Source organism: Homalodisca vitripennis, chromosome 3 (assembly GCF_021130785.1).
Source record: "Homalodisca vitripennis isolate AUS2020 chromosome 3, UT_GWSS_2.1, whole genome shotgun sequence".
Lineage (NCBI taxonomy): Eukaryota > Metazoa > Arthropoda > Insecta > Hemiptera > Cicadellidae > Homalodisca > Homalodisca vitripennis.
Window position 1 is genome coordinate 16,512,755 of NC_060209.1, and position 238,647 is coordinate 16,751,401.

Genomic DNA, 238,647 nt, shown 5'->3' on the forward strand with positions numbered 1-238,647 from the left:
AATCAAAATTGTTTTCTTTCATATTTTTTGGCCAATATTTTTTGAAAACATTGTATATTACATAACATAATGTTCCTACAATTAATTTTTTTTCTTCATTGTAACCAATGTCTTCCACCATTTGGATATCTTTACCGATAAATTGAGTGTTTTATAGAAATTTTGGAATTTCCAAGTCCTGTCATTGGTGCTAATCTATATATAGTTACTAATATGTCTGTGTTGTCCACTTTAATCGGATTTGTTATGTTGTTTACATTAATTTTATTTGTACTTAGAGCAATAAAAGAGTATTTATATTTATAGTGTGATTACTTATTTATAAAATCCTTTCAATACAATTATGAATTGTGAATGAGTGGTTAGAACAGGCAACTAGAGATTTGAAGTTATGGACTTTAAATCCTGATGGGCATTTTTCTAAAGCTGATTGATTTGTTAAATTATTTCAGCTATTGATTAAAGTAATCTCTTAGTAGTGTAAATATACGTAGATATAAACATTGTAATACTAAAAAAATAAACTTGTTAGTGTCCTTTGTTAGGATCAAATGAAATCATTTTTATGACTTTAGAAGCTCAATTTAACATTTTTAATACTAATTTCGTCATTTGAGAGTTACAAAAACATGGTAGATTGTGAATTCCATCAATTGACAGGATTTTAGTTTTATCATTTTTATACACTCTGTGAAGCAATATTTTTTTAAATTTATTTATTCATCATCCTTTTTTATTCATTATTAAGCATTATACATGTAATAGATGTTACCAAAATGTATAATATATAAATAATACATTGAATTATGTGTTGTAATAATTATTTACAATCTAAATTTTGAAAACACCATAACAAAACCATATGCAATACCTTTTACAACAATAACAATTTATAATGACTTAAGCCTTAAACAGATAAAAACAGCATAACAATCTGACCATAAAATAACAATAAAATAAACAATAAGATACATAACAAGATAAAATAACATGAAAGGTTAAAACTAAAAGATTAGGTACATTAAAAATTAGTTAAATCAACAAGTTCATAACTTAATTTGAAAGAGAGATTTAATAGGTGATAGATAAAAAGTACTAAAACAAATAAATCAATACAATCCACAACAAGAATGCTTAAACAATACATGAACATTAAGAACAGTTATCAAATTACAATAAGTAGAATCAAGGAGTTTAATTGTCCAAAGAGTTCAGGAATTCTTCAATAGAGTACACAGGATTCTTTAGCAGGAATTTTTGAAGCGAGTTCTTCAGTCTGTTTCTGGTCAGATTCTGGAGGTGGTCTGGAAGGATGTCTTTTTATCTTTTGGCCAATGTATTATGGTTTTTTTTCATAGAGGGTGTTTCCAGGCAGATTCTGGAGATGGTCTGGAAGGAAGGAGTTTTTTTTATCTTTTGGCCAATGTATTAGGTTTTTTTCTTGTAGAGAGAGTTTCCAGTCAGATTCTGGAGGTGGTCTGGAAGGAGGTTTTTTATCTTTTGGGCAATGTATTATGGTTTTTTTTTCTTGTAGAGAGTGTTTCCAGTCAGATTCTGGAGGTGGTCTGGAAGGAGGTTTTTTTTTTATCTTTTGGCCAATGTATTAGGTTTTTTTTTCTTGTAGAGAGTGTTTCCAGTCAGATTCTGGAGGTGGTCTGGAAGGAGGTTTTTTATCTTTTGGCCAATGTATTATGGTTTTTTTTTTCTTGTAGAGGGCTGTTCTATGTTGGGGTAAGATGAATCTGGAGGCATGGTGTGTGAGGTAGTTATGAAGGTCTACGTGAGTCTGCAGGTTTTTGTCTACGTATAAAATGGCTTCATGGATATAGAAGCAAGTAATGTGAGTATGCCTAGGCTCTGAGCTTTGCTGGGACTCCAGGTTCACTATGGTCCTTGCCTTCTTTTGTAGTACAAGTACTCTCTTGAGATTCCCTGAGGAGCCCTCTCCAGATTGTAAGGCCATATCTAATATGAGATTTTATCAGAGTGTGATAGGCATAAATAAGTTAAAATGAACTGTGTTTAGTTATTTCCACTTTAGTTTGCTGTGTCACCAACAGATAGGGTTGCTCGACTACACTGACTAGTGACACACTCTTTAGGAGTTATTTCAAACTACTTGGATTCTCATAAATGTAGACAAACATGGAGTTACTACTAACTACATGGTTAACCAAATTATATTCAATTTTTATTTGCTGTAAATATTTTTTAATATATATTTTTGTTTAAGGAAAGGTTTATAAATACTAAAAAACCACCCAGTTTGAAATGTTGTACATTTTTAGTAAGCATTAAGGTACATTTGAAACATCCCCTGTGAAGGCACTATTCCACTCAAGGGGATGCAAGGATCAGCTGTTTGTATCAGCTGATGTTGAGAACTCTATTATTGGCTGAGACATAATACACATGGTTTTTTTTAGTATATAATAATAAAAATAATTATTCAAGATACAAAAATCCTAGATGCACAAGGAAATCCTTCCTACACTGCACTAAATGCAAAGTACCGCTGTGCACTACAAGGGGAAACAATTGTGTTTTTTGAATTCCATCAGCAATAAGTTTGTCAGTGAACTTTATCTTGTAAATGATCAATTGCTTTATAATATGTGATAGTTGTATGGTGTTTATCATAAAAACAGCAAAAAATAATGTAAAAATGGACAAGAACTTCTTTTTAATGTTTGTTTACGGTTTTTTTAAACTTTTATTACTACTTATACAATATTTGTATAATAAAACAATTTTTTACTTATTTTTATCCCGCCAATAACTAAACCCAAATTAATAAAAATACAAACCCTGTACTCCCACAGTGGAATAGTCCCTTCCAAGGGACAATCCAGTCCCTTTGTAAACGGATTGGCAATATGAAGTATTTGTCTGTAGAAAATCCTCAGTAAATGTGGGTGGCAAACCACCAGTGATATTGGAGTTTAAACACTAATATAATTGTAGACCGCCGCTGAGAAAGAATCTGTTTTTCTAAAAATGTTGTGAAGTAAAACTTCATTCGCACCCAGCAAGGATCACTTCTGGCTGGTTTATACCTTCCAGTTGAACCTACCACTGGGCACAGCAAAAACCGATGTGTCACTTAAATCTGGGCAACCTTATGGATGTCCAGGAGCGGCACATCACTAACTGCAAATGTCGAGATTATGGGGTGCAAGGGTAATTTGATAGGTCTAGTAAAAAAAAAAAAAGTAAAGTCTAGTCTACTGCGGGAGATGACTGTTGGAGTTGGTGGGGTTTGTTCCCTAAGTATCAGAGGTTCTTGCTAGCCTCATAAAGGGTGTGCCACCCCCTGCCTGCTTTGATTGGAGAGGCTGGTTTAGAGCTGACCCCCACCTTCTTTTGAGGGGACATGACTTGAGATTAGTGCCCTAAATTCTTCCTCATGGATCTCAATAGGAGGCGGCCCCTACCCTCAACCCATCCTGAATATCCTGTCACTCCGGAAGCAGCGCAAAGGTCCTTATAGGACTAGGTGCAATTTATAAGATTCTTGTTCTAAGAGAACAAATAGAAGCATTCTCATCTCTTCTCATGAAAAACATTTATTTAGTGAAATAAATTATAACGTAGAATTAACTCAATATGACATGAAAGTCTCAAGATGGCTCTACCAGATGTCCCAGAATGTTAAGTCTCTCAAGAAGTACAGGATCGTCCAAACCATACTGTAACAATAGTAAAATGTTAAAAACTCTTTAATATTGTAAAATAATAAAGTTACACCTTGACGTTCAAACTAATATTGATCCCATTTCTGGTGTTCTTTTTAGTTTTAAAACAAGAAATTTCAAAACTTAAAATTATTGTTGTACAGTTTTATTATAACTGATAAAATTGTAATTCTTTACAAAAATCCTCTACATTGATTAAATTAAATTAATAAAATGTATGTTAATTACAATTGTACTTCAAGTAAATTGGGCCCCACAATTTTAATTCTTTTATCTGCGTTAGTCCTTTGGCATTATTGCAATTATTGGAAACATTTTTGGTTCATTTATTATATAGTTACACTTACCACCTTCACTGCGACACCACAGTCAATATATTAAACTATTATTCACTTCTACCACCAGAATACATAGTTAATACTATATATGATCGTCTGAAGAGATCCAAAAAAAGTCGACGACGAGAATAGAGTAGCAAAAGTAGTCAAGAGAAGCGTCCATCTCATCAATATATTAAACTATAATACATTCCTACCTGCCGAATACGTAGTTAAAAGTAAAAGCTATGTCTTGGTATACAGTATGTTACATACAATGTATTTTGAAGAGATTTAAAATTCGTGGTTTACTATCTATTTTGAATATTTTAATACCAAATATAACTGACCCGCAGAGCTTGACTCAGGCATCGATGGTAGATCTCAGGGCGTGCCATCAGCAGGTTCACCAGAGCCAAATAGCCCCAGACTTGAGACAACCGGCAGTCCAACAGGTTGGCTTCACTCAATGCCAGTTCAGCATCATCCAAGTCATGGTTCTGTTGCCAATAAGCAAGATTAGTGGAATGAAATTAGCAGACACTTTCAAGAACTGGCTTAAGCTTTGATTGTTGATCTTGTGTTAAACCATCATCCAGTTCACACAGATCAGGACTACATTATTTCACTCAATGCCAGTTCAGCATCATCCAAGTCATGGTTCTGTTGCCAATAAGCAAATTTAGTGGAATGAAATTAGCAGACACACTTCAAGAACTGGCTTAAGCTTTGATTGTTGATCTTGTGTTAAACCATCATCCAGTTCACACAGATCAGGACTACATTATTTCACTCAATGCCAGTTCAGCATCATCCAAGTCATGGTTCTGTTGCCAATAAGCAAGATTAGTGGAATGAAATTAGCAGACACTTTCACTAACTGGTTTAAGCATTGATTGTTGATCACACAGATCTGGACTACATTAACTTACTCGTTGCCAGCTTGCATTGGTCCTGTAAACATTAGTAGTCACAAAACCGATAGTCCATTATAACAAGGCTTCAATATCACAAGTTTGAATCTATTAAGTAAATTTCCTCCACTTTTCCAGTGGTTTTTGCTACCTAAACACATTTGTTGCGGTTTACATTGTGTAACACATCATACGATAGCATAACTATCAGCTTCAAGCCACAGTTTGGCGGAACATATATCTGCTGTCATGATGGGCCACTGCTTCTTTGTTTGTAGTCTTTACCCGTATCAGGTTGTCAGACGGACAGATGAACTGCTCTTTGACTTTTTCACCTTAAAATCTATAAGGTTCTTCCTTAGGCCATGAGGAACCTATGTACCAAATTTTAAATCTCCAAGACCTTTTGAGCAAGAGTTAACCGCACAGAGGGTACACAGACAGACAGATGGAAGGACAATGACACAATTTCAATAACTCCCTGTTGGGTCTTTAATCAAGGTCTCACCTATTAATAGACCTATACGAGCTAGTCTATATAAAAATGAATGTTTGTCTGTATGTCCTTTATAGAATCGTAAACTATTTGACCGATCATTATACAAATTTGTATGTATATGTATTTTTCCACGGAGAAGGTTTATATGCTATGCCCATTGATGTAACTCGCCACCAGGCAGCACTGCAAAAATAAAAGTTTTCAGAGTGCCTGCACATTATAAACTGCAATTACGATACAGTTACGTATATTAAATAGCCAAACACTATTTGAAGGCGTTAGGTTTTGATGTATATTTTTCTTTAAAATAAATTTCTGGTTGAATTTAAAGCCTGAGTGTTAGACCACTTTATAATAAAGTACATGTACGGGTACAATGGCTATAAACATACACTACAGATTTTCTTAACCGTGGCAACAAGGCAAACTCTACATTGGCGTTGGAAATATAATTAATTTGAACCAGAAGTGCACATACACGGACAAAGCTTACGAAAAGCATATGAAGCCGTGGGAAACAGCTAGTACATTATAAATTGACTACCCTCTGAACTACCAATCCAACCATTGAATAAACCCAGCAGAAAAGTATCCTTCTTTTCGAATTCCTTTATCTATATATATAAAAATGAATGTTTGTATGTTTGTCCTTTATGGAATCGTGAACTATTGGACCGATCATGATGAAAATTTGTACGTATATGTATTTTTCCACGGAGAAGGTTTATAAGCTATGCCCATCCCTTTCCCGATTCAGGATTCCGCCCCACTGGTTACAGAAATACCCATAAGAAATGCATTGCAGCAAACATATGTTAACGCGTCTTTTCAAATTTTTAATCAGCTGTTCTTTGTAAACATATATTACACTTATAGTTTTAAAGCATAGAGTAAGCTTAAGAGAAACGACAAATTTTGTTTAAACTGTTTTTTGCAATCACTGTTAAACATAGACTTTACTATCCAGATAATACAATTCAAATTTGACGTAAAAATTCACCTTTAACTGCAATATTTATTTAATATAAACCATGCTCATGCTTGATCAGAAGAGTAATGCAGATATCATAATTACTATCTTACGTTGGCTACAAATATAAAGAATGTTATAAAATCAACCTTAGTTGTTTTTTTTGACAGAAGTATGGTTCTCAAAACTCCGTGTGTACATATTCTCTCGATCGAGACAACAAAGCAAGCTCAATCGTGGCATCGGAGATATAAACTAATTTAATCTAAAATTTATTATAGTAAAAAAAAAAAATTTACTAAGTAATATAAGGACTTCGGTTCTTAAGATTTGCGTGCGAAGCCGTGGGTAACAGCTAGATAGAGGCAGGAATATGGCACATACCTTCATAATACGCCCAAGAGGCTCACGATGGAACGACTATCAATTATCTCAGCAATGTTTAGAATGTGATAGAAAAAGAATAAGTGAATATAGTGTACTGTTTTCAACGGGAAATTGCGTGCGAAGCCGCGGGCAACTTTTGCAAAAAATTATTGAAATGCGCAGCAAAGCGCGCCGGGCCCGCTAGTTACATATAAATGTTTGTGGGTTATTGATTATGTGGCAGCAAATTTTTCACTAATCTAATAATTATGATGTGTTTTGTAATACTATATAACATATCAACATCCAAATTATCAGTAAATGATGGTGAATATATTAAGAACATCTCGTCACTACTAAACACGTTATTTATGTCTCACCAAGAAGGCTGTAACACCAAGCCCAAGCCAAGAGAGAGGTGTTGGACTGTTGGAGCAGATATCCAGGTAGTAAGCATGGGCCTCTTGGTGGTCACCTTCACTCAAGAAGATATTCCCCAGTCTGTAAATTACATACTCTATCAACATGGGGATCGAAATGGTTTCAGTTGGTAAAAAACAAGCTTTTAAAACACATCACGTAGCTCTGGTAGGAAGAGTTGATCAGTTAAATTTTTAGTTTAGCTCCAGTTCACCTTCCTTTTATTGCAGCGTCTGGTATCTGACGCTGTCTCAGACTTGACTCCTGGAATCTGGAGTCATTTTCGTCTGAAGAGATCCAAAAAGTAAAATGTTTCGTTTTGAGCTTCTTCGTCGTCGACTTTTTTTATCTCTTCAGACGAACATGACTCCAGATTCCAGGAGTCCAGTCTGAGACAGCATCAGATACCAGACACTGCAATAAAAGGAAGGTGAACTGCAGCTAAAATCAAAGCTTTTAAGGTTAAGATTTTTTAATATTATAATTACTTAAGTAATTTTATAGCATATCAATCTTAGACATTATCTGTACAGCACATGTAAATATCCTGATCCTGAATATCCACATGCAGCAGTTAAATATAAATCAACCACTGACTGATTGCCAAATGTAATAAATAATATCAGAGAACTGATAAAAAGATTTTCCATTTGTTTTGGTTGTACAAATATAAAGTTCAGTTGTGTATATTAGACATTACTGCTAAATACTATCTTCTTGACTATTCAAACATTTGAACACCTTTTTTCCCCCTTGGGGCAGCCTACTGCCATGCACTTAAAACACCTTTAGAATATGTCCTTTTTATTCCATAAAAGATTGATTTTAAGGCACAATCTTATCATTTTTCCACAGCATTATCTAGAATATTAGTAAAATCTTCCTGATGCAGATTTAGTGTAAGTAGGAATTATTATTGTGGGATGTGGTTTGGTGGTGCTGTTGGATTGTTTCCATCCATCTAATAGTAATATGGTGGTTAAGCGGTGCCTAAACTGTATAGAGGTGTGTGTGTGTGTGTGTGTGCGCGCGCGCTTGCGTGCACATCATGTATGTAAGTATATGTATATACAATTTTTACAATAATGTATTTTGTACTTCTTAAACAGATCTTTGGTAAATCTTTATGTTAAACTATGGTACACAATTACAATTATGATTACAATTAAGTACAATTAAGAAAAGACTGATTGATGGACTCTTCCCCTTATACAAACCTATAGTCTATATGGGGAATTATTCATTTAAATTATGGAAGTGTATATGTTATTGTTTTGTGTGTATGAATAAAAAGATTTTGATTTTGATTTTTTTTTTTGAGATAGAGATTAAAGTTAATATAGACATTTTTACAGAGGTGAGGATGTATTAAAAAAATTATTTGTTACTTCTTTTTGAATAGTGCAAGTCAAATCCATCCACAATGAAATATAAAAAAGTTTTTTCTTTCGTTTTCTTTCCATACTATCCAAAATGGCATCAGAATTTAATTTTAATGAGAATTTCTGTACTTCAATTGTTTGTGTTAAATTATTTTCTTAATATAGCTATTTATAATATAAATAAATAAATATCAGGTATTTAGCCCCTATCATTTTATTTAAAAAAGTCATAAATTTGCCAAACAGTTTCATTAAAATCTGCAAAGTAGTTTTCCAAGAAAAAGTTATTAAAAATAAAAAACATTTTTCGTTCCAGAAATAATTTTAAACCATACTTTAGACCGGATGTTGCCATGTTTAAAGTGTTCAATATCGGTTTAAATTAGCAATATATATTTCCAAAATTCTAGGTGTGTAAATAATTTTCATAAAATCTGTAGAACCTTTCCTTGCTTAAAAGCAGACATCATCTTTGTTCTGTAATTTAAAGCAAGTTTTGGGTCTCCATCGTTATTAGAACAAAAACTTATCATACACTTGCATAAAACCTTCTCTAAAACTCCTTAACGGCAGAAAAATAGATCAGAATCTAATGCCTTTTTCTCCAGTGAAAAGAGATAAAACTTGTAATATGAATGTTTCCAAATTCGGCCTTATTGTACATCTTAAACTTGACTGGAATAAAAAATAATGGTTAGCTTTATAAGACGCCAGACTATTTTGCGCTACACTGATCATTTTTAACTCTAACTCATTTTTTGAGACACACCGTAGGTCATATTTGGTAAAATCAATAGGATCATTTGATATCTAAAAATTAATGCGCACATACAGGTTGAGAGATTTCATACGGAGCTCGGCCCGACGATGCGCAGTAGCCTATGTTTAATATTATGTATAAGTATGGGGATAAAAGTAAAAACTTTATTTTTCAAAATGAAAAAATTATTGTTATGAAAACAATTCAGGAGAAAAAAATATTCCAACTCACATTCAGTAGTTTTCTCTAGTCAAAATAGTGGACTACCTTAATTTAACCAGATGATGGTTTTCATCAGTGATCTCACATAAGTTGAATGCAAACTGGAAGGCTTCTTTCGCTTCAGTAAAGAACTTCAGTTTGTATAAGTTGTGGCCTTTCAGAAACCACAGACGATCTTCCTGTGTACAAAACACTATAAAAGTAAAAATTTAGGAACAAATTATGGAAGTAGATCAATAAATTAAACTAGTACATGGGAGTATTAGTCATGTGGATGTCAACAATCAGTGATGGAATATTAACATGTTGACTGCGGCAGACACTTATCTACAGTGACATCGTAAAAGTTGCTTAGACTATCAGGTATAGAGACTGTGAAGATGTTAAGAGGCAGTTTTGAGAAGAAAGTAAAGAACTAAAAAGACAACAAATTTTCTGCAATTAGAAAAATATCAAAAAACTTCCACTTCCCCAACATGTACATTTGTTACATTTCCCTCTTCCCTTTATTTTTAACTTTACTAAACCAAAAGTTTCAATGGTTTTGTGAAAGGATTATAAGGTACATCACATACAGGGTGTATATTAAATCCTGATACACCTGGATATATTTCAAACGGATTGAGATATCGGATTGTAAAATCTTCACCATACATATTAAAAATTTTTTTTGGACTTTATGAAGGACAAAAAATATTTCCCCCCTTTTTAAAGGGGGGTAGAGGAGGGGTCACTTTAAATTTTCAAATCACAACCCCTATCTTGTGACATGTCATTTATTTGAAAGTTAAATTACAAAAAAAAAAAACAATGACATGAACAAAATATCTCTACGACGATCCTAGAAAAAGTTATAGGCAAACAACCCCTTACATCTAAGGGTGTATATTAAGTCCTGATACACCTGGATATATTCCAAACAGGATAAGAGATATCAATGTACAACCTTCACCATACTTAATTTTTTGTTTTTATTTTAGGGTAATAAAAATGTTAACCCCTTTACAAAGGGGGGTTGAAGGGAATAACTTTAAATTTTCAAATTTCAACCCCTATTTTGTGACTTGACATATTAAAGGTCTATTCAATAGAAACGCAAAGACGCTAAGAAAACACCTCTATGATGCCGTTTCTAGCAAAATTTCTGAGCAAACGACGCAAAAATTTCAAGTGATCTCCGTTTTTTCCCCTTTGAAAAAGAGGGGGGAGAATATTTTTATCCTTCATAAGGTGCAAAAAATATTTTAATGATATGGTGAAGATTTTACATTGATATCTCAATCCGTTTGGAATATATCCAGGTGTATCAGGACTAATTTACACTCAGTATAACGAGTTTGATCAGATCTGCTCCTTGAGGATATAAAATTTGGTTCTACAGGGTGTTCTTAGCTGATTTATGGTCATTGTCAGGAAGAGAGTTATTCAACATTGAAATTATACAGGAGAGAATCACTTCTACTTTTAATTAAAAACAATCACATTTGATGCAAAATCTAATATATACAACACCACACCTCCCAGTCTATCTTGAGGGCCTCCTCAATGTGGTTGAGGCTGTCTCTGTATCTGCCCTGGTAGTAGTGGCATACTGCCAAGTAATACAGGTAACCAATTGTGCGACCATGCTGCAACAGGTCGTACGACAGAGCCAGTTCCGCCAACTGTCAACCAAAATCGAATATAATAGCACAAAATAATCATCTATTTACAAGACTACTAGCAGTTTCCCGTGGCTTCGCACGCTATTTCCTGTTGAAAAACAGTACACTATATTCACGTATTCTTTTTCTGTCACATTCTTAAACACTCCTGAGATAATTGATAGTCGTTTCTTCGTGAGCCTCTTGGGCGCATTATGAAGGTATGAAACATATTTCCTGCATCTGTCTTTCGTGGTTTTTGCTAGGTGTTGAAAAGTTATTCAGTACAATTACTTTATATAGATGAATGTCGATAAACTAATTTGGTTATAAAGAATCAAATTCGGTTTGTTAAAATTAATTTTCTGTCTAAGATATTTCCAGTATTATTGTGGAGTTTGCCTTGAGCTCCCTCCGGTCAAGAAAATGTATCAATGAAAACCAATTTTGATCATAAATCGTCTTCTTTCGGCTCTTTTCATTTACCTCCGATCTAACCAAATTCGATTACCTTATGTACAAACTTTCACGGCTTTGTACAATGAGGTGGTTTTTATAACAGCGTTCAATAGTATTTTCGTTGTATTAGATAGTTTATTGATCATTGGTGCAATCTGAATTTAAAATTAGGCAATGCGGTCTTCTATGCAACCTGCATTACACTACTGATCAAGCACTTTACAATAATAATTTTCTAAATTTTTAAAGTAAACAAATGTTTCTGCCTCTTTGATGAACTTCAGCTGAAAGTATTAACAGCTGTTATGAATCAGTTCATTTTGTATTACGTGTCGCAGCGCAGTCTGTCGGATCGAAGGTAAAACATTCTAAAATCAACAACTATTTAGAAATGAAAAATTAATTAATAAAAAATTTTCCAGTGGACCAAATTGTGAATCTAAACCATTCTCGAATTCCATTGAAAACACACACAAAATTTCATCAAAATCGGTCCAGTCATTTAGGAGGAGTTCAGTCACATACACAAGAAATATATATATATATATATATATATATATATATATATATATATATATATATATATATATATTTATATAAAGATGGTTAGAATTTTAACATCAATGACACTCAGCCAAATCCCATGGATAGGCATGTACCATAAAAGAACTCATTCTTCAGTACATAGCAAAGGAGAGTCATGCAAAATTTAAAGCCAACAGATGAAATCATCCACGAGTGATCTTTTGGATGATTAGTCATATGATTGTACTCAGTTTATTTACAAATTTATTTACTGTTGCTATTTGTTATGAGTTTCTTGTTGCAATCATGGTTACCCGTAAGACCAATGTAAAAATATTTGCTAACGCTCAGCCAAATCCCATGGAGTGACATGCACCATCATCAAGCTCAATATTGCCTATATACAAACGAAGCTTCATGCAAAATTTCAAGTCTGTAGGTCAGTTTGATCTTGGGATATTGTCCGAAGAGACAGACAGAAATGAATTCTTTCAGCCTCTTGAATGATAGACTTCACTAATGTTCAGCCAGTGATTTATGATTATTTTCTTCTTCTTCAAAATTTAGTTTAGAATATTTTTACTCCCCATTTATTATTTTCTGATGTTGTGGATGAATTCCAATTCTTATATACCTGGCATCTATTGAACCAATTTAGAATTGAATATAGCTGAAGAAGGGCACTTTTTACTTCATACAAGTCTTCCACCATATTTTTGTTGTTGGTGAACTCGAGCCCTGATTGGTCAACTAAACCTGCAGCTGGTGTTTACATGTTCATATGCACAAAATAAGCCAGTTGGAAAAATTAAATAATTCAAAAGAAATAGAAGAGATACATGTCTGTGTCAGATAAGAGTATTGGCCAATGTGACATGTTTAACTTTACATTAAACAGTTATAGTGCTACATTCTTGAAGCTCTTTTCTTATTGGAAATTATATATTAATTTAAACAAACTCTCCAATAATATAAAGTTTTTATTTTTGTGAGGCCTTTCGCACTCAATGAGAACATCTTCGGACCCACACACAACTTTTTTAACGGAATTTTTTTTTAAATTTTAAAATTATTAAAAGAAGTACAAAATAAAAAATTCCTTGATGCATATGAAACAATTTTTATAAAAAAGAACCAAAATAATCTGGTAAACAACGAACCTGGGCCTTTTCAAAATTCATTGTTACTTATATTTTGATCACTAACTAAATAACTATATACAAACTAAATATCAACTTTATTTTTTTACATACATGTAACATACTGTGCTGTCATAGAATATTATCTCTTTGTATTTTTAATAACATATGTTTTTATTTAGTACAAAATTGTTTATGTTACTATTGTTATTATTACTTTTATTCAGTTGTGTGGGTCCGAAGATGTTCTCATTGAGTACGAAAGGCCTCACAAAAATAAAAACTTTATATTATTGGAGAGTTTGTTTAAATTAATACATAGTTATACTGCTTTCAAAAAAAAGGTAATTTGATTATAAAAACTACCATAACATCTTATAACTAATCAAAATTTTGAGTTTGATACCAGTTAAGAAAAGGTTGTGATCACCTTTTATAAATTTTATTATTTTTTTAAATGATTGAATAATTATTTAATGCATTTAGTTGCTCGTTTTAGGTTTAGAACATTCTAAGTTGTGAATATTTATTGTTTTTGAACTGCCAAATAATAAACAGCAATAATAAAAAATATTGTTTCCCAACAACTTAAATTGTTTCTTGCTGATCGTAATACTTTTATAATTATTTTTTCTATATTAATAACCAATCTCACAACATTGCAACTGCCATATGTCCGTTCCCGATCTTGGTTTGAATGTGGTGAAGTTACACCTTACAGAACAATTCGCCTTTACTTTATTTATCCTGTTCAGGTAGTGTTTCAAACCAAAACATGTTCACCATGGTTCTGTAAAACATGTTGTATTGTTATCCTGAAAAAAATCGATTTAGGGGCACCACTGATGTGGTTAACATTACGATCAACTATTATTCACCTCTGGGAAAAACAGACGTATCAAGTTCACAGCGGTGATGAGGAAGATCCTCTCCTTCTCCACCATTTCTGGACACCAAACCAGCTGAGGACCTGTGTGCCTGATGGGCTGCATGGATACAACCTCCATACACCTTTTCCCTGCTCAAATAAAAGTAATTAGTAACTGCATTAATCAATTTTTTTGACATACAACTTTGTTTTTGTTCTTAAGTTCAAATGTGATGATGAACAGGCCTTTTATGATTGTATTGACCACAGAATTTCATGTAAAATGGTTTCCAGAAAAATTGAGAATCGAGAGCTATTGTCAATTAGGTGTTATAAAATATTTATGATGCTCATATCCCATGAAAAATTTGATGATCTGATGATGGTTGAGTTACAAATGGCAGAGGTCAAAATCATAACTGTGACAGGAATGTGTCTGTACTGTACTCTTTGTGCTTTGCCTTATTTTGTTCTCAAGATTCTTATTTAGGCATGAGGCCCATTGGAGCTGGATGGAAACGGATAAAAGGGAGACTGGCTTCTCTTTAGAAAAAAAAAACATTAGATTCCTGAGAACTCTGGGTTACTTGTTTAACCACCTTTCTAACGATCAACAAATTAGAGATAATAGCAGAATAATATGTCTCGATCTTTTCGTCTCTCATACATACATACAGGGTGACAATTAAGTCTGGAACCTCTTTTTTAATTTTTGAACCACAATAGAAAGAAATACCAAAGTTCACACATGCTTACTGGTGATAGTAACGCACACATCTGCCCAATTACCGACCGGATAATCCCTTTGGGGGACGGTCCACAAGGAGTCAGACAAAATCCTTAAATAGCAGCATAATAATTTAACAATTGTTCAATAATTTTAAAATTCAAACAGCTATAACTACTGAATGAATCCACCTTTTGAAATCCGGTTTGCGGAATTGAACTCTGCTAAGTGAGACCTTTAATTTGATACCAAACTTGACCTAAATTTTGTCTGACTCCTTGTGAGACCGTCCCCCAAAGGGATTATCCGGTCGGTAATTGGGCAGATGTGTCCGTTACTATCACCAGTAAGCATGTGTGAACTTTGGTATTTCTTTCTATTGTGGTTCAAAAATTAAAAAAGAGGTACCAGACTTAATTGTCACCCTGTATATCTCCATAATGTAAGTGTGGTGTGTTGTAAAGAAAATGTGTTTCTCTGTGTGGAAACTTACAAGATTGTTTATGTTGTTTTTGTGACTTCCTTTGTTCACGCTTAGTTCATTTCACTCTTATTTCAATTCATCAACAACTACATAAATTAAGCACTGAATAAAAGCAAATCCAACCGTTCAGCAATTCCGCATTGGCTTCGTCCAACTGATTCATCTGCTTGTGGAACATGTGTAGAATCAGCCAGCTGTCCATGGCGTGAGGGTTGAATGTGACAGCAGCTACAAGAAATATTTCAGCTGTGGAGAAGTCTTCAGTCAGCCAACTCAACAGTCCGAGAAATGAAAGCCTACAAATTCGTGAAAAACATTAAATTTTGATTTAACTATTAAGATAAAACTGTGATTGGAATATCTAAAGTAGCATATCCACTTACGTCTATTATATCAAACGCTTATCCTTTGAAACCACTATAGTTAAAGAGAGATATAAAAAGGTTTTTGAGATCACTTTAAAAGATTGTATATATCTTGTCAAGCTTCAAAGAAATTAGCCTAGAAAATGTAGTAAGAAATCGTTGCTACTTACTTCAAACATAAAGAAGAAATAGTTAACATGTTGATTGTGGCAGATGCCCTAGCGAGCTTGTTGCCTTAAGAGATAACCTATCGACACTCAGTATAGACCAGCAGTAAATGTGTTAAGGTGAACTGAACTTTTTTTAAAAAGCTTGTATTTCAGCCAAAACCAAAACTCTTTTGTTCTATTTGACCTTTGCGCTGCTTCCTGAGTGGCAGGATATTCTGGATGAGTAAGGTTAGGGGTGACCCAGCAGGGATCACTTCTGGCTGGTCTATACCTTCCAGTAGAACCTACCACTGGGCACAGCAAAAACAGATGTGTCATTTAAATCTGGGCAACCTTATGGATGTCCAGGAGCGGCACATCACTAACAGCAAATGTTGATACTCTAGGGAGCAAGGGTAATTCAGTAGGTCTAATTTACTGTGGGAGATGACTGTTGGAGTTGGTGGAGTTTGTTCCTTAACCTCAGAGGTTCTTGCTAACCTCAACAAGGGCAAGGGCGTGCCACCCCCTGCCTGCATTGACTGGAGAGGCTGGTTCAGAGCTGGCCTCCCCTCCTTCCAGGGAGACATGACTTTCTTTGAGATTGGTGCCCTAATTCTTCCTCATGGATCTCAATAGGAGGCGGCCCCTACCCTCTAACCTAACCCATCCCAGATATGCTGTCACTCTGTAAGCATCACTAAGGTTATTAAAGGACTAAGTGCAATTTATAAGCTTCTTGTCCTAAGAGAACAAAATAAAAAAAGGTTAGGGGTAAAGGCCGGCTCCTGTCGAGATCCTTGAGGAAGGATTTTGGGCATTAATCTCAGTCATGCCTTCCTGGAAAAAGGTGAGGCCAGCTCTGTACCAGCCTCTCTAGTCAAAGCAGAAGAGGGTGGTACGTCTTTATGTTTAGGCTAGCAACCCTTTAACACTTAGCAAGCCCCACCAACTTCTACAGTCATCTCCCACACTAGACTAAACATATCAATCTCCCTTAAATCTCGACATTAGCGGTTAGTGATGTGCTGCTCCTGGACGTCCATCTATAAGGTTGCCCAGATTTAAGTGACACATTAGTTTTTACTGTACCCAGTGTTGGTTCAACTAGAAGGTATAAACCAGCCAAAAGTAAAATCTCCCGGGGATTGCAAGTGCATGTACACATAAATGTAATGTGTCACATCAACAATTGTGAGAACTCTGAAATGTTTTGCTCATTGGCCATTCATTTTATATGCATAATTTTTAACATAGTAAAGTAAAAGGAAATTGAAATGGTAAAAACAATTATTTCAATATATGAACCAGTATTACTACAGAGTGACACATCTTTTCTGAGCACAATAAGAGAGACTATAGAATAATATTGAGTATTTTCTGGACATATCTCATATTTATTATAAAATTGTAATTTATCTTTTTAATTTGTGTGTTGTTAGCAAGATCCTCAATTATTGAAAATGAGAGAATGGAACAAAATAGAATGACAAATATAAAATGTAATATTATTTGCGGATGTTATGTTTAGTTCCAGTTCACCTTCTTATTGCTTGCAGCATCTGAAATCTGATGCTGTTGCACAGTTGACTCCTAAAATCTGAAGGGATCCTATGTGGGGAGTTTAGTTTTAACTTCTTCGTTCTTCATCGCCAACTGTTTTTGGATCCCTTCAGACAAACATGACTCCAGATTCCAGGAGTCAAGTCTGCAACAGCAACAGATCTCAGTTGCTGCACGGAAGAGAAAGGTGAACTGGAGGTAAACTCAATATAAACATTGAATCAACCCATCCCACCAAAGCTGCATTATGTGTAATATTATTAAATTTTTTTAATCTTACTTTTAAATCACCTCTACAAACAGAACATCTGTTTGTTACTCTGTCAAGAGTGAAAACGTTTGTGTAAAAAGGATGTTCTCAGATTACTTACGCAGGGATGTAAGTGGGATCAATAGAGATGGCTTCTCTAGTGCATTCTCCAGCCTTCTCAAACTCCAGTTTCTTGACCCAAAACTTAGCGTAATCCACCCAAAACTGAGGATCAGCCTTTTCAGTCTTGTCTAACCTCTGCATCCAACAACTTTTGTTAGTCATTAACTTTTATGTATGCAATTAAACATATTTTTAATGGATCTTAACGCTTTCAAAAATACAAAACTTTGAGTAAGCCTGCGCACAAACAAACCTTATATTTTCGAGAAACATAGACCTCTTAAATGGGTTTTACATGTACCCATGAACGAATAAATCCGTGTTCAGCATTTATAGAACAATTAATTGAAGTAATAATGAATCTGAGATATTTCCTCCCTACTTGTAGTGAAAGAATATTACTATTTCACTAATTAAAATGAAAAACTAATACATATATCAGTGAATTTACTTTATACTCCAAAGAAACATTGAAATAAAATAAAATGGATTGCAAAAGAAAACAATTATAAGAACATAATTAATTGTAAAGAGCTCATGTTTTATATCCTTTATCAGAATCTTTGTGAAATAAAAATAAAGCAGATTAACGAGAGTAACAGTTATACCTGTCATACTGTGATTGAGACAACAAATGATTTTAAATGGGAATATTTACCAGGATATAATCCTGGGATCACTAATGATTACAGGGATAAATCCTGATCTATGCACTAAATCCCATCTGATAAAATATAAACTTCAGCAGGAATTTGAATTCAACCTCTCTCTCCTCCAGTGGTAAGGCGTAACATTTATAAAATTTAAAATAAGAAACTTGTAAGAGAAGCCAAATCACCAACTACAACTAAGGGAAGGCATGAAACAACGTTAACCGTATATAAAGGAAGCAGGTTCCTTCTTCTACGCTATTACAAATGTGCATCTGATTCTTATTTAGTGTAATAAAAAACTCCCACCGCCTATCTCCTCCACTGTCAACACGGTCGGTTCAAACTGTGTTATTGAGGCTAACTCATCTCCCAACCGAGTGCGTTGTCCACCGGTTCGGCTGCATTCGCCAATTTGAACAAGCCATTTTCAACTGTAAGTTTTTTCATGCCATGCGCTTAAGGTGTGTTTGTTTACTATTCTGTCTAATAGTGGCTTTGCTGTGGTTTCTTCATCTTTTACGTTTTTCGTTTGAGAGTGATACTATTAGTTAGTTATTAACAGAAAAGGTGTGATTTATTAATGTTTGAGCCAAATTGTAGTAACGCCAATGGCACAGTGTAACGGGTAAAAAGATTATCGTGAGATAACCAAATCAAACAACCTCGAGCGTGGCTGCTGCTTGAATGTGTGACCGCTGAGCGATCCTGTCCTTGCAAGCAGCCCGCCTGCCCAACCGTTTGGAAATCACCTTTAAGCCATTGGTCTCCAGGTTAAGTGTTTCAGAGGGCTTCTTAGCCCTAACTTCGCCTGGTGAAATAAGATACTACTTTACTTTACTTTTTTTTATCCTGAGGGAAAAAGACGGTTTGTCCCCATACTTAGTCCTAAAAAGGACCTTTGCACTTCCCTTACTAATATTTGTGTCCTCAGAATCTGAGAATTTTACAGAAGCCGATCATATTTGAGGGCTCCTGTTCTCTGATGTCCTGAGGGAGGAAATATTCTCCCAGGAATATTTTCTGAATTTTTGATATGGCAGAACAATTTATCCAAATATGCTCCGCTGATTCCTCCTCTTCTCCGCAGAGTCCACATTCATCAGTCTAGCTAAGGCCCACCCTCATAAGGTGTTTCCTTAGGGGGCCATGTTTTGTCAACATACCTAATTTCATTTTACTTTACTTTAGTAATATTATTGTACAATTAAAACAAAAACAGGTCAGGAACACTAATACCAAGTGTCATAACTGTACGAGGTAAGCAAAATACTGTTACACACACATTAGGATAAATTACATGAGCGTACCTGACAGAAATGTGAAATAAAAATTATCACTAAGGAAGAAGAATAGTAAAACAGTTAACCTGTAACAAGTATTCTTGAGCTTTCTCATAGCGATCCTCCTCCATAGCCTCAATCGCAAAGAACAATAGGCTATTGTTGGAGACCACCACATCATACTCCTCAACATCGATGCAACATTTGGAATTCACAACACAACACATCTTGGACACCAGGCTTGAGTAGATGTCAGTCAGGTTTTCCTGTAAAAGAGTGGTGGTAAAGAAGTCAACAAACGAAGTAGTGTAGCACTCGTCTGCACTTATAATACATTAAAATAAATAGAATTCACCATTTCTTTGGCTTTTCAATTATACCCGCATTTCTTAAACAGTTTTTCATACCAATACACTGATACAAAATTTCTCTTACCTGCTTGTATAATTCAAGAAGTTATTCGTCAAATGAAAGGTTCCACTTGTTTTTTTTTCACAATATATAGATTGTGTAACAGAAATGTTTCTAGCCATTAGTGCAGGTTTCTGAAGCACCTTTGGTGCTGCCCCATGTTAATGGGGACTGATGAAATACATCTCTAGAGTAAAATATCAGAATACTGATACGTAAGAGTATCAGAATTTACTTTCATATTATTGTGTTTGTATAGAAAACTGTTTAAAAAATGTGGTCTTATAAATGAAAAGACCACAAAAGTTTGATAACATTTGTTTTACTAAGATGAAGAAATATAATTCCTCTCTCATTATTTTACTTATTTTGTAAGTTTTTTATATTTGTTGTTCTTTTGTCACACATTTTTTTTGTTACTTCCAAAGGACTAAAAGTACAAGTTTGCAAATCGGTTAGATGAAACAGCTGAGATATGCTTTTAAAATTTGTTATGGAGACTGTCTTAAAACCTTGATAGTCCACAACATGCGTGAGAATGTGAGAAGATTTCTACATCTTTATTTTTTTAAGGATTTTTGTTTTCCAAGTTATATTGGGAATAAAGTTTTTTGCAAAATGTAAATGGCACCGTGTTATTGTATATATAGACATCACATATATTCTAATAGTGTTATTTAGATAAATTAAGTTTGAAGTTTGGAATTACTGTATTACAATACTGTTATGATAATTGCCACAATATATAGATTTGTGTTAAATCTACATAAAATTATAACTAAAAAATGCTTAAAACAAATCAAGAAATAATTCATAGCTACATAAAAAAGCACCTAATCAGGTTTTGTATTTTAACAGGATTTTTAAGATTAACCATAAAAAGGAAAATAAAATATTTCATACTATTAGTATTCAAAAAAAACTCGTATGTATAGATAAAAAAACACCATTGTACATGATAATAGATATATAAAAAATAGCTATGAACTTAATTTTAAGTTGAAAATTTTGATACTGTATATGTGTGTGCTTTCAAAGGTATTATATAGCTGCTGTAAATGATAATCATATTGAACCCTCTTCGATAGAAAAAAATTATATAGTTGACATGTATGACCCCAGGAGGGTTCACTCCTGGCTGGTTTATACCTTCCAGTTGTACCCACAGTGGACACAGCATAAACCAATGTATCACAAATCTGGGCAACCTTATCCAGTCCAGGAGCGGCACATCACTAACCGCAAATGTCAAGATTCTGGGGTGCAAGGGTAGTTCAATAGGTCTAGTCTACTACGGGAGATGACTGTTGGAGTTGGTGAGGTTCCTTAAGAGTCAAAGGTTCTTGCTAGTCTAGACATAAGAGCATGCCATCCCTTCCTCCTTTGACTGGAGAGGCTGGTTCAGAGCTGGCTTCCCCTTCTTCTGAGGGGACATGACCGAGATTAGTGCCCTAAATTCTTCCTCATGGATCTCAACAGGAGGCAGCTCCTACTCCCAACCTTACCCATCTAGAATATCCTGTCAATCTAGAAACAGTGCGAAGGTCCTTTTAGGACTAGGTGCAATTTCTAACCTTCTTGTCCAAAAATAACAAAAAATATGTTATGAGTATGAGAGAGTGTTCTTTGTACCTTTGCCCAATTTTTGGGATTAATTTTGCTATTAACTTCAGCAAGGTAATTACTTATTTCGGTACTTTGGGATTATACCGACCACACCCAGACATGAATCGTTATTTGACATTTTGCTTCTACTGATTACTAGATTAGCATAGAACAATATTTCGTCAATATAAAACAGGAATTGTCTTATCGCAAACCCCTCGCCATCCTCAGACAGAGGTCAAAGTCGAGCGGTCTAGTAGATAACGTGATTGCAGAGTCTCGCCGCCCGTTCAGCTGGTGCGTCGCTTTGTTGTACTTCCGTGTTTTACCCCTACATTTCTCCAAACACAAAAATTCAATAAAAACAAACATTACCAAACTAAAACTAAACTCTTTATTGAAAAAAACACTCAAAACTTGTTTTTATTCTTGATCACACTCCGCCACCCAAAATGCGAGTGCCTCTTGACGAAAGAAAAACATCCCTCGAGATAGTACCTATCAGTAAAATATCAAATTCTAGAGGGTCTGATCAGAAATATAAATTGAATTGTAATGGAAAGGCAATTATGTACCATGCAAATCATGTGATGCCGCGCGGCCTGCCGTAATCGGGATTCTCGAGAAAGATAAGATAACAGCGACAACAATACCGATCACAATACCTGGAAATGCTTGTAATTTTGTAATTAAAGAGTTGTTTTTTCGTTCTATCATGTTTGTTTCTATAAATTTATATTTTAGTGTTCATCATACTGGTGTGGTCGGTATAATCCCAAAGTACCCTTATTTCTTAAGTTGTACTCTTAAGTTTAATTTGATTTGGATTTGTTATACATTTTGTAATCTGTATTCTAATGATTTATATAATTTATTTTTCTTTGTTTCAAATTTCTTTGATTGGGGGTTGGTGTAACTTTGATTTGGTATAAAACCAAAAAAACATATTTGTACTAAAATTATTTTAATAGCTAGTAAAACATTAATTTATTAAAAAATTTCATACAGCAACAATGTGTTTTGAAATTGCACTTTCAATTTTTTAGATGGACTCATTTTAAAATTGATCTAACCTGTTGTTTTGCATCCAGAAAGTTTAGTTTGTGAGGGAATCCAAGACCTTCACGTATGTAAGCTTCCACCACCTCCTTAACACTCTCCTTCATTCGGGTATAGGCTCCTGTCATGTGCAAATGCATCAGGAAATTCTTGCAAATCCTCTCTGCAGGAATCTTTTCGTTTTTATTATTGAAGAACTGGAAATACGAAGATGTGATTAAGACTGGAATTCTCATGGTTCAAACCCCCTTGTTTCCATAAGTCTTGGGGTTATAGACAGTTTATAAACTATTTATATTACTATACCTTTAACATAACTTGTGTTTAAATCGTAATTTCTTGAAACATGTTTTTTAATTGCAAAAGTGGTTTCTCGTGTTAATGTCCGACATATGCATTTTAACATTGAATATTGTATTTTGTGTAATTGTATGTAGAATAATATTGATTTTTATGTAATACGTGTAGTCAACATAACTTGTGTTAGATTAAAATTAAGGGTAATTATCAAGGATTATGTAATAAAGGCACATTTCACCCACCCATTACAGTCCTCTTCATTCATATTGACTCTAAAATACTACTTAATTAAGTTCACATCTCCAATAAATAATAGGTAAGAACAATGGATGAAGAGATTGTTTGCATAATAAAAACTATTACAATTCTTTGAGGTATTTAAAGCAGATTTAGTATTAAGCATTAGCATTAGGTACACATGAATTTTATAATCTAATGTAATGGAATATATTTTCCATTAAATTAGATTTCTAATTCAGATATATATATATATATATATATATATATATATATATATATATATATATATCTGAAGTAAGATATATATATATATATCTTAAAAAGTAAGCGCTCTGTGGTGTAATGGTAGCACATTCATCCAGCAAGTGAGAGATCCGGGTTCGACTCCCGGCGGAGCAAGTACTTTTTGCGATTCAATGTTTATTGAAATTTTATATATATATATATACTGCATTGTAACAATTGTGTGACTGTTTCGCTGCTGGAGAAAATTTGTATAGCCATAGTTCGTAGTTGTAAGGAACCATCTGACTTTTCTTTGATTGTATCAAGATCAATATAATATGTTGCATTTTTCCATTCTTTTATTTCATTTGTGAATGTTCATGTTTTGTGTTGCTCTGTAATACATTGAACACTGAACAGACATGGCAATTAAACATCTTGGGTAGCACTGTAGATTACCTAAACATTGTTTTAGAACATTTCAATAATTATTTTGGAAATAAATGTAGGTGAAGAAATACTAAAACTTAACCATCATCATAAGATACCTTGTTTGTGAACTAAATAAAGAGTTCCAAGGACATATATTTTCAAATTCTGAACAAACCGCACATAAAGAAGTTCTCGTTATACTAAGCCCTTTAAAGTCTAAATCCTCATCCTGTATTGATGAAAATTTCATCAATATTTAATAACTTTTTAAGAACTGAAATTCTGCAAAGATCAACTTAACCTTCCCTTGAATGATTTAATCGCTAAAACTTTCTTACAAGAAACATTTCCATCAAAATTAAAGCTTTCAAAAGTCTACACACGGCATAAACAAGGAAGCAAAACTGAAGTCATCAATTACAGACCTATTTCCCTGGTACCAGTTATCTCCAACGTGATAAAGAAAATTATTCTTTTAGGCTTCATGACCATTTAAGGCACAATTATTTACTTTCTGAGAGACGACATAGCTTAATCTCAGGAAAATTAACCATTATTGCTTTGACACATTTGATTGAACACATTATTGACAAGTTAGGAAAAACAGGACACAGTTTCAGCTATTTTTATGGACTTGAGCAAAGCCTTTGACATCACAGATCATAGACTTATTATATCAAAACTGAGAGCTTTGGGGCTTAGAAAGACATTCTTACAATGGTTTGAAAGTTATTTGACTAGAAGATGTCAAATAGTGGAAATATAGCAAGCTTTGGATAGAGAAATGAAGGTAGGACGATCCACACCAGTGAAAGTGAATAGAGGTATGCCGTAAGGCTCAGTTCTAGGACCTATTTTGTTTATATTATTTACAGAAGACTTTCCAGAATATCTGGGGCCTTGCTCTTATCCTGTCATGTAGCTGATAATACAGTTCTACTGTCTAGCAATAAAACAGTAGAACCACAAAATAACACCTTCATTGCAGTTAGTACGGCAGAGCAAAATAATTTTGCTCTGTATTTATATAATTATACAAAATAATTATAATTGTATTAACAATGACCTCATTTTCAACTCTACAAAGACTAACATTTGGAAAGTCTAAATTACATGCATCAGACCCATCAGATCTTTAGAAAGTACAGGGTATGAGGTACCTGATCATCTTTCTTGGAATTATCATGTTGATGCTCTCTGCAAAAAATTTGGGATGGCTCTTTTTGCTCTGAGGATTAAGACAATAGGCAGAACAACTTCTAAAAGAAATACATACCACACATTCGCTACGGAATAAGCTTATGGGGAAGCTCCTCAAAGAACAATTTACATCATGTCTTAATCGTACAAAAGCGTGCAATGAGAATCTTGGCCGATCTTCAACCGCATGACAGATACAGAGAAATGTCCAAGACTTTAAGAATCCCAACCATAGTGTCCCTATGCATTGTAGAGGCAACATCCTTCACTCTTAATTGCAATATGCCAAGGAGAGGCGATAACCAAGAACATTACATAAGGTGTGGCAATGACTTCCACCTACTAGTGCACAAGACTATACCAAGAAGCCCTCCTTCGCTGGTGCAAGATTTTTCAACCTACTCCCTCCTAACATCTAGAATGTGAATCAAGAAACAATAAAGAAATGACTGGTCAACATGCTTGTAGCAAAGTCCATCTACACTATTGAAGTATTTGAAGATTTTTGCTCCATTACTACCTGATTATGACCTATAAATTGTATAATAGTCTTGACTTGACTTCTATGTTAATAACTTGCAATATTTTTGACATACATGTACCAATGTAACAAATACATATAATGACACCAATTCACCAATTTATTCATATTTCATATTTTTTCCATAACATTAAACTGGTTTAGTATATTATAATTTCTTTCCAGAAAACAAGACTTGAATATTTATCTGTTGTTCTCAATCACATTTATGTAAAGAGAAAATTATTCCAAACAATTCACACATTTTGTTATATTGCTATTACAATATAAATCTTGACTAAGCAATTCAAAACAATAATTACCTGATTAAAAGATATTTTGTTTGAATTTCCATTAGTGATACTCTTCATTTCCCATATAATATGATACTAACAATAGCCCTCAGTTATATCATTAAATAGTGTTTGTACATTAAGTTATTAGTTTCTCCCAAAGAATTTAAACTAACTCTGAATTATAACCATGTACCTGGTATTCCTCCTGTAAGGCATAGATAAGACTCTGGATGCAAGCCTCAAAACTTTGGATGGCATCAATTTTTGATTGTTCGCTTTTTGATACTTCCCGTCTTTTAGGAATTATTTCTTCGATTCTGAGATATAGCAAAAATAAACAGAAAAATTAAAATGATCTTTAAAATTATTTTAAAGTATGAAATAAAAGATTAACAATTGGGAATTAGGTCGGTAAATTGAATTAAATCAATTAATTATGATGACCAAATGATTGTAAAATGAGAGATAAATTAACAACAGTCTATTATTAATATTTCTGGACTACAAATACATATGAATTTTGAATTAATATGAAACAACGTAGTACGTAGTACAATCTACTTTTGTTGTAGTTAAACAAATGAAAAAAAATATTTTACTATATTAGTATAAGTAAGTTAAGTAGTTATACATGATTAGATTATCAGTAGTCAATGTGGGAAATCTAGAGAAAAAGAAAATATGCAATCATATTACAGAATGTTCTCTACTGGTCAAGAAAGATTGCAGTGCAATCAAAAATTTCTAATTATGTGTAAAATATGTGTACTTTTATGCGTTCTTTCAATCGGTGGACTCTAGAAAATAATTTTCAAGGTAACCCTTTTTACTTTCTTATCAACTATTAAAAATATTAACTACATTAGCCACTATAACAGGTTGACTAAATAATTTACCTTTATAATACACCACTACATTGATTTGGAATTAGGTTGTTTTCCAACTTCAGATTGGATTATTTTTCAAATGGTCGTCCTGACATTGTCTTAGAATTTTAATGTATTTAAAAAAAAAGTCTATTTCTTTGTGTTCATCAATCGGTTTTACTGCCTTTTTTTTATTAATTCTTGTTTGTAATTCTGTCATTGGAAATTATAAGTTGTTTCTATAGTTAAGATTTTGTTATATTAAATTTAATCTGTAATCCATTTTATATTGTTGTAAGCTTTTTGTTACATTGTAGTTTTTGGGGAATTAAAATAACACATATAGGGAAATGTGCTGAAAAATGAATGTTATTTTTTATCAATCAGAGCTTGGTATACTTCCTACCTAGTGGAAAAAAGGACTTTCCTAGTGCAAGTCGTTAGAAAAGCACAGCTTTAAAAAAATAGCAAAGGAAAGAAACATTTTGCCACGAGTTTTGAACTCTACTTTTTACAATACTATATCATAAAATAAGTACTATTATTTTTCATTTTATTTAGTATAACACTCCATACAAAGAATAACAAACACTAACAAGATACTGACATAACCTCAATATCGTCAAAAAGAAACAATAAAATGTTTTTATGGTTTTTTTAAAGCAGGTTTTCATAACATATTGGAACTAACAGCTTATTTTTCATCACTAGTAAGAACATCAGCCCCCACTATATCATTTATCACTATTGTCACTAATCATTTATACATGATTAATTTGATAAATATTTCATAGATTTATATTTAGAACATTTTTCTACAATTTCTTTTAGTTAAATTTGTATTTTTCTTATTTATATCAAATATTTGAAAAAGATCATGGTCAGATATTTGTGTATTAAATCCTCTGAAATTTAAATTTGTACCATATTCTCTGTATTGGTGATAAAACTATCTTTAGATGTTACTGATTTAAGTGTACCCCTAGTTGGGGAATTTACTTTATATGTCATATTATATATTTTCAAAACATTTTAAATATTTTTATACCGAGAGTCATGATTTAAAACATCAATATTAAAGCCACCTATTAAAATTACATTTTTACATTTATTATTAGAACACTGTACATAATATTAGAAGCAATATGAGTTTGTCCAAAAAAAGGTCCAGTAAAACAGTATTTAGGTGTTCTGTTCAGACAGACTGATAAAAACAAAAATTGTTCTAAATTCACTTGTAACAGACAGCACTCAAACACATTCGCCATTGTAATAGCTGCAATGGTAGGTAATTTGTAATAGGCACACAATTGGAATTTTATTGGAATCTCTATGTTAAAGCTTATGTAACTAGTACAACCAAATTTCAATTTTGTTTTTTTAAACATACACCATCAGTCCTACCTCATTTTTATTTGCAAGAGAGTAGAATAAACTTGTACAGTTTTCAGCAAATACAAAAATTTTCCCATTAAAATGTAATTTTAATAAATTATTCATAAAAGTAAGGAGTGGTGTTGCAGAGGCCATGGATGGATACCTGGTGGATATCTATTTTTTATTAACAGAATACTAAGATGATTACCTATTTTTACTTGTTGTTCCTTCCTGATTAAGCAACTAATGATCCAGCCAAGGCATGACCGATGATGATACCTGCATTTTCAGGTTTATCAAGGTGTTGTGATTAACTAAGTCAAAGACCTTATTAAAATCTATAAAAATACGTTGTTTATCATCTATATTTCTGCAACTTTTTTTACCTCAATAAGTACATTTTCTGCAATTTTTTGGCAGATCCATATTGATCCGTATTTCAGAATTTCTCTGTATTTAATAAAGAAACTAGAGGAATTATTTCAAATTTCCCTATTGTGTTTTAAAAGAACGTAATCTTATTGGCCTAAGGTTTTTTAATTTATTGGATTTGTGTTTTTTAATAACTACAATAATTCTTTTTTACTTTTTCTAATCAAATTACTGTTTGAAAGTTCAGTTCATAATACCAGTGCAGGGGTAAACTTCTAGTAAGTTCAAATACACTGTCAGTTTTACCTGGCTGATATTTCTGTGATGGTCCGTTCCTTAATAAGTGGTTTCAGGAGCTCAACTTGGACCATAACAAACACTGGGTCCCCATCAGCATTGAATACTGGCTCTGGCTCGGGAGGTAAAGCAGGTTCCTGAAAAAGTATACCTATTCAATGTCCGCTTTTACACAATCTAAATTTAAACCAGATTTTTGCAACAAAGTTTTTAATTTCTAATATCACAGAACTGGTTATACATGTTTTAGTCTTTTGTGGGATATAATCATATCATATCATTGTTCAGAACTCAACATCTTTTAAATTTAAAACACAAATAACAACAGGTATTCCTCAAGGTCCAACCTTAGTCTAATATTTTTGTCATTAACACAAACGACCTTCCCAGAAATATATTACAAGATGATATTGTAATGTTTGCCAATTGTATTGTTCGATATTGTACTGTTTCTTGCAAATATCAAATTCCTCTTGAGCCTTGGTAACTGAATCGGCTGAATCAATAGAAATCTTGAAAATACCCAAATTGGTTCTTTTAAATGGTTTATTGATTAATGTATATAAAAATAAATCATATTGTTGCCTTATTCCTTTTAACAATAACATTTTTTAATGAGTTTTACATTAGTTAAACAGTTCTTTGTTTAAAGTTCGTTACTGATGATGGAAGGTTTGAAAGGATAGGAGGATTTCGGACATTTACCGTCGTTATAAGTCATAAAAAAAAAAAACTGCGTTTCCATTTGTTTGTTGATAAGCCAGTTAAATTAATGTTTACTTGAAAGTTCTTTTGTACATAGGCACTCATCGTACATAAGACATGCATGTCGATGGGGTCTGTGTAAGAATCCATTAGATGTGCTATGGACTTTGTCGCTTCTCACATATATAAGGTACTTTTTAACAGTTTAATTCTCCAATGTTGTCAATTTTTAGTCGACAAAAATTTGTATTCTGGTTTATGATTGTAAATGGTGCAAATTAACCAACAAATCACAAGAGAATTTTAGTCTATTTATAAAAAAGTTGTATAACTCTCTTGGTATAATTTACTGAATTAAAAAACGTAAAGAAATGAAATAGTTGTCTGTTGATTATACGTTAGACTTACACACTGAAGTTTGTTAAAACTATAAAATTATGTATTATAGTCTACCACGATTTCAAATATTTAATATTTTATAATTTTTAAATAAAAGTGTTTAGAGAAATGCAGCTTGTGCTGTTTATAAAGTAGCTAATGTGGAATTAATCGTAAGCATTAAATAAAATTACAACTTATTTCAATATGAGAAAGTTGGGTTTAGCTCCAATTCACCTTCCTCATAATAGAGCGTCTGGAATATAACTCTGTCACAGACTCCTGGAACTGTATTCGTCTAAAGAGATCCTAAAAAAGATTCCAGACACTGGCCTGAGAGAAAGGTGAACTGGAGCAAACCTAACATTCACATTGAATCAACCCTTCCCACCATAAATATGTTATGTTATTTCAAAACTATTTTAAATGTTATATTATTTTTTTGTTCGAGAAAAACCATACAAATCTAGATTAAAAAAATATGTAACTAATCTCTGAATATACAAACAAATCTGCATGCAAATTTTGATTGATTTGTTTAAACCACAGCCATACGTCGGCTTTACACAAAAGTGTATTTTTATTACTGGACGTCAAATGTTACAAAACGAGTACTTCTATTGGAAACGAAATGTAATATTTTGCCTCCAAAATGTACAACCTACATGTATGGTACATACTGTACTATATAAACACTATATTAATAAAGGTATTATGCAACCAAAAATTGATGAAAGAAAAATGAAAGTGCTAATTTTGTGTCATAAATTTGAAGCTATATTGCTTGGGAGCAACACTGAGTTTTTGTACTTTTTCCTGCCCACAATTTTTGTCCAGCAGTGGAATAGAAATTAATTGGAAAAGCATCTCAAAATAAAGGCTTTTCAGAGACTTAATTTATTACTTATGTATATCCTACCTCTTCGATAACTTGGGGCGCAATGGAAACTTTCCCCTTTTTAGGCGTTTTGGGCGTTGTTGCTCTGCTCTGATCCTTCTTGGAATTTCCGCTCTTTACTGACTTGTCGACCTTTGCCACAGACGGAGCTCGGGACAGCTGGAACATTTCGTGCTCTGACCCGAATTCACGTGCCATCGCACCTTCCACAAACGTGTACAACTGTGTCACTACCTTCGTACTGGTCACTGCAACAACACTTCAGCGTTTGGTATAAAACTTTCTATTGTTCCACATTTAATTCAAAATTTGCAATTAAAATAAAAACATGTTCAAAACCAGTACAAACCACCATGATTGCCTGTCTAGTTGAGAAAAATTTAATGTGAACATCATTATGTTTCGACTAACGTTTAACGTGATTTGGTCTTTAAGGGTAGACAGACCATAAATGCTATACAGTAGTAAATTGAATAAAACATAAATGTACCGTAAATAAATAAATAAAAAATACTCACCTCCAGGATATAGTAACCTAGACAGGTCTAAAAATGCTATAAAATGATTAGCACTTCTGGTTGTACCGTATCTTGAACTTCTACCTCTGCTTTTCGCCACAGATTCCTTCCTTCCATCCTTACTTTTTGATTCTGAAGGATCTTTCCTTTTCTCAGTTGATTCTGGAGTGATAATTTCAAGTGGCCAGCAGCGGTATCTGTTGTTGAAAAATCTGATAATTAGGCATATAAAGCTTTTACACTGTAATAATATTTTCCTTATCAATGTAAGATATTTGCATAACTATTGCTGAGAATTTATACTTATTAACGGTGTCCAGTAACTCTCTGGACAAAGGTATACCACTGATTTAGAGCAGATTTACTGTGACAAGACATGGCCCACATTGAGGTTTTTTTAGTGAATAGCCAACAGTATAAAAACTGAATAAATAGCAGCTCTCAATGTGGGCCATGTGTTGTCACAATACATCTGCTCGAAATAATTTAATTTATTATTCGAGATAAATAATTTTGGTGTCATTAGATTTGTGATAAACCCCTCTAAACAACTGTTATTCTTGTAATTCTTGACAAAAATTGCAGGTTCCTTCTTAAGATTCAGTTTTAAAATTTTATTGGCGTAATCTTGAAAATACTAAAGATAATTTCATTATATTTTTCAGTAACTGGCCTTGTTATAATAAACATTTGAGCCAAATTTGGTATAATTTAACTAATTAGTTTTTAAGATATTATTTTTTTATAAAAAACACATACAGACAGACAAATGGGTAACTAAGTATCAGAGTCACATGTTCATATGGAGAAATGTGTTTGTTTTGACCTGAGCAATAACATGTTATACCTTTCTCAGGTAGTTACGGGACACCCTGTATATATATTTAGTGTCTGAAAATAAAATGTTGAACTAAAATCATAGAAATCTGTTGATTGAGAAAACTGTGTTATTCTTCGCATAATTAATATAATATAATCAAGTGTTAACTAAGATACCAATTCTAGCTCTATATGTTCTAAAATATTTAAAAAAAATCGCTTGGTTTATAAAGAAACACACACTTAAATAGTGATATTGTTAAATGTACTTTTGACCACACGTTTGGCAAATATTAAGTATTAGATATAAAAGACAAAATGATTTTCTAACTTTTACTATTTACTATACATTTAAAGTCTGTTATTAAAGCCTTTTGACAGAAGTAGGCTTCTCTGATCTGTGATATATATTTTCTTGATCGGGAAACAAGGCAAAATAAAGTATGAAACAAAACATACTAAGAACTAAGTTAGTTACAATAGCCATATTTTCTTAATCGTGGCAACAAGGTAAACATTGGCGTTGGAAATATAATTCACTTCACTCGAACCAGCAGTGGTCATACACGTGCAACGCCTACTAAATTGCGTGTAAGTAGCGGGTAACTGCTATCAGTGCAGATATAAAAGACAAAGTAGTCTAACTTTTACTATATATTTAAAGGTTGTTATGAAATCTATCTTCGTTGTCTTTTGGCAGAAGTAAGCTTCTCAGAGCTGTGTATATATATTCTTGACGGGGGAAAAAAGGTAAAATCAACCATAGAACAAAAAAAAAAAAAAATACTAAGACCGGAGTGAATAAGAGAAAATAAAAGAATAATTGTGTTATTTTGTTTAATATTAACAAAATGGCGCCTGTTGAAAATTGTTAAACTATACACATAATTGTAACTGATACACATAAGCTATAACAAGTTTAAATGACATCAACTATTTTAAAAAATTTTTATAACAATTCTAATGGTATCCTTTTTCAACGAAATCCGTCTACGCATAAGCGAGCACGACCATTTTAAAGATACGTTTACACAACCGGAAGCGCCAAACATGTCACAGTTGAGTTGATCAGTTGTTTGTTGATACTTGTTCCAAAGTAAATAGGCTACGGATTTTTATTTTAAAAATTGCGTGCAGAACAGCGAGTATCAGAAAGAAAAAAATATAAAATCTAAAAACTCATACAGACACACAAACGACAAATTAAGTATTTATGAATGATGTTTAGCTTACATTTTTAATTTGCCTTGGTAAGAAGAACAAAACCGCAAAAGGTATTTGGAGGGTACCTATATAATTAAATAATTTCGCTTGTAATTAATATAGTTTGCTAACTCAAGCTAGCAAAACTAAAAACTAACTCGTTTGTAATAAGGTCGTTAATAAACAAGGTACACTGTTTCTACAAATTAAGAAGGTAATGAAGCTCTTTCAAGGAATAATTTGTTTTCTTACTTGATCAGTTTGTTTTTAAACGTTGTTTGGGACTCTTCATTAATGAAACTTCTCAACAGTTGGTTCCACTGGATCCTCGGAATAGAATGTAAAGTTTTGTGCGACACTTGAAAATCCATCGCGTTTTGTACATCACTTAGGTTGTCTTCATTGCTACAAAATTTACATCGGATTTAAACAATCTAAACAAATTTATCACTGTCATGTGACGTTATAAGGCTATACTTCAATTTAAAATAAATTAAACTTAATTTAAAAACATATGAATCGTCCACTGCACCATACCTACTCAAACCCTGTAATTACATGTAAAAATAACGCATCAAATTTGGGTAAAATCAAAACCATATTAAAAGTTTGGAAAAATAAATACATCAGATAAATAAAATATTTTTAATTTACAACTAATAATTAAAGTTGTGAACAAAGGCAATGGGAATAACACCGGCTAAGTTTACAAATTCAATAAATGAAACTTCCAGGAAAGTGTTAAAAAAACGTGCAGTGGTATTGCTTGATTTGACTGATATTCACCCCATTAATACGATAATAATTAACAAGATATAAAAATAATATTAAATATTACTAACTTATAGTATTATATGAGAGTGAGAAGAGTAAGGTTTTAACAGATACTTTTACATTAATTTTTATATATTAACTTGGTTTTATTTATTATTAGACGTGTTAAATTTACAACTTTTGTAGAGTATTACATTTATTTTTGGTGTAAGCTGTTGACGAATAAGTCAGCATCAGAGCAATGTCTTCGGAAGGGTTATGTTTTAGTCAAAAAATGTAATCACTGTCCTTTAAGATATTTTTTCAACGGACAAGAAACATATAATTAATTAATATGATTCCTTGGGGGATTATAGGCACAGAGCAGTATTTAAGACATCATATAATGGCTGAAAATAAGAATAAGTATTTTTCAGAATGTATATGAAAGATGAATTGAGGGAGCAATATGTTTTTATTTATGAAGAAATTAATTTTCTTGAACAATATTTTGTTAATACCTATCACTTTTTCAAATTATATTTCATAACTAAACTTTCACTTTCTAAAGGCATAAATCATTATATTCCATTAGTTGAAGTAATGTTTCATGTACATAACGTAAAAAACGACATTTTTATTCGACCGCTTATGTTTGTGGCTGGTTTGACAAAATTGCCCAGGATTCCTATTTTATATGATTACAATTCCTCGTTTGTATACCAAGGGACTTAGAGTACTAACTCTGAAATTAAAAAAGTCCGTAAACAATTGCAGAGCTTTCATTTTTTAATAGACTGAACATTAAGCTGGCTGTGCAAGGTTTGAAATCTATGAAACGCAATAGGAATAAATTATGATTATTTATTTTGCGTGTTATTTGCCTTTACTTATCTGTATTATCAACAACAATGGACTAATTCGAAGCCCGCCAACAGAATAGAGCCATGTTGACTCTTTTTACACTTTTACTTGAATAACAAAAAAGTCAAACTGTACCTGTATAGTGACATAGCTGCTTGTCCCTCCAAAGCGCTCAGTCCAAACCACTTCTTTCTTCTAGGAGTCAAAGTATTGTTATCCGTAACAACTTGTCCATTAGTAAACTTTACTACTTCAAATTCCTGTTAAACCGTGCAAAATGTATATATTTTGTTTTAATTATACTGGAACATTAGTGTTTAAAACTATTGAAGTAACAAATACAACAGAGTATACTGACAGAAATAAAATACGAAGTTATCCCACAAGCGGACAGAGAGATGGAAGAAATAAAATAGAATTATCGTACAAGACGGACAGAGATATGGAAGAAATAAAAAACATAGTTATCGCACAGACGGACAGAGAGATGGAAGAAATAAAATACAGAATTATTGCACAGACGGACAGATTATGGACAGACTGCTCTTTTACCCTTTGAACCCAAAATCAATACCATTCTTCCTTCTTCCTTGGCCCGAGAGGAACCCATTTTTTAACACCTTACAAAAAATGGAACTGCCCCAAAATTGCTTTTCGATTTCCCAATTGACTATAAGGGTTATTCTCTTAAATGTAAAGATTTTAAAACTATACAACAAATTTATCACTAAAATATTATTGTACTAATCGAAGTGTGAATTCTCGTAATGGTAATTTTTCATCAAACTACTTAAAATAAGTTAGCTAGTTCTAGCTCTAAATACATAGTTAGTTTTTAATGCGATCTGCTACGGAAAGGTAGTTTTACATATAAAAACTTTGTTACTCAAGTTTCTTAGTATAAAAGTGCACTACCTCGGGCCGGGGCAATATTGTGGCAACTTCAATGTTTTCACTGAACTCTGGAGTGATGTTGTGCAGGGATTCCAGGGTGAAATAAAATATATTGGCTATGCTGCATTGAAACGCATCTGTTATGTTTCCTTGTCCAACAATTGACACTTTCATTTTCGGTAGATTGGCCCAGGCTATAGCTTGGCTACCCTTGCCCTCTGCTGGAGGATAAATGAGTACGAGTTCTTCTATCTCAGATTTTCCTACAACAAAATGACTCCATGGTGAGCAGTATGGAGATAACTGTAAAATAAGATAGGTCCATTGTGTAAATCACGTATGTGAAAGGAAACGCATTCACGCCTGATAAGCTTAAAACAAGATAAATAACAACCGATGAATTGGAGAACTCGCTTTGGAAAAAGAACTGAGCGATAAAGTAAAGTAATTCCAATACTAGCAGTAATATTATTATAAAATAACATCGAAAGATAGTCAATTATTTCTTTGGAAGATGAAAAATGCCATAGGAGCTATTTCTTCACTATCGACCAGCTGAGATGATAATACACACAGCCTTCGCCCCAAACATGAGAAATCGTGATTCACGTTGAACACAGAAACAAAAGATTTGAAATAGTCTTTCTAAAACTAAAATAGAAGAAATAATTAATTTTCAAGCCTTTATGAGGGTTCGAGCACTAGAGTCTAGTGTCCATATTAATGATGAAAATGGCTCAAATTTATGTTTACAACTAATAAAATTTCAACCAAGAGCGACAGCAGTAGGTACAATAAAATATTTTGGTAAAGATTGCTTCTGAAAAGTAGAAAACTGTGTTTTAGCCTTTGAAAGAGCTGCAAGACGACAATATGAACCTATAAACGAATCTGTAATATAAATAGTGATTATAAAGCAGAAATAGTTTGAAATAAGGAGATAGAATAATTTTTTGTATTTTGCAATGTCCTCGAATCTTCTGTATTTTCCAACACACAAGGAACAATGTACATGAAACTACACAAGATAATGGTTTAAAATTGTTACACAGTGAATATGCTATAGAATTGCACTCTGAGCTCACATTATCTATACAATTAAATTCTTAGAAATACAATAAAAACAAAAATATTTTAAATTTTAAACTAGCACTCTGGTAAAAGCGTTTAAATAAGCCACTTTTGAGTCAATGATGCAACAAGACTATGTTCATAGTCAAGTAGTTAACTCTGACAAAAATGTCAAAGTTTTTTAGGAATATTCCAAAAGCTAACATTATCACTATAGGCATCCGGCTGTGACATTAAGCCGGTGAAATGGTTTTGAGTCGTAGGCTATAGCTAAAATGGTTATTTAAGGAAACAAATAGTTTGATCACGTTTAATTCCACTTGCCTTCTTTAGTATTATGCCAAAATTTTTATTTTGTATTACTACAGTCTACAAATGTTTACAGTGCTACAATTGTTTAAGTTTATTTATCAATTTTCCAATATTTTAACCTTGTTTAAACACGATATTATTAAAACTTTCCGAAGGAAGAAATGTGAAAACAACGCACCTTGCATCAATGGAATTAAATCAAGATTGGCCATTCCAAGAGTTGAAAATGATTCATTAGATTTCTCTACACTCTCGTCTAAGGTTTTCTTTGAAATTTTACTTTTCGAGCTCTCTGACTTCTTTACCTTCTTTCCAACGCTTACCCCACTATCTTCTCCTGCCAATATTCCCTTTTTCGCAGGGCTTTTTGGGCTAGATAGTTTCTTAGTCGTGCTTTTCTTTTTTCCTTTCTCACCTTTAATAATTGGTTCCTCAGCCGGCAACACATCCTCATACAGTACTGAAACTTAGAAAAGCCATGAAACTTTCAATTTTTAATATATAAACAGGATAATAAAACCTAGAAAGACATATACTGTGAATAACCTACTTACCGAACATGTATGCAGAGCATTAACAAATAACTTACACAATAATGGATGAGCAATTAGACTGTCTATATCAGTTTCTGTAAGTTGAGGAATTTGATATAACACTTCCCAGTTCATTTGGACGTCTTTATCATCTGAGGAAACTGTTGGAGATGTCCCCACATTGTTCCCATTGAAGTCCACTTTGACTATTATATTTTTCGGAGGTATCTATAAAAACGATTGTTATTTTAAAATTATAAACTGGTCATTGGCATTGAAGAAAAAGGTGTATTTAACTCACCAACATAATCAACTATATTTTAAAACGGCATTGGTTACTTTTATTGTTTTATTTATCATTAGGCTCTCATTGGTCTAAATTAAAACCAAATTTGTGACGCAGTGCAACAACATAGAAAGAAGGTAAGAAGAAAAGAATTCAAACATGAAGACCTATGATCTAGATCTATTTTGAACCCCTTGTGAGTTCAACTAAACATATTATTTCTTCACGTAGGCTAATCCCTTTCGATGACAAGGAGCTGTTAAAAGGACCCAAGTCACCTTGGGAAACGTAAGGATTTGATTTGGTAATGAAATTGGGATTTCAGCACCGTATCAATACACCTAGGCTGAATGTGCATGGTTAAATAGTACATAAAATAACAAATCTTAACAAGTTAACGCTGGTTATCAGGCTATTATTTATAGGCAGCTGCATATAGAGAGTCGTATTATTTAGTATTTGATGTACTAAACAAATGCCTATTTATAACGCAATTTTAAATTTTAGCCCTATCTCAAAAACGAAGCCTCAGTAGAGATTCCGACAAGTGGATTTCCCCCGTAAAAAGGCACATTTACTCTTTATTCATTTTTTCAATAAAATATATATAATTTTATCTTAAAGCACCATCTTAAAGTGCCATCTAATGAAAGTTGCTCGAACGTCATTATTTATTTCGTTATGTTTCGCTCATGAAATTTGTTAACATTACATATGATGGAGTGTAAAATTATACTATCTATGGTTTATTACCAAACTCTTCACTGGCTCCTACTGGGTCCAATAATTAATTGTAACCAAACAGGCTTGTCTATGTGAATACTGATTCTCAGTATTTTTGTTAATATTTAATATTAATATTTTTATAAATATTGTTGCTTAATTAAAATTTATAACTTAATTTGACGTGTGTACATTTTATTGAAAATAAAGTAAATATTGAATCTTGGTCACTTGTGAAGGAGGAGCGATGGTGGCATAAAAAGAAACGGTTTCATTGGACTGTCAATGTCCAGAACTTCATAAAGTAGACTATTGAATCATTATTATGAGCTTACCAGACTTTGTCTGAAACCTCAAGAAATATTTTTATTCCTTTCATTCACATTGGTTATTGATTCATAAATACTAACAATTTTCAATGTATCTTATAAACTAATAAGACCGTACATTTAATTATACATCCACCGGGTTATAATTTATTCAAATTCCCTTCATTCTTTTTTTATTGTATGTAGTATATCGAGTGATGATTAGATTTGTAGGAATGATAAGTAGAATGAATGAAATGCCCTGTATAGTCTTGTTACTATGCAAGCTTGACTGGTCGTAAGAAAGTGTCATTAATAGTTCAGTGGGAAGGAAAACTGAGTATTTGTCTAGTTGTTTTGGCTCGATAACAACCCGGCTCCAAATCCTCACGCTGACTATGATCTGATTTACATCTAGTTAAATTAGGTATTCTAGACGTCTCTAGTACAGACTGAGAACAACATAAACAACGTGAGAATGATGTAATCAATTTTCCTCGCCTAAAATATTCCACCATAATACTTTGTCTTGGGCATGTAGGTGTCATGTTAATAATCGGTAGATACTGATATTATATTTCGAGTAGGCTACTTACAATATTTTCAATATTGACTACTTTGATTAAGAATCCCTTTTCTTCAGTCACAACGATTGATTGACTTTGAAAAGAGCCATCTCCTCCTCCTGGTATCATCTTCAACAAATAATTGTTCAGTAAGATCTATTAGTTTCGCTCATCTAAAGAATAAATTTAGTTTAACATAAGCAAATATTAACTGACAGTATGAACTTAAATATCACATGTTAAACAGATGTTTAAAACGTTCAAACATACATTTCTTATAACTTTGTGTTCGTTAATGTTAATGTCTGGGAACAGAAAGGTGACGTAGAAGAATCAATGAGTAAATGTCAGGATTATATAAAGTGCTCTGTTTTGATTGTTAGAGAAATAAGAATCGGGTTTATATCAATACCACGCTTAGATATGGTAAAACTAGATTACTTATATAGCCATTTAAATTGTTTGATCGTTTAGGAAATTAATGAAGCGCGGTGTACTGTAACATATTAACCTGGAAAGTCCTTTCATGTGATAGTTAATGATTGTTTTTAATTATTAAGGCAAAGAAATAATATAAGAAAGATAAATCTCTAAAGATACTAGTAGTTATAGCAATTTATATTTGATTATACCATACGTTGTAAGTGCCCTATATAACAATTGTGATATTAACTGTATAAGGAGTTTACATTCCCCAAGAGGGTTGCCTTCAGGCTGATTTATACTTTCCAGTCGAATCCACACATATGTATAGGAAAAATCGATGTGTGACTTACCTCTGGGCAACCCCATGAATGTCCGGGAGCGCCCACATGATTAACCGCAAATGTCCAGAAATTGTGATAAAAAGGTTGTATAGGTACTTTACTGCGGAGGATGACAGTTGGAGTGGGTGGAGCTTTCTAGACACGAGGGAGTACTATCCCCTGCCCACTTGATTGGAAGAGGAACATAGCTAGCCTCACCTTCTTATAAAGTGACGTGACTGGTGATCATAGGATCTCGACATGAGGCCCGCTATCCATACCCCCAACTTTACTCATCCCAACTATCCTGTTTCTCCTGATACAAAGGTTCTTTTAGGTCCAAGTATACTATGAGAGGTTTCCTCAGCTTCTAACGTTTCTGCCGCTTAGACTAACTTAACATTACAATTCTCATTGTAGTTATCTGAACTTCACTAGTTGAAACAAAGGGCAGTTGCAGGAATTTCGTGAGGACAGGAAGCTCACCCATAATATCAGCTGGATTTGAGTAAATTAAAGATAACTATTATGAGAACCAAACTTACTCTCTATCGTATCTTTCTTACAGTAGTGTTTACCGTTTTTGGATACCGGTATGTTAAAAAATAGGAGTAAAGAAGAGCAACACAAATATAAACGTTAATTAAACTCCGTGCATCTTTAGGACTCGTAAAACAAAATTTGAAAAATTTTTATTTATTTTATAACACTGAGGCTTACAAAAAACAAAAACATAGCAACAATGAATACATGATAGAAATATGGTTAAAGGTTTATCTCACACGGAGACAGAAAATATTATATTTCTAAAGAGGTACAAGATTAAACAATGACATCATTATAAATAATCTTTTTTTATTATACAGAACCAAACTATCAGATCTTAGACCGAATGAAAGAAACTAAAAATCCAACATAAAATTGCATTTATGTTCTACATATCCTTATAAAAAACTGGCTAATGTAAAGAATTAAATTTCGCCAAATTTAAAGAGATGTAAACAAAGTTATATTAATCATAATCTTTAAAACAAAAATGAAATCTAAAAGACAATAGTTTGAAAAAATATGCATGGTAACAATTTCAGAGAGCTTAAGAGTTCCTAGCAATATTAATACTCTACGATAAGATTTTAAAAACTTGTTTATGTTTGGAATTAGGGTAAATATATTTTGTTTTATACGAACTCCACGCCTTTAAAATGTTACCCTCAGAACGCCTTCGCGAGAATCGTGAACATACGTGCTGGTGCTACGAACTCTCGCATCTTGCGTAGAAGACTGTCACTGGATCGAAATTCAGAACTCACAGTTGCTACCATATTTAGGTTTGCATTACCCATTAAATTTTAAATGTACGTTACTTATTTACGTTGATGTGTGTGATGAATATTTCTAAGAAGTACCGGTATTACTGAAATAATTGACACAGTTTTAGAGCTAGCTGCTTAACAGTGGCCTATATACAACGTTGATATCTTAGGTGCGTCGTCAAGATCCCATATAAACATTTATTTCTGAAAGTAAATTCTCAATATTAGAAAGACGTTTTAAAAAGATTTTGTCTACCCAACAGAGAGTGGCTGTATTCCTATAGTTTATCGACTGACCTTAACCATGTGCATCTTTAATTGCACGTATCAATGACTAATTTATTTATACTTGTCTCAATTACAACTTAAAATTAAACTATTAAAATCTCCAATACACATATACACAATATATTAACAAGCCTTAAGTTGAAATAAACCTGATTTAATTAATAATTATTTCAGAATAAGAAAACGAGTGTTATGTTGTTTGACTTAAAAGAAAAAAACTGTGGGTAAAAATGAACTATAGCTTTTTCTTTGATTGCCTAATAATGTATCATTATAAGGTAAACGTTTTTATTTAACTCCCTTAAAGTAAACATTATTATCATTTGTATAATTTTGGAAAAAAGTACCGTTGATCTACTGATTACAAGGGATTTTTATTTTATAGTATCGGGAATAAACGGGATATTTAGGCCAGCTGCCGTGATCATTTTTTCCTCAGCCGGAACTGATTGCAGAACAACCTTATCTTTGTTGATGGTCAATCTTGAGGCATATTTTTTGAAGTAAACAAGTGATAATGGTGATTTAATTTTTGTTTTGGGTACGGTCCAATAAGCGGACCCGGTTTTTTATATCGAAGAATATAATCATCGATACCTAATATTCGCATATCGAATCATAGACTATCAATCGATATAAAAGTAATAACAATCATATGTTTAAATTAAAATGTGAATTTAATGATAACAAATAATAAATGAACATAACCATAACTCATAACTTTAACTAAATGAAACAGAACGAAAACGTTTTTACTAAAGTTGTGTCCACCATTACCTTCTTTTTTTGCATCTGAAGACGACCATGTTAGCTCCTCTGACAGTTACATTTGTTACCTTTCCACAAATATCACATAATGGATTCTTAGGTACTAACCCAACATCCTGAAGCCATAAAAAACATATTTTATCGTCTTTTAAAGCAATTTCGTGAAGCTTCCTAAGATTGACGGCCATTTTAATACACAATGTTACGTGAAATTTAAAATATTACCTTAATTGTATTATTTGAAAGTGTTTACAGCTGTTCATATAGATTATTTAAGTTGTTAAAAATAATTCATCAGTATCGATTGATTATATCGATGGTTATGATTAAGTAATATCGTTTGCCAATTTCGATATAAAAAACCGGGTCCGCTTATTGGACCGTACCCTTTGTTTTGAATCTCAGTTAATTTGTAAGTGATAGACACTGGTGAAAACCTGTTACGTTAAGATAAAGAACTAGGAATTGAAATGAACATTTTGGACCCTCTAGTAAGTTGTTAATTTTTTACTAATAGTATAATTAATTAACACTAGTTTAACCCTAAGATATTTTAAAAGATTTCTCTCTCAAAATAATCGTGTTTAATGTTGAATAAGCTAGATGTGCTCAATACTCAGTAGCCTAGTTTTTAACAAATCACGAAACTGCAAAGTAAACATTTACTCACATATATTTGGTTATGTTTTATCAATGCATGTATAATAGTTAGTAATCATGAATAGGCCTAATATTGCCAAATTCATAATACTTATAACTTGCTATACATATTATGACTGGAAACAATTTCCAGTGCAATGACTTTGTAAAACATGTTTAAGTTGGTTGTCAGTGGAACATATTTTGGCTGCAGTATAATGAGTGGCCACCCCACTTCAATCCAATCATTGATATTTATTATTATTATAAAAACTACCAAAGTCTAAATGTCAAACTAAATTAGTTTTAAGGTATTTCAAATTACAGTATAGTTCAATTACTTTTATATCTAAAAAAAGTAATAATTTTAAGCAGCCAGCCACCAACACAATCGAATGATATGGAATCATCGATATTCATGACTATCCAAAGGACTGAAAGCAAAATGTCAGACCAAATAACGTAACAGATATTTCAAAGAATAATATGGTTTGGCTAGCCTAGTTTTCAATCTTAGAAATTAATTTATAAATATTAATATACTGTAGGCCCAATTTACAAATTAAAATATAATATGTAAGTACAACAAAACAATAACATTTATATACTTACCTTGTGTGTATTTTCAAGGATAAACATGAATGCTTGTGAAACTAAAAAGACACTGTACGTCACTGTTCTTTCCGCCATTAGTCAATAACGAAACACATGATTTAAATTTTGTATTTATTTCTAAAAATGTTTTTACTTTGAATGCATTTTGAACGATATGTCAAGCTGAATTACGGTTTAGGCTTTAAAAATGTTAATGTAGAGAAATTATACTTTTATATATAGGCTACAAAATGTATTTGTTTCAGATTACATAAAATTTAACTAAACTTTATTTAAAGTCTGTTTGATCAGCATAGTACTAACAACTACTTTAACCAATTTTAAATAATATTTCTGCAGGTACTTATTTATTTATTTATTTATTTCAACGGTAAATAAATAAATAATACGGTACTGATGCCGTAAAACTACATTAATTAATTAAAATATTATAGTTTGTTTCATTTCAACTAAAGTAGTAAATGATTTTTGGTATATTCATAATACCAAATTTAGAATGTTCAAAAACAGTCTTCCCTTGTGCGTTTTTTTACAATTTCATGTTTGTTCTGACTTTACTTGTAGTGAAACACTATTTGATTTCCACCTTTGATTCTAGTTTTCATCTCCTCACTACAAACAGGATACTTCAAATTTAAGGACCTAGCTCCTTTTCTTACAGCCATTTAAAACATTGCTCAGTGTTTATAAAAACATTTTGAGCCAATATTTGAATATTCTTTGTGATTGCTCATGTAACCATTACTAACCTTCTCGTACATAATTGAAATAACAACAGCTGGTGGTAATTCTAAGCAATATATGGGTCAACCTCGATTTTTCTCATATTACAATATAATGTTTTAATAGTCAATTAGAAAAGGAAATGACTAGAATTTCTTGCCGGGAAAGCAGTTATAGGGAGCAGGCAACTCATATTACAATATAATGTTCCAATAGTCAATTAGAAAAGGAAATGACTAGAATTTCTTGCTGGAAAGCAGTTATAGGGAGCAGGCAACCGCGAGAATTATCTATTAGTGATCAGGGGCACTGACGTGATCTGGGCTTCAAATTTAGAACTACTCGAGTTAATTTTTTTTCTAAAAGAGCAAGCAGCGCGAAGCGCTGCGCTGCGGGCAAGCATCGTGCGTGATCTTCGTATATACTGAATTGATTCAGGCCAAAGGAATGACACAGATTCCTTTACCAGATTTTTACGGAGATTTTGTATTGGGCGGATTATATTGGTTTACTTTGCTTTCCAGCATGTAATTATGTGTTTAAGATTGTTTTACATACATTACCTACATTATATTGTGATATGTAATAACAATTTATCAGAAATTTTTAATAAAAAAAAGGATCACGCACGATGCCTGCCCGCTGCGCAGCGCTTCGCGCTGCTTGCTCTTTTGGAAAGAAAATTAACTCGAGTAGTTCAAAATTTGAAGCCCAGATCACGTCAGTGCCCCTGATCACTAATAGGTAACTCTAAGCAATATATGACCGTCTGGCTGTTGCCTGCTCCCTATAACTGCTTTCCGGCAAGAAATTCTAGTCATTTCCTTTTCTAATTGACTATTGGAACATTATATTGTAATATGAGAAAAATCGAGGTTGACCCATATATTGCTTAGAATTACCCAGCTGGTAATGATGTCACTAGTCTAAATAAAATAAAGCTGGCAATGATAATATATGAGTATCTATATGTGAAATGTAATATTTGATAGTATTGATATTTAAAATCAATAATCATCCGATTGTGTTGGTGGCCGCTTATTATGCTGTAGTCCTATAATACAATTATAGAATATTTTTGTATTCAATAGTTTAGATTTTTATAACCTATAATTTTGATTCTGATTCGCTTACTATACTGCAGCCCATATTTTTACGGTTTATTCTTAGTTTGGGTAATATTTATTTTGACCATGTTACCTAAAACAATATGGTAAATGTTTTAAAATTCCACTTTACATTTTTGGTTGTATTTTTTTAGTGGAAGTACTTAAAAAGGGTTATGGATAGCAATATTAACCCTCTTAAGTGCTAACCTCGTGAGCTTAATAGTGTGCTGACATTGCAGTGCATGAGGTTTGGTCATCATTTGACGACGAAGCATCCATAAATGATGATATTAAACGATGTATTTTATATAGTAACTAGCTGTTTCCCGCGGCTTCGCACGCTTATCGTAAGCTTTGCCCGTGTATCAGCACTTCTGGTTCAAGTAAATTATATTTTCAACGCCGATGTAGAGTTTACCTTGTTACCACGATCAAGAAAATCTATTTGTTTAAAGGCAAACGTACGTCAAAACCTAGTGCCTTCAAATAATGTTTGGCTATTTAAAATACGTAACTGTCACGTGATTGCAGTTTATAATGCGCAGGCGCTTTGATAACTTTTAAGTTTTGCAGCGCCGCCTGGTGCTGAGTTGCATTGATGGATATGCATTTAATAATGATCGGTAAAATAGTTTCCGAGTCTATATAGGATAAACACACAAACATTCATTTATATATATATATATATATAATATAACGCATATATATATATATATATATATATATATATATATATATATATATATATATATATATATATAGATAAACTAGAAGAACTACTATTCATTTATTCCTATGTTGTTTATTTTTCTCAAATGCTGTCGCTAGACTACTAACAGATGAATTTAGCAATGTGTATTTTCACTAGAATCATCGTTGCTCACGTGAGTTATTTTATTGTTGTTGATAACTGTAGTAGGTTTGACATTCCTTAAGTGTTTTGTTTCAGTTAGTTTTTTTTAATCATGCAGGTCTAAATTATGTAAAATTCCAACATGGACACTTTTTGAGTGCTATAAAACTCACCTGTTGCAGTAATTGTTTGACTCTGCCAGATTTTTCGGGTATTTTCAGTTGGCACAATACATTTTTCTTCCATTATGTATATAAGTAGGCTAGTATACTTTCATTTCTACATTGAATTTTATCCTACTGGCCTACCATTGATACAACCACCATAATTTTCGTATTTTATGTCATAACTTCTTTATTTTTTGTTAACTTTTTCCAGGCTAGTTGGCTTTTACTTAGGTTGGTCGGCCTTTCGGGTTGGACGGTCTGACAATTAGGTATTTAGATTAGGTTAGCCTGATGGGGTACACGTTACTATGCTTTTCTTTATTGCGTTTATATTATTTGCCTGTCTTGGTGGTTTCTTAAATGTGATCCTGCTCTTAAATAAATATGATTGCTTCATTTTTAAGGTAAATAAATTTTTTAGATATCACTTTAGGGTATACGGAAAAAACATTGAAAAAACATATTGAAATACACTTTTTGGTGCAAAATTGCGAAGGCTATATTCATATCTCGTTATACTTAGATGTTTAAAGTAAAAAAAATTATAACGGTTTTGTGCTTTGTTGTTGAAAAATTCAACAGCAAACAAAAGAGTCGGGAAATAAGCCGTCATTGTGATCATGTTAATTTACTTTAAATAATAATTGTTAAATTATCTAAATACTTGTGGATTGACCGATGATCCCTTACATTGCCCAGGCTCCTGGCCCCCAGGTAGATCTAGTTTAGGTAGGTTAGGAAACCTATTATTGCTTGCTACAGGATTAAGTCATGTTGCAACATCTAGTTTTATATTTCCTTACTTTTAAAAATTTTTTATTCTTGAGGGAAGGAGACGGTTGCGTCCACACTTAGTCCTAGAAGGTCCTTTGCGCCTCCCTTACTTATGTTTGTACCCTCAGAATCTGAGACTTATACAGAAGCCAATCAAATTTGAGGGCTCCAGTTTTTTGATGTCCTTGAGTAGATATACCCCTACGAATTTTGTCCTATTTTTAGATATGGCAGGACGGTTTAGCCATATGTGTTCTGCTGATTCTTCTGTTTCCCTGCAGAGTCTTCATTCATCAGTCTGACTTAGACCCACCTTCATAAGATTTTCTTAACGTCGTTCTTCAGGAAGAGTGTTTCCATTTCTAATCCCTCTTTTTTTTGTGGACTTTTGTCCACTTTTTGAGAGTTGCCAGTGTTCTCTGGTTTGGTTTGGTGTTTTGTTGATTCATTTGTACTCATTGTCTTCACACGAGTAGCGGAGATCTAAAGGTCACCCCAAACAGTGGCCCGCTCTTCTTGGGGAAGGCTATTGGAGGTCACCAAGTATCCAGAGTTCGCATATTAGGGATCAATCTCTCTCTTGACCATGTAGCCCTTGGTAAATGCTGTTCCACCTTCGCTTGGAAAGACAGAGAAAATGGTTCAGTTGTAGAAAAGTATAGTAAAAGATAGATTTTTGGGAGAAGATTTTTCTGAAAGCTGAAGGTAAACTGAAAAAAAGCATAGGTGATGAAAAATCATTTGCTTATAGTATGATTATCCATAATTCCGTATTGTATAAAATTCTTATCAGTATATAGAAAATGTATTTTTATTGTTAATCCTTATAAAGTTATAAAGAAAGTGATAAAGATAACATTCTTATTTCTTTATCTATGGGAATCAGAATCACTTTTCTTATAATTCTTTTATCTTGAGAAAATTCAATATCAACACTGTTACTACCATCAGAAAACAAAGAATCCAGTGTCCATAAATATCATAAGCTGTTATCTTTACAACTAATCATTACATTGAAATCATATAACATCCTACAAAATGATTGCAGTCCAATAAAGTGTAGACACAATAAATATATATCCTGTGAAGAAGTTTTGCTAGTTTGTTTACTTATATTTCCACTGTATTACCTGCAATGATTATTAATATTTTGAAAGTTACAATTTGGAAAAACAGAGTAATATTTTCTTGTTTTATCTGCAACGTTTGTATATGGTTAGGTCGTCGATAAAATTCAATACTTAACCACAAGATTCAACCGTATGTCGGTTCACTACACGCTTGACATAAACATCAAAGCACAAGTCATAGTCATACTTTATTTAAATGTATTACTAGCACATACCTGCGGCTTCACCCACAATTTCTATGCAACATTCCGTGTATTTGATTGAATAGCTTCCACGGTTTCAATAACACTTCAACTATTTAGACCAATTTAAAGGGACTCTAAAGTCAAAGTTCACGGCTTTCTTCTTAGTGAAAACACTTGATGTTATACGATAGGGTCCTATGATAGTATTAAGATATCACGCATCATGTACCCATTTCTCAGTGCTCATGATTAAGAGGACCAGAGACTATATATATATATATATATATATATATATATATATATATATATATATATGATGGAAACAAAATTTACTTAGAAAATTTAGAACAGGCACATCAGTTAATATTAAAATCAAAAGTACCCTTTGGTCTGAATAAAAGATGAAATGATAAATTGTTTTTATTATGTATTATTTTTTCTAAATTCTTTCTCTGTTCATGATATTTCTCTTTGGTGTTAATCACATGTTCAAAAATTCCTGTTTATTTATTTATGTACGTTTTTATTTATTTACTTTTGTAAATTTTGTTTGCTGTTATTTTTTATTATACCTTTTTGAAAACGGCAAAGCCGAAATATTAAAGGAAATTTATATCAACGCAGAATTGCTCTATTACAACAATTATTAGACTTCTTGATATAAGTTTCCTTTAATATTTCGGCTTTGCCTTTTCAAAAAGGTATAATAAAAATAACAGCAAACAAAATTTACAAAAGTAAATAAATAAAAATGTACATAAATAAATATATATAGACCAATATAATTTAGCAATGAGGTTGGATTCAAAACAGTAAAATGGTAAAATGTTCTAAATGGTATGGATGTAGATATTTTTAATAAAAATTAAAAAAAAATTAAAACCAACATCAATAACACTTATATTATGACAGTTGTCATCCATATATAAAGATGATACATGATGCAGTAAAGTATGCTTGTTTTTGCTTCCCAATCTGTGTTCACTATATCATACTATTTCCTCGGTCCAGTCTAGAAATTATATCAGTATTTATATACCTAAGCACTATCTTATACCCTGTCAGTGAGAAATGGATGCGATGTCCCCTCGACAATTTTATGTTATAAAAATTGTATTTAGTGTTTCGTGTATTGCTTTGATTCCACTTGCTATAATCACAGACTCACTGCGCTCGCTTGTTTTCTTGAATTCTACTCATGGAGCGAATGGTTTATGGAATCATGATAGTCAAACCTCAATATAACGAACCTCAAGGAACCGGACAGAAAATTTGTTATATCGAGTATTTTGTTATAATGAGGTTCATTATATTGAGGTTAGGTTAGGTACAATTTCGTTGCATCGAGGTTCACAGACCATCAGTCGTTTAAAACATTGTGGAATCATATGCTGTACTGTATTTAAATAGTGAGTAAAACGAAATAAAAATGCATTTAATTTGGAACAATGAAACTTTATTTTTACTTTATTGTTTCAGTTAAGAATATAGTATGTAAAACAAAAAAACTGTAATACAGTAGCGATGTACTTTGAAAACACATTAAAAGAAAGTTGAAAAGCAAACATGACCTGAACAAAACTTAAAAATCTTACGCTACAGATAGTAAAAAATTTAGTAAAATAAAATACAGTACTCGTACTGCACAGTATTACTAAACTAAAAATAACGAATTGTTAACGGTTCATTAAAAAATCGAAAAAATTCGTTATATCGAGGTTGTGAGTATGCTTTATTCGTTATGTAGAGGTGAAATTTGTATTGATTCTTATGGAGACTTCTAGGGGATTTAAAAAAAATTCGTTATATCGAGGAATTTGTTATATTGAGGTTTGACTGTAATGCCCAGTCCCTCCATTTTTGATTCCTTCAGCTTCTGTAAATATGCTGTTGCGGATTGCCTGAGGAAACCCAATTCAATACTCACCTTTTTTTTCATTCTCGAGGGAAAGAGACGGTTACCTCAGCACATAGTTGTAAAAAAACTTTGCACCTCCCCCTTACTTCTGTTTGTGCCCTCAGAGTCTGAGACTTTTACAGAAGCCAATCAAATTTAAGGGCTCCTGTTCTCTGATGTCCTGATGGGGCTGGGAAGATACGGCCATAGAAATTTTTCCTTACTTTTTGATCACTTTAGCCATAAGTGTTCCCACTGATTCTTCTGCTTCCCTCCAGAGTCTGCGTTGATCAGTCTGACTTAGATCCACCTTCATAAGATGTTTTCTAAGGGGGCCATGTCCTATCAACGTTCTTAATATCTATCTTGTATCCTCCTTACTTTGTTCTAAGAGAGCTGCCTACCCTTTAGCACATAAACATTTTAGATTGTTTTGGTCCTGAGACCCTACTCCAGTTTAAGGGTCTAATCCTTTTTTCCCAATCTTTTACGAAAGCTTTGCTGTCGGAGAAAGCTATCTCACAGCCTGGCTCAGGCCCTATCATAAGAGATTCTGTACCTATTTTGGCAAGGGTATCTGCTTTTTCGTTTCCATGAATGCTCTCACAGCCCGGCACCCAACCGAGTGTAACTCTGTTCTTCTTTTCCACTTCCACTAGGACATTCTTACATTCCCATACTGCTTTCGAGGCACAATGAACAGCCGTCAAGTGCTTTTAGTGCAGCCTGACTGTCAGAGAGTATTAAATATTCTGCTCCTTTCTGCCTCTTTTGTATGACTCTTCTGGCGCATGATTCTATACCTGCGGATGAAATACGAGTAGTCTACGTGTTGAGAAAGAGTTATAGGTCCAAAGTCATGTCAAACGAAAACAGGTACTATTGTTAAATCAGACTACCTTTTACTGAAATCTTGCAAGCTTTAAAACATGAGTAATCTACGTTAAAACCTAGTGACTACATTAAGGGGTGGTATGGCATCATTAAAATTAGGGGTCCTTGGCTAGAATCAAATGTGGGGCCATTGTTTTTCTTGTGAATGGTACCGTTCTCCTGATTTACTCCCCACAAGACAAGGGAGCTCCAGGTTTTGAATATTTAAAAAATATTTGGCACTGAAAACTATAAAAAATTATAATAAAATATTATAAACGATAAAAATTAACTAAAAGCAAATGTGTTTTTAAGTAAGAACGTTGTCAATTAATACTGACTAGTAGATACTGATTACAAAATGTGTTCTACTTCTAGATTGTGTAATTGTAGTACTCTGATTTCTTTCCATCTGGATCATGGCTCACACAAACAATATTTATGTGTTTGGGTGTTTAGATTTTTTTAATAGTTAATTACACAAAATCTAGTGAACGAAATTTGGGATGGATATTGCTTGGGTATCAGAATAATACATAGATACATTTCTATCCAGAAATACTACTCATAATAACATACTTATTCCAGAATTATTTATTTCCATGAATAAAATACAATCTGTTGAAGTATGCTGTAAATAGTTATGATAGTAATGCTTGACTTTTATGATAGATCGCAGCAGTCACGAATTCAACTTATTTAGTTTTTTTTATTTTCCATTGACATTGTAGATTGCCCATATTTACAATTCATGAAAGAACAAAAACAGAGGGGCGAGAAAACAAACAAGTGAAGTGATCCTGTTAGCATTTCAAATGAAATCACAAAGCAATGCACCAGGCAAAGTGTAATTTTACAGCAGTAAACCATTTAGGGGACATTGGGCCGTATTGATAAGGAAAAGCATATAATTATATTTGCATAATTTCAAGGATATCCTTCTGTTTCTATTCATAATAATTTCAAGCAGAACCGTATACTTGTAGAGTAGAATCATATCCTTCTGCTGTTAAAAAAGTAAATGGATATTCATAAACTTTCCTCATTATTTCAACTAAAAAGCATATTCTTTAGGAAAACTGAGGTTGGTCAGTGGCAAACACCTCTATTTTGAACAGTTGTTTCCGCGATGTTCAGACCAAACGCAGATGTTGTGAATATGTAGGATATGAAACATTACACTTGTTCGAGATTTCAAAATGTTATACCGTTTTGTAGAAGAATACGTAAAAATGGCTTGCGGACAGGTTTTTAGATACAAGTGAAGAAACTCGGGGTGGTGCTTTATCCTCTGTTCATAAAATGAAGGTGTGCTTACGTTATCTCTGTGGTCCTGGCTATCAAAAAGGTATCGGTCAAGAACTGGGTGTAAGCCAAGCTACGGTGTCTCAAAATGTTATTGCAGTAGTTGACAACAATAATTGCACAATCAAATGAATGGATAAACTACCAACCCTGAAATAATAGAGGTAAAGCAGTTTTGAAAAAGTAAAGAATACTAAAACCAAAACTCCACGGTGATGAATTCATTAACCAAAAAGGTGAACCTTCTTTGAATGTTCAAGCCACTTGTGAAGTGAGAGAATGTTCACTAGTGCTGACATTAGTTGGCCTGGATGTGTGAATGACTCCAGGAAAAGGAAAAATTCACTCAGTCATTACAACTGAGAAATAGAAGTAATGTTGTGCTACTAGGTGTTGACGGATATGGGTTAGAACAATGCCTCATGACTCCATGTAGAAATCCTGCTGCTGGTGCAGAGGTAAATTATAACAAGTTTTTGAAAATAAAAAGTAATAATTCAACAATGTTATAGCCAACTAAAATGCCGGTTCCCTATCTTGCAATATGTTTGTCACGTAAAATAGGAAAATGTACCAAACATAATTGTTGCCTTACTTTGTGCTCCATAACGTTGTGTAAAAACTTTGTGCGATCCTGATTTCGAACCAACTGAAGATGCACCAGAAGATGAGGAAAACCTTGAAATTAACGATAATGATGAAGTATCTTTTCGCCGTCAAGGACAATAAATCAGAATAAACTTGAGTATTGTGTACTCAAATTCTATCAATTTTAACAATTTTAATCATGAATTTTGAAAAAAGTATAAATGAAATACGTAAAAACATGTGTTTTAATTTTTTGAACCATACCACACAATTTTATCGAAGTATAGTTGTTATATATTTAAATATTTTAACAAATTGTTGAACTCAAATAACTTTTGGCCAATTTTTTATAAACTGAAATTGCATGTCGCTTAAGTCTCAGACTGGCTAACCTTTTACTCACACTACGAGTGTGTCCTCGCAAGTATAAGGTAATCACATGAATACAGAAAAAAGGAAATGCTTTTACTCTTCTACCTTTTACTTAAAATCATAACCCTATACTTCTACCTTATGCTTTGAATGATATCCTTCGTTTTAATGAATACGACCCATTAGGTTCGTTTTGCACTGAAGAGATGATATAATTGGGTACATAAAAATGTATGCAATGCCTAAACTGAACCAAGAAAATGGATAATATAGCAAACCTAAATTGAAAAGCAAGGGCATACATTGTACCTTATCAGGTTTACAGATATTCATAACTTTGAAGAACTAATACCGAGGATAAAAGCAAACACAGCAAGCTGGATTGTCCACAAAGTAGGCATGCATTTCAGTATAGGGAATTTAAATAATTATAAATATTATAAAAGCACATCGCGATAGATCAAAAAAAGTATGTGTGCGCCGTATGTGCCTGTGTGAGTATCATTATATTACATAGTAAATGTTTTCACTAAAAAGGCTATTTCAAGTGTTACTCTAATCATTGGAGCCATTATATAAAATGTTATTGGATGTTGAAGAAAAAATCCGATTTATTTCATGGGTACTCGTAAAAATTACCAGGGGCTTCGAAATACAGCGCCTTAAAATTATCTTTAAACTTTAAAGTTCAATTATATACCAAAATTGATTAGGAGTTGATTCTTGTTGAAATATTGGTAAATTGTCCTGACTCAACAGAAGTTTGATACCGGCTGATCTCCAGTTTGTACTAATCCAGAATTAGTTTAAGTTGGAAAAACTGCTTTAGAGTGTGTTGTAACGACTTCAATACTTCACTTTCTATCACATTTAAAAATTAAATTTAGTAGCCTTTTGTCTCGCCTAAGCATCCGATATTGTAATGGCTTCATTCCACTTTATGTCCCATTAAACAATCACATTTAGTAGACTTTTGTCTGCTTAAGCATCCCATATTGTAATGGCTTCATTCCACTTTATGTCCCATTAAACAATCACATTATTTAGTAGCCTTTCGTCTAGCATAAGCATCCCATATTGTAATGGGATCATTTCACTTTATGTCCCATTAAACAATCACATTATTTAGTAGCCTTTCGTCTAGCATAAGCATCCCATATTGTAATGGCTTCATTCCACTTTATGTCCCATTAAACAATCACATTTAGTAGCCTTTTGTCTCACATAAGCATTTCATATTGTAATGGCTTCATTCCACTTTATGTCCCATTAAACAATCACATTTAGTAGCCTTTCGTCTAGCATAAGCATCCCATATTGTAATGGCTTCATTCCACTTTATGGCCCATTAAACAATCACATTTAGTAGCCTTTTGTCTAGCATAAAGTTAAAAATAAAATCTAAATTAGTTGTCCCTGTTACAACATGCTAACAATAATGCAACAAAAAACAAGAACTATTGTAGCATTTAAAGAAATAAATTATTCTAGAACTAAAAAAAGAAGATTTACACTAAGAATACATAAAGAACAACTAAATATGTCTCGATCAATCAATATTGTAATGGCTTCATTCCACTTTATATCACATTAAACAATCATTTAGTAGCCCACCTAAGCAACCTAAACAATCATTTTTTGTCCCACCTAAGCATTCCATATTACAAGAACTTGGAATACTCTAAACACAGCGTTTTTTATTTTAAGAATTTAAAAAGTTATTTTTTCGAAGCATATCTGTTTACTATTATTAAAATTTGTTTTTCCATTTCCATTTTATTTTTTGTTTTGTTATTTCATAATGATAAACAAAACATTAGGAAAATATTGTAATACATAATTAAACAAAAACATTTACTTTCCTTTATGACTAAAAGCAGTAACACTATTTTTTGGTTGTACACCTCTAACTAGGTCTGGGCACTCAAGTAATGAGTATTGTTCACTCATTCGTTCATTTCCAAACCACTAATTAGGTCTAAGCACTTACGTAATGAGTGTTCCCTGGTTATGTCATTTTCACACCACTAATGAGGTCTTTGCACCCACGTAATGTGTTGTTCTCTCGCTGGCTCATTTTCACACCACTAATGAGGTCTGGGCACCCACGTAATGTGTTGTTCCCTCGCTGGCTCATTTTCACACCACTAATGAGGTCTAGGCACCCACGTAATGTGTTGTTCCCCGCTGGCTCATTTTACACCACTAATGAGGTCTAGGCACCCACGTAATGTGCTGTTCCCTCGCTGGCTCATTTCACACTACTAATGAGGTCTGGGCACCCACGTAATGTGCTGTTCCCTCGCTGGCTCATTTTCACACTACTAATGAGGTCTGGACACCTACGTAATGTGCTGTTCGTTCGCTGGCTCATTTTCACACCACTAATGAGGTCTATGCACCCACGTAATGTTTTGTTCCCTTGCTGGCTCATTTTCACACCACTAATCAGTGGCGTAGCCAGAAATTTTCGTTCGGGGGGGGTCCGAAATCGGGGATCCGGGGGACGTTTTCTGTGTTATTTGCCAATGACTTCACTGGTAAAAAGGTTAAATACCAAAAATATGAAGCTTTAGTAACTACGCCTTTTAGAAAGTGGAAAGAGGTAATAGGCAAATTCAACTCTCACAACAACTCTAGTACCACACATTTTCTTGTATAGCTACAGAAACCTTACGAAGTTCGATTTTGGCCGAGTAGAAGGCACCAAAGTGATGTTGGATTCAACGGATAAGAAAGAAAAAGAACAAAACAGAGCTTCACTCAAGCTTATAATTGACACAAACTATATTCTGTGGAGGAAAATGAAATACTCCTTCGGGGACATTGGGCCACTGGCGGCGCCCGGAAAACCCTTTTTCGAGCGTTGCTCGGGTACAGATCAAACTAACGGTCGGAAAATGCACCGGAAAAAAACTCTACAGATTAGAAGTGTTCGGCTACTTTGGATTTCACTGATTGAGGTATTTATGAATGAGTTATAATAACGATTTTTTTTTTTTTGTATCATTTCACTGTAGACGAGTATATAATTATCGGGAAAAACAAATCACTTTCGGTCGGAAATAAAATACACCTGTAAAACTCTAATTATTAGAACTTCAACTACTTCGGACTTCAGTTATTGAGATAAACGTAATATTTTTGGTTTGAGTTAGGACGACGATTTTTTTGTTATCATTAAATTGAACACTACTACCTATATAATTATCGAGAAAAAAATCACTTCCGGTCGGTAAATACCGAAGAAAAAGCTCTACAGATTCCCAGTTTTTGACGATTTTAGATTTTACTGGTTGAGTGGTTGAGGTAAAAGTTGGTACTTATAATTATGTTAGGACATTGATATCAGGTTTTAATTCAATGCCGACTAATAAATATACAGGGTGAGTGGCTCTTGGTGTGACAAAATTTTTTGAGTTATAAAGCAATGTAAATGTGATACAATGGCGGTTATAAAAAAGTCTAACTCCAAAATTAGGCCTGAAATGAATTATTTTTCAGTTTTTCTAAAAAAAACGTGTTTTTGTATGTAAATATGATTATTTCTCAGCAACGTATAGACATATGAGAGCAAAATACATCATTTTTTAGATTCTCCGTTAAATTTTCAATTTGAAAAAGTTATCAGTTCAAACGGTAAGAAAAAGAAAATTAAGCTTTAGGGTCGATTCAAATGGTAAAGTTGCTAAGTTTCAGAAAAACTGAAATATCATTGAACCCCATCTTTTTACCACACCATGTACACAAGAATGTGTCAAGTGATATTAAAAAACTTTGCCATTTTAATAGGCTTTAAAATGGTTATGCCATGTGACCATAGTTAAGTATTCGGTTACCTACCTTTATCGGTTTTGAATATTAAAAACATGCAAGCTACAAAAAGAGCAAAAACAATTTTAATAACAAATGTACTTAATTTTTTTGTTTTATAAAACTGCCTCATAAAACAAGGAATTGGAGTACAAAAAGTAAAGCAGTTTAAAATAATTTGTGGATGCTAGTTACGGATTAATGGTCACATCCTTTATCAATGTTTTAACTCCTTATCTTACCACTTTCACCAGTATTGTACATTCATTCCTTATCTTGTTTTTGTAAGACCAGTGTCCACATGAATTACTTCTACCTTCAATAAACTATTTTTCTGTTCAATTTAGTCAAGTGTAGGCTGCCATGGAGTTCACTACTCGAGGAATACGCTGAAATGCACTTTTATTTACGGGTTTTGTGATGGAAATGCGCGTGCTGCACAAAGAGAGTATCAAGCTCGCTACCGTAATCGCCGACTTGCCAGTCTTTCTGTGTTTTTTTAAGACTCCATAAGATTTTGTACTCTAGGAGCATAATCAGCCTGTATAATTATCGAGAAAAAAAAAACAAAAATAATCATTTCGATCTGAATATACTAAGGAAAATGAAACAATACCTCACCAGTGAAATCAAAAGTAGTCGTAACTTCTTCAGTAGAGTTTTTACCTGTGTATTATCGACCGGAAGTGATTTTTTCAATTTTTCTTCGATAAATGATATAGGAATTAGTCGGCGTTTAATTGATACCTAAAATCACTGTTCTAACATAATTATAAGTACCACTTTTGTCTCAAACGACTCAACCAGTGAAATCCAAAAATCGTCAAAAATCTGAATCAGTACAGCTTTTCCTCGGTATTTTCCGCCGGAAGTGATTTTATTGTTTTGTTTCTCGATAATTATATATGTATTAGTCGGCGTTGAATTAATACCTAATATCAACGTCCTAACATAATTCTAAGTACCAATTTTACCTCAACCACTCAACCAGTGCAATCCAAAATCGTTTCAAAACTTGAATCTGTAGAGAGCTTTTCTTTGGTATTTACCGACCGGGAAGTTATTTATTGTTTTGTTTCTCGATAACTATATATGTAGACTATTAGTCGGCGTTGAATTAATACCTAAAAATCAACGTTCTAACATAATTCTAAAGTACCGCTTTTACCTCAACCACTCAACCAGTAAAATCTAAAATCGTCAAAAACTTGAATCTGTAGAGAGCGTTTTCTTCAGTATTTACCGACCGGAAGTTATTTTTTCTCGATAATTATATAGGTACAGTGTGCAGTTTTAATGATAACAAAAAATCGTAGTCCTAACTCAATGGAAAAACACCAAGTTTACCTCAATCATTGAAGTCCAAATTAGTTAAGTTCTGATCAGTAGTGTTTTTTCAAGTGTATTTTTCCGACAGAAAGTGATTTTATATATTTTTTTCGATACACGTCTACAGTTTAATGACACTTAAAATCAACGTCGTAAACTTAATTTCTAAGCACCATTTTACGTCCCAAGACGAGTTTGAACGAAGTGGTCGCTAATTTAAACTGTTCGCCGTGTTACGGTTCAGATTACTTTGCGACGTCACGTGACCGCGCCCTATAGAAATACCGTGATTACACTACTGACTACACTATCGAAAGACCGAGCCCAAAAGTATCGTTTGATACTTTCTGATTTAAACGAAAGGACCAATTATATTTTTAACAACAGTCACTTTCATCAATTACATCAATCAATTCAATGTTTGGAGACAAGAATAATGATAACTCTCCTTTTTTCTCCTGCTCCATGCTTTATTTTTTAATATGTCTTAAAATTTCGGGGGGGGTCCGGACCCCCTGGACCCCCCCCTTCGCTACGCCACTGCCACTAATGAGGTCTGGGACCCACAATGTGTTGTTCCTTTTTTGGGTCATTTGCATATCACAATAGAGGCTAAATATATCAGGGGTAGTCAGTATTTAAAGCTTCTGTATCCCAGATGAAAACTGTTTAAAAATTGGATAACAATACATGAATCTTGTGCAGAATGCTTCATAGTGGCATTGGATACTTCAAAAGTTCTTAGTGAATGTAGGATTAACTCTTGGACGCTTAGAAGGGTTTCATTTAGTTATATAATCTCTCTCCAGAATAGATATATTTGTAACTTAACCATTATGATTGTTTCATGTTTAACGGGCATATAATACATGTGTAGTTATGTATTAAACGGAAGAACACAATAAGGCTGCCTTCGGTGTGTTGTTAAAGAATTTTTTAGAGTAAAGTTACGTTTGAAACAGTTATTTACATAAAGTTGAGACAGATGTATAAACAGTTTTAAGTTTTATTAGTTTCAAAGCCTTTTTACTGATTAGGATTTTTTTAAAGCTGACAATTAAACATTAAATACTGATTTTTAGAGAGATCTTGTTTTGTTAAAATGCTTGTATTGTAACCGTTTAGACGGTTTTCACCACTTTTGCACAATATCAAACTGTAACTGTACACTGATAGCTTAATTGTGTGTGTTTTAGGTTTTCTTTTATCGACGTTTATACAAATAGGTTGTTTGCTGAAGCAAGTAGATGTTGACTTATTGATAAACAAAATATAAGAGTATACTATCATTTAAGTTTCTTCCTCTAACACAAGAATCTTAAACATAACATTTATCTCACATTCTGAAGTTGAAAGCGTGATAAGTTATGTAGAGTGAGAATGACTGAAGGTACTGATTAAGTGATGACGCGGACCTCAACACGCCGATAGAGGCAAAGCCTACCCAATCAGAACTCTGATTGTGACAAGATAATACTTAGAATGACTGACAGTTGCTGATTAACTGATGAAGCGGACCTCAAGACGCCGATAGAGGCAAGACCTACCAGTCAGAACTCTGATTGTGACAAGATAATACTTAGAATGACTGACAGTTGCTGATTAACTGATGAAGCGGACCTCAAGACGCCGATAGAGGCAAGACCTACCAGTCAGAACTCTGATTGTGACAAGATAATACTTAGAATGACTGACAGTTGCTGATTAACTGATGAAGCGGACCTCAAGACGCCGATAGAGGCAAGACCTACCAGTCAGAACTCTGATTGTGACAAGATAATACTTAGAATGACTGACAGTTGCTGATTAACTGATGAAGCGGACCTCAACACGCCGATAGAGGCAAGACCTACCAGTCAGAACTCTGATTGTGACAAGATAATACTTAGAATTACTGACAGGTACTGATTAACTGATGAAGCAGACCTCAACACGCCGATAGAGGCAAGACCTACCAGTCAGAACTCTGATTGTGACAAGATAATACTTAGAATGACTGACAGTTGCTGATTAACTGATGAAGCGGACCTCAACACGCCGATAGAGGCAAGACCTACCAGTCAGAACTCTGATTGTGACAAGATAATACTTAGAATGACTGACAGTTACTGATTTACTGATGAAGCAGACCTCAACACGCCGATAGAGGCAAGACCTACCAGTCAGAACTCTGATTGTGACAAGATAATACTTAGAATGACTGACAGTTGCTGATTAACTGATGAAGCGGACCTCAACACGCCGATAGAGGCAAGACCTACCAGTCAGAACTCTGATTGTGACAAGATAATACTTAGAATTACTGACAGATACTGATTAACTGATGAAGCAGACCTCAACACGCCGATAGAGGCAAGACCTACCAGGCAAACTCTGATTGTGACAAGATAATACTTAGAATGACTGACAGTTGCTGATTAACTGATGAAGCGGACCTCAACACGCCGATAGAGGCAAGACCTACCAGTCAGAACTCTGATTGTGACAAGATAATACTATTAGCAGAATGTTCATGTCTTTTTTACCATCATTAATTTATAATGGTTTTTTAGAATGAATTGGCTAAAGGAAATTGACAAGCGAACGGGCCGGGCTCTTCACACGCAATTTCAAGATAGAAAATATGCTTATGACAACAAATGTCCGAAAATGCCCTCAAAATCTTTGACAGTGCAACCTTCTATGAGAACATATTGTCCAATATTAAAATACCCGCGGCCTGACACGCGATTTCGTAGGTTTTGCATCTGTTTGAGCACTTCTGGTTCGAGTGATTTATATTTCCGACACCAATGTTGTGTTTGTCTTGTCGCCACGATCAAGAAAATACGTCAAAAAGTGTATATTGATTGCAATTTTAATTTACGTTTGTTCTTAGTATTTTTCATTCTATTGTTGATTTACCATGTTTCCCGACCAAGAAGATATATTAAAACATACACAGATCGTAGAAGTCTACATCTGTCAAAAGACAACTAAGATGGGTTTTATAACGGTCTTTACATCTATAGTAAACGTTAGATAATAACTTTATCCTTTATATCTAGTACTTAATATTTGCCAAAAATGTACAGTTCAAATTAACAATGGCACCATTTACGTGTTTGTTTCTTTATGAATTGAAAAGTATTTTTAGTATTTTAGAACTAGAATTAGTACATTAGTGCAAACGCCTAGCGAACTTTCATCTAGCGTAATTGTAGCAAACTTCTTCAAGGGGAGTCTTCGGATTCAAACCTTTACAATTTTTTGTTTTAGGGCATTTTATAAGGTAGATGAGTACTTACCTAACCGCTGAACTGTAAAAAAGGCATGAAAACTAATGGTTACTCCTTAGAGAATTTACACTTTGTAAATGCAAACAAATAGTTATTAAACTAATCAAACATATAATTGTGCTGTCATAAAACAATGTTTGCACAAAACAGTTTGATTACATTTGACGGGCTCTTTCAATAAATATTTCATAAATTAGAGACCAAGTAAGGATTTTTCTACGTTGAAGGCAAGTGGGGCGTAGCCCGGAGGGATGTTCGAAATAAGAATAGGCCTCTATTCATACCAGGAACCGCTAGAATGTCCATGTAAAATTTCAGTAGGTTGAAATTTTTGGTGTGAAAGCGAAACAAAGAAACAAACAAAGGCACTTTTGAATTTATATTATTAGGATAACTGTCTTAAACGTTCTATATGCATGCTATCTAGATGTTAACAAAAGAAGCAATAAATACATTACACAACGCTATTACTTTTTTATATCGAGTAAAATCTGGTAATAATAACAAAGAAATCACGTTATATTTAATTGAATTCACACAATTAAAGGCATGCATCTGAAGTTCAATTGATTTAAAAAGCGTAGCACAAATTTAGCAGAATCTACACATCGCAATGTACACACCGGTTTTATCTCCGCATGGTATTTTTGCCACGCAATTCTCCTACAGACGAGATGTCTATTTTCTGAGAAAGTCAAAGGTGAAATGCTTGGCCGATCATGTTAGGGTTGATTAAAATTCAGTTGGCACTGCGAGTTTAAGAGAGGTAGGTAGTGTCTAGCACATGTGCGGATACCCAGAAACCATAAAGTGGATTCACATTCTGGCAGAGTGCCGGTGTGGGACGGTCCCAGGGTCGTAACCACAAAAAGAAGGAATGGGTCCCAATATTCAAAGGGGGGGCGGGGCTAGTTGTAAATTTTGGTAGAATAGAAAGTAGATGAGAGATGTCAGAAATTAGAGGCAAACATTTTTATGTTTCGCCGAATGTTCAGAACGAGTGGCACAACGAATGTTGTTCGAAATAAGATGAGTGTACACCACGAAGTAACCAATTACACACCCTCTCAAGTCCGCCCAACTTATTCACGTTGAAGTTGCCGCAGAACTTTTGTTCGGAAGGTTAGTATCACTGAATCTTTTATCTTTTTCAGTTCTGGGACGGAGGGGTTGATTTATTTACTTGTACGAATCCACGCTGTTAATTTTATTTTTATCCTCGTGTTTCTCACGCGATGGACCACATAAAACCGCCGCGCCATGGTAATGTTCCAAAACAAAAGCGAATCTTCGTTTGTCCATTTTATTCCCATCGCAACAGCCACTACAGTACACAGTGGTAAAGTTAAAAATAACACTCACTGTGGAAAAACAGACCGAGTATGAGACTTGTCACTCTTTTGGGAAGAGCAGACGGATGACGAATTAAACTAGTACGATCTGGCACGAGTTCATTAACGACCGCTCGTCTTCTTTGATTCGTGCCAAAAACCACCAAAAACGGAACACGAATCAAGGCGAGGCGCACACACGGACAGGCCGAGCACACATTCGCGCTCGCCTTAGTTCGCTTATGTTCGGCGTCAGTGTACTGATAGCATAGTTGTCCTAGGTGTGATCTACATGTTACGGCACTAGGCCCAGTCCACCTGCCTGTCCGGGCCGGCAGCCTAACACGTGTCCAGGACCTGTTCTGTGTGTGACCTGCCAATATCGAGCTCGCCTTAGTTCGTCATTGTTCGGCGTCAGTGTACTGGTAGCATAGTTGTCCTAGGTCTCTGATCTGCAGGTTACGGCACTAGGCCCAGTCCACCTGCCTGTCCGGTCCGTCAGCCTCTCACGTGTCCAGGACCTGTTCTGTGTGTGACCTGCCAATATCGAGCTCGCCTTAGTTCGCCTATGTTCGGCGTCAGTGTACTGGTAGCATAGTTATCCTAGGTCTCTAATCAGCATGTTACGACACTAGCCCCAATCCACCTGCCTGTCCGGGCCGGCAGCCTAACACGTGTCCAGGACCTGTTCTGTGTGTGACCTGCCAATATCGAGCTCGCCTTAGTTCGCCTATGTTCGGCGTCAGTGTACTGGTAGCATAGTTGTCCTAGATCTAATCAGCATGTTACGACACTAGCCCCAATCCACCTGCCTGTCCGGGCCGGCAGCCTAACACGTGTCCAGGACCTGTTCTGTGTGTGACCTGCCAATATCGAGCTCGCCTTAGTTCGCCTATGTTCGGCGTCAGTGTACTGGTAGCATAGTTGTCCTAGGTCTCTGATCTGCAGGTTACGGCACTAAACCCAGTCCACCTGTCTGTCCGGGCCGGCAGCCTAACACGTGTCCAGGACCTGTTCTGTGTGTGACCTGCCAATATCGAGCTCGCCTTAGTTCGTCTACGTTCGGCGTCAGTGTACTGGTAGCATAGTTGTCCTAGGTCTCTGATCTGCAGGTTACGGCACTAAACCCAGTCCACCTGTCTGTCCGGGCTGGCAGCCTAACACGTGTCCAGGACCTGTTCTGTGTGTTACCTGCCAATATCGAGCTCGCCTTAGTTCGTCTACGTTCGGCGTCAGTGTACTGGTAGCATAGTTGTCCTAGGTCTCTGATCTGCAGGTTACGGCACTAAACCCAGTCCACCTGTCTGTCCGGGCTGGCAGCCTCTCACGTGTCCAGGACCTGTTCTGTGTGTGACCTGCCAATATCGAGCTCGCCTTAGTTCGCCCATGTTCGGCGTCAGTGTACTGGTAGCATAGTTGTCCTAGGTCTCTGATCTGCAGGTTACGACACTAGGCCCAGTCCACCTGCCTGTCCGGTCCGTCAGCCTCTCACGTGTCCAGGACCTGTTCTGTGTGTGACTTGCCAATATCGAGCTCGCCTTAGTTCGCCCATGTTCGGCGTCAGTGTACTGGTAGCATAGTTGTCCTAGGTCTCTGATCTGCAGGTTACGGCACTAGGCTCAGTCCACCTGCCTGTCTGGTCTGTTAGCCTCTCACCTGTCCAGGATCTGTTCTGTGTGTGACTTGCCAATATCGAGCTCGCCTTAGTTCGCCCATGTTCGGCGTCAGTGTACTGGTAGCATAGTTGTCCTAGGTCTCTGATCTGCAGATTACGGCACTAGGCTCAGTCCACCTGCCTGTCTGGTCTGTTAGCCTCTCACCTGTCCAGGATCTGTTCTGTGTGTGACCTGTCAATATCGAGCTCGCCTTAGTTCCCTTATGTTCGGCGTCAGTGTATTGTGTGGGTTGTGTTTATAGTCGTGTCGACGTAAAACAAATATAAACTCTGACAGAACATAACAAACTATGAAATTAGTAAACAATAAAATGTAATAGCAAACTTAATATAATTAACTTAAGAAATAATTGAACAATAAAAACAAATAGCACTATTGTGTTTTAACAAAACAGTAGATTATAAATATTAACAAATAATTTCTATAGCAACAATAGTACACAAACAAGAATTTTCTTTACATAAATAAATAAATAGTGACAATAATACATAAATAACCCACATTATTCAATTTTTTTACTTAGTAAAAAAGTCATAATTTTTCATTTTAAATTTAGGTTTCTTTTCAAGTATGATGCTATTACCAAAATTTTAACAAATGCTACTAAATAATTTTAACAATATGTACCCAAATAACAAAGTTGCATTCTGCTGCGTTCCTTGTTCAAGTTTGGCAATTCAAGTGTAATATATTGTGCAAATCTCGTTACTCTATTAAATTGCCTCATTGTAAACTCCTCAGTTCGTGCATCAGAGAACATAACTGGTGTATTTGCTCAAAAGTGAGCAGCCCATTTTCCGAAAAAATCTAGGTTAGTCTGTCTCTACTTTTAACTCGAAAAATTATACGTAAAGCTTGCATTTGACACATAATTGCAAGTTTTTCACCACTGAATATGTACCCCCAAAATGTAAAATCCTATTATACCTCAGCACACTTTCAAACCAAGATCTGTAAAGCTGTATCAAGTGGCAGATATACCACTTTGTCGTGTAACAATGAGTGGGATTTAGTTTTGTGAAATTGTAATATCAACTATATGTGTATTGCTCGCTCCAGTGGACTGTTGTTAGGCCTGTCACCTTGGATAATGACGAGGACACCATATCTGATAGCCAGAGTCACCTTCGCCACTATCTGACGCCTATTAGTGTGCATATTTACAAGCATTGCTGCTTGTAATTGGCGCGCTTCCTCACGTTTTTATTTATCATTGAAATAATATCCTAGTGGTTGGCCTAGGCCTATGTGAAACTTCATTGTTACTACATGTCGGTGTCATCATATTCCAGTTATATATACTGAATTAGTATTATTTGTACGTTTCGCTTATACTACATTTATCACCTACATATATACAGTGTATCAATAATGAATTCATAAAGCATCTATGTTGGGAAGGGCTGATTCGATGTGAATATTGAATTCAGCTCAAGTTTACCTTCCTCTTACGTGAAGCATCGGAAATCTGATTCTGTTGCACTCCTGAAATTTGGAGTCATGTTCGTCTGAAGGGATCCAAAAAATAGTCGGTGACGAAGAACGAAGACGCTCAAAACGAACCCCCGTATCGTTTCGACATCAGAGACACCCAGACTACAAAAAGTAATGTAATGTAGGTGAAGAGGTATTCTCATTGTCTCGTCAGGTGCACAATTGAGTGCACTACGATGTTGACTGACACTGTCCTAAAGCACGGTGGAGTAATTGACTCTTCTACACATAAAGCAGCTATGGTGCGAAGGGCTGATTCGATATGAATGTTGAATTTAGCTCCAGTTCACCTTCCTCTTACGTGAAGCATCGGAAATCTAATTCTGTTGCAAACTTGACTCCTGAAATCTGGAGTAATGTTCGTCTGAAGGGACGTTAAGTCCCTCAAGATTTCAGGCACGTAAGAGGAAGGTGAATTGGAGCTAAATTCAACATTCACAATAATGAATGGACACAATACTGTGAATCGGACGCTGCCAGACTACCCCATGTCCGAGGCAGACGTCATATAAAAATTGAGCATTCACATGACGTGTTTGACGGGAAGCACCGTGACCAATAGAATTGTTACCGGCTATTTATATAAATAATAGTCGTGTACCTCAGTATACACTTGAGTAATTTACAATTAATTACACGGTTTTATGGCAGTAACAACGTAATGTTACTATAAGTAATTGTCATAAAAACTGGCCGCAGAGGTGTGAAACAGTAAAATACTAGTTATTATAGGAATTCAAGGTCAAGTGCGTCAGAAAAAAACGCACGCCTCAGGTTCGTTACGTATAATACAATAGTTATTCATGAAATCACCGACCAAGTGGATTTCAATTTATGGTAATGCTGCAGTACGAGTCGGTTGCATCTTTAGGGGTGCATGCATTTGGTGTCCTTCACCGCCCCCCCCCCCCCCACAAGGTTTCAACAAATATGTCATGAACAAATAATAATTCAATGAATCAACAACAAATAACAATGATCAAATAATTCAATGAATATATATATTATATATATTATTATTAGAATGTCCAAATATATATTGCAAATTCATATTTTTTGTAGTATCAGAAAAAGTAAGACTACAATCATCATATGATCTCACTGGATGAGATTATGTACTGCCACCATATTTTTCCAAACTTTTTCCGAACATAATATTTAGTTAAAATAAAACCGTTATTGCTAAACTACGGTCAAAGAAACAATATTCAGAGTAGGATGATGTTGAGTAAACACACAGTTTATATAGAACTAAGGGTTTACGTTCACTGTGGCGGTATAACAATATTCTGTCCTTAAGTAGGGAATGTAAGTAGATGAATAGATGCAGGTGACGTGTTCTGATCATCGGTAGAGACAGCTGTATTCGACAAGGAGTTTACATTCACTGTGGCGGTATAGCAGAAAATCCTGTCTTTAAGTAGGGAATGTAAGTAGATGAATAGATGCAGGTGACGTGTCCTGATCACCGGTAGACACAGTTGTATTCGACAAGGAGTTTACATTCACTGTGGCGGTATAGCAGAAAATCCTGTCTTTAAGTAGGGAATGTAAGTAGATGAATAGATGTAGGTGACGTGTTCTGATCACCGGTAGAGACAGTTGTATTCGACAAGGAGTTAACATTCACTGTGGCGGTATAGCAGAAAATCCTGTCTTTAAGTATAGGGAATGTAAGTAGATGAATAGATGCAGGTGACGTGTTCTGATCACCGGTTGAGACAGTTGTATTCGACAAGGAGTTTACATTCACTGTGGCGGTATAGCAGAAAATCCTGTCTTTAAGTATAGTGAATGTAAGTAGATGAATAGATGCAGGTGACGTGTTCTGATCACCGGTAGAGACAGTTGTATTCGACAAGGAGTTTACGTTCACTGTGGCGGTATAGCAGAAAATCCTGTCTTTAAGTATAGGGAATGTAAGTAGATGAATAGATGCAGGTGACGTGTTCTGATCACCGGTAGAGACAGCTGTATTCGACAAGGAGTTTACATTCACTGTGGCGGTATAGCAGAAAATCCTGTCTTTAAGTATAGGGAATGTAAGTAGATGAATAGATGCAGGTGACGTGTTCTGATCACCGGTAGAGACAGTTGTATTCGACAAGGAGTTTACATTCACTGCGGCGGTATAGCAGAAAATCCTGTCTTTAAGTAGGGAATGAATAGATGCAGGTGACGTGTTCTGATCACCGGTAGAGACAGCTGTATTCGACAAGGAGTTTACATTCACTGTGGCGGTATAGCAGAAAATCCTGTCTTTAAGTAGGGAATGTAAGTAGATGAATAGATGCAGGTGACGTGTTCTGATCACCGGTAGAGACAGTTGTATTCGACAAGGAGTTTACATTCACTGTGGCGGTATAGCAGAAAATCCTGTCTTTAAGTAGGGAATGTAAGTAGATGAATAGATGCAGGTGACGTGTTCTGATCACCGGTAGAGACAGTTGTATTCGACAAGGAGTTAACATTCACTGTGGCGGTATAGCAGAAAATCCTGTCTTTAAGTATAGGGAATGTAAGTAGATGAATAGATGCAGGTGACGTGTTCTGATCACCGGTTTGAGACAGTTGTATTCGACAAGGAGTTTACATTCACTGTGGCGGTATAGCAGAAAATCCTGTCTTTAAGTATAGTGAATGTAAGTAGATGAATAGATGCAGGTGACGTGTTCTGATCACCGGTAGAGACAGTTGTATTCGACAAGGAGTTTACGTTCACTGTGGCGGTATAGCAGAAAATCCTGTCTTTAAGTATAGGGAATGTAAGTAGATGAATAGATGCAGGTGACGTGTTCTGATCACCGGTAGAGACAACTGTATTCGACAAGAATATTACATTCACTGTGGCGGTATAGCAGAAAATCCTGTCTTTAAGTATAGTGAATGTAAGTAGATGAATAGATGCAGGTGACGTGTTCTGATCACCGGTAGAGACAGCTGTATTCGACAAGGAGTTTTACATTCACTGCGGCGGTATAGCAGAAAATCCTGTCTTTAAGTAGGGAATGTAAGTAGATGAATAGATGCAGGTGACGTATTCTGATCACCGGTAGAGACAGCTGTATTCAACAAGGAGTTTACATTCACTGTGGCGGTATAGCAGAATATCCTGTCTTTAAGTATAGGGAATGTAAGTAGATGAATAGATGCAGGTGACGTGTTCTGATCACCGGTAGAGACAGCTGTATTCGACAAGGAGATTACATTCACTGTGGTGGTATAGCAGAAAATCCTGTCTTTAAGTATAGTGAATGTAAGTAGATGAATAGATGCAGGTGACGTGTTCTGATCACCGGTAGAGACAGCTGTATTCGACAAGGAGTTTACATTCACTGTGGCGGTATAGCAGAAAATCCTGTCTTTAAGTAGGGAATGTAAGTAGATGAATAGATGCAGGTGACGTGTTCTGATCACCGGTAGAGACAGCTGTATTCGACAAGGAGTTTACATTCACTGTGGCGGTATAGCAGAAAATCCTGTCTTTAAGTATAGGGAATGTAAGTAGATGAATAGATGCAGGTGACGTGTTCTGATCACCGGTAGAGACAGCTGTATTCGACAAGGAGTTTACATTCACTGTGGCGGTATAGCAGAAAAATCCTGTCTTTAAGTAGGGAATGTAAGTAGATGAATAGATGCAGGTGACGTGTTCTGATCACCGGTAGAGACAGGTGTATTCGACAAGGAGTTTACATTCACTGTGGCGGTATAGCAGAAAATCCTGTCTTTAAGTAGGGAATGTAAGTAGATGAATAGATGCAGGTGACGTGTTCTGATCACCGGTTAGAGACAGTTGTATTCGACAAGGAGTTTACATTCACTGTGGCGGTTATATAGCAGAAAATCCTGTCTTTAAGTATAGGGAATGTAAGTAGATGAATAGATGCAGGTGACGTGTTCTGATCACCGGTAGAGACAGCTGTATTCGACAAGGAGCCCCCCCCCCCCCCCACCCCCCCCCCCCCCCACCCCCCCCCCCCCCCACCCCCCCCCCCCCCCACCCCCCCCCCCCCCCACCCCCCCCCCCCCCCACCCAATAACAGATACGCTATCAGTCCCACCCCCAGATAATATTTACAGATATCCAGACATAGCACACAAAACAGAACATTAAAACATTAAGAATTTAACTATTTATGTATATACCCTCTAAAATCATGTGCAATATTATGAGCGTAAGAAATGAAATGAAAACATACATTATCTGTTGAGATCAAACCATACTTTACCTTAAAATGCGTCATGGTAATTTTGTTCTTAAAAGTAAATAAATAATAATGGCCGACAATGGCAGTCCTAAAGAATTTAAATTCCCATTACGAAGTAAAAGAAAACAATAGGTATTTTTGTCTATTCTTATGCAATAATAGTAACTAAGTATGCTTTAAAGTGTACTCACAACACACACTTTTACATCGAATATACAGAAATATCACTCACTAGTGAAAAAGCATTTTTGTCACAAGAGAAAGAACAAGTATTTCTGTCAGGGTTTAAACTGTAACCGCATTTGTCGCATTTTTCGAAACAGTTAGAGAAAATGTGATACTATCGAGAAAAGCTCTCGTAAAATTGTGACAAAAGCGAGACAAAAACAACCAACTGTGATATGTTTATCGAATTTTGAAAATCCGTTTACAGCGTTAAAAATGTTGTTTTTCAATTATATTAATATCATATATTTTGTAATCACATTTAATTTCATGTATATACAATATTAGACACTGTGCCGCGTTGCAGGCCGACAAACATAGATACCCGAGTTTGAACGATGAACGAAAACTAACTAATAGAGATAAAATTATGGAGTTGCATTAAAACTTAACCTTCTTTATTACTACGTCTAGACGTAGAAAGCAAATTGTTAAATCTGCCATTGGAGGCCTAAAGCTCATATAAAAAAGCTGATAGGGAATGGTCTAATACATTAAAACTATATTTAATGTATTAAGCTTCCTCATACACTTAAGGGCGCGAGTGGACCACGGACGATCATTACAACATCGCTCTCGACAGTTTGCCGCGTTCTAACGAGCAGGCACCAGCCACTGCACATTATCAAAATCTATTTAATAAGTGGTGTTAAAAACAAGTTGCTTTAAAACAAAAATATTGACTATAAGCTCAATAAGGTGACCAATTCCGAGTCTATTTAACTGAACCCGGTTGAGAATAAAAGTTTAAATGGTTTTAAAAACAACTGGTTTGACAACTTTTATCCATATAATTCAAAAACTCAAAAAATTACATTCTCTAAGTTAGTACTCTTATACATATTATCTTGTATAAAACTTTGCTGTTAATATGAATTACAAGTTTTCCTGTTTATGAATGTTCAAAATTGTAGTTTGGATGAAAACAGGAAAAACAGGTACCATTTTGATGCGAGAGTAGTACCCAACGAACGGCAACGCTTGTTGCTATGACAGTGGTGCTGATGCGCTGTGACTGACCCACATACGAACAATAAAGAACATTGTACACTTCTTGATGTCTGTTACTAGTACTGGAGATTTGAGGGTGTGTTATAGTCAGAATTTAATGTTAGACATTTGTAAAAGGTTTGGTATAACCAATCAAAGAATGTATTTATGATCTTTATTGAAGGTACGAATAGAAAGGAATTAATTAAGGCTTAAGTTGGTGTTCAAAACGATTGAATGATGTTGGTAGGACCTAATTAGTTTTTTAAAGATAAACTGATATTAAAAGTAACTTCTTTTATAACAAATAACCATACTATTTACATTTATTTTTTATTTTAAATTCATAGAAGACTTTTTTTTTTTTTTTAATATATTTTTACAATACATTTAAAATTTTATTTTTTAACTATACTTTTTTTAATAAAACAAAATTGTTTAATTATTTAGATTTTAAATATTTTAAGAACACTAATGGAAAATATTTTTTAAGAACATTAATGGAAATATCGGTTCTGGAGGCTAAAGTATTATAGAGCTGAAAACTGTTTTTCTATTAGTATTATTGTAATCTTCGCGGAATACCAATATTATTAATAAGTGGTACAAGACAAACATTTTTGCTTAAAAGTCTGAAGGGCTTGTAGCATTCTTGCGAAGAAAATTTTCATCTCATCTTAAACCTTGCTTCTCCATAGTAGTAGAGTGATAGAAGAGTCATTTGGGAGTGCAGATGGCCGAGTGGTTTCAGACGTCGAACTTTGGGTCTGAGTTAGAGGAAGCGCAGGTTCAAATCTGTCTGTGACCGTTGCACTTTTTCCGTAGTATCATCGACCTTGTAGGCCTACTGTATCGAATCGCCTTATTCTGTTTGATAAGATACTCGCACAGGCCAGTGGTACACTGAGGACAGGTAGAATAAGGCTTAAAAGGGCAACGGCCCCTTCTTTAAAAAAAAAAACCAAATGACGTAAAACAGGAAACGTAGCGAAAGAATAACCTCGTGTGAATGTTGAAAACCCCGATTCCTCCTGGTCCTTTCTTCTTTCTTATATCCATCGCCTGCACCTAAAGAAGGTATGTTCCTTGTCATCACAACGTGAATCTCCAAACCCCAATTGGGCAACCCCCATTTCCCTATCCTGTGTAGGTGTGATCCAAAATAACCGTGGTCCGACAGGAATTGAGTGAGGAAGAAGCCCACCTCTCTGTGCTGTCTTTCCATCGACTCTGTGATGTTACCTTCAATTTTGGGGATCCGATTTAAAGGGGATCGGCCTCTCCTTAAAAAAATAAACCAAATGACGGAAAAACAGAAAAAGGGTACTTTGGGATTATACCGACCACACCCAGACATGAATCGTTATTTGATATTTTCCTTCTACTGATTACTAGATTAGCGTAGAAACAATATTTCGTCAATATAAAACAGAAATTGTCTTATCGCAAACCCCTCCCCATCCTCAGACAGAGGTCAAAGTCGAGCGAGCGGTCTAGTAGATAACGTGATTGCAGAGTCTCGCCGCTCGTTCAGCTGGTGCGTCGCTTTGTTGTACTTCTGTGTTTTACCCCTACATTTCTCCAAACACAAAAATTCAACAAAAACAAACATTACAAACAAAAACTAAATTCTTTATTGAAAAAAAAAAACTCAAAACTTGTTTTTATTCTTGATCACACTCCACCACTCAAAATGCGAGTGCCTCCGGTGCTGCCGAAGCCCGCGCTGACGTCAACGAAAGAAAAACATCCCTTGAGATAGTACCTATCAGTAAAATATCAAATTCTAGAGGGGCTGATCAGAAATATAAATTTAATTGTAATGGAAAGGCAATTATGTACCGTGCAAAAAAACTTAGATAATCATGTGATGCCGCGCGGCCTGCCGTAATCGGGATTCTCGAGAAAGATAAGATAACAGCGACAACAATACCGATCACAATACCTGGAAATGCTTGTAAGTTTTGTAATTTTTATAATTAAAGAGTTGTTTTTTCGTTCTATAATGTTTGTTTCTATAAATTTATATTTTTGTGTTCTTCATACTGGTGTGGTCGGTATAATCCCAAAGTACCAGAAAAAGTACTGAAAAACTGTGATTTTACAGATCAATTTTTCATCCAACTTCCACTGGATTCCGCATCTCATTGAACTTGCTAACTCTGTATGTACACAACTTTTTCTGAAGTTAAAGATATGAATTCAACCAAATTTTACCCGTTTATTTATTTTGTGGTAATTGCTTCTCCTACTGAGTACTTTATTGGCAATAGAGTTGTAACAGCTCCTCCAAATTAACCTAGAGTGCTCCACGAACGTCAGCTACTGAGAAATAGCGTGCAGACATATACAGGCAGAATAAGGCTGTAAAGGATATTGGACTCTTTTTTTCTTTGTTATAAAATCATTAGGCAACAAGTAACCGGTTACTCATATGGCACATATGCAATGTATTTACAGGAGTAACCACTTTTAGCACAACTCAAGTAATGTTCATGAAATTCAAATAATGCAATGAACGCGTGATAAACTCGTCAAAACTATTAAGACCCAGCAATAATGGTAGCCATGATGATTTTAAACCGCACAAAAATAATGTCAAAACCACAAACCACAAATGTCTCATGGGCTGCAGTTTGTTTAATTAAGCAGCCACCACGACAATCGAATAATTGATATTTCTGATTAAATCTAAACTACCGAACAAACCAAAGTATGAAACCAAATCATGTTATTAGTATTTCATATTATGGTATATTTCAGCTATTTTTTATGTCTAAAAAGTAATAATTTAATGATGAGTTAAAAACTATGTATATGTATACAAAAAGCAACTTGTAAAACTTACTTATTATTTTATCAGATGCGTTTCTGATAGCTTGTGACGCAAATAACAAAGGTCATCGCCATTGTAGTTGCGGCCATTACTTAAATACTATATATTATTTTACATAGTTTGAATTAAGTCTAAATAATATTGTTGTATTACATTAATAAAGCTACCATTAAATTTGATTTTAAATTACTATAATAAGAATGGTTTTGTATTAGATACTTTGGCTATTTCTAATCGATAGTTCAGTTCACTAATTTGATTGTCATGGTGGCCACTTATTATACTGCAGGCGTCTCATGTTATTAAGTGTTCAAAAGTCCCTAATTATTTTACTTAGCTTTAAAAAAAAATTATAAGTATACACTTTACACTATAATAAATCTCCAATTTTTTGTTGTGTTATTGATCATATATTTAAATTGAGATATGCTCTATAACTCTGTGACCAAACGTAAGGGCTAAAAGGTTTTAATGTGTAAAATGTTCTCATACTATAAAACTTGAGTCGTTTTATCATAGCTGGTTATTTCAAAGCAGATTAGGCCAATACCATAGTAAGTTGTTACATTCACAGATATTTATCAGAAGTCGCACAAGACTTGAACTCTAGTAGTTTTAAATTGCAACATTATACAAACGAAATTCCAATTAACGAACTGACAGGACCTTGCTGAAATCAATCAATTACACATCAAGAAAAACCATGTTACTAAATTGTTACTTTTGTTACATTGACCTGGTGTCCGTGGTGAATGTTTAAAATATCTTTCAGAGTCGGAGATGAATTGCAAAAAATAAGTGTGATGAAAAACCTGCCCATGTTAATCAAAGAAGACTTGACAGCATGTATGCAAAGGATCATACCACGAATGCAACAGGTTAGTAGTAGTATATAGTATAAGTAAACAAAATATACAGTGTCATGTAACTCTCTGGACAAAAGTATACAACTTTATTGCTCAGGTCGAGACAAACATATTTCACCATATGAATATGGGTCTCCGATGTTTAGTTTCCCATCTGTCTGTCTGTATGTGTTTTTTTTATTAAAACATTAATGTATTAAAAACCAATAAATTAAATTATACCAAATTTGGCTCAAATGTTTGTAATAACAAGGCCAGTTGCTGATAAAAATCATGAGTAGTATTTTCAAAATGGCAGGCATAAGAACTTTTAAACTTCAAATATTGTAAAAAAACAGCAGTTTTTCTCAAGAACTACGAGAATAATAGTTTTAAGAGCATATTATCACAAATCTGACTCCAAAATTATTTAAATCGAATAATAAATACCTGATTTAGAGCAGATTTATTGTGACAAGACATGGCCCACATTGAGAGCTGCTGTTTATTCAGTTTTTGTATTGTTGGCTATTCGCTGAGAACCTCAATGTGGGACATGTCTTATCTCAGTAAACTTTTGCTCTAAATCAGTTATTTATTATTCGATTTAAATAATGTTGGTGCCATTAGATTTGTGATAATAACTGTCTTCTAAAAAGTGTTATTCATGTAACTCTTGAGAAAAACTGCTGCTTTTCAGATTTTCAAAAATTTAAAAGTTTTAATGGCCACCATTTTTGAAAATACTAAAGACAGTTGATAGTTTTTTTCAGTAATTGGTCTTGTTATCATAAACATTTAAACCAAATTTGGTATAATTAAACTTATTAGTTTTTAAGACATAATTTTTTTCTAAAAACGCATACAAATAGACAGATGGGAAACTAAGCATCAGAGACCCGTGTTTATATGGTGAGATATGTTTGTCTTGATCTGAGCAATAACATGGTACCTTTCTCCAGAGAGTTACGGGACACCCTATATAATAAGTGGTGTATAGTAGATAGTACTCTTAAAATTATTAAGTATTTATCAGACTAGGCTAATGCGAGGATGCTTATGTCTCAAATTATGAATCGAATGATGAATTTGAGATAGGTGAAAGCTAAGGACTAGTGCTCTTTTGTAATATTTAAAACTATATACAGTTGTGATAGGTTACTATATACACGTGAGAGGCAAGCTTATTTAGATGTATCTACTTTCTCTACAGGAGCAGGTAATAGTCAAAGATATATACTTGTAAGTTTATTACTTAAAATAGGATTGAAAATAAGGCAATTACAGAGCACGACTGAGGCATACCAGATGAAGAGTCACGTTAGCAGAAGAAGATGAAGGCAGTTTTGTTCACCCTGAGAACATGGGCAGGAAGACTGGGTTGTGTTTGATAAGATATGGGTCACCAAAGATAATCTAGAAGGCTTTTCTCTAGAAATGGCACTTGTTACATGACATTGCTACAACAGATCATAGGAGGACAGTTGGTTTTCAGATATTTCGAATGTTATGAAATATAAATGTAGTACAGGTCCATATAAGTATTTATTATTTTTACAATTTTATGTTTTGGTTTTAATTACTAAAGTAATTTTACATTATAAATGTAAAATTGTGCTCCTACGATTTCTAAATTTTTGTATCATAATGGAAATGTTTTTTGATTTGATTTGATTTTGAGATTATTGTAACATATAACAACGGTAAATATCGAAAATCCTGTTATTCTTTTAAGGCATCTATTGTCAATAAGTTTTAAATGAACAATTTTACAACTTTGAACAGATTTGAAGTTTAACTCTGTGCTTATCTAGCTACTACATAGCTTTTTAGTGTGAACTCGTTTTTAAACTTATGAAAAATTTCAATATTGTTTCTTATTTAATCTGTAGCTTTACACCAAATCTTATTGACCTACTTTAGTTGCGGTAAATAAGAACAAATATGACATAGATACGCTTGATACAATCACTTCTTGCAGAAAAACTATGATTATACTTGTTTAGTACAATATTAACACCTAGAGTTAGTATGATAATAATACTCACATTACAGCTATTTAAGATATAAAGTTTGTTGATGACAGACTCTACCCCATGGCACCACCGAGTACAACATGAGGAACTAACTTACAATGACATATGATTATACTTGTTTAGTACAATATTAACACCTAGAGTTAGTATGATAATAATACTCACATTACAGCTATTTAAGATATAAAGCTTGTTGATGATAGACTCTACCCCATGGCACCACCGAGTACAACATGGGAGCTTGCGATGCTGTGAGGACAGTAGCACGGCAGAACCTCATGTCTACCGACAACTTCACCAAGGTCTTCCTCCAACATATCCTTAACTCCTTGGAGAGCCGTGACACTGGTATGTGTGTTTACTAAACTGAGTTGGTCTCTCATGAAAGTATTAGATGTAAAACGTTGTTATAAAAAAATGAGTTAATCATAAAAAAAAAAACAGATCAAGCAGTAGCCACAGTGTTGAAATCATGTAGATAGACAAAGAATTTACTATTCAGATACTGGGTAAAAAAAATGAAAATTTGTTTTAAGAGGAAACAATGAAATACAATAGGTATTCTAAGAAAAAGTTTCTTCCAGCGTTTAGTGGCATTACGTTACATGATAAAAGTCAAATGACTTTTTACTCAGTTTGTTTACAAATTTGTTTATTGTATGATTTTCGTGTTAAATCTTGGGTACCTAAGACTAATTTTAAAATGTTTTCTTATGCTCAGCCAAATTCCATGAAGTGACATTTACCATCATCATATAGGAATGAAGCTTCGTGCAAAATTTTAACCCTTTGAACCCCAGACCAAAATATTGATGGTGGGAAAAACGTACCAAAACTATCTGCCCTAAGAACTACAGAGAATCCCTGGAGCAGAAACAGCTGTATTGCATACTGTTCGTAAAAAATTAATATTTTTGCTATTTTTCATGCTATTGTCTTGTATTACACACCAAAATGTCCAGAATGAAATTGTGTACACAGAAAAAGTTTAGTCTGGAGTATAAAAAAATTGTTTAACAACATTAAAATAACTTTAAAATATATGTTTATAGTTTTTTAGGTAAAAAAATAGATTTTAAGATTTTTTAATTCAAAAATAAGAAAAATGTTTACTATGAGCACCCACATTTTATTTTTCTAAATTTAGTTCTATGTATGTACAAAAACAATTATATTGATATCTCTAAAGATAAAGATTTTGCAACCGCGATCTCACTGAGGCCGGTTGGTCATTGTCCAGAGTAGGCCTAGCGGCGGCGTTACCGCGAGAAGTAGATATCTGACTAAATGGCATTTCTTCGTCATCTGAGTCCAAGATAGTTGGCCTATAGGTAGGATCAACATCAGTGTCATCACTGAAAATTTATGAGACGTCAGACCAATCGTCATCTGATAGGTCAACATCCAGTTGTCTGTCCAATTCACTGGGGTGATTTACAATGTTGTGTCACTCATTGTTCACAGAACTGATTATTACTATAAGATTAAAACTAAAGAAAAAGTGACTAAAAACAGTCCTCAATTACAACATTTAACTCAATTCACATGCACAAAGACAATAATACGTAACATTAGACCGCTTTGTAAACAAATACAGCTGTAGCAACAAAGAGTAATATATTTTTTTGAGCATAGATGTTATTTTAAATACACTATGTTACTAACAAGAATTTTTTTATTTTACTAAAATACTCATAAATATGTATTAATACTCGTAAAATAAGTATTTTACTGTTTCAAATAAATATGTATTAAACGCATATACCATGGTGACGATATTACGTCGCCCGGGGATTCTCGCATCTTCATTGGTGACGATACATCATCGCCGCGGGGATCTGATCTTTGCATATTTTCTCGGCGACGACATTTCGTTGCCTGGGGTTCAAAGGGTTAAATCTATGGGTAAATTTGTTTTCAAGACAGACATACAGAAATGCTATTTTCATAGTCTCTTAAGTGATAGGCTTCTCTAAAGCTCAGACTCCAACCTCAATTCACATCTCTTATTATGTAAAAAAAAAAGCGCAAGCCAGCAAAATATATGAACCGGTTTTGTCTTAAGAACAAGTTGGAATACAAATTTGTGTCTTTCCTATTTGATATCTATGTTGAAACCTGGCTTTGCCCACTTTACCACATAATATGGTGACACTTTTATTGTATCAGAAGTTATACCCACATCATACACATTAGAAGACTGTGAACATTGTGATTTGTCTACCAATGTCACCGTATTCATTTTATTGTTCTGTTATGTTTTGGCAATTGGCATAGTTTACAGTGTTGCTCATAGCTTCACTTTGGTAGTGGCTGAGATTTCTGAATTGGAAGTACAGTAGCAAATTTCATAGTAAAAAAACACTGATCAACAGTTTTTTCTGATTATTTTTAATTAAAATTCTGTAGTACTAGTAATGGAATAAACCTATGAATGTTTTATTGAAACAGTGCTTCTGCTATGCCATATACCAACCAAAACTTATTGCTCAACACAACCTATATGTTATGTTTATATACTCAATAACTCTTTAAAAAGCTTACTTTTTTATTTTTTTAAATTGAAATTTTAATTTTACAGGCCAGTAAAATATTGTGTGTTGTAGAGTAAATGTAGAATAAATAAGGTAAAGTTTAAAAAAATTTAATTTTCTTTCAGTTGCAGCAGATGAATGGCTCAACGTCTTATTGGACATAATAAAAGTGTTGCCAATAAACGTGCTTCACACTGAGGTTAGTAAGACTGTTGTATTTAACAAAGAAATTCAACCGAAAAATTGATTTTGTTGTACAAAACGAATATTACGTTACTACGGGGCAGGGTAACTGTGTAGAATTAGTTCCAGATTATCTCAAATTTGTTGCTTTAAGATTAATAATAATAATTTAACTCAAATTTATAAGATGGAATGTTAAATCTATGTATATATGTAGCCTATTTGTTGTACAAAAAATGTATAGCACACTTCCAGATATAATACAACCTATCATATCCAGCCCTGCGATGCCCAGCCTGCTCACATATGATAGTGTTTTGTAATCGCAAGCTTTGCAATCAAAAAATACCTCATGGTCAAGCTAGTGAGGCAGGGGGGAAGTAGGTTGGGATTTTGTTCCCCCTTACCAACCATGGTATTTTTAGAAACAAATGACCTTGTTGAAAATGATGTTAGTGCTATTGAGTTAGCATTCTAATTTGCATTGGGACTGGTTGTAGTAGCGGATTAGTTTACTATTTTTTTTATCAGTAAGTTAAGATCTGAATTTAAAATATTGTACATTGCTGAATGTTTCATTAAAAAAAAGAGTATATTGCTGTGTTCAGTTTTATTTTATTGTACATATGTCATCACGAAAGTTAATAACATCCAGTGCATTAGTGTAGTTTAGAGTTTAAAATACAATACACTTTTTTGTATCATTTTATAAATATTATAAATGCGGAAGTTTGTAAAGAATGAGGTTCGGATGATTATATATGTTTTTATTTCAGATTTATTTTAGAACAAAAAGTTTGTATTGCCTTGTTTGTAAAATATTTCTTGTTCTCTACATATTATAAATAACACGTTAAAGTTATAATTTAAGTGAACCTAAGTTTATTTTCTGGAAGTTTTTCGTATTAATGTAACCACATACTATCAGAAATTTGTTTATCCAATACATGTTCAGTCCCTATTATTTCTGTTATCACAATTCCATATCAGGCCTACCCCATCACCCCATTAGGCCTGATATGACAGGCTGTACTGTTCTTGATAGACAAAAGGTCTTGCAATTCCAAAAAGTTCTAGGCAACCATTGCTTTTAAGCTTTTGAAGACCAGCCAACGATATATTGTTATAAGATAACTATGTAAAAAATACCGGCCAACTATGTATAGTTAACCGATATCTACGTGAAAAAGACCAGCTGGCTGTATACAGTTGATATGACGACATTGTTTGAAAAGACGTGTATATTTTGTGTATTTAATGTTTGAGGCCTTGAAGTTTGCCTGAGAAGCTTAGCCGATATAATTTTATTCTTTGTGCAAAAAAGGCCTAATGGATGGCTAGTGAATCTTTTAATTCTCTTTGTTTGTCGTTCATTCCCAGCTGGCAGAACGGGCGGGTTCCTGTGTTAACGTGCTTTGTTAAAAAAATCCAAAGAATCATTAATTTTTGCTGAATTTGTCTGACACTTTGTGTACTTGTGCTCTATTATACATCGATTCCAAATAACAATGTTAAAATAGTGAAGAAATTTTTAGTTTAAAAAAATCAAATATTAGTAAAAACAAAAAAATATATATTGTTATTTATTTGTGTGTCACCTTGTAAAGGTATTGTAAGGTTATTCATATACTTTCTTTCTTGTAAAGGGATCTATTCTAAGAATTTTGATCCCAAAAAGGTTAAAATATCTTTTGTGGAACTGAAGATATGGATATTTTTTTAACTTTAGAAAATAAAATGTTTACTCTGGGGTTTTTAAGCAAACTTGGCTTGTAAATGTGTACCGTTAATTGGTTAATTAAATTTCATATATTGTAAATTTCACAACCTAGTCAGCCAGTATAATTTAATATTATTTTTATCCAATGTTCCGGAACTAAATTATCGGCGGAGTAACTACCTAATTGGCACGTGTATGAATATTTTCTTCTAACCCTTGATAGCAGCCCAACTACGTGACCGATCAGACCTCGCGCGCCTTGTCCGCGAGTTCACGTAGCTGATGTATCTCACGTGTTGTTTGAGTAGATGGCTACCACTTTCCCAACTTCTACTCCTCTTCTAGAAATAACCGTTCTTAGACTACAGCTTCAATGTCTCGTGGCCAAGACTCCGACACCCGGGTTGTGAGTCTACATATTGCGAAGGGAAGTGAAATCTTATTGTTTTATAAAGTAAAACATCTAGGCATAATTCCATAGAACATTGGATATTTTAGGCCCACCTAGCAGATATACTTTTTTTAGTTCAATGTATTCTAAATGGCAGCAACGTGGCATTACATACTTTTCCTTTACCGTCTAAAAGTGCTGCTTGTAAGTTTTCATAATTAAACTGAACTTATAAGTAAACTTTGCAATTCGAGTATTTATTACTACGACCTCAGAAGTCACCACCCCCATGTGTTATCGTCAAACGGTACAACATTTTTCCCCAGTATGAGTTATGTTGGTTAGGTCTTCAAAGTGTTAAATATTGATTGGGCAATTTAACACTTGAAATTAAATTAATGAATATATTTTGTTACAACTTTAGTTTGTAATATTGTAGGATATTACTTTGCATAAGACGCTAGAAATATTGTAAATGGTGTTAACCATATACCCAACTTTATATTGTTACTTTGAATGTAATAACAAATATTTTGAAATTGTTTTGGTGCTTCAATGTCTGACATGGATGTACAGGTTTTGCCGATTGCTGTCAACAAAGCGCATATCTCCAAGCCTGTTCACGTCCGAGTAACCAGCTGTCGCATCCTCGGCCATCTTGCTCTCTCGTTTTCAGCTGCACAGTGAGTTTACATCATTATACAACTGCTCTTTAAATCGTGTTTTTCTCAACATGTTTTTTTTATTTGAAGTTTATTTTTGACGATGGAAGGATTGTTAAGGAAACAGGATTTTTCCGGACATTGGCCATCGTTCAGTGAAACAAAAAATCAGTAACACTACGTTTCGAGATCTGCAATCTGATATCTTTTTCAGGTAAATAACTAACCTAATACATAATTAGAAATTGGTTAAAATAAACAAATCATACCAAAGCGTCATGACACTCCTAAGTCAGAAATGCGTAAACTTCACTTATAATTAAAACTGAACAACAGAATACAGGTCACAATACGTCTGCCTGTATGATTGTGGGCTACAGTGACCAAGACGTTTGGAATGCTGTTAATAACGTTGTCGATGCCTTTTTCTCGATGTAGCAGTCGCTCATGTTGGAGAGTCCACAGACCAATTTAAACCGAACGATTTTAGAACATCTCAAAGCCACTGGGTCAGGGGGTCAATGTGGTTTAAAAAATCGATATTGAAGTCTCCAAAAATCTTCAAAAAATTGTTGCTACTACCATTTGGAGATCTGTATAGAACAATGACAATAACTCTGTGCATGGATCTTAAATCGCTTTTAACTCCAGCGACCTCACACCTTACCCTTTAAAGTGCTTGCCAATTTATAGCTTTCAATTCTGAAAAGTCCAACTGTCTCAGGCTTGAAATTGTGTTCAGAAATAATAAATACATCATGATGCAGTTCGCCTGCCATTAGCAACAATTCAATGGATAACTTTGAAGAATAATTTTAAATTGTTGTTCCTTTTGGTTTTTTGTTTGTCATTTTTCGAATATTGAGCCTCCGGTTCTGATACCTTTATCGCGTTCGCTAAACTTCACACTATTGAATTCTATTTTATAAACTTAATATGAACTAGTTAGGTTTATGAAACATGTGTTTACCAAATCATCATCATTAATTGGTAATTCACTTCATGAAAACTATTTTATTAGTCTTAACTGTTCAAGATGCTACTCAAAAAGGAGGTCAAGAAGGGTGAAAGAGGCTTCCTTCCTCTTACAATCTTGTACCCACACCAACATGCTCAATGAATCCAATATATCTCATTATAAAATAAAAATTTCATTAGTACTCTTTATAATTGAATTATTTTAATGTGTTCCAATATAAATTTGTTTACCTTGATAAGTTTTTAACTCATTTTTACACTTATACGTGGCAGTTACTTCGAACGGTGAGTACATGGCCATATCATGTGATTCGAGTGTATCCACTCTAACCTATTGTCGCAAACATCCACTTGTTTGTATTTTGTTTCTTTGTTGCTGATCACATTTTGTTTGTCACTTGAATACATTTACTACTTTTATTGGACTCATTTAAAGCATTCGTATTATGTTGGTTAGTGACAGTTTGATTTGATGTATCCTCCTTTAGAGAATCGTCAATCATCCGAGCCAAAAAGTGTTTCTCAGATTTACTCATGTGGAATCCATGGTTGGTATAATGTTGTATTTCCATGACAGAAGTGTTCAACAATGAACAGTTCTCTAAAGCATCTGCATGGCCTTTAAGAATGTCATTTATATCTCTAAACTTATCATTTACATCTCAACCTATCTACTTTCTTAATCTTGCCATTCTTTGTTCTCTGCAGCCTTCCTACTTATCTGGTACTTCCCAAACATAACAACGTTTAATTTATTTGTAAGGTTTGAGATGAGTAGTAACTCAAAAGTATTATAAACCCAGCAGGGATCACTTCTGGCTGGTTTATACCTTCCAGTTGAACCTACCATTGGGCACAGCAAAAACCGATGTGTCACTTAAATCTGGGCAACCTTATGGATGTCCAGGAGAGGCACATCACTAACTGCAAATGTCGAGATTCTGGGGTACAAGGGCAATTCAATAGGTCTAGTCTACTGCGGGAGATGACTGATGGGGTTCCTACCCTAAGTATCAGATATTCTTGCTAGCCTCAACAAGGGTGTGCCACCCCCTGCCTGCTTTGACTGGAGAGTCTGGTTCAAAGCTGGCCTCCCCTTCTCCCGAGGGAACATGACTTTGAGATAAGTGCCCTAATTCTTCCTCATGGATCTCGATAGGACGGGCCCCTACCCCTAACCTTACCCATCTTGAATATCCTGTCACTCCGGAAGCAGTGCTGAGTTTCTTACAGGACTAAGTGCAATTTATAAGTTTCTTGTCCTATGAGAACAAAAAAAAACTCAAAATTATTATTGGAAGAAATAAAGAATATACTTACTTTAACTTTTTAACTTCATAATTTTAACTGTTTTGTGGATTTTAACCTAAAGTTACAGTTAACAGTAACAGTTAAACTGTTTATGGTACCTGTTAACTTCCAAAGCTCCAGAACTAATGTTATAACTGAATAATCTAATTGAAAACAATAGGTACGTTCAGATACTATATTTTTAAATCATATGGTTAAAATAATTATATAGGGAGCAGGAGTAAGCTTGTATATGTTTATTAGCCATATACATAAAATTGGTATCATGCCAACCATATCTTAAGTCATTTGAAGCTAATGAAAGATCATGCTCAAAAATAGTGTTCTGACTTCCAGAGTCAAGAGAGACATCATCCCCGTGGTGATCTCTCTGTGTCAGGATGTCTCCGGAGAGGTGCGAGCAGCCATGAGCAAGGAGTTGCCCAATCTCGCATCCACTTTGGGTCTGGAGACAAGCAACTTCCTGCTGAACCATCTGCTGGACCTCGTGTCAGACGAAGAGGTTTTTGGTCCGAGAGGCTGCTGTGGAAGCGGTGGCCTACATGTTGCCGAAGTTCCCCCCGGGTACGTCATTTGATGTACATACGTTCTGTTCCTTTGTATACTATTAATTTCTTTTTAAGCTTGATACTAAAAAATTCTAAAAATCCGTAACATTTACAAGTTTGTGAAGTTTTCAACAATTTTGTGCACATTATGAAATCGATATGCTCACAAATAAAAATAATACTATTTTAAATCTATGTTACTGATTTTATTTAGTTTGGTTTTTTGTCCAGGCAAACAAGCAACTTGTCCTCGGAAGTTCTCATGTTGAATGTCTTGTAACCACGTATTGAAATTGTGTCTGGTCATTAGCCTACCAATATATTTTGTCAATATTAACTAATGCCTCATTTTTTAAAAGTAATTTTCCTTTAGGATGGATAGTCATTTTTCCAATTTATCTATAAGGGTAATAAACTCCAAGTGATCCACATTTTATAGAGGATAAATCTAGTAAACTCTAATTTTCTGTACTTTTTCCTCAAATAAAGAAGCTAGGCAGTTACCACAGGTTAACTGCAGGAGATATCCTCACTTCATACAAGCAGACTGGACTATTGAGAGAGTACAATTATCTGGTTCCGGTTTTGTATATGTGTGTGAAAACCACATAATTCCCATGCACATATGTGTGAAAACACTCTAATAATATTTCCAAATTGATATTACTCTTGCAAACCAGTAAAATGTGTGCAATGGCGTAGCTGTAACATATCCTAATAAATATTTCTTAAAATATTGTGTGAATAGTTTTATGCACCTCCAAAGTATTCCAATTTCTTAACAATAAAATGTACTTAACTTTGATAAACCTACTTAAAGATTTCAAATAATATTCAAAATAGTTAATCTCTTATTGTGCGGGTGAGAAGATTTTAATCCACGGAAACGTAAAATATCATTAGGGAGCTGAAATATGCATCATATTTTAAATAGCGTGATCATTTAAATCATAATTGTTTTTAAAATTAGCCTAACATTTTACCGTATGTTGTATCTGACAAAATATCAATATAAACATATTCTTCATAGTTATCATATTTTCTAAGACAACTTACAGTTTTTGGGCATACATTAATAAAATTAATTCACAGTTTCGAGACTTGCTGACCTGGATACAGGAAGAAGTGTTAGGATGTATGCAATGAAATCTAGTCAAAAGTAAACATTACCTTTAACCGTAGAACTGGCAAAGTTGTAATTTACAACACATTTTTTTTCCCACCGTGAACTAGCAGAATCGTAATTTGCTGTACATTAGACATCGTCTGCTAGTTATGTTATCTTTTGAACAATATTCATTTAAAGCGTAGAAAACCATATCATTGTAATCGGCAGATCCCGCACTTTATTTTAATGTACTCACTTTTATGTATAAAATGTTTATTTATATTTTACTGGCCAACTAAACGCTAAAGATTTCTTAGACAACTGTTACTGTCCAAGTCAACTGGATTCTGCTCTGTTGAGTTCTTCATTGTTTTCGTTCTGTATTATGAATAAGACATTTTCTTTATCAGCTTTACAACCCAGATATTTAGTATATTTTGGATTTAAAGTGATTAGTGATTTCTATGGGCTGTAGAAAATAAAAATGGATTCTAGAAAATAACAATTTCAACTTCTGAGCACGATACTTCCATAAATGTAACAGTAAACCCAGTTTTTTTCCTCTATAATAAACTGTATTTTGTTTTGGATAAAATGATATACAACACCTTAGGTTTTGAGTAGTAATTGTTTTTGCAGTTAATTTTTTTTTTAACTCCTTGCAATGAGTTATAAAGGCTAAAATGCATGCTAGTTTGGAGTGCCGATGGCCGAGCGGTCTAAGTCGTTGGACTTTGGGTCTGAGTCAGAGATAGCGCAGGTTCAAATCCTGTCTGTGACCTTTGCACTTTTTATCAGTACAATCAACCTTGTACTGTATCGACTCTCCCCCTTATTCTGTTTGATAAGATCCTCACACAGGCCAGTGGCCCATGGGGACGGACAGTATAAGGCTTAAAAGGGGAAAAAAGTTCCAGGGTTAAAAATAAGTATAAAACATTTACCTGATTTTCGATTTAACCGAAATATTTAATTTCAAAACCCTACAGTTTGTTTTTGCACTACCAGACCATAGTGTCAATAGTTTACTCCTCACATATTACCTGCTTAAAGAAATCAGTCTACTGCAGATGTGAGATACGGTTGAATAAAAACGATTATACTGCGGTCACTACTGCCCTTCATACCCTTCCTTTCCAGTTCCCTTCTCAAAGATGGTTTTGTTGCTGATGTTAAACATGTGTGTTGTAACATTGATTTTGTGGCATTAATTAAATTTGAATGTCTTTATTGCAGACATATTGAAGAGTACAATCATACCACTTACCAAAAAAGTATTTCCTGATATCGTGAAGAATGAAGATGGTTTATTGGTAGTACTGACTAAAGTTTATGGGCAGTATGCTGTCGGTTTGAAAAGTAAGTATTTTTAATAAACTAAGTACTATATAATACTTATATGGACACACTGTGTTTTTAAATTAAAACCCTCCTAGTAGTGTATAGATAAGGGTGGCGGCAGCAGTTGGCATTATATTTAATGCTTAAATTACGATGCAGCGTACGTCTTTATACCTCAAAAAACGTATATTATATATGAACTTTATCTAGATTGTTATGCCCTCTTACATAAAATAGTTATAAATAAATCTAAAAAATATAGCATGTAACAAAACTTACTTCAAACTTAAAAATTTCATGTAAAACACAGACAACAGTTTTTATTTGTAAATGTTTTTAAAATGTACTCAATAACATTATGAGAAAAGTATAAACATTAACTACTAAATGGTTTTAGTACAATAATCTTTGAAAAATAGACTTGGATTTGAAGTAAACTTCCTTTCAGTGCATCACTATAAAAAATTTTTTGATCTAGAAAAATTAATACTGTATTAAATCTGGTTAGTTTTTTTATGGCCTTTCATAAGGTGGTACCAAAATAATTCTTTAACAAGATTAAATATACCAAGAGTTGGTTAAAATTTGATTTTTTATAAAACAATAAGAACGTTTTCTTCACTAAAACACAGTGATTTTTATTTGTGTGTAAAAATAATTGAGTATTTATAATAGTATTCATCACTTCATTGCACAAAAACAAAAAAGAACTATGAAGGTCTGTTTGTACAATAGTTTTTTCTTCGTGCAAATTTACAGAATAATGGCTGGCACATTATATGCATATGATTTGGAGAGGTGGCTGCAGCACTCAAAGGGTCAATCCTTATTTAATTTTTGCACATAAACTGTACTAAGAAATGTTTATAAACTCTTATTTTGATATTGTGACTTACAGTTACCAAGAAAACAGGAAATCATTTTACAATGATAGTTGAAGTGAACACAGTAGAAATACTCATAAGTATGCTCAGATAAAAGACAGTGTGTACTCCAGCTAGGGTTTGTGTGTAGAAATTTGAATAAATAGTAAAATCATACTAAGACTGCACTATCTGTCATGAGTCTTCTCTTAGAAAATGTATGATGTTGGAGGTAACATTTCTTGATTGAGAAGAAATGAGAAATGAGAAAGTTTATTGTCTTTAAACATAAAATATGCAATCAACAAAGTCATTCTATGCTAAAGCTTAAATCCCACTATTATATATTGTGTACATTAACAAACTTGTCTAGCGGGCTTAGTCAATGTTACAGGTAACAATTATTACATTCTTTCATCAACCAGGCTTAGCTCTAATTTAGCTAAAATTAAAAAATTTAACAACGATATAACAGAAAAATTTACAAAAGGATAAATTGTAATAGATAAATTATTAACAATTAAATAAATAAACAGGGGGTACTACACTAATTTTAAAATCTTAAGGTACTAATATCACAGGCCAAATAACTTTGTACAGAGTAAAACGCTTTATCTTTGAGCCAATGTTCTAAAACTGCCTTAAATCTTTTTAATGTTACATGCCATGCCTCTTGAGGCAGTTTATTGAACATCTTTAATTTCATAATACAGTGACTACTTCTAGTTTTTTCTAATTTTATTGGTAACATTTCTATCATATGGTTTTTCCTAGTAGGATATCTGTGAACTTCTTGTCTAACCCTGAGTGTTTTTAGATTTTCTTTAACATCAACCAAGCAACAGTAAATGTATAGGCTAGGTAGAGTCATTATCTTTAAAAAGAGGCTCACAGGACTCTCTTTCTGGGACATTTTTTATTACCCTTAGGGCTCTCTTTTGCCATATGAAAACCTTTTGAGAACCACAGCTATTACCCCATAGTGTAATGCCATATCTAAGATGAGAATGGAAAAAGGCATAATAGGTAGTAATTAGCATATTCTTTGTCACAGAATTCAAAAGCTTACGTAAAAGAAATGTGACTCTAGATAATTTTTTTGCATAACTCTTGAATGTGTTGGTCCCAGCTCAATCTACTATCTAGGTGAAGTCCCAACAGTTTTACAGGCTTTACATCTTTATAAATATAGTGAGTCAAGGAAAAAATAATTTTTTCTGTTTTGTTACTATTTACAACAAGGTTGTTTGCTTCAAACCATTCTAATGCAGTTTCTATGGCTTGTGTTTCGTCCTCAAGCAGTATATCCAAACTTTTATTCCAGCTCAAAAGCGTAGTATCATCAGCGTATAAAACTGATGGGCAAGGTAAATTAAAAGCTATGTCATTCATTGATATGATGAATAAAAATGGTCCAAGGACAGATCCTTGGGGGACTCCCGCATTCACACCTTTAAAACTTGATTTTTCTTGGCCCTGGACCACCATTTGTTTTCTATCGTTAAGGTAAGATGCTAATAAATCAAGTTCTTTATTCTGTATTCCATATGCAAACAGCTTTTTTTACTAATAAATTTTGCGAGATACAGTCAAAAGCTTTTGTCAAGTCAATTAAAGTAGCAGATGATATTAATTTGTTCTCAAAATTAAAAATAACTTGTTCCACAAGTTTTTCTACTGCTTTTACTGTATTTCGCCCCGGTATGAAACCAAACTGTTCATTACAAAAGAGGCTATTTTCAGTAAAATAGCCGCTTAACTGTTGCTTAATACAAGACTCCAATAATTTACTAAAAATGGGAACCAGAGATATTGGTCGATAGCTTGATGAGTCATTTTTGTCTCCTTTTTTAAATATTGGAGTAACTTTAGCTATCTTAAAAGAACTGGGATATACACCTTTCTCTAATACCCTATTAAAAAGAAAATGTAGGGGGCTCTAAGATTATTGCAATAATTTCTTTAACAATAAAGTTTTGAAAACCCATAGTAGTCTTCACTACGAGATGTACTTAGATTTTGCACACTTTTTAAAATATCAACTTGTCTAATTGGTTTCCATTTAAAATGTTTTCCATCCTCAGAACAATTTGTGACATATGTATTTACATAATCAATGGCTTGATTCTCAGTTACATTTCTATTAGAACTACTTAAACCTAACTTACCTACTAAATTAACAAAATAATCATTAAACGTTTCAGAGTCAATAACACTAACTTGACTAGAGCTGTTACTACCATTGCCATTATTTGATTGAGCTTTAACTATATTCCAGGCGGCTTTACATTTATTTGAAGCATTGGCAATAAAGTTTTCATTGGCATGTTTTTTTTCTAAAGTTATTTTGTTTTTGTAAATTCTTTTTGCATCAGTATATGCTTCTTTATGTTTACTTTCATTTATTGTACCCTTACTGTTCTTGTATCTGTCATAAAGTAAAATGATGAATTCTTTCATTTTTTCAGTTCTGGTGTAAGCCATTTAATTCTTGGCCTGTTAGGATACTTTAATTTAACCTGTTTAATTCTACAGCATTTGTTATAAGAATTTTTCAAAACAGAAATAAAATATTCACTACCCTCTTCTACATCGGACATACAATATAGTTGCCTCCAGTCTCTTAAAACTAACATGTCTTTAAAGTTTATAATAGTTGTAGGGGTTAAATCTCTAATATTTTTATATAAATTGCTTGGATTATGAGGCCTAACTTTATTTGCAAGGAATAGACCATACAGCTTTGCAAACACAGCTGCATGATCTGACAAATCTGGTTCAATAACCTGACAATCTGTATTATCTTTGCTAATATTTGTAACAATATTATCTAGTACTGCATCTCCCCTAGTTGGGTTGTGATTCAAGCAATATAAATTAAATGATCTCAACAAATTCAGGAAAGACTGTGATTCTGAGGTTATTTTACCAATATCTATATTGAAATCTGCTGAAAGTATAATTTTTTTATCACCGTATTTTTTATTAACATGTAATAAAAATAGCTCTAATGAAATCAGAAAACAATTTACATTAGTGTCAGGTGTTCTGTATAAAGAGGCAATTAAAAGATTTAATTCAGGCAAAAATACTGCTGTTATTTCAAAACCAAAGTCATAAGCAAACATTGTTACATCTAAAATTTTACATTCAGTTTCCTGTCTGACAAATATTACGCTGCCTCCTCTTAACAAATGTTTCCTACAGTAACTATCAGCCAATCTATACCCACGGGGAGTGTACAGAGATATCTCTTCTTCACAAAGCCAATGTTCACAAATAGTCAAAATATCATAGCTAGTATTATCTAAGAATAAATCTAGTGAGTCAAGCTTATTCCTGATTGATTGGATGTTTAAGTGGAGTATACTTAAGGGTCTGTTGTCTTGTCCTGTTGAGAAAGTTATGGGTCCGTTGCCTCGAGGGTGTTGAGGTCGTTTCCCGAAGAGGGCTCAGTGCCGGGGGGAGGGGGCTGATCTCTACTGATGCTCAAGTTCAGAGCCTCCTCAGTAGTTGTCTTCTTGGTTGTCAGTTCCACAATTTTCTTTGCTAAGAGTTCAGCGATCCATCTTTTCCCCTTCGTATTGAGATGAAGTCCCTGCTGAGTATGTAGGTGTCTTCCTGCTTCACTTGCTTCTACACACATTACATTACTATAGTTTTGGCAGAAGTCTTTAATTCGCCGGTTTGTTTCATAAACTTCTCCATTCACACATGACCAATCGGCCAAATCATACCTCTTTGGAAGGTCCACCACAATAACATTAGTCTCTGTAGTTTTTTGTAGTTTTGATGTTAAGTTTACAAAAACTTCTTCCGCTTCATTCCTCGCAATGTCATTGGTCCCACACAATACAATCAGTACATTGTTTTTCTTTAATTTTTCTGCTTCTATATTTCTTTTATTTAGTACATCCCTTGCTCGACCACCTGGTCTTACAAACCCTACAGCTTCATGTGTTTCTTGAGCTTTGTTTAATTGCCAGGCAAGGTCACGGCCATAGCTGTCAGCACAGATAAGTATTTTGTGTTTTTTTGAGGTAAACAGATTTTCATTTAAGGTTTCACAATCATTCTCAATTGAAATTACATCCTCTTCTTCCTCAAGTAGCTTATAGCGGTTCTGTGTTTCAATAGCAAAAATTGAACCCGCTCTTGTAGACTTGGCATTGGATTTTTTCCCTTTTACAATTGTTGAGAAGGATTCATTTGGATTATTTTCAGTGTTAGGCCTACACATTTTGTTTTTCTCCATCATGCTTCTACAGATAGGCGTTGAATGAGGAATGGGCAAACTACGATCTGAACATCCTGAAACACTTTTGTTTAACTTAGGCCATACAGGTTTTTTAACTATAGAATTTAACTCCTGGACTTGTTTTTCTAGTAGCAATATAGTTTCTTCTTTATTTAAAAACCATTGTTTCAAGTTTTGAGCAGTGGGTTTTTGAGTTTTCTGATTTCTTCATTGGCTAAATTTAAATCTTCATTTAAAATTTGTATTATCTTATTTTGCGTTTCAATCTCCTGGGTTATATCATTGGCGATTTCTACCCTAATATCATTGACCTACCCTAATCCTCATAATATGTTTGTAGTTGGCTGCAACTCTATTAATAATTTTTTAGTTGCTAAATCCAATTTTCTATTAAACACTGCAACGCAGAATAATCTTTTGTAATTTCATGTTTAAAAAAATTTTAAAATGTTACGCACTTTCACTTTCCGTGAGATATTCAGTAGTCAGTTTGTTTTTTCTAGTACAAATTTAGTGGATTGATTTAAAACTTGTCCATTTAGTCCTATAAGGACCTTTTCGCTGCTTCTGGAGGGACAGGATATTCAGGATGGGTAAGGTTGGGGGAAGGGGCCGCCTCCTATCGAGAAGAATTTAGGGCACTTATCTCAAGTTATGTCCCCCCGAAAGAAGGGGAGGCCAGCTCTGAACCTGTCTCTCCAGTCAAAGCAGGCAGGGGGTGACACACCCTTGTTGAGACTAGCAAGAACCTTTGACACTTATTGAATGAACCCCACCATCTCCCACAGTAGACTAGACCTATAGAATTGCCCTTGCACCCCAGAATCTCAACATTTGCGGTTAGTGATGTGCCGCTCCTGGACATCCATAAGGCTGTCCAGATTTAAGTGACACATCGGTTTTTGCTGTGCCTAGTGGTAGGTTCAACTGGAAGGTATAAACCAGCCAGAAGTGATCCCTGTTGGGTGAATGCAATGGTTTACTGAAAACTGTGTTTATGTTGAGAAAAGTTGTTCTGTCCCTCAGATTACATGACAGTGATAGAGAAGAGCCAGTTTCTACAGCGTTACATCCAGATGTCCCAACTCAACTCCAACACTAGACGCAACAAGATCAACCCCTACAATCCGGTAAGCTTCACTGAGTACTACCTGTACTAAGGTGTAATTATCACCCATGTTAATTGTCTTTTATCGGGCAATATATAAATGTATAGAACAGTTCAAAGTTTGTTTAACCGGAAAGGATTTCTGCATGATTCATTATTCTTTAAATGTTCGATATACCTAATTGCTCTTTCTGTAAAATAAAGATTCTTTGTAAATTGTATTTTGAAGAGGTACCTCATAGTGTGATTAAATATATAATGTGTAAATAGAATTCTAGAAATTTTTTATTTTCTAGAGTAGATATGTTTTATTATGAAAAGTCGAGTTTATAATTTAGATGAAGTATAATTTATGTGTTCCTTCCAGATCAGAAGAGATCCACTTTAACCCTCTCCTGCTCGCATTGTTTCCAGGCGCTCACGGTGCTTCTAACCTTAATTAATTCGCTCTGGCGGTCGCGCTCGGTCAAAATACGCGGCGCCTCAACTTACACACGTTCTGTCATTGTAATTAACTATAATTATATATATATTAATATTATATAATTAATAATATTATATTTATATAATTTATTATTATAAGCACACGGACAGCTGGGCGCCGGTGGCGCGGGGTTGTTTGTTGCGCAGTTACTTGGTGAAGGTCATTGTCTGGCTCACCATCACTGCCACTGCCACTGTGATCACTCCGAACTACATCCTCAATGCCACCAACCACTTCACAAGGTTCTGATACATCACTGCACTCACTTGAATCGTCGCAATCACGACTAATAACGAGATCGATTTCACTGTCAAGAAGTGTACGACTACAACCCGCGATTGTTTCCACACAACTAATATAAATAGCAAAATAATGGAATAAATATACTGTAAAAGTAAAATAAATGGTCTCCTGATAGCAAACAACCCGTAGTAGTACAAAGTATTGCTACTCGAGAGCAGCACTTATCGGCTCTAGTAGATAAAGCAGTGCGTGCCGATTCATGCCTTGCGAGCGGGAGAGGGTTAACACCAGAAATGTAGTATCATTAACTTCCTCTAATTCAGTATCAAGCATAATTATAGTAATGGAATGATTTGATTTTTTTAAGTGTGTGTGTGTGCGTGTGTGTGTGTGTGTGTGTGTGTGTGTGTGTGTGTGCATGATAGCAGTGATGGAGACCTATTAATATTTATAATAGTTGTGTCATCAGCATAAACAATTTTAATTTTACACTGGGATCATGTTAGTAATGTCATTAACAAAGATAAGGAAAAAGAGAGGGCCTAGGATGAAACCCTGAGGAACTCTATCTTTTATATCGTTGATATTGAAATAAAACTCTGAGGTAGATTTTGTTTTGATTTTGTGATTTGTCCATACAAACTGACATCTGTTATGTACATAATTTGTTATGTACAAACTAATTCAAACACAGGATGTGGCTGCGTATACCAATTTTGAAAAGTTTTCTTCTTAAAATATCAAAATTAACAAGATAAAAACGCTTTGTTAAGATAAAAAAAAAAACATGCCCTTACTTAAGTTTTCGCATCTTCATAAAAACATATTGAAATTAACATGTAATTATGGCAATATGGTCAAAATCAACAAAGTAAACCTATTTGTTGTACTAAACACAATGTAATAATCACATACAGAAAAGGAAACCTTTTTTGTGTGAAAATAATCTTTTAATGGCTTACTGGTCTAAGATTCTACAGGAATAGATACCACAGTTACGTGTGAAAGAATTAATATCATGTACTGCAACTAATGAGATATTGGAGTTTAAGATCAGACTTTACTAGTGACCATTTTGATTTTAGCCCTATAACAACAGTGTTAAACTTCAAACAATTGTATGATTTTATTTTTAATTGTAGAGTGGTGGGAATTGTCTCATTTTAAATAAAATCAGTACGCCTAAAAAGATTTTATTATTAGCCTTTTTCAGTTTTTTACTAGTAATTTGTTTTTAAATCAAACTTTTGTATTTCATTGTTTAACCTTCCCGTGGTTTATTGATGTGTCTGCATAATTAACTCAATTAACCCTATGAACGCCGATTTAAATTTAGTATTTTTTTAGATTACGCTCATTTAAGGTGAAAAAATGAAAATGAAAATTCCTTAAAGCTAATTTTTAAAATAATTCCTAATGACTAATAACACACAAAAAAAGTAAATTTTACAATAATGTAATACTTTCAGTAAAATAACCACATTTTTTAATAATAATGGAATATTTCAATAAAAATCAAATTCTGGTTACAGAGTAATCAAATACACGTGATGAAAACTAGGATATGTACAAGAATAAAAAAACAAATAAAGTGTAATATGCTGAACTTGATTAGTTTATAAGTTCTGATGATAGATTTAGTCAGTTGTATGGTAAACTTCGAAACACAAATCGGGATGAAACCATGGGGTCTTGGGACATGACTTGCAGAAGTACATTGTCTCCTTTCGTAATCCATTTCTTGTACAAACAACACACCTCCTGGATCCTTGAGCTCTTTCCCCCATAAAATGTTGCTTGCTTTTTTCTTAAGGAACATTTAGAGTTGGTCTTCCACGCTTTCTTCGTAGTGTATGTAGATGTACTCTATCTGTTACCAAATCATTAACCAAACTTTTCCTAAAATCTTTATGGGTAAGTGGTTTTTTTCCAGCTGCTTCTTGAACATTTTTGTATAACAAGTAAGAGTTGACAGTGACCACTTCTAAAAGCCAAAAAAAAACCTTGCGGTACCCGTACGCCTCATGAACTGATAAGACGCGATAAAATGGTCGCTTCTATCAACTGCTCCCATTCTTTTGGTATAGTCTGTTACTACATCTGGTTTAGGGGTTGGAGGATTATTTGGCCACTTACTTTGTACAAGGCTCATATTACGTCTGCTCCCTTTTCCCTTCGTACTCAACATGTGCACGACCCTTTTATCCTTCCAGGACACGACCAATAAATCTCCTTTTCTTTTGGAGAGAACGTCTCCTTTCTTGAGCTTTTTACCATCAGCTTTCAAATTAGGAGGCATACCAACTCGGTTCGGCATAACAGAACCAGTTAAAACACACCCTAAATCAAGGAGTTCTTTAGCAACTTCAGGGCTTGTGTAGTAACGGTCTGTATAAACTTGTAATCCTACATAAGGGTTTTTAGGATCTTTCTGCAAGATTGACTCACAAAGCACTTTTACGATTTGTGTAGTCTTGAGAAGGGTAGAATTAGGGTTTGCTTCCCATAATAAGGTATAAAATTGTATATATACCCATTTGTACTGTCTGAAATTACAAATATTTTTATTCCAAATTTAGTGGGTTTCTGTGGATTGTAGACTCTGAAAGATACTTTTCCCTTGAAAGAAATAGTACTTTCGTCCACAGCTACATATTTACTAGTATTATAAAATAGAGCACACTTTTCCCGTATGTGATCTACAAATAGCTGAATCAGGTATCCTTTGGGTTTTGCATCGCCCTGACCTACTTCATGATAGAAATGAATGTTCAAAATAGGTTCAAAAATTCATTTTTCGAAAAAACATCGCTAAAAAATGGGATTCTACTATCCCATTTTGTAGAAAAGTATGCCTCAATTGAAGTCAGTGGCATCAAACCCATGTTTATAATAATGCCAATAAAGGCTTTGAAATCACAAGGATTTATATCTACCCATTTGTTTACTTGTGCATGAGGAGAGTGAGTGTTATCTTTTCGTTTGTTGGCATAAATATTGGTTTCATCACAAATAAATTGTACTATGTCATCATTCATAAATAATTCAAAATATTCTATGGGTTTGGTGTTGCTGTCAAAATGAGATGGTAAAACTGGACCATGATTCACATTGTAAATTGGTATACTTTTAGATGGCCCAGGATCATCATTTGTAACATTGATCCATACAGATGTAGGCGTAGGTTGAGCATTATTGTGCAAAGTAGGACTTCTTACCTGTTGCTGACATAGGTCTAGGCCTAATACTTGTGGTTGTTGAACATTCACATCATCATTATCGTCACTGTCAGTATAATTGTTTAAAAGAGTATCACTAATATCATCTTCATCCACATCATTATAAGCACTAGAAAACGTAGCATTCAAAACGTTAGCAACAAAATCATCATAATCAGAATCGTCACGGTGATGAGCCATAATTACACAACAGACAAAACAATAAAAACTGATTTTTAACACCTAAAACAGGGTAACAATAACTTTTTACAACTGTTTGTATAAGGAATGACAAAGAAAGAACACTTCCCAAAGGCACAATGCGTGCTCCATTGACAGTCGGTAATGGCGGATAGTATCGTCATCGGCGTACAGACGGGAGAGGGAAAACAGCTGCCAGCAACAAAAAAATGTATTGTTTAGCTACTGCGGCCAGCAGACAGCTGAAACTGGATTATTTGGTCAAACCAGTATTGTGTATTACTTAGTATTGTGGCTTATATATTGAGCTTATAAACTTCAAAAACAGTAATAAAATATATTTATATCGATCAGCGGATTATTTCGTCTACGGCGTGCTAAGGGTTAAAAGGGTTTATTGATGTTGCATTGGCAATTGGACAGTGTTGTCTTTAATTTGTTATAGCTTCAATCATACTTCACAAAACACGTTATATACGGGCAGGTCCGTCCGTACTCAGACCGGTTTTTTTGGACAACATTTCTAGGGTCCGCCACACTTGTACGGAGCGGGTAGCAGGACATGATGGGGCCCAGTCAAATATTTTTCCAGAGTCCGCCAAAGCTGAGTACAGCCCTGTATCTGGGATCGTTAGAAACTACAGACTATACTAAATAACAGATGTAGCGTTGAAATGCAGCTGAAAGATATGTCTCAGCTATACTCTGTTATGTTTGTTTACTTTTTGTCATGTTTGTGTTGTTACTAGTGTTGCTGTGGATATTTTACGTAAATATGGAGCCTTTACGAACAAGTGAGATTGATAGAGAAAATGAAGATGTGATAATTAGTGGCAGTAACGTACATGACCGATGCAGAAGATGTTCCGGAAACTAACTTGTTAGATTTTTCATCAGGTAGTGACAAAGACTATGTCCTGATGTCAACTAAACTGAAACATCTGATGATGAAATCAATAAGAGTAGCGATCCAAATACTACTAAGCCTAGTCCTGTAGCTCAAAGAATGCCTCGAGCTAACGTTAAAAAACCGTGGATTAGAGCAAATACCTTTGAACCTGATATAGATATAAGGCCTACGTTTAGGGTTAAGAGTTAGTTGGATGGAGCAACCCCATTAATCAAATAAAAAAATTGAAAATATGCTCACTTGTACATCCTCTAGCCACTAAGAAACTATAATAGGCAGACTGCACATGAGGTATTTTACATTATAATTTATTTCTCTTATCATTTTGAAACCTTTTTAATACATTACAATCATGTTGATGACCAGATTATCAGTATTGAAACTTAGTGGATTTGAATCTTATGAACTTTGTGTGTTTTCCTGAAATGGCAAATATATTGAGTGTAAAATCTGATTTACAAATGTAAAGATTATACGTTAGCTATTCATTAACTATCAACTATTATTACACATTACGCATCAGTTATATGGTTAAAACTTTTTAAGAATCTGTTCAATTTAGAATTTTATAAGTTATAAAATATTTTTTGGTATGATGTTCTTTGTAGATATACATTTCTTCATCTCTGTGACTGTAATATCAAATACTCTAAACTCAGTTTGAAGGTTAACATTACTCTAACACAGGATGTCTAAAGAGAATGAAGATAAGAAAAGATTAACAATCTCTTTTCCATTATCATACGATTGCAAAGATTCCACAGATTGCACCATACATAGCTGGTGAAATCTTTTGAGTACTGATCAGTTTTTAAAGTTTAGATTACAAAGTTTCTAGGTGAAAAGAAGGTTTTTAGGTATCCAAAGATAGTACTATTCAAGTCTCCATTCTCTCTCATCAAAGTACAAGACGACAACTTGTTTGTAAGGCAGATCGTGATGGACGAGGATGAGTTGGCGCTACGGCTCACTGAGTGCCGACTCAACTGTGCCTACAATTTTCCCGCCATGGTCCTGTTCTCCCAGGATCTCAAGCAGGAGCTGATAGATGCTTTGATCAGTGTCATGCGTAACCTAGCCAGCGACAGCTTCTGTCAGGTCCGCAAGAAAATAGCTTCGGGCTTCTATGAGGTGAGTTTCACATTTTCCCCACAGTTGTTATGTTCATTGTTTACTACATCCAAAAATTTCTAAGAACTTGTTCAATGGGTTTCCTTCGCTTATTATTTATTGTTTGATATAGTTTATAAACTGTATAATCATTTTCTTTATTTTTGCAACAACAAACATAGAAATGTAGTTGTTGTTTATCTTGCACATAGCAACGATGTTTTTAATGGGAAACATTAAGTAGGGTGTTTTGAATGGACATCTAAAATATAAATATAATTTTTGGTTATTTGGTTCATTATTATAATTGGGTCAGCATCAACCAAGTACGGGATAATAGGAACTGTGTGCTTTATCTCTATGCTATGAGGACTAAGGAGCCCTCTCTAACACTTAACCTCAGGACTCTTAACACTTAACCAGTATAGGGTTATGTTTTGGAGTCATTCTGTGAATGAAACACATCCATGTTAAATTAAAAGCTAAAACATTAAAGGAGTAACAACCTAATTTAATTTTTTCAACCAAAATTTACTGAAAAATGTCTTTTTTACAAAAAATATAAATTTTACATATGCAATGTTCTGGAAGGCCTCGTACCTAACATCCTCAAGAACAAACTCATGTTGACTTTGTGTTTGATCAGGTGATGAAGCTGATGCCCAAGTGGCAAGCAGCGCTCAAGGTGGAGTTCATCACGTTGCTCAAGGATGACATAGACATTGTTCTGGAAGGCCTCGTGCCTAAAATCCTCAAGAACAAACTAATGTTGACTTTGTGTTTGATCAGGTGATGAAGCTGATGCCCAAGTGGCAAGCAGCACTCAAGGTGGAGTTCATCAGGCTGCTCAAGGATGACATAGACATTGTTCTGGAAGGCCTCGTGCCTAAAATCCTCAAGAACAAACTAATGTTGACTTTGTGTTTGATCAGGTGATGAAGCTGATGCCCAAGTGGCAAGCAGCACTCAAGGTGGAGTTCATCAGGTTGCTCAAGGATGACATAGACATTGTTCTGGAAGGCCTCGTGCCTAAAATCCTCAAGAACAAACTAATGTTGACTTTGTGTTTGATCAGGTGATGAAGCTGATGCCCAAGTGGCAAGCAGCACTCAAGGTGGAGTTCATCAGGCTGCTCAAGGATGACATATGCATTGTTCTGGAAGGCCTCGTATCTAACATCCTCAAGAACAAACTCATGTTGACTTTGTGTTTGATCAGGTAATGAAGCTGATGCCCAAGTGGCAAGCAGCACTCAAGGTGGAGTTCATCAGGCTGCTCAAGGATGACATATGCATTGTTCTGGAAGGCCTCGTATCTAACATCCTCAAGAACAAACTCATGTTGACTTTGTGTTTGATCAGGTAATGAAGCTGATGCCCAAGTGGCAAGCAGCACTCAAGGTGGAGTTCATCAGGCTGCTCAAGGATGACATATGCATTGTTCTGGAAGGCCTCGTATCTAACATCCTCAAGAACAAACTCATGTTGACTTTGTGTTTGATCAGGTAATGAAGCTGATGCCCAAGTGGCAAGCAGCACTCAAGGTGGAGTTCATCAGGCTGCTCAAGGATGATATAGACATTGTTGTGGAAGGCCTCGTGCCTAACATCCTCAAGAACAAACTAATGTTGACTTTGTGTTTGATCAGGTAATGAAGCTGATGCCCAAGTGGCAAGCAGCACTCAAGGTGGAGTTCATCAGGCTGCTCAAGGATGATATAGACATTGTTGTGGAAGGCCTCGTGCCTAACATCCTCAAGAACAAACTAATGTTGACTTTGTGTTTGATCAGGTGATGAAGCTGATGCCCAAGTGGCAAGCAGCACTCAAGGTGGAGTTCATCAGGCTGCTCAAGGATGACATAGACATTGTTCTGGAAGGCCTCGTGCCAAATGTTCCTGACATCTTACTCAGTATGTCTAGTACCAACACGCTAACTTCAGATAAAGTTGTAAGTCAACATATCTCAAGGTTTTTTTTAAAGAAACACATCTTATTATTTAATTCTTAATTTTTTGTATTGCTTGTGCAGGTAGAGTAATATCAAAAGTATTTACATCTTCAGTATAAAATATTGCAATTTCATTTGATTGCTTTTTAAAACTCTTAAGTCTTTAGTATTATTTAAGAATATCTATATATATATATATATATATATATATATAAAAGACAAAGCACATACTCACTCAACCACTCAGTACTAATTCTCCAACTTACTGATATCTCAGAAAGTTGAAAATAGGCACTTGTTGCCTCAAGGAAGCATTTTAATAAAGAACAAACATCCATAAAGATTGAAATAGGGTTGCAAGCCTTTGAAGAACTATGTATTTGTTTTTAAACATCCAGATGGCCTAGAATGATGAAATTTGAAATACACTCAACTCATACTCTCGACAGACCGAGTACAGATTTTTATGATGGTGCACCCTCCAGAAGAAATAAATTTCCATTTTTACATTGTGCCAATAACCTAGAAATATAAAATTTGACACACATGCCTCATAACTGAAATAAAAAAACAAATGCATTTTTCTAAAAGACCAATTAACCATAGGGGTTGAAATAAGGTTGCAACCCTAGTAGAACTATATGTTTGTTTTTCAACTTCCTGATGTCCTACAATAAAGATAAACTTTTAGGTTAGGTTTGAATTAATAAGGTTGAAAGTCAAGAGTTGTTGCTAGTTGATAGAAAAGTCAAGAGACTTACCTTAAAAACTAACTTCTAGGGTCCACTGATTTGAAAGAACATATAAAAGTACACATATTTAGAAATTTTTTATTATTTATGATTTTTGATTGATTTGACCAAAGTAGCCTTTTCAGACCAACGTATGTGTATACTTTCTTGATCAGGACAACAAAATAAACCACTTTTATCGTGTCAGAAATACCTTAGATCAGAAGTAGAATTCAATGGTTGGAAGTAGTCATGTTGTGACCGAACAGATTTTTCAGATCTATTCATTTACGTATATATATATTCTTGATTAGAGTAACAATGCATATGCTACTAAGGCACCAAAAATAACTTGACTGAAAGTATATTTTTATGAATAAAAATATACGCTTTTTGACCAAAGAAGACATTTCATATTTCATTGGTACTCATTAAAAATATTTCACTCTCTGACTCCGAGCAACAAAACATTACTCTTTAACCCTAGAGCTGGTATGAAACGAATTTTCGTCGCCAAAGGCCCGTCCGATTTGGCAACGACGAATATTTGTCACCAAAGTAGACATGTACAGTTATTGAAATTGTAGGCAATTAAGGTCATATAAATGATTTTTATTTTATATATTCTGGAAGAGCAATAACTATAGTACCGATTTACTGTTCTTATTTCGATTATTGTCTTCTTTGTTTACCGTAAAACATCGTTTTTTTGGACAGCTGACGTGAACGTAGTACGGGTCAACCACATTGTTGTGAAACTGTAAACAAGTGCCGGGTTTTGTGTTTGAGGTTACGAATCCAATAGTATTTGGTGTTGTTATTATTGTTTTTTTAGCTTTCTTAGGTTATAGTTTTAGTTGTTCAGTATGGATGAAAACTTTAGAGACGGATCAAATGATCTTAGAGAGCTCGCAGGGCGGGATCTAGTGACGCTGAGTGAAAAATGAAACTTTGTATATATTTTACATATGTAAATAAGGTAAGATTAAAATGTATTATTTTATCTTATTTTTGTTTTAACTGTCATACTTATATAAGTATAAATGCAGTCAAGAGATTATGTTTACTCACGAACAATAATATTTATTTAGAAATGTATGCATTTTTGAAAATTAGTAAATATGGGTGCTTTTTCATACAAAGCCCTGTAACACATACGTTTTGAGGTAAAAGTTACAATAATTATATATTTTTGGAATCAGGAAAAAATTTCGAATAAGTTATCCATTTACGGTTTTGATGTAAAGCTTATTGCTAAGCAGTTACACAACGGAATATTTACAAAAAAATTTTTTTTTTTTTTCTTACATTTTGTAAAAAAAAATAAAAATATGTTTCCATGGAAACAATAAGATATTATTATTACAATGTTCTCCATATAGTTGTGAATACATTGACATAATATAATAGTTTATATTTGGACTAACAGTTATGAAATGTGATACATTATAAGAAACGTCTGCGAGGCTGTTAAAATAGAGCCGCCAGTACAGAGTGACACCATTGCCAGCTCGAGGGTTAAACAAATTATTCTGACATGGATCAAGATTTTGATTGGAATATCTTTCAGTGACCATCACTTATTTTCAATATTGTTACTATGCCATTCGAAAAGGGTATGCCTATGATGTTCCTGTTATTCAATAGGAAATCACGTGTAAAGCCATGGATAACTGCTAGTCTTATATAAAACTATTAACAAGTATAAACTCCCATTACAAAAAAATATTAAAAAACTATCAAATAAAAAATTAAAACTCATACTAATACAAGGCTATTGTTTAAGCAATATAAATAAATGCAGAATCACCGTGATTTATTAATAATATGAGCATTTGAAGAAAAATATAATGAATAATCAGGGTGCTGTTATGTAATAATCTTTTTGTGTGCTGTTTTACACCCAGTGCAATGTTTCACCTGGATACCAGCTTCTCCAATGAGATAAGATATACTGAAAGTGATAAGTATATTTAAATCTCTAGAAGTGGTGGTTTCTTATTATATTTAACATTCAAAATTGAACCATACAAACCCTAGTACTGCAAGTGGTTTCTGTAGTTCTTTTTTTGTTAAATATTTTAATTTGGCTTACAATAATTTGTCAGTTTTCGAGTAAATTAGTAACATTTTTGTATAAAATTCATAGGAAATTGAAATTTGAACACAATATAATAAATAAAGTAATATACAGTAAGAGAATAGTTCTGAAATGAATTTAATTTATTATCAAAATGTACTCCAAAAAACTAACTTTATTCATTTTTATAATTTATACACGACACAATTTACTATTGGTAAATGAAAAAGTACCTTAGACAAGTTTTCAATAGACAGATAAAAACTTGTTTACACTGTATAATATAAATAAATTATGTTACACAGTGTGGTATGATTCTAGATATTAGGTACAAATTTGAAAAAAAAAAACTTTTTTGGAATAGATGTATATTTTATAAGTTTATGATACAATAATAACAGCCTTTCCAACAATTAATGGTTCTGAATATTTAAATTAACGTAAGAGCTTACAGTTCTCTGTTTATGTAAGTCCATAATATACTACAGTATTACAAGCAGACATGTGCTGCATAGATACTTCGTTATGAGTTTGTGTAGTTATTTATGTATTATCCAAAAATTGAACATTTTTTTGTTGATGGGCAACTACGGTTTATTAAAATTTTTGGTACCAATTAGTGATTGGTATCTGAATTGATTACGGATGGCTGAAGAATTAAAATATTGGAAGTCAAATTGTTATTTCTGTAGTTGGTGTATTACAAGCTAGCACTAATGTTACCCAATGTTTGCTGCAGGAGTCAGGCAAGGACGTGGGCCAGGCACTATTTGTCTGTGAGAAGAACCTGAACGATGCCCCACACTGGAGGCTCCAGGAAGAGCTGCTGGCAGGGTTCCGTGTTGTGCCCAAGGTCTTTCACCCGGAGTTTGTCTACCTCTACTTTGTGCCTCTTCTGCTGACCAGGGCCGTGAGCGGGGTAAAGTCTATTTCACAACTTCTAATATTCTAGAAATGTTGATTCGTCAAGGAGGAACACAAACAAAATTTAATTTCTTCTTCTTATATGGGGCGGCCTACTGCCATACACTTAAGCCTTGCCTTTTGCGCACCCCGGAAGCACACCATGAGGTCTACCAGTCTATGATTTCAGCAGTTCCACATCCGCCGAAAACAACCTATCAGGTCCTCCTAGGGAAATTCACCAACCTTGTCAAAACTACCAAAGTTGGCATACCACATTTAATTTAACAAACACCATATCTGTATTTGCAAAGCTGAATTTCTTTTAAATGAGTGTTACTAAATAGTTTAAAACTTATTTACGTTATTTTTGTCATGAAACATAAATTTAACAAGTTTTACCATATCTTCAAATCATACTGAGTAAGAATGAAGTGCCACCAAAATAGAGTACTAATAAACTAAAATGATATCTGCAGGGCGGACCTAGTGGTTCCAATGTTCTTTGGAATTATATCTACGAACTTAATTATTACCCTTATTATGTACCCCGTTAAGCACACGATTGCCTAATTTTTAAGGTAAATGAATTTTTTAGGTACCTCTGGGGGTACATGGAGAAACATTAAAAAAGCATATTGAAATGATTTTTTTGTGCAAAATTGCAAAGCCTACATTTCATTATACTTTAGATGTTTAATGTACAAAAATGATGCGGTTTTTTGCCATTATTATTGAAAAGTTTTATGGTAAATAAAAAAGTCCGGAAAGAAGCTGTTGTCGTGAACGTGTTTAAAACAAAGGTAATACTGTATAATAAATATTTCAATAATAATCTTATTAGAATTTACTGTTCCAGAGAATTCTACCTTGTCGGGTTGCAGCCTTGAACACGCTTCTGGTCATCATTGCTGATCCATCCCAAGCGAAACAGAAGTTGAAAATTCGCAACAAAGTATTAGGTAATGTTCTTAGATTTACATCAACTAAGATAGTAATGATTGTTAAAAAGAAAACAAACCTGTTCATAATGTCTTTCTATTAATTTTCTGAACAATGTTTTTTTCCAATATATTCAAAGGTCGTCTATAAAATGAACAAGGTTTTCACTTGGGCAAAGTGACTTTTTTGAGGAGTGAAGTTAGGACTTTAAGTCCCTCCTAACAAGTATGCTTAAATTAAATAATTAAATGTAATTTAATTTTAAATTTAAATAACCAAATAAACAAAAATTATAGCTTAAAATAAATAGTCATCAATAATTAATTTACATACACATATATTTTCACTCTTATTGCCAGTCACACTCGCTTTCATTCAACTAGCATTCCGATGCCCCAAGTACACCATTACCTAAGACTGTCCACCGTCAGCATTCACTGCTGAGATGTTTTCTGAGAGAGCATTCCACTATTGAGTGGCTGAATCTGTAAATAGTTTACTAAAAGTAGTTCTTTGATCAATCAGAATGGATAATACAGATTTACCTGTTCTCATATTTTGGAAATTTAAAATTGTTTGATAAATAACTTGGACAATTTGTATTTAAAAGTGTGGGCAATAGGGCGAAAGTGATACTCTTTAAGATTTTAAAATCTGAAAAGAGATAATTATTTAACGTAGGGCATTACGTGACCATAATACCTGAGATTGAAAATTAATCTAGTACAAAAGTTTTGAGCATCTTCTGAAGTTTATTAGAAAGTCCCACTGTAATGCCATTTAATGGCTATGTCAGAGTGATTGAAGTGGGTTATTACAAGATGCTTTATCAGCATTATTTCAACAGTCAGCCACAGATGTGGCATAGATCCTGTTACACTCCAGAGAAGTCTGCTTAGTCCGTCTTAGGTGTTGTCAGTAGAGTCCAAGAATTTTTTCCTTTTTCAGATTTCAAGTCTCGTATTAGATTTAAGAATTTTAAAACCCTTCCCACGCCGTAGACGGATATATTAGAATGGCATACTTTGACCAAAATGCCAATTATAGATTATGTCTCTTCAAGAATCTTTTAGTTTAAGGCCTTCGAAATGCCCGGTGCACGCTCTGTGCTTATCACGATTGCCAAGGAAGTATTTATAAACAACCTTCACTCAGCGGCAGAGGGACGGGAGTGCCCTTTGTCTAACTCCAACTGCCTGCTCGTCAGTTCTGTGTATCCTACAGAGCCATGACCAAACATATTTGTGGCGTGTGTTACTGCTTTCTCGGTTGTCACGAGTGCACATGTGTACTATGTATCTCGTTATTGTTCTTCATCGTGTGGTAGTGTTGTGATTAGTTTGAAATGTTTAACTTTTCAGTTTAATTACACTTTACAATGAAATTAGAATTTATTTGAAAAAAAAAAAGATTTTGTTTATAGTTCTTTTTTATTTTTATTAATAAATACGCTAATTTAAATTAAAATGCCTTGTTTTATACTTTTTTTGCTTTTACTTTTATAATTTAGTTGTAATAAAATGTTAGCTTTGAACTTAAAGAAACCAAATTTTTTAAACTAGTCTTTGCCTTATAGGAGAATTAATGGGTTTATTAGTGGCGTGCGAAGGGTTAACACACTGTAGAAACAGTGTGTTAGTTAAAATACCTAATATTCTCTATAATAAACAATGTCTACAGCAGGACTTTTCAATCAAAGCTAGGTTTAGTAATGCGTCCAGTATCTTAGCTAATGTTTGTCTAATGTTCTTGATATTTTTTTGTACAAAAATAATTCAGTAAAATTCCCAGTAAAATCTGTAGTAATATTTGGTATTCTTAAAATTACTTATTACTATCAGATAACAAAGAGCATTGTCCAGTAAGCAATACAATTTAACTTTCATAAATCTTACAAGTTGTCATAGCATTGACATTACATATCACAATGCAAAACACTTTTCTGAAGAAAAGTCAATGTAATGTAAAAAATACCAACAAATATGTAGCAGTAAACAATTTTACTCATACTGCCGTAACTGCAATCAGCTGACAAAAGTCTATATTGAATTGTCAGTGTTGTGAAAAATTAGACAACTATATAAAAACACAATACAAACATGTTTCTTGTTTTGTGCACAATATTCTATAATGGTTACTTACAAGAAATAAAATTCAAAAACACATTGATTGTACAACAACACAAACTTACAATACAATACATCATTTTGATAATTAGTAGTTACTAACAATATAATTTAAAGTAATTGAAGGCTCATACTATTTGTATATTTATAAATATTATTAGTTAATAAAAATACAGTTTAACATAAATCACGTGGTAATAAATCTTTTTGAAAACTTTGTAATTGTAGTCTCCGACTGTTTTTAGTGTTTCCAAAGCATTATTATTTTGTAACTAGAATAAAATATTCCACAGAGCTGTGTAACAACTCCAGCTTCCATTGCCGGCAGCTGTTTCTGCGAGGGATGTCCTCGCTCGTCACAGTCTCACCGGAGATGCTCAAGGAGTTGTTCTTCCACAACATTACCTCCATGGCAGGTTAGTTGCATTGAGTCAAGAACTACATATTTGTAAACTCATTATATTTAGCTTGGGATATTTAAATTCCAAAGTAAAATTCAAGTGTAGATCTATAAATTCTTTATTGTGTAACGGCTAGGGGCAAAAATATTGCTATTAAAATATAATAATTAGTTTTAAAAATATAAAGATAAGCCAGTACCTTAAATTTTCTTTACATTATTGTGACCTAAATTCTCAATCTTGAAGATGCTTCTTTCTTTATGATATTGAGTCCTCAACAAGACCATTCTGACTCATTAAAAAAAAAATTATATTGAGACATATATTGCTGATATTATAGACACCACTTCTGATCATATGGATTGCAAGCTCCTTTCTAGTGTATATACTGCACCAGCTACCTTGTACAGTGAAACCGATCAGAATGTTTAGGTGCAGCATTTAGATATCGCTGTTATCTGTATTTGTGTCTGTGTAGATGATAAGGTGCCCAACATTCGGTTGATGCTGTGCAAGCTCCAGGCTAGCATAGATGCTGCTAGTGCCTTTATGAGTGGGGAGAGAGATCAGAATGTTTAGGTGCAGCATTTAGATATCGCTGTTATCTGTATTTGTGTCTGTGTAGATGATAAGGTGCCCAACATTCAATTAATGCTGTGCAAGCTCCAGGCTAGCATAGATGCTGCTAGTGCCTAATGAGTGGAGAGACTGATCAGGACATGTAGATGCAGCTCAAGATGTCACTTTTATCTGTATCTGTGTCTGTGTTAGAAGATAAGGTGCCCAACATTCAGTTGGGGGAGATCGGGGAGAGGCACTGAGTCTATTTCAATTTTGGCATTAAGTTTTCTTAGGTCAACCACCATACGATGTTTTCCATTAGGCTTTGGAACCAAGAACGCTGGACTGGCATACGATGAGTTTGAGGGCTCAATAACTCCTTGATCCAAGAGATCCTTGATGATACCACGCATAACCTCCATCTTTGGAGGAGCCAACTTGTATGGGTGGGAGCGTACTGGCTGAGTGTCAGTCAGACGAATTTCATATTCAATAAGATGGGTAGAACCGAGCTTGGGTGTGAGGACATCCGGAAATCTTGAGCAAAGCTCACGGAGAACCCCAGCTTGCTCCTCATCCAAGTGACCGAACGGGTCCCCAGGGGCAGAACCTTCCTCACACTCCACCTCACCAACCTGCGGTGTCGATTTGAAATTATCGGAAAAGGGGACTGACACTCGCCGATTGAATTTGAAATAAGACTGGCCCGCCTGAAGATCCAGCACCAAACCAGTCTTTTGAATAAAATCCGCCCCCAAAATACAATCCATACTCAGGTCCTGGGCCACAAGGAAGCTCCACACCCATGAAAAACATTCAACCTTAAACTTGATTGAAGCCTTCCTCGAAATTGGAAGAGGGGAATTAGAAGCAGTCCAGCAAGTTAAAGAAGACTCCTCGGTGTGCTTCACCAAACCTAACCTTGAAATGGCTTCAAAAAAACGGGAAGAGATGAGGCTACAGGCTGACCCGGAATCAACTAGGGCCTTATGCACTGAGTCTCCCACTAAGATATTGATATAAGGGCACACCGAAGATGCTGTCCTAAGCCGTAGGTTTCCCTTTTCTGCTAGGCTTGTAGTGTCCAAACTATTAATCAAATTTTTCGCACAGGTACTATTTTTTTTTTAAATTTTTTCTTAGACCTCGGGGGAACTTCAGATAAAACCCCCCTTTGATCTAGTTTTTTGGACCAGTGCGATATCTCCTAGGACACTCCCGACGAGTATGACCTCGTTCACCACAGGCATAGCAGATGGGTAGACGAAGCCCACCTGAGTGGTGTGGCCCATCTACGGGATTCTGTACGGACGTGACAGCCCTGGAGGGCTGGATGGAACGATGATTGTTCCTCTCCGCCCTCTGCCGGTCAGCAAACTGCACGCTGCGCGAAGCAATGCACAGACGGTCCAGTTCAGAAAAGGTGGAAGGGCGACCAGCAAAAACCAGACGGGACCTCTCTTCAGGATTGAGACCCTCAAGAATGGTGGTGACCACAGTACTTTCGGGGATATCGAGCCTTAAAACCCTATCAGTGTCCCTCACCTCGGCCAGAAATTTTGCCAAACTCTCTCCGTTGCCCTGAGGCCTAAAGAATTTCTCCACACGGAGACGTTCCCTCAACGGACCAGGAACAAAGAAATCCAATGCCTCCCTATGAAAATCATCCAGGGTACCACCCCTCTGGAGAACTCGAACCAGACAGTCACCCAAAGGTGGCCTACAAAACGGAGAGATGACATGCAGGAAGCTCGCTCCCTGAAGACCAGGCAAGTCATGCAGTCGCAGGATCTCAGATAGAAACCGCAGCAAAGCTTCAGTATCCAGACCATCCACCGTTGGTAGTCGCTGCAGCAACGGGGTAAGTGGGTTTGGGAGCTTGTGATACTGAACAAAGGATCCCGTCATCACAGCTCCCAGTCCTCCAGATCCAGCAGGCAGGGTCCCGTCCACACCAGACACCCCCGACACCACGCCCACATCAAAGTCTGCAACAACTGACCCAGGGATCCGGCATTCACCCTTAACAGCCGCAGCAGAGTCAACCGCAGACAAGGTTTTTTCAGGAGCCTTTGCTCCCTCGTCCCTCTCGAGTACAGTCAGCAGGCTGTCCACCAAGGTGATGCGTTCCTCCAACCACTCCCTATCACCAGAACTGGTAAGCTTGGATCTAAGTAGCGACAGCCTCATATGTAGATGGGTAAGCCGGGACAAATACCTAGCCCTCTCTCGGCCAGTAGGCGGCGACTCCAACCAGTCCTCCTGACTATTTTCAAAAGTCTCCAACTTAGCCTCCAAAATAGGCCTCTGCTTCTGGAACGCCAAATCCCTAGGCCAGGTAGTGTCCAGGTCCATGTTATCCCGCAGTTGCTTCCGCATGGACTCGCAGTCGGAACCCGGAGTAAGCCCACGAGCCAACAACTCAAAATGGAGATCCTCCTTCAACAAGTATTCAGGCACCAGAGAGACAGGCATGATAAATAAATAGAAGACACAGACTAACAAGCAACACACTGACTCGAAGTCAACAACTAACAAATCAAAATTAGTAAGGCGACAAGAGAATAACTTAGTGAGACAACACTCTCAGCAGGGTCCCCAGAATTCCTGCCGTCCACGAAACACGGCAGCAAAACCAAAAATACCACAGCAAAACACTACGCCATACCAGAACAAAACCAAAAAAAAAAAAAAACACGATGACAAGATATAACAAAAACGCACAAGTAAACAATAATCCGAAAATAATAAACAAGTTTACACACTTCCTGTCGATCGGCGATAAATAGCTCAGCGAGACGGCACAGGCGCAGGAAGTCACAATCTACCCACTCCAACACATTCCTCTCGCCACCAGTGGCAAAACAAAACCACGGGCCCGCAGAGGGTAAAAACACGTAACCACGCTCTGCTACCATTTTGTCCCGAGTTAGCGAAAATAGACAGGAGGTCTCGGAAGCGCGCCCCTCCCAAACTCGGAGCAAATCATAAAAAAAACAATCACATGCCACTAGTGGGAAGAGACAAAAAGCGAGACAAGATTTCGAGTACATGATATAATTAGTAGGTGGCAAACATTTCCATGCAAAATACAATTAACTGCAGCACCACGGTGCACCGTGTAACTTAAGAACTAAATAACAACAGATAAAATTCCAATGTAGACAATAACATAATAAATAGAAATAAATAACATAATAAATAAATAATATAATATAATATAGAAATTTGATATATAAATAACAATTTCAGGTACGGCAGTAGTAAATATAAAAATTTTAACAGGTAATTTTTTTTATGAACTGAGGGGAGGGAAAAGGTTGTAGAATTTCTAGGCCCACTCATTTTAAAAAGTAATTTGGTTTCAAGTTTGTAGCCGAAAATTAAAAAAAAAAAATATTTAAAGCCAATTTTCGAAGGAGGCGGGGGCTTAGTTGCCTCCACGAATCCGAATTAAAGATGAAATCCTCCCCTTCAGTTCCTGTAACTGAACTAAATAAATACTGGCTAATATACTGGCCCTCCTCCAGATCTAACATCTGGCAGCGCTCCCTGCACCCCAGTCCTCGCAAGTTCAGTATAAGAAGTAAAAAAACATTTTTGATCCAACCTTGTTCCAGAAGAAATGAATGGGAGCACTACACTCCGGTTGGATGCCGGTCCAATAGCGCTGGCAGGGCGCGGGCATTCAGTTGGCTTCAGTGCTGTGGGCAGACTCGCCGCATCAGTCCCGCTGACGGCACTCACGGGGACCCTATAGAATCCCAACATAACCAGTAGATATTCAGAACAACTTTACTACAACCCGAGAAATAATAAAAACTTAATTATGTTTGCCACAAAGTATAATAAAATATTTAAATTTAACAATTAAAAAAAAAATAACAATCTGTAACTAACAGTACCTTTTAAGTATCAGAAGACTATTTCCCAAAAATACCTCAAGACACCAAGTATTATAAGATACACTACTTGGTGACAATATTAAATATTACAAACAAAACAAATTTTCAAATATATAAACATTTACTTATAGGCTAGAACAGCCATACTAAATGATTAAGCGTGATAACAATTACTTGTAACTATAATTCGCTGGATTTTAATCATTCTATTATAATATTATAATAATTTACATTTTGCTATTAAATATTAATTGTAAGGTAGGCCTAATAATAATTATATAATTTACAAATAATAACAATACATTATTTCCCAAATAACAATAATTAAATTCTAATCAGTTCACGCTACTATAAAGGCAATAATTAAATAATAAAATTGAAATCATGAATGTTGCCACCCAATTTTGCACGCAACACAAAACACGAGGTAACAAAAATTTGCAAAGTCTGTACCGTCTCGCTTACACTAAAAAAGACAAAGTGTGTACACGGAATAAATAATTTCCGTTCGCCGAACGGATCAGTTAGAAAGCACTAGAGCAAAAATAAAAAACTTAACTAGCATAGTAAATAAATTAACAAATTTAGAACGTACGAAAGACAGGATAGAACACTTTGCGACACGAACACGTACACAAGGAACACAAGTTACAAAATAATATATATAAACTACTTATAACTAATCTACGATAATATATGTCTGGGTGGGAGAGAAAAACCGCCAACTAATTAAGTAAAGAGAGTGAAAAAGACAATTACCTGCCGAAAGTAGTAGAATTAGCCAGCCATGTGGAACGGGACGAGCAGTGAACAGACAGCAACGCAGTAAGCCTCTCCGAACGTGTCTGACCGCTCCGAACAGTAGCCGGTGCCGGTGCCGGTGAACAGCTGGTGGGTAAACTAGTCAAGGTCAACCAGCTGACCTCGACCAAACAGTCCAACCAGGCAGAAAATCAATACTTGACGGAGTGACTCCCCCACCGACTGACAAGAGTGGCCGAGGTGGGAAATGTAAAAGAAAAAAAATTGTCCAAACTGAGCCCCGGCTCAGTGCCCAACATTCAGTTAATGCTGTGCAAGCTCCAGGCTAGCATAGATGCTGCTAGTGCCTCAATGAGTGGAGAGACTGATCAGGACATGTAGATGCAGCTCAAGATATCATTGTTATCTGTATTTGTGTCTGTGTAGATGATAAGGTGCCCAACATTCAGTTAATACTGTGCAAGCTCCAGGCTAGCATAGATGCTGCTAGTGCCTAATGAGTGGAGAGACTTATCAGGACATGTAGATGCAGCTCAAGATATCATTGTTATCTGTGTTTGTGTCTGTGTAGATGATAAGGTGCCCAACATTCAGTTAATACTGTGCAAGCTCCAGGCTAGCATAGATGCTGCTAGTGCCTAATGAGTGGAGAGACTTATCAGGACATGTAGATGCAGCTCAAGATATCATTGTTATCTGTATTTGTGTCTAGGTAGATGATAAGGTGCCCAACATTCAGTTAATGCTGTGCAAGCTCCAGGCTAGCATAGATGCTGCTAGTGCCTAATGAGTGGAGAGACTGATCAGGACATGTAGATGCAGCTCAAGATATCATTGTTATCTGTGTTTGTGTCTGTGTAGATGATAAGGTGCCCAACATTCAGTTAATGCTGTGCAAGCTCCAGGCTAGCATAGATGCTGCTAGTGCCTCAATGAGTGGAGAGACTGATCAGAACATGCAGGTGCAGATTTAGATAGCACTGATATCTGTGTTTCTGTCTGTGTAGAAGATAAGGTGCCCAACATTCGGTTGATGCTCTGCAAGCTGTTGCCAAAATTGAAAACAATAGCTATGGATCCAGTAGATCGCAAGCTGCTGGCTAGCATAGATGCTGCCACTACCTCAATGAGTGGAGAGACCGACCGTGACGTGCAGATGCAGCTCAAGATCGCACTGAATCTCATGGATGAGGGTGACAAGGTGAAGGTAAGAACAGTTGTGTACTGTGCTTGCTCTTTTGGTTCTTATAACAATGCATTTTAGTCCACAAGGTGTGGTAATAGTCAGAGAATCGGTGCAGCTTAGCTCTAGCTTCTATTTCATGTAGACATAACGTAATAAAATTAATACGTTACTTAACTATAATAGAATTATTGTAATTTACCTGTTACAGAAATTCCCAAAGTTGCCACCTACATTGTTTATACATGTGGTAAATCACTTAATGTACCTATCTTTTGGAACCTCCTGTTTAATTTGTAGATTGCTTGCTGACTAGGAGATTGAGTGCCGTAATCACATTTATGAAATGCCACCACTTTTTCAAAAGTGAACCTCGTTCATATATAGTAAGCTTGCGAATCTTGACTGTAGACACTAATGTACAAATACATTTTTTTTTAACGCACACTTCATTCTCAAACTTTAGGGTCACCAGAGATACGGTGATCAATTAATCTTAAAACAAAAATAAATCCAGACTACACCGTAGATTAGATAAACTGGGATACAGAGAAACCGGCTTGCAGCGGTTAACTGACTTTCGCCGCACGCGTTGTGTACGCTTGTATTTATTTTAAGTGTAGTGAAAGCCCCAGCGATTCCCAACTGACACTTTATACAGAGAAACTCAAATATTTATCATAAGACAACTTAACATTAAGAATCTCCTACTTTTTATTTACAAAAATTCCAGTAACCTCTTTTCTACAGTTTCACATTGACATAATACCCGCTATTCCAATAGTACTGGAATTCGATCTCTCAGAGTGAGTAAATCGATCTCAACAACAAATTGCTACTAAATCTCCTAAATTTGATATAGAAATATTTCTTCAAATATAATCAATACTAATATTTTTCAGCATCTTCAATTTTGATGTTCGAAAAAACATAAATAACATAATTTTTAATTTAACTGTATCAGAGGCCGAGTCACTGATAGCGACCAACCATGGATGGCTTTGACCTCTACCTCTCCGCCACCCTTCCACCCCCCACCCCCCCCGACACACTGTCACATTGACTCAAGACACACATTGGCATTAGTTGCATATAGTTTGGGTTGTGGCTTTAATCAATTAAACTAAACAATAATAGTTCAAACTCATCCTTTTTGGAATAATTATTGCAATTATTGTTTTTACTTGAGCAACTCGGATTTACTACGCACAGATCACATTGTCTATTTAGACCCATTTCCTTAGAGTATCCTTTCCTCAGGCAGATTAGATAAGAATTTATTATAAGAAACCAGTTTAATTACTTTTATTTGTTCCTTTAGATTACTAATAACTATTTCGCATATGTTTTCTGTTCCTGTGTACATTGTAAAATCTTTATGGAAATAAAGTAATTCATTCACCGACTCATATGAAAAAAGTAAAAAAAAAACTCAGAGTTGTATCACAATATTGGTAACATTTATTTAACCCAGTACTTCCAGTGTTCTGATATAGAGCGGCTGTATTAAAACCTAACTTATGGGTTTCGTAACCTGTTGTTTGTGTCATTATTTTACAACCTCTGTTGCTTAGCCTTAGATGCCACAATTATTCAGTTGTAACATATTAGGTATTTTATGTGTATTAAGTATTTATTTTAATTCAAATTGATGATAGCAATAATTTTAGTTACAAAAATCATTATAATGATGAAATCTTGTAACTACCAGTATATAGAGATTTAAAATTGTATTTGAATTGTTGCTCATGCTTATTTCTAGAGACATTAATCAGTTGTTCTTTATTTTTGTTTAGGTTTTGGGCAGTAAACGGCTAGAGCCAGATGGTGAAAGCAGTTCAATGCAACGGAAAAGCAATACAATGGGCTTTTCCAATACTATATCACGTGAGTATTTATACCTTATATTCAATGTACAAGGGTCAGATAAATACATTATTTTATTATGAATTAGTAGTTAATATATAACGTTATCTGAAAGAGATACTACTGTATTTTGAAACACGAGTTTCAATAGTTATTAAATTTTTTTTATTTCAAATTTATTTTGTTCCAGTTAAGTATTTTTTCGATATTTTTAGTATGCAGTCTAAAGTCATTTTTCTGTTGCAGCTTTGACAGATATGAGAAGTTTTACTAGTGAATCGTCGTAAGTATTTTTTAAATGCATATTTGTGAAATTTCGTTTGTGTCTAGATTTACAGTTTAATTTAGTAAATGTCTGTTCATCAGCTTTTATATTTTATTATATATATATATATATATATATATATATATATATATATATATATATATATAAAGAACAGTTTTTTTTGTTGAAACCAGTAAAACATCAAAATAACATGTTTATTTTTGTAAGCTTTCTATGTATTGGTGATAAAACAAGTTACTTACATTGTTACAGGGCAAGAAGTATATCATCCCAGTACAGCGTGGCCAGCCAACAGCAGGCAGCTTCTTCCAGACCAAAACCTTATACTGGTAAGAACTGCTTGTACACTACAATTGAAACTAGTTTCATTTTAAACTTAGCTTTAAATGTGGCGTCAGGTCAATTGGACCGACATCAGTTTCTTTAGTTTCCTACTTTGATGAAACTATGTATTTGAACTAGGACATTATCAATGCAATGTGTCGGGCTACTTTACTCAACAAGTTTGTGTTATAGACACATAAAAGTGATGTGTATTTTATATTACATTATAAAAAAATAGTTTCAAATTACAAAAAAAGTGTTTGCTTTTTTGGTCAATTTATTACATTTTCTTGAATTGTATAAAAAATCCCCAAACCTCAGGATACCTGTGAATGTCTTTGAAACATTTCTCAGACAAAAATGTTTTTCCATAACATTCCTTAAAATTGTAACTTGTGAAATATTTCTTGTCAAATTACATCCTTTTTTCTGATACTCTATTTTAGAACACCTTGAATATTTTCCTTGCTCCTTCACCAAGAAAAGGAGATGACATATATTGAACTCCAAATATGTCTAGGATTGTTATCAGTTAGTTTTTTCTTTGCAGAATCAAAAAATGTCACTGTGTCTTGAGATACTTGGGCATAGGTGACTTGGTATTCTTGGTCATAAGGATGAATTGGGGTTCTCAGGCATAAGGAGTTCATGCCTTGGCAAATGTTTTCAGCATCTAACATGAAAGGACCACAATCATTCTGTGTAATCCTAGGTGTGAATCCTCTAAGGTTGTTTTGAGATGAGTTTGGATTGAACATGCAAGAAGGTGGAGAATGCGGCTAGATCTAAGGATGAGTAGGTTGCTTCTGCAGTCACCTTCCCACAGAGTAGCATCTAGTTTTCTCTCCTTTAGTAGATCGCTGTCTTCTTAGGTTATGGGTCGATTATAGTACATATTCACAGAGTTGATGTTTTTGGGAATGAATTGGTCTGTAGATAATTTAATGAGCAGGAGAAAATGTTGGAAACTTGCTTTTTGACTACCCTGCCTTATTAAGGGAGCATTGCCCCATCTTTGACATTTCGACCAAGGATGATGAACTTCTCCAGAAAGACACACGGTGTGGCATACTCCTACCTTGTCCTAACACAACGTGTTGTGTTTAGTTTAGTGGTTAAATTTTTTACTAATCCTTTCCATGCCACTAATAAATCAATTAACTTTCTTATAATGCCAAGACTTTGAAAAGATTTTTTTCTTTTAAGTTCAAAGCTAATTTTTATTATAACTAAATTATAAGAGGTAAAAAAAGTATAAAACTGCATTTTATTTAAAATTAACGTCTTTATTGATAAAAATATAAAATGAACTATTTATAAAACTGTTTATTTCAAATAAATTTAAATTAAATTGAAAACACCTTGTCGCACTATAAAACAAGATAAATATTTCAAACTAATCACAACACTACCACACGATGAAGAATAATAACAAAATACGTAGTAGACGCACACTCGTGACAACCGAGAAGCAGTAATACATGTCACGAATATGTTTGGTTGTGGCTCTGTAGGAGACGCAGAACTGACAATCGTGGTGGTCGGAGTTAGACAAAGGGTGCTACCCTCCCCCTGCTGCAGAGTAAAGGTCGTTTATATATACTTCCTTGGCAACCGCGATAAGCACGGAGCACGCACCTGCACCGTGCATTTCGGATATGATTGTATTTGGCGTGTCGGTCAAAGTCTACCATTCTAAAATATCCATCTACAGCATGAGAAGGGTTAAAATTCATACTTGTTTTTCCTGCATCACCTGCCAGAAGCCTTGTGAAAAAAGCTTGTACGTTACCTGTGTTGTGATGTGCAGGTAACCAGGCTATTCGAGTCCAGAGCACGCCGGCAGCGACAACAGGTTCTCCCAGGTATCCGGTGTCCCCCCGCACCACACAACAGAAGTCCGGGGTCAAAGCACCAGGTGAAAAAAGAAAGCCATCATTACAAAGGTATTTAAAAATGTCAAGGTCACGTAATAGATTTAAAATTTATAAAGTAATCCTGGACACCATTATTGTTGAACATTTGTAAAGTTAACTATTGAAAGATTGAAAGAAATTTTGCTTCTACTTTACTATTTTTTGATAATTTCATTTGGTTTAGCAAAATAGTTTAGACAACTATGTTATACCTTTGATCTTTATGAAACAGCTAGTTATGCTTGTAATTTATGATTTTTAATATTACAAAATGAGAGATGGTTCCATAAATCTTCTTTGTTCTTTTAAACCTACAACGTAGCAATTCAAAATTTGGAAAATCTTCATAACATAAGCTAATACTTCATCACAGCAACAGTATTAGTAGTATGTTTACATAAACTTAAATTTCAGATAGCGGTCAATCATTAATCTTTTTTTATTATCGCTGTACCAGAAAGATTAACTTTAACTTAGTTTGCAAATGAATAAATTTATCTTTAATACAAATTATAATTTTAATTTATATTATTTTTTAGGAGATGAGTTGGTTGCAGATTTACCTCTTATGAATCCACATCCTACCACTCCCTTTTCCTGATGTAAACAGAAGTGGCAGTGTTCTTTCTTTAGTGATAATCTATTTTGTATGATTAAAACACAAACTAATAATTTATCAAATGTACTTTTATGTTACACACTTTCTAAATAAATAAAAATGTATATTACTGTATATTATCTTCATTTCTTTCAGTAGTATAAATCGTTTAATCCGTTAGCTATCAATGATGGAGTATATCATCCGTCATCAATTAGCATCAGCGTAATTACCGATGACAGGCCTTGCCTGTCACGCTAAGTTCGTAATTTTCAAGTTGAAAAATATTCCCGATATCGATTAATTTTGCGTGTCTAGAAAGAGCACAAGTGCCACTCGGGCAAGTTTCTCAATGGGTGCCCCTCCACTCTGCCGTATTGCCTCAGAGCGTGAGACCAGTTTTATGCTGCTTACTGTATCTATTGCTGGTTTCACCGTTTCTTTTCATGTATTTTATGATCACCAACTTGGTTCGTTCTATTTTGTGGGTATTAAGTTTATCATGGCTGTGCATATGTACTGTACGCCAAGTGAGGAAACTCACTGAACATGTGTTTTCTGATGGAGAAGAATCCGAGTCAAGTTCAAATCGTTCTGATGATGACGACTTGTATGAGAGTGGATATTGTTGTTGGAGAGGGGGAGGAGTAAATTTTTGTTTTATCGATAAATATTAAAAAAATAAACAAACTGATTCATGGATGTCAGTTGGGATAGGGGTTGAGAAACCAGCAGAGTATTGAATACGGACTGGAACCAGTGGCAATGCACTGAAATTCCACTACCGAAAATTACGTTATCAGTTCCAGTCAACAAGGGATTGTCACCATTTGTATCTTTCCGCATTTTAGATCTGCTTGTTGCCTTATTTTACACATTGAATGTGTTAAAAGGTCAGTAAGTTTATACGTGAGAGAGAAGCATCCTTTGTTCACTTTGACTGCTAGAGTCTGACATTTTAGCTTGACTTTCTTCCAAAGCAGCCTAGCTGAAATAATGACCACTCAACTTGATGTCGGCCTGTAGCCACCTCAATCCCTCACACACATCCACCCTCAATATCCTGTAATTTGAGAAGCTGCATAAAACATCCTATTGAGTTGAGTGCAGTATGGGTTTCTTCAGCGTCTTGTTCTTGTAAATAAAAAGCTAAAAAGGTATCAGACTCTCCTTTAAAATATACAATAATAAATAACCTCTGCTTTAATTTAAGAGTTTTACGGTCTTGCAAATTTGCAGGGATGCTACAGGTCAGGGAAGTCAGGGAAAAGTCAGGGAATTTCGACGTTGGTCAGGGAAAAATATAAAATCCCTTTACACAAATAATCTTACTGCCGCCGCGCCGAGTCCAAGCCTGCAGACGACGCGGCGCATGAAGCAGGCAGCCAAGGCGGCTCGGCTGGCCCACCCATTAATTGCCAAAGACCCTGGGGATTGCGTCGAAAAAAGTCAGGGAAAAATGAAAAATTTTGTCTAGAAATCAGGGAAAAGTCAGGGAATTTCATTATTGGACTCCTGTAGCAACCCTGATTTGATTGAAATGTTTCCTTTAGCTTCATGATGAACTCATAAAAAATATGTTTGGTCTAATCGAGATCTCTTTCCAAAGTCAGATCATTATCAAAGAAATTATTCTCCATAGGACTCGGCTCTAAACATGTTTTCTATCAATTAAGTTCAATTACAGGTACTTATAATTAGCCATATAATATACATTCAAATTTATAAGATCAGTTCAATAAAAGATTACCTACGCAAGTTTCTGTAATCACTTATTTTATTTGTACTTTTGTCATATCTGAATGAAATCGGGTCTAAATTATGGGATCAATTTACACGCTAACTATATTAATCATCATTAAAATTGCTTTACTAACAAGACAAAGTATAGTGTAAAATTTAGCAAACATATGCTATAAAATAAGGATTTTGTACAATAAGACTGAATAACAGGCTAACTTTGAATTTTTATTTTCTGCATATCAAGTGTAAGACTTAATATGTGTAGTCTATAACAGACTGACAGCCAAAAATACAGATGAGACAGAAAACAGATAAACATTGAAATGTTTTATAGCATGTCGAGTGTTGCGCTTCACCACATCCAACAAATAGATAATAACCATTCGACCATCACTTAGTCAAATATAAGTTCAACTGTTATAAATACAAATGGCGATTAAACATTAATACATTTTTGAGACCATTTAATTACATTTGCAACCGTCAACTTCACTGTATTGTACAGTATTGTAAGCATTTTTTCAGTGTTAAGAAATCTTAGAAATTGGCCATATTTTGAAATCCTCTAACATTATAACACTTGTCAGATAGTGAAAGTTATTTAGGACTAGCCAAGTGGTGATGAAATATAACAATAAAGGCTGAAATGGTAAATATTAATAAAAACATTATAGTTAAAATAATTAACTGTAATGCAAAAGTATGTATTGAACAATTCAAATTAACAGAAGATATAAACAGGATGTTTGTCTTCCTCTATAGTCAACCTATTATGACTATTTTAATATTATAGTGTTTAAATGTAATTATATACAATTATATACATAATATAATTATATTACTAGTTTTTTAGCTTTCCTCACAATGATAGTTCCTATGTTAAGTTTATCAACTATTACTGTTTCTGTAACCTATCCTTTTAACAAATTTAGTCTTTCTACAGTGGTTTCTAATTATTAACATAATTTAAATTTCAACATTTCTTGCTACTATATGTGTTTCATTATTCAATATTTTTCCAGATTGGCAATGGATGACCCTGATGAGTTTCTAGTGGATGCAGGGATACCCCTTAATACTGCGACTGAAGTAGTCAAGAGAATACCAACCCCCAGACCAGTCCATCGTCCCCTGCTGCTGTTAGACTCGGAGGAATCCAACTCAGAGCACAAGACTAGTACAAGGACTCTACCAGTATTAACAACGTCCAGACCGACACTCATCAACAAAAATATCAACTTCAATTACCGTCCTAGCAACTTACCTGTGAAGAAAGCAAATTTCAAGCCTTTGACCAATGAAGAAATCGAGAAAGAGCTTTTACTACCGGATAAAGAAATCGTGTCGGACTCTATCCATCCATACTCCCCCAGAACATCGGACCGACTGAAGTATCCCGGTCGGACAACGAGGACGTCCAAGAAGGAGAACAAGAGGTACAGCCTGGACGTGGGGGTCATCTCTAACACTTACACCAGAATCGAGACTAGGTCTGGAAATGTGAATAAACGCTACAGTTTGAACGTCGATGCGAAAAAGGATGTCGGAAATAAGAAGAGTATGTCTTGCATCAACAACAATACCGTAATGAGTCCCAAATTGGGTTCGACAAGGTCAGGAATAGTTCGGCCGCCGCAGTCGTGTGTCTTGGAGACAGAGAAGGTGAACCACTCCAAGAGGTCAATGTCAGTGGAGAATCTGCCACCGAAAGTGACAAGGTTGGCCAGCAGACTTCCAGTAAGGTGAGTACATTACATCTGTATTATCTGGTACGAGGTAACAGTTCTAAGTAATTGTATTTTCTGAACAAATAACGTAGAGGCCAAGAAGAGACAAACTAATGTAGGATGGCAAGTAGGAAAATAGGAATATTGCTTTTTGTTGGTGGATATGAATTGATAGAAACCTTCCTCTAGTTTACCACATGGCAAATCTCATAGATTTTTAGACACAAGAGATTACTTGAAAATTCGCACTTACTATTTAATAACGTTTATTGTACTTTTGCATTTAGAGAATATTTTATGTTCTTTATTTATCTTTTATTTTATTACTATTCTGTATACAAAATTTATTTTATATTAATACTAGCGGACCCGGCGCGCTTCGCTGCGCATTTCAATAAGTTTCCCGCGGCTTCGCACGCAATTTCCCGTTGAAAACAGTACTCTATATTTACTTATTCATTTTCTATCACATTCTAAACATTGCTGAGATAATTGATAGTCGTTCCTTCGTGAGCTTCTTGGGCGCATTATGAAGGTATGTACCACATTCCTGATACTTCTGTCAAAAAAAAACAACTAAGGTTGATTTTATAACATTCTTTATATTTGTAGCCAACGTAAGATAGTAATTATGATATCTGCATTGCTCTTCTGATCAAGCATGAGCATGGTTTATATTAAATAAATATTGCAGTTAAAGGTGAATTTTTACGTCAAATTTGAATTGTATTATCTGGATAGTAAAGTCTATGTTTAACAGTGATTGCAGAAACAGTTTAAACAAAATTTGTCGTTTCTCTTAAGCTTACTCTATGCTTTAAAACTATAAGTGTAGTAATTAAATTATATATAAATATATTTTTTGTCGCATTATATATGTTTACAAAGAACAGCTGATTAAAAATTTGAAAAGACTCTTTCACTTAATAACATATGTTTGCTGCAGTGCATTTCTTACGGGTATTTCTGTAACCAGTGGGGCGGAATCCTGAATCGGGAAAGGGATAAAAAGTATCCTATAACCTTCTACAGATCAAGACGAACAAATTTAAAAAAAAATTAGGCGAATCCGTCCAGCCGTTTGTGAGTGATGCTGTTACACACGAACAGTTTCATTTTTATATAATAGATATCATGAAATTAAAATACCAATTGGAAATTTACTATGTGTTCATGTATCAATTCGATTAGAGACATAATTATAATATTTGTAATAGCTTTTATGACAGTAAAATGTAAAATTGGACTGAAAATAGCTGTTCTGGTAGTTGTTTAGAACTGTTATCAGTTGCAACTCCGTTGTTAAATTTTACGGTCTGTTTTGTGTTTTGAAAATTATTAAAACTATCAAATCATCCGCCCTATACCCATTTACTGACAGATTTGTGAAGTTACGGTGCTGTGCTAAGATTGTAGGCAAAGTGCGTAAGAGGGTCAGACCTTTAAAGATGGCTGCAACAAAATCCATGTGACATGCTCTCAGGGTGATTTGTATAACCCGATGCTTGAAAAAATTACTTTCTCAAACGAATTCCTTTAAGTTTTTTGGTCAGTGGTGGGCAAAATTGTCTCTGAAAACTTTAACTTAAAGAAACTATACTTTCTTTGGATTTCTAAACTTTTAACAGAGTTTCATGAAAACAAAGGATTATTCAGTGAATGTTTTGACACATAAGGAGGAAGGGATTGGATGGCATTTATAGTAAGGATAACATAGCTATTTGATTGAATTGGTTTAATCCTTCCACTTAGTGCGGCACCTGGAATATGATGCTGTCTCAGACTAGATTCTGAAATCTGGAGTCCTGTTTGTCAGAAGAGATCCAAAAAAAGGAAAAGTTAAAAAAAAATGCTGCATTTTTTGACATCAGATACACCTAGATTTCACGTTCAGGTGTAATCTAGATGAAAAGGTGTTCTCATTTTCTAATCAAGGGCTCAGTTGTGTGCAAACAAAGTTTTAAAAACAATCTTAAAGCATGGTGGAGCAACTGAGTTTTCGTTTTCATCTTGAGAAAGATCGTAGCTGGAGGTGAAATATGGATTTCTCATTTCACATCCCTTGCAATCAAAAAGGTAAAGGTCAAGACCAATAGTAGACTCTGCCCAAGCGCAAAGTAATGAAAATAAATTTAATTTCTTAAATTACCTTTGCTTTCAAAGAGCCCTTCCTTTAAAAATTTCCTTTGTGTATAAAATATAATATTGATCAGATATTAATTTTATTGTATTTTTATTAGCTTAAAACTGATGCTATTGTTTGAAAAATATAAAATGTAAAGTGTTATCTATATTAAAACTTGTATTTAATTTTAACATTTGGCAGGGTCCTAGAATTTGTTTTGTAATATAAGTGAAATTTTAAATTTTTAACTGAAAAAGGACACCATTTGTTTAAAATTTAAGTTTTCGTTTTTCCTGGTCCTATTACAGTATTAATCAATTAGTTAACATAATTTTAATCACATATTTTGGAAGATCAAAAACATCTGAAGTTGGTTCAGATAAAAATATGTAGCAGTTTTCTTTAACTAATCACACATAGTCTGTCAATTTAAAAATAAATTTAAATTTAATAATGGATATTCAGTTTATTAGGCCAAACTTTCACCACAATCGAGTTGTTGTCATTACAGGATTGCTAAGTAAACATGCTAAGATTCTTATTTCTGCATTGTCAGTACAAAACTTTTTCATGAAACTTTAACATGGTTAAAATCAGACAGAGCTACTAGGAATTCAACAATATCATTAAATTGCAACATATATTCAATTAGATGATTAAATATGTAAACATCATGTGTATTTTAGATTATTTATGTTGGTAGTAAAGTTTCCAAAGTTTTTACTGTGTTCATAATAAATTAATTGTATCTGTTTTAGGGCAACTGATCCAAAGCCATCAAAACCAAAATGAAGCAACTCCCAAAATGAAGAAAGTTTCTATGGTAACTGTGATAGTAAAATTAGGTTGAAATAAGTTATGACGCAACAAAGTATTTATTTTTAATAGATACGTAAGATTTTATATTTATTGATTCAAAGACTTGTAATGTAAATGACAGCCTTAGAGTTAGTGCCATAGCAGGGTCTTACTTAGGATTGCATCTCTAATGTACACGAAATAGTGTGTAATCCTCACAAGCTGTTACTACACAAGTACAGTATCGATGTAAACAATTTACATAAATTAAGGTAAACAACATTTATTTTTTATTGTCTTCTTGCAGTGACTTTAAATTAGTGGATTTGAATGTATGAAACTGTTTCGTCTAATCCGCATTCCAGATTTGTTAGATAACCTTATTATGGATTTTACCAGAAAATAACATGAACTTCTTTGATTCACTTATAATTTTCTCAAATAACAAGTGCAATCTTAATTTGTGTTAATTTAAGATTGTACTGTCGAATATAATCCAAATGCATATTATAAACATATTATACATGATTTGTTATTCTAATTAAATAAAACTATATAATTATTTTATTTTTATGTAACCATGTACTCATAATATTTAAAAACTATTTAAATACCACACTGTTTAAACTGGTTCTGATTTTTCTTATTCTTTAATCCGCAATTTGACAAACAATAATAATTTCAAGTTAGAACTCATGACATAGATGTTTACAATGTTATTATTATGTTTACTTAACTTTCTAATTCTTAAGTACTGTGTTAGTGTGAATTAATATATTTTGTCAAAATTTTGAGAACTTCATAATTTGAGAAGTGCATAGTAGATAGTTTTTCCGCAGTCACTTCAAATTGCCTAACATTTTTTCCAAATTTTCCACAATTTTAATACAGTAATTTTCAGAGTCTTATTGGTTTTATTTAAAATCGTATATAATTTCAATTTTTTCGATTCATTATAAATAATTACATCCAAATTAAACAAAAACAACCAATCGTCTACGTCTGATGTTTGTTATTGACGATAGATGTTTTGAAAGAAGACAAATAACAATGGCAAATGTCCAAACTCCTTTTATTCTTTCAAAGATGTAAAAGACTTCTACATATGCCGCTATTTCTCTGCCTCGTATAGATTTAGAAAGTAAAAACTGGAAGGAGAACTAGATAAACTAGAGAAAGCCTATATAAGATGTTTCTTGGAGCCTTGTTTTTTTAATATTATTGTGTTTTTTATACAAATTGTTAACTCATGACATTTTCTCCACTTTCTCTTCACTGCTAAATTGAAATAGATTTTTTGAACCTAAACAACCCCTTCTGTATTTATTTATTTATTTATTTATTTATTTATTTATTTCAACGGGAGAAACCCAATACATCAAAAAATATACAATGAAAAATTTACAAGTGGTGGCTAACATGCATAAACTAATGAATGACTAGGAGCTACGTATTACTAACAAACAAGCACATAATTAATTGATATTAAAACAAACATCCGTAAGTTACCAGTCAACAACAAATGAAAAATAAAATATTTAGAAGAAAAAAAAGATAACAGAATTAATATCTATGAAAGGATAACAATTTATATAAAAATCTGAAGTTATAGAAAACGAATAATAAATACATTTCCAAAGAATCAAAGCAGCGCATCTACATATATACATAGCCTACACACACACACACACACACACACACACACACACACACACACACACACACACACACACACACACACACACACACACATATTGATAATAAATAATAATAACAATAATAATATCTATAACAAATGTCGCTAATAATATATAATTCAACAAAAATCAATAACCATAAATGACGCTTGCAATTTCTATAATACCAAGACATTTACAGTTTTCTTCTTGACCACAGTGACACTATCAGCGAAGAAGTCCACGTGAGGAGATACTATGTTTCCAAGACGTTGGATACGTATGAGGGTACTATTGGCTTCATAGTTCGAACCAACGTGACGTCTGCCGAATAGTTCTGAAGATCTCGTACCCATTGGACAGCGAAAGAAAACTCCTCTCAAGATCTCTGGACAAACAATGCCGCCAGTGATAAGTTTGTGCAGAAACATAACCCCCTGGATACTCCTTCTGGTTTCCAGGGAACAAAGTCCCAATTTTTCCTCGATAAGCCGCAGCGGTACGTCTCTGTAGGCGAATCCCAGCCTACAACCAAATAGACGGATGAATTTGTCTTGTATAGATTGAATCTGGCGCACCAAAGTTACTTGATGAGGAGACCACATGACACAACTATACTCAAGTAGAGGTCGAACTAGTGTGCAGTATAGCGTCCCGAGTACAGTAGGATCATGAAAGTCTCTGGAAGAGCGAGTTATGAAACCAAGTGCCTTAGCAGCTCTGGCACAAATGTTGTTAATATGTTCGTGGGGGGTTAAGTCTTCACTCAGAACTATGCCAAGATCTCGGACAATGTTGCTTCTTGATAATAGGGCACCGTCAAGCGTATAATTGAAATATATGGGAGACTTGGTTCGATGAAATGTGATACAAGAGCTTTTATTTATATTAAGCGTCATATTATTTTGACGACACCAACTCTTGACTGCATCCAGGCCACACTGAAGATTCAAGCAATCGACTTCACTTTCTACAGAACTGTATAGTTTAATGTCGTCGGCGAAAAGAAGAGAGTCCACCTCAATGATGTCAACAATGTCATTGATGAAGATGTTAAATAAAAGGGGTCCCAAATGCGAGCCTTGAGGTACTCCAGATGTAACAACGAACTCAGAAGAAAGGGATCCAAAAGATTTTACCACAAGTCTTCGATTAGACAGATAACTGCCAATCCATTCAAGAAGGTAACCGACAACACCGTAAGCTTCCAATTTGGCCAAAAGATGGGAATGATTAACTCTGTCGAAGGCCTTCGAAAAGTCAAGATAGATGGCATCGAGTTGTTTGCGGTTGCTAAAGGCCTCAACAATTTTCGTTTCCAATACAATCAGATTAGTAGTTGTAGATTTTCCTCTGCAGAAACCATGTTGTTTTGGTGAGATGACATTAAGAAAGAGAGGGTTGAGTTTCTTCACAACGAGCTTTTCGAAAATCTTGACAACAGCTGACTGGATTACTATCGGACGATAGTTTGTAGCATCTTCCTTAGATCCACCTTTATGTATTGGTACGACATAGCTCAGCTTGAGGACGTCTGGAAAGATTCCATCATGGAGTGACTTATTGAAGAGAGCTTGCAGAGGGTTACAAAGCAGTACCCTACAGTATCGAAGGACACTCGATGGAATAAGATCAGGGCCGCATCCCTTGGTAACATCAAGTTCACCCAGGGCATCAAAAACCTCCGAGGTAGTGAAGGACAACTCACTAAGGCAGAAGGGAGTGTTGAATCTGTAACTGTTTCTAACGAGTGAAGGTGGCGAGAAAACAGAAGAAAAGTAGCTTGCGAATAAATCACACATCTGCTTGGCCTCAGTTTCCGATTGATCTCCATACTTAAGAGTAGAGGGGCACATATCAAGACGTTTGTTGTTCCTAGCAAAGTTCCAAAAAGCCTTCGGATCAGAGGTAATGCAACCTTGAACATACGTAATGTAGTCGTAGTAGCACACTCTTGACAAGTTACGACATTGAGTTCGGATTCTTGAAAACTCAGCGTATGATTGTTCATCGAGAGAATCCTTGTATTTCCGATGTAGTCTCTTCTTTTCAATTGTAAGGTTTGTAAGTTCGGTGGAGAACCAACATGGAAACCTGGAAGCACCAATTTTCTTGAGTGGAGTGTGTTTTGCAACGATTTCCCTCAGAACATCACAAAAATGTTCAAAAAGTATATTAACATCAAGAGTTTCATCTGGTAGAATAAGTTCCTCAGCTATCAGACTATTATATACTTCATGAAGACGACATTTGCCAAAGCTGGGCACATAGGTACACCTAGGTTTAGGATTAATATTATCAGTCTGAAGGACAATATTCAGGGCGGGATGCTGCACATCAACTGGGAGCAATGGAGATGACTCTTTTCTTACATGTAATTCGGTGGAGGCAAATACAAGATCAAGGAGAACTCCCCTAGAGTTCAATACATGGTTATTTTGCAATAGCCCAAACATGCCTGCCAAATCCTTGATAGCCCTGGCAGAGGCAGTAAGACCAGCAGAATCATCAAGATGCCAATCAATGCGAGGCATATTGAAGTCCCCAATGAGGACTGACTCCATGAAATTCACAGACTCAGTAGACATGACATCCTCAACTGCAAGACAATAATCATTATACACACCGAGGGGTTTACTTGGCGGTATATATACACAGTTCAACAGAAGCTTCATGTTACCATTCAACGTAATAGACAAAAATAGTGTTTCAAAAGGGCCATATGTTGGAGTAACAATTTGACGAGAGGAGAGGTCCTTGTCCACTGCCACTAGGACACCTCCACCACTGGATTTGTCACTGGACTCTGGAGATCTGTCACATCTGAATAAGTTATAATTAACAAAGCCAAGTTCGCAATCTTGAAAGTCTGGAGTTAGGTTAGTCTCAGTAAGCATTACTATATTATAAGTACATGTAGCTAACAATAATCTTAGATCATTTAACTTAGTCCTCAGTCCGTTCACATTTTGATAATAAATAGATATATTGGATTTCCCGTTGAGGTTTAATCGTTTTTTTTCGTTTGAACAATCTTAGGTGTGCCGTTAAAAAACTTGATGGTAAGCCCAATTTCACCCTTTCCAATGCGATCGTTTAACTCTGATCGCAAATCCGCCAGAAAACTACGCTCTGCAGGAGTCTTGTCAGAAGAGATGGACATTTCAGATAGTGAGGCATTAACCTTAACAATAACATCTCGCTTGAAATTTCTAAGGAGCTTGATTGCCTTTTCTTTGCTCACCAGGACAACTTTCAGGGGACGATGATTAGTGACTGTAGTTTTTCCCAGGCGGTGAAAAGTTACCAAATCTTCTTTTTCAAGATTACTGGCTGCCAAGATACTTTCAATCAGCGTCTTGTCATGGGTTTTCTTTGCCTGAACATCGCGACTGGGCGACTCTGGGACCTTAAAGAAAATTACATTTCTTGCTCTGAAACTGCGATCATTAATTTCCGCTATGACGTTCTCATAATTAGCCGGATTGGAGTTTGAGTTTGAACCAACTTTTTCGGTTTTTTGTTCGAGAGCAGAGATTTTAGCTTCAACTGTACTTAAACGAGGTTCAAAATCAGCAATCTGAGTAGACAGAGACGCAATATTCCTTTTTACCTCTTCAAATTCAGTTTTGAATTCGTCCTTGGTGGCCAGAGTCGAAAACTTCGCCAGCAGAGCGGCGACGTTTGCCGAAATCTCTAGTAAGGGATCTTGATTAAGAGGGTAGCAGTCGACTCTGTCGCAATTCCATTTTTTATTAACATCGTTGGCATATGCGGAATATTCTGTTTTATTCAACCCAACACATTCGGGATGAAACCACCGAGAACAATCACCGTCACATTGAATACCCCGATTGATAACCAACCTCTTACAGTGAGGGCAAACATCCTTATTAGTTGGTGCCATAAATGTGATACAAGTGTTGTTACAAATATATCAGACTATGTAGGATAGAAGTTCTTCCATATAGCACCAACCACACAATATAGATGAGATCGAGAAGGCCGTGGCTTTGATGCAAACGTGCGTGATCACTCACAAGCGAAATAATAAATCAAAGTCAAGCATGCAGAATAGATCAGTGAAATGTCCAACTTGATGTTAGGTTAGAAAGAGTATAGGCCAATTAATCTATTTGTAAATAATGGTTAAGAAAGTCTTATACATGCAAATGCTCATGCTCAATAATTCTCTAAAAAAAATGAACTCACTGTAAAATATCTTATTATTACATACGATAACTCACCAAGTTTGTAAAGAGTAAGTAATACTCTTATGGGCTGTATTGTCGTTTTATCAGCCCATAACAATGATTTTGTAATCTGTGTTCTTCAACCAGATTAGCCAGAATTAATTATTTAAAATCAAAACTTAAGTTTATTGGTCTGGAAGTGTTCAAGTTGCTTAGACATGCAGAAGCCTCACAGAAAAATCTCACTTTCACACATAAGGTGCTTGGTAGTTCCCTGAATTAAATTCAGGAACTCATTTTAATACTTATTAAGCGAGGGCCTGGCAGTTGTAGTTGTAAAAAATGATGCCACTTTATAGTATAAATATTAATTCAACGTAGAACTGAAAAAATAGTATCTAGATATGACTGATAAGAGAGTTGCTCGTACAAAATGTTGTATTAATCTTTTTCCACGCACTTATAAATAGTTTAAGTTTAATTCATGGTATTGATTTTTGTTCTTTTTTGTCAGTTGTCTAATTTTGCCAAAGAACTCTTGTTATTGCTGAATTTGATTTATTTTGTCATAAATTAGATATATAGTATGTGATGAAGATTAATAATTGACTATACGAGTATTGAAAAAATAATAATTTTTTCTTCAAATTACAGGTTAGTTCTGATCTTGTGTAGTCAATTGTAGGTACTACAATCTTATAACAACAGGTTCCAGTTATTTTCTTACACAAACTTTGTAACACTCATACAACTAGAAAATGCTTGTCTTTGTCTTTGGTACATATCACAATTTTAGAACTCAAATATAGTGTATTATTTTTTTTATATAAGGAAAAATATCTGGAAGCTGTTGTGCTCAGAATGTAGTTCTACAATTAACTACACTTAAGATACAAAAAACTAACCGATAACTTGAAAACAAAATATAAATTTATTTATACAATTTATTACAACTATTTAATACATTAAAAGGTCTTGATGAACAAAGCAAAGTATATCATGATGATCAAATGCCAAACAACAAAAATAATTGGAATTCCAAGGTGCTGAAATGCCTTAATTAAAAATTAGCGTGCTAATTGTTAATGATAACTACACAGTATGAGAATACAAACAAAAGCGGAGTCAAAACAGCGTATTGCAAGAAATCCAAGATCCTTGTTATTTAAGTTTTTGCAGCACAACACAAAACGTAAATTGTTTTTTCTAGAGTAAATATACCTCAACGTAGCTTCACTTTGTAGCATGCCTCATGTACATGCAAATTACATATCTATGACTGTGTCAACTAAACTTGTAAAAAGCAGTGGAGCAAAACAAATATAAAGTCATAAAGAAAGTCAAATAAAGCATCTCTTATGTTTGGACATATTTATTTATTTTATACACCCAAAGCATATGCAATCTAAAGGATATGGATTCAATACCGAAGTATCAGAAAAATGTTTGGGGGGAATTAAGAAGAATTTTTTACTTACTTTCTGTTCAATAAAACTACATGAATTACCCAAAAAAATTGTATGTACAAAAGATGTGTTGTCTTAAAATAATTACAATTTTGTTTTTAATAATATTATTTAGGTTCTTTGTTAATTTTTAAAAAATGTGAAGATTAGAAGTTTGTGCACACAATATTTAATTTTGAGTACATTTAATAGTGAAAACCCCATTTGTAGTGCAGTTGTCATTTTATTGAAATGTTTTAAACTAATTAGTACTAATAAGATGACATGTACATGTCCAATAGAATGATGTGAGGTTTCATATAATTCAGCTAGATTATTTATTTTTATTATACTACATTGTGTAAAAAAAAATCAGATCTGATAAGGTGTATTATGCCTTATCAATATAAGCTGACATATTTAATATTTATCTTCTTAACTATTACAAGAGTATATGAAGTTTTTTATTAAAACATTTTTACGCTCAGTTTTTGTTAAATCTATTTCATTGTTCAAAAAAAGGTTTCTTTATATAGTTTTATAGTATTATTTTTTATAATAAATACACATTATTGTCATTTACGAATTTTACGTATATAGTACGCTAAGATTTTAATCTTTTAAAAGGGAACTTTGGTGGAATTTTCTTTTTTTTTTACTAGTATCAATTAAGGGTAATTATATCTTTTTTTGCTTTGAACTATTGCGGGCAGCGAGGTGGCAAAGTTAGAGATTAATTTGATATTCAAAATGTTTAATTGGTATTAGTTTTAACTGTTGATTTTAATAGTGACATTTATGTGATGATTTCCTATGAACAAGTGTTCTTAACCTTTTCAGTGCCATATAAAAATATGATCTGTCATGACATTTGTTCGCTTCAAATATATGTGTATTTTAAAGTGCCAGATATAACATAAGGTGCTTTGCAGTACTTCACTAGAAAAAAGTTATAAATCAAGTTTTACTAATAATATTATAACATTAACAGGTTTGATGTCAGTGTTGTTAATTTTTTTTACAAATCTTATTCTATATACCAGGACCAAAAATTTCTTCCCAATAACTATTAATAAATTTAATGATTTTACCAAGCTTGCAAGGTTGAAAATCGTAAATTTTTTTGAGATATTATATACAAATTTATGTTAAGGGTATTTTTCTATTTATATGTTTAGTACCTTAAGCAATATTGTGTTGTACCTTTGTAAAATTGACATGTGATAACTAATAAAAGACAATGTAATAATTAAAACATTAACTCTGTGTGTCTTGTATGTAGCCATATCAAAGTGGTATGGAGATGGTTGTGTTGTTTTTTTTGTACTGTTTGTGATTTTCTGTACAGTCGTGTAAAATTTTGTTAATTTTAACTATTTGTAGTAAAGTGTGTATCAAAACCCCTTCCTATATTTGTAGTAAGTATATATTTTGTTGTAACAAATTGATTCAGTGTTGATTAAACAGGAATTTGATTTTCCAAAAATAGAAAAAGAACTACCAACCAGAGTACGTAATCTAAACGTATTATCTAAATAAATATATTTATATACTATATACAGACATTTATATAGTGTATGCAGTACTTTGCCTTGCATAATATTGTATATTAAACAGCCAAATTTAATCATAGTTTATACACTTTAATTGAAAATTGATTAACTTTGGTAAATTAAGTACAAACGGAACAAAATGTAATTTAAGCAGTTGTTGTTTTTTTTTATGTAATCTAAGAGTCAAACTTCGTAAAGTAAATGAAGATTGAAACAGCTATATTTTAAGAAATGACAGATTTTAGTTTTTAAAGGGAGTAAACAAGCTTGAAATGACTGTCTTACTTATATCTGTATTAAAGTATAGTTCACTGTAGGAATAAAAAATATAAGAGAAGCCTCTTAATTAATAATGATTGAGTGTATTTTGGACTTTGATATGTAATCAAATAAGGATATGGTTTTGTAAAAAAATAATTATTACAATATTTTTATTTGGATATGTAAATTTTTTAATGAAAATATTAAAATTTTGGTTTGTATTTACAGAAGAAATATTTAATGGCTGTACTTGTTACTGTCTTGATTTTAATCCCATAACAATTATAAAAAACATATTGCCGCTTTATTTTTGGTCCTGGAATCATGGGAAATTTATAGCTTTAAAGATATGATTACTATCCAGCCAAACACATTTTTAATAATTTCATTGAGTTTTTTACAATAAAAGCTCTAATTTTGTTGTACTTTATTATTTCAAGGTTACACTTCACAAGGAAAACTAAAAAAGTTACTAATTGAAAAAAAAAGGTTCATAACATAAAATACCAGGATTTCACTTAAATGGATGCAATATTAGGTCCATAGTTAATAAAATAAAACAAGGTAAGTTCTTTTTTCACATTAAAATTTTACCGCTACACATAATTTATAGGGAAATTATTTACAGTATCTGTATTCCTTATGAAATTGGGCATCTTTTGTACATTTTGGGTTTTCTTCAAAACAAAGTTCATTTATCTTGTGTGAAAAATTTTTTAAAGTTCATAATTATTATTTTGTTTAACAATCCTAATCTACATTTTCTGAGAAAATTAAAAAATGTACTATTAGAAGAAATATTGTATGTGTGGCGATTAAAAAAGCTTGCAAAGTGCTGAACATCCATTTTGAACATTAACATTGCACAGATTATAGGGTTGGAAATGTTTGAGGGTAATATTGTTCTTATGGGCTAAAACTCAAAGTCACTTTAGAACAGCCAGAGTACAATACAAATCCAAACTTTAATATTTGCAGTTTAAATTTCATATTTATTGCATCTGAAAAATAGCAAAAAACTATGTACTGTAAAAAAGTAATTTTAAAGATAAACATGTCTATCTTTAACATTTTTTTTAAGGCAATTTGATTCTATTCGATTTCAACTAACTGTGGAGTTAGTTTTTACTTTGCTAGAAATATAATGTAATGTGGCGCAAGTTTAATGTATTAAACTGAAAACAAATTGTTACATAATAACTTTAAATCTACTTTCTCCGAATTTTATGGTGTCTATAAGTCTGCCTCGCTCTGCTACACCAGTGATACAATGAGGCAAATTAAAAAATAGTAATCAAAATTGTTTTCTTTCATATTTTTTGAAAACATTGTATATTACATAACATAATGTTCCTACAATTAATTTTTTTTCTTCATTGTAACCAATGTCTTCCACCATTTGGATATCTTTACCAATAAATTGAGTGTTTTATAGAAATTTTGGAATTTCTAAGTCCTGTCATTGGTGCTAATCTATATATAGTTACTAATATGTCTGTGTTGTCCACTTTAATCGGATTTGTTATGTTGTTTACATTAATTTTATTTGTACTTAGAGCAATAAAAGAGTATTTATATTTATAGTGTGATTACTTATTTATAAAATCCTTTCAATAGAATTATGAATTGTGAATGAGTGGTCAGAACAGGTAATTAGAGATATGGACTTTTAAATCCTGATGGGCATTTTTCTAAAGCTGATTGATTTGTTAAATTATTTCAGCTATTGATTAAAGTAATCTCTTAGTAGTGTAAATATACGTAGATATAAAAAATTTGTAGTACTAAAAAATAAACCTATTAGTGTTATTTGTCAGGATCAAATGAAATCATGTTTATAAGTTTAGAAGCTCAATTTAACATTTTGAGTACTAATTTCATCATTTAAGAGGTTACAAAAACATGGTAGATTGTGAATTCCATCAATTGACAGGATTTTAGTTTTATCATTTTTATACACTCTGTGAAGCAATATTTTTTTAAATTTATTTATTCATCATCCTTTTTTATTCATTATTAAGCATTATACATGTAATAGATGTTACCAAAAATGTATAACATATAAATAATACATTGAATTATGTGTTGTAATAATTATTTACAATCTAAATTTTGAGAACATCATAACAAAACCATATGCAATACCTTTTACAACAATAACAATTTATAATGACTTAAGCCTTTAAACAGATAAAAACAGCATAACAATCTGACCATAAAATAACAATAAAATAAACAATAAGATACATAACAAGATAAAATAACATGAAAGGTTAAAACTAAAAGGTACATTAAAAATTAGTTAAATCAACAAGTTCATAACTTAATTTGAAAGAGAGATTTAATAGGTGATAGATAAAAAGTACTAAAACAAATAAATCAATACAATCCACAACAAGAATGCTTAAACAATACATGAACATTAAGAACAGTTATCAAATTACAATAAGTAGAATCAAGGAGTTAATTGTCCAAAAAGTTCAGGAATTCTTCAATAGAGTACACAGGATTCTTTAGCAGGAATTTTTGAAGTGAGTTCTTCAGTCTGTTTTTGGTCAGATTCTGGAGGTGGTCTGGAAGGAGGTTTTTTATCTTTTGGGCAATGTATTATGGTTTTTTCTCATGGAGGGTGTTTCCAGTAAGATTCTGGAGATGGTCTGGAAGGAGGTTTTTTATTTTTTGGCCAATGTATTATGGTTTTTTCTCATAGAGGGTGTTTCCAGTAAGATTCTGGAGATGGTCTGGAAGGAGGTTTTTTTATTTTTTGGCCAATGTATTATGGTTTTTTCTCATAGAGGGTGTTTCCAGTAAGATTCTGGAGATGGTCTGGAAGGAGGTTTTTTTATTTTTTGGCCAATGAATTATGGTTTTTTTTCTCGTAGAAGGTGTTTCCAGTCAGATTCTGGAGGTGGTCTGGAAGGAGGTTTTTTATCTTTTGGCCAATGTATGACGGTTTTTTCTCATAGAGGGTGTTTCCAGTAAGATTCTGGAGGTGGTCTGGAAGGAGGTTTTTTATCTTTTGGGCAATGTATTATGGTTTTTTCTCATAGAGGGTGTTTCCAGTAAGATTCTGGAGATGGTCTGGAAGGAGGTTTTTTATTTTTTGGCCAATGTATTATGGTTTTTTTTTTTCTTGTAGAGGGCTGTTCTATGTTGGGGTAAGATGAATCTGGAGGCATGGTGTGTGAGGTAGTTATGAAGGTCCATGTGAGTCTGCAGGTTTTTGTCTACGTATAAAATGGCTTCATGGATATAGAAGCAAGTAATGTGAGTATGCCTAGGCTCTGAGCTTTGCTGGGACTCCAGGTTCACTATGGTCCTTGCCTTCTTTTGTAGTACAAGTACTCTCTTGAGATTCCCTGAGGAGCCCCTCCAGATTGTAAGGCCATATCTAATATGAGATTTTATCAGAGTGTGATAGGCATTTTAGCCTCTTGGATTTGTCCCATGCAGGGATGATCCGTTTAAATAAGTTAAAATGAACTGTGTTTAGTTATTTCTATTTTAGTTTGCTGTGTCACCAACAGATAGTGTTGCTTGACTACAATGAATAGTGACACACTCTTTAGGAGTTATTTCAAACTACTTGGATTCTCATATGTAGACAAACATGGAATTACTACTAACTACACGGCTAAACAAATTATATTCCATTTTTATTTGCTGTAAATATTTTTTTAATATATATTTTTGTATAAGGAAAGGTTTATAATTACTACAAAAAAAACAGTGTGGAATGTACATTTTTTAGTAAGCATTAAGGTACATTTGAAACATCCCCTGTGAAGGGACTATTCCACTCAAGGGATCAGCTGTTTATATCAGCTGATGTTGAGAACTGTATTATTGGCTGACATGATACATATTTTTTTTTAGTATATAATAATAAAATTAATTTAAGATGCATAAATCATGGATGTACAAGGAAATCCTTCCTACACTGCACTAAATGCAAAGTACCGCTGTGCACTACAAGGTGAAAAATTGTTTTTTGGAATTCCACCAGCAATAAGTTTGTCAGTGAACTTTATCTTGTAAATGATCAATTGCTTTATAATATGTGATAGTTGTATGGTGTTTATCACAAAAACAGCAAAAAGCAAAAATAATGTAAAAATGGACAAGAATTTCTTTTTAATGTTTGTTTACGGTTTTTTTTTAACTTTTATTACTTATACAATATTTGTATAATAAAACAAATTTTACTTATTTTTATCCCGCCAATAACTAAACCCAAATTAATAAAAAATACAAACCCTGTACTCCCACAGTGGATTAGTCCCTTCCAAGGGACAATCCAGTCCCTTTGTAAACGGATTGGCAATATGAAGTATTTGTCTGTAGAAAATCCCCAGCAAATGTGGGTGGCAAACCACCAGTGATGGTGGATTTTAAATCCTTTGTAATATAATTGTAGACCGCCGCTGAGAAAGAATCTGTTTTTCTAAAAATGTTGTGAAATAAAACTTCATTCGCACCCAGCAAGGATCACTTCTGGCTGGTTTATACCTTCCAGTTGAACCTACCACTGGGCACAGCAAAAACCGATGTGTCACTTAAATCTGGGCAACCTTATGGATGTCCAGGAGCGGCACATCACTAACCAAGGTCGAGATTCTGGGGTGCAAGGGTAATTCGATAGGTCTAGTCTACTGCGGGAGATGACTGTTGAAGTTGGTGGGGTTTGTTCTCTAAGAGACAAAGGTTCTTGCCAGCTTAGACATAAAGGGTGTTGCCACCCCCTGCCTGCTTTGATTGGAGAGGCTGGTTTAGAGCTGACCTCCCCTTCTTTTGAGGATTAGTGCCCTAAATTCTTCCTCATGGATCTCAATAGGAGGCGGGCCCCCACATTCAACCCATCCTGAATATCCTGTCACTCTGGAAGAAGCGCAAAGGTCCTTATAGGACTAGGTGCAATTTTTAAGATTCTTGTTCTAAGAGAACAAATAGAAGCATTCTCATCTCTTCTCATGAAAAACATTTATTTAGTGAAATAAATTATAACGTAGAATTAACTCAATATGACATGAAAGTCTCAAGATGGCTCTACAAGATGTCCCAGAATGTTAAGTCTCTCAAGAAGTACAGGATCGTCCAAACCATACTGTAACAATAGTAAAAATGTTAAAAATTCTTTAATATTGTAAAATAATAAAGTTACACCTTGACGTTCTAATATTGATCCCATTTCTGGTGTTCTTTTAAGTTTTAAAACAAGAAATTTCAAAACTTAAAATTATTGTTGTACACTTTCAATATAACTGATTAAAATTGCAATTCTTTACAAAAATCCTCTACATTGATTCAATTAAATGTATAAATGTATGTTAATTACAATTGTACTTCAAGTAAATTGGGCCCCACAATTTTAATTCTTTTATCTGCGTTAGTCCTTTGGCATTATTGCAATTATTGGAAACATTTTTGGTTCATTTATTACATAGTTATACTTACCACCTTCACTGCGACACCACAGTCAATATATTAAACTATTATTCACTTCTACCACCAGAATACATAGTTAATACTATATATGATCGTCTGAAGAGATCCAAAAAAAGTCGACGACGAGAATAGAATAGCAAAAGTAGTCAAGAGAAGCGTCCATCTCAGTCAATATATTAAACTATAATAGATTCCTACCTGCCGAATACGTAGTTAAAAGTAAAAGCTATGTGTTAGTATTTAAAATTTATATTTTACTATCTATTTTGAATATTTTAATACCAAATATAACTGACCCGCAGAGCTTGACTCAGGCATCGATGGTAGATCTCAGGGCGTGCCATCAGCAGGTTCACCAGAGCCAAGTAGCCCCAGACTTGAGACAACCGGCAGTCCAACAGGTTGGCTTCACTCAATGCCAGTTCAGCATCATCCAAGTCATGGTTCTGTTGCCAATAACCAAGATTAGTAGATTGAAATTAGCAGACACTTTCAAGAACTGACTTAAGCATTGATTGTTGCTCACACAGATCTGGACCACATTAACTTACTCGTTGCCAGCTTGCATTGGTCCTGTAAACATTAGTAGCCACAAAACTGATAGTCCATTTAACAAGGCTTCAACATCACAAGTTCGAAGCTATTAAGTAAATTTCCTCCACTTTTCCAGGGGTTTTTGCTACCTAAACAAATTTGTTGCGGTTTACATTGTGTAAACACATCATACGATAGCATAACTATCAGCTTCAAGCCACAGTTTGGCGGAACATATATCTGCTGTCATGATGGGCCACTGCTTCTTTGTTATAGTCTTTGACTTTTTCACCTTAAAATCTATAAGGTTCTTCCTTAGGCCATGAGGAACCTATGTACCAAATTTTAAATCTCCAAGACCTTTTGAGCAAGAGTTATCAGCACAAATGGGTAGACAGACAGACAGTGATACGATTTCAATAATTCCCTGTTGGGTCTTTGATAAAGGTCTCACCTATACAGCTATATGAGCTAGTGTATATAAAAATGAATGTTTGTCTGTATGTCCTTTATAGAATCGTAAAACTATTTGACCGATCATTATACAAAATTGTATGTATATGTATTTTTCCACGGAGAAAGTTTATATGCTATGTCCATTGATGTAACTTGCCACCAGGCAGCACTGCAAAAATAAACGTTTTCAAAGTGCCTGCACATTATAAACTGCAATTACGGTACAGTTATGTATATTAAATAGCCAAAGACTATTTGAAGGCGTTAGGTTTTGATGTATATTTTTCTTTAAAATTTCTGGTTGAATTTAAAGCCTGAGTGTTAGACCACTTAATAATAAAATACATGTACGGGTACAATGGCTATAAACATAAACAAATTTTCTTAACCGTGGCAACAAGGCAAACTCTACATTGGCGTTGGAAATATAAATTAATTTGAACCAGAAGTGCACATACACGGACAAAGCTTACGAAAAGCATATGAAGCCGTGGGAAACAGCTAGTACATTATAAATTGACTACTCTCTAGATTATCAATCCAACCATTGAATAAACCCATCAGGTAAAGTCTTGTGGAAATCCTTTCATATAAGTGTTTGTGGGTTATTGATTATGTGGCAGCAAATTTTTCACTAATATAATAATTGTGATGTGTTTTGTAATACTATATAATATATCAACATCCAAATTATCAGTAAATGATGGTGAATATATTAAGAACATCTCGTCACTACTAAACACGTTATTTATGTCTCACCAAGAAGGCTGTAACACCAAGCCCAAGCCAAGAGAGAGGTGTTGGACTGTTGGAGCAGATATCCAGGTAGTAAGCATGGGCCTCTTGATGGTCACCTTCACTCAAGAAGATATTCCCTAGTCTGTAAATGAAATACTCTATCAACATGGGGATCGAAATGGTTTCTGTTGGTTTAAAAAAACAAGCTTTTAAGACACGTAACGTAGCTCTGGTAGGAAGAGTTGATTCAGTTAAATTTTTAGTTTAGCTCCATTTCACCTTCCTTTTATTGCAGCGTCTGGTATCTGACGCAGTCTCAGACCTAACATCTGGAATGGAGTCATTTTTGTCTGAAGAGATAAAAAAAAGTATTACATTTTGAGCTTCTTCATCGTCGACTTTTTTTATCTCTTCAGACAAACATGACTCCAGATTCCAGGAATCCAGTCTGAGACAGCATCAGATACCAGATGCTGCAATAAAAGGAAGGTTAAACTGCAGCTAAAATCAAAGCTTTTAAGGTTAAGATTTTTTAATATTATAATTACTTAAGTAATTTTGTAGCATATCAATCTTAGACATTATTATAGCACGTGTAAATATCCTGAGCCTGAATATCCACATGCAGCAGTTTAATATAAATCAACCACTGACTGACTGCCAAATGTAGTCTAATAAATAATATCAGAGAACTGAAAAAAAGATTTTCCATTTGTTGTACAAATATAAAATTCAGTCGTGTATATTAGACATTACTACTAAATAATATCTTCTTGACCATTCAAACATTTGAACACCTTAAGAATATGTCCTTTTAATCCCATAAAAGATTGATTTTAAGGCACAATCTTATCATTTTTCCACAGCATTATCTAGAATATTAGTAAAATCTTCCTGATGCAGATTTAGTGTAAGTAGGAATTATTATTGTGGGATGTGGTTTGGTGGTGCTGTTGGATTGTTTCCATCCATCTAATAGTAATATGGTGGTTAAGCGGTGCCTAAACTGTATAGAGGTGTGTGTGTGTGTGCGCGCGCCGTGCGTGCGTGTGTGTATATATGTATATACAATTTTTACAATAATGTATTTTGTACTACTTAAACAGATCTTTGGTAAAATCTTTATGTTAAACTATGGTACACAATTACAATTATGATTACAATTAAGAACAATTAAGTACAATTAAGAAAAGGACTGATTGATGGACTCTTCCCCTTACACAGACCTATAGTCTATATGGGGAATTATTCATTTAAATTATGGAAGTGTATATGTTATTGTTTTGTGTGTATGAATAAAAAGATTTTGATTTTGATTTTTTTTTTGAGATAGAGATTAAAGTTAATATAGACATGTTTACAGAAATGAGGATTTCTAACAAAATTATTTTGTTACTTCTTTTTGAATAGTGCAAAGTCAAATCCATCCACAATGAAATATAAAAAAGTTTTTTCTTTCGTTTTCTTTCCATACTATCCAAAATGGCATCAGAATTTAATTTTAATGAGAATTTCCGTACTTCAATTGTTTGTGTTAAATTATTTTCTTAATATAGCTATTTATAATATAAATAAATAAATATCAATTATTTAGCCCCTATCATTTTATTTAAAAAAGTTATAAACTTGCCAAACAGTTTCATTAAAATCTGCAAAGTAGTTTTTCCAGGAAAAAGTTATTCAAAGTAAAAAAACATTTTTCGTTCCAGAAATAATTTTAAACCATACTTTAGACCGGATGTTGCTATGTTTAAAGTGTTCAATATCGGTTTTAAATTAGCAATATACATTTCCAAAATTCTAGGTGTGTAAATAATTTTCATAAAATCTGTAGAACCTTTCCTTGCTTAAAAGCAGACATCATCTTTGTTCTGTAATTTAAAGCAAGTTTTGAGTCTCCATCGTTATTAGAACAAAAACTTTATAACACACTTGCATAAAACCTTCTCTAAAACTCCTTAACGGCAGAAAAATAGATCAGAATCTAATGCCTTTTTCTCCAGTGAAAAGAGATTAAAACTTTTTAGTATGAATGTTTCCAAATCCGGCCTTATTGTACATCTTAAACTTGACTGGAATAAAAAATAATGGTTAGCTTTCGCCAGACTATTTTGCACTACAACTGATCATTTTTAACTCATTTTTTTGAGACACACCGTAGGTCATATTTGGTTAAAATCAATAGGATCATTTGATATCTGAAAATTAATGCGCACATACAGGTTGAGAGATTTCATACGGAGCTCGGCCCGACGATGCGCAGTAGCCTATGTTTAATATTATGTATACAGTATGGGGATAAAAGTAAAAAAACTTTATTTTTCAAAATGAAAAAATTATTGTTACGAAACAATTCAGGAGAAAAAAAATATTCCAACTCACATTTAGTAGTTTTCTCTAGTCAAAATAGTGGACTACCTTAATTTAACCAGATGATGGTTTTTCATCAGTGATCTCACATAAGTTGAATGCAAACTGGAAGGCTTCTTTCGCTTCAGTAAAGAACTTCAGTTTGTATAAGTTGTGGCCTTTCAGAAACCACAGACGATCTTCCTGTGTACAAAAACACTATAAAAGTAAAAATTTAGGAACAAATTATGGAAGTAGATCAATACATGGGACTATTAGTCATGTGGATGTAAACAATTCAGTGATGGAATATTAACATGTTGACTGCGGCAGACACTTACCTACATTGAACATCGTAAAAGTTGCTTAGACTATCAAGTATAGAGACAGTGAAGATGTTAAGAGGCAGTTTTGAGAAGAAAAGTAAAGAACTAAAAAGACAACAAATTTTCTGCAATTATAAAAATATCAAAAAACTTCCACTTCCCTAACATGTTACATTTGTTACATTTTCCCTCTTCCCTTTATTTTTTAACTTTACTAAACCAAAAGTTTCAATGGTTTTGTGAAAGGATTATAAGGTACATCACATAGAGGGTGTATATTAAATCCTGATACGCCTGGATATATTTCAAACGGATTCGAGATATCGGATTGTAAAATCTTCACCATACAATATTACAAATTTGGACTTTTTAAAGGGGAGTAGAGGAGGGGTCACTTTAAATTTTCAAAATCACAACCCCTATCTTGTGGACATGTCATTTATTTGAAAGTTAAATTTAAAAAAAAAACACAACTTGAAACAAAACATCTCTACGGTGATTCTAGAAAAAGTTATGGGTAAAACAACCCCTCACACCTAAGGGTACATATATTAAGTCCTGATACACCTGGATATATTCCAAACAGAGATATCAATGTACAACCTACACCATACTTACTTTTTTTGTTTTTTTTAGGGTAAAATATTTCTATTTCTAGCAAAATTTCTGGGCAAACAACACAACAATTTCAAAGTGATCTCTGTTTTCCCCCTTTAAAAAAGAGGGGGGAGAATATTTTTATCCTCCATAAGGTGCAAAAAATATTTTAAATGATATGGTGAAGATTTTTCATTGATGTCTCAATTCCGTTTGGAATATATCCAGGTGTATCAGGACTAATTTACACCCTGTATAACGAGTTTTATCAGATCTGCTCCTTGAGGATATAAAATTTGGTTCTACAGGGTGTTCATAGCTGATTTATGGTCATTGTCAGGAAGAGAGTTTATTCAACATTGAAATTATACAGGAGAGAATCACTTCTACTTTTAATTAAAAACAATCATATTTGATGCAAAAATCTAATATACAACACCACACCTCCCAGTCTATCTTGAGGGCCTCCTCAATGTGGTTGAGGCTGTCTCTGTATCTGCCCTGGTAGTAGTGGCATACTGCCAAGTAGTACAGGTAAACCAATTTCCCCCCCCCACCCCCCCCCCCCCCCACCCCCCCCCCCCCCCACCCCCCCCCCCCCCCACCCCCCCCCCCCCCCACCCCCCCCCCCCCCCACCCCCCCCCAAGCTGAGCCTGTTTCATCGTCTTCACAAACTCTATATTCCAGCCTTATACAAACGTTGATCCAAATCAATAGCAAACAAATTCTAAACTAATCAATTCAAATTTAATTGAAAGAAAACAAACACTGAAGCAAATACACTTTGAATAGTTTGTATGCAATAACAGCTGTTACTGTAGCATGTCAGCAGATCAGTTTCAATTAAATTTTACTATCATAGACCTACAACTTCAATGAAAAGTATGATGAAGTTTTTGTGTAAAAATAAAAGTTTGATAAAAGTTGTTAGAAAGCAAAATATAAAAACAAAGTATAATAATCTAATATTAACAAAAACAAAATTATGATTTAAAATTTATATTATTGTAGACTCAAAAAAACGCTGATATGGTATTATAAATCAGGCGTTTTGGTGGTTACTAATTATTTTTTTTCAATTTTCTAAAAAGAAAAAATAAATTTAATGCTTTATAAACAAGAAAACCAAATTAGTGTGTAAATGAGAGAAAAATAGTGAACAACAACAATGTTAATAGAAACGCACCATCTGAAACCACCAGTGGTTGGCCTTGGTTTCGCCAGACCGACTCCCCACGTCTTGCCACAACCACAAACAGGTGTAATTTGCCGGAACCGGATCCAAGTGCCAGGCTCAATCAAACCATCCCAACCCACACCCTGAAGGTCGATAGTCCCGCTGGGGGCACACAACATCTTATATAAAAATAAAAATTAAAAAATGATAGAAAACAGTCCCAGGTGAATTTGTCCGCTAGAGGCTAACCTCGGTTTCTACACAGGCTTCTTTACTTCTCACCACAAATGCGGGCCAAATAACCACAAATAGGTGTAATTCGGGGCTGCCAGACTTGGCACGATTAAGCTTAATCGCCTCATCTCAACCTCATCCTGCAGGTTGATGATCTCCTCAGGACACATCTTGATGACGGGAGGGGTGGGGAGGGGAGGGGAGGACTTGTAGTCAACAAATCTAAACCAGTTGTCGGTGATTTGAAATTTTAAAACATGAACAGGTATGGACAATTATGAAGCAACGTATATTTTCAACGTATAAAAATGACAAATTGTTGAACCGTTTTTAGCAAGACCTAACATGTGTTTATTCCTTTGTGTATATTTTATTGTTTTTTAAAAAATATTTTTTGTGTTAGTTATTTGCCCATGTAGTTATTTTCCATATTTTGTGTGTATAACATTAAAATTTATTATACAATTCATTTAATTTTATTTCAATTATATACTTAAAAATACTAGTGTTTGTGTAATAGGCATATAAAAATGTTTTATTTTTTACGCGTATATGTATGTATGTACGCGTAGGTGCGTGTTTGTTGCATGTGTATGTTGGAAATACGCTGTAAGCATATGGGTTATGTTTGGACAAGTATATTATGATTGTATGTACTTTGGTTCGTACAAGTATGTATTAGGAAAGAAGTAATATAGTGAGTGTGAAGAAGTTATATATAATAAGTGTGCACGAGTATTAGTTTTGTGTACATATGAGTGTGCGAATATGTTTGTGTGGCTGTACGCGTGCGTTCTTTGCATGTTTGTGTATGTGAATATGAGTGTGTGAGTCTTCAGGGGAGAGGTCATGTACGACTAATGCAGTTGATGCTATAAATATAAATAACAACCCTCGATGATAAGAAATGGTGAATTATGTACGAAGTTTTTCCAAAGAGTTGCATGAAGGCCCATCCGTGGTCATGGTCTCTGACAGTTGGCAGTTTTGATTTTTAATGATAATTTCCATTCACTGACTTCATCTAAATAAATTCTCATTTGAATTTTATTTTAATTTTCTGTAAAAAATTAATTTTGACTTTATTTTGTTTTTCACTTAATTTCCTTCAAGTTTATACTAAAATTTCTTCGGTTTGAAATACCATCTGAGTACTTTGTGGTGACTCGTTCTCAAGCATTCTCAGGCTTTAGTAACCCATATGAGAATATTTCTTAAATAATTAAATTTAAAATATCCATTTATTTGACACATTATACTTTAAAAACTAGATATTTAATTTAATAATATATTTTTTTACAGACAATGAACATATATAAATATATATCTTTTGTTGATTTTTCTGAGAATAAACGATTTTGATTTGATTTGACTTGTATAAATAGTAATGATTTCGGTTAGTTTTTGTAAAATTTCTCTTTGTAAATTGTTGGAACAAACTAAAGTACAATCTAATTCAATTTTAGCTGCAAAATGTAGCTCATCACCATATTGCTTAGTCAGAAATTAAACAAATTAATCAGAAATTTTTTTAGAAACCTAATAAAAATAATACAATTTTTTCTGAATATTTATCTTCTTAGGCTCTCATAGTTTGTTTGATGAGAAGTTATTGCTGTCAATTTTGCTTTCTATTGTATTGTATACACACAGAAAAGTAGAACAATTTATTAAAGAAAAATAGTATTACATTCCAATACATAGACATGATCCCATTAATAAACACTGTACTTTTGGTTACATTATATCTTTAAGCAATTTAACTTTGCAATTTACTATCAAGTGTTGAAAAAAATTATAATTAAGTTATAATAATCAATAGAATTTTTTTTTTGCTGACAATTACTAGCTTATATAAACATTTTCCACTTCAAGACTTGCAAAAATTGCTATATCTCACTTTATTTGTTTTCATTCATTTCTATTGTATTGTTAACAATACAATCACTACTCATGAATGGGTGTTCATTTGGGTAATTCTTGTTGTTTATTGGTGCTTTCAAATAGACAACCCGTATGTTGGAAATTGAAATTACACTAAACTATTTGGAATCCTCAACTCTTCTCCCACACACTTCGAGTTCTAAGTATGTATTAAACGACATCCTGTGCCATTAGAATGACCGGGAACCCATAATACTTTTCAAAATCTGCAAATGTAACAGTATTGTTGTAGCAGATTTAAGCTAAATGCAAATGAAACATAACCTATATGGCGGACACCGTAATATGATTAACAGTAGTTATAAAATTGAATTAACACAACAATATTTTTAATGAAAAAGTCTTAATAAAGTACATTTTGTGCACAGAAAGTGAACAATTTATTCAGACTTTGGGTTGTTTTCACATAACTCCATAGGTTTTTTTGATCGCCTATATTAAAGTGTCTTATGGCATTTGTTGATTATAAAATTGTATTCGTACTCAGTTTATAAGTAACTTATCTGGTTGTCATTGTGAAGTTAATATTGCTATGTGTATCTTTGTGTGTTGATGTGTTATTGTGTACCCCACTACGTGTACATATGAAATAATCTCTGCCATGTACCATCCGGATAGGGCACAATCATGTAAAATGAGAGCCAGCCTTATAATCTCACAATATGCAAGAACTGTTAATGCTCAAGTTAACTGATTTTGTATGTTTGGTCACATGTTACTGTTAATACAAAATATAAATCGTTAATAATGAATAGTTACCAGTTGTTTCATGTATAAAACCCGTATAAACTTGGACAGTTTCTGTGCCAGCTGATTGGTTTTTAGAATTACTAGTGATTGCACATAAAACATGTAAGTGGTCAGTCAGTTGTACAACCAGTTTCCAGTTCTCTAGGCTGTCGGGTGGCCTTCAAAACTCGTTTCTCGACACCAATAACCATCATCTTTTGCTGGCCAATTTCTCAACTGAGTCTAATAAAATGTTTAGTTTTGCATAACAGTTTTGATGTAAACAAGGTACTTGGTGGAAACGTCTGACTATCCGTAAACAACGTACTTGGTGAAAACGTCTGACTATCCGTAAACAACGTACTTGGTGGAAACGTCTGACTATCCGTAAACAACGTACTTGGTGAAAACGTCTGACTATCCGTACACAACGTACTTGGTGGAAACGTCTGACTATCCGTAAACAACGTACTTGGTGGAAACGTCTGACTATCCGTAAACAACGTACTTGGTGAAAACGTCTGACTATCCGTACACAACGTACTTGGTGGAAACGTCTGACTATCCGTAAACAACGTACTTGGTGGAAACGTCTGACTATCCGTAAACTACGTACTTGGTGGAAACGTCTGACTATCCGTAAACAACGTACTTGGTGAAAACGTCTGACTATCCGTTCTTTCAGAATTAAAAAATGTAAAACTTCATTGGATTTCTAGTTGTATAATTTTAGTATTTACTCAATACAAAACTACTATTGAAAACATTGACTCCAACAATTTGTTATTTACCCTAATAATAATCTATAAATGACCATGTTATATTTATCAGTTGACCATGTTGACAATCACATTAATTAAGGTATCCATCATAATTAAATAGCTACACTTGCTCCATATCAATTTACCAACAGAAAAAATCCTTACTCCGGTACATTTTGGGTACTTCCGATATTTATTCTTTCATTTATATACAATTTCATAAAGATTGGAAAGACATAAATATTGTCACAAGTAACAGGTTACCCTTGCCATATTGGGATAGCATGTTTTTATTTGAATGTGGAGCAAGTTAGTTGCAACTTTCTCCAAGACCAGTTTTTTCTACTCTTTTGAGTAATGTACGCCTATTTGAGGACAATTGATAATAAAAAATATCTCACTGTTTAAAGATTCTATATTGTTAATAGGAATTCCCAAAAATGTTCCTTGTGTGCAAACAAGGAACCAGTTCCTTGCTTGATGGAAACTGTGTTCCCAACAGAGTTGCCTTATTGACAACTACGATCAAGGATGTTGGTTTCCTGACTGAACCATATGAGTCATCTGCGAGTATCCTGTGACGAACTATTCTACTGTGTCATAGGTCAGTTTTTGTCCAAACATGACAAAATATTTTGGCATCAATGAACGCAACATATTTAATCAATTCAACTCAACATTGTTTACCAATTCAATTTGTTCAACAAACATGGCATTCCCGTTTCCACATTTCTTTACGAATGCTGACAACATTATATGCTTCATATAAAATAACTTTAAAAGAAGAATAAACTTACAACACAAAAGCATATTTGAGAAGTACACATTTAATTATATTTTTATATAACAATTAGTTGAGATTCAAAACAATTTCCTCTCGTGCGAATGCAAAAGAAACAAGTCAATATATAATTTCAGGACTATGTATTATTGGTTAAGACCCACATCAAAAGTTTGACTATAATCTTCATTGCCTTCCCTATCCTAATAAGTGAGGCAACAAGAATTTTACTTAAACCCCAAATTAAAAGATGTTTAATTATTCAAGTGATTGAATGTGGCTTTTAAATTAAAAGCAATGGACTGTGCCTTCCTACCAGGCACCACTTTATTTATCTTTCTGTTACTGAGTGTAATTAGTTTGTATAAAAGTGCTACTTAAGTTCGTCATCATCTCTTATAAAATATTTTACTCTCTGTAAGGTATTATTTTAACAGAAATGTACACACATTTTATACACTCACAAACCCCAAACCTCTGTTCAAGAAAGAATTAAGCGTGCAATGTTTTTTCTTTCGTAATTGCTACTGAATTATTCATGCGCCAATTATTTCTCGGTTATAATGAACTTCGGCGTCAAAGCTATGTTTTAACCAGTAATCTTTTAACTAGATAATCTTGTGTACGGTTATCGCACTCATTAGGAACCACTTTAGTAACAGCAGGTGAAACGGCTGGCAGGCAAAAACTCGCTTTCCAGTTGGGTTTGTGCAAATCGAGAGGTGTCAACATTCTCTCAATCCATTCTATATCTTTTATTACTTGATCACTCTTATAATCCAACAAATTCCCTTTCTTGTCAAACGAGTATTATCCTAAGCCATTACACGATTGATTATTTCCACCCGAGGTGCTTATCTCAAATTATAGTTTGGCCAAGGTCACCTTACTATGATAATAGTTTAAACTTCCAGCCCGCTAATGAATGGTTGCAGTAATGAGCTTGTAACTACGTTTAATTATTAAATAATTAAGTACTTCTACTATCGAAAAAATCTTGGACCACTAATTCTCAGTGTTCACATGGTTAGCTGCTACATAACAACAGCTGACACCATGTTAATGAAAATTATACTTAGAAATTATACTTATTCAAACTTTTAGAAAATGTGACCAAATAAATAAATGTGGTAAAAAGTAACAAATAATAAAAAATATGCAGCAACTAGTTTGACACTTTATACTAAAAACACACCATGAAAAAAGAACAGAAAATAGTGATAAAGTATTATTTACCTACATTTAATCAGCATATTATTACTAATTGCGAATAGTCTACTCATCAAATGGTCTAAAAGGAAGGAGATAACGGAGAAACCAAGTGTAGGATGTTGATTAAGGGTGGTGTGGTAGTGACACGTACTAATCCTTACCTACATGGGTAGCAGAAGAGTGCGACAGGGGTTTAAATGGTCCCTTTTTGGGGTTTTCATCTATATCTCAGTAGGGGTGGGTCCAACATAAAATGTACATGTATAGAAAATTAAAGCTGATAAAACTGTTTACATCTCTTGTTCTTATAACTTTGCTGTCTGTTACCGTTAATAACATACATGCTCTTGTCGATTGGTAATTTTCGAGAAAACTCTTATGGGAATACGTTTTTCGACAATCTCGTCTACAGTGCCTTAAGTCTTTATTCTACAAAAAAAAAATGTCAATAAGAAAGTTGCAGAGAGTTAAAGTGACTTCAACATGGGTTTTTGCTTTATAACTTAATATGAGTTTAATCAAAAGTTAGTGAGATTTAAATATTTTTAGTGAGATAATTTTGATAGGAACCAGCACTTGGCAAAAAATTATTTTCTGTACATTTCCAACTCTTGTACATGATAATACTTGAAGAAGAAAATTAACGAAAATTTAATGAAATTAAAAACAAAGTATGTTTTTTAACAATAACTATGAGAACCTGAGTAATGTTGAATCACGTGTGCTTTACACAATGACATCAAAGACTGAAGTAGTTTCAGCAGTGAAATGATTCACTGACAAGGATTGATACTATTTAAAATGCAATTCTAGGGAGCTAAAATGAGGTCACTGTCAGAAAAAATGAATCATTTTAGAATTTTCCTACTCGATAGAGTAGGAAATTTTTATTCTATGAGGAAATAAAATGCACATAATTATTTATAGAATGGTTTCTACTACCTTCAGTATGTGATGCATCATTGAGGTGGCTCTCTCCCCCATTCTCTGGCGTACAAACAGTGTATTCCGGAATCTGTAAAAGAGCAAGTTTAATAGAAGTCCAACCAACAATTTTACTTTGACAGCAATTAATAATAATAATAAAAACATACAGGAAGTATAAAATGTTTTAAAAAGTATGTAGTAATAGCTGGAAACTTAAATGGTTTATTTAATAAAATTATATTTTTTTACATAATCCTCACCTTCAACAAAACTATTTGTGTTATTCAACAATGAGAAGCAAACGGTCAAACTGAAGATGTATTGTTAGTTTAAAAGTTTAATTTGCACACCACTGACGACTCTAGAGTTGGCATGTTAATAATGTTCGTGACACTTTCAATTATTTAGAAACTTTTACTTTTAAGGCTTACGAGGCTTTGTAAGTGTCAACACCATCTTTGGTGACTGAAACATTTCCAGAATTAATTCCGTAAGCAATGTTTTGATGTGGTGTAAACCAATAAACTTAGATGTAACTCCATCATCTAGAAATTATACTAGAAAAAAATCATCACAAGCATATAAATTTGTTTCTTAAAATGTGGACTTGGTTTAATTTCAACAAATTTTTATAACATTACGCTTCATGTACCAGTAATTGTATACAGATAAAAAAGGAGAATTTTTATTTGATTTGAATCATACATTATGTTTATAAATGTATTTACTTGTGACTCAATAAACTTCTACGTTCACTATCTCAAAGCCTTACGAGATATCAAACACTATGTAAATAAAAACATTATTGTAAATAAACTGATGATTCTAAAACACGTCTTATTTGGCTCTATGATGCATAATAACTGAGAAGTATAAACATTTTTTTCCAAATTATGAACAACGATCGTCTTGTAATATTAAAAGATAAAAAATATGCAAGAATTATTAGATAACAATTATAAAAAAATATAGTTACTGTACCTAAAATGTTTTTAAAAAAACTTAATGTTTGTATCTTTTATATAAATGTTAAATGTCCTCTTAAAAAGACTTTTAATTTGTTGTCTTTTTATTTGTTTTTGTTTGTTGTTTGTTGTTTGTAATTTGTAATATTAGCTAGTGTACTCATCTAAGCTATGTACAAACAAGTCTACATAGTCTTTGTAACAAATTTAGTCAATTTGTAAAATTACGGCTGTTATATTGTTCACAATATTATTTCTGCAATGTTATTATAATACTCAAAATTTTGTAATGCTACCATCGAGGTGTCAAAATACATGTAAGAACAAACATTATTGTAAATGACCAGACAATTTTAAAACTTTACTTATTCTCTACGAAGACTCTTACTCTACTGATAATAGCTATATGAAGTATTTGCCACCTTTAACTTACAAAAGAAATAATCACAAGAATAGAAGATAATTATTTGCAAGAATATGATTCTATGCAACCTGTTGGTGTTGTTGTTTGGTCTCATGAATCTGTCCTTCAGGCACAAACCTTCACCTTAAGTGGTCTTGGAAGTTATCATAACTGAGGTTTCCAGGAGGCCCAAGGACGTTCACTTCTGCAAGACTGCAGATTTAGCAGAAGTGATTCCAACCATGTTGGACAAAACCATCATTTCAACCACAAGGACATAGACAAGTGTTATGTAATCTATGCTTACAACATCTAAATATAGAGGCAAAGTAGTGTCTGTGGAAAATCAAAGAGGATTTTAATATTAAATACAACAAAAAGCATAACTCCTTATAATTGATATTGATAATACCATCCTTCCTACACCGTCAGCAGTTGCTCCTCAAAGACTAGCTACTGTGCCTCATATACAACAGTAGCTATAAAACTCATACAACAGATAATTAATTCTTATTAAATCCAGTTTTAACTTTAAAAAGTCATATGTACTGTGTAACAGATCTGTATTTTTAGTTTTATAGATACAAAACTGGAAACACATAGCTTCTTGTTAATTGCACTGTCTACTTCTAATATATCAATTTACTATAGCAAATAGTGTAAAATACAGGATTTCATTAATGAAGTAGACGCTCCTTATGTAAGGTTCTAATTAACATTGAACGCATGCCAAGGTATTTTGAAGGCATTACCTTGTAAAAATTATTACAATTCAAAAATCATTTACAAAATATATTTCAACTTGAGATTTCACCGTTCATTGCATAATTCTACCAATTCATCCCTTAGAGCCCTTTAAAACTGTCCTGGAATGCAAGGCAAGATTGGTTACAGAGGTAAGTGTTTCATTTAATGGTTCCCTCTGTAAATTGTGGGCTACACGGAATCTGCCCGGGAGCAGAGAGAGTATTGGGTGCAGAAGTTGAGATTTCTCTGAGTCGCCATTCATACCATAATTTCAGATTGTCTTCTATTTTGGAAATTACTTGAAACCTGTTGTAGAGCTCCTACACAGCTAGTGTGCAGGATGAAATTTTCTTTCAATAAAACTGACTTATTACAGTAATGCTAGGAAAGATTTCAATTTTTATGTTTGGAGTTGGGATGATACTCCTGTTAGGTCTTATTTCAAAAACAGATCTCAGCGCAGTGGGGCAGGATTAAAAAAAAAAAGAATGGAATCCTAATGACTATACATTTTTTAGTAATGCAAGAGGACTTTTCAATACTGATGTTTGGGTACAAAGTGATGTTCCTATGGCAATTGGAACAAACGGTACGATCAACAAGATAGAATAGATTGCTGAAATGATGTTTTTTTCACCAGTACCCATGATGTTAGTGATGACATTGATGTTAATGTTAGGGTTCTAAGTGACAACTGTGATGAAGGCCAATCACTGGAGTTTCTTAAATATACTGTAATTGACTTCAGTGATGATGAAGGATATTTTGGTGTTCACGTTTATAGTTCCACATGGTTGGTACCTCTGTGCGATACATGTTCTGATCTGAAGCAGTGGATTAAGTGCAGAATGGGAACATCCTAAGGGACTATGACAATGAGCATAATGTTAATTTCACCATTCAGGTGAAGTAACGGTCCTCTAAGATGACCTTCGAATGTGTCCTGTAGGAAGATAAGAGAAGATATGTTGGGGTTTACCACAACTTGCTTCTGTGGTAACAAATCTCACAGTTCATGCAAGAGTTCAGGCTGCACTTCTGTTGAGTGACTGCCCGTGATTGGTACATTTCCAAATCACAATTGTTGACTCTTCGCTCTCAAAGAATCCAAAGATTATTGGGAAAATTTCAATTTTAACATCATTGGTTCAGATCACGTCCCTATTGAAGAACATGTACCCTTTACTGGAGTAACAGTTCACCATAAGATGCAAAGTTGGGGTTTTCTATTACTGGAAATGACCTACCGAGTCGTTAGGATTATGCAGAGGATTATCCATACATTTAGCATCACTCCAAATTACCACACCTGACATCAGTAGTACCAACTCACACACAATCTAGTTTTCTATGAAACTGATAATCCCCCATCAAAATCTGTGTGGATGATGATTGATTCCTGCACATTAAAAAAAAACTATGTTGTGTGTTTGTTAAATACAATTGTCTACTATAACAATGTTTTGCTTAAAATGGAATAAATTGCAGACTTATCGTTGGATTACATAGGTTCTTAAGAGCAGAACCAAAACTAAATAACATTAACTTGCGAGTCTTCAACAGAGTACAAACAGTAAAGCAGAAAGTTTTTGGTATAATGCTTATGAATTCTTTTTTAAAGAGATGACAATTTTATCAGGTGCAGAGTAAAAATATGTTAGTGCTAATTACAGTACATGGAAACTAAAACGCTTAACAGTAAGAACTAAAATTGCAAATAACATTACTGTAATTACATACCAAATAACAGTAAGATAGATGAGGCATGGTATTTAAATTTAATTAGTAAGTATTTTACAAGGTTAACACTGAAGTACTTTACGCAATGAATAAATTATTCAAATATTGTATTAAAATATTAAAAAATAAATATTAATAAATTCATTATCATACTTAAACACATTAATGGAGATTATCTTACAGTGAACATTCTTTCAAGATCCGTGTCAATCTTTTGATACCCTTTTTATATAGTAGACATAAACTACACAAAGAGCAAATACTAAAAATATATAAACTGGCTAGATTTGGAAAAATTGTCCTAGTATAGAATTTTAATTAACTAACCACATTTTAACCTTCATAAACTTATAAGTACCTATCCAAAACAAATTTATCTCTATTTCAAAAGACTTTTTTGACAAATTGCTGCATATAATTCAGGGAAATATTTGTCAATTCATTCTTTTTTTAAACTAATTTTGGTTTTCTGCTATATATTTGACATAATTCATATTTTATTTATTAGTACAATATAATGAATCAAAATACCTTTAATTTAATTAATTTTGAAATCGTAACTTTTCCTATGGTTGCTCGCTAATTAAATTTTATGGTATAACAGATCAACATTGAAAATATTCCAATTTAAATGGTTTGTGGTAAAAAACGGTAAGTGGAAATTGATGTATGTGATGAAAATTTGATGTTTACATTTACACCTGTAAATGTAAACAAGGATGTATTTCATTCTATTCAAACATATCGGTTTGGGTTAGAGACTGGCGAGCTAACGACTTTAGTTGATTTCCGATGTGTGACCCCCATTTTGTGGGCCTCAACGTTTGTCGGAGAAATCTCAGCCGTCTTTTCTCTTCTCGATCGCAAGACAGCAAAGGAGAAGGACGTACTGGTGTCCTTTCTGTTCTTCTCCATGTGCTGTACAAATTAACTGATGAATTGTTTAATAGAGATGATCTCTATGTCTGTATTTCTGTGTATTTCTAATGTGATCAAATAATAACTTGAATACAAGAGTTTTCATTTAATTTGTGATCGCGGTGATGAATTTGATTTTGGCAAACACGTGCTCTGTAAATACGTTTTAATGTATACATTATGTTAGAAGTGGTGTTTTAATGAATAAATTTGAGCTTTAAATTCAAAATCAAAAGAGAAATAATTGATTTCTTCTTCTTTGCTATTGAAGATCACACATTGGAAAATTTAAGTGGTTATGATGGAATGATCAAAAAGTATATTAACTGAATCACAGAATTACAGATGATTGATAAATACCTAACATAAAGTCCACTACACTACACCTACAGGGACATGAAACTTTATAAATTGGCAAACATTTGATTCATAGAAGTGGGGTATCTATTTCAATAGTGCATGTTTTAATGTCTTATATAAAAATTGGAATTACAATCATGGGAATTTCAAAACATCCAATTTCATTTTAAATCCAACCAACATCTACGTAAAGACACAATAACGTGGGGCTAGAATTAAACGATTAAATCATTTATCTGAAACTGATCTATATCAAATGACCAACTTGGGGTTTTAAGATGAACCTCGATAATTGATCTTCCACAATGGTGTTGATATTTCATCACTAAGGGAAGGTATTGTAATAAAGGAAAGTTCTATAGACAAATGGGGTGACCCTCTGAATGGCCAACACTCCCAGACAGGAAATCTGCCCACTCATCTGTCTGTATGTGGGCAGATCTGAACCATTGTCTCACTAAAGTCGAGTAGTTCAATAAATCGGAACAATCAGAGCGCACCCGAGTCGTCAATATTGATGGTTCGGTGACAGCTTGATAGAGAAATGAGAATACAAACTTGTACTGGTGATGGAAACTTTGGACTGGATTATTTAACGATGGAATTCCACTGCAAAGAAGACGCTCTGCTTTTCTCTTATGAGGTTTTTCTCAAAAGTTGATTCCAAAGTTAAAATAGCTGAGATCTTCTATATTTAACCCGAATGATTCCGGAAAGGAAACTGAAATTATTATTATATGTGTGAATGGATTTAAGTCCACTAATTCAGATTTTAAAAACCTTTTTGTAAATTTTTGTCCATAAACATAGCTGCTGTATATCGTATTTCACCAGCACACCAGACAATACTTAGTCAAATTACACTTGTATAGAGGTGAGTTCTTATGACTAATTTTACAAAATGTACATATTCTAACTATTCTTGAAATAGTCTGTTTTTGTGATTAAGAAAGAAAAAAATAGTGGAATTCAATGGAATTTATTAGTTCTCAAATTAACGATTTAAATATGATCTCAATTTAATGTTCTATATGACACGTTATCTACTCATATGTTGCTGCTTTGTTAACTGACAGTTTTTTTTTATCTTGATTAGTACATACACTCCCACAAAACACAAAAGAGGTTTAAAATGTCACCATGTATACTGTTTCTTCACAAAATTTATTGGAGATATTAATAAATTTCTGAACTTCAAATTGAGGAAGCAAAATGTATCAAAAGCAAATATACAAAGTTAATTCTCTATGTTACTTTAAAATTAAAATGTACTTATATCAAATATTGTAGCACATGAAATTTTCCTCTCAAAACGTACGACGATTGTATAAGAAAGCCATTGAACCACTACTAATAATAATGAATAAATAAAATAATGATGGGAAATGTTTGATCCGATACATTTTTATGCTACACATATGTTATGTCTCAGTCCTCTTATCTTATTAACGCAAAGTAAGTTGCAGTTAAATTAATTGAATAAGTAAGTTGCAATTAAATTAATTGAATATTTTAAGTATTCTCGGTCCCCTCCAGTCTATTTCTGTGTGGAATCTCATATCGTTGCATTGACTACCACAGTTTTTAGTGTTATGTTGATATTGTTGCTATTTTAGAATAATATTGTTGTTATTTAGTTTTTAATGCATAGTCTATTGTATTACTGTTCTGATTTACAATTCGTTCAAATTTAATTTATCAATTGTTTGCTATTATTTATTACTGTATTTATTTGTTATTATGTTAAGGCATTGTCATTGAATATTAGTTAAATTAGTTAGTTAAATGATTTTTTATTTTCAAACATCAATACAATCATGCAGCTACTTTTCTTTCAAAATGTATAAATTTGCCGTTTATTTTTGCTGGAACTCTAAATTTGTTTTAACTCCATTTTGTTTTACTTGTTTACATGCAATATTTATTTATCTATTCTATTAATCGAAGTAAGTAATAATTTAACTAATTAGTTATAAGTATTTTGATTTAGCCGCATTATGACTTTGTCAATGTTTATGTAAATAAATAATACCACGATAAAATATTAGAATTTGAAATTAAATGAATTTGAATTGAAAACAACAGAAATATTAATACCTGCACTCTAAAGTCAGTTGGGTAATTAGTTTTACTGGAAGCAGAGTTGTTAATTGATTTGAAATTGGCAGCACGTGTATAACATCCAAACTGGCCTTCATAGAAAAACAATTAGTAAAACATTCCATATCTTCACTTGTCTCAAAGTAGTGCCATCCGTGTCGGACACGTAGTTCAGCGTAGTTGACACTGAAATATGATTAAACTTTAAAATTATGCGAGGACTCTTGCATTCTTTCTTTGATCAAATTCCACAACTTAATAGTAAGAAGTACCGAAAGTAACATTATGTTGGCTGCATGCCATTTGATAATGTACTATTGATACTTAAACAAAATATTAGTGTGAACATTAGACGATCTGTAAAAACTGTAGTGTACCGCAGTGGCGCAATACTTGTAGCGCAATACTTGTAGCGCAACTACTCAATACTGTAAAGTACAATCGTTTCAATCGTACAAAAGTTCTGATCGGAATCCTATAACCTGAAGTAAGGAGCTTTGCTTGGTATTGCAAAGAGCACGTAATAAGCTACAGTAGCTTCCACCAACTTCAAAGCTAGTTCAACATCATATTCCTCTAAGGCTATTAGAGGGTACAATCCTCCGATATCGGTTCTGTCCTGTTATCATCTCAGATTTACTTTACCTTCAATTTACTCATATAAACGATTCAGTTTTATCCTTTCCACAACCTAATAGATCTAGTGAATCTGATAAAAATTACATCAAATATAAACCTTTAACTTGGCAAAATTATTACGAGAACAAGGAAAATACTATCCTCAAACTGTTTTAATTCTGCTTTTATAAAGAACATATTATGCCTAACCATGAACATAAATTAATGTTGATAGTATATAAAAGACAACATTTTATTCCTTGGTGTAAGCTGAAGCATGTTAACTTTTGGCAATCCAGATAGTTAAGATAAACAAGTACGGATTACATAAAAGTTCATTTCACTTTCATAATAACTGCTGATTTCTAATTTTTTTGTATTTCAACTTTGGAGTTATACATAGACAAGATCCTGCTAACAGAAAGGCATACAATACAATTTGCCATGACGCAGTGTAGCGGGTACAGTGGTTATCGCAAGACAACTGGACCAAGCAACGTCGAACGTGGTTGCTGCTTGGATGGGTGACCGCTGAGCGATCCTGTCCTTGCAAGCAGCCTGCAGGTCCGGACATTGGTGGTGGTTCGGAAGTCACCTTTAAGCCATTGGTCCACAGGTTAAGTGTTAGAGAGGGCTTCTTAGCCCTAACTTCGCCAGGTAAAATAAGACTACTTTACTTTACAGTCATAAAGAAGAGAAATTTTTACATCCTGGCAGATAATGTATTAGAAGAAATTGTGCTAACCTACAGAGAAATGAAGTTTCATGGAAGATTTAAAGTTTCTATAGATGAAATATTTCACTAGATATCTTGCGGATCGGTAGTCTACATGTGTCACCATGTCGCATGTTAAAATGTCCAATTATTGGCCTTAGTTTCATTACAAATTTATTTAATCAGCTATATCTTGCTGCCATCATGGTTACCCATAAGACCCATGAAATATCATTCGCTAATGCTCAGCAAAATCCCAAGGAATGATTCGCAACATTTGAACTCAATGTTACCTATATCGAAATTAAGCTTCATGCAACATGTCTATACGTCAGTTTGTTCTTCAAAATATCATGCTGACTGCAACAAAAGAAATTTCTCTAGCCACTCGCGTTATAGTTTTCCCAAAGCTCAGCAACATTAGGACATTAACTATACAACTTACCTGACTAGTATAAGGGAGAGGTGGAACACTGGAAGCCCTGGGAGTGGGACAGACACATCAGCAGCACAAGACAACTGTGAAGCCTCATGTCATCACTGTCTTCAATCCAAGAGCACCATCAGACCTGCAGAACACAAAGATTACAGAACTGTAATTAACACAATCTAAAACCTGCCTTGAATTATAAATACGAGCAAACATAAGTTGATATGATTCTGAAGAGTATGTCTGACTGATATATTGTAGACTGAAGGATTCCATGTGGCTCTAGAAAGGAGAGGTACTGTGTCAGCTAACACTCACAGATAATGAGATTTACTGTAAAAGTTTCTCTTTTACAATCAAATCTGTGATTTAAGCAATATAATTTGCAAATTGAAGCACAAAACCTACACTGATAAAGATATAAGTATAATCTTTAAAATCATCTGTAAACCCATATTTGGTAACACATATAATGACAAATCCTAACAATCCAAAGCATTCTCCACAACCCAAACTCTGACAGATGTTTTTTACCACCAAAGCAATCCATCCCCCCCCTCCTAAGCTTTCAAGGTCACTGGAGTGAAACCTGCCCTCTGACCCCAATATCAGAAAATCAACCAGTCTACTTCTTTCCCAGCCAGCAGCATCAAAATTAGTAAAAATCACTGCTAACTCAGCTAGTTACCTTATGTACTGCTGAAGATTAATGTACATTGTGCAATCAGGAAAATCCGACTATTCATTGGTCTTAAAATGAAGAAGCATTTTTAATCTTTTCAGTTTTACAGGAGAATAAGACAACTGTTTTTACACTATATATAAATGTCAGTGTTTGGCACATTGTCAGATTTAGTAATATATAAGAAAACTTGCGACATAATCCCTGTAACTTTATGAATTTGAATTAAGTATGAACATAAAAATTCATTATATGCACTTCCGTACTGACATATCTACATTTACAGCCCAACACTACGGCATGTGAATAATTTGACTTAATAATAATCTATTATAAGCTTTTAGTGTAAATACTAAAATTAAATTACAAAAGTATTTTAAAAGAAGATTGAACAAAACTAGCAATATAAAACACGTTTAATAGAAAATCAATAGGATTTAATAGGAGTATAGCTTACTCATGCTATTAAAAACAATCAAATATAGAAATGAGATATGCTGTTTTCAACAATGATTTGAGAAACTGTGTTTTTAAGCGATTATTATATGACAGCATTTATTTAAAGAACATTTAAAAAAAATTACATAATTAAAAGAATATCCGGATCACGTGTACCACACATCCGGGATTACTTCCGACTTCCGGTTCAGATTAGTCCAGTCCACACATACTCAGATTTAATCTCAGTTTGGTTCACTACCCACCCACAAACGACACTTAGATAATGTTAATTTAGATGAACTCAATTCCTAGAACGGCCTAAACTTCCTTTAACGTTTAATTTTAACACGGATTAAATTGAGCAGGTTTTGTTAATTAACCGTAACTGGCAACTGTTTATTTTAACGCGCAAATCGCCAGACTGCCCAAGGCGGTGTTGCCTCGTAGCGACGACTGATAACGACAAACTAACTCAGTACAGCACTGCTCAGCGCTCGCGCAACTCACTGCTAATGTGACAACTGCTCACGTCACGTCGTCGGGACTACTGTAACAGGTACTTCGTATCGGGTACTCGTCTGTCCGCAAACCGAAAGCCCCCGGTACAGGTACTTTAACGATGTAGACAATTTAAACGTTTACATTCCTGGTTCAAAATACTCGGAATCGTCTTGTTTAGCAGTAACAACAACTGGAACATGTACCTGACCATTTTGGAAGTACTGTGTAACGTATACTAAATCAGTACAAGGACATTTTGAACTCGGTCACTGAAAGTACCAGGTAGAGGTAGAAAGCACAAGAAAGAGTAAGACCTAACCTCACTTTTGTAATTGCCGCATGAGGGTGAAATCCATATATTTATTTATTTCAACGGCAAACGCCAATTTTATACAGAAATCACAAAAAATAATTATGGAAAAGATGTACTAAAGTTTTATAAGGAGCTAACAAGACAGAGAGTAAATAGTAACATACAACAAGGAGGCATGACCAGCAAACAACATAGGCAACAATTGTACAAGACTGGAAATTGTAAGGCTAGTAAACACTTTATAGCAATAGGACATAGAACATAGAGCCTAAGGAGAACTATCAAAATAAGAAATAACAACAATTAATGAAATACTATGAAGGAAAAACAGTAAATAAACTATATAAAAAGGACTAACATCAGTAAAGAATCTAAGATAACAGTAGGATAAACTAGAGTGGGATTGAGTTAACAGTGTATAGGGCTGCAGTTTTTATAATAACTAAGAAATAAACTATATATATATATAGGTAACAATACACTAACAACAATAGAAATATCAGGTAACAATAACAAGAACAGAGATTAGATGAACAGTGAATAGAGTTTTTAACAAAATTAAAGAATTATATGTGCAATGCCACCTGTATCATAAATTAAAAAAGTTATAATGTTTGAACTTGATTAATAGGTTATGATTGATTTCAAAGTTCCAAGATAAATATTATTTTGTCTAAAATAGACCATTAGGCGATGGATTATTTTAAATCAAATGCTCTTGGGGGTAGGGATGTTGCGATATTATTTCCTATATTGATATCGATATAAATTATCCGATATTATCGTGATATCGGAAGAAATATACGATATCGGGGTTTTGATATCATATTGAATGAAAAGTTGTAATTATTTATTATTTTGGCTTTATTAGTTTTATAAAAGCAAAACTCAAACAACTTGCTTTGTTCAGTTGTTAAATGCAACGCCAGCAAAGAGATTAGCTTTGCAGATTAAGTAAAAAGTAACCAGACGATGCTTGGTTCAGTTAAGCATATATAATATAGTTCCTTTTTAAAATGTAATTGTTGTTCTTAAAACTCAATTTAGATTCTTATAGACTTATATTGAAATGTAAAATTGTAATTTTAAATTGTAATTTTTATTCTTACTTTGACAATTATTTTTTAATAATTGTGCTTCAAATGGTTCTTAGTTAAAACATGTTGAATAACATAATTTAAGGAATTTCTTTTTTATCTTTAATTAATGGTTGAATTTTTAATGTATTAAGTTGTACTTGTATTAAAACATTATTTTGGAAATGAACTCGTAAGTTGTATCTTTTTATTATACTAGTTACACACACTCATACAATCAAATGTTGTATACACCAATTTAATCATTCCCCTTCCCTTATTTATCGATATCGGCCGATATTAAGGATATCGATATTTGGATTCGATAATATCGGTATATCGATATCCAAGCTTGATATTGATATCGATAACATATATCGGAACTAGCCTCATATTGCAACAACCCTACTTTGGGGGGGGGGGGGGCAGGTCCTGTCGTCCTCCCCCCGTCGGTGCACACCCTGGTAGGACATGTAAGCCATTTTTATTACAAGACGCATTTTAAAACAACTTCTCTAAATACATACCCTAATGAGATCTCATCGACTGTCAACAATCGAAGTTATTATTTGTTAATTAGCTTTCATCACCATCTAACAAAGTCGGATTTTTTAAAACTTTTTATAATTAGAAATACCTTAGTAGCTGACGAGGTTTAGTTAGTATTGGGATGCACATCTTGTAACAAACGTATTATTGCCATCCAGCAGCTGTTGTGCAGTAAACCGAATGGTATTAATCGTATACGTATAACATTATAATTACAATTATGTGTATTTTTGTGTTATAAAAATGAATTGTTTATTTACTACGGGAAAAAAATGTACAAGGATTGAAAATTAGAATAGCTGTTCACGTAGATAAAAAAGATGTACTAACAAAAACATGTCAACATTTTTTTACAACCAGCAGGATATCTAGTTGGCTCTCGTAGTCTTTATATAAATACAATATATATATATATATATTTGTATATCGTGACTTCACAAGTAAGACGATTTATAGTCCCAACGTTTATAATTGAAACATTTCTTGTGAACAATAAACACAAAACACACACTTAATTGCTAGGATCTACTATGGCTTTGGAGCGGAATCGTTCCCACACGAGAGGCAAAGCCAAGGCCGCAAGGAAGGTCAGCCTAGCACTGAAAAACTGATATGGTTCCGAGTATCAAACGATCCTCGTCGTTTTTGTTACACTGTGACAGTTCCTGGATTTAATAAATATACACACACGCGTACGTGTGTGTATTTGTGGGGGCGCTCTAGTTTATACGAGTAATGGATCGAAGAATAACCCTAACGCAGGTTGTCCTGGGTCGAATGTTTCATCGAGATTTATATTCCATATTATAGTGAATTGCACCATTCATGAATTCCCTTTGTTCCTCGATAAACTCAAAATGGAATAAAAATTAAAACATCGTAAACAAGGATTATACATATTTTTAAGGATGAGGAAATCTTTCCGTATTCGCAGGGTTAAAACATTCTGAATGTTTTTGGCGCGAGCCGCGAAACCGCGGATAATGGTACCTTAATTAAACGACAGTTTTGGAGGTTAGGTTCTTAGAGATAATAAAATTAAAAACTGTTACTACTATTCAGTGTAGTTGTTTTAAGTGGCTATTTATTAATTTTAGGAACATTGTACAGTACAAGAATGTAAAATTTAGGAAGCCTTAACATAGTTATATCTGTGTCTTCTATTTTCGAACTCCTTGCGGGCTTCTTCATATTGGAGCACCAGATCCTGGCGTCCGCACCGAAGGACCCTTTCCATGTGGCGATCCTTCTCCAACATGTGATCTGCGAGCTCCGTTGCAATGCGGAGGATATTGTCGATGTTTGTTGAGGAAAACTTTGGATTATTTTCAGTATTATCGGGATTTTCATTCTCATCTTCAGTCTGTTCGGCTACATCGTTTTGAGATGCCACCAGTTTGTCCAAGTCCTCCACTGTTAGTTCTTCGTTATTACCTTGAATAATTTTTTCGACATCCTGGCGGTCTTTTTGAGGAAACCCTCACACTCGACATTGTGAGCGATTTATAAAATTTTATCCACCACTGATGTTTCTGTCCCACTCAAATTGTTATCGGAATCAATCACCCATACTGCTTCAGGCTGTAACTTTTCCCAACGTACATTTATGATCAACGGTTTCACTTCATCGATGGATTCCTTGATGTTAATAAGGCAATCTGCGATGTAGGGTTTCCACATTGATGGAACTGTGACCTCAGGTGCATCATCCATAGATTTTAGGAGAAGTTGAATGTTCTACCCATACAGTAAGCCTTGAAAGCAGAAATCACACCTTGATCTAATGGCTGTAGGATTGATGTGATATTGGGGGGGGGGGGCAGGAATATGACTTGGATGTTTGGACGATCAATTAGAGAATATTCAAGAGCGTTTTCAATCACCAGTAAGGTTTTGATAGGCAAGTGTGTGGATTCAAGGTAGGCCTTCACCTCAGGAACGAAACCTTTTAGTGAACCAATCACGAGACAAATCTGCAGTAACCCAAGCTTTTTTGTTAGACCTTCAAAAATCTGGCAGGTGATTCAAATCCTCTCCTTTCAAAGCTCTTGGATTTTATGGTTTATAAACGAGCAGAGTCTCAATCATATGAATCCACTAACATTGGCGCAGAATAATAAGACGAGCCCATTCTTAGTAGCCTAGAAGCGAGGTGCTCTTTTTCCGACCGTGACAGAAATGTTCTCGAAGGCAACTTTTTTCAAAATAGCCCACTTTCATCGGCACTAAACAATTGTTCAGCACAGAACTCTCCCTCTTCTAAGACTGCTTTGTGTTTTGCTGAGAATTCTTCTGCGGCTTTGTGGTCTGCAGATGCTGCCTCACCAACGAGCTTCACATTATGAAGGCTGAAGCGAAGCTTGAACCTTTAAAACCATCCTTTACTAGCCAAGATTTGTGGCTGATGTGGAGTCTCGCTGCACTTTCCTAACGACTTCAGAAAATAGTTTTGCAGTTTTTAAGCCTGTTCTCTGATTGCATGAAGGCTTAGATAAACCCTTTTTGTGGTTCGATCCTCTATCCATACGTTCAATGCCTTATCAGCTTTTTTAACTCTCACGTCTCGAGAAACAGAAGCAGTTTTGGTACAGAAGTCAACTTTCTTTTACAGTAGTTGCCTCACACCCTGTTTCCTCGTTTTTCGAATCTACTGCAGGTTCGACTCATTCAATCCGAACTTCCTAGCGACTGAAGCGACCTTATCAATTTTTAGTGCATCAAGAAGTTTTAATTTTTCGATTAAAGACAGCACAACACATTTCCTCTTCTCGATATGAGACATCTTGGTTGATTAATGCTAAGGAAGCTTTTGTGTCAATAATTCGCACTTATAATAGAACACACGATCTGATGAATGATCTAAAAAGAGTGACGCAGGAAGAGTGAGTGAGTGCTACGTGTGGAGTGACAAAGTGGAGCGTGGAAGGGGGAGTGAGCCATTCATAGCAGTTCGCGCAGTTCGTGCAGGCAGTTCGCGGGAATAGCTGTAATAATATAGCGCCTTCTGTGCAATGGCTAACAAACGTTAACTTGCTAAGTCATGAGCCTCAACCACTAATACTGTAATTACAATTTCCTTGTTATTTATTTATTTTTATCTGTTAAGAGTCTCGGGAAAAGTTCGCAGATATCCGTAACTCGCGGATGGATGAGGAAGGATTAATGTATTTACAATGGTTGTTAACTCTGTTCCTGCAGTGTCCGGGTCTATAATGACCACTCCGTCTCCTCTTGTATCAGGTCTCCAGATCTAATGTATCTTTACTAGCTTGTACCTCACACATTACAGATGTACGATGTCATCAATAAGTATATCTCACGTCACACCACTTGAGCTCTCACATTAATATTTTAAACAATTATCAGACTCAAACTGATGGATCTCTCTCACATTAATATTTTAAACAATTATCAGACTCAAACTGATGGATCTCTCTCACATTAATATTTTAAACAATTATCAGACTCAAACTGATGGAGCTCTCTCACATTAATATTTTAAACAATTATCAGACTCAAACTGATGGATCTCTCTCACATTAATATTTTAAACAATTATCAGACTCAAACTGATGGACCTCTCTCACATTAATATTTTAAACAATTATCAGACTCAAACTGATGGAGCTCTCTCACATTAATATTTTAAACGATTATCAGACTCAAACTGATGGACCTCTCTCACATTAATATTTTAAACAATTATCAGACTCAAACTGATGGAGCTCTCTCACATTAATATTTTAAACGATTATCAGACTCAAACTGATGGACCTCTCTCACATTAATATTTTAAACAATTATCAGACTCAAACTGATGGACCTCTCTCACATTAATATTTTAAACAATTATCAGACTCAAACTGATGGAGCTCTCTCACATTAATATTTTAAACAACTATCAGACTCAAACTGATGGAGCTCTCTCACATTAATATTTTAAACAATTATCAGACTCAAACTGATGGATCTCTCTCACATTAATATTTTAAACAATTATCAGACTCAAACTGATGGATCTCTCTCACATTAATATTTTAAACAATTATCAGACTCAAACTGATGGAGCTCTCTCACATTAATATTTTAAACAATCAGACTCAAACTGATAGAGCTCTCTCACATTAATATTTTAAACAACTATCAGACTCAAACTGATGGAGCTCTCTCACATTAATATTTTAAACGATTATCAGACTCAAACTGATGGACCTCTCTCACATTAATATTTTAAACAATCAGACTCAAACTGATGGATCTCTCTCACATTAATATTTTAAACAACTATCAGACTCAAACTGATGGAGCTCTCTCACATTAATATTTTAAACAATTATCAGACTCAAACTGATGGACCTCTCTCACATTAATATTTTAAACAACTAACCCAGACTCAAACTGATGGATCTCTCTCACATTGATATTTTAAACAATTATCAGACTCAAACTGATGGATCTCTCTCACATTAATATTTTAAACAATTATCAGACTCAAACTGATGGAGCTCTCTCACATTAATATTTTTAAACAATTATCAGACTCAAACTGATGGAGCTCTCTCACATTAATATTTTAAACAATTATCAGACTCAAACTGATGGATCTCTCTCACATTAATATTTTAAACAATTATCCAGCTCAAACTGAGTACGGTACATATGATTTATCCAATTCAACTTAGGACATCAGTACTTTACTCACATGTACTTTAAATACTTGTACCGCAAAGTACATCGCCACAAGAGCAGTACGTGTATGACAATAGGAATCCGTACTCGTACTGGAATCGTAAAGTGCTTTTAAGTTTCAATATCGGTGCTAGTTTGATACGAATACTTACTGATACTTGCCTTTACTTACTTGCTTATTTAATAAAGATTACGGTTACATAACCTATTTAAAACTCAATAAAAGTGACATATCTTTACTAAATGTAGTTGTTTTGCATGACAAACTTACGCTTGAACTCCGTCACTGTGCACAGCCCCGTTATAACCGCACAACCGCAGTTCTGAGACTGACCTGACAAATGGACAATAGCATCCGAGTTCAACTGAGATAATTAATAATTTCCATGCCTTTGTCGCCGACACTGACCCTCCCTGGTGGCGTAACTGCAAACTAAATAACGTCTCTAACTATATAATGTGTTCAACTAAAAACGAGTTTCCTATCATAGTCTGTAATTTATTCAATCGTAGGTTAGACATTTTGGCACACGTTATAAACAACAATACAAGTACGATTAACGTATGTAAAGTATGCCAATCGTAACTGACGATAAAAAGTACAGTTTACGATCACTTAAGCTATGGTAAAAAAAACAAATTTTTTCCATAGGTACTTCTTATCGAATTAACTGTGAGGGGTCTAGGTTCAGTTGAATCAAGCTCTTTTTTATTCACCGATTTAAAAAAAAAATTAAAATAAAATAACTTTGTGCCAATAATTATTGTATGAGTATCAATAGTCGTAGTCAGGTATTCAAGCTTTCGATAACATGTTGGTTTTGTTATTTAGACACACGTGAAAACACTGCCAATACAGATGAAGTTATGGATTTATAAAAAAAGCAAATACTCTGTGGGGTCAGGATAATCGCCTGTCAAGTAAGTGATTTGGGCCCAAGTCCCTGCGGGACCATTGCTATTCTTCCAGCAATCTACATTGCAATCATCTATCCATTGAGTTCACCCGGTAGTAGTTTTCCTAGAATCTACAGATTATAACGAAAACTCTTGTACTTGCCAACTATTGGAATGATTTATTTTCAACATTTCTTGTATAACATTACTAGCAGTTACCCGCAGCTTCGCACGCAACTTCGCAGGTTTTGCACCTGTATGAGCACTTCTGGTTCATGTAAATTATATTTCCGGCGCCAATGTTGAGTGCCTTCTTCCCACAACCTAGAAAATGTGGTATAAAGTTGATATGTATGGCCATTTTAATTTACTTCGCTCTTAGTGTTTTTAGTTCCGAAGCTGATTTTGCCTCGAAGAAAATTTACATACATACGCACCTCTGAGAAGCCTACTTTTGTCAAAAGACAAATTAGATAGGTTTCATAACAGTCTTTAAATTATAGTAAATGTTAGACTACATTGTCTCTTATATCTGCTAGCAGTTACCCTCTTCTTTGCACGCAATTTAGTTTGCCAATTTAGAGTTTGCCTTGTTGCCACGACCAAGAAAATACTGTATTGTCATTGTAATTTACTTCGTTCTTAGTATGTTTTGTTCCATAGTTAATTTTGTTTTGTTTCCCGATCAAAAATTTATATATCACAGATCTAAGAAGCCAACTTATGTCAAAAGAGAAATAAGATGGGTTCTATATCAGTCTTTAAATTTATAGTAAACGTTTTTATATATATGAGAACATATAGTGCTGGAATTGGTGCATATGTTCAAAAGAACAGAGAAATTTCATCTTGCACAGTTCTTATCGACTGCTTCAAAGGGAGTCTTCGGTGTCAAATTCTGACCTTCTTATGTTTTAGGAATTTTTCTTATGTAGACTAATACTTACGTAATCGCTAAAATCCAAAACGGCATTTAAAAGTTATTAAATCAATATCACACAACTAAAGGCCAAGATGGGATCTTTCGCAACTCTTAAGACCAGTGGGGCGTAGCCCGGAGGGATTTTCGAAATAAGAATAGACCTATATCCATCCGAAGAACCTCAAGAATGTCCATGTAAAATTTCAGTACAATCGGTTCAATAGTTTACGCGTGAAAACAAAACAAACAAATAAAAGGCACTTTTGCATTTATAATATTATTAGCATAGTAAAGAACTGCGGTGAGGGTACCCCACCCTGGGATACACACCAGCTGCTGCTGACTCCCGCCTTTACTGTCTGTTGCATATACAGGGTGTTCAGTAAAAGTGTTACAATACTTTTAGATTATGTTCTACACATAAAAATGAGCAAAAACGTTCATATGAATGTATCTTCTAAAACCTTTAGTTTTTCGTCTACCTGTCTGTATGTATTTATTATAAAAAATATATCTTTTCAACCAGTAAAGATAGATAAAGTTATGAAACTTGAGCAATGTATTAACCTTTGATAGACCTTTTTGAAAATAACATATTTAAAAATCCTTTCACCCGTTAAAAATTTCGGACGTTTTAATTACCCCAACAAAATAATTCAAAACCAATTAACGTACGCCATTTTAAATCTGGTAAAAGTATTTTGTTAATAGTTGATTTTTAAAAAAGTCTACCAAAGTTTAATAAAATTCTCAAGTTTCATAACTTTGTCTTTAACACATACATACAGATAGACGGAAAACTAAAGGTTTTAGCACATACCTTCATATGAACCTTTTGCTCATATGTATATATATATATATATATATATATATATATATATATATATAATTTCAATAAAATTTAATCGCAAAAAGTACATGCTCCGCCGGGACTCGAACCCGGATCTCTCACTTGCCAAATACAAGATAATTGAATCGTAAAAAGTGAGGGCTCTGTGGTGTAATGGTAGCACATTCACCCGGCAAATGAGAGATCCGGGTTCGAGTCCCGGCGGAGCATGTACTTTTTGTGATTCAATGTTTTTTGAAATTAAATTAGGCTATTGCCATTTATACAAATTTAATGAATGTAAATAAGTCATTTGACAGGTATTTGGTCTTCCGATCATATGTTAGTTTGGTTTATTTAAACACATATGTGAAAGAAACGGCCGAATACAAAATAATTGAATCGTAAAAAGTGAGGGCTCTGTGGTGTAATGGTAGCAAATTCACCCGGCAAGTGAGAGATCCGGGTTCGAGTCCCGGCGGAACATGTACTTTTTGTGATTCAATGTTTATTGAAATTAAATTAGACTACTGCCATTTATACAAATTTAATGAATATATATATATATATATATACACACAAATACATAATACACTTTTTATAATTGGAACACTTTTACTGAACACCCTGTATATCCCTAATGAGCAATACAACTTATAAAACTACACAATCAAGTCTACTAATGGAATGTAGAACCTCTTCATATTGGAATTTTTATTAATTTTGCTGTTGTGAAAGGTATATTTAATTTACTAAATAATGATATATTGTGATAGCATGTAAGGCACTTTAAACGTTTTAAAATTACAAAAACGAAAAAGAGCAGAGACAAATACACTACTGCTAGTGTAAATGTAAAGGTTTGGATGGATATACGAGCGTTTATCCTTTCAGTAGAACTACTTAGTTTGAACACTAAATCAACATTTAGCTCTATTGACGTTCCAGAATTACTACGTAATTCCTTCACACAAGTATTTAAATATTCCATTTAAATGCAACGTTGCTAATAGCGAGAGATGTTTAAACATTGGTTACTGCATAATTGCCACTTCTCATTTCAAGCTATTCCGAAACTTTGTAAACAGTGATCACCCCGATAAGAAACGTAGAGAATGTATGGTGATTGATAATTTTAAATGTGGACTTTAATATTTAACACAGAGTATTTACTATCCCAATCATGTCTCAGTTGAGAGGTATCAGTCGTTTGTGCAAGCGAAGTGGCCGAGCTCGCTTATGCGTTGACGGATTTCGTTGGAAAAAGAACCACTGGAATTGTCACAAAAATTTCAAAATGCTTGGTATTTTGTAAAATTTGCATAACCTATTTAAAACAGCTGATGCCTATCAAAAGACAAAGTCTTAGTTGCTCCCGGCTTGTGCAAGCGTATCTTTAAAGTGACCGTGCTCGCTTATGCGTTGACGGATTTCGTTGGAAAAAGAACCACTGGAATTGTCAAAAAAATTTCAAAATGCTTGGTATTTTGTAAAATTTGCATAACCTATTTAAAACAGCTGATGCCTATCAAAAGACAAAGTCTTAGTAGCTCAGGGCTAGTGCAAGCTTATCTTTAAAGTGGCCGTGCTCGCTTATGCGTTGACGGATTTCGTTGGAAAAAGAACCACTGGAATTGTCACAAAAAATTTCAAAATGCTTGGTATTTTGGTAAAATTTTGTAAAATTTGCATAACCTATTTAAAACAGCTGATGCCTATCAAAAGACAAAGTCTTAGTTGCTCCCGGCTAGTGCAAGCGTATCTTTAAAGTGGCCGTGCTCGCTTATGCGTTGACGGATTTCGTTGGAAAAAGAACCACTGGAATTGTCACAAAAATTTCAAAATGCTTGGTATCTTGTAAAATTTGCATAACCTATTTAAAACAGCTGATGCCTATCAAAAGACAAAGTCTTAGTTGCTCCCGGTTTGTGCAAGCGTATCTTTAAAGTGGCCGTGCTCGCTTATGCGTTGACGGATTTCGTTGGAAAAAGAACCACTGGAATTGTCACAAAAATTTCAAAATGCTTGGTATCTTGTAAAATTTGCATAACCTATTTAAAACAGCTGATGCCTATCAAAAGACAAAGTCTTAGTTGCTCCCGGTTTGTGCAAGCGTATCTTTAAAGTGACCGTGCTCGCTTATGCGTTGACGGATTTCGTTGGAAAAAGAACCACTGGAATTGTCACAAAAATTTCAAAATGCTTGGTATCTTGTAAAATTTGCATAACCTATTTAAAAACAGCTGATGCCTATCAAAAGACAAAGTCTTAGTTGCTCCTGGCTTGTGCAAGCGTATCTTTAAAGTGGCCGTGCTCGCTTATGCGTTGACGGATTTCTTCGAAAAATGAAACGTTGAAATTGGTTTAAAAATGACTAAATAGTTGAAATTGTATGAATTTGTATAACTATAATGGTGTTTTAGTATATGAATTTAAACATTTTAAACAGACGCCATTTTGAAACGGGTTAAGGGATTTTGTTAATATTTTATTTTCAAAAAGGTCTACCAAAGGTCAATGCAATTCCCAAGTTTCATAACTTTATCTCAAATTGTTCACAATACCGTATATAATTTTTTTGTAATAAAAAACACATACAGACAGATAGACGGAAAAATAAAGGTTTTAGGATATACCTTCATATGAAATATTTTGCTCATTTTCTTGTGTAGAACAAAATCCCATAGTATTGGAACACTTACTGAACACCCTGTATATTGAACACTGCTATAAAACCCATATTAACGAACAGAGCTACCACGTAGGCATTGGACATTGTGGCATGACATAGAAAGACATACACTGACATAACAATATGGCCCGAGGCTGCATTCTCAGATAACAAGCGAGCACATGTTGCGGGGATGCGGGATGCGGTACTGGTCAGATGTAATCGTAAATCAATATTACTCCTGGCTGAGAACCAATTAAATATGAAAATACAGTAAAGAGGGAACGGGTACTGCATCGGAGTTATAGTAAGTTCACGCATACTTTCCAAACAGAAAAACCAGAGATATGATAGAGCACGGCGAGATTTAATAATCAAATGACCTCGCGAAGGAAACTGGTTGTTGTCCTTTTAGTTAATCATCCTGATCGTGAATTATAAACATATATGCATTTGAAACTATACATTTTTGGAACTGTTAGCAAAATTCAATAGTGTATCAGTCATTGATGGATCCGTGATACACTGACACAACACTCGATCACGTGTGAACCTCTAACAGACACCGCACCAGTCGGCTTTGACTGTAGGTTTGCCTTTTCATGTCGACGCCAGGTTTTTTAGGCTTCCTGATTGCCTAAAGTGCATCCAAAACAAATCGGAATTCGAGCTGAAATTGAGGGAGCACTTGGTGGCGGGGTTCTTTTACTCGAGGGGAGAGTTTTTGCTGATTTATTTTATCATTGAATAAATCTAACACCCTTGTTGTTTTTATTTTTAACTTTGATATAGCAATTATAAGATATTAACACCGTCATACAACTTGTAGTTGTCATACGATAATAAAGGTATTTATATTTATATTTTAAAACTACTTTGCTTCTATCAAAAAGCACACACAGGAGGGTTCACTTCTGGTTGATTTGTAACGTCCATTTGAACCCCCACTTAACACAGCAAAGACGGATGTGTCATTTAAATCCGGGCAACCCTTTAGATGTCCAGGAGCGGCACATCACTAACCGCAAATGTCGAGGTGTCGGAGTGCAAGAGTAGATCGATAGGTCTAGTCTACTGCGGGAGATGACTGTTGGAGTTGGTGGGGTTTCCTTTTTTGTTAAGGGCTGTTGCTAGCCTCCCTGCCTGCTTTGATTGGAGAGGATGGTACAGAGCTAGCCTCTCCTCCTTCCAATACATGACTGATTAATGCTCAAAATCCTTCCTCAGATTTTGACAGAATGCTACCCCTATCCCAAACATTACCCTTCCTGAATATTCTGTCACTCCGGAAGCAGCGTAAAGGTCCTTTTAGGACTTAGAGAAATTAAGTAAATTAAGAATAAACTTCTTGTCTTACGATAACAAAACAATCACGAAACACTGTACGATTGTGTTGAACTTTTAAAAACTGAAATATCGTTGCAATTAAATATGAAAATTAACATACCTACAATTAATACTGAGCTAAAATTCTCGTACCACCGCGCGGGTTCAGGAAGGCACTGGAAGCGTCATCGTCGGTCAAATAAGCAGAGTGACAGTAATTCTGTATGCTGTGAGTCGAGCAGTAATGTTAATACAACACTGTTTTCGTTTGATCGGCAGTTTTTTCACTCACTACTTGTTCTTTTAGATTTTTACTTCTAAGCCTAGAATGCTTTATGGAGAGGTCCAAGTGCGGGAGTACTACTTCTCCGTCCTCAGCCTCTTCATTCCGACCCAGCCCCCCCCCCCCCAATGTGGGCGCACCATCACTTTCCTACGACGTTACGTAGTAAATTACATACGTTTCAGTTATTATTTACACCCCGTTATTGCTTATCCCATTTCCTGTTCACTGTGTCATTTCGTTTTTATACACCACAAATGACTCCGGGAGACCACCCTGCGCTGCAGGAACCTTGGTTTTTTTGGCTTTGGATTCAAAATTATAGGACTTCCAAAATCAAAAGGTTGTTCAAAATATTAGTAGATAAGGGTCGCATAACCGTGTTCTACTGTACCGATTTACTGGAGGATGAGAATTTAATTTAATTTTTTATCATTTCAGTCTAATGACACATACTGGTACCATATACTAAAATATTACAATGTAGAAGCACGCCGCGATACGAGATCAACTATGGACAGACCGACGATCAGACGGAAAAGACATTTTTACATCCTCCGGAAAAAAATTAAAGAGAAATTGTTTCACTATGATTTCAATGATGTTCAGATAAATTCCGTGATTGAACACCCTCATAGAACTAATTCTTATGTTCAAATGAAGTTTAATGGAAAATTTAAAGTCTAGAGATGAAATCTTACACCAGATATCTTGACACATGATACATTCATATTTTTGAAAATTATATCATATCTCATAGAAGATTAAAAAAAAGTTTCGGTGAGGTATGGCGGGTACTAGATCGCAAGAGTGCACTCAAATCAAATGTCAACCTAACATTGACTACCTCTAAATCATTTTTCTCTTGACTAATAAGTATTGCCTATACAGAAACGAAGTTAAATTTTCCATTACATGAATGATAAGCTTCGCTAACGCTCAGCCAAAACCCCTCGGAGTGACATTCACCATCACCCAACAAAGTATTGCCTATATAGAAACGAAGCTTCATGAAAAATTCAGCTCTGTTGGTGAGTTAGTTTGCGAGATACCTTGCGGACAGACAGAGAGAAATGACATTTTCCCATCCCCACGAATGATAAGCTTCGCTAACGCTCAGCCAAACCCCGTGGGGTGACATGCACCATTATCCAACTCAGTGTTGCCTATAAAGAAACGAAGCTTCATGAAAAATTGATCTCTGTACGTGAGTTCGTTTGCGAGAGCTTCGCTGACGCTCAGCCAAAAATATTGTATAAATAGTTGTTGTGTGCCATCCAAGTTGAGTGTTCTTGTCTTGCATCACTCAACAGCTGCGAGCCGACCCCTTGCGTCACTCCAGCGCACTTCCCGTTCTGTTGTGGATACGTGATTGCGCCTTATTACGAGATCATAGGTGATCACTAAGGAAGGTCTAACGACTCCGATGTCAGAGTTCAACCCCATTGGCCTTAAATGATCCAAAAACTACAGCTTCTATCTTGAAAGATGGTCAACCAGATAAAATTAAATTTTGCTTAGAAATTCTATCTTATAGCCGACATACTGATTTTGAAACGTAAATATCCAAACGTGTTGCAATGGCTATCATTTACTTATCAAACTATGCCAAGGGATGCGTTTATAAAGAAGAGGCCTAAGACGCTCCTGAGACAGAAGCTGAACATCGTTCTGAGCCCAGGGTAACAGCTAGTAGGCTACGTAATAACGTATTAATACTTTTAACGAGAGTGTAAGTTGATTCGGTGAAAAAATACCACACACATCTATTTTCGATATTTGAAATTCGAGTAATCGCAAAAATCAAATTTAGAGAGTCGTGCAGAGAAGCTTTCGCGAAATTGCAGCTGTTGACTCTGCCGTGCCTTTACATTTTTGAAACAACTTTGTTTTGTATGAGTAAATGTGCCTTAACCAGAGGCCGAGACATACACAATGTATGAGACACGTGGCAGAGCTAACTACCGAACTGGTAGACACAGAACGGTGGTTTACGAACGCCTGCCCTCACACGCGTGTGTGCATTTCCTCAACAGATTGGCAGTCTAAATATGCACCAACGCAACGCCTAAGGCGTTAAAGACTCGCCTGAAACGCTTCTTACTGTCTCAAGCACTCTATAATGCGGGTGTGTTTTTGACATTCAACTGGGAGACCTCCTAATTAGAAGACTGACTCTGCTGTACTAAGTGAAGTGGGTTGCATTGGCGATGAATGAAAGAGGCGTGATTGTAAAATTGTATGTATTTTGTAGGTATGTCTGTAATTGTAGAAAACCCGTATTGACGTTTTCCCTGCAATGTACATATTGTCGCTGCAATAAACCAAGATTTAGATTTTTGCTGGAGGGACAAAATTAATATGGAATCGAAACCACTTTACGCGGAGCTACCCTCCATGGTAACTACACTATACGAAAGGAGCTGACCTCCATGGTAACTACACTATACGAAAGGAGCTGACCTCCATGGTAACTACACTATACGAAAGGAGCTGACCTCCATGGTAACTACACTATACGAAAGGAGCTGACCTCCATGGTAACTACACTATACGAAAGGAGCTGACCTCCATGGTAACTACACTATACGAAAGGAGCTGACCTCCATGGTAACTACACTATACGAAAGGAGCTGACCTCCATGGTAACTACACTATACGAAAGGAGCTGACCTCCATGGTAACTACACTATACGAAAGGAGCTGACCTCCATGGTAACTACACTATACGAAAGGAGCTGACCTCCATGGTAACTACACTATACGAAAGGAGCTGGCCTCCATGGTAACTACATTATACGAAAGGAGCTGGCCTCCATGGTAACTACACTATACGAAAGGAGCTGACCTCCATGGTAAGTACACTATACGAAAGGAGCTGACCTCCATGGTAAGTACACTATACGAAAGGAACTGACCTCCATGGTAAGTACACTATACGAAAGGAGCTGACCTCCATGGTAACTACACTATACGAAAGGAGCTGACCTCCATGGTAAGTACACTATACGAAAGGAACTGACCTCCATGGTAAGTACACTATACGAAAGGAGCTGACCTCCATGGTAACTACACTATACGAAAGGAGCTGACCTCCATGGTAACTACACTATACGAAAGGAGCTGACCTCCATGGTAAGTACACTATACGAAAGGAGCTGACCTCCATGGTAACTACACTATACGAAAGGAGCTGACCTCCATGGTAACTACACTATACGAAAGGAGCTGACCTCCATGGTAACTACACTATACGAAAGGAGCTGACCTCCATGGTAAGTACACTATACGAAAGGAACTGACCTCCAAATACAGAGCAATCCCTTAAGGGGCGTCCTAAGGAGGGATGAGTTATCCTTGCGAAATTTAAAAACAAAACCAGAATGAAGAACAAGAGATTTAAATCAAAATTTAAATATTTATTTGTGCACAGTACGCCTATAAACTGATAGTTAATATGGTTACTGTTTTTATAGGTATTTTATTTCTCCTCAAAATACATTTTATTATTATATCATGCCTTTCTCGGGCATTAAAACCGAATTAAATAATGCCCGTTAAAACCAAATTAGCATATTTTGAACAAACTATGTTTAGTTGAATGAAGAGCTTTTAAATCTATTATTCAACATGCAGTTGTTAGCTAAAACTAACAATAACAAACTCGGGGTTCTAGAGAACCACTGCAAATAGTTTGTTTTTGTTAGATAGCATCTCATCAATAGTTACACAAGCTTTTTGCTGATAGTGGGTTACGTGACGAGGAATGTACATTCTGATTCCCTAGAAAATGTTATAAGTGACCATTATTGATCTTTAACACAACATGATAACAAATCAAATTAGTTTATCTGACACACGGTGTGAAGAAATGAGTTGTATATCACCACTACAAATGGGAAATTCCAGCAATCTGTTATATTTTTATTGTTCTTGGAGAGGAAAATCATATTATAATTTAGTTGATAAAATTATTGCCTGAGCTTTAAGTTTATCACTAGTGGGGACTGGGAGAGTTTCATTTCTGTCTGTCTGTCTGTTTGGCTATCTCCGTACGATATTTCAAAAAAGAACTGACATATAGACTTGAAATTGTGTCTAAAGCTTCATTTTTACTCGTATATGAGGAACGCTGTGTTCGAATATGGTATAAATTACTCCATGAGATTTGGCTGAGCGTTACCGAATATTTTTTCACTGGTCTTATGGCAACGAGAAAATACCAGAATCCCACTAATATTATAAATGCGAAAGTTTGAATGTTTGGATATTTGGTGGTTAGTCCTCGAATCACGCTGAAACTGCTTTACGGATTGTGCTGAAATTTGGAACAGGTATTTGGTTTGGTCTGAATTAACATTTAGAGTGCTTTTTACCACCCACAACACATTCATTTCACCAAATAAAGTCGAATTCAAATTGAAAAATTAGTTTGTTTACATTCCAATGTTATGATAAGAACTAAACGTATTTTGACAGCTGTTAACAGCTATAGTTCGACAAACTTTCTGAAACATCTGTTTACATTTGAATTTTATCAATAATAAGTAAACAGTGCTTGATCGGTGGTGTAATGCAGATAGTAAATAAAACATTAATATATAAATTTTACTCTAGATTGCGCCAGTGACGAATTAAAATCATCTAATGCATTAAATACTGTTATAAAACTAACCTTAATGAACAAATTTATGAATGTTTTCACATAAGTTACTTTAAACTGGTGGGCTTCCTTGACATTATGATATTACATTGTGACAAGGGCTTACGAAAAAAAAGAGAAATGAATACTAACATACCTTAACGATTCATTCTTTCCCTGGCCAAAGTCCAAAAAACAAGTGTAACGCAAAACTTTAATAACGATTATTTTGGAATGTTGCATAACCTTAATAAGGATTTCCCCCTTATACCGGAAGTACATAATAAGTAGGTAGGACTTCCCCCTAGGTCGTAATAGGCTTTTCAGTCCTAGCAAACTCAACTATGTCAACACGATTTTGAGCAAAGTAGATTTCCGAGAACTATATAAAATTTGTAACTATATAAAAAAAACGTGTATACAATTTGATCGAGGCAATATGGCAAGCTAAACTGTGACATAGTAGGTAAGTGAATTTAAATGGTCTTAAGTAGGCACTATTTAACCGAAGTAGGCATCTCGGTCCTACGTAAGTATATATATATAAGAAGAAATATATTATATATATATATATATATATATATATATATATAATATATTATATATACATATATATATATATATATATATATATATATAATATATATATATATATTTCTTCTTCGTCAGAACAACAAGGCAAACTCTACTATAGTACTGGAAATATCTTAGTCCTGAAATATATGACAAAGACTGGAAATATGCGCTTTTTGACCGAAGTAAGTTTCCGAGACCTGTGTGATCTGAGATTTGTGTTTTCTTGATCGGGATGACAAGGCAGATTCAGCTGTGACGTTATGTATATAATTAATTAGAACCAGAAATGCTCCTACACGTGCCAAACATGATATAATAATTAAGTTAAACTCTGATACTATTTACCACGAACTTAAATAATATCTATTTGATGTATGCCTACTTACGTTTTAAAATTTTTATACGACTCCCATCATATTACATTATAATTGCTTTTACTAAGTAATATAAGGACTTTGATTCTAAGATTGCGTGCGAAGCCGCGGGTAACAGCTAGCAAATAAATATATAAACAAACACAATACATCCATAATAGATTCAAACATGTAGCCTAACTATCCCGATACATACAATATCATGTTATAGTGATTTGGTGCGTAGAATTTTATTATTTAAACACTGGTTAGAAACCAAATTTAATGAGCAAAAATCCGAATTCATCTTGTGCTAAGATATGTCGAGAAATAGTTCATATATAATTGTTCACGAAAATTAAATCCAACAAGGATGAATTATATGATGCGTAAGTTTTGTGTAAACTTTTTTCATGATTGCCTTCTATCTATCTGTCCGCAGGATGAAATAAGCTAGATTTGAAGTTTTGCATGCAGTCTAAGTAAGACCTGTTACAACACACACCTGGTGTAGCGTAACTTGTACCTTTTGTATAGTAAACACACTGTTGTTCAGTTGCAAAAACATAGTGATATAATTTGTGTTGTGTTTATTTAACGATACTTACATTCATTATAGATAAAAACTGAATAAACTGAGCATTCTCTAATAAGTCCATGCGAATTTCAAAATGAGTATAAACAAATCAACATACAAATCTTTTATTTTTTTAATCTAACCTTGATTCCCGTGTTGAGAAACTGTTTAAGTTGTAATGTGTACTAATTTAAAAATTAAGAAGTAATAATTAAAGGAAAGCCTTCGAACTTCTCTTTTAATCGCATATTTATAAATGATTAGGATTACTTAGTATTTAAGTTATTATTACTTTTTGACGCAATAAAAGAGAATATCAATTTTACATATAGAGTATCTGCATAAAATATAATATTATAAATCATGCGATTCAAAGTTTGTTCCGATGTAATCGGATGAACTGCTCTCAAGATCGCAAACACCGCCCAAGTGCCAGCTCATAGCGAGGTATTTACTCTGTAATAACTACGTACACAACGTACTCTGGCGATCGCTACGTAATCATGAAGAGTCGAACCGTATCAACACAAAGCTGCTTCTGCTTTTTACATATTTTCGTACACCTAATATTTAAAAGTTATTAACTAATTCAAAAAGCATTAATAACGTTACATACTATTTTTGTCTTAATGAGATAAGCGTTCTCGTATTATTAATAATGAAGGATCAATCACGTAGCATACACTTGTATGTCTTAATGAGATGTGTGTTTTCGTTTTATTGAACAGTTTTAGGTAGCTTCAATCGTGATACACATCGTTACATGTCTTAATGAGACGTGTTTTTTTTAATTATTAAACATTCTCACAATGGGTTAGGCTCATATTAAATACCCTTGTACGTCTTAATGAGATGTGTGTTTCCGCATTATTAATAATTTTTACAAAGGACCAGACTCGTTAAATACTCTTGTAAGTCTTAATGAGATGTGTGTTTTCGTTGTATTAAACAGTTTCAGGTAGCTTCAATCGTGTTACACATCGTTACATGTCTTAATGAGACGTGTGTTTTTTAATTATTAAACATTCTCACAATGGGTTAGGCTCGTTAAATACCCTTGTACGTCTTAATGAGATGTGTGTTTTCGTTGTATTAAACAGTTTCAGGTGGCTTCAATCGTGTTACACATCGTTAGATGTCTTAATGAGACGTGTGTTTTTTAATTATTAAACATTCTCACAATGGGTTAGGCTCGTTAAATACCCTTTTTAAGTCTTAATGAGATGTGTGTTTTCGTTGTATTAAACAGTTTCAGGTGGCTTCAATCGTGTAATACACATCGTTAGATGTCTTAATGAGACGTGTGTTTTTTAATTATTAAACATTCTCACAATGGGTTAGGCTCGTTAAATACCGTTTTAAGTCTTAATGAGATGTGTGTTTTCGTTGTATTAAACAGTTTCAGGTAGCTTCAATCGTGTTACACATCGTTACATGTCTTAATGAGACGTGTGTTTTTTAATTATTAAACATTCTCACAATGGGTTAGGCTCGTTAAATACCCTTGTAAGTCTTAATGAGATGTGTGTTTTCGTTTTATTAAACAGTTTCAGGTAGCTTCAATCGTGTTACACATCGTTAGATGTCTTAATGAGACGTGTGTTTTTTTAATTATTAAACATTCTCACAATGGGTTAGGCTCGTTAAATACCCTTGTAAGTCTTAATGAGATGTGTGTGTTTTCGTTTTATTAAACAGTTTCAGGTAGCTTCAATCGTGTTACACATCGTTAGATGTCTTAATGAGACGTGTGTTTTTTAATTATTAAACATTCTCACAATGGGTTAGGCTCGTTAAATACCCTTGTAAGTCTTAATGAGATGTGTGTTTTCGTTTTATTAAACAGTTTCAGGTAGCTTCAATCGTGTTACACATCGTTACATGTCTTAATGAGACGTGTGTTTTTTAATTATTAAACATTCTCACAATGGGTTAGGCTCGTTAAATACCCTTGTAAGTCTTAATGAGATGTGTGTTTTTGTATTATTAAACATTTTTACAATGGGTTAGGCTCGTTAAATACCCTTGTAAGTCTTAATGAGATGTGTGTTTTCGTTAATTATTAAACAGTTTCAGGTGGGTTCAATCGTGTTACACATCGTTAGATGTCTTAATGAGACGTGTGTTTTTTTAATTATTAAACATTCTCACAATGGGTTAGGCTCGTTAAATACCCTTGTAAGTCTTAATGAGATGTGTGTTTTCGTTTTATTAAACAGTTTCAGGTAGCTTCAATCGTGTTACACATCGTTACATGTCTTAATGAGACGTGTGTTTTTTAATTATTAAACATTCTCACAATGGGTTAGGCTCGTTAAATACCCTTGTACGTCTTAATGAGATGTGTGTTTCCGTATTATTAATAATTTTTACAAAGGACCAGACTCGTTAAATACTCTTGTAAGTCTTAATGAGATGTGTGTTTTCGTTTTATTAAACAGTTTCAGGTAGCTTCAATCGTGTTACACATCGTTACATGTCTTAATGAGACGTGTGTTTTTTAATTATTAAACATTCTCACAATGGGTTAGGCTCGTTAAATACCCTTGTACGTCTTAATGAGATGTGTGTTTTTGTATTATTAATAATTTTTACAAAGTGTTAGACTCGTTAAATACTCTTTTAAGTCTTAATGAGATGTGTGTTTTCGTTTTATTAAACAGTTTCAGGTAGCTTCAATCGTGTTACACATCGTTACATGTCTTAATGAGACGTGTGTTTTTTAATTATTAAACATTCTCACAATGGGTTAGGCTCGTTAAATACCCTTTTAAGTCTTAATGAGATGTGTGTTTTCGTTGTTTTAAACAGTTTCAGGTAGCTTCAATCGTGTTACACATCGTTACATGTCTTAATGAGATGTGTGTTTTAATTATTAAACATTCTCACAATGGGTTAGGCTTGTTAAATACCCTTGTACGTCTTAATGAGATGTGTGTTTCCGTATTATTAATAATTTTTACAAAGGACCAGACTCGTTAAATACTCTTAAGTCTTAATGAGATGTGTGTTTTCGTTTTATTAAACAGTTTCAGGTAGCTTCAATCGTGATACACATCGTTACATGTCTTAATGAGATGGGTATTCTTGTCTTATTAAATACTATAAATATGCGGCTGGTATGTTAAATAGAACTGTTACCCATACGCCTAAGTGAGTTGTGTTCTTATCGTATTAAACATCTATAAAATAGCGCCAGTCATGAGGCGATACATCCTATTGTCTGTAGCTTAGGGGGCGATAAGGCAAGTAAAAATATTTTATCGCTATTTGTCAGTTAAAAAATTGTTATTTGAAATTAATAACGAAGGTCAATCATTACCTACATTTCTGAAACTTATTAATAACTTGATCTTTTCCAATAGGAGCTTCAGGGGAAATCCTTGTTATTTGTGCTCGACTTAACGTAAAGTATTTCGTTCAAGTCTTAATAACTATTAAAGTGTATCTGGAGATTATCAATAATGATCCTAGTCTGTTTATAGCGTATTAATGGTTACAGTTTATGAATAGTAAGAAATATAAATTCGATAATTTCAGTCAAATTTGCAAAAACTTAAATAAGAGTGAATAATACTTAATGTGTGTTTCTTGGATTCGGTATTCTCTCAATTTCTTTACAATAAAGATTTATCCTGCTTCGTAATAAAACACATACAGGATTGCAAAGTAGTTAACTGTTAAAATTTCAGGCACAAGACATAAACTTTACTTAAGAAAAATAGTGATTCACAAGTTAAGTTCGTAAAAATCAACTTTGATCTCTATTCCTTGAGGCGAATACATTACAATATTGTTCGATAAACTCCACCTTTTGGCCAATGGCGCAATGTGGCGGGTACAGCGGTTATCGCGAGATAACCAAATCAAGCAACGTCGAGCGTGGCTGCTGCTTGGATGGGTGACCGCTGAGCGATCCTATCCTTGCAATCAGCCCGCCTGCCCAGCCATTGGTGGTGGTTCGGAAGTCCCTTTAAAGCCATTGGTCCCCAATGACCAACGGCATGGTGTGTTAGAGAGGGCTTCTTAGCCCTTGCTAGCGTCGCCTGGTAAAATAAGTCATCTTTCCTTTACCAATTTTTAATCCTAGTGTAGACATAAAGATTCACTTTTGGTCGTTATTTGAGATTTAAATTGAACTATTTCGTTTATATTATGATTAAATTTTGTTTTATTTAAACACACTTCATATAATTTGTATTTTTTGCAGAAGATTTTAATAATACAGTCATGTATAAGCTTCCTGGTGATCGCCTGGCTAAATAAGTTTTTCTTTGATTTTGACCTTTTCGTATTACCGTCTACATTGAATGAGACGTACAATGTTTTAGTTAAACATTTAAAAAATAATCCATATCCATATTTATTGAATAACACAGAAAAGATAAGTCCCATTTAAATGGGAAGAGGCCAAAGGAAAATGTTTGAAATTCACATGCTGTCAGCAAGAGAATATCGGATGTGCTGAGATGACAGAGAACTTAATGTAACGTTTAAATTAGCATTTTAGAATGCGGGATGAGTACTTTATTGTACTTTATACACAGGGCAACTGTACTTATATAACTGGTCTATAAAAAATTGGTATCCGATGTGTTTGATCCGTGGCGGAGGCCGCAAGCTTCCGGTCTGATACAAGGGATCTGGAAGTTTGCGGTGATGAGAACTTGAAATAATGTTGATCAATATTGACCTCTAGGAAGCTGTTAAGACATTGTTTCTGAAGTAAAGCGTAATTGTTCTTAGCGCGACGTCTCTGCCGGGAGACAAGTTGTAACGTTGTTTGGAAACATCACACAGACTTTGTGAGATGTCTGATGACACGTTCTTAGGACGCTGCGGATTTTGGAGAAGAAGGTCAGAAAAATACTGTAACAATTAAAAAAAATACAGAATGTATTAATTAAATCACTGGTACAAGTAATCCATTTATTATTGTTAACCTAAGTGGGATGTAATTCGACGATACTTTGTGGAATATCATTCAAGAAATTCACCAGGTACAGAGACCGCGGGAGTCTCTGCTGTGCATCAAACCATTCCAGCTGAGCAATCCTCTCAATCCCTAGAAAATTTTGTTTAAAACTGGAAAGGGATAAAAAATGAAGAATTGAGAAAACAAATCTTATCATTAAGGGTTGAGTTGCCATGTAGAAAATGTAAAATATATGAAGAAGAGGACCAAGAAGATGATAAGTACATTAAGACTGTTTGAAGCAGAAAATAGAGAACTGAAAGCAAAAATTAACTCCTCAAACTTTAAAATATCAAACGATAAGATTTCTCTGCAGAAGAAAGTCAGAGTCCACAGCTGCACCGGCTGAAGAGGGAGTCGCCTTTACAGTAGTCACCAAGAAAACAAGTAAGAAAAAGAAAAGAAAGCCCAAAAAAAACACGGTAAAAAAACTTACAATTCCGCAAAACCTGAGACCGGGACAGGAAATCAAATAAAAACCGGTAATCCTGAAACAACACCTATAGTTAAATTGCCATTTAAGAATGTGACTGTGATAGGGGACAGTCATTCACGCCATCTTGCCTCTCTAATGTGCAAAAGTTCAAGAGGAACCAACATCGGCGGGATCTGCAAGCCTGGCGCGGGTCTCTTGAGTGTAACCCGGCCCTCGTCCATCCTCCAGACCACTGTTGTGTACTGCTGGCCGGGACAAATGACGTGGCTGCTGGGAAGCAGGACATCAATCTTCAGCAAACTGGAGAAAATTGTGAAAGACTGTTGTTCGTCCTCCGCGCTCCTGGTGTTGTCGCTACCTACGAGGCACGACCTGCACTCTGACAGCCCAGTTCACCAGACCACGGCTCTCGTCAATAATTACATTGCCGAGCTGTGTATCCGTTACGAGGGCGCGGAAATGCTGGATATCAGCAACATGGATCGCAGCCACTTCACCCCACACGGCCTCCATCTGCCGAGCAAGTGGCAAAACAACTGCTGGCCGACCTCATACTTCAGAGGATCGCCGGTATGATGCCTCGGCCCCGTCGTCGCGTCACTGCAGTAACTGCGCCGATCCGTTCCACACCCTCTCCAACACCGGACCCCCGTCACCTTGCCCTACTGCACCTATGCCCGAGGCTGTCATCGGGACATCGCAGCCATTAAACTACCGACATCCTGAACGCTTCGATGAAGAACTGTTTCAAAAAACTGCCTAGTAATGAACAGTGCAAAAATAGATTAGGGTTATCAGGCCCGGCTTCATTGAACAAAAAACCATTTTACTTGCAAAATTCTAAAAAATTTCCAAAAGATCAAATTCAAAATTTTTCATCAAAATTCAAAATTGTTCATTTGAATACTCAGTCTGCCACAAATAAAAGGGACGAGTTAACACTTATGTGTAACGAGTTTGAAGCCGGACATTCTTGTCATCTCTGAACACGGGTTCTCAGAGAATACAATCCAGTTCTTCACAATTGAAAATTTCACATTGGCATGTTCTTATCAAAGAAAACGTTTCAAATGGGGAGGTGTTGCTATTTTTGTAAAATCCCAATAAAATTCTGTTGTTTCAAAACACCTGAAAGTAATGATCTCGACTTTGAAGCCGAAGGTTTTAAAAATTAATACAAAAACAGAAGGGGAAATCATAATAGTAGGGTTATACAGATCACCAAGAGGCTGTATAAACTCCTTTTTTGAAAAATTCGATTCTCTTCTAAATTCCGTAATCTCAAAAAAATTTATTGTGATCGGTGATTTTTAATATTAATGTAATAGATAACACAAATCCCCAAACCCAGCGATTTACGCGATGTTCTGAAATCATTCAATCTAAATTGGTCCATAGACTCGCCAACGAGGGTTGACTGCTCACTCGAGAACAGCCATCGACACATGGTCACAAATCTCCCAAACATCTCGGTCTCTGTTTTGAACGTTGCGATCTCGGATCACTTCGCGCAGGAGGTTGTGGTCTCTGGATGTTTCCCTCGTAAACGAAAAAAAACACCTTCAGCATTAAGAGAGACGTCCGACCCCAAAATGTCAAACTTTTAAATAAAAGTCTCCAAAAGAATCCTGGAATTTTTTAAATAATTTTGACTGTCCGGATGCAATGTTTACGGCATTCGATAAATGTTTAAATTTTCATTTGGATATGTTTTGTCCATTGAAAAAAATCAAAACAATAGGGAAAAATTACAAAAAAACCTGGATCACAAAAGGCATTCTTGTCTCAAGGGATAAACTTAATTTTTTTTCACTCAATTTTTATAACATCTGAAAATGAGAATTTTAAAACTTTTTATCAAAATTACAAGAAAATTTACAGACGAGTCATCCGAGCTGCCAAATCCTATGAAAATTAATAAATGTTTGCAAAAACTCTGATAACATATCTAAAACAGCTTGGGAAATCATAAATGGTTACTCTAAATCTAATAAAACCAAATAGCTCTAAAAACTATCTCAATAAAAATTGATCAAACAATTCTTAAAAATCCTTTCGAAATAGCAAACAAATTTAACACTTTTTTTCTCAAACGTGGCCGTCGTTGATCCAGTTTTTATCAGTTCATCGTCCTCGTGCCTCACAACCTGCAGGGACCAATGTCATCCTTCGCTTTGACCCCTGTGACGGAGGTGGAGGTGGTTCGTGTCATTCAGAGACTGAATTCCAAAAGATCCTGCGACATCAACGGAGTTTCAATGTGGATGTTAAAGCAATGCTTCAGGCATTTACTAAACACCACTAACAAAATTAATCAACCGTTCATTTCAAACCGGAATCTTTCCATCAAAATTAAAAACTGCAAAAGTCATTCCGATTTTCAAAAAAGATGATCCCTTACAAACAACAACAACTACCGTCCAATTTCTATTCTGCCGGTGTGCTGAGCAAAATTTTTGAGAGAAACTTTTCCTGGAACAGCTCAGCAGTTTCCTCGAAGGTTTTGATATTCTCAGCCCGACCCAATTCGGATTCAGAGAAAAAAGGAGTACAGTAGACGCTGTAACTAACCTCATAGAACATGTTGTCGATGGACTGGAGAGGCGTGAACACGTGCTCAGCGTGTTTCTCGACCTCTCCAAAGCATTTGACTGTGTGCATCATGAAATACATTTGCACAAGTTGGAAAAGGAGTGGTGTACGAGGTCTGCCTCTAAAATGGCTTGGATCATATCTTAGTGACAGAGAGCAGTGTGTGCAGATCTCGGGTGCCTTATCCTCAAAAGCAAAGAATCACCCATGGAGTCCCGCAGGGATCTATCCTTGGGCCAGTTCTTTTTCTGCTTTACGTAAACGATCTGAACCCATCGATCCAGAATGGAAAGGTGGTTCCAGTATGCTGACGACACGACTCTCTGTGTTAAAGCCAAAACACTTCAAAACTTGGAAATAATTACTTTTTCTGAGTTGAATTCCTGTATTCAATTTTTTTTTCTGAAATAAACCTGAAAACAAATGAATCAAAATCAAATTTCATGACATTTTCGCTAAGCAAACGAGAATCTGAAACAAGGCCTTCAGTATTTGTGGATGATCTCCCGCTCGATGAAACGGAAATCCACAAAATTCCTAGGAATGTTCCTAGATCGAGGACTAACCTGGGACGTTCACGTGGATCATGTCTGTGCCAAGGTTGCATCGGGCATCTTTGCCCTTCGCAATTTGGCAAAGCACTGCCCTTATTACGGTATTAAAAAACGGCCCTATTATGGTTTAATTTATCCCCACTTGGGATATGGGAATCAGACTTTGGGGCAGTTGTGCACAGCACAAGCTGGAGCGAGTCTTCAGGCTCCAAAAAAAAGCCGTAAGAGTAATTTTGAATTTAAAACAATAGAGAGTCGTGTAGAAGCGCGTTTAGGGAGCTGGATTTCTGACTTTGCCCTGTCTCTACATTCTCGAGGTGATCCTCTACTCCGTGTCAAGGTGTGCTTTGGTTAGGGGACGGGATGTTCACCAACACGGGACGAGAGGCAGGGACAACTTGCGCGTCCAACAGCACAGGACAAATGCGTTCAGAAATTTACCATCCAGGTTGGTGTCAGAATTGATCAATAGTCTCCCTGAACACAATCAAACTACAAAATGGAAAACATTTCAAAACTCAGTTGAAAACTCTTTTAATTTCGAGGGCATTTTACTCAGTTGGTGAGTTTTATGATGGGTCGCTGGGATGATTAAAACCTAAAATTCTCAAAGACCATAAAAACAAATAAATTTGCCGGGCCTGGTAAATCGTGTGAAAGAGGCGTGAGTGACACAATGTATGTCTGAATGGTGTATTGTCAGTGTGAATGATTAGGTTAGGTAGGACGATTGTGATACAATGTGTGCATTGTCTGTTCACAATAAAGTTTATTATTATTATTATTATTATTATTATTAAATTTTTCACTACACGATCACTTGAACAATTTTTCTTCACGGAAAAAAAACACTTAAGTACATCAATAGCTTCTTTTGAATCTTTCGTTGACAGTTCAGGTCGATCATCTCCGCCCTTCTTAGCATTCTTCATCATCTTCAGCTGCTTCATCTTCTTGAGGATTTGAGGGTTGAGCAGAAACCATTATATCTTCATCCGTTAGATCTCCACATACTGCTACATCATCACTGAAGTCAACCAATTCTTTAAACTCTTTCTTAGCTCCCACTACTTCGCTATCTTTGCTCCAGTCCTGAAGAGGGATGGGTGGAGGGCATCAGCTGTGATTTCATGTCGAGACACGCGTTTGAGTCACTGTTTGTTTTGGAAACTATGTACTATAGAGGTCGAGAGCGTAAAATATTCGTGTTTTTATCCAATTACTATGTTGTATTTAGAGGTGTTTTTAACAATGAGTGTTACGAAAGTTTCAAAGGGATTTGAAAAAATCGTCTTATCGAGAAATACGTTTTATTCATGTTCGTACTTATGAAGACTGTATTTGCATAGAAATAATTATACAGTTTGCGAATATCACACCACGTACACATTATTATACACAAAAAACCTTTACCTTAACTGAAATGTTTTCCAACACAAAAGCGGAGGTCTACTGGGAAGAAAATGGGAATTTCTTATCCACAACTAGTTTTACCGGTGTAGTTGGTTTGTTCTCTAAAATGTATTGATTTGAAGTATCATCTTTTCATTGGTCTACTTAAAGTTTTTTAGTTCTCCACAATTCCCAATTTGTACAGAGGGTAATCTAAAATTCCCCTTCAGATCAATACCTAGGCATGTTATATTACTCCTAAAATGATCTGAAAAACTTTCTATCATTCAAAAGTTGGACACGGAGACGGATTAAGCTGTCTTGTTACAAACTGAGAGATACCATTCAACTGTAAGAGGTGACTTACAGTCCGTGTAGTTCTGTTCCAAATACCGGCGATGGCTGCACCCGCGGCTTACAATGTGCTAACCGAATGTGCACCAGTAAAAATTGTATCCGGCTGACAAAATACTACTGGAGGCTAAAGTGCCATGTTGTTCCTCAAGCAACAATCATGAGGTTTCCAAGAACAGACTTGGCCATCCGATCTTCTCATGGCGACCAAGTATTGCTGAAGGCTGAAATGCCGTATTGCACCTCAAGCAACAGCATGAGGTTCCCAAGGGCAGACTTGGCTATCCGACCCTCTCATGGTGACCAAGTATTGCTGAAGGCTGAAATGCCATGTTGTTCCTCAAGCAACAATCATGAGGTTTCCAAGAACAGACTTGGCCATCCGATCCTCTCATGGCGACCAAATATTGCTGAAGGCTGAAGTGCGGTATTGTTCCTCAAGCAACAGCATGAGGTTTCCCAAGGGCAGACTTGGCTATCCGATCCTCTCATGGCGACCAAGTATTGCTGAAGGCTAAAGTGCCGTATTGCTCCTCAAGCAACAAGCATGAGGTTTCCAAGGGTAGACTTAGCCATCCGACCCTTTCATGGCGACCAAGTATTGCTGAAGGCTGAAGTGCCGTATTGCTCCTCAAGCAAAAGCATGAGGTTTCCAAGGGCGACTGGATCGATACTGCCAGGCCCGTCTAGCGTGTAATGACTTAATTATTGTTTATCGTGTCGAGAACAGCAGATTGCCCGGCACAAACAATTTTACACAACACCATTCTCTAGTCTGACATTTTGTGAACGAAACTGTCTTTATCAGACGTAATGCCGAATTAGTGTCCAAACATCAGATAATCCTTGCAGTATGTAATTTTTACACTTTTATTTCAAAACCCATACGGATTAACTCTATTTTCATGCAAAAGTTAACTTGGCAGTTTGAGTTTTTCACGAATTAGCATCACTTAGGTCCGTTATTTTGGGATGTATTGCGCTAATGCAAAACAAACTATTTCCGAAATATTAAGTACATTGAACGAAAATAGGAAAGATATTGCAATTTGCGAATTTAATCATATTTAATACGGATTTATCAGATACAACGAAATTGTGCAATACAAATCGCTAAACAAACTCACTTTTATGCCCCTAGAAGGATGAACAATTTAAATGTGTGCTAAGACACTTCAAGAGAAATATCATAGTCTTTTTTTAATTTAAAAAAACCCAAGTCTTAGTGGAATGAACATTTAGAAATGAAAGTACGCATGGAGTTTAAGGTCAAAGATTAAGTAATGCCACACCCGTGTAATCAGCCCATCGTAATAGCGGTGCATGAAAAAATTAACTTTTTGCACACAAACCTGAATCTTCAAGTGAACACTTAGGGACACGAGAGTTTTGAATGTCACTAATTTGAGACTTATTCGGCAAAAAGTTCTGCGGAGTATACGTTTTACAGACTTACTTTTCCATTTATTGCGAGTGTAGCGCTTTGATCGCCAAGCGAAATGTGAAATGCGGACAAAGTCAAAGCGGCCTAGAGGTCCGTTCTGAGAGGAATGAATGAGGGGAGGGAAGACGTTAGCGAGGGTCTCCTTGACTCTCTTTCTCCACACCACTTCAACTTACTCCCCATTCCGAACTCACATCTGACTTCTCTCCAGTACACCTTCTTAGTGTAATTTGAATTGGTAATTTAAGTAACGGTATGAATGTAATATTCTGAAATAACCTTCGGCACACTTAAATTTTAAAGTAAATGGAACGTGCATACCATGCTGAAATATTTATACGTAATTCTACCTGATGTACTTAGTTTGCCCACGCGAACCTGATCTTAACAAATAATCTTTGCACATATTCCGCTATTTGACCTATGCATAAAGAAATGTTGCATGCAAATTAATTTGTATAAAGACAACACGGAGTTCGATAATAGTGCTTGCCCCCCCCCCCCCATAGGATTTGGCTGAGCGTTAGTGAAGCACAACTGTGCGCCGGATATTTCGAGAACAAATTGAGCTGTAGAGTTTGTTAAGCAAGAAACTACGTTTCTATACAGAAAAGACAGAGTTTACTGGAGCGTGTTCTTACATTGTAATTGGCTGAGCGTTAGTGAAGCACAACTGTGCGCGGAATAATTTCGAAAAGAAATTTAGGTGTCGAATTTGTTAAGCAAGAAACTACGTTTCTATACAGAAAAGACAGAGTTTGATGGAGCGTGTTCCTCCATTGGAATTGGCTGAGCGTTAGTGAAGCACAACTGTGCGCGGATAATTTCGAGAAAAATTTAGGTATCGAATTTGTTAAGCAAGAAACTACGTTTCTATACAGAAAAGACAGAGTTTGATGGAGCGTGTTCCTCCATTGGAATTGGCTGAGCGTTAGTGAAGCACAACTGTGCGCGGATAATTTCGAGAAAAATTTAGGTATCGAATTTGTTAAGCAAGAAACTACGTTTCTATACAGAAAAGACAGAGTTTTGATGGAGCGTGGTCCTCTATTGGGAATTGGCTGAGCGTTAGTGAAGCACAACTGTGCGCGGAATATTTCGAGAAAAATTTAGGTATTGAATTTGTTAAGCAAGAAACTACATTTCTATACAGAAAAGACAGAGTTTGATGGAGCGTGTTCCTCTATTGGAATTGGCTGAGCGTTAGTGAAGCACAACTGTGCGCGGAATATTTCGAGAAAAATTTAGGTATTGAATTTGTTAAGCAAGAAACTACATTTCTATACAGAAAAGACAGAGTTTGATGGAGCGTGTTCCTCTATTGGAATTGGCTGAGCGTTAGTGAAGCCCTACTGTGCACGGATAATTTCGAGAAAAATTTAGGTATTGAATTTGTTAAGCAAGAAACTACATTTCTATACAGAAAAGACAGAGTTTGATGGAGCGTGTTCCTCTATTGGAATTGGCTGAGCGTTAGTGAAGCCCTACTGTGCGCGGATAATTTCGAAAAGAAAAATTTAGGTATTGAATTTGTTAAGCAAGAAACTACATTTCTATACAGAAAAGACAGAGTTTGATGGAGCGTGTTCCTCCATTGGAATTGGCTGAGCGTTAGTGAAGCACAACTGTGCGCGGAATAATTTCGAGAAAAATTTAGGTATTGAATTTGTTAAGCAAGAAACTACATTTCTATACAGAAAAGACAGAGTTTGACGGAGCGTGTTCCTCCATTGTAATTGGCTGAGTGTGTTAGTGAAAGCACAACTGTGCGCGGAATTTCGTTTCGAGAAAAAATTTAGGTATTGAATTTGTTAAGCAAGAAACTACATTTCTATACAGAAAAGACAGAGTTTCGATGGAGCGTGTTCCTCTATTGGAATTGGCTGAGCGTTAGTGAAGCACAACTGTGCGCGGAATATTTCGAGAAAAATTTAGGTATTGAATTTGTTAAGCAAGAAAACTACATTTCTATACAGAAAAGACAGAGTTTGATGGAGCGTGTTCCTCTATTGGAATTGGCTGAGCGTTAGTGAAGCCCTACTGTGCACGGATAATTTCGAGACAAATTTAGGTATCGAATTTGTTAAGCAAGAAACTACATTTCTATACAGAAAAGACAGAGTTTTATTGATCGTGGTCCTCCTTGGGAATTGGCTGAGCGTTATGAAGCCCTACTGTGCGCGGATAATTTCGAGACAAATTTAGGTATCGAATTTGTTAAGCAAGAAACTACATTTCTATACAGAAAAGACAGAGTTTTATTGATCGTGGTCCTCCTTGGGAATTGGCTGAGCGTTAATGAAGCCCTACTGTGCGCGGATAATTTCGAGAAAAACTTTAGGTATTGAATTTGTTAAGCAAGAAACTAACATTTCTATACAGAAAAGACAGAGTTTTGATGGAGCGTGTTCCTCCATTGTAATTGGCTAAGCGTTAATGAAGCCCTACTGTGCGCGGATAATTTCGAGACAAATTTAGGTATCGAATTTGTTAAGCAAGAAACTACATTTCTATACAGAAAAGACAGAGTTTTATTGAGCGTGTGTCCTCCTTGGGAATTGGCTGAGCGTTAATGAAGCCCTACTGTGCGCGGATAATTTCGAGAAAACTTTAGGTATTGAATTTGTTAAGCAAGAAACTACATTTCTATACAGAAAAGACAGAGTTTGATGGAGCGTGTTCCTCCATTGGAATTGGGCTGAGCGTTAGTGAAGCCCTACTGTGCGCGGATAATTTCGAGAAAAATTTAGGCATTGAATTTGTTAAGCAAGAAACTACATTTCTATACAGAAAGGACAGAGTTTTGATGATCGTGGTTCCTCCTTGGGAATTGGCTGAGCGTTAATTGAAGCCCTACTGTGCGCGGATAATTTCGAGAAAAAACTTTAGGTATTGAATTTGTTAAGCAAGAAAAACTACATTTCTATACAGAAAAGACAGAGTTTTATTGATTGTGGTCCTCCTTGGGAATTGGCTGAACGTTAGTGAAGCCCTATTGTGCGCGGATAATTTCGAGAAAAATTTAGGTATTGAATTTGTTAAGCAAGAAACTACATTTCTATACAGAAAAGACAGGAGTTTTATTGATTGTGGTCTTCTTGGGAATTGGCTGAACGTTAGTGAAGCCCTATTGTGCGCGGATAATTTCGAGAAAACATTTAGGTATTGAATTTGTTAAGCAAGAAACTACATTTCTATACAGAAAAGACAGAGTTTTATTGATTGTGGTCCTCCTTGGGAATTGGCTGAACGTTAGTGAAGCCCTATTGTGCGCGGATAATTTCGAGAAAACTTTAGGTATTGAATTTGTTAAGCAAGAAACTACATTTCTATACAGAAAAGACAGAGTTTTATTGATTGTGGTCCTCCTTGGGAATTGGCTGAACGTTAGTGAAGCCCTATTGTGCGCGGATAATTTCGAGAAAACTTTAGGTATTGAATTTGTTAAGCAAGAAAACTACATTTCTATACAGAAAAGGACAGAGTTTTATTGATTGTGGTCCTCCTTGGGAATTGGCTGAACGTTAGTGAAGCCCTATTGTGCGCGGATAATTTCGAGAAAAACTTTAGGTATTGAATTTGTTAAGCAAGAAACTACATTTCTATACAGAAAAGACAGAGTTTTTATTGATTGTGGTCCTCCTTGGGAATTGGCTGAACGTTAGTGAAGCCCTATTGTGCGCGGATAATTTCGAGAAAGACTTTAGGTATAGAATTTGTTAAGCAAGAAACTACATTTTCTATACAGAAAAGACAGAGTTTTATTGATTGTGGTCCTCCTTGGAATTGGCTGAGCGTTAATGAAGCCCTACTGTGCGCGGATAATTTCGAGAAAAATTTAGGTATAGAATTTGTTAAGCAAGAAACTACATTTCTATACAGAAAAGACAGAGTTTTATTGATTGTGGTCCTCCTTGGGAATTGGCTGAACGTTAGTGAAGCCCTATTGTGCGCGGATAATTTCGAGAAAAACTTTAGGTATAGAATTTGTTAAGCAAGAAACTACATTTCTATACAGAAAAGACAGAGTTTTATTGATTGTGGTCCTCCTTGGGAATTGGCTGAGCGTTAATGAAGCCCTATTGTGCGCGGATAATTTCGAGAAAAATTTAGGTATAGAATTTGTTAAGCAAGAAACTACATTTCTATACAGAAAAGACAGAGTTTTATTGATTGTGGTCCTCCTTGGGAATTGGCTGAGCGTTTAATGAAGCCCTACTGTGCGCGGATAATTTCGAGAAAAATTTAGGGTATAGAATTTGTTAAGCAAGAAACTACATTTCTATACAGAAAAGACAGAGTTTTGATGGAGCGTGTTCCTCCATTGTAATTGGCTGAGCGTTAATGAAGCCCTACTGTGCGCGGATAAATTTCGAGAAAACTTTAGGTATTGAATTTGTTAAGCAAGAAACTACATTTCTATACAGAAAAGACAGAGTTTTTATTGATTGTGGTCCTTCCTTGGGAATTGGCTGAGCGTTAATGAAGCCCTATTGTGCGCGGATAATTTCGAGAAAAATTTAGGTATAGAATTTGTTAAGCAAGAAACTACATTTCTATACAGAAAAGACAGAGTTTGATGGAGCGTGTTCCTCCATTGTAATTGGCCCCCTGAGCGTTAATGAAGCCCTACTGTGCGCGGATAATTTCGAGACAAATTTAGGTATCGAATTTGTTAAGCAAGAAACTACATTTCTATACAGAAAAGACAGAGTTTGATGGGGCGTGTTCCTCCATTGTAATTGGCTGAGCGTTAATGAAGCCCTACTGTGCGCGGATAATTTCGAGACAAATTTAGGTATCGAATTTGTTAAGCAAGAAACTACATTTCTATACAGAAAAGACAGAGTTTTATTGATCGTGGTCCTCCTTGGGAATTGGCTGAGTGTTAATGAAGCCCTACTGTGCGCGGATAATTTCGAGAAAAACTTTAGGTATTGAATTTGTTAAGCAAGAAACTACATTTCTATACAGAAAAGACAGAGTTTGATGGAGTATGTGTGCCTCCATTGTAATTGGCTGAGTGTTAGTGAAGCACAACTGTGCGCGGATAATTTCGAAAAGAAATTTAGGTATCGAATTTGTTAAGCAAGAAACTACATTTCTATACAGAAAACACATAGTTTGACGGAGCGTGTTCCTCCATTGTAATTGGCTGAGTGTTAGTGAAGCACAACTGTGAGCGGAATATTTCGAAAAGAAATTCAGGTATCGACTTTTTTAAGCAAGAAACTACGTTTCTATACAGAAAAGACAGAGTTTTATGGAGTATGTGTTCCTCCATTGGAATTGGCTGAGCTTCAGTGTTATCTAACCTTCTGCAACATATGCCGAACAAAAATGATTGTGCTATACTTAAACAATTACATATTTTGCAATCACTCAATGTACTATTAAAATTCTTCTAACCCGTTTGCCTCCTTTGTACATCCGTTTCCCGCAGAATATCTAAAGAACACATTAAATTATAGATTTTAAATTTTGCATGAAGCCTTTTACGAAATACGTAATTTTGTTGTAAAAATCAAACAATATATTTTCTCAAGTGGAGCGATGACGTGGAAATGAATGTAAACGCTCCCTTCTATATAATTGATTATATTACGTTTCTCTCAGGTGTGGTTGTCATTATGATACCAACATTTTTACAACTACCACCAAATTACCAAATTTACAACTACAACTCTTATAATAGTTTAATATAATGTAAAAAACATTATTTATGCAAGGTTAGTTACTTTTTTTTAGGAGAGGCCGATCCCTTTTAAGCCTTATTCTGTCCGTCCTCATGGACCACTGGCCTGTGCGAGGATCTTATCAAACAGAATAAGGGGGAGTGTCGATACAGTACAAGGTCGATGGTACTGATAAAAAGTGCAACGGTCACAGACAGGATTTGAACCCGCGCTATCTCTAACTCCGACCCAAAGTCCAACGACTTAGACCGCTCAGCCATCCGCACTCCCGATTTATTTGAGAAACATAACTACGCTATTAGGTTTGATAATACATAAACTCACGCCGAGTCAATCGTTTTGGGGAAAATTTCGTCTATCCTCAAAACCTAGCATTCCAAGATCAAAACAATAAAAAGAACAACAACAAAAATAATTTTGTGTTGTGAGTATTCACACCAAACTGTAATTCCTTTAAGACTAACAACTGCGAATACTTACGGTTTTCAAATTTTCCATTAATTGACAAAACAACGAATTTTCCGAAAATTTTACTTCTGAGTTTAAATACAAAGGCTCAATGTACAATTATGCTACAATCAAACGTGTCCAAATTTGTAATCGGAAAATCCCTCAAATATAATGGACTAACGGTGGCGTGGTTCTGGACGCAGAACAAATGTGGACATCATTATTTCTGTACCTGTATCTGTTCTGTATTAGTTTAAGGCACGTTCCGCGATGATTTACGTACGCGGGTAGCAGTTCATTGAATATGAGGAACTCGTAGTTTACTGTCAGTTATAACGCTGTATATGAGCGCGTACACTGTCGTACACACCGTGTAGCGTACATGTTTAACAATAGGAAACAGACGATACCAACCTCGCAGGAGCAGATTCGGCTCTCGTGTTGTGGTCTAGGTAGGGGAAACAGGCCATTATTACCACAAATTAGAATAGATTTGCTACAAACCGAGTTCGTTTACCCTGTTAAACGCAGCTGAATTTAAACAGATTTCAATATTGTACTTTAACAATTTATTTTAATTATTAATATTCAAAATCCATCGACTAACATTTATTCATTTACAAAAAAAATATGAGACAAAGTCACCTCTTACTAGTTAAATTCAATGACATAGTACTTACTTAGATGTAGGAACCTAGCTTATACAGTGTGAGTTAGAAGTATATATACTCAGTTTAATTTTTGATGGATAAAGATGGAGGGATGGGACTCGGAACATCTTTCTAGGAAATAGAAATGAACTTTTTAGTCACTTTTGTAACTTTGCCCATTTCCCCAAAATGAGACTTTTTTGGGGAGGAAGGGCTAAATCATCATTTGAAAGGTATTGATAAAAGAAGAAGAACAGTGGAAACCAGAGCTTTTTACCTCAACCCAAGTACAAAATGGCAGCTCATTGAAATAAATTAATTTTAAATCATGGATGGATCCTGCTCAACCTTCAATGGACAAAGATTAAACAATTAAACTCAGAATATCCCTCTGGGAAACAAAAGCGAACCATTTCCCCAAAATAGGCTTATTGGGGGGCAGTTAAATTTTTTAAAGTGACAATGACGTTACAATTACGTTAAGCAATAAAACTGCTAAAACTGACTACCTGTGTTTTTATATCAGATGTTCAAACTGCTGTCCCAAGACAGGTTGACAATGTCCAAGCCTGTTTTATAAATTTAAAACGACACGCTGTATGGATTCAGAAGCAGCGGGATGTTTTGAATTTCCGCTACTATTCTGTCCCTAAGGTCATTAATGCACTCGGGTTTCGTTTTATAGACGTTGTTTTTAATGTAACCCCACACAAAGTGGTCAAGTGGAAATAGATCTGGCGATCTAGGTGGCCACTCGATACTTCCTCTTCTGCCTATCCAACGATTTGGAAAAGAAAAGATCACAGAATGCAATGTTGTTTAATCTAATTTATTATTATCAATGTTCCGCATCATTATTTCACCAAACTCTACACGACGATCAAAATCGTCCTCCTTAGCTCAGAACTAAACGAATTTTGTACGATTTATAACCACTGTCATGTAACACTTTACAAACATCAGTCTGAGATATGCCCAATATTTTAGAAACATTACTTGTTGAGACATGAGGATCTTCCACAACAGACTGTAAAACGTCAAGTGACAATGCTTCGTTTGCAGCCGACTGGTCGTCCAGGTTTGGACTGGTCTTAAACATTGCCCGTTTCCTGGAAACGTTGGACTGTTTTTTGAACTCCTTATTTAGATACGGGGTTTCGATTGGGATGTGTCATTAAGTAAATTCCTTACTTCATCATAAGATCTCACCCGGTCTCCGTAGCCTCGCATCATCAGGGTCATAATACGCTCTTGTTCACTTAAAAACTCCATTTCAACGAAAAATACCACAAAACACGTCTTAATTTAATTCAATAAACAAACAGAAACCGAACACGATACTGGACTTCCTGAAAACTGATAAGATAAGATAAGGAAGGCCTGCCCTGCAGCAGGTAATAACTGTAAAACAGGTTTGAGTTTGTAAGGAAAGTTGTTGTCAATTAAAGTTATTTTACCTTCTGGATGCGGATCGTCAATTAACTTCAATGGGCTGCCATTTTTTACCGGGTTGGGATGAAAGGCTCTAGATTTCACTTTCTTCTTCTTTTTAAGGCCTTTTAAATGAGGTGTCACTTAATGGGTCACATGACCAATAGGGACAAATTGACTAAAAAAGTCCACTTACATTTGCTAGAATGTTCCACCCCTCCATCTTTATCCACAAAAAACTGAACAGAGTGTATCCGTACTTTCAACTCACACTGTATATTATTTCGAGCAGCTTTTATTTTCAAATCTATAAGAACAAATATTATTGATAATTAGATCGAACTAGTGCTCTAAGATTTTAATTTAGTAAGGTACAAAACAAAACTTTTTTTATTTGATTTTATTTTTATTAGGCGTTTATAACGTTTTACATCCTAATAATACGATTGATATATCAGCTATAACTATACTGATGACACTTTTACACAAGAAAGGATAACATAATTAACTATACTGATGACACTTTTAAACAAGAGAGGATAACATAAATAAACTGTACTGATGACACTTTTACACAAGAGAGGATAACACAATTAACTATACTGATGACACTTTTACACAAGAGAGGATAACATAATTAACTATACTGATGACACTTTTACACAAGAGAGGATAACACAATTAACTATACTGATGACACTTTTACACAAGAGAGGATAACATAATTAACTATACTGATGACACTTTTACACAAGAGAGGATAACATAATTAACTATACTGATGACACTTTTACACAAGAGAGGATAACACAATTAACTATACTGATGACACTTTTACACAAGAGAGGATAACACAATTAACTATACTGATGACACTTTTACACAAGAGAGGATACCACAATTAACTGTACTGATGACACTTTTACACAAGAGAGGATAACACAATTAACTGTACTGATGACACTTTTACACAGAGAGGATAACACAATTAACTGTACTGATGACACTTTTACACAAGAGACACAATTGTACTGATGATGAGGACTTAACACACAAGAGAGGATAAAGACTGATGACACTTTTACACAAGAGAGGATAACATAATAATTGGACCATTTTAAATCGTCGTCTTGCTCATTTATTGTTTTGCGAATCAGTACCTGCTCACTTCTTTAGGTTCTCAACTAAAAACAATAAGGTTAATAAAACAAACAAAAAAGAAACATTGGTCGAGCTTACCAAACTCGAAACTAAAAACAAAAATTTTACGACACGTCAAAACAAGTGAGCCCTTTACATGGAACATCTCTTAACAGTGGGTAAAACCTTAACTTTTCAAGTTTCAAAACACAAATACATAAAACCAAAATTTACCTTTCAAGCTCACATATGCATGCTGCAATACAACTGCAACAGTTCGAAATCTTTATCAGGTTATGTATTATTGGTCTGGTAAAGGTAGTCTACAGCTTAGTTAAATACGTTAGGTACGCTTGTGTTCGTCAAGCGCCCAATACCGAAGTTATTACCCAATAAAAAGAGGGGTCCAATTCAGTGGAAGCAAAGGAATGTAAACCCTTTCAATTTTGTGAAACGTGTTGTAATTAGATAAATATATCTGAGAACAACAATGTTGTACTACTCTGTATGCGAATTTAAGTAGGACATGAACAAACTAGATGTATTTTGATAAATGTTCCATCTAAAAAAATATATCATAATAAACACCAACACTTTCGTACAGTAAATATCTCTGTTATTCACCTCACAACTTGTTTATATCGTAACAAATTTCATACAATTTATAATCAAGACTGTTAAAACAGTTATACTTTTAGAGCCAGATATATTTGTCTAATAACTAGTTAGGTCTTAGTAAGGCAAATTAACTAAACAAAGCTATAAAGCTGCAACTCAAATATGTACGTGTGCGGATTTTAAAACAAAAACACACAAACTCTAAACCAGTAAAGGCGATGTTCTTGGAGGATGTTATATATTTACTTTGATCCGCAGAATCAAATCTTAAAATGTCTCCAGAGAATTCGAACACACTGTAAATATGGTAAAACACACAAGAGTCCACGCCAAGTCTGCATTTGTATTTGCACAGAAGTTTGCGGATCATCCACAGAAATCGCTACTTAGACTGGGTTTTCCCCGTTAAAAAGATTTGTCTTTCCTGTTGAATGTTGATTATTTTGTTGTAACAGTGTTAAACAGCCTGACACGGTAAAAGAGTGAGCACAATGTTGCCAGATCGCTAAGTATAGTTTGTTTTTCTAAAAAAGATCCCTGACGGAGCCGGGTCCTGGCGACCTCTCTCACCCGTTAACATTTAACTTGAAACGTCCACCACATTAAATTATACACCTGTATAACACAAACAAGATTCTTTTTACTATTTGGGCAGTACCCACACATGTATTGAAGCGAAAGAAAAACATTTTTTGTATTTTTTTGGATTGTCATTACCAAAAATATGGAGAAAAACACACGTTTTCTGTTTAAAATTTAAACTTTCTCCGCTTTACCTCCTTATTATTAAAACAATAACAATAACAAATTCTTTTACGACACTTGTACGTCTCTTAAAGAACGACGCATGATTAAGTTTTTGTACACCCTTACCAAATAGGTTATTAGCTATTTGTTTATTTTATTAGCTATGTTTTTGGTTACAACAATCCACATAAACACAACAAATATTTTTCTTTCCCTTTAATATATGGATAAAAAAATATAAAATATAAAAATATAATATATAAAAATATTTACGAGGTAATATAGGTGTATATTTTAATGTGGTAGACGTTTGAAGTGAGATGTGTAGCGTGTGAGAGAGGTCGCCGGGACCTGGCTACGTCAGGGATCTTCTTTGGAAAAAACAAACTGTAATGTGTCAATTCGGATGAACGTCTCTCAATCGCAAAGACTTTAGAAATGGGTTTAAAATAGATCTTTATTCTACACTGCCATAAAATAAAACATGAACACTACGCAAACGCCACACTAATAATTATATTACTTATGCCATAAATAATTGTTTGTTTGAAGTTTGTTTTTTACGATGGAACGATTTTGAAGAAAGATAACCTTGATTGTAACTATCTGTTAGGTTAGTTATTCATTTGAAGAAAGATAACCTTGATTGTAACTATCTGTTAGGTTAGTTATTCACCTGAAGAAGAGATCAGATTACAAATCTCGAAACTTAGTGTACTGATTTTTTTGTACCACTGAACGAAGGCAATCCGGTTTCCTTTACTTTGTCTACGAGTATTGTGTGTTTTAAATTATTCCATTAATTTCTTTCGATAATCCCGGAACTTATTTTTTGAATCACTAAACGATGACAAATGTTCAGAAAAATCCTGTCTCTTTCATAAATAATATATCAAGATATGTAGAATGTTATTAAAAAATAAATAAATAAATAACAATAGCACAAGGTCACTTTATTTCTTTCCTGCTAGTTATCTACAACCTGAATGACGTCACCAACAATTATTATACACATCTGCAGTTCGACTTACAACGAACACTGATAATATCTGAAAGAATAATAAGTTTAATGCGATTTTACAATTGGTGACAGTGCTAGGATTGTGATTGTATAGAGGATTCCGAATTATTACGCCATTTCGGTACACAGTTTTGTATCGTACGCCATTCTAGGTATTTTACAAAACGTGGTTTTTAATTTGGTCAGTGAATTATTCCGGAATTTCCTCGTTGCAAATACTAAACATCCGTAACGTAAGTGTCTTTGTGGCGAAGAAAATTGTCGTTCTATGTTTTATTACTGTGTCCTACGATTTATGCGCTTGTTTACTCAAAATATACAGTGCACCTCTTTAATGCCGTGTAAGGAATCATGGGCATCAGAGGCATGACAACATGATAGCCTAGTAATACGGCAAGCGATAGTCTCGCAATCAAGTGTAAAGTATTTATTTACTCACCGATTAGTGAAAATTAATCCATGTGCACCTGTAAAACACACTGGCGCCTGACCGGCGTACAAAACGAACGTACAGTAGCGACCGAACGAACACCTGTCTGTAACTGTACTGTGAGCGCCGCGCGCGACAGCCGGTCGCCAAGTTACGTACTTCCCGCGCTGCTGTGACGTCACCCGCGGCAGTGATGTCACGAGAGGGAGTTATCCCGTCACGGAGGGAATTTACGGAGTCGGCGGCGGACAACAATACGCGCTGCTGCTACGGCACACCGCTACCGCTACGGCGCAGAATAAACCAATGACACTGGACTGCAATTTTAATTAAAGTCGAAGTTCACAATTTGTGAATAAAACAATCAATTTACTCGAGGTTGGCTAATCGTTGCGATAAGCGGTTTCACAATCGAATAGTGTTTATATAATCAAGTTGTTGACAACGAAACTGCATAATTTGTATACGCTCATTCCCGATAAAATAAATAAACAATTTCCGAACCACGTCCTGTAACCACAAATTGTGTTGAAGTAAATTACCATATCGCAATATTTTAACCATTGTACAGTTGGCCATTATTTTGTTCGATAATCATTTCAGCGCCGTTATTTAAAATAATAATTTCTCAGTTATTAAAATAGTTTTTAGTAATGACAACATAAGAAATATTTCTTATTTTTTTTATTCAAATAAAATTAAAACTCAATTTTACCAATTCATTGTTCTATTGTGCCAATATAAATAGAACGACAATGCCTTATGCAAGCTACAATGCCGTGCGGGTGCGGTATACGAAGTAGACCACACAGTATGTCAAATGAGCTGTGTTGTTTTCATAATATGTGATTAAGGAAACAACCACGTTAACACAGTATCATTATTCTTTCACGGAATTCTTCCGTACAAAAATATTATACTATAAAAATGTTACTTATTATATTACTGAAATTAAATAACTAACATGGAAAACACGGAGTAATATATAATTATTTATATTATTGCTATTCCATATCTTCAAATTCCGGGTTTAAAAACTACTACATTACGTAAATTAAGGGTTAATTTTCGTTGTTAACAATCATGATATATAAACGGGTGTCTATATGTAACATTAGCTACATGAAGGAAACAGGATTTTTCCGGACATTTGCCATCGTTCAGTGAAACAATAAATCAGTAACACTACGTTTCGAGATCTGCAATCTGATCTCTTCTTCAGGTAAAGAACTAACCTAATACGGAGGTCAGTCGTAGGTGGTTAGTAGACGAATGAAGACGTATTGTGACCTGTATTCCGTAGTTCTGTTTTAATGATTAGTGTTTTGTATAGTTTTTTATTAAGTGCATGTTTATAGAGTTAGTGAAGTTGACAAACAACATGTAGGTTGTGATTCCTGACTTAGGCGTGCCACAACGCTTTGGTAAGATTTGTTTATTTTAACCTAGTTTGTAATATTATGTATTAGGTTAGTTCTTTACCTGAAGAAGAGATCAGATTGCAGATCTCGAAACGTAGTGTTACTGATTTATTGTTTCACTGAACGATGGCAAATGTCCGGAAAAATCCTGTTTCCTTCACAATCCTTCCATCGTCAAAAATAACCTTCAAACAAAGGATTAGCTACATAGGCAAATGATATACAAGAAAATATATACGAAAGTACTTAAGAATTTAATCAGTTTTGTGTAAACAAAGGTAAAATTAATAATGTAATTTCTCAAGAAATGGACCGTGATTCTAGGAATGATATAGCAGTGCAGCGGCTTATCTGGAAGTCGACATTGATAACGGGATACATTAGGGGATGTTCAGTTAACAATGAATTACTTTCTCTCGCCTTGTGGTTGGATAGTCCGAGGCCAACCAAAAGCGTCGGTGATGAGGTAGTTTTAGTTTGGATAGGGGTCGATATAAAATCCTCTGGCACACGCATCTCGGTGTCTTTTTGAGTAATTAGCGGTTTATTGGGTAGGATTTCAGTTCCTTTTTTTTCTACAAATCTGCGCGGGATTTTGCGAAGTAGTAATTTTATAGTCGAATTACAACTTGAGTATGGGAAATTTGTTGTCAACTGTTAGCTCTTTTTTACAGGGATTATTGTATTACTGTGATACAAAAGGCAATTAAGAAGATTTGGAGGATACTTAATAATTAAAGTAACTTTTCAATTTTAATATTAGTTAATGGTTACCTGCAATGTAAGTTAAATGTAGTATACGACAGTCAGAATAGATGTAAAACATCAAGATAAGCCATTTTTTAGTAATTATATTTTTGGGTGGAATATACTAGTTAAAGTACAGTTTTAACTTTGAATCTGTACCAACAGTAACAGATCGTGACGCACGTGGCACAAAGAAATGTTCAGTGAGTTTTTAGTGAAATTTTATTTAGTTACACTTTTATTTTGAATTAAACTAGAATTTTCAAATTATTAGAATTTAATAAGAAAGTTTGTATTATCGATATTATAAATTAAAATTTCTTTATAGTTGAATATTCCCTCTAAAATATTCATAATACATGTTATAATCTTTCAAAACACAGATCTCAAAAACTACTTCAATAATTGCAAAAAAAAGTGTAAACAATGATTTAATAAAACCAGATCTTGTTTGTAAAGATTTTGACAAAAGAAGACATCATGCATTCATCTTAATTAAAAATAATCATATGTAGGAATATTCTTATTGCGTAATCCGAGCTCAAAGAAGAGAAATGCAAAAAATATTTAAAGAATTTGAAATAGATAACACAACAAAATTGAAATTTTATTGAGATTTGGTGATCCGAATAGCGTATATATATAATCAAATGAAAGGTTTTAAAATATTTTATATGATGGAAACCATATAGTATGACAGAACTATGACAAATATGACAGAATCTCGAGTTATTTATAAAATCTCTAAAGTACATGATGGTATATTAATACATTTTATTAACTAAAAAACCTCTTTTATTATGACCATTTGTTTGTAAATGTTCCTGAAGATTACGGAATTGTTGAATAGCTCTCCCAAATTCTCAATGAATTGGTTTATAAACTATATTTCTTATACATCCTTTCCAATGTGCTTTTTTGATCTTTACTACAATACCAATTATTAAATTCAAAATTATTCTCAATTTATTTAAACCGGTCATAGTCTTTCTCTTCTAAATTTAATTTTTCCATTTTATCATATCCTTTTTTACATAAATGACAACGATCCTTACACCTACATTCAAATCCATTTGTTCTACTTCTATCTTTAAAAAGTTGGTGTAAATCATTTAATCCCTTACAATTGAACATTTATTTTGTGATTCCAATTATATAGACTTTTAAGTAACATATGACACTGTTACATAGTTATATATATAAACAAAACCCTTATATATATATATATATATATATATATAAACAAAACCCTTATATATATATATATATATATATATAAAAGGGTTTGCGGTTATTTCTTCTTTATTTAAATCATTTATACTATAAGTTAAAAGATTTGTATTATTAATCTTATACATTACAAAGATTTCTCTAGACCAATTATTTTTATATTTAAATATTTGAAAATTTTTGTTTTTTATTAAAAATTCTTACTTCATCATAATTTTAAATTTAGTTTTTTGTGAATTTCAGGCCGAATATACTTGAAAACTGTTTCTAATAATTCTTTTTCTGCACCTTTTTCTACAACTTTTGTATTCATATAAATCATAATGATTTCCTAGATTTGTCACTTTTAATTTGTTCAAAACCTTTAAATAACCTTGAAAACCTTTTTCAGACAAGTTCTCACATGTTAAAATTGAATAAATATCTTGAATTTTTATAATTATTCTGTATAATCAAGTTTTTTTCTGTATTTTATCAATAAAATCGCAAGGAAATATTACATTACCTGATACAATTATAAACTAAGAATTCTTCACCATTTGGATATCTCTCATTCTTGTCTGATCTTGCATGTTTTTCTTTTCAACTTTAAAAAAAATTATTTGTATGTTTAAAATGTCATTTTTAAAATGTTGGCTAACTTTTCAATAGTTAATATCATAAATTTGAATGTATCTCTACATTTTAAATTTTCTTGGGTGTTTCCTTTAAATTCATACCCAAAGCCATAATTGTCAGAATAATTTATATATTTTTCATCTGTATTTGCAATTAGATCATCATTTCTATGTATATTGTTTTGCTAATTTTATTACCTATTACAATTAAAAAACCAGAATATTTGAGGAATTTTTTTATATAAAAGACAAATAGCTGCAGCTCTATATTTTCCAGTTGAATGACAATGATCTTCTTTTTACATGTGTCATAATCGTATCACTAATCTGGTATAAAACCTAAGATAGGCTAGTTTCTGTATTTTGATATAAATGAAAATAAAACTGTATTTTCACAAATATGAAAATATTTGAATTTTGATATAAAATTGCTTTTTATTCAGTCAATTTCATACATAGGTCTTTAATATAAATAGAATTAAACTTGTATTTTATATACTTCGACGTTTTATTGAGCTCTTCAAACAATTTGACTGAATCAATCGGAAAATCTTCAATTAAACTCAATTACATAAGGTTTGTACATTTTATTTGTAACACTTGAAACGAGATATAGAGTAAAACCATAGAGAATGTGCTTCTGAATCCTGGTTTTTGTTTGTTGATTTCAGTCGTTGTCAGGTTTCATTGAAAAAGTATATAACTACGAATAGGGACGACGTTAAATTTTATTATCATTTAGGATAGGATAGACAAAATATTATTAAAAAAATTAATTAAAATTACATTACCGAGTGATATGAAAAAAACAGGACGTCAAAATTTATTATCCGTTAGGTTAGGATAGAGAGATATTATAACAAAATTAATTGGAATTCAAAATAGTGAATGATAAATTCATCACTAAGGAAGATACAATCCATCCTAACTTGTATAAGGTTGAAATTGCTGATTATAATTTTGAACTGGTATTTTAAACTATAAAAAAAACTAAGATAAATAATATTATAATTGAGTGTATGAAATCATAATACTGTCACTTTTAACATGCCACCAGTTTGTCACTTTACACACGACAGTACCCTGTCACTTTAAACATGATAGTATTCTATCACTTTTAATACGCCAACAGTTTGTCACTTTAAACACGATAGCACTATGTCACTTTAAACATGACAGTATTCTATCACTTTTAATACGTCAACAGTTTGTCACTTTAAACACGACAGCACTATGTCACTTTAAACACGACAACACTATGTCACTTTACACATCACAGTACCCTGTCACTTTAAACATGACAGTATTCTATCACTTTTAATACGCCAACAGTTTGTCACTTTAAACACAACAGTACTCTGTCACTTTAAACATGACAGTATTCTATCACTTTTAATACGCCAACAGTTTGTCACTTTAAACACGACAGCACTATGTCACTTTAACATTTCAGTAACCTGTCACTTTAAACACGATAGTACTCTGTCACTTTAAACATGACAGTACTCTGTCACTTTAAACACGACAGTACTCTGTCACTTTAACATTTCAGTAACCTGTCACTTTAAACACGATAGTACTCTGTCACTTTAAACATGACAGTACTCTGTCACTTTTAATATGCCTACAGTCTGCCACTTTAAACACGACAGTACTCTGTCACTTTTAATATGCTGGCAGTTTGTCACATTAAACACGACAGTACTCTGTCACTTTAATTCAAATGCCATGTGGCTTGTAAAGTCCTCCAAATCTTGGATTTATATGGATTAAACTTATTATACATACATAATCAAGACTATTTCAAGGTTTTTACTTGAAGGAAATTACGCGAATTGCGCAGTTGCACAATTCTGTGGCGTGTAGCACAGTTCGGGTACAACAATAACAACTAACAGTAGGCAGGCTCGTGAGTACATGTGTAACATAATGCACACTTGGAGGTGGCAGATCTGTAACGCAGTAATTAACATAGCGTGGGCTCGGGTATTTTGTGCTGTCCTAGAAGTGTTTGTAACCCCCCTCCCTCCACCATCAACCAGAGCACGGTGGGCGGCACCATTGTGTCGCCCACAGGTCTCAATCATCGGGGGCCTTCCCACATTCTCGCGTATATCACTATTTGGCAAACGGGATTTTGACTGATCCAGAGAATAGCTCACTAGCAGCAGACTTTTATCGAAGCTTATCTTCACACAGAGTGGAAACGAGGTAATTATTTAATTTTAATTGTGAAATGTGGATCAATTTGCCAGTCATCGACAGCGTACTCGATTGTACGTATCGTTCATCTCTATCGTTCATACATACGGCAATCCATCCAAGTCGAAAAAATTTTAAAGGCAGAAGGCGCCACCGAAGCCCGCACTGTGGTCCAGGGGCATTTCTAATTGATGCTTTCTCGAGCTCAGATCACGTTGGACGATCTGGCACTCGCACTTCTGGTAGAAAAATGAAAAACATTCCACGAGGTAGTACCTAAATTCAAGCCCATAACACGTAAGTCAAATCTAACTTCTTTATACCTATAATGTGTACGTAACTGCCTACCTATATAACGTAATATCAAAATAGTAGATAGGGACAGAGGATTACTTCGGTGTTACTGGTACATTTTTCGATATTTTGAATAATTATTGAATTTTTTTCGTCTTTCCAGCACTTGTAACCGCCTCGATTGTTTTTTAAAAATATTTCACTATGTAATATGTTTCAACATTAAAGAAATTGAAGTTACAGTAATAATTGTAGAGAATTACTTAAACCTATTTGAGCAGTTTTACCGAATTATACATTGATAGTGCATATAATGCTAATAACGTTCTAGACTGGACGTGTTTCCATGGAAACCAGCTTTTCACGGGTAGATAACAGTCATTTCGATGTTAGTCTTTAGACCCTGATAAAATACATGTCCTTCTAATTACAAGAAAATCAGTTTCAAAGAAAAGGACAAAGTGACTTGACTTATTTCCTTTATTCCTTAGGTGGAACATAGGGCTGCCACAAAGTCACGCCATTCCTCTCTGTTCTCAGCCATCTGCTTCACGTTTTGCCAGGTTTTTCTTACAGTTCTCAACTCTTTTTCTGCTGTCCGTCTCCAGGTCATCCTTGGGCGGCCCCTTTTTCTATGGCCTTGAGGGTTCCAATCAAAACTATGTCTAGCTATGTTGTTATGGTCTCGTCTCATTGTATGACCTATCCAGCCCCATTTTCTGCGTCGGATTGTCAATTCGATTGTCAAAAGTGCTGCTTCATCTGCATTCAGCTTTAAAAACTCTCCTGGGATATTATCCTCTCCTGGGGCTTTACAATTTTTCAGCTTTCTGATAGCTTCAGCAATTTCCCTTTCCCCTGGTGCATTCACTTCTATTCCAACCTGTTCGTTCATTACCATTGCAACATCTGCACCATTTGCATCTTGCTCTCTATCTTCTTCATCATTTTGGTTTACAGTGCGGTTTAGGACTTCCTGGAAATGTTGTCTCCACCGTTTTAACTGCGCCTCTTCCGTCACCAACAAATCTCCTGTTTTACTTTTAATAGGTTTACTGTCCGCAAAGGCTTTCCTTCTCGAGAGTCTTTTAGTTATCACATAGAGCGTCTTACTATCTCCCCTGTCAGCTGCCTCCTGTGCTTTATCCGCTAGATAATTTATATACTTCCTTTTATCTCTTCTAAAAAGTCTCTTAACATTTCTATTTGCTCTGCTATATTCTCTTGATGCAGCTTCTTTTTGATCTCGAGTTCTGCATTGATTGAGTATATGTTTTGCTTGTTTCCTATTCTGTATTGCCTCCCATGTTTCCTCGGAGATCCAGTCCGGTCTATTCTTATTCCCATAGCCCAAAACTTCTTCTGCTGTGTCTTGAAAGATTTCCTTGAAATTCTTCCATTTTTTCTCTATTTTTTTTCTGAGGGATTTTCTCTCTCGTGAAGAGCTTCATCGTCAATGTCGTCCACCCTTAGAGCCTGGAATCTATTTTTCAACTGCATGCTAAACTGCACTTTCTTTGATTCATCTTTCAATTTGACCAAGTCCCACTTCCTCTGAGCACATTGGAGTTTTACCGCAGTCGATGATATCTTAAGCTGTGTGACTCCTATTATCAGGTGGTGATCAGTTCCCGCATCCGCTCCTCTTTTATTTCGCACATCAAGAAGTGATTTCCTCCAGGATTTGTCGATACAAATATGATCGATCTGGTTCTCTGTTTTACGATCAGGTGAGAGCCAAGTTACCTTACTGACAAAGTACTTTCCTCTAAAAGTACTAATCCTTTTAAAACAAACCGAATCGTAAATATTGGTTCTAAAGCAACACTATCAGAAATGTTCTAGCGTGTTTCTTTGCTGGTTTACAAAACTAGGTCCATGTATATTTTTGTAGACGAAAAAGGTATTATATATTACACCATTTATTTCTTTCCGGAAGACGACTGCCCGCACTTTTTACGGGGTTACAACTGATTCGAAAATATTTCTCTACGGCAAAAATAGACGACTAATGAGGCCGAGTCTGGCACCGACTGAAAGCCAAACCAAACTCAAGCTCTCCCAGGACAAAGTTGCGTAAATCCTTTGCCTTTGAGTGAGCGCCACTCCGCGCTTTAACATGAATGTCGGAGAGGAGTTGAACCAAATTAACTGTCAAACAAATGTTGGACTTCAAACATGTCCCATGTCAGAACACAGTCCGGCGAGTCACACTGGCACATACGTAGTTATAGAATCTGTCTGTCATCTGTCCGATTTAAGTTTTAAAGTTGTAATAACTTTTATGGCAATTAACCGACCGACAAGTAGACTGAATTGTATGCCACCTACAGAACACGGCTAGTTGCTAAAGTTTTCGCGTACAATTCCACTCTAACAATAAAACCGAGTTTTCGACTCGGTAATTCTGCAATAACGCGCCCAAGTTGTTCACAACTACAAACAGTACACGTATTACCGGATAAACTCTACACCCGGTTTCCAACTTGTCTCAAACAGACCCCACAGTTATGTAAGGATTACGTAACTACCCCGAGGGCAGCGTCGATTGAATTCCTTTCTGTCTAGTATGTCAGCGCGCAGCGCTGGAATCTTTACTATGTCTGCTTTTCACTATCTCTGTGTGGAATTGCGAGCAATTATATTTTACCACACGAAGCTCAAAGAAGGCAAGAATTTGATTATTATACAACGCTTAATTATAAGATAAACAATCAATAATGAAAGATACGTAGGTCTGAAGAAATACTCGTTGAAATCTTCGTAATATAAAACATTTCCTACTTTTCACTCTGGTTCGAATCCACTCGTCGCAATGGGTTACTAGCTTTTTATACGGTTTGCAAAGAACTCTCTGTTTTGGCGTTTAAGTCAGTCGAGAAGTACGATGACGCTAGAGAATCACACCTTTCCTCTCTTATGACTGACTCCAGCTTATTCCAAGGTATATTTTATAGGTAAACCGCTTACAAAATTACACAGGGCGATTTTAGTTCACGCAGGGTAGTGTGTAACGCCGTTCTCTCCCGGTATACCCCACCACTGCTCGGCACTCGCCCGCTTGCTCTATCCCCTGACCTGACCACTGCTACAGTCTAACCTCATACCAAAATGCAAGCACCCTGGATATGTCTATGGCTACATTAGTCTGTTCAATTTATATTTTACGTTTGTATAGGCCTACAGACAAAAATACAACATACTTACAGAATAAGTAAGTAGCTCCAGTGTAAACAAAGGCGCCAGTAAGATACGATCCATACAGCTGATAAAATAAAACAGAGACGAGGAGATGCTTATCCCACTCTCCACCACTGGAGAGGGGCCCCTTCTCTGAGCTCAGATAACTGCTTCTGCGCACGTTTTTTTGCGAGCGGTTTATCTATGCGGTAAAGGCTACTAGTACGATGATAATCCCAAAGACTAAACTTCCAGCGTCCCAATAACAGTGTCTACCTTACTTTTGTTGTTAAAATCATTGAGTCTCGACCACTTTTAAACTGTTTACCCACTTGTACACATTTCCGAGCACTTTACACTTTAGTTACTAGGGTATATTAGCTGGGTTTTCATATCTAGCTATTAAAACCTAATCACTATACGTTGTTCGATTAATATAGAAGTGGAATCGCCACCGCAAAATTATTTGTTACTTTATTAAGACAGCCCAGAAGTGAGATCCTCACCCAGATACTAGCTAACCAGCGCTTGACGGATAAGGACCGCCAGGATGAAGAAGAGAGCATTCGACAGTTCTTCGTCAAGATAAAATGGACCTCAGAAGACCTGCTGTCATTGATCATTAGATAACTACTCTGAACGATCCATTATTACCATTACCGCATCGACACGCCCCTTATTGTGCTTGAACATCTCCATGCTTTGCAAGTTTACTTCGTGGGGGCTAAAAATTACATTGAAAAGTGAGAAAAAGTTTTCTTCTTCAACTTGGTTTTCTTTCTTATGTGCTTTAATATCACCAGTTTTCGTAAGAGTATGCAATACATGTTTTATGTACATGGATATAATATAAAATCCAGAATAATTTAAGGAGTTTCTCATTCAGGCTACAACTTCATTAACATCTCTCATCTAGAATGTGAGTCAAATATATCACAATTCCTCCTAAACACATCAATATACCAATTCGAGAAAGTCAAATAAGGTTTAATGTAACAGAAAATGAATTACACTGCATGAACGAGTTTCTGAATCATCGCAAACAGTTCAAGGTCTAATGAGAAATGAAGCATCAATTTGTTTCGATCCTCTGACAAATCATCCCGGTGTTCAATTACCAGTGTAACTATTGCGCTGTTTATACATTTAACGATGCGTGCAGTTTCAGATTGCCACTATTGTTAGTATTAAAATGCCTATACAAAACTGGACACACTTGTTTGAGCATTCAGTGGTAACTGTTTCGAAACAGATAAAATTCCATTAATCCGACATCCGATAGTTCGGCACTCTCGATAGTCCGGCACGACTTTTGGGAAAAGTAACATTTTCTTGAACAACGAAAAACATCAATTGTTTAGTACGCAACGACTGTTTCCGTTCATGGTGGACAAAGCGTTTAGGGGGGCGTGGATAAGAAGTTAAGACGTCATATTCGGCCGACTTCGGATGATATCGGTTCATGTGACTGACAGCCTGTGTAACCAGTCGTACTTTCGTATCAATTCAATTGAGTCTAGTAATGGTAGGTCAATTTCACAGTTAATATACTCAGAACAGATTTATGATGGTAGGAGAACGTTTCGCCACTGCCTTCTGAGACAGACAAGCAGTGTCTAGAGAAGGCAGAGGCAGTAAGGGACTGTGATGATCGCGCCCTTGACCTTGACCGTGTCCGCCCAATTATTGTGATACGTAGCCTACGCGCTGAAACAGACCATTAAAAAAGTAGTTCTTATAGATCCACACATAACTAAGATTATTTCATGGTGATATTTGAATAATAAAAACGTGTTTTACTGCGGTTGTCTGTTTACGTATTATGTCCACTATATATATATATATATATATATATATATATATATATATATATATATATATCCAATAATCCGGCATATTTGATAATCCGGCGTGCCTCAAGTCTTCACCGTGCCGGATTAATGGAAGTCTACTGCCATTATAGCTCAACGTGTGGAGGAACCGAAGTAATTCAGGTTAACAAAAAGCCTTTTAATTACTTCCACAAAGGGAGCTGATTAGGAAATAATTAACTGACAATTCAGTAGGCAATTCCTATCACGTTGGAAAAGGTCCAAGTCAAGACCGAGCAGGTGTACACTTTCTCTACACCCCGAGTTAACTAGGGACAGCACACGTATTAAGATTCAACGCCAGAGCAAAGCAAATCTCCTCTACTTACACCTTGCATTCAAGAAATCAAACAATGCCGAAAGTATACTCTGGAATTTTGCTATTCCTTTGGAATTTTGCTATTCCTTCCTTTATTGACATTTTAAAAATCTAAATTATTTTCCTGATCAGGAAGCAGTGACCGCGCATACTAACGGCACGTCATTTTCCCCAGGCGAAATCTCTGAGTTACCCAAGTTGTCCTAGGCTTGTAAAACTGTGAACCGGTTCTATAAACAGATCTGACCTGACCAAGCAGGTGACATCACCGTCGCAGACAACAAGTATCCAAACACCGGAGACGATCCCACCTGTAACAACGCGCGAGGCACAGACAGATGTTTTATCGCTACCAGATAACAGAGGCACGTTCCTACAAGAAGCGTGAAGGACAGTCCAAGGTCACACAGCACCGAAACTTGCCGGCTATCCTTGCCTCAATAGAGGAACACAAAGACCGTCTCTCCACCGCACACGTCAACTCGTGCCGCAATAATGTCCATGACGGGAGGAGATTAGTTTGATATTATTTCGTGAATGTGAAGACGTGCAATGAAGAAAAAGAAGGACGGGTCTTATTCTTCCATAACAATTGTGCTTTTTTTACACTTGTATGTTGTGGATTGTGGGCATAAAATATAATCACTCCCACTTTTAATAAAATGTCATTACTTTTCATTTCTAGTGATCTGACTGTCGTTGGTGGTTGGTCGACGAATGCAGACCCATTGTGACCTGTATTCTGTAGTACAGTTTTAATAATTATTTGTGTTTACTTTTTTATTATGCGCATGTTTTAGTTAATGGAGTTGACACACAACGTAGTGGTTGTGATTCCTGACTTACGCATGTCACAACGCTCTGGTATGATTTGTTTATTTTAACCTAGTTTGTAATTATGTGTTAGGTTAGTTATTTACCTGAAGTAGAGGTCAGATTGCAGATCTCGAAACGTGGTGTTACTGATTTTTTGTATCACTGAACGACGGAAAATCCAGTTTCCTTCACAATCCTTTTATCGTCGAAAACAAACTTCAAACAAAGAATGAAAAAGATCCATTATGATTATATTTAATAACAAACCGTATGATTTTCTACAGGTAAAAGTTATTTGGGAATAGTGAAAGACTTAGTAAATAATTGCTATAAACTTCTTTTAATTTTAATGTTTAAATACTTAGATTTGTTTGTGATCCAATTAGATCCAAAAGGCATGTTTCGGCCTTACTCCAGAGTCACTCTAATTAGATGCCGACACTCGGTAAAGTAACAATGGCGTCTCTCAAGCTAACCGAGCGTCACAGAGTTCTACAACTTTCTGGTCCCCGCAGCCATTCAGCTCAATCCGGCTTCATAGCTGGACTCTGCTATTTACCAAGTGATTTAGCATCCAGGGCCATCTGCCTCGGGGCCCTTTATTACGAGGCCGACCACTGTGTTATTAGTTGACACCAAATTACTCTCAAATCTGTTTTGAATTCGCAGGGTCTACATCTACAGAGGTTTCACAGTATTGCAACAATCTGTCGCCCACTTTTATTGCTACCAGACAATTACAATGAATTGTATAGCAAAGGTCAATTATTAATTTTAAATAAGCTAAAAGATATCACACTCTCATCCAGTCAATCGAACAAAGGCGCATTCATTCAGCTTCCATCTGCTTAAAAATCATTTGCCTCTTCGACACCGCGTCCATTATCTTCGAAATCATTGGTCTCCCAGTTGTATGCGAGGAACTTGTCCACGCTTTAAAAAACCTTTGAGGCCAGAATCCGTTCGTGGCGAGCTTCGAGGCCTTGGGCATTTCTAGAATTTTGAGTGAGCTTGGCAGATTATTGAATAGTAACACACCTGCTTGTGAGGGCAAGTGTTTGAAGGTTACCGTCCTGTGCCGGCCAGTATGCAGATTATTCCTGCCTCTGAGGCAGGTGTTATGACTGTGTATGTCTCGGCCCCGTGTTGAGACACATTTAGACAAGCAAAATGACACAGTTTTCAAGGATGTAGAGGCCGGGTAAAGTCAATATCTGCATCTCCTTGAACGCATGTCGGCTTCCAGTTTGGTGATTATTCTGAGAGCCTTTTCTGGGAGTCTCTTAAAATCTGCATTTGCACATGCGCCTCAGAGCGTTCCTCCATATGAAAGGTGGGGGTAGATTAGTCCGTAATATGCGGTCATCAATGCCTGAGTTGGGCAGTATACAGGCAGACTTCTCAAGGCAAAGATTGCAGAAGACAATTTTGAGCAGACTGCTTCCACGTCAGCTCTCGATCAAGGTGAATTCCAAGGAACTTTATGGAACAGACTTCTTCGAGCGTAATGTCAACATAAAAGCTGGACCACACATGGTTTCCCTGGGTCTCAGGCAGAAAAGTATGGAATTTAGTTCTGATGTTTTGTGTGTTTGAAACGTAAGGCGTGGACCTACCTCGTTTCGTGTGGCATCGGTCATTCAGTGAACATATTGAATACACCAATTTACTAAAGTAATTGACTTATTTACATTTAAACACGTAAACCAATATTTAAAACTGTTATTTTTGTGAAGCCTTTAGATAGCAAGGCTATCTTCGTCAGATACTTTTGTGATGTTTCTGACGAAGTTAGCCTTGCTATCGAAAGGCCTCACAAAAATAAAAGTTTTAAATATTGGTCTAAGTGTTTAAATGTAAATACGTTAACAAGTAGCCAATACAAGCTCCATCTTCAACATACTAATTTAATGCTTGTGTTGATCAGAAAATGTCGAACAAATGAACATGTTTTTAGGAAATCTACAAATTTGAGACTACCTGCAAATAATGTGGAGCATGTGGATTTTTCCCAAATACACGTACATAGAAAATACATCAATTTACACGTTTATTTATAACTCATCGGCGGTGTATCTAGAGTTGCCAGCACCCCTCAAAACAGTTCAGGTAAAACAATAAAATCTTCTGATAAGCGCAAGAGTTCACTAACAAAATAATATTTACACATCCAACATTTAAACTCAAATAAAAAAAATAACTCTATTTAAGAGTTATTTAGTTCCTAATTGCAATTAGAATGTTGAAGCCCTCTCGCATCATAGATGTTCTCATCAGACGTTTACAGAGAATAATGCGCTACGGTATAGCGGTTTGGGGTAATCCTTCTTCTTTAGACAGGCTGTTTTGAGTATAATTTGTAACCTCCGTAAATTCGACTCTTGCAAAGAATATCCCCCCCACCCCCCCCCCCCCCCACCCCCCCCCCCCCCCACCCCCCCCCCCCCCCACCCCCCCCCCCCCCCACCCCCCCCCCCCCCCACCCCCCCCCCCATCAGTTTCCAGAGTATTATTTTGTTTTGTGTTTATTTGAAATAATTGAACTGTCTGTGAATCCTGTTGTGACTAAGTTATGGCGTGTGTAGGATGGCCTCCACGTCTGAAACCGGACTGCAATTGTTCGCCCGTCTGATCTCGAGACCCAGTCTACTCGGACTGGACAATGTCCTGTTTCCGGACGGTCCAAACGCCAAAGAGGTGATAGAGTTGAGTGGCGAACCGTCTTGCGGGAAAACTCTACTGTTCAGCCAGTTCATCGTGAAGTGTATCTTACCGAAGGAGGTGGGCAGTGTCCGCGTTGGAGGATTGAGTACGGGTGTCGTCCTGTTGAACACGGACCACCACTTCCAGATGTACAAGATGGTGTCTCTGATGGAGGCGCACCTGAAGGCAGCCAGTGAGAAGTTCTCTGTGTCCGATGTTGAGAACATCGTCAAGGACTCTCTGGACAGACTGGTCATGTACAACATCAGCGACAGTGCTCAGCTGCAAGTCACCTTCCACGCGTTGCACGGCGTCGTGGCCAACCAGCCGGAGATCGGACTCATCCTGCTGGACAGCATTTGTGCGTTTTACTGGCAGGACTCCATGGCGTCCGGCATCCGGAAGATGGACCTGTACGCCAAAAACGTCCTGAAGATGATGCAAAAGACTTTGAGTGATTTTAAAGGTGTCATCATGTACTCCCGACCTGATTACTTTCAGTCGAAATCCGGCAAAGCGGAGAGATGCAGTTCGGACCTCACTGTGGGCTGTGTTAATAGAAAAATAATCCTGAAACGGACTGTGCAGGAAAATATATTCAATGCTACCATTGAAACCGCTGCTGGACAAGAAGTAAAACTGTACACGATTGATCCAGCCGGGATTCATTGGGTTAAAACATAGTTGTGTAAAGTACTTTTTACAATGTATAAATTATAACATTAATATAATGTAAAAATAATGAACTTTTAATCAACCTTTGTTTGCAATAACTACAAACAGTTGTGTTCCAACACAAGAAATAATTAACAGAAGTAGAATTAGTTAACTCATATTGTGATAACAGTGCAAGGACTCATGCTTACTTATTGTGCATGTATAACACTTGCTCTTTCCTCTAATCCAGTGCTAAAATGTTAGAAACATTATTAACGCTGTGGAATTTTAATACTTTTATGGCTTTAAGTATTAATCCTACTAGCAGTGTAAGAGTTTAATTCGGTGACATGGAGTGAGTGTATTTGAGCGGTGCATTATTAAATTGAACTCTGCTGTGTGTATTATTTATTTAAGGATAATAAATTGTTCAAGCATCCACTTAGGATGTACATTGTTTAAATATTGTACAGTCCTAACCTTAAAATTATTGGCATATACATATTCTAAGTATGCAGTGGTGCACCCAGAAATATTTTCTGGGGGGGAGAGGGTTGTCCGGATCTCCTCCCCCCCCGGGAAATTTGTGAGATATTAGGTCCTAAATTATTATTTTATAGTACTCTGAACTAATAAAAGAAGGACAGAGATTAGGCCAGAGTGTATAAAATGGACAGTGAAACCACTCTACCGTCAAATTATCAGGATGCTTATACAAAAATAATTAAAATCTTCAACAAGATATGCAGATTATTTAACGTGTATTCACACTAAAACAAAATATTGAACAAAATAGTTCAGTTTAAATAACAAAACAAGACTAAAGCCAAATGTTTATGTCTGCTCTCGGATGAAAAAGTATAGATATCCAAGTTTGAAAGTTGATGACAAATAAACTAATAGAGCTACTGTAACAAGTGTAGTAATAAAATACAGCTTGTTCATTTCTACGTTTCTGTGTATAAAGCTGTTTAATAAGAATAAATTCCAGTTTTTATATCGATAACAATGAAAATATACCTTTTTGGGCGCTTTTCAACTATGCATTTCAAAATGCAACTTTGAACATTCATTACTCGAAAAATTGTTATCCTATTAAAACGAAACTTTTTATACAAGATGGATACAAATGTACTTTAATTCCGTATTTAATTTTGAATTGTATGAAAATAATGTTGTTAACTACTGTTTCAAATTAATTTACTGTATTAACTTTTATTTTTGACCGGGTAGTCTACAAATTCAGCATCGGTCATGTTATAAAGCCCTGAGTCATTATTTTGAGCGTGTAATTTCGTAAACCACTATTTAAAACGTAGAATTTTTAATCCAGATTAAATTGAGCAGATTTTGTTAATTTACCGTAGCCGTGGCAACTGCTCGTTTTGACGTGCAAATCGCCAGACTGCCCAGGGCAGTGTTGCCTTGTAGAGACAACGAATAACAAAAACAAGTACAGGACCTGCTCAGAGCCTGGCAACTCACTCACTACTGTGACAACTGATCACGTCGGGACTACTGTAACAGGTACTTTGTACCGGTTACTTTCGGTTTGCGGACAGACGAGTACACGGTACAGTCACTGTTACAGGTACTTTTACGATACAGATACTTTACATGGTTATCGTCGTCAAGAACGTAGCCAGAAAAATTTTGGGAGGGGGTCAAGACAACTGATATTTGCCCGTAGTGGACAGAAAATAAGGCCCCATTTTGTTCCTTAAAAAGTTCTTGAGCAGTTTTTATGTTGAGAACGATCTTTCAACTGTACTTTTACATAATACTGAATTATTTAAATGATAATAATCGTGTACTAAAAAAGAATTTGGGGGGTCCAGACCCCTTGGACCCCCAAGCTGGCTACCTCCTTGACCGTAGTTCCTGGTACAAAGTACTCGGACTCGTGTAGACTAACTATACCTGTATAATTTCAGGAACACTCTGTAACTTATGGTTCTAAATCACATTAAATACATTTTGTACTCAATTACTGACAGTACCGTGTACAGGTAGAAGCTACAAAGAATAATAAGAACTAAAGTCACTTTTTTTGTTGCTGCGCGACGGCGAAATTCAAATATATTTAGCGTTTTGAACACAAATGAATACGTGCAGTGCCGTGTATTTCGTATATTAAAATAACTATAAAGTTAGAATTTGCATTAGTATTAGATCATGATTGTTTTCAAAGTTCTGACGTAAATGTTATTTTTGAAATTTATATAACTACATAAATGAAATTTATTGAAACACGTGTGCAGTATTCTCTACACAGCGAATTATTGTGTGAAATTCATTTCAGACTTTAAAGGCACTCCAAATCTTAAAGCCTGTTGGCTGAGCGTCAGCGAAGCCTTACTGGTGTAACTGGAAAACTTTCAATTCTATCTCTATGTCTATCTGTCTTAAGTTCGCACAGTATCTGGAAAACGAAATGAACAATAGACATGAAATATCTACATATAGGCAACACTAAGTTCGATGATTGTGCACGTCACTCCATGAGATTTGGCTGAGCGTTAGCTATTATTTTTACATTGGTAGTACCCTCCGGTAATTACAGAACTTTTATTACTTAAACGATGCTGTAAAACTTAACTCAATGAACAAAAATGTGTATGTATCATGTGGCATCTTATTTAGAGAAAGATCATCTGTAGGCTTTAAATTTTGCATGAACTATGTTTCTTTGTAGACAAAATGAGTTCTTTGATCGTGTATGCATAAACAGTGGAGAAACCTTCTCCATTGCCTTAAAACTACAAAGGAAATATACAAATGGCGCTTTTTATTTTAAATAAACCCAAATAATATGTTCCTTAAGAGGGTGTAGTGGAGGGTAGTGGCAAAAGTATGGGAAGTTACATAATTTATCGGTTATATAGTTCGATAATCACGTTACTGCGTTGTTGTATTTTGTAGATACGAGAGGTGGAATTGGGTTTCAAATATTTTACGCAACAAATTAGCAGTTTAACTATGATGACATATTTATATCACTATTGCCAATTTAGTTTTTCTAAACTACTTGTTGTACACATTATGTTTGGTTTATTAAAGCTTTAATGAACCAATATTCTAACTTAATTGTGTATAATGAGCAGCTTACTAATATTAAGAAAATTGTTTTTCTCCATTACAGAAGTAAAATCCCTTCTGATAAGAATAACATATGTCCTCTTTACCTGAAGGCAAAACAAATTATCGGCAGTGTTGGCGCTGCCAAGAGGGAGTACAACAGGAGTACCCGCAATGGAGACATCCAACCCCTAAGAAGGATCTGGTCAACCAGACGTGCAAGAACAAACCTGCCATGGAATGCAAAGCAAGTCCGGGCGTGTTCAACTCCTTTTTACAGGATGTGGTTGATACGATCTCTGCCGTCAGTGCGCCATCTGCGTCTTCAGTAGACCCCAGAAATGATTTGCTTAGTAATTTTGTGGAATGGTAGCCTGTCTGTCCTTCGACCGTTGTTAAAACAATTCAAAGTTTTAAACATTCTACCCTCCAGGATGTATACGGAGTGTCAGTAATAGCTATAAAGAAGCAATTGCGAATTTCATGATAATGAATCTTTGTTTGAAAAGAGGCGTTTTTCCGGATGCCCTAAAGTTAGCACGGACAGTGTCTATCTACAAGAGAGGAACTCCGGAAACTATGGAGAACTATAGGGCAGTCTCAATATTACCAGCAGTGTCCAAAGGTTTTGAGACGATTATGAAAAAACAACTTGTTGTTTATTTGACCAGCAATGGGCACTTTACAGATGTACAACGTGTTTCCGAGAAGGCAGATCAACTGTCACTGCTATCAAACGCCTGGTGTCCTACGTGCTGGATTTTTTTGCGGTTGGTAACTCTGTGACCTTGATACCGGCTGATCTAACAAAGGCTTGTCACTGCGTCTCGCATGAAAAAACTGGGCAGATATGACGGCAAGGTTGTCTACGTCTTATGCTACAGTCCTACCTCCAGAATATACTGCAGGTTCTCACAGTGGGAGGAGCAACATCTTCACCTCTACCTGTGAAGCATGGTGTTCCACAAGGCTCAGTATTAGTACCGTTACTTTTTCTCATCCTAATTCATGGCCTAGATCTGAGAGTGGGTGTTCTGCTGTTTGTGCGGACAACTCAACAGCCTTGCGAGTGTTGTCTTTGATGAGGTAGTGGACTGGTACTCTACAACAAGCCTTGTCTTAATAAAGAAAAAACCTAACCTATGGTATGCAGCCTGAAACGAAATGTATATACCGAAGTTAACTTTCAGCTAGTAGGCTTTACTCTTAATCCAAATCTGGCGTGGAGTGGCCACATCAACAAGCTGGCAAGAATAACCTTCCTCTTCTGAATACTTAGAAACATGCTATCTGAGGAAAATTTGGTCACGATCTGCCATACCTTGTTTCTTAGTAACTTTAGATACAGACTGTTGCTCTGGGGACACACGGCGGGCTGTGCTTCTTCAGAAGAAAGTTATCAATTTAATTACATCCGCTGGTATCAGGATCACAGTGCTCCAATTTTTCAGGCACGTGGGATCCAGATTGTTTTCGTCCAGTAAATTCTTCGGAGCCTGGTTTATATAAGAGAAAACTTAGATTCTTTTCAATCTAGAGCTGACACATGCTCTTACAACCTCCATGGTTTAAATTATAGAGACTTACTCTGTTACAGGCTTAGTAAGACAAAAGACTGTTTCCCTGTGCTGGAACTCAGGATGTTTTAACAAACTCCCTGAGGCCGTTCAATGTTTGGAGAAAAATGTGTTTGAAGCCAAAATGAAATTATGGTGTCTCTCTAAATCATTCTGCTCTTTTGATGAGTTTTTTGTTATTTAGGCGGAGGAAGGGACACGACTCTCGTAAAGTACCGCCATGTTGTCCAGAGTTTAATTTAAATAATATTTAATAATTTTAAGTCCATGATGCAATCAATCTAGATATTCTTGTCAAAGGTGCAGTATTCAAGTACTTACTATTGTTATAATTCGGGTTCAGCTGGATTGCGATTCCGGTGAGCGGGCATTGATCAAGAGAGACCGGTCCCGCTTAGGACTAACTATACACTGACATTGACAGTTCACACGAAATTACATTTTAAAATTTGTTCTAAATGACCTAGGGTTACTGAAAAACGTTCGCTTAGATCAACGTTAACAGGTTTGAAATAGCAAACTTAACAACACATTCTACCGTTGTAATGTTTTTTATCGGTACCAACTTAAACACTGTTTAGTCTGGTCGTATTGCTGAAGTTAAATGAAGTCTGTTGCTACACCGTTAAGCTTGTGTCAACACATATCGGTTTCGTAATCTGCCGACAGCTGTTATTGAGGTGAAGTTTCTATTGTCAATGGGTTCCTAAACTATAATTGAGTTATAATAGATGTACTGATTTTTCTCAGTATCAATTTACACATTGTTTAGTCTGTTCGTAATGCAGAAGTTAACTGAAGTCTGTTCCTACACCGTCGAACGTGTGTCAACACATCGGTTTCGTAATCTGCCGACAGCTGTTATTGAGGTGAAGTTTCTACTGGCAATAGGCTGCTCAGCTATAATTTAGTTATAATGGAAGTACTGTTTCTTCTCAGTACCAATTTACACGATGTTTAGTCTGGTCGTAATGCAGAAGTTAACTGAAGTCTGTTGCTACTCTGTCGAACGTGTGTCAACACATATAGCTTTCGTAATGTTATTGAGGTGAAGCATCTACTGGGAATGAGCTGCTTAACTATAGTTGAGTAATAATGGATGTACTGATTTGTCTCAGTACCAATTTACACATTGGTTAGTCTGTTCGTATAGCTGAAGTTAACTGAAGTCTGTTGCTACTCCGTCGAACGTGTGTCAACACATATAGCTTTCGTAATGTTATTGAGGTGAAGCATCTACTGGGAATGAGCTGCTTAACTATAGTTGAGTAATAATGGATGTACTGATTTGTCTCAGTACCAATTTACACATTGGTTAGTCTGTTCGTATAGCTGAAGTTAACTGAAGTCTGTTGCTACTCCGTCGAACGTGTGTCAACACATATAGCTTTCGTAATGTTATTGAGGTGAAGCATCTACTGGGAATGAGCTGCTTAACTATAGTTGAGTAATAATGGATGTACTGATTTGTCTCAGTACCAATTTACACATTGGTTAGTCTGTTCGTATAGCTGAAGTTAACTGAAGTCTGTTGCTACTCCGTCGAACGTGTGTCAACACATATAGCTTTCGTAATGTTATTGAAGTGAAGCATCTACTGGGAATGAGCTGCTTAACTATAGTTGAGTAATAATGGATGTACTGATTTGTCTCAGTACCAATTTACACATTGGTTAGTCTGTTCGTATAGCTGAAGTTAACTGAAGTCAGTTGCTACACCGTTAAGCGTGTGTCAACACATATCGGTTTCGTAATCTGCCGACAGCTGTTATTGAGGTGAAGTTTCTATTGTCAATGGGTTCCTAAACTATAATTGAGTTATAATAGATGTACTGATTTTTCTCAGTACCAATTTACACATTGGTTAGTCTCATCGTATTGCTGAAGTTGACTGAAGTGTGTTGCTACACCGTCGAACGTGTGTCAACACATATAGCTTTCGTAATGTTATTGAGGTGAAGCATCTACTGGGAATGAGCTGCTTAACTATAGTTGAGTAATAATGGATGTACTGATTTGTCTCAGTACCAATTTACACATTGGTTAGTCTGTTCGTATAGCTGAAGTTAACTGAAGTCAGTGTTGCTACACCGTTAAGCGTGTGTCAACACATCGGTTTCGTAATCTGCCGACAGCTGTTAATTGAGGTGAAGTTTCTATTGACAATGGGTCCTTAAAACTATAATTGAGTACTGATTTTTCTCAGTACCAATTTACACATTGTTTAGTCTGGCCGTAATGCAGAAGTTAACTGAAGTGTGTTGCTACACCGTCGAACGTGTGTCAACACATATAGCTTTCGTAATGTTATTGAGGTGAAGCATCTACTGGGAATGAGCTGCTTAACTATAGTTGAGTTAATAATGGATGTACTGATTTGTCTCAGTACCAATTTACACATTGGTTAGTCTGTTCGTATAGCTGAAGTTGACTGAAGTGTGTTGCTACACCGTTAAGCGAGTGTCAACACATATAGCTTTCGTAATCTGCCGACAGCTGTTATTGAGGTGAAGTTTCTATTGTCAATGGGTCCTAAACTATAATTGAGTTATAATAGATGTACTGATTTTTCTCAGTACCAATTTACACATTGTTTAGTCTGTTCGTATTGCTGAAGTTGACTGAAGTGTGTTGCTACACCGTTAACGCGAGTGTCAACACATATAGCTTTCGTAATCTGCCGACAGCTGTTATTGAGGTGAAGTTTTCTACTGGTCAATGGGCTGCTTAACTAAATTGAGTTAATAATGGATGTACTGATTTGTCTCAGTACCAATTTACACATTGGTTAGTCTGTTCGTATAGAAGTTGCTGAAGTTAACTGAAGTCTGTTGCTACATCGTTAAGCGAGTGTCAACACATATAGCTTTCGTAATCTGCCGACAGCTGTTATTGAGGTGAAGTTTCTACTGACTATATTGTGTTATGTTAATCTAGTTATTGCTGAAAATATAATAGTTAATTAATTTTCAGGGTGTATGGTGAGAGGTTGGCACATCCTCAGAAAATAATACCATACAATGTTATCTCTCTTTGTTTAGAGTCTGAGTACCCGTATGTTTATTTTATTGTTTGAAAAATTTCATTTTTCTGTCTCTCTGTAAGTCCGCAAGGTAATTTGAAAACAAACTAACCTATAGATTTGGAATTGTGCATTAATCTTCATTTCTGTATGAGGAACACTGACTTCGAATATAGTGCTAATCCACTATTCATGAGATTTGGCTGAGCGTTAGAGAATTTGTTTACATTGGTCTTATGTGTAACCATAATAAATAGAACCAGAAAATAGCAGAGTAAATATTTTTTTTAAATTTAGTATACTCTTGAGATTATAATTATATGACATATTAAAATATAATTGTCCCAACACTTTCACGATAATTTTATGGTGACTTGGTTTTTAGACTTTTTAAATATTTAAATATTGTTGTGAAACGCAAAGTAATGAACAAAAGTTTGAATGTGTTATGTGTAAAGTATCTCGAGAAAGATTTCATCAGTAGACTGAAATCTTTTGTGTTCGACTATGGAAATTGGCTGAGCGTCGTTGAAGTCAATCACTCAGTACGCTGACACAATTATCTTTTATTTGCCAGGGAATGTAAACATTTCCTTACCGTATGATTGTATGTAAATTAGTTATAGACTTGAAATGTTGTATTGAACCTCGGAGAAGCCTGTGACGTACGTACTGACACATACTTCCTCTCTTGTTTATAAATATCTCATATAGCTCAGTCGGAAGAAAAGTAGACGGCGCCGTCATCTCGACATGTCAATCTGAATATGTATTAGAGTTTAGATGCATGATTCGCACACTGACGGGACAGTGACCCACAGTTTTGGGAAGTTAGTATAAACGTAACACTTTAAAAAGTCCATAATTGTGAAACCTGTCTATACAAACATTGTTACAACCATATTTATTTATTTATTTATTTCTCAGGACGTTATTAAGTTATAATACGAGTATATCTGAATTGTGTTTGTACACATATACAGTTATAACGGTTCAGTTGTATACTTCCATAAATTTAATCGGCTACCAACTTGAAACCTGGAAAGTTATAAAGAAATAAGCAGAAACTACTTGACAATTTGAATGAAAAGTGTTAAATTGATTTATCTTGTGAAATACTCGAGATAAAATTTTTCCTAAATGCGAATGACCGACATATTGTAACGTTTTATTGGTAAAGTCTGGCTAAGGAACTTTTAGACTCTTTCACTTAATGGGTCTTGACATTTAAAAATTTTGAACGCCCCCCCCCCCCAAAATCGGGTTATAACAGTGACTAAAAAGTTCACTTCTATTTCCTAGAAAAGTGTCCCGAGTTCCATCCGTCCATCTTTATCCTACAAAAACTAAACAGATTGTATCCATACTTTTAACTCACATACAGGATATTCACAAAAGGGTGTCACAAGCTTTTGTGGGTGATAGACAGTATTATTTGTTGAAAGCAAAAATGTTCTATAAATATAGGTCAAGAAATGTGTCGTTTAGCCGTTAGCCCGCCATTTAGTATTTTTTATAAATAAAAATAGTATTTCTAGAACTATTTAAGCCAAGGAAACCAATTTTATCACACAGGTTTGTTTGAATAAGAGAAATTAAAAAATAATTGTGTTATTTTCTTTAATATTAGCAAAATGACGTCTGTTGTTGAAAACATTTACAGTTAAATAACAAAAAGCCATATAATTATTTTTTTTTTAATTTGCCTCTTATCTATTCAAACCTATGTGCGAAATTTGGTTTCCTTAGCTTAAATAGTTCTTGAGATATTCATTTTGTTATAAAAAAATAAAAAATAGCGGCTAGCGGCAAAATGACAGGACATTTTTTGGTTGAAGTGATGAATACTATCACCCACAGAAGTTTGTGACACCCTTTATATATTTTTTTCTAATTATAGTAGTTTTTGATTATGGTCGGTTATGATCGGAGAAAATCCACAAATTCTCAAGGATTTTTTTGACCCTCAAGAGGCCGATTACGATATGTAGATTTCCAGGAAATCCACATAAAATTATATCTCAAAACTGGTTAGTTCAAAAAATTTTAAATCTCAATATTAACTTTTTTGCACAAACACCACGCATATTAACATTATAACAATGTTGACAAGTTGTACACAATCTATTGTTACAACAATGTAGACGAATGTAATGTGTAATGAATGTCACACTGATCCTCGCAATCACTAGTACGGGTCTAAAGGGGCCCATACACGGTAAATATTATTGTGCAATATATTGCGCAATGATATTGAAGGATCGGACACACACAGTTCAATAATTTTACGCAATCAGAGTGAACAAAATTACCGAGGGGCAAGGCAGTTCGTGTGCCGTGTATGGTAAAGATTTGTGTGATGTGGATGCTGCAGCGTGTGTTGTGGTCGCATTGTTAGTGAAGCCAAAGAAGAAGAGAAAGAAGCGGGTATGGATGAAGGAGTGGTTAAAAAGAAGGAACCAGTTTACTCATGAAATACTGCTGAATGAGCTTCGTACAAATGAACCCAATGATTTTAAGAACTTTGTCAGATAAGATACAGAGTCATTGGAGAATTGCCTACCGGATAATTGGCAGGATATTGCGCAATACTGCTCATACACGACTCAATATTTTCAAAATTGTGCAATAGATATATAAACTTTTTGACTTCATTCAATATATTGCCCAACCAGTTTTTGGCTTTCAATATAACTCATACACGGTCAATAATATTGACCGTGTATGGGCCCCTTTACCCGATGCTCTATTCATACTTTATAAATGCCGTGGATAGTTCAAGAAGGCTGCAAGAAATCCGTCCTCCACTCCATAACCCTTCTGGGCTGAAAACCGAAATGACTGCTGTAGGGCATGAGTTACAGGATATCGATTTGTTAACTTTCTCGCCCTAGGCGGGCCTGCTGGCTCGCTTCCTCTGCACATGGCCACAGAACGTAGACCTTCGAATTCAATACTATATTCGTTTGCATATTTTTCAATAACGTTTCTGAATCAACACGTTCCAAACCATCGCACTTTTTTTATTAATAGAATAACATGTTAATGTCACAAGCACACATAAGAAAAATATTCAGATTTTGCAAAACTTGCACTCAGCCTAAGACGTTACCGTATAAGACAATATCGGAATAGTAGGGCCAGATGATAGCTCTTATATATTCCTAATATCATATATTATAGTACGCTAGCGATGTATATCCTGTATTGTACCCGTTCTGTAAGGATACTGTGTAAGTGGTTTTTTTTTTTTACCGAATATTTCAAAAGTGATCCCTACTTTTATAACTGATATCAATATTCCCTCTCAATAAAATTACTATGTATATTCTGCATTATATTTATGTAAGGGTAGAGTACGTTGTTTCATCTTAACCGTATACTTAAGTGATCCCTACTTTTATAACTGATATCAATATTCCCTCTCAATAAAATTACTATGTATATTCTGCATTATATTTATGTAAGGGTCGAGTACGTTGTTTCAACTTAACCGTATACTTAAGTGATCCCTACTTTTATAACTGATATCAATATTCCCTCTCAATAAAATTACTATGTATATTCTGCATTATATTTATGTAAGGGTCGAGTACGTTGTTTCAACTTAACCGTATACTTAAGTGATCCCTACTTTTATAACTGATATCAATATTCCCTCTCAATAAAATTACTATGTATATTTTGCATTATATTTATGTAAGGGTCGAGTACGTTGTTTCAACTTAACCGTATACTTAAGTGATCCCTACTTTTATAACTGTTATCAATATTCCCTCTCAATCAAATTACTATGTATATTCTGCATTATATTTATGTAAGGGTCGAGTACGTTGTTTCAACTTAACCGTATACTTAAGTGATCCCTACTTTTATAACTGATATCAATATTCCCTCTCAATAAAATTACTATGTATATTTTGCATTATATTTATGTAAGGGTCGAGTACGTTGTTTCAACTTAACCGTATACTTAAGTGATCCCTACTTTTATAACTGTTATCAATATTCCCTTTCAATAAAATTACTATGTATATTTTGCATTATATTTATGTAAGGGTCGAGTACGTTGTTTCAACTTAACCGTATACTTAAGTGGTCCCTACTTTTATAACTGTTATCAATATTCCCTCACGGTACGCTAACGATCTATATCCTTCATTATATTTTATATAATGATAGTGTAAGTTGTTTCATCTTAATTGCATATTTCTAAAGTGACGCTACTTTTATAACTGTTATTAATATACCCTCTCAGTACGCTAACGATCTATATCCTTCATTATATTTTATATAATCATAGTGTAAGTTGTTTCTTTTTAACCGCATATTTTTAAAGTGATGACAACTTTTGTAACTGTTATCAATATTCTCTCTCGTTACGTTTTCAGAAATATAATTATAATTAATTGGCTAAGTTTGATCGTTATTTCATAAATGAACTGAAACATCTTTCACTCGTTTGAAGAGTAAAGCTATCATATCTTTTTGAAAATCTCGTATGACTTATTGATTTCGTCATAACCAAGAACTATTTTGAGGGACTGTTAGTTACAATATTTATCTTATAAAACTCGACTCACTTCTGACACAGTGTGCGTACTTTTCTGTCTCAATCAGGAAAAGACAACAATCTAAGTTTTAATTGTTATATTTTCAAATTGCACACTATATGAGATCGAAAGGATAACATGATTTCGGACATTTGACATTGTTTGTGTTACAAAAGGTATAACACAACGTTTCAAGGATATGAATCTATCTTCTTCGTCAGGTGGAGAGGTATTAATAATACCCTGTATATATTTTTTCTAATTATAGTGGTTTTGGATTATGGGCGTTTATGATCGGAGAAAATCCACAAAATCTCAAGGATTTTTTTGGCCCTCAAGAGGCCGATTACGATATGTAGATTTCTAGGAAATCCACATAAAATCATATCTCAAAACTGGTTAGTTTAAAAAATTTTAAATCTCAATATTAACTTTTTTGCACAAACACCACGTATATT

At 34.7% G+C, this 238,647-nt stretch overlaps 5 protein-coding genes and 1 long non-coding RNA gene across 8 annotated transcripts; 3 read left to right on the plus strand and 3 right to left on the minus strand.

Moving 5' to 3' along the window:
- Positions 1 to 3,550: 3,550 nt before the first annotated feature.
- LOC124356638 lies at positions 3,551 to 40,004 on the minus strand. Of its 2 annotated transcripts, XM_046807759.1 has the most exons (20): positions 39,835 to 40,004; positions 37,978 to 38,149; positions 37,567 to 37,854; positions 36,027 to 36,268; positions 35,247 to 35,371; positions 33,747 to 33,899; positions 31,473 to 31,669; positions 30,976 to 31,202; positions 28,983 to 29,110; positions 26,255 to 26,378; positions 22,863 to 23,045; positions 19,860 to 20,039; positions 17,839 to 17,975; positions 15,514 to 15,686; positions 14,190 to 14,329; positions 11,063 to 11,209; positions 9,591 to 9,724; positions 7,142 to 7,262; positions 4,363 to 4,512; positions 3,551 to 3,689 (listed from the first exon to the last, which is right to left on the minus strand). In XM_046807759.1, exons 1-20 carry the CDS (start codon positions 39,931 to 39,933, stop codon positions 3,621 to 3,623), a joined length of 3,189 nt encoding a protein of 1,062 aa, XP_046663715.1. In that variant the 5' UTR covers positions 39,934 to 40,004; the 3' UTR covers positions 3,551 to 3,620. The 2 variants fall into 2 exon arrangements, with proteins under 2 accessions (XP_046663715.1, XP_046663716.1); XM_046807760.1 differs by lacking the exon at positions 4,363 to 4,512.
- A 3,303-nt stretch (positions 40,005 to 43,307) lies between these two features.
- Positions 43,308 to 226,397, plus strand: LOC124356640 (DNA repair protein XRCC2-like). The gene is made up of 2 exons (XM_046807764.1): positions 43,308 to 43,410; positions 225,185 to 226,397. Exon 2 carries the CDS (start codon positions 225,186 to 225,188, stop codon positions 225,984 to 225,986), a length of 801 nt encoding a protein of 266 aa, XP_046663720.1. The 5' UTR covers positions 43,308 to 43,410; position 225,185; the 3' UTR covers positions 225,987 to 226,397.
- LOC124358095 (serine/threonine-protein phosphatase 4 regulatory subunit 4-like) lies at positions 76,136 to 102,339 on the plus strand. The gene is made up of 10 exons (XM_046810388.1): positions 76,136 to 76,210; positions 78,417 to 78,561; positions 80,873 to 80,946; positions 83,618 to 83,724; positions 86,329 to 86,386; positions 86,487 to 86,556; positions 88,885 to 89,007; positions 95,137 to 95,240; positions 101,208 to 101,405; positions 102,174 to 102,339. Exons 1-10 carry the CDS (start codon positions 76,136 to 76,138, stop codon positions 102,318 to 102,320), a joined length of 1,101 nt encoding a protein of 366 aa, XP_046666344.1. The 3' UTR covers positions 102,321 to 102,339.
- On the plus strand, positions 103,149 to 125,421 carry LOC124356639 (serine/threonine-protein phosphatase 4 regulatory subunit 4-like). 2 transcript variants are annotated; one of them, XM_046807761.1, is made up of 10 exons: positions 103,149 to 103,333; positions 106,884 to 107,063; positions 107,907 to 108,009; positions 110,409 to 110,531; positions 116,752 to 116,951; positions 118,724 to 118,814; positions 119,040 to 119,076; positions 119,332 to 119,408; positions 121,214 to 121,349; positions 124,683 to 125,421. In XM_046807761.1, exons 1-10 carry the CDS (start codon positions 103,178 to 103,180, stop codon positions 125,404 to 125,406), a joined length of 1,827 nt encoding a protein of 608 aa, XP_046663717.1. In that variant the 5' UTR covers positions 103,149 to 103,177; the 3' UTR covers positions 125,407 to 125,421. The 2 variants fall into 2 exon arrangements, with proteins under 2 accessions (XP_046663717.1, XP_046663719.1); XM_046807763.1 differs by lacking the exon at positions 124,683 to 125,421 and adding an exon at positions 121,859 to 122,052 and having other exon boundaries at positions 103,155 to 103,333.
- On the minus strand, positions 142,399 to 144,779 carry LOC124358096 (cilia- and flagella-associated protein 70-like). The gene is made up of 3 exons (XM_046810390.1): positions 144,633 to 144,779; positions 143,180 to 143,329; positions 142,399 to 142,542 (listed from the first exon to the last, which is right to left on the minus strand). The coding sequence occupies exons 1-3, from the start codon at positions 144,777 to 144,779 to the stop codon at positions 142,474 to 142,476; spliced, it is 366 nt and encodes a 121-aa protein (XP_046666346.1). The 3' UTR covers positions 142,399 to 142,473.
- LOC124356641 lies at positions 150,664 to 210,130 on the minus strand. Its single transcript, XR_006921882.1, has 3 exons — positions 209,912 to 210,130; positions 164,661 to 164,784; positions 150,664 to 155,737 (listed from the first exon to the last, which is right to left on the minus strand). It is a non-coding gene; the product is annotated as an uncharacterized LOC124356641 (long non-coding RNA).
- Positions 226,398 to 238,647: the final 12,250 nt, after the last annotated feature.

Coding starts and splice junctions, on each gene's coding strand:
- LOC124356638 (XM_046807759.1), bottom strand. CDS start 39,933: ATGATACCAGGAGGAGGAGATGGCTCTTTTCAAAGTCAATCAATCGTT. Junction 37,855..37,977: donor AATTGCTCATCCATTATTGT/GTAAGTTATTTG, acceptor GGCTTTTCTAAG/TTTCAGTACTGTATGAGGAT. Junction 17,976..19,859: donor CTCAAGAATACTTGTTACAG/GTTAACTGTTTT, acceptor TGTTGGATGCAG/AGGTTAGACAAGACTGAAAA.
- LOC124358095 (XM_046810388.1), top strand. CDS start 76,136: ATGAAAAACCTGCCCATGTTAATCAAAGAAGACTTGACAGCATGTATG. Junction 76,211..78,416: donor TCATACCACGAATGCAACAG/GTTAGTAGTAGT, acceptor TGTTGATGATAG/ACTCTACCCCATGGCACCAC. Junction 86,557..88,884: donor GTTGCCGAAGTTCCCCCCGG/GTACGTCATTTG, acceptor TCTTTATTGCAG/ACATATTGAAGAGTACAATC.
- LOC124356639 (XM_046807761.1), top strand. CDS start 103,178: ATGAAGCTGATGCCCAAGTGGCAAGCAGCACTCAAGGTGGAGTTCATC. Junction 107,064..107,906: donor TGACCAGGGCCGTGAGCGGG/GTAAAGTCTATT, acceptor TTACTGTTCCAG/AGAATTCTACCTTGTCGGGT. Junction 121,350..124,682: donor AGAAAGCCATCATTACAAAG/GTATTTAAAAAT, acceptor ATATTTTTCCAG/ATTGGCAATGGATGACCCTG.
- LOC124358096 (XM_046810390.1), bottom strand. CDS start 144,779: ATGTTGATAGAGTATTTCATTTACAGACTAGGGAATATCTTCTTGAGT. Junction 143,330..144,632: donor TTGGTGTTACAGCCTTCTTG/GTGAGACATAAA, acceptor TATTGGCAACAG/AACCATGACTTGGATGATGC. Junction 142,543..143,179: donor GCCTGAGTCAAGCTCTGCGG/GTCAGTTATATT, acceptor CTATTGTTACAG/TATGGTTTGGACGATCCTGT.
- LOC124356640 (XM_046807764.1), top strand. CDS start 225,186: ATGGCCTCCACGTCTGAAACCGGACTGCAATTGTTCGCCCGTCTGATC.